Below are 288358 nucleotides of genomic sequence, written 5' to 3'. Positions count from 1 at the left end.
TTCCATTTATTAAGGCACCAAAAAAAAAAAGAAAAAAAAAATCCAAACCTTTCTAAACCCTCTGTGAAAAACGTAATTGGCCCCTAAACCTAATAACAGATTGTGACTCCTTTGGCAGCAATAACTGCAAGTGTTTGCAATAATCAGTGAGTCTTTCAAATTACTCTGGAGGAATTTTGTCCGTCTTCTTTGCAGAATTATTTCAACCAAACCTGCTATATTGGAGGATTTTCTAGCATGAACTGCCCATTTAAGGTCGAGCCACAGTATCTCAATTGGATTTAAATGTGGACTTTGACTTGGGTGCTACAAAACCTTAATTTATTTCCATCCATCCATTTTCTTCGCCGCTTATCCTCACAAGGGTCGCGGGGAGTGCTGGAGCCTATCCCAGCTGTCAACAGGCAGGAGGTCGGGTACACCCATAACTGGTTGCCAGCCAATCGCAGGGCACATTGAGACAAACAGCCACACTCACTATCACACTTAAGGGCAATTTAGAGTGTCCAATTAATGTTGCATGTTTTTGGAACGTGGGAGGAAACCGGAGTGCCCGGAGGAAACCCTTGCAAGTACGGGGAGAACATGCAAACTCCACACAGGCGGGTCCGGGATTGAACCCGGGACCTCAGAACTGTGAGGTCAACGCTTTACCAGCTGATCCACCGTGCTGCCCCTCAATATATTTATTTATTTTTAGTCATTGGACTTGCTGGTGTGTTTCAAATTGTTGTCCTGCCGCATGATCCAAGAGCCCTTGAGTTTGAGTGCAAGAACTGATGGCCGGACATTCTCGTCCAGGATTTTCTGATACGCAGCAGAATTCATTGTTCCAATCAATCACAGAAAGTTGTCCTGGTTCTCAGGCAGAAAAGCAGCCCCAGACCATCACAATGCCGCCACCATTTTAAACCAAATCTAACTCGTCCACAGAATGGTTCTCCAAAAGTCTCGAGGATGTTGTGTGTGAATTTAGACTAAAATCCCCTTTTCTCAAACCAGCAAAATGTGACAAAGCAGTTGTATTGCGTTTAAGAAAATTTAATCTCACACACACAACAATACAACACAAACACGATAAAATGAATAACACAAATTAGAAGTTCAAAGACCTAGTAGTCAGGCAAAACGGTGAATAGTCACTAACATTGAACGAATGTTCCCAAACAGGCAAATGTTCTTTCCAGCAAATATTCCAAGTGAGTGAATGTTCCAGAAATGTCCAAAGACGAAAGGTAGAAGGCGTCCATGTAAATGTCCCAAGCAAAGAAGCCCTGTTGATGGTCTTTCTCGTCCTTATATAGGCATTCCTCGAAACATTCCAGAATTCCGCATCTCAAAAGATCTGCGTCATAAAAACTTAACGGTATGAAAAGAAACAGCATCACAAAAAACTCGAATCACAATAACTTCAAAGCATGAAAGGAAATTAAAGACAAAGAATAAAAACTTTTACACACACAACACGGATCATCAAGATATTTTTGGGCAAATGTGAAATGAGCCTTAGTATTCTTTGCTGACAAGGGGGTTTTTTTTTTTGTTTGTTTGTTTTTTTTTTTACCTGGGAGCTTTCCCAAGAATGCCATTTATAGCCAGTGTCTTTTTGATGGTGGAGTCATGAACACTGACCTTAACTGAGATCAGCAAGGCCTGAGGGTCTTTAGATGTTCTTCGAGGTTCTTTTGTGACCTCCTGAATGAGTTGTCGTCTCACTCTTGGTAGTAATTTTAGTTGGTCGTCCACTGCTAAGAAGCTTTGCCAGTGTTCTCTGTTTTCTCTGTTTGTGGATAATGGCTCTGACAGTGGTGCGCTGGAGCCCCAAAGCCTTGGTACTGGCTTTGTAACGTTTAGTAGACTGATGGATTTAAATCACTTTTTTCTCTTTTTTTTTTTTTTAAATTTCTTTGGTTTGTGGCATCATACATTGATTGTTGAGATCTTGTAGCCTACTGCACATTCAATGACAGATTAAATTTCAGTGATTTCTTGATTCACCAAGTATGTTGGTAATCAGTTTTGCTGTTGCTCGAAATTTAACTAAACTTTCCCAAATGTATGGTTAGTCACAGTGACTTTGTTATTTAACAAGGAGGGCATTTACTTTTTCCAAATAGAGCCAGATAGGTTTGTAATTTTTTTCCCCTCATGGTAAACAAAATGATTTAGAAATTGCATTTTGTATTTCCTTCGGTTGTCTCTGAGTTTGATCATTTGAAACCTTTGTGTGATATGCAAAAATAAAACTCAGGAAGTGGGCAAATACTTTTTCACGGCACAGTAACAATATTGAAAACTCAGACTTACTAAAATACCTTTTTCATCCCGATTAAATTTCCATGGTTGTCTTCCAAGTTTAACTACTTGTACTATTACAATAATGGACATCTATAGTAATGGACAATAATGGACATGTTGGTGAAGGAAAGAGGGGCGATGAAGATGTGATGGGTAAGTACGGCATCCAGGAAAGGAGCTTTGAGTAACAGATGGTGGTGGACTTTGCAAAAAGGATGGAAATGGCAGTAATGAATACGTTTTTTTCCAGAAGAGGCAGGAAAATAGAGTGTCTTACGAGCAGAGGTATAAGTATGCAGGTGGATTATATTTTGTGCAGACGATGTAATCTGAAGGAGGTTACTGACTGTAAAGTAATGATATGAAGAAAGTGTAGCGCGACAGCATAGGATGCTGGTGTGTAGGATGAATCTGGTGGTGGGTAGGAAGATTAAGAAGACAAAGGTAGAGCAGACAACCATGTGGTGGAAGCTGAGAAAGGAAGAATGTTGTGCGGCCTTTTGGAAAGAGGTGAGACAGGATTTCGATGGACAGGAGGAGCTCCCGGAAGACTGGACTACTACAGCCAAGGTGATCAGAGAAATAGGCAGGAGAGCACTGGGTGTGTCTTCTGATAGGAAAGGGGAGAAGGAGACTTGGTGGTGCAACCCCAAAATACAGGAAGTCATACAAGGAAAGATTAGCGAAGAGGTGGGACACTGAAAGGACTGAGGAGAGGCGAAAGGAATACATTAAGATGCGACAGAGCAAAGGTAGAGGTGGCGAAGGCGAAACAAGAGGCATATGACGACATGTATACAAAGTAGGACAGGAAAGAAGGAGAAAATAATCTCTACAGGTTGGGGAGACAGAGGGATAGCCATGGGAAGGATGTGCAGCGGGGGGGGGGGGGGGGGGGGGATTAAGGCTAGCAATGGAAATGTGTTGACTGGTGCCGGTAGTGTGCTAAATAGATGGAAAGAATACTTTGAGAAGTTGATGAATGAAGAAAATTAGAGAGAAGGAAGAGTTGAAGAGGCAAGAGTGAAGGACCAGGAAGTGGAAATGATTACTAACCCTGCTAAATAGATGGAAAGAATACTTTGAGAAGTATATTAATGAAGAAAATGAGGGAGAGGGAAGAGTAGAAGAGCCAAGTGTGAAGGACTAGGAAGTGACAATGTTTAGTAAGGGGGAAGTTAGAATGGCACCACAAAGGATGAAAAATGGAAGGCAGTTGGTCCTGATGAAATACCGGTGGAAGTATGGAAGCAATTTGGAGAGATGGCTGTGGAGTTTTTGACCAACTTATTCAACAGAATACTAGCGGGTGAAAAGATGCCTGAAGAATGGAGGAAAAATGTGGTAGTTCCCATTTTTATGAAGAAAGACAATGTTCAGAGCTGTGGGAACTATAGACGAATAAAGTTGATGAGCCACACAATAAAATCATGGGAAAGGGTAGTGGAGGCTAGACTCAGGACAGAAGTAAGTATCTGCGAGCAACAGTATGGTTTCCTGCCTAGAAAAAGGACCACAGATGCATTATTTGCCTTAAGGATACTTGTGGAAAAGTATAGAGAAGGTCAGACGAAGCTCCATTGTGTCTTCGTGGATCGAGAGAAAACCTGTGACAGAATACCAAGAGAGGAACTGTGGTACTGCATGCGTAAGTCTGTGTGATGGAGAAATGTCAGAATAGTACAGGACATGTATGAGGGCAGCAGAACAGTGGTGAGGTGTGCCGTATGTGTGACAGAAGAATTTAAGGTGGAGGTGAAACTGCATCAGGGATCAGCTCTGAGACCATTCCTGTTTGGTGTGGTAATAGATAGGCTGACAGATGACGTTAGACCGGAATCCCTTTGGACCATGATGTTCGCAGATGATATTGTGATATGCAGTGAAAGCAGGGAGCATGCAGAGGAACAATTAGAAAGATGTAGGCATGCACTAGAAAGGAGAGGAATGAAGATTAGCCAAAGTAAAACAGAATATGTGTGCGTGAATGAAAGGAGTGGAGCGGGAAGAGTGAGGCTCCAAGGAAAAGAGATAGCAAGGGTGGATGACTTCACATACTTGGGTTCAACAATTCAGAGCAATGGCGAGTGTGGTAAGGAAGTGAAGAAACGGGTCCAAGCAGGTTGGAACAGCTGGCGGAAGGTGTCTGGTGTGTTATGTGACAGAAGAGTCTCTGCTAGGACGAAGGGCAAAGTTTACAAAACAGTGGTGAAGCCGGCCATGATGGACGGATTAGAGACGGTGGGACTGAAGAAACAACAGGAAGCAGAAATGAAGATGTTGATAGGATTAGAAATGAGCTCATTATAGGGACAGCCAAAGTTTATAAAACAATGGTGAGGCTGGCTTTGATGTAAGGTTCGAGACGGTGGCACTGAAGAGACAACAGGAAGCAGAACTGGAGGTGGCGGAAAGGAAGATGTTGAGGTTCTCACTCGGAGTGAGCATGTTGGATAGGATAAGAAATGAGCGCATGAGAGGGACAACCAAAGTTGGATGTTTTGGAAACAAGGTTCGAGAGAGCAGACTTCGATGGTTTGGACATGCCCAGAGCCGAGAGACTGAGTATATTGGTAGAAGGCTGTGGAGGATGGAGCTGCCAGGCAAAAGAGCAAGAGGAATACCAATGAGAAGATTGATGGATCTTGTAAGGGAAGACATGAGGGAAGTGGGTGCAAGAGAGGAAGATGCAGGAGATGGGCATAGATGGAAAAAGATGACACGTTGTGGTGACCCCTAATGGGACAAGCTGAAAGGAAAAGAAAACGACTATTGCAATAAGCAGTACTACGTTATTGAGCGAATACAATCAGAGAAACGAGAGCACCATTGTCATCTACTGCAGTGGATGTGTATTCATACTTTATATAGTATGACAAATCATGTTCTTCTACTGCTGCAAAAAAGGCTGTATTCCTAACATCGACACTGCCATCTCAAGAAAATCAAATCTAAGACACTGCCATTATTGACTGTATGATAAGTTAATCAAACTGTTGCCTGTTATCATGTTCTAGTTGTGATTCAGTTATTCCTCTCAAACAGTTTACATCTTACCGATCCAGTCATCATGTCATACATCAGGGCCCCAAGGCTCCACCAGTCTACTGCTCTGTTATGGCCTGACCGTGTCAGAATCTCAGGGGCCCTGAAAAAGATTAAGACACAAAGAGTGAAAAAGCATTCAACTGGTTCTTCCCCAAAACAGAACCTCTTAAGAGACATGCCCGGCCTTGAAACAAAAAAGGTAAAGCAACAGTGTACTATAGGCTGTTCGTACAAATAAGTGGAATGTGTGTCTTGGAATGCATGAACTCTACGGTTTAAGACGACATGAAATGAAATGTACTTGGATAATTTTGAACAAATCCTCATTCTAATGTAAAATCGACAACGTTTAAAAGTCCAATCATTTTATTTTGATATGTATCATGCTGCACAATATAAAAAATATTGTCATCGTGATAAGGGCACGTACCATGTGTATTGCAAAAATTTACAATAAGTTAAGTATACAGTATTGCATACTTTGCTCCATGCGTGTGACGTTAAAGTGTGACCAATCAGATGCAAACTTAAATGCACATCGCCATCCACCCCCCAAGATAATAGGGATGCACGATATTTTGTTTGAGCATTGTCATCATTATGTACGTAAGAGCAAGTCACATCGCAGGGTCTGTATAAGAGAGAGCGCAAGTCACATTGCAGGGTCTGAATATACGCAGTGTGAGTCTGTATATATGCAGTGTGTGTGTGCGTGTGTGTACACACAAACATACACACACACACACGCACACACACACACATAATACATAAACCACATAAACAATCAAACACGCACAGTGTTGAGACCCATTAAATTTTTAATTTGTTATATTACAGCCAGGGCGGCACGGAGAAACGACACACAATTGTGACGAAAGGAGTTTGAATCCCAGCCCCAATTGTGTGGAGTTTCCATGTTCTCCCCGTGTCTGCATGGATTTTCTCCAGGCACTGTGGTTTTCTCCCATATCCCAAAAACATGTATTAGCTGTAGACTCAAAATAAGGCCTTAGGTGTGATTGTGAGTGTAACTGTTGTTTGTCTCAGCGTGCCTTGCAACTGGCTGGCAACCAGCCTAGGGTGTACCTCACCTCCTGGCTGAACATAGCTGGGATAGGCTAAAGCACTCACGCGACCCTTGTGAGGATAAGCAGCTTAGATTGTGGATGATTGGATATTGCAACCATTTGTTAAAATAATTTCACTTCATTTTCTTCCCCTCAATAATGGAAACACAGCACTCCATATTGACAGGAAAAAAATGAATACATTTGCTGATTAATTAAAAAACAAAAAACTGAAATATCACAGACCCATGAATATTTAGACCCTTTGGTGTGACATATAACTCGGGTGCTGTCCATTTCTTGTGATCATCCTTGAGCTGGTTCTACAGCTTCATTGGAGTCCAGCTTTGTTTGCTTATACTGATTGGACTTGATTGGGAAAGCCACACATGACCTTAAAGCTCACAGTGCATGACAGATCACAGTGCATGCCAGAGCAAATGAGAATCATAAGGTAAAAGGAACTGCCTGATGAGTTCAGAGACAGAATTGTGGCAAGGCAAAGAGCTGAGCCAAACCGAGCAATTGGGGGAGAAGAACCTTGATGAGAGGTAAATAAGAACCCAAAGATCAATATGGCAGAGCTTCAGAGATGCAGTTGGGAGATGGTCAAATGAGAGGCTTGATCATCCATGAAAGCCTGCAAGTACAGCCGCTGCTCCTCAGGATTGAGAGGATCCAGTTGAGGTGGCTTAGGCATCTGATAAGGATGCTTCCTAGACTCCTCCTTGCTGTGGTAATATATGGATGTCCCACCAGAAGGAGACCATAGGGAAGACCCAGGACACGCGGGAGAGACTGTCTTCCAACTGAACTGGAAACACCTCAGGATCCCCCAAGAAGAGTGAGATGAAGTGGCTGGGGAGATGTAAGTCTGGGCTTCACTGCTAAAGCTACTGCCCGCGTGACCCAACCTTACTTTTACTGATGTTTAGATTTTTGGCATGGTACAAGAATCATTTCAGTTATAGTATTGAGGTATTTTATGCAGATATTGTATTGAAGTCTGAATTTTAGTATCATGACACCATTACCCTGAAAGACATTTCTCTAACGTTTTTGGCAGACAGGCAGCCATTGGCTGATATTATTATATATATTTTTTCATGTATCTGTGAAAAACTGTTACGATCCTATCTTTTAGGTCAAAATACCATGGTACGGTACTGGTACGATACTTGAAAATGAACAAAAACATACAGAACACAAATTTAAAAAGATTTTACATTGTATTTTGTCACTAGCAAGGCCAATCACCAAATAAATAAAAATGACTTAAATTGAAAGTCTGTTCTATATATCAGTTATGGTGTTGAGAGAAAGAGAGAGAGAGAGAGAGAGAGAGCGAGCAAGAGAGGAGAGAATACTCACATGTACTCTATGGTGCCGCAGAATGTGTGTGTGACGCTTCCATCGTGAATTGATTCCTTACAGAGGCCAAAGTCAGTAAGCTTGATGTGTCCTTTAAATAAAATAAAAAAAAAAATTGTACTGAACTTTTCAAAACTGGAAAGTGCTCATGCTGTTATGAAGCTAGAGATACGTATGACAAAATATTTTCCAACCATTAGGTCAAAACCCCTCCTTGAACCATCATTTATCGAGCTAAACTGGGGCTTCACACCCTTGGTAGTGTCAAATCCTTTTAATCATATAGAACACATTGAGTTACCTTGTGTATGAAATGAGCTATATGAATAAATTTGCTTTGCTTTACTTTTCCCCACACCCCCACCACCGGAGGCTCTCACCGTTGTGGAGGAATTTTTGTGTCCCAGTGATCCATGGTGCCAAGTTGTCAGGGGCATCACGCCCCTGGTCGGGTCACCATCGACAAAAAAGTCCTCGGTGAGGGACCAGACAAAGTACGACTCCATAAACTCCCGTGATGAAAATAAATATTGGATCAAGGTTTCCCTTGGCCAGATGTAGGTCACTAGGGACCCCCTCTGGAGCCTAGCCACGAGGTGGGGTTCAAAGGACAGCACCTGCTGGCCGGGCCTGCATCAATGGGGGTTGGGTGAGCACAGCCCGAAAGAGTAATATAGGTCCCCCTTTTTACGGGCCCACCACCTGTGGGAGGGGCCATAGGGGTCGGGGTGCAGTATGAGCTGGGCGGTGATCGAAGGTAGGGATCATGGCGGTCCAATCCCCAGCAACAGAAACTGGCTCTAGGGATGTAGAATGAATGAGAGGGTAGCCTCCCTTCACGTTGGGGTGGGTGGACGGGTCCTGACTGTTGTTTGTGCCGATGCACCAGATAAGAATTCAGATTTCAGTTCAGTTCTGCTGGGGGACTTCAATGCTCATGTGGGCAATGACAGTGAAACCTCTAAGGGCATGATTGGGAAGAGCGGCCTACCCAATCAGAACCAGAGGAGATTTCTGTTACTGGACTTCTGTGCTCATTACGGGTTGTCCATAACGAACACCATGTTTAAGCATAAGTGTGTCAATGTGTACATTTGGCACCATAACAACTCTAGTTCATAGTTGGATGATCAACTCTGTGGTTGTGTCATCGGACTTGCAACCCCATGTCTTGGACACTTGGGAGAAAAGAGGGGCGGAACTGTCAACTGATAACCCCCTGGTGGTGAGTTGGCCTCGATGGTGATGATGAACGATGCCAGTCCGACGTGGCAGGCCCAAATGTATCGTGAGGATCTGTTGGGAATGTCTGGCTGAATCCTCTGTCATAAACTGTCTCAACTCCAACCTCTGAAAGAACTTTGCTCATGTTCCAGGGATGCGGGGGACACTGAGTTCAAATGGACCATGTCCTCCCTCTTCATTGCTCAGACCACAGCTGTGGTTGGTGCCTGTCATGGCGGCAATCCCCAAATCCATTGGTGGACACCAACGGTGAGGGATGCAGTCAAGGTGAAACAGGAGCCCAATCGGAAATTTTTGGCCTGTGGGACTGCTAAGGCAGCTGACGGGGACTGGCGAGCCAAGTGGAATGCAGCTTTGGTGGTCGCTGAATCAAAAACCCGTGCATGGAAGGAGGGGTCATGGAGAAAGGCCATGGAGAAATATTTCCAGATGGCTTTGAGGACATTCTGGTCCACCATCCAGCGTCTCAGGAGGGGGAAGCAGTCCACCGTCAAAACTGCGTTTAGTGAGGATGAGGCGCTGCTGACTTCGACTTGAGACATTGTGAGTCAGTGGGGAGAAGACTTCAAAGACCTCCTCAATTCCACTGAGACCCCTTTCCATGAGGAAGCAGAGTCTGGGTTCTCTGAGGCGGGGTCTCCGATCTCGAGGTTTGAGGTCGCCTATGTGGTTAAAAAGCTCCTCATTTACAAGGACGCAGGGTGGATGGGATTCGCTCAGAGTTCCTAAAAGCTATGGATGTTGTGAGACTGTCCTGGTTGACAAGCCTCTGCAACACTGCGGTCAACATGACAGTCAGTGTACGACCAGTGCCAGAGTTCGGTCTGCGTTGCTGTCAGTAAGTCGGGCTCGTTTATGGTGAGAGTTGGACTCCGCCAAGGCTGCCCTTTGTCACGGATTCTGTTCCTAGCTTTTATGGACAGAATCTGAGGCACAGTCAAGACATACACAAGCTTGGTTTGATGCCTTCGTATTGCATCTCTGCTTTTTGCCAATGATGTGGCTCTGTTGGCTTCATCAAGCCGTGATCAACTCTCATTGCTCACATTCAGGTGTGACGTGGCTGGGATGACAATCAGCACCTCCAAATCTGAGACCATGGTCCTCATTCGAAAAAGGGTGGTGTGCCCTCTTCAGGTCGGGGATGAGTCCTGGCCCAAGTGGAGGAGTTCAAGTATCCTGGTGTCTTGTTGACGAGTGAGGAAAGAATGGAGTGTGAAATTGGTGGAGCGTGTGCAGTGATGCGGGCTTTTTAATCGGTCCATTGTGGCAAAGAAGGAGCTAATTCAAACAGCGAAGCTTTCAATTTACCAGTCGATCAACGTTCCTACCCTCACCTATCGTCACGAGCTGTGTGTCATGACAGAAAGAACAAGATCCCAGATACAAGTGGCCGAAATTAGTTAGAGATAGGGTGAAAAGCTCAGTCATCTGGGAGGGGCTCAGAATCGTGCCACTGCTCCTCCACATTGAAAGCACCCAGGTGAGGTGGCTGGAGCATTTTATACGGATCCCTTCCGGGCGCCTCCCTAGTGAGGTGGACGACTAGAGGGGACGACCCAGGACAAAGTGGAAAGACTACGTCTCTCAGGTGGTTGGGAATCCCTTGGGATTCCACCAGAAGAGCTGGATGAAGTGGCTGTGGAAATGGAAGTCTGGGTAACCCTGCTAAAGCTACTGCCCCCAGGACCGAACCTGGATAAGCAGTAGAAGATCAGGAAGATCAGATAAGTCAAATAAAGGAAAAAAACACGAAAAAAACTTTCCATGAAAAGAGTCAATTTAATTTCAGCCTCACAAGGGTCACGGGAGTGCTAAAGCCTATCCCAGCTATCAAAATACATGCATGTACTGTCGTCCAAAACAAATTTTGTCTGATTTTTACCTTGGTAATTAAGCATGATGTTCTCAGGTTTGAGGTCTCTGTAAATAATTCCATTACAGTGGAGATGACCAAGAGCCAGGATGATCTCTCCTAGATAGAAACTGCCCACACACAAATTGTTTAAGGTAATGACCTTAGTCAAGGAATATCTAAAAAGCAAGTTTACAACCCCAAGTTCCTAAAGTTGCGGTTACGTAGGGCTGCACAAAAATTAAATATTTAATTGTGGATTTTGGCTGCTACGATTGATTTACCCTGATTGTCCAATTTTTTATTTATTTATTTTTTTAATGCAGGCACTCCCTCATATGAAAAGTGGTTTATTTTCAGCAGTGCACACAATTTATTCAGAACAGCCAACACTGAACAAAAATACGGTTAAGGTTTCATTAGGCGCCAGCACCATGTTCTGGCACAACTTCAAAATAAGGGTCTAAAATGGCACAGATGTCCAAATTAATACGATTTGAAGCTTTTATTTGGAGGTTGGCCCTCTCTGCCTAGTAGTAGATGCCTCAATTTCAACTTTTAGGGTTAATCCGTACATAATGGCCAGCCTCATCACTGTTTTATAAACTTTGCCCTTCATCCTAGCAGAGACTCTTCTGTCACATAACACCCTCGCTATATCTCTTCTATTCTTTTTTACTTCAACTAATCTTTATTCCTCTCCTTTCCAGCACATACCTCCATCTTTCTAATTGTTCCTCCACCTGTTTTGTGTGTCCACTGCAAATCAAAATCATGGACCAAGGGGATTCAGATCTAACCTCATCTGTCAACATATCCATTACCACAGCAAACTGGAAGGGGCTCAGAGCTGATCCTTAATGCAGTCCCACCTCCACCTTAAATTCTTCTGTCACACCTACGGCACGCCTCACCACTGCTCTGCTGCCGTCATACATGTCCTGTACTATTCTAACACATTTCTCCGCCACACCAGACTTACGCATGCAGTACCACAGTTCCTCTCTTGGCACTCTGTCATCGGGTTTTTCTAGATCCACAAAGACACAATGTAGCTCCTTCTGACCTTCTCTGTACTTTTCCACAAGCATCCTCAAGGCAAATAATGCATCTGTGGAACTCTTTCTAGGCATGAAACCATACTGTTGCTCGCAGATACTTACTTATGTCCTGATTCAAGCCTCCATTACTATTTCACATAACTTCGTTGTGTGGCTCATCAACTTTATTCCTCGATCGTTTCCACAGATCTGAACATTCGCATCTTTGTTCTTAAAAATGGGAATTAATACACGTTTCCTCCATTCTTCAGGCATTTTCTCGCCCGCTATTATTCTGTTGAATAAGTTGGTCAAAAAATCCACAGTCACTTCTTACTTCCATACCTCCACAGGTATGTCATCAAGACGAACTGCCTTTCCATTTTTCATACTCTTTCGTGCCTAACTTCCCCCTTAATAATCATTGCCACTTCCTTGTCCTTCACACTTGCCTCTTCAGCTCTTCCTTCTCTCTCATTTTCTTCATTCATCAACTTCTCAAAGTATTCTTTCCATCTATTTAGCACACTACTGCCAGCAGGCAATACATTTCCATTGCTATCCTTAATCACAATTACCTGCTGCACATCCTTCCCATCTCTATCCATCTGTCTGACTAACCTGTAGAGATCCTTTTCTCCTTCTTTCATGTTCAACGTGGTCTACATGTCATTTGCTTCTTGTATATTCTTTGCCACCTCTACCTTTTCCCTACGTCGGATCTCAATGTACTCCTTTCGCCTCGCCCTCTCAGTGTCCCATTTACTCTTCGCTAATCTCTTTCCTTGTATGAGTTCCTGTATTTTGGGGTTCCACCACCAAGTCTCCTTCTTCCCTTTTCTACCAGAAGACACACCAAGTACTCTCCTGCATGTCTCTCTGATCACCTTGGCTGTAGTAGTCCAGTCTTCCGGGAGCTCTTCCTGTCCATCAAGAGCCTGTCTCACCTCTTCCCGAAAGGCCAAACAACATTCTTCCTTTCTCATCTTCCACCAAATGGCTGTCTGCTCTACCTTTTGTCTTCTTAATCTTCCAACCCACCACCAGAGTCATCCTACACACCAGCATCCTATGCTGTCGAGCTACACTCTCCCCACCACAACCTTACAGTCGGTAACCTGCTTCAGATTACACCGTCTCCACAAAGTATAATCCACCTGCGTGCTTCTAACTCCGCTCTTGTAGGTCACTCCATGTTCCACTCTCTTCTGGAAATAAGTGTTCACCACTGCCAATTTCATCCTTTTTGCAAAGTCCACCACCATCTGCCCCTCAAAGTTCCTTTGCTGAATGCTGTACTTACCCATCACTTCTTCATTGCCCCTGTTTTCTTCGCCAACATGTCCATTGAAATCTGCACCTATCGCAACTCTCTCTCTCTCTCTGGGATGCTCAGGACTACTTCGTCTAGTTTATTCCAGAATTTCTCTTTACACTCTAGGTCACATCATACCTGCGGGGCAATCACATTATACAGAACACTCTCAATTTCAAATTTCAGCCTCATCACTCTATCTGATACCCTTTTCACCTCCAAGACATTCTTAGTCAGCTCTTATTTTAAAATAACCCCTACTCCATTTCTTCCCATCTATTCCTTGGGAAAATAATTTAAACCCTGCTCCATAATTTATAACCTTACTACCTTTCCACCTGTTCTCTTGGATACACAATATATCAACCTTTCTCCTCATCATCATGTCAACCAACTCCTGAGCCTTTCCTGTCATATTCCCAACATTCAAAGTCCCTACACTCAGTTGTATGGTCTGTGCATTCCTCCTCCTCCTCTGCCGATGAATCCAGTTTCCTCCTCTTCTTTGTCTTCGACCCAGAGTAGCGGAATTTCCGCTGATGCCCTGTAGGTTAACGGTGCCGGGGGCTGGCGTTGTTTATCCAGGCCATGAACGATCGGGTAAGGTACTCTTCAGATGAATGCTCATATTTGTTTGGCACAGTTTTACACTGGATGCCCTTCCTGACGCAACTCTCTGCATTTATCCAGACTTGGGACCGGCCTACAGATTGCACTGGCTTGTGCCCCCATAGGGCTGCATTACATTTTAGGCTAGCCTAACCACAATAAACAAAAAAAAAATAAAATAAAATAAAATTATGGGACTAAATCAGCTCTGTCACCTTCTTTGTAGTTTGTGACTGTGCATAACTTACCAATCGTCAAGCAGAACAATTGAGACATATCTGTCCTTGACAAATCACGATCGTTCCGACTGGGATTTTCAAAAGAAAATTTCAGTGATTACAGACTAATCTTGTTCTTGCCTTCATTGCATTTACTGTATTTGCTTCCATTAAACTGTAATTCGTAATTACACTCTCATTGGATATTTATTTAGGTATCCCTTGCTGGGCAAAGTATAATTTTTGGGCTACATTTTTAACTATCATTTATTCTTATTAAATGATTCAGTTTGTACAGAAAAATGTTGCATGTTGTTTCTTGAAAAGTAGTTCAATAAAAATTTGTGATGAATAATGATATTGATTCTGATTCCAAAATATAACCAAATAACCATTGCTATTATTTATTCATCTCGCGGCCTTACAGTGTACTCTTTAAACAGAAATGCAACAGTGGAAATTGACCTAAATTTTACCACAGTCAATGTATATCACGCAAAATTACAAAAACAAACAAAATATTAATCTGCTTTGGACCTTTGATCAGTCTATTAAAAAGCTTTTATCCCCCCTTTTGTATTTAATGTTTTGTTCTACTGTACATTAAAAAATATATTACAGACTACAATGACTGAATAATTCATTTTTGTTTAGCAAAATAAAGCAGTATAAAATACTACTTCCACATTCTCTGAAACAGTTGAGAGAATCCTTACCAAGCAGTGTCCTCCATGAAGATGCCTTCCTTCTCCAATTGCATGAACAGCTCTCCTCCTGGTGACAAACAACTACATGTAAGCACAACAGGCTAGCTCTAAAAGAGTACGTAGTTACAGTGTAACCTCAAAGGCTGAACACAATCGGTTTCGGGATGCTTTTTGACAGCCAATTTGTTATAACTGGGTTAGGGTTAGAAAACTGTTTCCCTTAGCAAATAATATCTTAAAATATAACTATAAATAACACACTCTCTCTCATATTCGATAGATGGACGGACGGACGGACAGACGGAGAAACAGACAGACAGACAGACAGATAGATAGATAAATCACTATTATAGAACTTTTTGTGTGGAGAATTTTTTAACATGCTTTCATTCTTGAATATCAGAAAAGACAAACTATGACAACAGTAAATTCATAAATTCTTAATTCTTAGTGAAGTATTTATCTTTGTGATGAGAGATTAACAATATAACAATCTAATCTAACAATTTAACATTTACTGCCCATGCTTGAGAGGAAAGTTGTTAAACAAAAAATTGCATGTCATTTTTTTTTCCAGCCTTTTTTATCCTTTGGTAATATTGTCAACTCCTGAAACTGAGCAGTCAAGACACAAATTTACAAATTTGTATCCATCTTTACTAAATCTCAATGAGTTCCATTTCCTGATCTAATGTCAGCTATATGTTGCCCTTCTGTGTCAGTGTCAGAAAAATAATTAAAAAAAAAAAATCTGGGATCACACAAGATATGCAGATTTTTGCAGTCATGTATGACGGTGGTTTTAACTCATTTTAATTATGTAACGAATGGTGTGTATTTCCGGAAATACTAAAATGGATTGTTCCTGCCTTGGTATCCAACCTTAGGAGGTTCCACAATATTATATGTTCACAATCAATTTGCCTTTATTTCAAGATGTGACATACATTGCTTAAATAAGGCCTTCAGGATCTTACCACTTAAATACTCCAGTATCAAGTAGAGTTTACCACCCGTCTGGAAAGCGTAGAGGAGATCCACAATGAAAGGATGCCTCACTGTCTCGAGGATCTCTCTCTCTGCTCGTGTATGGGCAGTGTCTTTAGCATTGCACACAATTTTGGCCTTAATAGCAACATAAGAAAGGCAAATGGCAAGTTGTTAACTCGGAATGCTTCTCTTTGAGAGGATGTTAAATGATGTGTTCGAAAGTACCTTTCTGAGAACCTTCATGGCAAATATTTTTCCGGGCATTGCACCCTGAACCTTCCTCACCTGAAAAACCTAAAAAAAAAATCTCAGCTTCAGGTTACTAACACATAAAAAACTGTGCATGTTCTAATCTAAAATGTACCCAAAAAAAAAAAACATTTTAGAGATTTTCAGATTTTTCACAAATCTTTCCCAAGGTAATGTGTAAAAATGAATTTCTCAAATTAGTGCTTGGTGGTACCAAGTTGGCCACCGTACCACCCATATATATATATATATATATATATATATATATATATATATATATATATATATATACTAAAGAAATATATGTAAACTTTTGACACTGAAGAAAATACAAAATTCTTTAGGAAATTCTCTCACAATATTGAAGCATTTAACAAGATTAAACAATTTTGGTGGTCAAGACTAACCTGAAACAGGAGAGGTTTAGTCTGAGTTGACTTCATATATATATATGTATATATATATATATATGTATATGTATATATATATATATATATATATATATATATATATATATATATATATATATATATATACACACACACACACACGAAGACAGAAATGCATAAACATCTCATGAAATGCATAAGCACCTCACTATCTGAAGTCAACTCAGACTAAACCTCTCCTGTTTCATGTTAGTCAGGATCACCAAAATTGTTTAATCTTGTTAAATGCTTCAATATTGTGAGAGAATTTCTTCAGTGTCAAAAGTTTACATATATTTCTTTAGTATCGAGGAAAATTTCCAATGAACTGGAAGACTTGGTCAAATGTTTTTGGCAACCATCCACAAGTTCCCCCAGTTCTACCAGGGGTGTTGGTTGCCTCCATTCAAATGAATGGGAAAATCTACCAAGGGTTTAACTGGGGTGCAGTACCACTTTTGGCCCTGTGAGGGCACTGCAGACAACTAAAAGCAGAGACTCATTCATCTTCTCACTTTTACCCACACGCTGCAAAATACCTCCGTCACATTTTTGGGTTCAGCTAGTGCTATAACAAATGCAACTCCAGGGCTAACGGCGGGTCGTCGCCCGTATTGTGTCCGATTTATGATGCCCTCCAGTCGGATCCGAAGCCCCGAAAGCCAGCCCTGGAGCCCGTCGGACTTAGGTTTTTTTTACGGTGACTGCTTTCTCTGGAGGATGAGGGCGAGTGATGGTGACTGGTGTGTCCAAGGATGAGCACCCGATGTCGGACACAAGGTGGGGGGTGAGACCCCTCCGCATGGAGGTGGTCGGACTCCCTCCCTCCCAAGTCTTTATCGGCCGGTCCTGGGTCCCTGCCAAGGGGTTAGAACGGAAATGGGGCACAGCTGTGACCTTCGCACTGGTTGTGCTTACTGGATGAAAGACAACCATGACTTCCACCCGATTTTGTCCACAAGACGGCGACTTGCTGGTGAAATGACATTCACGATGCGGGGGAATGTTGGAATCTGGCCCATTACAACCTGAGAGAAGTGGTGTAACTAGGTCAGGTTTGTCAGTTGCCTTGATCACACACGACTTGAGAGAGTGAGAGAGATGACGTACACACACAGTATACAGTGCCCTCTGTAATTATTGGCACCCCTGGTTAAGATGTGTTTTTTAGCTTCTAATATATATGTATTCTAAATAATATGGGACCTTAATGGAAAAAAGAGAAAAATCCAACCTTCAATACATGTGCATTTATTCAGTGGGGAAAAAATCCCACATAAAGAAATATTTGACATCAAATAGTATGTGTCACAATTATTAGCAACCCTTGGAGACTTTGTGATCCCAGGATTCTACCATTTGTTGTAATTCTGTAACAGTGAGCTTTGGAGATCTTTTGATTTCTCTTACTATCCTCCTCACTGTGTGTAGTGGCAAAATAAACATGGGTCCTCGTCCAGGCTTTTTTACCACTGTTCCAGTTGTTTTGAACTTCTTCATTATTCCTCTCACAGTGGCTATGGGCAGCTGCAGTTGAGTGGCAATCTTCTTTTAGCCTCTGCCTGACCTGTGAAGGTCGACGCACATCTGCCTCACTTATATGTTGTGTTCCTTTGTCTTTCCCATGTTCAAGAGTGGATAAGAGAAATGGCCTCTGTGTCATTTCATATTTATACCCCAGGGAAACAGGAAGTGATGAATTAGCAATTAAATGTTCCTGCATACTCTGGTAAACGTAAACTACTGTAGAAATGACAGAAATGCCTCAATTATATTTATTTCCTGGGAATTGTTAAGGGTGCCAATAATTGTGGAACAGGTGATTTCATGAAAAATATTTTTTTAGTCAGGGATTTTTTTCATTTTCTTACAATCCATTTGAGTTGAAAGTTACATTTTCCAAAAATTTTCAGTGTGACAGTATTCGTCTGCAATAAACATTGACTTTATTTTAAGGCTTTTAACACATCTTAACCGGGGGTGCCAATAATTATGGAGGGCACTGTATGTAGACACACGCTTGCGATAAAGGAGTGGGCATCGTAGACAGCCAGTTTAAACTGCAGTTCTGTAGCTCCTCATTGAGAGTAGACTTTTAACTCCGTAAAAGTATTTCTACTTTGTCGAGCAGAAATCTCCAACTGTATCCTGTATCAGAGCGGACTTGGTGTGTGAGAGTTAACTGTTGCAATAAACTCAATTTTTTTAATTTTGACTGACTTATTGCACCATTTGATAGCAGAAAATAACATTTCAACAAGTAATAACTTCAAATTCAGTTCAGCAACATCAACTTGGGAACAAAATATATAAAACACTTTAACTTACAAAACAAAAATGAATAAAACACTGCACTGAGAAATTTGATATGCTACATTATATGATGCTTACAGTGCTCGCTAGTTAACAAAAATAGCTTTCACAAAGCGGGATGATTGTTGCATATTCAGCATGTTTTGTATTCAGCATGTGAGTGTGACTGTGACGCGTTGATTTATTTGGCTTCATGTTGTCCACTGCCAACATTTTTCTTCTTTCCTCGTCTCCCTCTGTAATCACAGTGAAGCCAAGCGTACATACGCTTCGTCATATTTCCTCGTCTTAGCTTTCGGTGACTTTCTTTTATCGCATTGTCATTGTCTCTCTCTCCGCCTTTCTTTTCATCCCTGTTAAAAAAATTTCGATGTTGTCCTTTATGCGTTCATTTACCGTACTTCACATTGCCTGCTCAGTGCAATTAAAAAAAAAAAAAAAAAACCTACACCAGGGATCTTCAATGTGTCGATCATGATCGATCGCGAAGCAGTTTTGGTCGATTGCGAGACGGCGTGCCCAAAAAAAAAAAAAAAAAAAAAAAAAAAGACGTCAACCTGATGTCTTTTTTTTTTAACATTTTGGCAGCTCATATATCTTTCTGTAACAATGACTTCCTGCACGGCCACACACTCACCTGCCTACTTTACCTTGTACCACCCCCCTCTGCTCTGAAAGGGGTACACTCATAATTACAAATTTATAGTTCAGAGTTGGCCTGGTTTGTTTGACGATGTATTTTTTTGTTTGTTTACATTTTCATTGTAAGTTTGCGTAAACACAAAATTGTTCCGAAAAATGTTCTGATGGGAATCTAAATGCTTATCTTTTGAATCTGAATTTTAAATGAACCATACAAGTTCAACGGATGACACTGATCTGACCACAGAGCATTCATCAGATGTTGTTAATAGGGGTCAAAATGGAGCGCTCACAGGTTTAGTGTGTTTGCTCAGACGTAAAAAATTAGAGGGAACGTTGTCGTCAGCCTATCATCCATCTCGTCGCTTGATTCAGGTGTGGCAGATACGTCAATCGCGTGCACATAAAGGCGCGTTCGAGAAAGGGGGCACACTATTTACAGTTTCTCTTTTGCTTTCTCTTACCACCACCCCATACCTCCACCATCCGGTAGCTCGCAATTGACTGGCTGCTTGAAAAGTAGATCTTGGGGTAAAAAAGTCTGGGGCACACCTGCCCTACACCATAGCGCTAATACTGCCCACAGTCGGACAATGAGAGCGCCACTGCCAACTACTGTAGTGAATGCGCAATTACACTTTATTCTGGTACGGCAGGAAAAAAAAAAAGAAAAAAAAAAGCATGTTCCCCAGGGTCACACACGTCCCTGGCATAACACCACGGCCCCCTTTTCTGTACAAGCTTCCTCCTTTTTCCCCCAGATGGAACATTGGCTATTATGGCCAAACAGCTCCGATTCAGTTGCGTCAGACCACACGAAATGTTTCCAGGAGTTAAGATCTTTGTCTTGTCTTTTTGAAAATGTAATATGGCATTTGTCATGTTTCTTTAGGAGTAATGGGTTCACTCTCAGTGAGTGGCCTTTCAGCGCATGTCAGAGCAGGACTCACTTCACTGTGGATAATGACACTTTCTTCTCAGCTTCATCCAGCATCTTCACAAAGTCTTTAGGTTTTGTTCTGGGGTTGATTCACACATTCACAGAATCCATGAACGGTGTGAGGGCTGGACATTCCCATGATGTTTATACTTGTGTATGATTGTTTGAACAGTTGAATGTGGCAACTTCAAGCATCTGGAAATTCCACCCAAGTATGAGTCAGATTTGTGGAGCTCCACGATTTTTTTCCCCTATTTCCTGGACGATTTCTTTTGATTTTCCTATGATTAAAACAGTGAAGCTGAGTGTTTAAGATGTGCCCATAAATAAATACATTCCCAGGTGTGCTATCAATTAACTAACATGTTGTCAGCTAACCTATCAGGAGCTTCCAAAGACATTATCTAATCATCTGGGCTTCGCCGTGTTCTTTAAAGACATAATACATTTATGTCTGTAAACTTTTGACCTCAAAGAAAAGAATATAACATTCTCAAAATAAAGTCTAATTATTGTGGCATTTAACAAAATGAAATTGGTGATTCTGACTTACCTGAAACAGTACAGGTTTAGTCCGATTTGGCTTCAGACAGTGAGACAAAAAAAGTGAAATGTGTGTTTTTGCACGGTGTTTGAAACTTCTGGTTTCAACTGTATATTGAATATATTTGGGAAAACATATAGACACCAAAAACAACTTGAAGTGTTTCACACGTTTACATTTCTTTACTCTCATATAGCTACAAAATATTTCAAAATTGATCATAGTAACTGTAACACTACTGGTAACTAAATGCCCATGCAAGTGTTATAAAAAGACACATTGTCTTTGTATAGCATATCTAAATTTCATTTTAGACTGTTGGATTTTCCTTTTATTAGTGTAAAAGTCTGATAATCTATGAAAAAACATTTTATCATCACTGCAATATATTTTGTAACTGAGCAATTTGGTGAATTACTTATCTTAAATCAATTAATGATTACATGCTTTACATTTAATCAGGATTATTTTGCTTAACTTTTGCCACGCTTGAAACCTGATGCTTGCAACTCGCACATTGTGGCTTGCTCGTTCTTTTACAAAGAAGCTCCCCCATCCCTGTTATTTAACACTGTGTAATTGCTTGTTCATTTTCTTCTGAACGACACAATATGCTAATCACTAAATAACCAAATTTCTGAAGCTTTCCAGCATGGTGTCTTTACCATTATAGGTCATTCATGGGGATTAAGCCTAAAAAGTGGATGTCTCCATCTATGCGATGATCACATTATTACTAAGTTTATTATTACTATTATAATTATTTATTTTTTACTATAATTTTACTTTTTGTGCTTTATTTTCTAAATTAAAGACAATGTTATAAGAATTGCTATCTAGATTATTTTTTGAACATATGCAAATTGCAAATGAAGGGTAGGCGCCAAATAAAATCTCACCCTGAGTCCCACATCGGCTAGGGCCAGCCCTGCCCAATTGTACTATAAACATTGTTTTGTTTAATAATAGCGTTATAAAGGCTACATTCTCAAGATATCTTAAATGATCTTTTTTTTCTTTTTTTTTTTTTTTTTAAATGGTCATAATGTGTCTAGTCTGTGTGTACTGTTCGGAAAATGCTTCAAGTCCATTACAACATGTTAAAAATTAACTGGAAACCCTAACCCTATGTTTAAATTGAAGTTCAGCTAATGTTACCATCATCAAATTTGTTGGATGGAACAAAGCAGCAACCAAAACGATGACTCTCTTGTCCCCACTCACACACATACAAACAAACATACACCACCTTGCCATAGGCTCCTTTTCCAAGCACAGTGAGAAGCTCAAAGAAATCAGGTCCAACTTTCTCACTGTCTCGATTGACACATTCACTGGTCAGCTCCACCTCTTCTTTCTGTACACTGGATTAAAGAAACAGACCAAAATTATCAACAAATAATTTATATGCAGGCGGCATGGTAAAGTGTTGGCCTCACAGTTCTGAGGTCCCGGGTTCAATTCCGGACATGCCTGTGTGGAGTTTGCATGTTCTCCCCGTGCCTGCATGGGTTTCCTCCGGGTACTCCGTTTTCCTCCCACATCCCAAAAACATGCAACATTAATTGGACACTCTAAATTGCCTGTAGTTGTGATTGTGAATGCGGCTGTTTTGTCTCCATGTGCCCTGCGATTGGCTGGCAACCAGTTCAGGGTGTATCCCCCCTCCTGCCCGTAGACAGCTGAGATAGGCTCCAGCACTCCCCGCAACCCTCGTGAGGATAAGCAGCAAAAGAAAATGGATGGATGGATGGGTGGATAATTTATATGCATTATGTGCTATTTATTATTTTATTAACCTGCTTGGAGCACTGCAGTTAAACCTGAAATACATTGTCACAATATGTATTTTGAGGTATTTCATGCATGCATGTATATTATATTGTCGCTTAACTCATCCATTCATTTCCAACTATATATGATGTTAAGAGTAACCAGTGACATGGACCTGAGGTAATATTAGGTCACCAATCAGTGACAAGATGACAACTATTTACTTCCACACCTGTCTTCAACTAACCGAGCATGCATATTATAGGAAGACAGGAAGAAACTATAAAGTGCCACAAAAAATCTGGAATGATGGGAACCATAAAACTCTTCACAGAAATGTCAAGGCTGAAATTCAAAAGCTGAACCTCTTTAATACAAAAACAGTGTCTTTGAAAAAAAGCTTTAAACTCATGTTCAAAAATAGGTATTTTGTTCAATAAACATCCTTCTATCCATCCATCCATCTTCTGAGCCGCTTATCCTCACAAGGGTCACGGGAGTGCTGGAGCTAATGTCAGCTGTCGTCAGGAAGGAGGCAGGCTAGATCCTGAACTGGTTTCCAGCCAATCGCAGGGCACATTGAGACAAACAACAGTCACACACAAAATCATTCTCAATTAATGCATATTTTTGGGATGTGGGAGGAAACCGGAGTGCCCGGAGAAAACATGAGAGAACATGCAAACTCCACAAAGTGGGGCCGTGAACCCTGGTCCTCAGAACTATGAGGCCAACACTCTACAGCTGCTCCACCGTGCCGCCGTCGTATAAACAATGAGACCAAAATAAATCATTAAGAGCAAACTTACTTGTATAGCGCATTTCATACATAAGGTAACTCAATGAACTTTACATGATTAAAAGCTTTGAAATTCAAAAACATTTGAAAGAGTACAATTAAAACAGCTTTTAGTGCAAGAAATATCACTGAAAAGTGGAAGTACTCTAAAATGCACGAGAAATTTAATCTGGATTTGAAAACACTCACACTTGGGCTGATATCACCTCTTTTGGCAACTTATTTCATTTTTGGGGTGCAAAACAGCTAAATGCATCTTAACCATGTTTGCACTGGTCTCTGCACTTCATTATTAGACCAGAGTCAGTTGATCTCAGAGCCGTACTGGGTTTGTATTCCACAAGCATATCAGGACCTAAACCAGTTAGTGATTTGTAGACGAGGGTGAATCTGGTCCCCCTTGATTTTGAAGACTTGAGTCTTTTGAACTGAACTTTTTTTGATAGCATGAGGCTTGATATTAAAAGTAAAATGGTGAAATTCGGATGAAATATTTCAATGTTTAGGGGTTCCTCATCGCGATGGAAATCTCAACATTGCATCAGTCAAATTGACACATTAAAGCCTACATTTCTACTCGCATCAGTGGACTGCAAGCAATAAAATATCCGTGATTTCATAAAAAAAAGTCAAAAGGAAAGATTAAAATGTATTTGTAAAATATTCATTCAAATGAACATCCATCATTCAAAACATACATCCTGAAATGTACCTACAGAACGCTGCAATAGTAAAATGTTACATTTTTCTCAGTTTGTCTACAGTCTACAAATGCAAATACTAATTTTCAATTTCGGTTTTCATTTTCTTCCGTTGGTTTGGTACAGCTTTCCTGTCATTTTCCACAACTTGCAAAATATTTTGGTAGTTTTTTTCTATTTGAGCAGATTTTAGAAATTTGGCAGCTAGTTTTAAACCTCTCCCGGCGCTGTCGTTAGTCACCCTCAGGTTCCGGACGACAGATTGATGTTTTCGGTAGTTTTCCATTGACTGCCATTGTTCAGGATCTTCATGAAAATCAGTGTCTATATCAAGTAATTCAAAGAATTGCCACGAATCGCATGAACACAAATCTTTCAACTTTGTATGTTCAGGGTCAAAACGGGGGGAAATTGGTTTCCCGTAACCAGTCCCGTGCCGACTCTCGATATGTGGTTTCTTTGGTAATGAGATAACTGTTTCCGCTATTTCACGTTCCTCTGTCTTGTCGAGACTGTCACTGAAGAGACTGAGCGGAATCATTTCTGGCACCAAGTACCAGTAGTGATTCATGAACCTCTTCAAAACGGCTTTAGCTATCACTGGATCAATATTCACAAATTTTGTCAAATATTTAGTCAATTGTATATCATCGATCAGTGCTTCCGAGCTAATTGGACACATGAACCACCACGGCACATAAATGTGCGTCACAAAAGTCACAAATTTTCTTCTTTTCCTTTCGGCTTGTCCCGTTAGGGGTCGCCACAGCGTGTCATCTTTTGCCATCTTAGCCTATCTCCTGCATCTTCCTCTCTAACCCCAACTGCCCTCATGTCTTCCCTCACCACATCCATAAACCTTCTCTTTGGTCTTTCTCTCGCCCTTTTGCCTGGCAGCTCCATCCTCAGCACCCTACCACCAATATACTCACTCTCTCGCCTCTGAACATGTCCAAACCATCGAAGTCTGCCTTCTCGAACCTTGTCAGCAAAACATCCAACTTTGGCTGTCCCTCTAATGAGCTCATTTCTAATGATATCCAACCTGCTCACTCCGAGCGAGAACCTCAACATCTTCATTTCTGCCACCTCCAGTTCTTCTTCCTGTTGTTTCTTCAGTGCCACCGTCTCTAATCCATACATCATGGCCGGCCTCACCACTGTTTTGGAAACTTTGCCCTTCATCCTAGCAGAGACTCTTCTGTCACATAACACACCAGACACCTTTCGCCAGCTGTTCCAACCTGCTTGGACCCGTTTCTTCACTTCCTTACCACACTCTCCATTGCTCTGTATTGTTGACCCCAAGTATTTGAAGTCGTCCACCCTCGCTATCTCTTCTCCCTGTAGCCTCACTCTTCCCCCTCTACTTTTCTCATTCACGCACATATATTCTGTTTTACTTCGGCTAATCTTCATTCCTCTCCTTTCCAGTGCATGTCTCCATTTTTCTAATTGTTCCTCTGCATGCTCCCTGCTTCCACTGCATATCACAATATCATCTGCGAACATCATGGTCCAAGGGGATTCCAGTCTAACCTCATCTGTCAACCTATCCATTACCACTGCAAACAGGAAGGGGCTCAGAGCTGATCCCTGATGCAGTCCCACCTCCACCTTAAATTCCTCTGTCACACCTAAGGCACACCTCACCATTGTTCTGCTGCCATCATACATGTCCTGTACTATTTTAACATACTTCTCTGCCACACCAGACTTACGCATGCAGTACCACAGTTCCTCTCTTGGTACTCTGTCATAGGCTTTCTCTAGATCCACAAAGACACAATGTAGCTCCTTCTGACCTTCTCTGTACTTTTCCACAAGCCTCCTCAAGGCAAATAATGCATCTGTGGTACTCTTTCTAGGCATGAAACCATACTGTTGCTCGCAGATACTTACTTTTGTCCTGAGTCTAGCCTCCACTACTCTTTCACATAACTTCATTGTGTGTCTCATCAACTTTATTCCTCTATAGTTCCCACAGCTATGAACATCCCCTTTGTTCTTAAAAATGGAAACTAGAACACTTTTCCTCCATTCTTCAGGCATCTTTTCGGCCGCGAGTATTCTGTTGAATAAGTTGGTCAAAAACTCCACAGCCATCTCTCCAAATTGCTTCCATACCTCTACGGTATGTCATCAGGACCAACTACCTTTCCATTTTTCATCCTTTGTAGTGCCTTTCTGACTTCCCCCTTAGTAATCATTGCCACTTCCTGGTTCTTCACACTTGCCTCCAACTCTTCCATCTTTCTCATTTTCTTCATTCATCATCCTTCCCATCTCTATCCCTCTGTCTGGCCAACCTGTAGAGATCCTTTTCTCCTTTCGTGTCCAACCTGGTGTACATGTCTTCATACGCCTCTTGCTTAGTCTTTGCCACCTCTACCTTGGGCCTACGTCGCATCTCGATGTACTCCTTTCGCCTCTCCTCAGTCCTCTCAGTATCCCACTTCTTCGCTAATCTCTTTCGTTGTATGACTCCCTGTATTTTGGGGTTCCCCCACCAAGTTTTCTTCTCCCCTTTCCTCCCAAAAGACACACCAAGTACTCTCCTGCCTGTCTCTCTGATTACCTTGGCTGTCGTAGTCCAGTCTTCCGAGAGCTTCTGCTGTCCATCGAGAGTCTGTCTCACCTCTTTCCGAAAGGCCGCACAACATTCTTCCTTTCTCAGCTTCCACCACATGGTTCTCTGCTCTACCTTTGTCTTCTTAATCTTCCTACCCACCACCAGAGTCATCCTACACACCACCATCCTATGCTGTCGAGCTACACTCTCCCCTACCACTACTTTACAGTCAGTCATCTCCTTCATAATACATTGTCTGCACAAAATATAATCCACCTGCGTGGTTCTACCTCCGCTCTTGTAGGTCACTATATGTTCCTCCCTATTCTGGAAATAAGTGTTCACTACAGCCATCTCCATCCTTTTTGCAAAGTCCACCACCATCTGTCCCTCAAAGTTCCTTTCCTGGATGCCGTACTTACCCATCACTTTTTAATCGCCCCTGTTTCCTTTACCAATATGCACCAATCACAACTCTCTCGCTGTCTGGGATGCTCAGAACTACTTCATCTAGTTCCTTCCAGAATTTCACTTTCAACTCTATGTCACATCCTACCTGTGGGGCATAGCCGCTAACCACATTATACATAACACCCTCAATTTCAAATTTTAGTCTCATCACTCGATCTGATACTCTTTTCACCTCCAAGACATTCTTAGCCAGCTCTTCCTTTAAAATAACCCCTACTCCATTTCTCTTCCCATCTACTCCGTGGTAGAATAATTTAAACCCTGCTCCTAAACTTCTAGCCTCACTGCTGTAGGCTCTGTGCATCCCTCTTTTTCTTCTGACGATGGATCCGGTTTCCTCCTCTTCTTTGTCTTCGACCCACAGTAGCTGAAGTTCCACCAACGCCCTACAGGTTAGCAGTGCCGGGAGCGGGCGTTGTTAACCCGGGCCACGACCGATCCAGTATGGGATTATTTAGATGAACGCTCATATTTTTTGGGCACAGTTTTTAGGCCGGATGCCCTTCCTGACGCAACCCTCTGCATTTATCCGGGCTTGGGACCGGCCTACAGATTGCACTGGTTTGTGCCCCCATAGGGCTGCATTTCACAAAAGTCACGAATCTTGCTACTTTATCCATGACAGACTTTGATAAGAGTCTATCCTTCAAATCGGCGACAGAATTTCTTAAAAGAATCATTTTGATTGCATTCAAAATTTCGTCATCCAGCGAGCTTTGTGTGTCGCACCGGGTTTCTGAAAGTTGGATGTATTTTCCTATCCTAGGTAAACTAAAACCAAGTCTAGCAGTTCTCGGTAGTTGCCTCGCAGTAACAAGTTCACAGCAGCTGGGTTGGGGTCACCAGTGCCTGTCTTGATGGTTGTGAGAAGTTCAATTACATAATGTCGCTGCTCCAGCATAAAAGGATCCGAACTGCTATCTCTCGTCAGCTCAGCAGTCAAATCCAGTTCGGAGTACCTGTCCATGAATTTCGTAAACACTGACACGTCTTTGCTTTTCGATACTTCCACACCCAGACCATCCCGAGCCTTTGTGAGTAAGATTTCATCCACATGTCTTCGACAGGCGCACCACAACAGAGCTTTCCCGAGGTTTTCCTGGATGTAAATGCAGCCAGCTGTGAGATGTCCCGTATTAGCACTGATGGTATCAAATACCATAGCTGAAATATTGCCACTACAGTTCCATGTCTCCGCTAGATCAAGCATAGCTTTAAAAAGAACTCCAGCTCTTTCCGAAGACTTTACAGGAAGGGCAGGAACACCGAGCAATTTGATCCCACGCACGCCCGAAATCAACACGGGAAGACGATCATCCTTTGCGTATTTATCAGGTAACGTCTCCATTAGTATGCCATTCCAGACAATTGCTGCTGGTCGGGGAGGAACCCAGTCCGTCTGGATTCTCTCAGCAATGTTGGCGGCCGCGTCCTTCCGGTACCGGTAGGACTGCACCGGATTCAAGTTTACTGCAGATGTAGTGCCAACACATGAGCTGATGAGAGATTGTACGGTTGCCGCTAGCCCAGTAGGAGAAATATTGTTCCTCGTTGCCATTGAAACTAATTTCGGTGATTTCAGTACATGAAATGGGACGTGTATATCTGAGCCAGTCTTCTTCAGTCTTCTATGGGGAAGTCTAGTCAATGTTGATGGAGCGAATTCGTCTGAATCATCTGTTTGGGATGACTCGTCCGGGTCGTCGACCAGTTCCTTATTCACTTCTGTCTCAAGCTGTCGTTGTCGTTCTCTCTCAATGCGCATGGTGTTTTGTTTGATACGCTCCGCGACTTTCTTCTCGATTGTGGCCATATTAGAATCAATGCCTCCCATCACGTTCATCCTGGTCTCCCTCATGTTTTTCAGGAACATGTGGTCTTCTTCATTCGAAATACTATCGAAGACATCACGTGGCCAGAATGGAAACGTCTCCTCCAACCATCTTGTCTTTGGAATTCCTCTTTTGCAGCAATGAATGACAGAAGAATCTGTTTTCTGGAAGGAAGTTTGGCTCCTTTGATGACTTTATCATCCGCGGTTGGGACAGTCCCAAGCAAAAAATACCGCGGGTCTTTCTGTTTCGCAGCAGCCATGTTGACAGTTCAATGACTTCGCGTTAACTGAGAGGTAAACACCAACTAGGGCTGAGAGGTCAACCTACTCAAGGATTTCATGAGTGCTTCTGAAAGTTCCGGGGAATGTCCTGACGCTCTTGACGCCGCTTGATGATAGCTTAGAAAATTTTTTCCAGAAAATGGCCACATTGCTGATCGCCTATTCTTTACTAAAATCGGACTAATTTCGAAAAATTCGATCTCCATGAGGAACCCCTAAACACGTTTCGATTTCGTTCAAATTTGAAACACAGCTCTTACATGATGAACCTCACCTCCAGAAAAAAAGTTTGTTGATTTTGAAAGATGCCGGGGCACCAGATTCACCCTATTGTAGACCAGTAGCAGAACTTTAAAATCTAATGTAAAACTGAATGGAAGCCAGTGTAAAGACTTTAGAATTGGAGTTAAATGCTATGCCTGCTTTGTTCTGGTTCACAACACGAACTGCAGCATTCTGAACGAGCCGGAGCTGTTTAATACTCTATTAGGGGAGCCCAGTCAGAAGACCATTACAATAGTCAAGTCTACTTGACATAAAAGCATGGATTAGTGTCTCCTAGTCTTATTGACACATGCAAGCCTTCACTCTAGATATGTTTTCTCCAGATGGTAAAGGGAAATTTTGTAATCTAGTGATTTTATATGACTGTTGAAGGTCAGGTCGAAAGTTATTAGTAAACCAAGGATTTGGACTTGGTTTTTGAAGATAGTGAGTCCAGGTATTTACGAAGAACAATTTTTTTTTCTTTATTGCCAAAAACAATTATCTTAGTTTTATTGTAGTTTAGTTGAAGAAATTTTAGCTCATCCAGTTATTTATCTGCTTTAGACAGTGGCATAAACACTTCAAATGAACTCTAGTCATCTGGAGACACTGCTAAATGTAATTGCACGTCATCTGCATTGCGATGATGGTCAAAACTAAAGTTCTGGAAACTTTGACCCACAGTAGCATATACAGGCTGAACAGGAGGTGTCCAAGAACTGAGCCTTGAGGGACCCCATAGATAATTGCCATTTGTTGAGATTGAGCACGTCCAGTGGTTACAACGTAGCTCCGTTCCTCCAGGTAGGACTTAAACCATTTAAGGACCATTTAGTTCTGCACGTTTCAAACGTGTTTTGCAATATATTGTGATCTATGGAATCAATAGCTGCATTAATATCTAACAACACCAAAATTTGCATTTTCTGAGTCAGTATTCAATCTATATCATTTAGCGCTTTGATAAGAGCAGATTCTGTACTGGGATAGGTATGGAAACGTGATTGAAATTTGTCCCAAAAAAATATTTACAAGAAGTTGATTAAAACCAACTTTCTTAACTATCTTAGCAATGAAAGGGAGATTAGAGATAGGTCCATAGCTCGCTAACACGGAAGCGTCCAGTGCTCTGTTTTTTGAAGAGGCTAAACAGTAGCTACTTTTAGAGCTTGAGGAAACCGGCCAGACTGAAGCAATTGATTATTTGTAGCAAATCAGCTGGCACTTATTTCAAAATTGTTTTGAAAAAGTCAGATGGTATCACCACACATGTAATCACCAATCTTCCTCACAAATACACACACACACACACCACACACACACACACACACACACACACCACACACACACACACACACACACACTAATGAACAAACAAGTACACTTTGTTTCCAACAATGTTTTGGTCCCCCGTCTCCTTTTTGTAATGTCCATGTAAATAAGGGGCGTTTTGATACCAAATCAATAGAGGTGCTGAGGAGAGGATAATCAGACAGTTCTCTCCTCTCTCCTTGTGAGCTGTCAAACTTGAACTGGTGTCTTTGCTTCCTTTTTGTCCTGTTTAATGAATGTCTACTTGGTAAACCTGACAATTTATCAGCTGTATCGTGTTCTGGAGTAATCTGATTCGGGAGGGCTTGTCAACCACAGCAAACAGAATGGGAGTATTGTTGAGGTTCTTATTGAAGAAAAGTTTTTCAGTCTAGCCCTGACCAACGATGGCTGTTTTTAAAAAATATTCACTGTCATCTGCAATGGTTAATTTAGGAGGGAGCAGGCGGAGAAACAATTAGAAACAGGAAGGTACGCACTGGAAAGGAGAGGAATGAAGATGAGCCAAAGGAAAACAGAATATATGTGCATGAATGAGAGGGGGGGATGTGAAGCTCCAGGGAGAAGAAATAGCGAGGGTGGATGACTTCAAATACCTGGGGTCAACAATATAGAGGAGTGGTGAGTGTGGAAAAGAAGTGAAGAAAGGGGTCCAAACGGGATTGAACAGTTGGTGGAAGGTGTTTGGTGTTCTATGTTACAGAAGAGTATCTGAGGATGAAGGGCAAAGTTCATAAAACAGTGGTGAGGCCGGCCATGATCTACAGATTAGAGGCAGTGGCTCTGAAGAAACAAGAGGAAGCTGAACTGGAGGTAGCAGAAATGAAGATGCTGAGGATCTCGCTTGGTGTGAACTGGTTGGATAGAATTAGAAATAAGATCATTACAAAAACAGCCAAAGTTGGATGTTTTGGAGACAAGGTTAGAGACAGGAGACTTCGATGGTTTGGACATGTTCAGAGAGTGAGTATATTGGTAGAAGGGTGCTGAGGGTGGAGCTGCCAGACAAAAGAGCGAGAGGAAGACCAAAGAAAAGGTTGCTGGATAATGTGAGGGAGGACATGAGGACAGTGGGTGTTAGAGGAAGATGGACAAAATAGGCTTAGATGGAAAAAGATGACACACTGCGGTGACCCTTAACGGGACAAGCCGAAAGAAAAAGAAGATCTGCAATGGTGAATATGAGGTAGCTGGAAATGTTATTGTGAAGTTGAGTTCCTTCAATTCAACCTTTGTGGATTACTATAACCGGGATGATTGAGAATCCATAGACATAGAACCAATGATATTCAAACTCATGATAAATGGGACTCAGAACAATGCTGTCATCATTTAAAGAGGAATAACTTCAAAATAATGATCAGACGAAGCTGGCTTTTCCTAAGATTTTTGTAGTGCCATTTTATACCAAAAAACATTTATAGTTCCATTTTATAGCAGCCCTCCTCGAGTTGTCACCTTATCGCGGTGAAAGGTTTTGTGTGGCCGGATGACCCTTGGAGCTAAATTGTCTGGGGCTTCAGGCCCCTGATAAAGTCACCCATGACAAAAAGGTCCTAGGTGAGGGACCAGAGAAAGTACAACTCCATAACCCCCATGACGAATACAAATATTGGATCTCAGATTCCCTTGCCCGAACGCGGGTCACCGGGGCCTCCCTCTAGAACCAGGCCTGGAGGTGGGGCTCGAAGGCAAGCGGTTGGTGGCCGGGCCTGCACCCATGGGGCTTGGCCGGGCACAACCTGAAAGGATTACATGGGTCCCCCTTCCCATGCTCTCACCACCTGTGAGAGGGGCCATACGGGTCAGGTCCCATGTGAGCTGGGCAGGAGCCCAAGGCAGGGACCTTGGCAATCTGATCCCCGGATACAGAAACTTGCTCTTGGGACATGGAATGTCACCTCTTTGGCAGGAAAGGGGGCCGACCTGATGCGTGAGGTAGAGAAATTCCAACTAGATATAGTCTGTCTCGCCACTACACGACTTGGGCTCTGGTACCAGTCCTCTTGAGAGTGGCTGGATTTTGTTACACTCTGGAGTTTCCCCACAGTGAAAAGTGCCGAGCAGGAGTGGGTATACTTACAGTGAAGAATATAAGTATATGAACACCCTGTTATATTGCAAGTTCTCCCACTTAGAAATCATGGAGGGGTCTGAAATTTTAATCATAGGTGCATGTCCACTGTGAGAGAGAATCTAAAAAGAAAAATCCATAAATAGCAATGTATGATTTTTTTTTTTAATTTGTGTGATACGGCTGCAAATAAGTATTTGAACACCTGAGAAAAACAATGTTAATATTTGGTACAGTAGCCTTTGTTTGCAATTACAGAAGTCAAACGTTTCCTGTATCTGTTCACCAGGTTTGCACAACCTGCAGGAGGGATTTTGGCACACTCCTCCACACTGACCTTCTCTAGATCAGACAGGTTTCTGGGCTGTCGCTGAGAAATACAGAGTTGGGGCTGTCGTTGAGAAACACAGAGTTTCAGCAAACTCCAAAGATTTTGTATTGGGTTTAGGTCTGGAGACTGGCGAGGCCACGCCTGAACCTTGATATGCTTCGTACGGAGCCACTCCTTGGTTTTCCTAGCTGTTTGCTTCAGGTCATTGTTGTGTTGAAAGACCCAGCCACGACCCATTTTCAATGCTCTGACTGAGGGAAAGAGGTTGTTCCTCAAAATCTCACAATACATGGCCGCGGTCATCCTCTCCTTAATACAGTGCAGTCGTCCTTGTCCCATGTGCAGAAAAACACCCTCAACGCATGATGCTACCACCCCCATGCTTCACAGTTGGGATGGTGTTCTTGGGATGGAACTCATCATTTGTCTTCCTCCAAACACGGTAAGTGGAATTATGAACAAAAGGTTCCATATTGGTCTCATTTGACCACAAAACTTTCTCCCATGACTCTGTATCATCCAAATGGTCATTGGCAAACTTAAGACAAGCCTTGACGTGCTGGTTTCAGCAGAGGAACCTTCCGTGCCATGCATGATTTCAAACAAACGTCTTAGTGTATTACCAAAGGTCACCTTGGAAACGGTGGTCCCAGCTCTTTTCAGATCGTTGACCAAGTCCTGTCGTGTAGTCCTGGGCTAAATCCTCACCTTTGTAAGGATCATTGAGAGCCCATGAGGTGATATCTTGCATGGGGCTCCACTCTGAGTGAGATTGACCGTCATGTTTAGCTTCTGCCATTTTCTAATGAATGCTCCAACAGTGGACCTTTTTTCACCAAGGTGCATGGCAATTTCTCGGTCGCCCTTTCCGGCCGTGTGGAGTTGTACATTTTGTCTCTGGTGTCTTTGGACAGCTCTTTGGTTTCGGCCATGTTACAAGTTTGAGTCTTACTGATTGTATGGGGTGGACAGGTGTCTTTATGCAGCTAATGACCTCACACAGGTGCATTTGATTCAGGATAATATATGGAGTGGAGGTGGACTTTTAAAGGTGGAGTAACAGGTCTTTCAGGGTTAGAATTCTAGCTGACTAGATTTGCATCTATACCACACAAATTGTTAAAAAAAAAAAAATCATACATTGTGATTTCTGGATTTTGACCGTATCTGAGGCGATTGAGGCCTGCAGGTCTTTGGATGTTGTTCAAGGTTCTTTTGTGAGCTCCTGGATGAGTCGTCGTCACACTATTTTAGTTGGTCGTCCTCTCCTGGAAAGGTTTCCCACCGTTTCCAGTTTTTGCCATTTGTGGATAATGGCTCTGACAGTGCAGTTGGTATGTGGGAGAAAGTCGTAAAACAGGTTCGGGAACGTTTTCGACTGAGAGAGCCATAAATGCCAAATATTTAAAAATTTAATTTCAAAAGAGCCATGCAATATTTTAAAAACCAAATGCGGGTGTATTTGCGCATTTATGTAAGAGCGACACTTTTAGAGTACAATAAGTCTCTGAATTCTTTTAAATGACATTGTTACGCTGCTGCTAACCAATGATGACAAAGGTACTTTTTATCATTAATGCGACTTCTGGTGCTGTATGTTGTTTCTGATAACTTTATAGTCCGTTTCATATGTCATTACATTAAGCTTCATGCAGGCATTGAGACTTCCATCCGTCAATAGTGAACGTACTGTAATTTCTTCAAAATAATGTGCAAATTTTTCCCAAAATATTTTCAAAAAGTTAATAGAGCACTTTATATTTAGGTATGGATGAAGAATAAAAAAAAATACAGCCATATTGGTACATAGAGTGGTTAAAAAAGGTATACTTATAGATTTTGATATGATATTCAATGTCTTATGTTACACATTTATTATATATTTATTACAGTAATGTGCACACCCAACCTTAAACTCTTGGGATTCAAAAATTGTTTCTTCACAAATGCCATGGATGGCACAGAGGATGACATGCTGTGGGAGCAAAATAGGATCACTGTTCATGAATTCAGGAGGCCCCAGAACTGTCACCAAAGGCAGCTACGATGGATATTTGTCAGACTGTAGATGACCCAGATGTTGCTTTTGAAGTCTTGGCTAAGTATGTGTAATGTCGAGTATAAACTGCACTATGCACAAACGTTTTATGCACAAATATTTAATGCAAAAAATGTTTAAGTCAAACAGTGATAAATATTTATTAAGACTGTAATATGTGTTATCAACAGTATTAATAAAATGTTACACCATCATTGAGCATTTATTTTAGTTGGTTGGGGGATTCTTTTCTGACAATTACAGGGACCAGGACAAGCGTGTCCTGTGGCCTGTCCCGAGATTATATTACGCCTACATGAGCACATGCCCACCTATTATTATTAATGATTGTTGTACATTGTTTTTTGAAAAAGAATACAAATACAAACCTAACAAAATATAAATAAAGATGATTCTCAATATTTTGAGCATATGGGTCGCAGGAAATTAGTGGTGCGCATTGTACATTGGTAGAAGGGTTTTCCAGATTTTTTTTTTTTTTTTTTTTTTAGGTCAACTTTGGGGGGTGCGCATTATACTTCAGGACACATTATACTCAAGAAATTACGGTAATTCAATATGATTTGCCATCATGATGGTACAATGGTAAGCAGTTCTTGCTGACAAAAGCATGTATTTTATACGTTTGTTTAGCTTATCTTTATGCGAAGTTGTCAAAATCTTTATTGATAACATCAAGCACAGATGCTTTGGAATACTCCCCATATGTGAATGACTTTCCATTTCTCACAATTGCTAAAGCACCAGCAAAGCTACCTGAATTATATTCAACTTGTTGGATCCAAACACTGATTTGATGCTGACTAACTTGGACTTTGGAAAGTTGCTCATGCGATCTGTGTTAAAACCTTCTGCGCCTGCCCACATCAACTGCGGCAACCCCACTAGGAAAAACTATCTGCATGATTTGCATTGCCTGCACGACAGAATTGACATATGTACAGTATGACGTTATGTGGGCTCTACGAGCCATATGCAACCAATCAAAAGAGCAGCATATAGCTCACAAGCCATAGGTTTCCAACCCCTGTTCTAGAAAGTCAACCATTAATGCAGCCCTCCACCAGTCGGGGGCTTTATGGCATAGTGGCCCAACAAAAGCCACTCCTCAGTGCAAGACACAAGAAAGCCTGCATGGAGTTTGCTGAAAAAAAAAAAAGGTAAGAACTCCATGATGGAGTAAAATGATCCATCTGGTTCTTTTCTCATTCTAAGCAGTATGTGTTGAGAAAACCATGCACTGCTTCTCACCGGTCCAATCCAGTCATAGCAGTGAAGCATAGTGGCGACAGCATCATGCTGTGGGTTGTTTTTCAGGTGCAGAGATAAAACAACTGGTTGCAATTGAAAGAAAGATGAATGTGGCCAAGTACGGCGAGATAATGACCCTAATCACACAACTAAAATAATGAAAAGGTGGCTTCAGAACAACTCAGTGACTGTTCTTCAATGGCCCAGCCATAGCCTTGACCTAAATTCAATAGGACATCTCTGGAGAGACCTGAAAATGGCTGTCAACCAATGTTCACCATCCAGCCTGATAGAACTGTAGAGTAAAGGAGAAAGGCAGAAGTTCCCCAGGTGTGTAAAACGTGTTGCAGGGTGTACCCTGCTGTGCCTCCTGTCCATTGACAGCTGGGCTAGGCTGCAGCACTCCCGCGAACTTTGTGAGGATAAGGGGCTAAAAATAAATGGATGGATGGATGTTTAAGCATAATGATGAATTGAACTTACTTGTCCAGCTCTGTTGCGGAGTCATCATAAAATTCGTCCTATGGATGGGAAACAACAAGCCCAAGCAGTTAAAGTAATGCCTATACATTCATTCAAGTGTCCTTGGCCACATTATAATTGTTGTTTTATCATATTGATTAAACTAGATAAAATGGTAGAAAACCAACTTCTATCAAGGCTAAACTATATATAAATGTAAAACAATTCATAAAAATGTCTTTTTGGGTTAGTTAATCCAGCTGTTTGTTTTTAAACTCATGGGCTACTTTCTGTCATTGGAGTAGAGAGAACAGACAGGGTGTCAATAGGATTTTGAAGGGTGGACAGTTTCAGTTGCATTGTATTGACTTCCACAAGGACCATTATATAGACAAAGTTTAAAGTATAATGGGTTGTTTCTTTGTGGACCATTTCACAACACACTTTTCTGTACATTAGTTTTGGTTGAATTTATGTAAACCTTATGTGTCTCCTATAAGGAGATGTTACAAAAATCCAGATAGCTTGCCTTTTTTTTTTTTTTTTTGCATTTTGTTGTGCCTGTTTTTCCAAAATTGTATTTATCAGAGGTCCAACAAAATCACATTCCTCATTGTTTCATTCAATTTGAACTGCTTTGAATCATAAAAAATGGCATAAAGTCCTTTACCCTTAACTGATTCTCACGCAGTTGGGCTCATTTTATGTGCTTAAAATCTCTGTCCAGTCTTCTTCTTTTCCTTTCGGCTTGTCCCGTTAGGGGTCGCCACACCGTGTCATCTTTTGCCATCTTAGCCTATCTCCTGCATCTTCTCTCTCACCCCAACTGCCCTCATGTCTTCCTTCACCACATCCATAAACCTTCTCTTTGGTCTTCCTCTCGCCCTTTTGCCTGGCAGCTCCATCCTCAGCACCCTACCTCCAATATACTCACTCTCTCGCCTCTGAACATGTCCAAACCATCGAAGTCTGCTCTCTCGAACCTTGTCAGCAAAACATCCAACTTTGGCTGTCCCTCTAATGAGCTCATTTCTAATCCTATCCAACCTGGTCACTCCCAGTGAGAACCTCAACATCTTAATTTCTGCCACCTCCAGTTCTGCTTCCTGTATTTTCTTCAGTGCCACCGTCTCTAATCTGTACATCATGGCCGGCCTCACCACTCTTTTGTAAACTTTGCCCTTCATTCTAGCAGAGACTCTTCTGTCACATAACACACCAGACACCTTTCGCCAGCTGTTCCAACCTGCTTGGACCCGTTTCTTCACTTCCTTACCACACTCACCATTGCTCTGTATTGTTGACCCTAAATATTTGAAGTCGTCCACCCTCGCTATCTCTTCTCCCTGTACCCTCACTCTTCCCCCTCCACTTTTCTCATTCACGCACATATATTCTGTTTTACTTCGGCTAATCTTCATTCCTCTCCTTTCCAGTGCATGTCTCCATCTTTCTAATTGTTCTTCTGCATGCTCCCTGCTTTCATTGCATATCACAATATCATCTGCGAACATCATGGTCCAAGGGGATTCCAGTCTAACCTCATCTGTCAGCCTATCCATTACCACTGCAAACAGGAAGGGGCTCAGACTGATCCCTGATGCAGTCCCACCTCCACCTTAAATTCCTCTGTCACACCTAACCATTTTTTGGCTGCCATCACACATGTCCTGTACTATTTTAACATACTTCTCTGCCACACCAGACTTACGCATGCAGTACCACAGTTCCTCTCTTCGTACTCTGTCATAGGCCTTCTCTAGATCCACAAAGACACAATGTAGCTCCTTTTGACCTTCTCTGTACTTTTCCACAAGCTTCCTCAAGGCAAATAATGCATCTGTGGTACTCTTTCTAGGCATGAAACCATACTGTTGCTCGCAGATACTTACTTCTGTCCTGAGTCTAGCCTCCACTACTCTTTCCCATAACTTCATTGTGTGGCTCATCAACTTTATTCCTCTATAGTTCCCACAGGTCTGAACATCCCCTTTGTTCTTAAAAATGGGAACTAGAACACTTTTCCTCCATTCTTCAGGCATCTTTTCGCCCATCTTTTCGCATCTTTTTGCCCGCTTAAAATCTCTATCCAGTGATGAAATCTATCTATCTATCTATCTATCTATCTATCTATCTATCTATCTATCTATCTATCTATCTATCTATCTATCTATCTATCTATCATCTCTGCTAATATTCCGCCAGCATGAGTTTAGATCTCGTTATGCACGAGAGGGTGTGAATTAATGAGAACTGACCAGAAAATGGCAGCACCATGTGCTGGAGATGGAGTAAAAATATTTTGGGGGAAAAAAAAAAAAAATTCGAAAACCACAACGTTTTTGGGGGCCTAATTAAAAAAACAAAAATGACTCAGCACGTTTACACAAAACTGCATCTTTGCTAAATATTACATATTTTTGAGCAGAAAAGTGCTGAAGACAGACCTCTGTTTCACTGACGTCCTCAGTCTCCAAGTCTATGTCGAACACTCCGGCCATCCTGTAACTGACACTAGTTAGACAAGGCTCTTTATTAACTGGATTTAAAACATACTAATACACGGAAAACCCTTATTTGCAGGGGTTACGTTCCTGCCATCCCCCGCAAATCCCAAAAATGCGTGAATTATTGATGCAGTTTTAAAATGCCTATGTATGGTATAATGTATAAATGCAGGGAATAAGAAGGATACTTTACTTTTAGCAGGCATAAAAAAAGAAGAATCTCAATTGGCCATAGAAGAAGAATAATCTACGTCAACTGGCCAAGGAAGAAGAAAAGTCTACCTCAATTTGCTGTCGAACAGGAGTCTCAAACACAAGACGAGACGATATTTTGTGGCCCCTACCTGAATATGAAAGCATAATGGTAGTGAGCCCTCGAGTTTTATATGGATGGCACTTTTACAGTGTTGTGTGCGGAGCTGACGAGCTGACCAATCACGGTGGGGTAGATGGCTATAAGACGTGTGACATCGACTGGGCTTGATCCAAGCAGAGAATCATTTTTCAATGAGAAAGTTACAGCAGCATTGCCAAGGAGAGTTTTTTTTGGGGGGGATGTTTTGTACACAAGTTGTAAACACCAGTGTCCTTCTTCATCTTATTTTGTATTTAAAAAAAAAAAAAAAAGACAATTGAGAAGATACGATTGTTTTTCATCTCTAATTTAAAATCCACATAAATCCATCTATGCCGAGGCTGCAGCCCAGCCTCAGCCAGACTCCGCGTTCAGTGGCCCCAAGGTAAATTGAGTCTGAGACCCCTGCTGTAGAAGAAGACGGCGCGAGGTTTTGGTGCCCTAAAGGGAGAATGACTGAATAACACTCACAAAGGTAAAATATATATTCTAAATTTAATTAATTTAAAAAGCTTTCACAAAAAGCCGCATGTGAAGCTGTTCCAGTGGATTTTAAACACTTGGAGTGTAAAAAAAAAAAAAAAATCAACTATCACGAACACATTAAAAGGTTGGACTGCTCTGTGAGGAGAACAGTCCAACTTCAGTGGTAACTCGAGATGAAAATGACATTGAGAGCGTCTGAGAGATTGAAATGATAGGGATATTCTGAGGCTGTTCCACCCAGATACTTTAGTGGTTTTCGTGAATAGGAAGATGGATAAAAACAATGACTTTTCTGTTCTGTTTGAGCTGTTTTACTGCTGTGTTATAGTCACTGTTTGGAAACAAGGTATGTAAATAAACATATGCAAAGTCTTTGTGTGAATATGTACTTTTTACAATGGACCAGTTCATTCAGTGTTTATGGGGGGGGGGGGATGCTACACAGAGTGGGCGCGTCCAAATAAACGGTGCGCGTTGTCATCCAGAAAATATGATCACTAATTTAATTACGACAAATTCAAACACGCGGGGAAAAAACTGAGAGCAACATGCGAGACGGCGAACGGTGAATGAGCAAGCATATACTGTACTCATTTAGGAGAGAGAACAGGCTAGCACCGTTTGTTAAGCCCTTCAAAAAACAATGACAACACAGTATAGTCAACGTTTGAATAAATAGACCTGTATCAAGTATTTATACTATACTAATGGCTGGAAGAAAGACAATCACGAGCAACACTAGCAAGCGGAACCCAATACACGTGAGGCAAATAGAAGGACTGTTTCTTAGATAACCATAGCTTTCAAATGACCTAAAAACGTGTTGAGCTGCTACTTCCTCATGGCTAACATGTTTGCGATCGTCCCTGAAGATGACAGCTGTGTTGTGTTAACAGCTACTTTAGCACACGTAAAAGCCGCTATCCTAAAAGGAACAACCCGCTTTACCTAGCAACAGTCTTTCATCCGGAGGTTTCTGAGGTAACGTGGGGGAACGATTGTATAGTCAAAATATTTAATAGATTACTTGGTTCTTCTGTAATGTTCTCTAAATTGTGCTTCTCTCAATCCAGGATCCCCTCGTGTCGGCGTCTTCCTGGTGTCGTATTGCAGCGTCATTGCCATACGTCATTATTTTTTGTTTTCTTTTGTGTTGATTGGCTGATAGCAAGCCGCGTCAGTGGAGAAGTACGCTTGGTGTATAGTGCCTTCTTTGAATTTACTATAGTTTATACCTTTTGCACTTTTGTCTGGTGTTGAATGTGAGAGTTTGTCGAAGTCCATGAAACCGAAGAGAAGACTGACAGCCTCATGTTGCATTTTTAGTGAAATCTCAAATCAGCCTAGTCTTGTATCTTGTGGAAGGTGTTTGGTCTCGCTTTCGGACCTTTGACAAAGAGAGTAGTTGATTCACGAAACGTGAAAAATATTAAGATGTTCAGTATTGATGAGAATGTAAATCATAATAGCCGCGCGAACAAGGGCTTGAACCTTAGACTCTCAAATTAAAGGTCTGATGCTCTACCGACTGAGCTATCTAGGCTTGTCTACGTAAAATTTCACATGGTTGGCAATGATGTTGTAAATTGTATTATGTAATCTACGGGAAATAACGCGTTTTGGGTTCATGTTGGCTTGTTTTGTAAAAATGGAAAATCAAAAGAACAGGCCCCAGCGAGATTTGAACTCGCGACCCCTGGTTTACAAGACCAGTGCTCTAACCCCTGAGCTATGGAGCCCTCTTCAACGATAACGTGTACATTAATTACTTCATTGCGGTAATCTGATGTATTGCGCCACAAAATATTCATTAATATATTTTTATTTCAGTCACTGATGGTGTAGTGGTACACACAACTGCCTTTGGTGTGGGCGGTGTGAGATCAATTCCCGCTCAGTGATGGTGTCAGTGTCTGCACCACAACTGACATGCAACCAGTTCCAGGTGTAGGCTGCCCTTCACCTGAAGCTTGCTGGGACAGTCTCTATCCTTCTAAAATAAGCAGCTTGGAAAATGACATTTTTGTGTTTTTGCAAATTTATAATGAAAATTAGATCTCTGGACGAATGTGTGGGAGACACCATCAAAGAAATATGCAGGTGGCTTGTGGGATGGTGGGGTCAGGTAGGTCAGCCATCACGTACCATTTTAATTGTTCATCACTCAATGAAGTGTTGAATGCCACTCCAGGTTTTCCCAATGAAGACTATTTTACTTTTATTGCACTTCCATTATTTGCTTAAATATGACCTTATACATTTAATCAACAGATAAAGTTCTGTCCATTTGCTAATCAGACAAGGATGTGTTGTGGAGCACGGTGGCTGTCCTGGATCTTTGTAGCAGAAAACCGGCTGTTGGCAGCCTCCTCTCCCAGGCGTTGCCGTGGAGACGAAGGACAGCAGATTAAGGAGTGGAAAGTTACCATAACCCAGGACCAGACTGCGGTGGGGGGCAGCCACTTTTACCATGGACCGATACATATAAAAACCTTGTGTTACCGGCAGCTCTTGTCTTCTTCTTGGGCTATCCTGCCAGAAGACACATGTCTCGTGTGCGGCAGATATATAGATAAAACCCGGATGTCTGTATTGCACATTCCTTTGTAATGAATCCATTTACTCATCTAATCATTGGTCATCTCTTCCTCGATCCGTGAACACGCGTAGGGTCCAAACTCGCAAATCCCTACACCACAAATAAATCGCCGTTCAATTGCCAAACATCGCTGTCGATGTTTTGAAATGAATCTGTATAAACCTCGTCGCCATACTTGTCATAGCATAGAGTGTAGTGCATAAAATCACAAACCATGTCATTAGCGTGAAGGTGTCGAATCCATGGCGGCCACAATGTCTAAAATTGTTCTGTCTTTCCATCCTTCGGATTCAATGTCAAAGCCAAAGGCTGTGGTCCGACACCAAATGTGTGTGTGTAAAGCAGGTCAAAGCTTATATATGCAATGTTGGAACACTGCCATTGGCGGAAAAGTACAAGTCTCAAAACGGGATCTAACTGATTTGACTAGACAATGTTGGAGGACGCTTTTTCATCCACGTGTTCGTTTAATTCTGGGTAGTGAGAATGTTGGTTATAGGCTGGAGATGATGAACAGTTTCTTCTAAGCTTTTACTTACAGAATAACCTGGGCACAAATGAGTGACAGACAATGTCTGTAGCAGATCACAAGTGCCAAGATACAGAGGACTTACAGCATTCCCCTACGATCAGCAGGGTCCGCATCGCAAACGTATGAAAGGAAAATAAAGTGCATCACAAGAGAACCACATCATAAAATAAGAGGATCACAAACTCTTTTTCCTTTTAGGGGTCGCCACAGCGTGTCATCTTTTGCCATGTTAGCCTATCTCCTGCATCTTCCTCTCTAACCCCAACTGCCCTCATGTCTTCCCTCACCACATCCATAAACCTTCTCCTTGATCTTCCTCTCGCCCTTTTGCCTGGGAGCTCCATCCTCAGCACCCTTCCACCAATATACTCACTCTCTCGGCTCTGAACATATCCAAACCATCGAAGTCTGCTCTCTCGAACCTTGTCAGCAAAACATCCAACTTTGGCTGTCCCTCTAATGAGCTCATTTCCAGTGCATGTCTCCATCTTTCAAATTGTTCCTCTGCATGCTCCCTGCTTTCACTGCATATCACAATATCATCTGCGAACATCATGGTCCAAGGGGATTCCAGTCTAACCTCATCTGTCAGCCTATCCATTCTTTAGATGAACGCTCATATTTGTTTGGCACAGTTTTTACGCTTGATGCCCTTCCTGACGCAACCCTCTGCATTTATCTGGGCTTGGGACCGGCCTACAGATTGCACTGGTTTGTGCCCCCATAGGGCTGCATTAAGAGCATCACAAACTATCGCATCATAAAATAAGACCATCACAAACTATCTTCATCATAATGACGAAGGTGATGATAACTGGCACATTCCTATGCCCTAGTCTCTCCAGCAAGGTTAACTGATGTTTGGCATGTGTGAGCAAAAGATACGCATTAATAAAGAGATACACATCAATAATACACTTTAACACCCAATGCCGTTGTGTCTGCTGAAAAACATCTATTTTGGCTAGTCACACAAGGCCGGAGCCTGCTGGAAAAACAACTCCATTTAAGGCAGTTCCTGGAACCGGGTATTAACGTAGGTTGCTGTCCTAACATAACCTTTTCACCGGGCATAGCCTGAAAGGGTAACATGAGTCCCCCTTCCCATGGGCTCACCACCTGTGAGAGGGCTACAATGTGCAATGTGAGTTGGGCGGTAGCCGTAGTCGGGGACCTTGTCGATCTGATCCCCGGCTACAGAAGCTATCTCTGGTGGCATGGAATATCACCTCTTTGGCAGGGAAGAAGTCTGAACTGGTGTGTGAGGTCAAAATGTTCTGACTAGATATAGTTGGACTCGCCTTTCCGCAACGCCTGGGCTCTGGTACCAGTCCACTTGAGAGGGGTTGGACTCTGTTCCACTCTGGAGTTGCCCACAGTGAGAGGCGCCGAGCAGGTGTGGGTATACTGTGGTGTGTCCTGTGGGGGAGAGGGGAGGAGGGGGGGTTCCTTCGTGAGTATGGGGTACCAAACCCTCTCATATAGGCTGTTTGTTTCTTGTCCGACCGGTGTCAGAGTTTGGTCCACATTGCTGGCAATAAGTCGGACTCGATTCCAGTGAGAGTTGGATTCCGCCAAGATCCAGGAGGGCTCCTCCGCTCCATATCCCTCCCAGTCCACCAGGTACTGGACCCCCCTTCCCCTGCGGCGGGAAGACAGCAGCCGGCGCACAGTATACACCGGCCCACCGTCCAGCATACGGGGGGGCTTGGCCAGAGGAGCCAGCGGCGAAGGGCGATTCGGGTGAAGTCTGCTGACGTGGAACGTAGGGTGCACCCTCATCGACCTGGGCAGTTTCAGTGAGACGGCAACCGGGTTAATGATCTTGGTAATTGGGAATGGGCCAACGAACCTGGGAGCAAGTTTGCAGGATTCCGTCCGCAGCGGGAGGTCTTTGGTGGAGAGCCACACTCTCTGTCCCACCCCGAGTACTGGTGCGGCCCTTCTCTTGCGGTCCGCTGCGGACTTGTAGGCGCTGCTCATGCGCAGCAGTGTCCTCCGAGCTGCTTTTCAGGTTCGTTTGCAGCGTCGTACACCGGCCAGGGCCGACGGGACCGAAGAGTCTGTGGCCAGTGGAGGAAACAGAGACGGAGGATAGCCATGCACGACGTGGAGTGGAGCCATACCTGTGGAGGTGGAGGGCAGAGAATTGTGGGCATACTCTACCCACTTGATGTGCTGGCTCCACGTGCTCTGGTCCCTGGATGCCAAGTCCGGTCTCCAACTCCTGATTTATCATCTCCGTCTGGCCATTAGACTCCGGGTGATGACCCGACGTCAGACTAGCTGAAGCGCCGATGAGGTTGCAGAATTCCTTCCAGAAGCGGGCGCTGAATTGCGGGCCCCTGTCCGAAACGATGTCCTGGGGTAGCCCGTGGTAACGGACGACCTCGTCTAACACCAGCTGGGCTGTCTGCTTGGCCGACGGGATCTTCGGAAGGGGCACGAAGTGGACCATCTTGGAGAAACGGTCCACAACAGACAGCACCACTGTGTTCCCTTGGGAAGGCGGCAGGCCGGTGACAAAGTTCAGCGCGATGTGTGACCACGGACGAAAGGGGGTGGACAGGGGTCCCAACTCACCAACAGGCCGTAGGCGGGAAGTCTTATTGGCCGCACACACCGGGCAGGCGTTGACGAACTCCCTTACGTCCTTGCTAAGGTTGGGCCACCAGAACCTTTGTTCGACCACTGAACGCGTTTTTGCCATACCCGGGTGGCAGACCGTCTTGTGGGTATGGGCCCAGTTGACGACGTCTCCCCGCAGAGATTGAATGACGAAAAGGCGGCCCGACGGACAATCCGCGGGCGGCAGTGTCTTTCCCAGGGCCTCCTTCACCCGCGACTCGACCGCCCAGGTGAAGCCGGACACGAAGCACGTCTCTGGCAGGATAGGCACGGCCTCTGATTCCATGCGCTCCCCCTCGTGGATCCGCGAGAGTGCATCCGGCTTTCCGTTCTTGGAGCCTGGGCGGAAGGACAGAGTAAAGTGGAAGCGGGTGAAGAACAGGGCCCACCTGGCCTGGCGGGCATTCAGCCGCTTCGTGGTCTTCAGGTACTCTAGGTTCTTGTGGTCAGTGAAGACCATGAACGGCACTTGCAAGCCCTCTAGCCAGTGCCGCCACTCCTCCAACGCCGTCTTGACCGCCAGCAGTTCTCGATCTCCTACGTCATAGTTCCTCTCTGCCAGGGTCAGCTTCCTAGACAGGAACACGCAAGGGTGGATCCTTCCGTCCTTGGGACTCCTCTGAGACAAGATGGCTCCGATTCCCGAATTAGATGCGTCAACCTCCACCATAAACTGGCGATCTGGGTCCGGAACAATGAGGATGGGCGCGGCGGTGAAACTTGCCTTAAGCCTGTTAAAGGCCACCTGGCAGGTCCTGGACCACACGAAGACATTGCGTGGCGAGGTGAGCGCGTGCAGAGGAGCGGCCACGGAGCTGAAGTTCCTTATGAACTTCCTGTGGAAATTCGCAAATCCTAAGAACCTCTGTACATGCTTCCTGCTGGCGGGGGTAGGCAGCACCGCGTCGACCTTCCCAGGATCCATACGTATCTCCCCCTCTGCCAGGACGAAACCCAGGAAGGACACGGACGCTCGGTGGAACTCACATTTGTCCAGATTTACGAACAGCTTGTGCTGCAACAGACGCCAGAGCACCTCCCTGACCTGTTGGATGTGAGAGTTCAGATCTGATGAAAAGATTAGAATATCGGCGAGATACACAAATACGTTCTTGTTCAGAAATTCCATAAGAGTGTCATTAATGAAGTTTTGAAAGACGGCCGGGGCATTTGTCAGTCCAAAAAGCATCACAAGATACTCATAGTACCCTGTGGGGGTATTGAACGCCGTCTTCCACTCATCTCCTTCCCGAATCCGCACCAGATGGTAAGCGCTGCGCAAGTCCAGCTTGGTGAAGATCCGGGCTCCCTGAAGGAGTTTGAATGCTGTAGCGATCAGCGGCAAGGGGTACCGGTTCTTGACTGTGATGTCGTTCAGTCCTCGGTAGTCGACGCAGGGTCGCAGCGTGGAGTCCTTCTTTTTGACAAAAAAAAAAAAAAAAAACCACACCGGCTAGTGAGGATGAGGGGCGAATGAGTCCGGCTGCCAGAGAGTTCTCGATGTAGTCCCTCATGGCTTGATGCTCTGGTCCTGTTAACGAGAACAGTTTCTCTCTGGGAGGAGAGGTGCCTGGCAGGAGTTCAATCGCGCAGTCGTATGACCGATGTGGGGGCAGAGACTTTGCCTTAGATTCAGAGAAGACCTCCCGGAGGTCATGGTAGCAGGAGGGCACCGCAGTCTGCTCCGCGGCGGTAATAGGTTCTGTTAGCCTAACCGGCGTGACTTGAATTCCCTTGTTTTCCTGGACAGCGAAACAGCAAATGCGACAGTCCTCTCCCCAAGTCTTGATCTGAGCCGTGGCCCAATCTATGTGCAGGTTATGTTCTTTGAGCCACAGGCTGCCCAGGATGATGTCGCTACTACGTGCGTTGAGGACATGAAAGCTAATACGCTCCGAGTGAGCGTCCGGAAAGCTCATACGTAGCATCTGAGTGCGATGTGTAACCCGAGAAAGGAACTTGCCGTTGGCGGCATAGGTGTTACGAAGCCGTTGCGTGTGGAAAGTTGCTGCCCCCAGCTCCTCGACCACGCGGGGATTTATCAGGTTTGCGTCCAACCCGGAATCTATGAAAGCAGTTACAGTGCATGAACGGGAGTCCGTTCCCAAGGTGAGGTGAAGAAGGGACCTCCCTGACTCCGCCGCGGTATACCGCACAGTCACCGGAGTAGAGATCCTGATGTCGAGGTGCTTTGGTCGAATCGGGCAGCGGGCGATCAAGTGTCCCAGACGCCCGCAGTAAAAACAGCGACCCTCCCGTCGCCGGCGCAGACGCTCCTCCTCTGGCCCGTCGAGACCCTCCACCTGAATGGGTTCAGCCGTTGACGACCGGGCGGCAGCCGGACTGGACCCCTCCCTCTCTCCCTGATGAGGGAGCGGTCCACGATGAAACGGGAAACATTTATTATACACAATGAGCAATATGTTGTATCTTGCACAGAGAGAACAAACATAATCAAGATAAGAGAATTTCTATCAAATAGTTAGAGTATAAAATTTGAACACATTTTATGGTTGTTTTATGGACTAAAATGCAAAAATATTATCATCATCACATCCAATCATTATAATTCTCTTCTACAGGTTAAAGTGCTCATTTTAAAATATTACTCCAAATTTCAATGAAAATTTAAATCTCAATTTCATTGATAGTGATCAAGGGTGTTGGGAATTTTTTCAAGGTTGCCATCTTGGATTGCCCCATGTTCTATCTGAACTGTTGTATAAGTGGGACAGGTATCCACCAGGGAGAGCAAGACAACAGTCAGACTGGATACAAGACGGCTTTGACTCAAGTTTTTTTCATAAAGCGATGGGATAGGTTTCAGAAATTTGTTATCTGAGCCGCTTATCCCGACAAGGATCGCGGAGTCCTGGAGCCTATTCCAGCGATTCAGGCGGGAGTTGGGGTACACCCAGAACTGGTTACCAGCCAATTGCAAAATTTGAGGAATGTAGTAATATTTAAAGGGGAAATCCAGTGTTTTGCATGAACAGTGTATCAATAGGTCATGTAAAACTCTCTCTCCAACTGTGGTCTTTCGTCGGTACACTGGTGTGTACGTCGTGGACATCTACCCCGAGGGACAGCAACTATAGTAGTAATGATATACTTTTATCAGGGGCTAATGGCCTCAGCCCGCTTTGTGAGCCCCGGATGCCCAAGGTAGGTGAAAGGCCTCTGGCACCACCAAAGGCAGGCCACAACCTCCGGCAGCTGGCATGAGCGAGCTTCCAGGCGGTGGAGGTGGTTAGCCCTGGACACTGAAGCTAGGCTAAAGGCATCCGCCACCATCGAAAGTCGGCTAAAAGCCACACCACCACCGAAGCTCAGCTAAAGGCCTCCGCCACCTGAAAGCTCAGCTAAAGGATTTAACATCACATTGTCAAAATAGGGTACATATTACATGACCTGTTTATGCAAAGCACTGGATTTCTCCTTTAACAGAGAAATGATGTTTGATGGTATTGTCATATAGACATTAACAAACTACAAACCTAAAGTAAACTGGACTCACCGGGATAACAAACGAAAGACCTCGAATATGACTTTTGGCTAGACAAATATGTGTGAGGTGCAGATGGGCAGTAAGTGGGGACAGCGTGCCATAGCTTTCAGTTTTTCCGTCATGCTCACATGAAGTCGTCCCCCTGCAAAGTAAAATTAGACGGCTGAAAACATGAATGATTCGATTCCTTTCCAAAACAATGACTTATTTTCTTATTTTTTCGATTGGCTGTTCCTCTTACATCGACTCTAAGTTTGTTTACACTAAAATGGACGCTGTTGGGATAGTTCAAGTCCTTGTAATAGCGAGGGGTGCAATGTTGGAAGCAGTGGTACACAAGAGCAGAGTTGCTTCATGAAAATACTTGCGTCAATGCAGGATTGTAACCGCGAGTCTTGGATGGTGGATTTAGGAGATCCCATTAACAGGTGAGTAGGGCTAGGTGGCTCAATTGAAAAGGCAGAAATTACGATTCAAATTTATCAAACACGGTAACTTGTTGAAACCTCTTTATATTGGACGTTGTATTTAAAACGTGGGTTTCCAGTAAATGCAACGGTCCACCGTGTCCAGTTACAACTTAGTTTTAGTTTCGCTGGGCACCGGCTACTTTTTTGGCAGACTCGTGGAACTTGTTCTTGGATCAAGGTTGCACCCGAGGAGAAGAGTCGTTACTACCGAGTCTCCGCTTTGGAAGGAAGGGATTACTTTTTCGCCAGCTACGCCCGGACAGGAAGAAAAAACACACTTTAGCAGCCACCACATGCATCCTATCGTATTGGCATGAGGAACTATGTCGTGCGTACTTTCTTCTACGGTGAAAAACAGCCGAAACGTTGCCCTTTTGTGCATTTCCCCACATCAACAGAGTTCTTTTTTTACCTAGGCACGAGTAACTCCTTCCACAATATGTTAAAATGCCTTTGCGCTCTTTCGGTGTCTCTATAGGGGTTGATCGCAAAGAGTCTGTTAATATAGTCTTTTTTTTCGTGACCATATCACCGATACATTCATTGTTGCAAAAGACAGTCGACAGAGTACAGTACTGTGATTTTTTTTTTTTGTTTCCCTCGCTGAGTGGCCATGCTAGGGATGGTGCCATTTGTAAAGGAATGCTTCGCTTTCTCTTGGCGTTAGCGCTGCAGTGGATTCATGTAAGCTAACCCCCCACGTATTATTTTTATTGTGATAATAAATGGGAATTATCTCCCCTGGTTAATTTGAAATAGAGAAGACTGCTGTTGTTATTTCGCTGTTCCATCTTTTCATTTCTTGCCAGGGCCAACAGCAACAACATGTTCGTGGCCTCTGCTGTTGTGGTGTGGGAATGGCTGAACGAACACTGTCGATGGCGGCCCTACAGCCCAGCCGTCTCCCATCAAATCGAGGCGGCCATTCGGAGTGGAGATACCCGCGGGGGGAGCGTGGTCCTCGGCCAGGTGGAGAGTCGACTCTCTCCGTACATAATTGATCTTCAATCATTGCACCAGTTCAGACAAGACACGGGTAAGACGGGAAGGTTTTTATAGTTTAATGGCACAAAGCTTTCACATCGTTTGGACGTTACGCTCAGGAGCCTTCTTAAAAGAAATACACACAGACTAAGTAAGACAGCTGTAGCGTGAATTTCGGTTTATTCTCTTAAGTTGGAGCAATCCCCCAACAGCGAATGGTATTAGTGTTTTGGGATGCAAAACGACAGTTGTTAATATACACTGCCCGCCAATGACAGTTGTTTGGGTGGAAACACCCTCATGAATATTCCGTTCAAGTGTAGCAGTGGTTTTGGAAGCACTTCAACCCCAAAAGTAGTAAGTTGTTTGTTTGAGAGTAAATTTTACTGAATCTCTTCGGAAGCGCTGAAAGGACCGCGTTGTGTGTTCTGATAGTTGCTGTCGTAAGCCCCCTACTCTGTTTAAACGAAAGCAGATGTCCATTGTTGCTGTTGTTAGTTGCTCTGCGCAAGTGTGGTTGGCACAGTAATACTCCGGTAACGCCTAAGTCGGGCGCATTGCAAAGTAATCAGAATAGTTACTTTTTCAAACCAGCCATAGTTAATTTTGAGTCATCAATGTCTCTCACCAGGCACTGGTTTGTGGCTGGTAAATTGGGAAAAATTACAGTCCAGCCATTCAGCAGTTTATGCAGACCGCTGATTCCTCAATCAGAAGAAGAAAGTGATTTGTAGGTTATTGTTGATTCTACAATGCATAATGACGATACACTACCATAATAGTGTAAAGAAATGCACAATTTTACTATCACCACACTATTTTAACTTTCCTTTGTAAAAATTTAATTTGATTGTTGTTACTTTTTTTATCTCGGTTTGACAGGTGTGTTAAGTGCACAATCCGATGTAGGTTAATTATTCACACTGAAGTGCACTGTCATAAACTGCTCATGGAGTTTTAAGGACTGATTCACTGAGGCACTTACCCTACTCTCTATTTACAATGAAAATTGAGAAATTTCAAATTCTTCTGTCATCGTCTGTAGTCCGCCCTGTGAGCTGCATTATCGGGTTACATAGCTGACATCACATATTTAAGTTCTTCTCCCCCTTCAATCATCTACAGCTTTGCAAGTTAAACAGTTGCAGGTCTTTGTCACCTTTTCTTGCTCTTCACATTAAAATTATAATGGTGGGAGTAATGTTTTGTCTCTGTGTGTGTGTTTGTATGCCCCAATATCAATCTGGCACTCACTTTAAAGGAGAAAACCAGTGCTTTGCATGAACAGTGTATGCAATAGGTTATGTAATATTTACCCTATTTTGACAATGTGATGCTGAATCCTCTCTCATTTAACAGTGTTTTGAGAAGATTTTTGTGGGCAATTATGAATTTTCAGGGGGCGCTGCCATTTTCGTGAGTCACATGATGTACGTGGGCGTATATGCTCGATTACATGGGACACCATTTATGCCCAGCGCTGATTTCTCGGATTTATCCTCATCTGATGAAGAAATAGCAGTATCGGTTGATCGGGAAGACGGAGGAATACTTTCATGCAGATTTGAACCTGTGGCTATAATTAATGTTGAATATTCGGTTGGTTCTTTGGGCGAAATGACGCTGAGTTTGACTACTTGGAAGCCTACGTGTGGGACATAAGTGCGTAAACAAAGGCCCCCGGAACTCTGGGCTGGCAGCCACGGATGATTCTTCGGACAGGAATGACGCGGAGTCTGACGAGCGTGCCGAGGTCCCAGGTGGCGGAGGCTGTTAGCCCCGGACGCCGAAGCTAGGTTAAAGGCCTCGCCAACACCGAACGGGGGCCACGAGCTCCGGCGGCTTTAGCCTAGCTTCGGCCAATTAGGCTCTTTCTTCATCAGATGAGGATAAATCCGAAAACTCAGCGCTGGGCATAAATGATGTTCCATGTAATCCAGCATTTGGAACGGCACGGTACACGTCACATACGCCCACGATCATGTGACTCGCGAAAATGGCAGCGCCCCTGAAAATTCAGAATTGTCGATTAAAAATCTTCTCAAAAGACTATTCAATGAGAGAGGATTTAACATCATATTGTCAAAATAGGGTACATATTACATGACCTTTTGGATACACTGATAATGCAAGCACTGGATTTCCCTTTTAACATTTACGCCCCCTATGATCACACACTACGCAGCTTTGGAGCGGATATCCTCTATTGCTACTTTTACCTGTAAGGAACATTTATGTTCACCAAATCAGCCGGTGTTGTATTCGTTATACTTGTCTTTTGTAATTTCGTTTTGAGATGCTCCTGGTTGTAGTCCCAGAGGAACCACGAAGCACAACTATGGGCCACAAGAGTTGATCGCAAATACATCTTGGATTACAGCTACACTTATCTAAATAGTTTGTGGATATTAGTGTTAAATTCAGTGACAGAGCCATGTTAAGTACAATGGTGCCTTGGTTCTCGAACACAATCCGTTCAAGAAGGCTGGTTGAAAACCAAAACATTCGAAAACCAAAGCACGTTTTCCCATCACAATGAATGGAAAATTAAATAATGTGTTCCAAGCCTAAAAATTAGTTTTTTGAAAGTGTTTTTTTTTTTTAGCTTTTCCTGATAATAAACTGCATAGTAGAAATACATGTATAGTTTAAATACTTCATATAATGAAATCATTTAAGCAGGGATAAAAGTTCGGCGGATATCCGACTTTTTCAGACCAAAATGACCATTCTCAAGATAAGCGCAAATCCATTGAGAAAATTTCATGGAGGGTGGGGGGGGGGGGGTATCGTGCGCCTGCCTCTCGGTGGTAGGCTCCGAGCTGCAAGTTCAGCTTCGTTCTAGCACAAGCACGACTATCATATGTTCCGTTCTAACTTGCTCGGTAGTGTAAATATTTGCATTTTGCGACATAAACATTAAAACTTGTTTGCGGCAGATTACTCGATTGCACAACAGAGTTATACAGTATAACGATCCAATCGTGTTAGTGGTTAATCGAGTTTCACCATTGCCATGTACATGTGTTCTCGGTTCTCATAAATCGCAGTGTAACTTGTTAGTTAGCCAAGTAATGGCGTGTGGGACTTAGCGCGAACTAAGCGACGGTGTGTTCAAAGTTTTACAATGGCGAAAGTGTTATAAAAAAAGGATGAAGATCGAGCGAGGGCAATTCACAAGGATGCTGGAATCAAAAACTGTTTGAGACGGGCATGGCTTGAAAAAAGTGTAAACGTGCAGATAGGACCGAAAACGGTATCAACATGTCTAACCAAACAGATACAAAAAGTGGACATTCCCGGCAAAATGCTGTGCACTCTGTGTTCCGATAGGAGCAAAAAAAATATCCAGGAGTAAACTCAACCCCCCCCCCCATCGACAGATATTTTCAGTCTTTTTCCAAATTGGTCATTCTCATCCCTGTTTAAGAAATATATATATTTTTTGCTTAAAATGTATGCTTTAGCCGAGTAGAGTATGCTAGGCTGTGAGTGCATCGCCGTATCTGTAGCGACTCGGCCCCCAGCCTTGTCAACCTTTTTTTTTTTTTTTTTATTATTAACAAAAGTGCAGAATAACTTTAAACAAGCAATAATGATGGGGAAGAAAAACTATTTTTTTTTATTTGCACAGAAAATATGTAACCTAAAAAAATAATTACTTGCAACTAGAGGTAGGATTAATGGAACAAAAGAAAAAAAAGCAATGCAAAACAACAGTTTCAAATGTCTTCGGTGGGGGTGACTCATCCCTTTTGCACAAAGAATGAAATTAATGTTTGTTTTTGCCATCTTTTAAGCACTTTTCTGAAGTGGCTCATAAAAACACCATTAAAATTTTGGAATACTCTGCAATATTCAGCTTTATTCGTGTGATGAAGTTCTACAAAATATGGATGTCGTTCCATTTAGCGCAGATAGCTTTAATATCGGCTCTTGAGACATCCTTCCTGCCTTCACCCTCATCAGACGACATCTCTCTTCCTCGCCAACACTATCCCCAGCTAACTGGTGCTCATTCCAAAAAATTAGAAGCAAGTTTTCGACTTCCTCCAAGATCTGTGTCCTCTGCTTGGTCAATACGGTTGCTCCTTTCGAAACATCACTTGCTTTGAGGGCATCCTTGTGTTTCAGAAGGGTGCTGATCTTCATTTTTGCCATGCCATACTTCTTCGATAGCTCAGAAACACGAACTTCAGATTCATCCTCGGCTATCAAATCCTTCTTGAAGTCGACAGTTTTACGCACCACTTTTCTTTTTTCAGCACCAGCAGTTCCACTTGCCTTCTTTGGAGCCATGATCGGGGGTTAATGTTGCTCAATTTGGAGAAAAAAAGTCACTACAGTACTGGGAAAGGTCCGCAAGCAGAGGAATGTGTGAGTCAACTGGTTGCGCTGCGCGCGGTCGCGCACATTACGTCTTTTTCATTTTGTTCGGGAGTTCGTTCGAAGGCACAATAACAAATCATAGTGGGCCAGCTGGTCGGGGTGTTCGAATACCGATTTTCGTTCAAAAACCAAAGCAGAAAAATCTTGAAATTTTCATTCAAAAACCTAGACGTTTAAAAACCGAGGCACCACTGTACTGAACTAAATTCAATTTCAGAAATAAAAAAAAGAAAAGTTTTGTACATTGGTACCTCTACTTACGAACGTCTCTATTAGCGAAAAATTAAGGTTACAAAACACTCCGGAAAAATATTGTCTCTAGTTACGAAGAAAAATCTGGATACGTTAGGCAAAAATAGGCGCCGGATTTGCAGCCCCCAAATTCGATTAAACATAAACATCCTGTATCTTGGTTTGAAAGTGGTGTGATAGAGCTGCTCTCCCTATCGCCGTAGCATCTTCCTGGTATCCCATTGGCTACGAGGGATTTCAGTCTTTACCCATGATCCTTTTCATTTTCCTTCAGCGCTCATCACTGAATCACATGCTAGCGCTTTTACACTTTGTCACACTTTGTCACACAGTATCGCACATTGGTAGAGTCCAACTTTTTTGTGAGTTTTTTTTGTTTGTGTTTTTTTTGGAATTTTATTCATCTTTCTTCACCATGGGCTCCAACAAAATTTAGTGGAGATAAGTGTGCATGCGTACGTTCATACGTATATTTTCTCTCAGCTGTCAAGTTTGCCTCCTCCATCCCCCACGATACCTTTTGCTTTCATTCACCCTCACTCTTCCCAACGCCAAAATAGATGAACTGAATTTTTATTCTTTTTTACATTATATACTTTGAAAAGTTATTTTTTGAAGGGGGGGGGCTTGGAACAGATTAGGTTGTTTACATGTAAAAAGTATATGGAAGTAAATATGTGACACCAGGATTTGAATTAAAAATGCCACTGAAAATTTTATGTTGTGAAATTCACATTGTTATTTCAAAGTCATCACATTTTCAATAGCTGTATTTCAGTTTAACTTTTCAATGTTAACAAATTTGCCATATAAAAAAATTCAACCTTCAAAATTGAAGCGCAATATTTTCAGTCTCCTGAGAGTCAACTGGCTATAATGTGCTGTCTGCAATTCAACTGGCTACAATTCGCCGTTTGAAATTCACCGTCTAAATTCAGTGTTCAATGTTAAGAAGACCTGAAGTAACCCTGCCTTCTTAACACTGAATTTAGATGTTGAATTTCAGACAGCGAATTGTAACCTTCAAAATGCAATTCAACTGGCTACAATTCACAATACATAACTTTTCAAGAAAAATAATGAACCTTTGTTGATTATCTGTTTCTGTATTATTCAGTCATAAAATGTGATCTGATCTTCATCCAAGTCGGAACACAAATTTTGTTAACACATCCCACACTAATAATTTTATGGTTCCGTGTAAATGTCACAGTGTAAGGTGGAATAAGTACATTTGCCTTTGGATTTGTTAACTGATTGAACCTCCCAGCAATAGCATCAGCTAAGCTTTTCTTGTTGTTGGAGATCAGACTTGCACAATAGAATCAATTTTCAAGAGTTCTTCTTTATAAAACTGGTTTGGTTCCACAATGTTCTTGGAAGGTCTGGTGTCATTCGCTGTCTCGAGGTCATGCTACAGCGTCTCAGTTGGATTGAGGCCTCTGACTTGACCACTCCAGAAATTTTATTGTGGCAAAAAAAACCCTCAACAATTACAGTTAACATTGGAACCCTCTTCTCTACCACCATAAGACCTCTCATACATTAAATTTGTTTTTGTTTCAGAAACATCGCCACTCGGCGTCGGTGCTGTCAAACACCCTACTTAAAGGAGGACTTTGTTGAAAATTTATATGTACAATAAACCCTCCAATCTGATGTAATATTATTATTACATATATTCTGGACATTCATTGAAAAAAAAACATTTAAAATAAAATAAAAATAAAATCCACGCAATATCTGGATATGTGCCAGCTTTTACAGCCAGACCTGGAAGAAAAGTCCTTGACCCTGACCCGTGACGTCACTGGGGCTCAGCATTCTCGGCCATTCTTTCTAGCTAGGCCAAGATGCCGATGTGTTGTGCCCCAAACTGTAACAACAATGCGAAAACGCACTCTAATTTGTCATTTTGTAACCTGCTACGGGGTAATTTAAAATATTATTAGTATTAATATAATTCTTAATTAATTAATATAATAATTTGTTTTGTTGGTTTGTAATTATCACAAAAATCGTCCACAAAATGCCAGATAGTGGACGTTCTCTGTTCAGTGAAACCGTATCCACAAGCAGTGGGGTCAGAACAGGAAGCACTGTAGACGTGGCAAACGCTGATTGGCTGTCCAGATTTCCAGCCTGGGTCATTGGAATGTCTAAGCGAGAGAAGAATTTTTATAATAGTTTTCAATTTAGAGGTGTTTCGCGGTGAAATCTATGGATAATTTTGGCATTAAAAGAAACACTGAACCCTCATATACTAACTTTTAATGTGTGGTCCCATTCCTATTTTTTTCAACAAAATCCTTCTTTTAGTATATAAGTGGGAGTTTTCTTTCTCCTTTGCATTTTGTGAATTTGACTTCAGATTTGCTTTCAGACACCATCAAACTTGGTGTTCTTTTCTCTTAAAGTTCCAGGTATTGATTTGTTGATCAGCAACCATCTTATGGGAGCTTGAGTTGGTGCTTATCCTATTCTCACAGTTTCTCCGGAGTGTTCACTCAGTGCAGAGAAGTTCGAGTGTATCTTTCCGGGTGTTTTTCTGTCTTGTCCAGTGACTCGTTCAATGTCGAGAGACATCTCTTCCAAGACTTCTTTGCCGTATGATTCCATTGTGAATTGTCAGATTTATGTTTCATTCTTTTGCCTCTGAGGCTACTGACTTATTTTCAAAAGGGAGTAACTCTTCAGGTCTCACTGATAAGTCTGAAAATTTGTTGAGGGATGATCATATTTTGTCTAGAAAGCAGCTTATTAGTCCACAGAGTGATGATGTTGAGCTGCAGAAGTTGGCAACCAATGGTGTTTCTTTTGAAGAGACGAGTAAGGATCCATTTTGTTTTTACTTCCAGGATGGTGTTTTGATGAGGAAGTATAGGTCGCCGGACATTTCTGCGGAGGATGAATAAACATTACATCATCAAATTGTGGTTCCAATAGTTTTTCGTGATCATGTACTTTGATTGGCACATGAAAGTTCCTTAGGAGGTCATCTGGGGCTAAACAAAACTTGAGAAAATGTTAGCACATTTCTTTGGGCCCAGTTTGAGGCAAGATGTTGCTAAATTTTGTAAGACCTGTCATGCATGCCATGTTGTTGGTAAACCGAATAAAAAAAAAAAATCCTCCTGCTCCTTTGAAACCTATACCAGCTTTCGAGGAACCTTTCAGCCGTGTTATCATTGATTGTGTCTGTCCACTGCCAAAAGCCAGATCCGGTAATCAGTATCTTCTCACTATCGTGTAACATTGGGATGAGTGTGTGCATTTGTTGTTGTTTGCTGTCAGAGAATCAGTTTAGGGTTCAGTCCTTTTGAGCTTGTTTTTGGTCACAGTGTACGCGGGCCACTAAAGCATCTGAAAGAGCAAAGGCTCAGTCGCAATCCTGAGATAAACCTTTTGGACTATGTTTGTACTTTTCGGAACAGGCTTTCGAAGGCTTGCGAGTTGGCCCAACAAAACCTAAAAACTTCCCAAGCCAAGGTGAAACAAAATTATGACAAAAAGTCAAAAGAACAAAGTTTCATTCCTGGTGGAAAAAGTGTTAGTTTTACTTACCATTCATGGCCAACCACTCTGAGCTAGATATCAGGGTCCAGATCTGATTAACAAAAAGGTTAGCAACACAAACTATATAGTACTGACTCCTGGCTGTCTTATACGCAAAATGTTATATCATGTGAACATGATTAAGAAATATTATGACAGAGTAGAAGCATAACAAGTCAGTTGTATTGCTACAACACTCTCCCTAGTTACTGTTTGTCTCGTTGATGATGATGCAAACGTCAATGATGTTGTTAGCAAAGTAAAGTTTAATTTGAGTGACCATGCTTTACCAAAGTTGTGCAATTCTGATGTTTTAGCTCACCTTGATCAGAAATTGACACATTTGTCAGATGAACAGAAAGCTGAAATGTCACTTTTTGATTTTTTTTTTTTTTTTAGTTTTCTCACCCATTTGCTAATGTGCCAGGCCATATGTGCCTGGTTAGTCATGATAGAGATGTGGGTGATACTGTGCCTGTGAAATAACACCCATATTGAATGAATCCTGCAAAGAGTGAGATTCTGTGGAAGGAGGTGCAGTACATGCTGGACAATGACATTATTGAACCCAGGGACAATTCGCGGAGCTCACCTTGTGTACTTGTGCCAAAGAGTGGTGGTGGTGGTTGGGGCTGCTCTGCTAACATGAAAACTGTCAATGCACTGTCATGAACTGACTCCTATCCTCTCCCGAGAATCAATGATTGCATTGATCACATCGGTTAAGCTACGTATGTGAGTATGTTTGACCTTCTGAAGGGCTTTTGGCAGGTGCCTCTCATGGTCCGTGCTAAAAAGATTGCGGCATTTGCTACAGCTGACAGACTGTATCGACACAAAGTGATGCCGTTCGGCCTGAAGAATGCCCCAGCGTTCCAAAGGCTCGTCAGCAACGTAACTTCGGGTCTGGAAGATGTCAAAGCCTACGTGAATGATGTCATCATTTATCCCATGGAATGGGACGTTCACCTGAAGAGGATTTGGGAATATTATTCAAGAGGCTGTCGTGAGGGAAACTGTCAATCTTGCAAAGTATGAGTTTGGAAAGGCCCACGTTGAATTTTTAGGGCATGTTGTAGGGCACGACCTGGTACAACTGGTTAGTGCTAAGGTTCAGGCTATTGGATGTTTCCCAGTTCTGCAGTGTCAGAGAGAAGTCATGAGATTCCTGGGCATGGCAGGGTATTACACAGGGTTTGCACGCGGCCCTAAAAGTCCCTAAAAAAAAAACCCAATTTTCTAAGGTGCATTTAGGGGCTACTAAAAGTTCTTAAAATCCGCGAAAACCGGTCAAGCCCCTGAAAAGGCCTTAAATTTAAAAAATATCAAAGGGAGGACCTCTACCGGCAAAATTCTCCCTAAAAAATAAATTAATCTTTTATGTAAAAAAAACAGCGATCCGTCTGGCATCCAAATCAGCCGGAAATTGTCAATGGAAGTCACCTTGTTGACAACGAGTCGCCATCTTGTCGATATTCCATTGTTTGTTTCCATGAGTAGGCATTTCACTTCGTCTTCGTTACGACGTAGCGTAGTTCTTTCATCGATCCAACGTGTATCACGGGGAAGTGCATTTTTCAAGAAGCTTGGGTTGTAAGTAAGGAGTTTGTGAGCTGGGTTCATCGAGATCGAAAAGATCAGCATATGTTTTACTGCCATCTGTGCAAGCAGAGTTACCAGCTTGAAAAGATGGGCGTCAAAGCGCTGGAGTCGCACCGGAAAAACAGGAGACACTCTGATTTGGCGAAGACTCTCTCATCTTCTGTTGGTATGAATCTTGTTTCTAAAATATGAAGATAGTGAAGCATCAACTTTAGGCAGTGGTACTAGCAGTGCATGAGCACTAGGGATCGCAAAAAAACGATTAACCGGTTTTAAAACCGGTACCATAGTGGTGTTTACATAATTCACCCGCGGGACCTCAAGTTGGGGTGCGGGGTTCCGCACGGACTGTTTTTGTTTTTGCTCTTTCGGTGTGAAGAGTTCACAGAGTTCCCCCCGTTATGCGAGTAGTGTTTTGATGTCTGCCAATAAAACAAGTTTTGTTCCTGTGTCCGACACTCCGCCTCCGACTCCTTTTGTCCGGCGCTACACCATCGATCGTTAATTTACTCCGCGGTAATGGGGTAGTTTGTATACAATATTGAAAATCAAGCTTGTTGAATGTGGCTTTCAACAACGCACTCGTGTAAGTTAAATTTTCATTTTTTTTGTAAAAATGTTTAAATGTTGACATTCTTCTTTCAGACTTTCAGAAAGGGCATGAAAGTATACCGAGCATTTCCTCGATGCCATGTTTGATGTTTCTTTGATTTAACTGAATGTTCTTTTGAGTCCAACTTTACTCTAACAGCGAAACTTGAAAAAAGTGGAAATTAAAAAAATAGCGCAATGTGGAGTACTGGAACCAGAAGAAATGATTGGAAATTTTAACCGATTTCTAAAGTCCGGTTATTTGTAACCGGTTGTGATCCCTAATGCGCACCTACGGTTGTCCAGCCAGAAGTCAGGCTTTATGAACGTAGTTCAATACACGAAGACGGACTCGTTAAAGGCAGAGATCATGTGGACTTTAAAAGTGATCTGCAGCCATTACAGTTACAAATCTTGTGAAAATAATTCGAAAGTGTTTGCAGTCATGTTCCCAGACAGTGACATTGCTAAAAACTACCACTGTGAGGAAGGGAAGACTTCGTACCTGGCTACATTTGGCATCGCTGCCCACTTTTTATCTCTACTGCCTCAAAGCCAAAAAAGCCAGAATAGAGACTGACATATCAACGCTTATTGAGAAGGCTGACAGGCTGTGTGAGGAGGCAGAAGAAAAGAGGAATCTGAGGTTTATCACCGAGGCCAATGCACTCAGAGGCAGAGCAAAGGACAAGACAGCCACTTTGGCACCTCTGCAGCAACAAATAGAGGAGGCACTGGGTAGGCTCAAGGAGCTAGAGTAGGGTTGCTGAAACCGACATCAGTAGAAGACATTTGTGTATATAGTTGCAATTGTAGTTAGAATCTGTTTTTCTGTATACTGTTATGTGAAGACGTTGACAATGGTCATATCAATGAGAACTACCACAAGGGGTGACAGGTGATCACTGTCACAGGTACTGAGATACTGGAACATTTGATGAACCAAGAACGGTTGATGGCACCATTGGGTGAGTCTTTTTTCCTGACTCTTGATTTCCCACGATGGCCCAACATTTTTTTCGTGTCGGCCCGAAATTTTTTCCGTGTCAGCCCTGACTTTTTCGTCTCCGCCCCTAAGAATCCCCCTAAAAAGCCCTTAAAATTTTTTGGTCAGACTGAGTATGAACCCAGTTACAGGAAATTTTTCCAACATTTCTCTGACGTTGTATCTCCACTTATTAATCTTTTGGGGAAAAGGGTTAGATTTCGGTTGGATGGCAGTTGTCAAGCTGTATTTGAAAGGGTTAAAGCCATACTCATGAATTCTCTAGTGTTACAGGCACCAAACTATGAAAGTATTTAAAAGCAAATTGATGCAAGTGATGTAGGTGCAGGTGGTGTCATGATGCAAGAGGATGATTGCAGTCTTGATCATCCAGTATGTTACTTTTCTAAAATGTTTGCTAAACACCAAAGAAATTCTTTTAAGTCTTTTATTGGCTTCGCAGCATTTTGAAGTGTACTTAGGGACTACAACATTTCCTATTGAGGCCTTTCCTGATCACAATCCCATGACTTTTCATCACAAAATGAAGACAAATATTAAGAGACTCATGAGGTGGAGTTTGAGTTTGCAAGGATTCAATCTTGTGATCAAGCACATTAAAGGTCAAGACAATGTTTTATGCTGATGCACTTTCCAGAGTGTTAAGTTGTTTGATGCTTCAGCTCTACAATGTATTTTTCTGTGTTTTTATTTCTGTATTTTCTGTTTCAACATGTTTTGAAGTATTGCTTAGTTATATTACAACAGAAAGTTTCTTTCTATCTTTCTTTTCCTGAGTGTGATATGTCTATATATTTTGAATTTGGTTATTCTTTCTTTATTCTTTATTCTCATTATTTTTCTTTCTTATGTACTTTGTTACTTACAATGAAGAAAATAGGTATTTGAACACCCTACTATATTGCAAGTTCTCCCACATAGAAATCATGGAGGGGTCTGGAGTTTTCATTGTAGGCGCATGTCCACTGTGAGAGAGATAATCTGAAAAGAAAAATCCAGAAATCGCATTGTATGATTTTTTTTTTTTTTTTTTTAACAATTTTCTTGTGTGATACAGCTGCAAATAAGTATTTGAACACCTGAGAAAACCAATGTTAATATTTAGTACAGTAGCCTTTGTTTGCAATGACATAAGTCAAATGGTTTCTGTAGTTGTTCACCAGGTTTGCACACACTGCAGGAGAGATTTTGGCCCACTCCTCCACAAAGATCTTTAGATCAGACAGGTCTCTGGGTTGTCGCTCTGAAACACGGAGTTTCAGCTCCCTCCAAAGACTTTCACTGGCAAACTTAAGACGGGCCTTGACATGTGCTGGTTTAAGCAGGGGGACCTTCCATGACATGAATGATTTCAAACCGTGATGTCTTAGTGTATTCCCAACAGTCACCTTAGAAACGGTGGTCTCAGCTCTTTTCAGATCATTGACCAAGTCCTGTCGTGTAGTCTTGGGTTGATTCCTCACCTTTCTAAGGATCATTGAGACCACACAAGGTGATATCTTGCATGGTTACATGGTTCCACTCTGAAGGAGATTGACCGTAATGTTTTGCAGAAAAACACCCCAAAGCATGATGCTATCACCCCCATGCTTCACAGTAGGGATGGTATTCTTGAGATGGAACTCATCATTCGTCTTCCTCCAAACACGGTTAGTGGAATTATGACCAAAATGTTTCATTTTGGTCGCATTTGACCACAAAACCTTCTCCCATGTCTCCTCTGTATCATTCAAATGGTCATTGGCGAACTTAAGACAGGCCTTGACATGTGCTGGTTTAAACAGGGAACCTTCTGGGCAATGCATGATTTCAAACCATGAAGTCTTAGTGTATTACCAACAGTCACCTTGGAAACGGTGGTCCCAGCTCTTTTCAGGTCATTGACAAAGTCCTGTCGTGCAGTACTGGGCTGATTCCTCACCTTTGTAACGATCATTGAGACCCCACGAGGTGATATCTTGCATGGGGCTCCATTCCAATTTAGATTGACCATCATGTTTAGCTTCTTCCATTTTCTATTGATTGCTCCAACAGTCGACCTTTTTTCACCAAGCTGCTTGGCAATTTCTCCGTAGCCCTTTCCAGCCGTGTGGAGGTGTACAATTTTTTTTCTCTGGTGTCTTTGGACAGCTCTTTGGTCTTGGCAATGTTACAAGTTCGAGTCTTGCTGATTGTATGGGGTGGACAGGTGTCTTGATGCAGCTAACGACCTCACACAGGTGCATCTGATTCAGGATAATACATTGAGTGGAGGTGGACTTTTAAAGGTGGACTAAGGTCTTTGAGGGTCAGAATTCTAGCTGATAGACAGGTGTTCAAATACCTTTTTGCAGCTGTATCACACAAATGAATCGTTCATACATGGTGATTTCTGGATTTTCCTTTTTAGATTGTCTCTCTCACAGCGGACATGCACTTCAGTGAAAATTTCAGACCCCTCCATGATTTCTAAGTGGGAGTACGAGCAATAATAGCAGAGTGTTTAAAAGTGGTTATTTCACAACGAGGATAGCTGTTGACGGGTGCTTCTTACGACCACTGCTGCCGTCGGACAAATATACAAGTACACAGACGCCACACTGGCTTGTGCTTTTCATCTTTTGGATATTTCCGGAAAATTTGCCCACTTGGACATACGCTGGAAATAACAGTTGCCTGTTTGGAACAGCCCTGTCGTTCCCTACCTCTCCATTTTTTTCCCACATCTGCCACTTTTCCTAGTTATTCTCTCTGCCCTACCATTTTAAGTCTTAAGTCTTTCAGATCTCTGGGTAGGTATTCCGGGCCAACTGTTCCTTGCATAATTGTTTTAATTCAATAAAAATAGAAGGCTTTCAAGAATGAATGGCCTTTTTAAGGTCATGCCAATAAATTTCAATCAAATTCAAGTTTGGACTTTGACCAGGGCACGTCAAAACCATATATAGTTTTATTAGAAGCCATTCATTCTGAAGTTCACTTGCTAGTGTGTTTTGGATTGTTTCCATTGTGCAGAAGTGAAGCTTGAGATCACAAACTGATCATTAAACTTTCTGTGGAAGAATAGAATTCATGGTTCAATCAACTAGAGCAAGATTTCTAGGGCATGAAGCACCCCAAGGCCATCACACTCGCGGTACTATGTTTAACTCTTGGTTTTTCTAAAATGCTGTGCAAAATTTACACCAGATCTAACCTTCTAAAAAGCTCAACTTTCATTTTGTCAGTCCATATAATATTCTCCCATAAGTTTTGGGAACCATTTAGAATTTTTTTATTTTTTTTACAAAAGTCAAGCCAAGGCGTTATTTTTGGTGTGTTTTTGCCCTGGAGCTCTGTCATCAATGCCATTTTTGCCCCGTTTCTTCCACCTTTTGTTTTTTGTTTTTTCTTTAAGTTGTCCTGAGTTCCTTTGTGGCATCCTTGCTGTTCTTCTGCTGTAAATATTTGTTAGGTTGATCACTCCTGGGAAGGTTCACCACTCTTCCAGGTTTTCTCTACGCGAGGATAAATGGGACTCCCAATGGTTCACTGGAATAATAGCTTTTGGAATCTCCTTGTCACCCTTTCCAGATTTATAGTTAATTGCTTTATTTCTTGACTATTCTTGAATTTTTTTCATTTTGTTGCAGATTTGTTTAGATATTTTGTCCGACTAGATTTTAGTCAGACAGGCTGTGTTTAAGTGATTTCTTTATTCAATATGCCAGTGAAAATTAACCAAAAGTTGCAATTTAATAGCCACAACTAGTACATGATTCGACAAAGAGGGTACTTACTTTTTCCACACAGGGCCAGGTCACGTTGAATTTTTTTCTTTCATTAATGAAATCAACATTTAAAAACAGCATTTAAAATTCTGTTGGGTTTAATTTTGTCTTACATTTGTTTGATCCTAAGCATTCAAGTAGGAAAACTGCACAAATATAAGAAATTTGAGTATGTGTTTTAGAAGACCATTTTAAAATTGTGATATGAAACTTTTGCATTCTGTTAAGGTTTATGTAAAGAAAGAAAAAAGATTTGTGTACCCCCATATTATATTTAAATAATTAGGTTAGGGTACACCCTAGTGTTTAATAGTCAAACTGCAGGTTTGCAGAGGTACAGGTATTTCTCACCTCCCACTTGACCATTTGCCCCTGATCCGTCTTGCACGATGTGCTGTAAACTAGACAGGTCATTTCCGTGGTTCACAAAGAAGACAAGTGCAAGAAAATTAAAAATTGGTAATACTCAACAAGAAGCTTCAGAAGGGGAGATAAATGCACATTGTCTCTATTAATATTCACATTATAGTTTGTGTACGCAACTATGGGATTAGGGGACTTAATTTACATAAAACAGCATTATAACAAATGGACAACGGCATTAAACATGCAGAGAACTCCTCTAATCGCAAAGAGCCATGACAATGACAATCTCCTTAGTACATGCCCTGTTGAGACCTTTTTTTCACTGTGGTCAAAAAAAAAAAATCTGGCCACACTTGCATGAGAACCTGTTTTAATGCTCAATTTAACACCATCTGAATATAAAACTGGTTGAAAGTTGGCTTTACACAATCAGGATTGTTGTTGGCATTCAGTGAGTTTAAAAAACTGAGTGATCACCAATCCAATCATAACATTGAGTAGTCTATTTCAATGACTTCTTCATTTACTGTACATACTTTTGTACTTTGTTTTTGCAAAATCTCTTTCTGAAACCATAAGTAAGGAAGCAAACTTTTCTTTATGGGTTTTTATTTTAAAAAAATAAAGAAAAGAGAGTTTTTGCAAAGAGGGAAAAAGGTACAAGTCTTACAAGTTGTCACCCCTGACTGAAGGTCAGACTAAATGTCCCTTTGTTTTATTAGTGAGAGAGAGAGAGAGACAAAACAAAACAATTATCTATGTTTAGCTGGACCAAGTTTTATACACACGAAGCCAGTAATACATAACGTATCTATCTTGGGACAAGTGAACAGCATGACCTGGAGAAATATAATAACAAAGCTTGTGAAATTTAGAGGTAGAACTAAGAGAACTAATATTTGATATACAACAACTTAATTGCTCAACGTATTATTTGCAGTCAATAATGTAACAATCTAGTTATGCAAGTAAAGCATAGTGACAGAACAAATGAATGCTCTTCTTTCACATGGCAAGAAGTACATACAGGAATTATTGTAACCACTTTTTGTGACATTTTTGTTTGTTGGTGTGCCGTGATGTTTTTTCTGTTGTAAAATAACTGATTTGTCTCCATAAAGGTTGGAAAGCAATGCTTTAGTCAGGTCATTTATTCGAATCTCTAAGGTAAACCACAGAAATTATGGGTGCTAACTTACTGTAAATAAATGACTTTATTGTAATTAAATTACTTCACCAATGCCGAAACTTTCGAGGGGGGGTGGCCAACCAGCGGCTCTTTGCCTCTTTTCATGTGGCTCTTGTGAATATAGAAAAGCAGATGTTTTGTTTTTTTTTTTAAATAATGAAGCATCCACTAACACTTGCATTGTGTCAACTGGCTTGGAACATAGCAAGGTCCACTAACCCATATAATTAAGAGGAACTTGTTGAAAATGCACAGGTTGTAGCGCTACAGTCACATATAACATCCATATTAAAGGTCAACTGACATCCCTATATACATTGTAAAATAGATATTGATGTGAAAAATACATATACTATTCACTTCAATGTCTATATGAAAATATAAATATGCTCATATTTAAAGGTCAACTGACATCCCTATATACATTGTAAAATAGATATTGATATGAAAAATACATGTACTATTCACTTCAATGTCTATACGAAAATATAAAATATATGAGCGGAGAGTGTGTCATTCATGTGCAAAGTTGCGGAAGTCTCACTCGACATCGAAGTGGTAGCCATATTGCCTGCTACGCAGGGTTCGCACGCGGCCCTAAAAGTCCCTAAAAAACCCTAAATTTTCGAAGGTGCATTTAGGGGCTCCTAAACGTCTTTAAAAATCTGCGAAAACCGGTCAAGCCCCTAAAAAGGCCTTAAATAAAACAAAATCAAAGGGAGGACCTCTAAAAATTCTCCCCCATAAATAAATAAATAATAAAAAATTAATAATAATTTTTTATTAAAAAAAAAATTGCGATCCGTCTGGCGTCCAAAACAGCCGGAAATTGTCAACGGAAGTCACAGTGTTGACAACGAGTCGCCATCTTGTTGATATTCCATTGTTTGTTTCCGTGAGTAGGCATTTCACTTCGTCTTCGTTAAGAAGGAGCGTAGTTCTTTCATCGATCCAACTTGTATCATGGGGAAGTGCATTTGTTTGGGAGTTTGGGAGCTGGGTTCACCGAGATCCAAAAGATCGGCACATGTTTTACTGCCATCTGTGCAAGCAGCTTGAAAAGATGGGCGTAAAAGTGCTGCAGTCGCACCGGAAAAACAGGAGACACGCTGATTTGGCGAAGACTCTCATCTTCCGTTGGTATGAATCTGTTTCTAAAATATCAAGATAGTGAAGCATCAACTTCAGGCAGTGGTACTGGCAGTGCATGCGTACCTACAGTTGTCCAGTCATCGACTTCAACCAGCCAGAATTCAGGCTTTATGAACGTAGTTCAATACACGAAGACGGACTCGTTAAAGGCAGCGATCGTGTGGACTTTAAAAGTGATCTGCAGCCATTACAGTTACAAATCTTGCAAAAAAATTCGAAAATGTTTGCAGTCATGTTCCCAGCCAGTGACATTGCTAAAAACTACCACTGTGGGGAAAGGAAGACTTCGTACCTGGCTACATTTGGCATCGCTGCCCACTTTTCATCTCTACTGCCTCAAAGCCAAAAAAGACAGAATAGAGACTGACATATCAACGCTTATTGAGAAGGCTGACAGGCTGTGTGAGGAGGCAGAAGAAAAGAGGAATCTGAGGTTTATCACCGAGGCCAATGCACTCAGAGGCAGAGCAAAGGACAAGACAGCCACTTTGGCACCTCTGCAGCAACAAATGGAGGAGGCACTGGGTAGGCTCAAGGAGCTAGAGTAGGGGTGCTGAAACAGACATTAGTAGAAGACATTTGTGTATATAGTTGCAATTGTAGTTAGAATCTGTTTTTCTGTATACTGTTATGAAGACATTGACAAGGGTCATATCAATGAGAACTACCACAGGGGTTGGCCGGTGATTACTGTCACAGGTACTGAGGTACTGGAACATTTGATGAACCAAGAACGGTTGATGGCACCATTGGGTGAGTCTTTTTTCCATACTCTTGATTTCCCACGATGGCCCTACATTTTTTTCCGTGTCGGCCCTAAATTTTTCGTGTCAGTCCCTAAGAATGACCCTAAAAAGCCCTTAAATTTTTTTGGTCAGACTGAGTATGAACCCAGGCTACGTCATTTGCAGCTTTCACACTGGTACGTTCGCCGTTGAGAAGACGCTGTGCCACCTGATATTGAAGATGAACAACAGAGATTTTCGGATTTTTCCCACGCCCCTTCTGACACGGAAGCTCTTTTCGAAGAAGAGAACATCTCACAATCGAGTGAAGTGACCAGGGCAATATTACCCTATTGTTTCGAGCCATATTTAGATATGTGGCTCACTTCTAACTAACAACAGACTCCCTGACTGTATGTATAACAGTATGTAGCGTACTCTGCCACAAGCGACGACAACGCTGTAAAGTCGTCCAGCTGCAATGAGCCACCACGGCCCGGGGCCACAATGAGCCACCCTGGCCAGGCACCGCGATAAGCCACCCCGGCCCGGCCGCGGGCGTTGTCGTCGCTCACTGAAAGAAGGATCACGACGTCCCACAAACAATTTATTTTTTTAGTAGCTCTATAAACACCTACTGGATCTGTCATTTGGAACCCGCGAAGCTCCTGTCATTTGCACCTATGCAATCCATTTTTCACGATGAACCGGGTATTTTGGAAAAGTGTGAAGAGTGATTCCATCCTCCCGAGTTTTCGAGCAATATCCAGCAATGCAAAGAGCCGGCATTTTGGCTAACACGAAGGAACAAAGAGTTACCTTCCCGCAGGTAAAACTGGTATAAAAACACAAACCTGCCTGAGTGTGATGAAAAAACAGACTTTTTTTTAAATTAAAAACAAACTAAAAATCATGCTTTTGGTGTCTATTGGACTTTAAACTAAAATTGAAAACAAATTATCAGACCTTCAAGTATTGAACAAGGAATATCAGACATTAGCATGGCTACTGATTCACAGTTTCACTCAGACTGAAAAAACAAAATTTCTAGAGGTGGGAGAAAGAGACAAAGCGGTAATTCTAAATAGAATGAGAAAAGTAAATCATCACTGATGCACAACAGGAAACATTAGATTGTACCGCTACACCCTTTCAAGGAAGGATGAGACAAGACTGGACAGGACAAGAACCACGCAAGACGAGGATCGTGAACCCAGCTTTACTGTACAACTGAAATATGGCAGGACTGACAAAGTGAATAATGGAAGTCTATCATGCGAGAATATAAGAAGGGGGATACATAAGCAATTTGCGTAAACTTGAATTATTTGTTGTAAAAAGTGAGAGGTCCCACACCCAATGAAAGAATACCACGGGTGTGTGCCTACGGACACACAATTGAATTCAGACCGTTGTACATGCAAAAAGACTGACAGAAAAGTCCTATTATTTGTTGTTGCTGCAATGCTGAGGCTAAGGACCCCCACCCAATACATCAAGGACAGGACTGGGACCAGGGGTCCACCCGAGAGCAACCTGGTGGACAGGACATGTACCATGCCGAAGAACCCAGGGTGGTCAACCGGCACTTTCCGAGGTGCCCTCCCCACCACCGCTACCCCATAAGCCCCGCAACACCCCCCACCTCACCCTCAGGACAACAGATACCCCTACCCCCACCCCCACACCTTGCTAGAGCCACGATCTGGCCGGTCTCCGCCCAGCCTGAGGATGGGGAAATGTCCCATATTTGTTGGAAAAGGACAGTGGACAGGGGCACCTGACAAGAGGGGGACCCAGGGCGCAGGCATGGGCCATGAGAGGGGAGCCCCAAAACCAAGGAGCCATCCAGCCTGGCGGTTTTGGGCTCAGGAGCACTGCCTTGTAACTAACTAACTGTTACTATGACTGCCAGTTCCCCGACTGGCAGTCAATGGACCTATTCCGTGAACCAGTGCTACCTCCAGCGTAGAAGATGACGGTAGTTACAGTCTGCATCCAGTAGGAATTTTTTCACCGGCAAAAAACATTAAGTTTTAAACGTGCAACAAAAATGGTTAAAAGATGTTCCCTATAATGCAGTAGGTTTGGACATGCGCAGATACCTCCCGCGTGTAGAAGTTGAAGACACTACCTCAAAAGCATAGAAGAAGATGAAGACGGAGCGACCTTGTGTAGAAGTAGATAGTGCTAGTTATAGGAGCGTCCGTGAGAATTTTTTACCGGGAAAAAAAGGATTGCTTGTTTTGTCACTGTAAGAGGGCCCATATAAATTGAAACTGAACATCTCTGCGAATCATTGCCTTAAAAGCAGCAGACAAAACATGACCATGAAGAAGATAGGACACAAGACTTGTGCTTGTGATCTGCTTATCTATGTTGTGTGTGTCAGATTCCGCTTATCCGCAGGACTAATCAGGAGAAATGTCCTGGCCAACTCTCCAGTTAAAGGGTTTAGCTACCCCTTTACCCCAGCCGACTCTTAACGCCGTGCGTGCAGGAGGACGGGAGCTTCTTAAGTCGGTGTCGGGATGAATTTGCATAGGTGAAATAACTGCCTTTAGTTTTGCAGAGCCAATCTGATCTGCCCTCACTTATCAGCCCTTAACGAGTAACCTTACAGAGTAAAAGGGTGACAAAGTGATCGCTCCACTTTTACAGCAGCTTCATCTCTTATGAATCGATTGCACTTGTCATTGACCGAGTAAATTTAACAATCCTTGTTAGGATCATACAGTATCAATGAGTGACTGATTAAAATAGAATTTCACGACCAGATGATGTTTATGTCGTTGACGATCGATCTTTAATAAGGTTGAATGGTAATAATGGGACAACTCAATATAAGAAAGACGAACATAGATGAAAATGGAAATTTTAGGTATTTAATAAAATGATAAAAATCGTTCATATAACATTCATTACTCGATAGTTACTCCCGCCAGTCGCGGGGTAGGGTTGCAATGTTAAGGCAAAGTTCGATGTTAATTGAACATATATCAATAAAAGGAACAATTATTAAAATGATAATACTGATGGTAAGTTGGGGGAGATAAATGGTAAAAGTAGTAAAAAGTAATAAAAATGAAGTAAGATCAAAAGCATTAGAAATTCTGGAAAATAGACATTTTTGAGTGACCCTGTTAGGGGTGATCAAGTCCTACGAAGCTCAAAGACTAATTTAGTAATAAGTAATTTTAGGATTAAAGATAAATTGTCAAGCCAACTTGCCCTTCTTAGGAAACCACGTAATATCGCTGGTATTATTCTGCCATTACCTTATTATAGTAGTTGTTTTACTCTCTTCCAATCTTAGATGGAGTAGTCAAAAAGACTTTTACCCGCCAGCTTGCCATACAACTATTACCCCCTGCAGAAAGGCCCATTTCTTTGTCAGTGTAAAACGAACAAAGAGTCTCGGACTTCCATATCCAAGGCTTTTATAGCTTTTGGGTGGAACATTCTGGAAGGTTTTGGCTTTACATACGCCCAGTGGGAAGTACCCCCTTTGTTATTCTGTCAGGCACCTTTCGCCATCCCTGGGTTGACTTGTCTCGCCCCTCTTAGCTCACTCAAATTAGGGCCAGGCGCCCACAAACTCAATTGTCATTTCCGCTTTAATCAACAGGTGGATTCCTGTAAATGTAACCACAAACGTGCGTTCAGTTTCACTCTCGTTTTTAAGCAATAGCATAAATGTATCAACATTCTTGTGAATACAATTCTTTCATGCATTCTCAGGCTTGTTCTCGTTGGTTGCACATCATGTGTTGCCTTGTCTGAGAGAGAGTCATACACAGGTTATATTCGTTTCACAAAGCAGTTTCAAAGCATCATATTATTTACGAAAGGTTCAATGGAAAAACAGTTAAGATTAGTTGCTTGCAAACATCCTGTGTGGTAACTCAAGGGTGTCACAGGCTTCCTGTTCAGCAACCCAGTGATGTGGCAAATATCCTGTTTGTTACTTGCAGGCAGGTGTGCTTTGCCGTTGAAAAACTGATGGAAACCGCAGGGTGTGAACAGCTGCTGAAACACATCCTGTTGATGTCTTTATGTCAAAAACAAGATGTGAATACAAAGATATGACAATAATTGGGTTTTTAAGGTTGCTTACTTTGGCATACGTATGTAATACAATGATATAAAAATAATTAGGTTTTTAAGGTTACTGACTTTGGTATATGTATGCAATGCGGTGAGATGGTAAGTGGGAAGGCTACATCTATCAGAGAGATCTTTGCCGTGCTGGTGACCCGATCAAGTATAATTTGGTTGGGCGACATCTGGTGTTCAATTTGAGATTTGGTTCTAGGACTCAGCTCAACACATGAACCTGAGCCACACAAGCCAATTACTATCAATTCGCTCCATTGCTATTCGTGGCCTGGCAACCTACTTGACATGTGCAACAAAAACATATGCAGCAGTTTACGCAAATGTGAGAAAAATTCACTTATACTCAACATATGTGGAGATTAACAAATACTCAAATTAACTTTTCCTTCTCTATTGATCTCAGGAACTATCCGTCCAGTGAGGAGAAGTTTTTATGACCCAGCTTCAGCTCTAAGACAAGGCTGGCAGTGGGAGTGGGAAAATGATGCAGGTTCATGGACACCTTATGACATTGAGGTGGCTATCGCCATTGAGAATGCTCATAGCCGCCAGCAGCCATCCCTTGACTTGACACCCCTCGGTTTCTGCTACCTCATTGATTTTCAGAACATGACACAGGTGTGATTGTATTTTTTTGTGTTGTTCAGATTTTAGTCATTGTGGGAAGATTTGAAAAAACAAAATTGACAATGTTTTGAGCTTTTTTTTATCTGGCCTATAGGTGAATAGACAGAGCCAGAGGTGTCGAAGAATTCAGCGACGTTCTGATATGGCCTATCCTCTGGTGTCTGGACCTCTTCCGTTGCTAAAAGTAGGAACTGGAGGTGTAGAAGGAGGATTGACAGGTGCCCTGCTAGGTGTCGGAATATCAGGGGCTAGCATGGGAACTGGGGGCTCTGTCTACTCGAACGGGGGGATAATGACTATGGGACTGGGCCACCCTTGCTCCTGCCAGCAATGCATGCTTGTCTTTAGTGGGAAAACAAACACAGGAGGCTCAGGAACAGGGATACAAACTCTAGGTAGACACTCACTAACCATACAGCATCTTAAGACCTCAACGCCCACCGGCTCAAAACCTTTGGATCCACCTCAATCAACCACACTGGGGAGAGGGCAGGCCATGAAGTCCAACTGCAGCACCTATCAGATGCTGCCACATGGCCTCGCTATCTCTAAAAACACTGCATCTCCAAGAAGGAATGCCCAGCTCTTTGCTCAATCACTAGCTGCCCTCACCACCGGGACCTCTACTCTTGGTATCTCCTCATCCTCCAGACCACCTCCTCCATCACTCCCGCCCCCTCAGCTGCCATCATCCAATATGATTGATAATCCTCCGTCCATTCCAGCCAAACATTCTTCATCTTCAGCCAAAGAATCAGTGCCAACTGCCACATTAATTACCCCAGCTAGTACCGTGAACACACACCCATCCCCTGTATCATCTTCGTCGCCAGCAGTAATGAAGCCACAACATGCACCATTGTCTGCATCCAAAGTGTGCCATGCCCCAGTACCGCAGAGATCAAGTTTAGCTGGACTGAGTAGACCAGCATTGCAAAGGATTGCAATGGCCCAGTCAAGAGCACTTATTGCGTCAGGGTGAGTGAAGAAAGCATGCACATTTCAAATCGATAACCTTTATATAATGTTTATTTACCTGAAATGTTTGTAGCATCCAAATATGAGTCCTATGCATACCCATCTTTGCACTTGTAGTGTCCACTTGCTTTCATAAACCCCAGTTGCCACCATCAAATAGAATCAAGGCATTAAAAAAAAAAAAGCTTGTGGTTCTGATTTCTCGACCAACCCTAAAAATTGACACTTACCGAAACATTTTTACACTTAAGTAATAGATATGTGAGGTGCACGCTTTAGCAGCGTGCCCCACGCTCGCATATGCAGAAGCACAGTTATGTCGGGTGTTTGACAGCAGCCACGGTGGGCGGCGGCATGGCCGTGTGCCAGTTCCTTTCTTGCGCTGATTACGTTGTGCATTCAAGCGTTGTTTTTCATGCCACTTGTTGCCAGATCGTTTTGTGTGTATGTGTGTGTTCACTAGCGTAACTGCCTCGTCCGATGTCATAGCGTGACTGAGCCATATCAAGTCAAGTTACGTCTTTTAGTTTTGCCGTTTTCCTTGAATTGATGAACACATTTTTTGCACATTGGCAGAGATACAGCAGGCACGAAAAATAATCAGACCCACATAAATTTTTCCTCTTTTGTTGTACTCCAGCTATTTGCCAAAATCATTAAAATTTATTTTTTTCCCTTATTAACTCATTTAATGCCAGGCATGTTCCACAAATAGGGAGACCAGGTAACAGACATTTTTTACCATTTTGACTGATTTTGAAGGCCTACAGAAAACTTGGTTCAATAGCTATATAAACATGGAATCTACCAAAAGAAACATTTAACCCTCTTCTTTCATCGAAAAAAGTACATTTCTACCTTTTGCCATTCTTTAGTAAGTAGCAGTTGAACATTGGTAAGTTTCTTGAAAATACTCCTTTAGAAGAAAAACTGTTAGGAAAGTTTTTTTTTTTTGTGAAAGAATGCATTTCAAGCAGAACTTTTACTTTGATGCTATTTTTATTTTTTTTACTTTGGTGATGCGCAAATATCTAATGTTAGTGGTTCCTAAAATTCTCCTGTTAGGGCCACGTAACTTTTCGCTTCTCCGATGGGGTCCAGTTTGGAACACAAAGTATGACTGCAGGATTACAGAAACGTCAAAATTGATTGTTTTCCAGAAACCCACACAAAATCAAATAAACTTTCTGGATTCTTCACAAAACAAAAGTCAAGAAATAAATAATAACACTATTAATGAAATAAATAATAACTAAATAAACATCTTTGGGTTCTTCACAGAAAAAAGCCAGGAAATAAATTTCACTATTTATGAAATAAATAATAATCAAATAACCTTTTGTGTTTTCACAGGAAAAAGAAACAGCTGTGCACAATCTTAACAGGTTCAATTTTAGCTTATTTGTTAGAGCAAAATATTTTATTCAAATGACTCATATGAGCACTCTTTCGAAGTTACTGTGTTCCTTCCTCATAATTCTTTTAGGTTCCAGTAGGCTTGCAGAAATCGCTGTTTGCAGCTCTCTGTCATCAACGTCCCTGTGAAAACCACCAAACTGACCCCGGTGATACAGCACCTACTTAGCACAACCAGTACCACTCCCAGATGGTTTTGGTGATGGATTTTATCCCATGAGATCTTAATTTGATTAGATCTATATCCAGTGCCTTGTGAAAGTATTCAGCCCCCTTGAACTTTTCAACCTTTCGCCACATTTCAGGCTTCAAACCCAAAGATATAAAATAAATTTTTTTGTCAAGAATCAACAAGTGGGACACAATTGTGAAGTGGAACAAAATTCTGCTATTCTAAACTTTTTTTAACAAAAAAAAACTTGAAAAGTGGTGTGAGCAATATTATTCGGCCCCATTGCATTAATACTTTGTAGCGCCACCTTTTGATGCAATTACAGCTGCAAGTCCCTTGGTGTATGTCTATCAGTTTTGCACACCGAGAGACTGAAATTCTTGCCCATTCTTCCTTGCAAAACATCTCATGCTCAGTGAGGTTGAATGGAGAGCGTTTGTGAACAGCAGTCTTCAGCTCTGCCCACAGATTCTTGATTGGATCCAGGTCTGGACTTTGGCTTGGCCATTCTAACACCTGGATACGTTTATTTGTGAACCATTCCGTTGTAGATTTGGCTTTATGTTTTGGATCATTGTCCTATTGGAAGATAAATCTCCGTCCCAGTATCAGGTCTTTTGTAGACTAGACAGAATGGTCCTGTATTTAGCTCCATTCGTCTTCCCATCAATTTTAACCATCTTCGCTGTCCCTGCTGAAGAAAAGCAGGCCCAAACCACGAGGCTGCCACCACCTTGTTTGACAGTGCACTTAAAACAAAAGGGCCGAATAATATTGCACGCCCCACTTTTTATTTGTTAAAAAATATGAGTCCTATGCATACCCAAAATATCCAATAAATTTCATTCCACTTCACGATTGTGTCCCACTTGTTAATTCTTGTCAAAAAAAAAATATCTTTGTTTGAAGCCTGAAATGTGGCAAAAGGTTGAAAAGTTCAAGGGGGGCGAATACTTTCACAAGGCACTGTATGCTCAGAATGACTCATTAAAGTCAGAAAATTTAGTTCACCTTTATATGTTCATCATTATGAACTGTGGGCATGCATCTGGCTGACGAGAAGTTGAATGTCAAGTTCCATTTTAGTCATTGCCAGTCTCAAACACTGATGTCAGTCTTGAGCCCATTGGGCTTTTCAGCAGTTCCATGCATAAAAAGATTTGCTCGCAGATATACGTGGTGGCAAAAAGCGTGGATATCTTCATTGCATGTTTTCTGATGTTAGGGTTCGTGTTGTTTTGGAGAGTGGCATAGAAGTTAATGAAAGTACTGGGCTTGAATGCGTTTTTCAAAACATCACAGTTCTTTAACTCAGCCAGCTCAAACTGATAATAAAGGCTCCACCTTCAGCATTTGCAGTGCTTCCACGTACTTTTCAGGTGGAAATGGGGCTGCTTGGTTTTCTGCAGAGAGGTTTTGTGATGAAGCTGTGCTTTTTTCAGTTGTGCCAAAAGCAACTCAAGTTTCACATCAAATGCAAGGGTTCGCACCCGGCCCTAAAAGTCCCTAAAAACCCCTAAATTTTCGAAGGTGCATTTAGGGGCTTCTAAAAGTCCTTAAAATCCGCGAAAACCGGTCAAGCCCCTAAAAAGGCCTTAAATTAAAAAAAAATCAAAGGGAGGACCTCTACCGCCAAAATTCTCCCTAAAAATAAATTTGTCTTTTATTTAAAAAAAAAATAGCGATCCGTCTGGTCTCCAAAACAGCCGGAAATTGTCAACGGAAGTCACCGTGTTGACAACTAGTCGCCATCTTGTCATCTTCCCAGACAGTGACATTGCTAAAAACTACCACTGTGGGGAAGGGAAGACTTCGTACCTGGCTACATTTGGCATCGTTGCCCACTTTTCATCTCTACTGCCTCAAAGCCAAAAAAGCCAGAATAGAGACTGACAAGAGAGCCACTTTGGCACCTCTGCAGCAACAAATAGAGGAGGCACTGGGAAGGCTCAAGGAGCTAGAGTAGGGGTGCTGAAACCGACATCAGTAGAAGACATTTGTGTGTATAGTTGCAATTGTAGTTAGAATCTGTTTTTCTGTATACTGTTATGTGAAGACGTTGAAAATGGTCATATCAATGAGAACTACCACAAGGGGCGACAGGTGATCACTGTCATAGGTACTGAGATACTGGAACATTTGATGAACCAAGAACGGTTGATGGCACCATTGAGTGAGTGTTTTTTCCTTACTCTTGATTTCCCACGATGGCCCTAAATTTTTCGTGTCGGCCCTAAATTTTTTCCGTGTCAGCCCTAAATTTTTCGTGTCAGCCCCTAAGAATGCCCCTAAAAAAAGCCCTTAAATTTTTTTGGTCAGACTTGAGTATGAACCCTGAATGCTTTTATGTGGAAATACATGTCGCAAATGAGTTTACCTTAGCCTCATAGCTGCATGGTAAAGCAGTTCAGCATTTCCGTCATGTCTGTTCAAAATGGGGCCATTTCCAATCTGGGTCGATCAGCTCTGGCACTGTTTTGTGAATGAAGAAATGCGTTAATTTCAGGTAGCAGCTCGTAAACGCCCTCAAAACTCTACCCCTGCTCAACCATCAGACCTCTGCGTAGTACAGCACATTGCCGTGCACAGATTCCAGTTAAGATAGGAACTCTTAGAACTACCTGTGTTTAAGTCCCTTTGCTCTGATAAAGTTTATCCACGACACTTCAACCTTCATGACAGAATCCCACCTCAATACTTTGCAGCACAGTGCTTGACGGTGAATTAGGCAGTGGATTTTTAATGGGGCGTTGAAACCCCGTTCTTCTATCTCCCAGTTCACGCGTCCTTTTAGACCCCGAGACACACCCACCTTAGTCAGAGCTACGTCAGTTGTGGTGCTGGCCAGCTTTGACCAATTCAGGTCTAACTCTTCCATAGTTTGGTGCATTTTACTGAAAATCTCCTCCCCTATCGCAGTCCCTTTCAGACTTTGGAGGGCTGCCAGCTCCTCGCACATCTCAAAGTTTGCACTAATTCCACGAATAAAAATGAGGAGTTATGATGTGTCCTGCACGTCTGTGCTCTCATCCAGTGACAATGAGAAAAATTCAAATTATTTAATCTTCTGCTGCAGCTGGGCATATATGTTACCCGCATTTTCTTCAATACGTCTGGTGGTTGTACTCGCTGATAGACTCGCGGTATTAAAGATATCTTTCTTCTCGGGACACACCTCATTCATGCATTTCTTGACAAACTCCATCTGTGAAAGGTTTACCGCTGCTTGTGATCAGTTGAGCAACCCGAACGCTAGCCTGAACAGATGACTGGTTCAGCTGAGCTTGGTGTACAAATGTATGTTGCTGAGCTAACATTCTACTTTTTAGCTTTGACAGTTTGTCTGCTCGCATTTGGCCGTGTAAACTATCGTACTTGTTTTTGTAATGGGATTCATATTGTCTCCACAGATTGTATCCTTTGAATACCACCACCGCCTCTTGACAGATGACATAGACTTTTCTTTGCACTGAATAAAAAAAAAATGTCAACATTGGTTAAATACTTGCATCCTGAATCAATTTTTCTTTTACCTTAACATTCCGCCATGATTCCGTTCTCTTTGACAGGGTCGGGTTTAGGTTTTTTTCCAGGGGATTGCCAGATAAAGACACAAACCGCAGAAGGGTGGAACAAATGTCACATTATATGTTTCTGAAATAGTTACTAATAGTTAATAATGAAAATAGTTAATAACTAAGGAACATTTTATTCCATAAGACCAACTTTATCATCAAATACAAATACCCGTAGATGAAAAATAAATCAAAATACTCTGTGGTATTGTTCAGGGGGGCCGGACCAAATGTGAGGGTGGGCTTGCTCTGGCCCTCGGGCTGGGATTTGGGGACTACTGATCTAAACAATGCTTTCATACTGCAGAGGTACCTTGAGATCCGAGTTTAATTCTTCCTGTGACTGAGCTACTACCTCGTGTTGCTCTTATTTCAAAGCGAATTTCCCCATTCAAATGAATGTTAATGCAATTAATCCGTTCCAGCCCCCCAAATTCCACCCCTTTTTTATTTTTGAGATGTCTTTGAAAAAGAAAACTGTATTTGTGGGGGGGGGGGGGGGGGGGGGACTGCTTTTATAAGTGTACTTACCTTGGAAATTAGACGTCTTATGGTACCAGAAGGTACTGGCAGAGTTCGAGGGTGGAGGCAGATGGAGAATGTTTGTAGAGGAGGTTTCTCAGTCACTTCGCTCACCTACTCTCTTCTTTACACTCTATCTCTGAATTTAATTGCAAGACGTTTGTTTCCTTCATTTCACTTAGCTACTTAGGCCTTATCTTAATTTTGCTATACACTTAAAGGTGTAATTCAGAGGAAATGTATTTGATTTGTCTATCATACAAATTTAGCTAAAATTTCATTAAAAAATATATAAAAAATTCCCAACACAACAGAAATTAAATAAATTTGGGTCAAAGTCAGTCTCAAGACTTTGTTCAAAATGTCGCTTGGATTCAGCAAGTTCTGGTTCTTTCCAGAATATGGCGTCAAATCATGACAACATTTAGCCAGAGAGTAAAAAAAGCTACCAAAGATAATGAGGAAGTGTGTTGCATACGGCTGTTCTGCATCAAACGCCAACGTCTTCAGCTTACATGAATAGCCGAAAGATGAACAATTAGGCAGGTTATGGACCAGGTTTGTGAAGACAAAGCGGGTGCATTGGACTTACAAATCAAAGTGGACAGTAATATGTTCCAAGCATTTCACGGAGGACTGCTTTGAAAATCCGGGGCAGCATTCACTTGGCTTCGGTAGCAAGTAAGTACATACGTGTTCAATTGTTTACTATAGACAAATATCTACCTCGTTTTGAATGTAAGTACAATACTGATATATATATATGTCTGTGTGTGTCAGCTAATCCGTATCCATGTGATGTTTAGGAGGTGGCGGATTTGTACACTGTATAAAGTTAGTGTACTGTTGACGCTGACATCTTCCTCAAAGTCGACTACGGTGGTTTGTGCTCAAGTGTTAGATGCATTATTTAAAATACGGGCTAAATCCATGTAAATAACGCGAAGAATGCACTAGAAACAATGGACAGTACTCTGATCTGACAGAATATTTCAAATTGAAAATATGAATGAAATGCTTTTTGTTTTATCTTGCAAAAGGCCAAGGTTACTACTTCGTCCCTCTCCAACTATACACCTTGTCTTTCACCAAAGAGAATTGTAACTCCAAACGTAAAAGACGATCTCCTGAAAAACAAGAAAGGTTAAGAGTAAATTTAATAATCCATGCTGTTACAGTTTTCTTGTACATGTAGTCCTCAGATCTGTGAATAGGGAGGTCAGATAAATTTTACAAATCTGAATTTGAATTAATTTCAATGCCTCATATGATTGTTGGTGTGGTATGGTTTCCAAATCCATGTTAAAAAATACTATGCCTATAGGATGAAGGAGTAAACCAGGACAGCAGTATCTGCATATGTATGAAGTAATGTAATTTCCATGTTTCAGGGTATGTGGAACGCCTGTTAGAAGACCTCCGGACCCTCTATGTGGATGCGGAGCTAACGACTTCCTCTGCTGACGCCCAAGCACCACCACCTCTCAGCAGTCAGTACACAAAACCAAGGAAAGACTTGGCTATTTAGGATCATTTATCAAGATTTTCAAATCAAAGCTGTTGAAATGATATGTTGTGAAAATAAAAAAAAAAAATACAAATTTGAAGAAGCTGCATTATTCTGGTCTGATCTATAATCATTTTCTCAACTTGTGTGAACCTCTGTAAATATGACATCCATGGTGAGGTGGCATACTCTGGGTTTGACCTCTCAAGCTCCCAATGACATTTTATGGAATGAAACAATATCATATTAACATGTGCATATACAAATGTTTATTGAAGTATCTTTTCATTTTCAGTGGTTTGTAAAAAAAAAAAATAATAATAACTTGGTTTAGAAATTTTTCAGCCCCATGGTACTTACAGATGATATTACAAATCTTTCAAACATTTTGCTTACTCTAATTAGTCAATTTGAAAAGCAAATTTTGCACCACAACAACAAAATATATTTTAGAGTTGAAACTCACATAATGACAGCAATGTCCATCAATTATTAGTCAACGATCAACACCCACACTTTAGTTTTCATGCAAAAAAAAAGAGTAATATTCATCAGCTGGGCATAAATCCTGTGAACACGGCATCATCTTCAAGTCCTGGGGGTGGAAATTCTGCTCGGCTTCTCTGCACAGCACATGATGGTATAACAACCCTGTTGCTCTTGGCGAGAGACCCCCAACACCACCTCAACAACTGTCTGTACGCCACGTGGCGATTTCTTTGATGTCCTTCTCCTGTGAAGGCGTTTCTGTCATAATGGTATTGAAAGACATGCCAGGCTGTCTCCAATACAAATGGGTTTAGGCAGACTGGGTGAAAGCCTTCGTGGTTAACAATGCAAGCCAAGGCGGTTCCATCCAACTACCGGGCGATTTCTGGAATTTCCTGACAACAGCGGCATTCTCTCTGGGATGGCATTGGGTGGCAATTTCCATATTTACACCTGGGTAAAAAATGTAATCAATAAAAATAATTTTATTTGTTTTGTTTTAAGCACATAGTTGTATTTCATTACTATCATTTGCTCGCCAAGATAAGGATGAAATAATGCCACGTATAGCCCTATCATTTATTCATTCATTATCTTCTGACTAAAGAGTGAAAATATGACATACTTGAATGTATGGAAAGCTACCTTGACAACAATTAAGAAATGGACAATGTCAACTTTATAACTTGCCCCTTATATCCTTCTAATACAAATACAAATTACATATTTCTACGTTTGGCTATTTCCTACAACTACTGATGATTTAGTTTTAATAATAATCACTGGCTAAATGTAAGTGTACTGTACTGTCCAACTCAGAGCGTACTATAGATGTGATCTTTAATCACAGAACGATACCCAAGGTTTCGATTTTTGTTTTAAGCTGACTCAGTCGCTAGTGCAACAACACCAACAACAAACAATTCACTGTTATGTGCAAGCAGCATCAGACGTTTAAATGTGTTTGAATTAAATCATTTCGTCAACAAAGTGTACATAGATTTCTTGAGGCAACAACGGTCTGTGTTTTGGGGGCGAAGTTCCACTTGGTCAGGTTGCACCAATTCCTGTTCTTGTGTGGCATTCATCAAATCAATCAAATCCAGTTCGAACATACGCATGGGGTTGAATTAGAATCGCAAATACATGGGATGTTTTTCGAACATGGGAAGAATAATAAAATTCCTCCTCTTCAGTTCCTATCTCTTCCACAGAGCATTCCATAAAAACTTCATCACTGCTGTCTATCTCCCTGAGATCCCACTTGCAGCGTGTATGATTGTCCGTATAGGAAGGCATTGTCTTTACTGGGGGTTGTCTACATTTGATGTCACACGGGAACGGCTTCAACAGACCCTCGGTTTAAAACAGACATCATTCGGATTCCAAAGAAAATGTGCACTTTGGCACTAATTAGTTTAATTTCTGTTGTGTTGAAAATGTTTCAATATTTTTTTAATGAAAAATTAGCTACGCTTGTGTGATATACAAATAAAATATAGGTCCTCTGGATTAGATATTTAATGGACTTGAATGAACTTGATTGCTACTGTTCAATTTTTTTTTCAGTTATGCTTAATTATCTTCGGATCTTTTCTCTTGCACAATTTTGGCCTTTTATCCAACGTATTCTTCTGTGTCAACAGATGGCCATTTTAAAGAATACCTACCCAAGGAGGTTTGTTTCTGCCTCTTTCCGACTATGTTTCTGAAAACTCTTAAGGCACGTGTCATTACATAACGCCAATGCACGACCAGTTGTAACTTTTTATAGATGTTTCTTCACCACAAAGTTCGAAACTTTCTCCTACATTGCCAACACTTCCTTTATCTTGGTGGTAGAGATAACCTCCTCTGTCTCATCAGTGTATTATGTAGGACTAGGTGTTATTTATGCATATTTTGGCTCCGATCAGGCTCTGTGGGATGTTCAAATAAGTAATGGCACCCTACGGGTTATCAAGTGGGCTTCCTTCGGTCATCAAGTGTTTCACTGATAGGCCCACGATACTCTCGCGAGGGTTCAGCAGTAAATCCCAGCGTTCCAGGTTCACCCACTAGGTGCCATCAATTATCCTGAAGGCCCGATTGGGTATTTCCTCTTTATTGGGGTCTTTCTTTTACCACTGGCTGGCCTTTTCCACCACCTTGGCGAGATCTCTGACTGCCTTTCGATGGGCCTTCCCTCGGACTCCCATCTCTCTGAGTAGCCTGGATGTTGAGGAGGCTATAAACCCTCTGAAGTCAACTTCCACCAGATGTACCTCTGCTCTTCGGCCGGAAGTCCTGCATATCTCAGCAGCTTCCGCTCATACGCCTCCTTGACTGCCCACTCCCTGAGCACTGTGAGCGCGAGATGTAGATGAGTTTGAGAGAGGCAGACCAGAGCACTAGATCTGGTCGTAGGGTGGTAGTTGCAATGTCAACTGGAAAGCATATCTTTTTGTCCAGGTCTGCCAGCAGTTTCCAGTCTTGTACACTGCCCAACTGTCCGCTGTCTGTCGGCTTGTTGGTGTGGCCAGTTTGTCAATCCCAAACAAACAGCCTTGGTTGCCAGTTGGCTAACAAGCGTGGGAGGCCGTTCACCCTCATCCGCTGTTCCTCCAGGCAGCCCGTGTGTAGAGCGTTCGTTGTGTGCTGCCGAAGCGTTGAACACAAAGCGACTAAAACCCAGTGGTGATTCTTTTTCCTTTCTGCCCTTTACCAAGGTCAGCACCACCCCATCCTCACTATACACAGTGTTGATGGTGCACTGCTTTCCCGGTATGAGACGCCAGATCGTCAACCAGAATTTCCTTGAAGCCAGTCTTTATCCATGACCTCACTGAACTCCTCCCAAACCTGAGTTTTTGCTTCGCAACCACCAAAGCTGGAATCCACTTGGCCAGCTGGTACCCATCAGCTGGCTCAGGCATCCCATGGGCTAAAAAGACCCAATATGAGTCATTCAGCTTGACTGCATCCCTGGACACCAACGGGTTCCGGGGTAGTTGCTACGACAGGTATCGACCACCTTACGGCCACAGCTCCGGTCGGCCACCTCCATCCATTGAATGGAGGTGGGGAACATGGTACACTTGGATCCAGTGTCCCCTGCATCCTCTGAAACATGGGCAAAGTTCTGTCAGAGCTAGGAGTTGAAACTCCTCCTGACAGGGAATTCTGAAAGACCTTCCCAGCAGACCCTCACAATACATTTGGGCCTGCAATGTTGGACCGGCATCTTCCCAACCATCGAAACCAACTCATCACCAGGTGTTGATCAGTTGACAGCTCCCCCCTCTCCTTACCCGAGTGTCCAAGACATGTTGCTGTAGATCCGATGACAACCACAGTCAATTGAAATGCAACTTAGGGTGTCCTGGTGCCAAACTTATGTGTGGACACCCTTAATTACTCCTTTCCAGGTTTTACTGTCATTGCCCACGTAACCATTGCAGTTCCCCAGGAGAACGGGGGAGTTCCCAGCAGGAGCACTCTCCAGCATTCACTCAAAGGACAACAAAAATGGTGGTTACTCTGGGCTGCTGTTTGGTGCACAGGCGCAAACAACAGTCATGACCCGTCTCCTCACCCGAAGGCAGATGGAGGTTACCCTCTCGTCCGCCGGGATGAACCCCAATGTACAGCCAGTGACCCGGGGGACAAATAGTATACCCACACCTGCTAGGCACCTCTCACCATGGGAAACTCCAGAGTGGAAGAGACGCCAACTCTTCTCAAGAGGACTGGTACCAGAACCCGAGCCATGTATGGAGGCGAGGCCAACGATATCTATTCGGAACTTCTCAACCTCACACACCATCTCGGGCTCCTTTCCTGCCAGAGAGGTGACTTTTGATGTCCCTAAAGCCAACTTCTTTCGCCGGGGATCGGATCATAAAGGTCCCTGCTTTCGGCGTCCGTCCAGCTCACACTGCACCTTATCTCTATGACCCCTCCCACAGATGATGAGATCATGGGAAAGGGACCTGGATGAGGATTGTTCAAAAAATAACGTGGGTACATTGTTAAACGCTTCAATAAAGTACAACCAACTTACTGTTTACATTGTTATATACAGTACTTAAAGAACCAAACCAAATCAAAACCAAACTCAGTTTTGCTTCCGCTGCCTTTTTAAATCGCATGAATGCATGCGCCCTCATGTTTTAAGGTAGTCTACTGTAGCGTTGCTTGAAGGCTGGATGCACTCCTCGCATGTTTTGGAGCACTAAATTTAGATAAAGAGCGTTGGATGGGCATATTTTCTGTCAATTTTTTTTTTTTTTATCATATTGGTTGTTTCGTCGTCAGGTGGTTGTACTGTTCTGTTTGCTGTGGTTTGATTTCAGTTTGGTGTGACACCGTGATTGTGCCTGGCATGTTGACTCGTGACTTGCCTGCTCCTGTCGTTGTGTGAGAGAAAGTGTTCTTCTTACAAAAATAAAAGTGCAATTGTTACTCACTGCCTCATGAGCGCCACAGTATGTTTTATAAAAAGCGTTTTTTCCCATGCCTGCACCCAATAGTATGGTGCGCCTGCAACTGAGACTGCAGCTTTTAATACGGTGCGCATTATGGTTGCAAAAATACGGTAAATACTGTTTTTGCCACAATGTATGTTTGTATGTATACAAATGTACACGCTTTGGAAAATCTGCCCCAGTAGTCAAAAGTTAGAGCACAACTGTGTGATGTTCTCTCATTGACTAAATAAAAGTTGGCCTGTATTTCTAATTAAGAAAAAGAAAATAAAAAGTTATACGGGTTCAAATAAACTCTGATTACCCATGCCAAATATATGCACCACGCACAAAGGTCAACCAAGCAATTATGTTCATTGAATAGACAACTAAAAAGAACTGAAGTAAACTTTTTTGTTTGTAAATGACAAGGTTTTAGTGTTGATAATCACTTTTAACCTGAAAACAAATCAGATGGTTTTGATTTTTTTTTTTTGTTTTGTTTTTTTTTTTTGTCGTCCTCCTGGCCTTGAGACTTTGCTCTTGCTTGCTCTACCCTGTGGTTCCTCTCCCTCCTCCTGTCCCTTCACAGCAGTCTGGGGCCCTCAGAGCCTCATTGTTCATCTCCACAGTAACCTTTGTTGGATTAAACAAGCCTCAGGTACATTTGCAGCACAATGTCTCTGCTACTTTTTGCCTCTTCCTTCTCCCTTCCTCTGCTTTGTCCCATGAATTATGTTTTTCATTGTTTTCTTATCTTTTGCCATCCTCTGCTATAGTTTTTGCATGTTTTGTTTTTGTCTGTCTGTCGTTTAAAGTTTGTGGTGGATACTACAGCTATAATCATTACTTTCACACTAGATGACATGAAGTTGGGGTCGTAATGGAATGGCTGTTGTGTTCTTTTTTTGCATAATCATGATGAGGATATCTTTCGTGTGCATATGGTGTGGAGAGCATTGTCGACACACCCCCTCACAATTCTGTAAAAGGATATGGATGAATATATCAGGGTTGGGCGATATGGATCATTTTTTTTTAAACTTTTTTTTCCACAATGACAATTTGATAATACCCTGAAGAAAACGATGTAAATCTTGACTTGCTTCCCCAAACATCTATTTATAGACAGCATTCCAGAACCACATCTTATTTTTTAAAGGGCTTCATATGTTTGCAAAACATTGCACAAGAACATTGTCTGGCAATATTTAACATTAATTAACTTCGTCCAGGATGTCTACATGAGAATAGGCCAAGTCAGTCAATACAACTAACTGTGTTGCATTTATTTTGAAAAGCCTTATGTGCGAGTGTGAGCCCTGAGTGTAGGTAAACAGCAACAAGTGATGCTCGCGATCTCACCCTGAAGATGTCAGCTCATGGCAAGAAAAGAAAAGTTGATAATGAATGCGGTGTTTTCAATCAGAGATGGAGTGCAAAGTAGTTCTTTACAGAAGTCAAAGGTAAAACTGTGTGCTGAATGTGTTGTACACAGGTCGCTATGTTAAAAGACTACAATTTGAACTACATGAGCAAATATGAGAATAAATACAGAAATCAGTCTGATGAATGCCATGCAAAGAAGTCTGATGCATTGCTAACAAAACGGCAAAGCAAACAAGGATATTTTACAAAACGTTATGAACCCAAAGATGTAGCTGGGTTATATTATGTCATTTCTCACAATGTCTTTTCTCATGGAGCAGTTAAATAATGAGTGCTTATTGGACTCTGTTGTGCAAATATACCTGGAGAAAAGGGGAGCATTTGAGCACTGTCCAGCTGCTCATCTTCTTGCGTGGGGTAACCGCAGACTTTCAAATCACAGACAAGCTAGCAGCCATGCAATCAGTGAAAGGCACCACCACTGGAAGTGACTGGGAGTTCATATGGGTCACTGCATGTCACGACTGTAATGGGAGAATCTGGCAGGTGTGACAACGGGGGGGTCGTCCAAGTCTGACTAGGAAATATGTCTGAGCTTTGAAGAGAATGCAGGGGTAAGATGACAGAAATTCTTAGGTAATCTGTTCATACATACAAAGTACAACATATAAGATCCAAAATTACATTGTGTGTAATAATGTGAAATGACACAGGAAAAACATATTGAACACATTGACTAAAGGAATGTGCAAAAAGGCATGGAAGCCCAAGACAACCCCTAAAATCTCCAATAAACAGCAATCCAGCTTTTTGTCAGTACAGTAATATCCGCTGTTCAGCCCTAATTGATGGCCAACGAAAAGGTCTCATTGCCAAGCTCTGAGTCAAGACACATGTCATGATGGGAAAGAGCCAAGAGGTGTCTAATTGTTACAAAACGTAATGATGCCATTGGTTAAACGAGCATGTCTCAGCTTCTGAACCTTTCAGTGAGCACGATCAGGGCCATAATACATAATTGGAAACACAATCATACCACCATAAATTTGCCTCGATAAGTACAGTAAGTGACAGACAAAGCAAACGCCATTTTGACGCCACAAGGTCTTGGAGTGGCCTAGCCAGTCTCCAGATCTCAACAACATTGAAAATGTTTGTAGGGAGTTAAAAGTTTGTGCAGCAACAGCCACAAATCATCAATGCTCTAGATTTAAGCTGCATGGAGTAACGGACAAAAATATCAACAACTGTGTGTGAAGATGTTTCCCATGTCATTCTTTTTACAGCACGCCGCTGATTCATTCACTCCATAATGGCGCCACAAAAGCGTACCTTATGCCGTCTGATCATATCCAAGTTTTACTTTTAACCAATCGTCATTATCTTCCTCTTCATCATCATCACCAGGAAACATCTTGCTTTGGTGTTTTTTTTTTCTGCAAAGGGACCAGGATGATTGATCCATGCAAAGGAAAGAAGGAATAGGTCTGTGTTTTGTGAGATTTTGAGTGAAAACCTCCTTCCATCAGCAAATGAAGATGAAACGTGGCTTGGTCTTTCAGGACTTCAGTGACCCCAAAACACCACCCATGAAAAGGAGTAGCTTTGTCCAGGAAAAGGAGTGGCTTCATAAGAAGCATTTCAAGGTCTTGGAGTGCCCTAGCCAGTATCCAGATCTCAACCACATTGAAAATGTTTGTAAGGAGTTAAAAGTTTGTGTTGTGCAGCAACACCCACAAATCATCAATGCTCTAGATTTAAGCTGCATTGAGTAAAGGACAAAAATATCAACAACTGTGTGAAGATGTTTCCCACATCATTCTTTTTAGAGCACGCTGCTGATTTATTCACATCATAATGGCGCCACAAAAGCGTAACTTAATCCGTTTTTGATTATTTCCGAGTTTTACTTTTAACCAATCGTCATGATCTTCCTCTTCATCACCATCACCAGGCTGTTTTTTTTTTTTTAAGAATTATTTATTGGTCCATGCGTGCCAGGGATGTTGCCTTGTATCAATACACCTTCCCATAATATAGTATGTACTGTATGCCGATTTGGCTTTTTTTTTTTTTTTTTTTTTTTTGGGGGGGGGGGAAGCGATGCACTGAAGCCGCTATAGAGCTCATGCACATGGTGTCGCCATTTTCATGGCACCATATTGGCAGGTAAACAGAGCTGCTCGGCATTGTGGGAGACATTGAAACGTAGGAGAATATTTACAATAGACCTGTTGTGGTGTTGGTTGTCACAACAGATGAGATAGATATACAAAGAGATCATTCTATAGCTGCTGAAAAGACCAGAAAAGATTGATGGATTTTGGAAATTAAACGTGATGGGTGGTGCCCAACCAAATACACGCGCCTGTGTAGCGATCACTCCATTTCCAGGCATGAGTATTTCGGCAAATATGGTAACCGATTTTTCGGTTCCGTTGATTTTTGTCCTGGGAAACGATTTTTCGGTTCCCATTGATAATGCTCATGGGAACTGGTTTTTACATGTACTTCAAAGTAAAGCCTTAGTAGGCATGAGCATTTTGTCTTTTACGCTTAGCAACCGACATGTTTGACTAGCGTTTGAGTGACCCTGATATGAATAACTCGATCTTGCGCATGCATAGCGCAGAAGCGGAAACCGGTGCTGTTTGTAAACCACACTGACAAAGCTGGGCGTTTTAATCATTAAAAATAAATGGGTTCATGTAGGTTCGTTTTATTCACATTGTTGTATTTCGTTGAGAACCTGTTTTACATTCCACACATGGGCGAATTTCATTAAAAGTAAGCCCAAAGATCTGGGAAACGGACTTTCGGTTCTGTGTTTTCTCAGGCTGGGTAACGACACGGTAACGGAACGATCGTTTCCGTGAATTGCTCATGCCTGCATTTCGGTATTATAGTATTTATAATACCAAGTTAACTGATTTGAGAACAATGCATATTTGTAAAAAAAAAAAAAAACCTGTCGCAGAGATGTTTAGAGGTGTGTGTGCATGTGGCCACAATACACTTCCGTGTACAGAGGACCCCCATCCTCTTTTTTTCCAATCATAGTTAATGAATGCGGTTTGTGTATAACCAGGGGTCATTTAATTAAATATTGGTATTTGTATTGAATACTAGCTGAAAAGATCATTGGATTTCGGCAAAGGTTAACATTTAGCCGAATGTGCTTCCGCGTTCACGACCCGTCAACCCGTGGTCTTTTTTTTTTTTTTTTTTTCATAGTTAATGAACGCAAGTTTGTGTAAAAGCAGGGGTCATTTATTTAAATATTGGTATTTGTATTGAATCCCAGCGGAAAAGATCGATGGATTTCAGCAAAGGTTAACATGTAGCCGAGTACGCTTATGCGTTCATGAGCTGTCTCCCCGTGGAGAACAGATCCAACAAGTATTTGTATGCGTCCAGACTTTTATACGCTTTCAAACTCTTCTGTGTAAACCTCGACGATTTACTCACGAGATACATGTGTAGATACAGTTGTCCAAGACGAGCGGAAGCAGGTTAACAGTCCACTTATCAGCGAAAACATTAATTTCGGCATTACATATTGGTCCTCTATGCCAAGTGTCTCTAATTTTTCCAAGTACCTTTGTTTATTAACACCTTCTAAATGTTTAACGGTATCGGACAAAACTTTAGCCGTCGTGCTATAAGACATATTTTCATTTCATCTCAACTGACTTAGTATTGAACAATGCTTTGTTTGAACGGCAATATGGACAGTCACGTGATTTCAGTGATGTAGGTGCACGAGCTCTATATGTGAAGTGCGATGTAGAGATTATTAGTGTGCTGGTAAACCTCACAGTAATGAAGGAAAGATGACTGGCCAAATGTACAGACACTTTGTTGACAAAACTCTGCTGTCATGCAGAAGGATGATGATAAAACAAGGAGGATTCAGCAGGATAATGATCCAGAGAATGATTTCAAAGAGAGAGAAAAGCTGCCTGAATGACCCAGCCAATCATCTGACCTGAATCCAGTTGAAAATCTATGGAAAGAAGTGAAACTTAAATGAACCCAAGGAACCTTCAAAATTTGAAGACTGCTTAAATTGAGGAATTGAGGGCCAAAATCGTACCAGAGCAATGCATGCAACTAGTTTCTCCATACAGGAGGTACAGCATGTTGAAGCTTTAATACCAAACAAAGGCTTGTCGACAGAGTATAAAAAAAAAAAATACCAACTGACGTGTTCAATGATGCCTAGCAGTGAGGAAATCCTAATAATGCAATGCAGACAGCACTATTGGATGGCATGATGGGAGTGCATATGGTTGCGTTGGTGCTCTATGAGGTACATTTGGAAGTATCTAGTATATCTTAACTACTCGGAGAGTATGCATGACAACAGCTAAGTTTCTGAATGGTGCAGAGTATCGCAGAGTACCCTTGGAGGATAGTTTCAAATCCACCTGTAGATGTGCCTAAGCCATTGTTGAAATCTGGTTAACGTAGTCACGACGCCTGTCTGTAGCCCTGACAATAGGTTCTGATCTTACATAGAAAACGACATTCCCCAACACCTTTAAGTTGGGCGCATAGACATTTTTATCATTGTTTGTTTTAGCAATGCAGCCTTATAGGCACACAAGCCAGTGGAATCTGTAGGCCAATCCCAAGCCCGGATATAAGCAGAAGGTTGCGTCAGGAAGTGCATTCAGCGTAAAACTTTGCCAAACAAATATGAGGATTCATCTAAAGAATCGGTTGTGGCCCGGATTAACAACACCCGGCACCGTTAACCTGCAGGGTGTGGGTGGAAATTCAGCTACCATGGGTCGAAGACGAAGGAGGAAAACGGATTCTTCTTTAGAAAGAGGAATGCACAAAGCCTACAACTGATTGTAAAGACTTTGAATGTTGGGACTTTAACTGGAAAAGCTCAGCAGTTGGTTGACATGATGATTAGGAGAAAGGCTGATATATTGTGCATCAAAAGGAGGAGATGGAAAGGCAGTTAGGCTAGAGGTCTAGGGACAGGGGATAAATTATTTTGCCATGGAGTAGATAGGAAGAGAAATGGAGTAGGGGTTATTTTGGAATGGAAGAGTCGCCTCAAGAGTAGAAAGAGAGTATCAGATCGAGTGATGAGGCTGAAACTTGAAATTGAATGTGTTATGTATAATGTGATTAGTGGCTATGTCCCACAAGTAGGATATGACCTTGAAATGAAAGGGAAATTCAGGAAGGAACGAGATGAAGTAGTTCTGAGCATCCCTGACAAAGATAGAGTTGTAATTGTTACAGATTGTAATGGACATGTTGGTGAAGGAAACAGGGTTGATGAAGTTAAGGATGAGTAAGGCAAAGAACTTTGAGGGACAGATGGTGATAGACTTTGCAAAAAGGATGGAAATGGCAGTAGTAGACACTTTTTTTCCCCCAGAAGAGGCAGGAAGATAGGGTGACCTACAAGAGTAGGGATAGAAACACGTAGGTGGATTGCCGTAATTTATTGAGTATAATGCATCCTGGAGTATAATGCGCACCCCTAAAGTTGACCTAAAAAAATCAGGAAAACCCTTCTACCAATGTACAATGTCCACCACCAATTTGCTTATATCCTTATGCTCAAAATATTAGGTATGATCTGTATTTCTATTTTGCTAGGTTTGTACTTTTGTTTGTACTGTAAGCAGTGATGAAAGTCCTACGGATTTTTCCGGAATTCTGGATTTTTAAATTTTCATGAAAATTGCTCCGGAAAATTGAGGAAAAATTGCCTAAAATTAATCCAGATATTAGTTGACAACAGTGAACAAACATAGCCATGTTGAGGCACTCACACTCGAAACAGTAACGCCCCTCCCCTCGCATTCTCTCGAGAGTCGCGTATTTTGTGTGGTCTTGACATTAATTTACGTGTTAATTTCATAAATGTTAACTAAACGAGCCTGCTCCAGAGCAACCGGTATTCACCTGGAAACAGGAAATGCAAGTTAACCGTACTGCGCATGTACGGAGCAAGTACGAAAGTGCATGTTCAGAACTGCTTCACGTAATGCCTAGCGCATTTACGTCGACAGTTATCAACATCATGAGGCATGTCAAAGGAAATTCAGTTACACCAGGGGAGCTCATTGCGTCCATCGTGAGGCAGTGTGACCGCGTAAAAAAAAAAACAGACTATCATCCACCTCGTCGCTTGATTCAGGTGTGGCCAATACGTCGAGCGCATGCACATAAACGCGCGTTCTAGCAAGCCGGCCTCCTATTTACGGCAGTCACGTGGTGCGTGCCCCCTCCCAACAATACGTCACAATTCCTGACAGGAGTGTTTGTTCCAATGTATCGCGAGCTTGTTGCCACGAACGCCGATTATGTTGAAATAAACTTTCAGCATTTTCAAAACATTGCGGGTATAGACCGTTCGTGTTTATTCCTTGACAGGCCAGTGCATTTCACTTTTCTTCAGACAGTTTGTCAGATCAAGAATTTTTATTGATGAAAATTTCAAATGCCATTTTATATTATGTTCTACTAATATCAGTCGAAATTGGAAATTATAATTTCTGACTTTTATACTATACTTATCGATTTTAGTTCTGTATTTGTTTATTTTGTTTTTAATTTATTGTTAGGTTATATAATCTATATTAAATAAGGTATTTTAAGGCCATCCCTCATCACACCCCCAACTTTATCTGTGAGCATGACTGACCACACCCGTACATTTTTTCAAATGTGAGTGACTGTGTGTGTGTGTGTGTGTGTGTGTGTGTGTGTGTGTGTGTGTATATTTAAATATTAAAGGCAGCTGATTATACTATTAGCAAATGTAAATGTACGGGTCTGTTCAGTCGTGCCGGCAGATATACAGTTACGGCTGTGGTCCACCAGTTATGCCCATGGATATAAAGTTGCGGGTGTGATTTGGGATGGAATCTCAAGACCTTAAAATAATTTACTGAATTGTTAAACCTGAGTATGTAGTTGTTACCTAATACGAATATCATAATTTATTGACACTGGACAGACTGAGACAGACATTTTTTTAAGAGGTCAACAGATGTTAAATTTCAAAACTAAATATTCATTTTGTTATAATCTAGTGTAATTTACGGCGGTATCTATTGTCAATCCATTGATGAAAGCTAGCAGTAGATGATCTATATGTATATAGCATGGAGAGGGGAAAAGTTTTCAACTTCAAGATAACGTGATAGCATGGGAGAAAATGACCGCATTTATATATGGACTCTACACAGCTGAAGCGGGATTTGAAGCTGTGGTACTCAGAACTGTGTCGCAGATGTGCTCACCAGTCGGCCGCCATCACAGGAGCACACATTTTAAAATCTCCCACAAGTAGATTATGTTTCATTGTTAATTTTACACAAAAACTACTGAAGCAACTGTCCTGAAACTTTCTGGATGTTTGTGGTACCAAGAAACAAGCTGTTAGATTTTGGTGCTGATCTTGAAATGTTCTCTTCTGACTCCCACATGACGTGTCCGTGATGCCCACATCAACATCCAGTAGTGAGGAGTCTAATAACATCCTAAATCTAATTGAAGTTGTAGTTAATAATGTTCAGTTTTACAAGCATTATTCAGTCACTCACATTTAAAAAATGCACGGGTGGGGTCAGTCATGTCCGCAGATATAAAGTTACAGGTGTAATCCACCAGTCATGCCCGCAGATATAAAGTTGTGACTGTCATTAGGGATGGATTTTCAAGACTTTAAAATAACTTATTGAGTTGTTATACCCGCGTATGTCGTTGTTACCTAATACCATAATCATAATTTGACACTGCACAGACTGAAACATTTTTAAAGAGTCAATAGACATTCAATTTCAAAACTAAGAATGAATATAATCAAATCACTTTATTTCATCGTGATGTATTGTTAGAAATGTAGTGTAATTTACGGCGCTATCTATTGTCTATCCATTGATGAAAGCTAGCAGTAGATGATCTACTGTATATCTTCCTAAAGCCACGTAGATGTGAAACGTTTTCAACTTCAAGATAATGCGGTACCACGGGAAAAAATGACGGCATTTATATATATGGACAGACTACTCTAATGTTAGAACTTAGATCAAGTCAAAGTAAATCACAATTTTCAGAACAAACAAAAAAATACATTGCTAACTAAACTAAGCCAACTATGAACTATTAATTTGAAAGGTCACTTGGAACTTTCTTTCATTTTTTTTTAAACCACAATGATATCCCTGTCTGTTTTTCTTGGTGTAAAACTGAATTATTGTTTGCAGAATGTCTTTAGCAATGCATGTTGAAAGCTGCATGATGCTCTCAAACAGTTTTAAGGTTAATGTTATGTTGCCTCCTATATTTAAAATACAGAATTAGATATTTATGCACTGTATTGTCTGTGCTTTCATCCTCAATCAGGCTGTGCCAAGGTGGAATTTTACCATTAGACACCATCGCATCCTGTACTTTCTACTTTGGCTTCAGACCAGACCTTTTACTCAAAAAAGAGAAAATCTCGTCCAGTTTCACCACTTTTTCTTCAATTATTCACATACTCTGACACACATTAAAGCAACAGCACTTCTAAGACTGTGTTGCTAATTGAAGCACTGGTGATGTTTGTAATTATGAGTGTAACCGGGAGGGGGAGGTGGAGTCAGGTAAACTAGCAGGAGACCCTGTTGGGGGGGGGGGGAGTCAGGCTGTGGTTCACTGCGCTGAATCAGTTTTCATGTGAGCAATTGCATTGGTCAAGACTACACAAAATAAGCGACATCTTCAATGTCTATGTATTTCTACTCCTAACAAATTTCACGCGCATGATTTTTTGGTGCTCGACTGTGCAGATTTGCGAGTGCATGCCATCGCGCTCATCATATCACAGTGATTGATTATTAGTTAATTGTTGGTGTTTGCAGTGTAGAATGCCACCACATAATAATAAAAGTTGAAATATTTGCTAATGATTTGAATTTAAATTGTCTTTTCAGCTACACAGAACAAAAATTCATCAAAATGTGTATGTCACTGTCAGTGAGAGAAGATTGGTTTTGTGACAAAGCAGCTAATCCTCAGAGACGGCTGTATGACGTCTATTTCTGAGCAGATGTAAAATCTGTGGATTAGCTCTGATAAACACATACACACAGCCCTCCTTGACCAGTCCTAGGCTCACTTTCCATCAGAACATGTCAGTGTTGTCAGATACTGATTGACTAAGAGAACTAAAGGAGAGACACTGATATGGAAGGAAGAAGGCATGGGAGTACAATATGTCTTTTTTTTTATTTATTTATTTTTTCCCCATAATGATATTTAGATTTTTATGTTTTTGGGTACCAAAATTTATCCCTGTAAGGTCAGCGTAAAAATTACAGTCATCTGTTTTTCAAAGTGAGGATGTAGCTGGTCTTAATTAATTATTTATTGAAAAGGTAGCTTTTTGGAGACAGGGTAAGACAAACCAACTCGTAAAAATTTCTGTCTTTAATTGCAGTGTCCCTACTGTGCCTGTGAAAAATCTCAACGGATCAAGTCCTGTTCACCCTGCACTGGCAGGTGAAAGCTTACTACACACCTATTGACTGATATGCTGGAGCATTTTGGTCATTTCCATCAAAATTTGCAGGATTTAACATGAAATGATCAAGAACCTTAATTTTTGACTCCATTGAGTTTCCTTTCTTTATATTTCAGGGATCACAGGAATTTTGATGAGTGCTGCTGCTCTGCCAGTGTGTCTTACAAGGCCTCCTAAACTTGTACTCCATCCTCCATCTGTTACCAAGAGTGAAATTAAACCAGTGCCAGGCTTTGGCAACTGCTGCAAAAAGACCACCAAAAAACAGGCTCGCAAGGGTACAAGTAGTACACCCAAAAAAACATTGAACTCTGCTCTCGTTGAGCACATTTTAATACATACCGTACAGTACTTAACATCAATCTAAGTCTTCTGTAATTTTGTCTGCAGGTAAGACTCCAGAGGATGTAGTAAAGAAGTACCTACAAAAAGTAAAGAGTCCTCCACATGAGGTCAGACTGGTTGCTCTGGTTTCAGACCTTATTCATTAAAAGATGGGGAAAGACTGAGATTTTAAGTCCTTCATTCTTTATCGTTGGTCTTCCAGGATTGTACCATATGTATGGAACCTTTAGCGGGTCCTTCTGGATACAAAGGTCCAGGGGTGGGACCTGTTTCCAGAGCAGAATCTGTTGGGCGACTCGCACACTGTGGACACCAGTACCACTTCCAGTGTCTGGTGGCCATGTATAATAATGGCAACAAGGACGGCAGGTAGGTGAAGAATATTCTTTTCATGGAGAAGTAGATAGACTTAGTATGGATTTACATAGCTCGTCCAATTGCGAAATTGTGATCTAATGCCCGTTTCATATTTTGGGGTAGCTTATTGAAATATAAATTTCAAATCACCCGGATATGACATGTATTTATATTCATGGAGCAAATAAAACAATCCGCATATAAAGATGCCAAATGTGGACCTAAAGAACTAATAACATGTCAACTCTGAGCAGAGACAACTCGGAAGCCAACAACAACAGATGAATAACACATTGTTGCATACCGTTTTGTTGGCCCAATCCCCAAATTATATCAAATAATTGGCACACCTCGAATGTACTCTAATTACACCATATTTCATGGTCTGTTTTAGCTGTCGTTTACATGTCTAGCATGTTTTTTTAATGCAATTTTTTGTTGAGTTGATGTAGGTGCATGCATTTGTGTACGTATACATATACGTATGTGTGTGTATATCAGAATCATCTTTATTGGACAAGTATTTAACAACACACAAGGAATTTGTCTCCTGTAGTTCGTGCTGCCATAGTACTTATATAATTTATATGTTGAGTATGAAGAACAATAGACAATGAATTTACAGGGAACTTTTTTTCTGAACTCACAGTTGTGCAAGGATGCAGAGTTTTCTAGCAGTTAGAGTAGCCCTTTGTAACGTTAGTCCACTGCAATGACAAGTATGCAAAGGGTGTCAAGGTTCAAGGGGTGTATGGCGTTTAAAGTAAATAAGGTTCAACGTGCGTATGGAGTTTAAAGTGAAGAGTCCTGCAATAGTCTGTCGTATATAATACTTATACCGATTGTCCCAGCAGGTTGTGACAACAACTAAAGGCAGAAAACTGGCAGCAAGTTGCAGTGGTATTGTAGGTTAGCGGTTCAAAAATATTTTATCACAAAATGGCAAATCTACAAAACATATCAGATTTTTATCCACATTTGAAAGAAATCTTGTTCTGGTCTATTATTTTTTTTATGCTCCTTATAATTTCTCAAGGAGAAATTCAAGTTTATTTATTTTTGGTTTCACACCAAACACAAAAACCAAATCACACACATGCTGGTATGCAAAAGTGCTGCACATCTTAAGATGGGGTGTAAGGACCTTGCCTTTAGGAGTATCTCAATAGTAAACAAGAAGCAGATCTTCTGATCATCTGTCCAGCAACTGGTTGCCATTTTTACATTTGTACGCAGCTGGACCATTACACACAGACTCTAAAGTTCAAGGCCTAATTGAAGAGCTTCTGCTGACCCAATATCAGATTGCACGTTTTTTTTTTTCTTCTTTGTGCCACCATGATGCATATCTGTACTGACAAGTGCAAATTTAGCTTGTCTTTAGTCTTTAATGTTAAATAAAATCCCTTTTGTATCAGTCTTCAGTGTCCCACCTGTAAAACCATCTATGGTGTAAAGACTGGGAACCAACCAGCAGGGAAGATGGAGTATCACATTATTCCTCACTCGTTACCGGGCCATCCCGACTGCAAAACAATTCGCATAATCTATAACATCCCACCAGGCATTCAGGTATTTGAAAAGAAAACAACCCCAACGAGTTACTTTGCATTGCATCTGTAGCCTGATAAATTGTGTTGATGAGCATGGGCTTTGCGGTTCTATTGTGGGATCAGGGACCAGACCATCCGAATCCAGGGAAGCCATTCACAGCCAGAGGCTTCCCAAGACACTGCTACCTCCCAGACAGTGACAAGGGACGGAAGGTAAACATACTTCACCTTACTACAGCTGACGTTTGAACACGTGACTTGGTCGAGACAGTTTGTGAAGGTCTTTTATTGTTTTGGTCATGATTTTGCCACACTGCATGTAGCAAGGTCCATAAAAGCATTGTTGGATGTATTTGGTATGGTGAACCTGGCTTGAAGTGTCTTCTCTTTTACTGATGACGTATTCCTGGACTTAGTTTGATGTTCCTGTATTAATCATGCCCATTTATCTAAATACAGTGTGAGTACCCCTACTTAGGACTTTTTCGAAATATGAGCTAGCCATGTTTGTGCTTTGACTTGAGAGCACAAACTGAACCGAGAACCGATTGGAGTGAAGTCTAACGTTCCAGCTCATAATCCTGCAAAAAAAAAAAAAAAAAAAAATTGATTCCCAGTTTCAATGCCTAGTTCACCAATTCCAAAGACGTGGCGAAAACCAACAAAGAAAAACTCTGTGATTTTCTTGTGCCCAATGGTGGCGTACAAAAGTGTGTGTTAACTTTGCTAAAATTAATGACCAGTTACTTCAGTATAACACTTGGAATAAGATTATATTGTGGAAAGGAGGCTCTCACGATGTGTTGCTTCTGGTGTGCGCCAAGCCCTAGCCGGCACTATACAGAAGTCAACTGTCAATAGGCTGAGTGAAACAATGAAATACATCTTTGCCAACATTGAGGCAGCTAACAAGATAATTTGCACTGATGTTTTTATTTTTTGATTTATAGTAGTCTTCAAACATGTGACATGTGAAAACCAAAATTTAACATTGAACTAAATCTTGACCATTTTACCCTTGCACTTTACATCGCAATGAATTCGGACAACATTTGCATAAACGTTGCCTCACAGTATTACAAACATTAACGTGCCTCATCTGTGGTTAAGGAAAAGAGTCAAAATTTTATAGTATTAGGTTCAATCCAGTAAGGAAAAAAAATAAATCACTGGTGTCATGTGAAGTTGATTTTTGTACCAAAATGCTGAATTTTGTTGCGTACCTTTCAAAGTTAAGGGCTGCAATCTTAAAACAAGAAGTTGAGTTAAACGCTGCGAATAGCAACCATTTGACTTGATAAAACTGTCCCAAATAGTGCAATGCAATATTTAATATTTAATGTCCATCCACCCATCCATTCTCTACCACTTCTCTGGGTAGGGTCCGCGGGGAAAGTAGCTTCAGCAGAGATACCCAGACTTCCCTTTCCCCAGCCACTTCTTGCAGCTCTTCCGGAGGGATCCCAAGGCGTTCCCAAGCCAGCCGAGAGACTTAGTCTCTCCAGCGTGTCCTGGGTCATCCTCGGAGTCTCTTTCAGGTGGGACATGCCTGGAAAACCTCACCAGGGAGGTGTCGAGGAGGCATCCAAATCAGATTTCCCAGCCATCTCATCTGGCTCCTCTCAATGCGGAGAAGTAACGGCTCAACACTGAGCCCCTCCCGGATAACCGAGCTTCTCACCCTATCTTTAAGGGAGAGAGCAATAAGTATACCCACACCTGCTCGGCGTCTCTCCCCGTGGGCAACTCCAGAGTGGAACAGAGTCCAATCCCTTTCAAGAAGAGTGGTGCCAGAGCCCAAGCGGTACGTAGAGGCGAGTCCGACTATACCTAGTCGGAATTTCTCGACCTCACGCACCAACTCGGGTTCCTTCCCTGCCAAAGAGGTGACATTCCATGTCCCTAGAGCTAGTTTCTGTTGCCGGGAATCGGATCGCCAAGGTCCCCGCCTTTGGCCACCGCTCAGTTCACATTGCACCCAACCCCTAGGGCCCCTCTCACAAGTGGTGAGCCCATGGGAAGGGGAACCCATGTTACCCTTTCGGGTTGTGCACAGCCGAGCCCCATGGGTGCAGGCCCAGCCACCAGGCTCTTGCCTTCGAGCCACCTCCCTGGTGAGGTGTACAGGGCATGTCCCACTGGAACGCGACCTCGAGAACGACCCAGGACACGCTTGAGAGACTATGTCACTCGGTTGGCTTGGGAATGGCTCGGGATCCCACTGGAAGAGCTGGAAGAAGTGGCGAGGGAAAGGGAAGTCTGGGTATCCCTGGTGAAGCTACTTCCCCCGCGACCCAACCCAGAAAAGCCATTGATGGATGGATGAAGGGAGGGATGGGGGGATGGATGGATGGATGGATGGATGGATGGATGGATGGATGGATCACCCCCCTTGTAACTGAGCAGGATATCTTTCATCAGAATTGCACGTTCCCCAAGTGCATCTGAGGACCATTTTCTTCGTAACATTAACTTTTCCAACCGCACGCAACTGACAATCAGCATTGCTCGTGGGACAATACGGCGAGAGGGGCGTGTCAAGCAAGGGGTTAAGACAATGCAGCTATCTGATTAGCTATTATTGTACGAGTGATTGACAGGTCGGAAAGGTTCATTACACTGGAGACGTTGCAGAGATATGGTGGTGATGTGTGCTGCAGAACATGCAAGCAATTTACGCTAATGTAATATGGAGGTTGACAGGAACATCTCAATCAATTTGAATAGTTTCAAAAGCTTAATTTCGTTAGCTAGTTAAATTTTCAAAAATTACCATTTTTAAATATATATGTATAATTTTGATGATTATAGCTTAGAGCAGCGAGAGACAACGGGTTATCACATCTGCCTCACAGTTCTGAGGACCGGGGTCTGTTAGGGGGTTCTGACTCGGGCCCCACCAGCCACCACCTGTGTTGCGTTTGAATATTCTCCCTGCATGGGTTTTCACCAGGCAGTCCAGTTTCCTCCCATATCCCATAAACATGCGTGGTAGGTTGATTGAAAGACTCTAAATTACCTGAAGGTGTGAATGATTTTTTTTTCTTTTTTACCTTTGCCCTGCGATTGGCAGGTGACCAGTTTTGGGTGTACCCTGCCTCTTGCCCAAGGATAACTGGAATTATGTTCCAGCATGCCCGCAACCTTGGTGAGGATAAGCTGTACAGAAAATGAATGGTTGGATATCTTAGAGCCAGTGCTGTCACTGTTGATTGTTTTTAGAATCAATTATCCTTTTTGTCAAGTACATGAGTAATTGCGCACACCCCCCCCCCCTTAAAAAAAAAGCTAATTTATTTTGCTACTCACTTTAGCATGGATTGTATTCTCATTAATGAGGGCTGGACCTCTATCCTTAAACTGCATATGTTGATCCCAAGTATAAGGTTATAAACTGTACAGAATTGGAGACGACAAAATTAGTTTTTGCAAAAAGGTTGCCATTTGCGATTATCATCAGCCTGCTAGCAATTACCATCCGTCCATTTTCTGAGCTACTTTTCCTCATGAGGCTCGCGGGAGTGCTGGAGCCTATCCCAGCTCTCATCGGGCAGGAGACAGGTTACACCCTGAACGGGTTGCCAACCACTCAGACGGTACATAGAGACAGACAACAGGTGCACTCACAATCACACCAAGGGGCAATTTAGAGTGTCTAATTAGTCCATGTTTTAGGGATGTAAGAGGAAACCAGAGTGCCCCAAGAAAACCCACCCAGGCACGGGGAGAACATGCAAATTTGGAATTTGAACCCCAGTACTCAGAACTGTGAGGCCAACCCTCTAACCAGTTGCTCCACCATGCCGTGCTAGCAATTACCATCTATCCATTTTTCATAGCGCCTGTCCTCACTATGGTCACAGGCACCCTGGAGTATATCCCAGCTGACTCTGGGCTTGAAGCAGATTACACCCGTCGACAGCCAATCGCTAGCCACACAGAAAAATAACCATTCACATTCATTCTTATGGGCAATTTAGAGTTGTCAGTTAACTTACCATGCATGTTGTTTTATTGTGGGAGGAAACCGCAGTAAAACACAAACAGGCAACACAGGGTTTGAAAGGACTTCAGAACTGTGAGGCAACTAACTTCAGCTCACCCAACCAACATGTTATCTGTACATAACACTTCTAATAATTCTTAATAGCTTCTCTGTCATTTGAAATTAATCTGTTCCGGAAGTGTTGTTTTGTAACTTGAATTTTTCATAAGTAGAAACGCATTTTATATGTAAATAGCCTAATCCGTTCCAAGACACCCGACCCTCCCAACCATCACTACCAAAAATAAGCATTCCAAGTGTACATAATGTAAAGAATAATGAAAAATTGTGTTCATTTACCTTTGGCCTTGAGCAACGATGCAAAGTCAATGTGGGGGACGGAGGAAGAGGCACAAACATAACTTGACTACAGTTGAATTAATAAATTCCACAAATATCATTAACATTAATAACATGAACTTTTTTTCAACTTTCAATGCTTCGTGAAGTACAAATCCAAGGAGGTTTGCCTTTGACAGTTTTTAATAATCTTGCGGAAATGTGTAAGACAAACATCCCCGAAGTGAGCAATAGCCTGACAAGTTAACACATTTTCCAGATTATTATTTTGAATACATTTGGAAATGTCATGGAATTTCGTCAACACATCTTTTATTCTGGCTGTCGGAATAGTGGCTGCATCCTCCTCTAAGCTGCAAACTGCTCCTGCATTGTCATGCATTGAATCACCTCCAGTTTCTTTAACTCCTCTGTCGAAAGATGCTCGTCGAGGTCCTGAATGGAGAAAGATCCTCATGGTGCCACTGAACCAACTCATCAATGTCCTCCTCAGCCTTTGCAAGCGAAACAATTTCCTGAAAAGATACAGGATGTGTATCACGGGTAAAGATTGAAATGTATGCCAGGAAGATGCTACGTGATAGCCAATGGTAAGCAGCTCTATCGTGTCACACAAACCAAGATCTAAGAAGTTCATCATGGGTAAACATTGACATCCTTCCTAGCCAATGTGATTCCAGGAAGATGCTCCGGCGATAACCAATGGGAGAGCAGCTCAATCGCACCACTTTCAAACTTAGATACAGTACGAGATGTTTACGTTCCATGGAAATCAACACCATTTTTTTTCCTTTCATATCCTGAATTTCCTTTGTAATGTTGGGATTTGCGAGTTTGGACCCTACGTGTGTTCGCTGATCGAGGAAGAGATGACCAATGATTAGACAAAGTAAACAGCAAATGGATTTATTACAAAGGAATGTGCCATACAGACGTCCGGGTCTTATCTAGGCATCTGCTGCACACAAGATGTGTGTGTTCTGACAAGATGAGCCAAGAAGAAGACAAAAGCTGCCCAGTAACTCAAGGTCTTTATATTTTTGGGTCCATGGTAAAAGTGGCTGCCGCCCCCGCAACCTGAAATTTTCCTGAGTGGAGACTTTCCTAACCCTTTCCTAAGCAGACACAAAAAGACAGATATCCTGGAAAAAGCGCGTAGGGAGGGAGGGATTCCTGAGAGACAGAGAGAGCATTTTCAAGGCACATCATGTGAATGTTCTACTTTGTGTGTGTGTGTGTGTGTGTGGTGTGTGTGTGTGTGTGTGTGTGTGTGTGTGTGTGTGTGTGGTGTGTGTGTGTGTTGTGTGTGTGTGTGTGTGTGGTGTGTGTGTGTGTGTGTGTGGGAGGGAGGGAGGGAGGGAGGGAGGGAGTGAGTGAGTGAGTGGAAGGGGGGCGTCCATGTGTGGTTTACATGTCATAAAACCAGTTAATATCGTTATATTTGCTTGTTGTTTTTATGGCTATTTTACAATATATTGCCACTTTTCTTGATTATAAACAAAAAAAAATTGGTTCTTAGGAGGACAATAACTGATTAAATGTATTTTTATGCATTTTAATGGGGAAATGGGCTTTGAAATGCACATTTTTTTTAGATGAAAGCATGATCACAGACCACTGTCATCTTCTGCTTTAAGTCCATCGTCCAGACTTCCTCTCTGGCTACTACAAACTGTGCCCGGTCTGTGGCCATCTTATATACTTTGGGACTTTTCATGTACATAATTTATAATCATACTGTCCTTCACTTATTTCTCACCAGGTATTGAGACTGCTCCTGGTTGCGTGGGACCGTAGGTTGATCTTTTCAGTTGGGACTTCAAGCACCACAGGAGAATCTGACACGGTCATATGGAATGAGGTACATTCTTGAGCTCATCTATACATTGCTGAAATCTATTGGAGCAATTATATCAGATTGCAGTAAATAAATGGTTCTCTTCTTCAATAGGTACACCACAAAACAGAGTTTGGCTCCAACCTAACAGGTCACGGATTCCCTGACCCTGGACACCTAGACAATGTTCTAGAGGAGCTCCGAGCTCAGGGGATCACAGATGATGATGGACTGACAGAAAAGTGAAAAGACTTGACAAGGGGAAGAAAAATCATCCTCACCAGATAACAGAACCCAGAAGAGAACAAGAGGGAGTCAGTTTGGCAGTATTTTGAAGAGGCACAACAGACAGCGTCTTTTTTTTTTTTTTTATATAAATATTGATTTTGTTACTTAATAGTTTTCTTATAATTCCAGTACTGTATAGTTAAATACTTATTAAATGAATGAGAAGAAGGAAAAATAGCTGCAAGAAAGGTGTTTTTTGTTACTCAGGATCTAGGTGCTAAAAGTCCACAAGTAAGAGTGAAATGGTACTGATTGTGGAAAAACAGAAGTTTACTCTGAGTGAAATAGAAGATGGTCTGTGAGTGTGGGTGGAGGGGGTAATGGAGAGAAGGGACCAACAGAGAAAGATATCTGATGTGGGGGAGGGGTCTGGAGGAAACACATGGCACCAAGAAAACACTATGTAGTGTAGGTAGGATAAGAGTAACGCTAACGTTTTAAGGTACTTTACAGTTACTAGTCCTTTAATCACAAACACGACAAAAGCAGTCAAGAATGATGGCGATAATATTTTGCTACATTGCTCCCTCTTATTTTTTTGAGGGGGTTGGGGGGGGCTACAAGCTACTGAAGCACACATTAAATCACATAGGTTAACATCACCTATCATTGTCACTGTATTGCTTTACTTTTGAGAGGTCCAACTCAGTACAGTACAGTTATCAGTATGTATGAGAAGACAATGAAACCAATGCCCTTCTCTCTCTTTGCTATCTTTAGTGTCTTAAAAATGTTTCTGAGGTACACACAAACCTTACACAGGTACTGGAATTTACTTGCCTACCTAATACACTAATATGTATAAAATGAATGAACTAGGGGTTGTTGTTTTTTTTAAAATCTCCCCTGGTACCTCGCTCACTCATCCAATGAGATAACTTTGCAGCAGTGTTTTTCTCTGTTAAAAGGAAATGAGCATGTTGAATACTGTGAGATTTTCCATTCAGCTTACTTCTTTTTACCTTCTCTCTTCCAGCAGCAAGTAATAATGCATTAGCCAGTTTCTGTTTTTTTTAGTCTGTAAATTTCTGATTTTAATGGTTTGAATGAGTGCATGTGTGTTGCGAGAGAAAAGTTGTGTACTATGTATACTGCCAACATGCTCTGAGTAGAGTATTAACTATTTCTTTTCTATTTTCTTTTGTATTAGCTCATTTGGGAACTTGGAGGATGATGATGGTACTCACCATGTGGTTATTCCTGTTTTTCCTCATGGTATTATGTTAGAATGTGAACTGTAGCTACAACTTTTCTGTACAATAGTGTATTCCTGACATGATCATAGTGAAGAGGTTTTGTTGTATATTTAATGTGTATTCATTATGTACTTTTTAATAGTATTGGTTTAGAATTTTTTAATACAATAGGGTTTCCATTTTTTGGCATACCGAAGTGAGGCTGAATTGAAACATCTTTTCTTTTGAAAAGGAATGTGATAATATACTTGTATATGAGTTTCTAATGAATTTGTAATGCAACTGCAAACACCCCTTTTACATTTTTTTAGATGGTTTGAGAAAGTGAAACGTTATCCTGGATTGATGTTATCATAAATGTCATTGCGTTTTGTCCTCTTGCTCTGATGACCTAAACGTTTTCATAATATTGTTGTGATCTAATGTCATGATGAAAAGTTATATTCTGAGTTACTACATCCATTGTTTGAACTATTTGAGCAAATGCCTGTTGAATCAAGAAATAAATTAAAATAGTATTTGGGCCTGATTTGTCTTTTACATATACGTGAAGAAAATAAGTACTTAAACACCCTGCTATATTGCAAGTTCTCCCACTTAGAAATCATTGAGGGGTCTGAAATTTCATTGTAGGTACATCTCTATTGTGAGAGATAATCTAAAAAGAAAAATCCAGAAATCACAATGTATGATTTTTTTAACAATTTATTTGTGTGATACAGCTGCAAATAAGCATTTGAACACCTGAGAAAAACAATATTAATATTTGGTACAGTAGCCTTTGTTTGCAATTACAGAGGTCATACATTTCCTGTAGTTGTTCACCAGGTTTGCACACACTGGAGGAGGGATTTTGACCAACTCCTTCACACAGATCTCTAGATCAGACTGGTTTCTTGGCTGTCACCAAGAAACACAGAGTTTCAGCTCCTTCCAAGATTTTCTATTGGGTTCAGGTCTGGAGACTTGCTAGGCCACGCCAGAACCTTGATATGCTTCTTACGGAGCCACTCCTTGGTTTTCCTGGCTGTGTGCTTCAGGTCAGTGTCATGTTGAAAGACTCAGCCACGACCTATCTTCAATGCTCTGACTGAGGGAAAGAGGTTGTTCCCCAGAATCTCACAATACATTTTCCTCATGGTATTATGTTAGAATGTGAACTGTAGCTACAGCCTCTCCTTAATCTAGCGCAGTCGTCCTGTCTCATCTGCAGAAAAATACCCCCAAAACATGATGCTCCATGCTTCATAGTAGGGTTGGTGTTCTAGGGATGGAAATCATCATTCGTCTTCTTCCAAACACGGTTAGAGGAATTATGACCAAAAAGTTCCATTTTGGTCTCATCTGACCACAAAACTCTCTCCCATGACTCCTCTGTATTATCCAAATTGTCATTGGCAAACTTAAGACAGGCCTTGACATGTGCTGGTTTAAGCAGGGGAACCTTCCGTGCCATGCATGATTTCAAACCATGATGTCTTAGTGTATTACCAACGGTCACCTTGGAAAAGATGGTTCCAGCTTTTTTCAGGTCATTGACCAAGTCCTGTCATGTACTCCTGTGCTGATTCCTCACCTTTCTAAAGATCATTGAGACCCCACAAGGTGATATGTTGCATGGGGCTCCATTCCGATTGAAAATGACCATCATGTTTAGTTTCTTCCATTTTCTAATGATTGCAGTGGACCTTTTTTCACCAAGCTGCTTGGCAATTTCTCCGGAGCCTTTCCAGCCATGTGGAGTTGGACAATTTTGTCTCTGGTGTCTTTGGACAGCTCTTTGGTCTTGGCCATGTTACAAGTTTGAGTCTTACTGATTGTATGGGGTGGACAGGTATCTTTATCCAACTAACGACCTCACACAGGTACATCTGATTCAGGATAATATATGGAGTGGAGATGGACTTTTAAAGGCGGACCAACAGGTCTTTGAGGTTCATAATTCTAGCTGATAGACACGTGTTAAGACTTGTAAGGTTTCCTCTGTTTCCAAAGACTTTCCTATCTTTTTGTCACAAAAATCCACAAAGACAAGATTGTCTCCTTGCTTATGGTGTCAGAAATCAAAAACATTTTGGTGTCAGAAGTGTGATTCCCGGATTGATCGCCGATCCAGAGGCTCTCCGGACCAGTGACTGATCATCCACTGGAGTGCATTAGTCCTGCCCTTACCCAAGAATTAGGACGGAGGACTGCCCGGCTACCTTCCGGCATCGGCCATCACTTCAGGATTCCAAATGAACCACAACAAAGAAGTATGGGAAATAATTTTAGAATTTATTTCTTGATTTTTGTTGGTAACAATCTTGTCTTTGTATTAAGGGGTATTGGTAGTTGCTCTCCCAACATTCTATTGGTAGGGTTTGAGTCTACCATACAGTTCAATGTGGGGTTTGAGGCCCCAGTTTAAAATTCAGTGAGGTGTTCGCTGCCACAAGACCTGATAGTGAGGGATACAGTTCACAGACTTAAACTCAATTAAGGAGTCAACGCCTCAAGATCTGACGGCAAGGGTTTCGTGTCCCAAAGACCTAACAATTTTGGGTAAGAGTCCCAGACAATTTCTAAAAAGTTGGAGTATTGTGATAAAAAGAACTGCTTCTGAAAAATCAGGAGTGGGAAGAGAAAAAAACAGTGCTAAGAGCAAAAACGGGGATTTAGCAGTTTACACAACACAATCATGACCCATACGAGGATGAAATTCTGGAGAAATCTATAGCGTGGGTGATTTTCGAGTCGTGGGAAGTTTAAGTATCTGGCAATTACAACATTTAAAAGAAAGGTTGGAGGAGGAGAAAAATAGTTCAAAGAAGAAGGCACTCCAAGCACTTTGTACATACATTAATTGGAGACTCTACATTGCCCCAAGGTGTTATTGTGAATGTGACTGTTTTCTATCTCCGTGTGCCCTGTGATTGGCTGGCAACTAGTTCAGGGTGTACCTTGCGACCTGACTTTTGACAGCTGGGATAGGCTCCAGCACCCCCGCGGACCTTGTGAGGATAAGTGGCTAAGAAGGATGGATGGATGAAAAAGGGTGGGATGATAACACAGCTGTAGAGTGTTTGTCTCACAGTTCTGATGACGGGGCTTCAAATCGTGCCTTTGTGGAGTTTGCATGTTCTCCCCTTGCCTGCATGGGCTTTCTCCAGGCACTCTCCACATACATTAATTGGAGACCTTAATTAACCCTAGGTGTGATTGTGGTTACTGGTTAGGGTTAGGGTTAACTGTTGTCCGTCTCCATGTGTCCTGTGATTGGCTGGAAACCACTTCAGGGTGTACCCTGCCCTGCTGCCTGATGACAGCTGAAATTTGCTCTGTACTCCCACAACCCTCATGAGGATTAGTGGCTCAGAAAATGGATGGATGAAAAAGTGTACAAAGAAACTGATGACTGTAACTGTATCTCCTCATGTGACACTTTATCCACTGTTGCCTGATGGAAGATGACAGGAAGACACCAGTGACTGGGTACCGCCATATCCCCCGCAAGTCAAACAGCAACCTGGGCAACCAAGCGGTGATGACAATCCGTGCCCCCCTCGTCTTCATGCAGCACCGGCGCTTCCAACCGTCCCGCTCCCTCCCCTCTGCACAGAAGCTGCTGCTGGTGCTCCCCCTTACCCTCCACATGATCAGCTGGCTCCTGCTGGCAGCTTGTCACCTCCTGCCATGGGACAGGAAAGATGGGTCCTGGGTTCACCATCACTAGCAGTTACCAGACAGAAGGACATGGATCTGAACTTTCACATGCCAATGATAGAGTTACCCAGCCCAGACTGTCAACCTCTCCTGGCGTACCATTACATGGACCCAGAAATGAATGAGGCAATAAAAGAGAGGATACATCCCAATGAAGGTGGCTGAAAGATGAGTGGAGTTTTCTGTTAGAGTAAATGTATGTCAGTTATCCCATATTTGTTCTTATAGTATTGTAAAACATTTATTCAGCAGTATAAACTTGTTTGGGTCATGTGAGGGAGCGGAACCCAAAATCCCTCCTGATGAAAGCTGATGAAATCAGGAACTGTGCCCCTATCTTGTCACAATGGAGAGGTTTGCATTGACTGTTTTTGTGATGGTAATTTTGTTACTGCTGTGTGATTCCCTGACCTTTGGAATGAGCAATGACTGTGGAATCAGCTGATGTAATCACATTGATGAAATAAAAAGAGTATTAGAAGTGTGCTTTCAGAACAGGAGAATATTCCTAAAAGAACACATCTCCTGTCCGTGTGCTAAATAGATGGAAAGAATACTTTGAGAAGTTGATGAATGAAGAAAATGAGAGAGACGGAAGAGTTGAAGAGGTAAGTGTGAAGGACCAGGAAGTGGCAATGATTGGTAAGGGGGAAGTTTGAAAGGCACTAAAGAAGATGAAAAATAGAAAGGCAGGTGGTCCTTATGACATCCCTGTGGAGGTATGGAAGCAATTTGGAGAGGTGGCTGTGGAGTTTTTGACAAACTTATACTAAACTTATTCAATAGAATGCTAGCGGGTGAGAAGATGCCTAAAGAATGGAGGAAAAGTGTGCTAATTCACATTTTTAAGAACAAAAGCAATGTGCAGAGTTGTGGGAACTATCGAGGAATAAAGTTGATGAGCCACGCAATGAAGTTAAGGGAAAGAGTAGTGGAGGCGAGACTCAGGACAGAAGTAAGTATCTGGAAGGAACAGTATGGTTTCATGCCGAGAAAGAGTATCACAGATGCATTATTTGCATTGAGGATGCTCGTGGAAAAGTACAGAGAAGATCAGAAGGAGCTACATTGTGTCTTTGTGGATCTCGACTTTGCACAAACTTTTTGGCTCTGGGGCCACATCAACTTTTAAAATTTGACAGGCAGGCCAGGTCAGTACAAGATATGATATATACAAAAATAATCTGCATTTTTTTAACAGTACATATCAAACATACCCAGAAAAAAATCATTGAAGTATTAACATACCGTTTAATGAAAACACTGTTTTTAGCCGCTGTGTCTGGTGATAATTCTGCTGTGGCAATTCTCAGAACAGATCTGAGGTCTTCATCCCTCATCTGGGCTCGATGGGGTGCTTTGTTAATGTTCATCATGTTCGCAAACATATGTAGAGCCAAACAACACCAGCATCCTCTGTGCCTTCTTCCGGATGTTTGGAAATTTGCCTGCACTTAAAGCATAAAACTCATCCAGTTTCATAGAGTTGAAGTTGTCCCTTTAACACCATGTCACATCGGAGAGCAATCAATTCCATTTGCAACTCCTATGACACCGTTTCGTTGTTGTGTGTAAAGGGACGTGACACTGGCTGAATTGCTCTGTCAATTTTTCCAAAATCACAAAACCAACGGCAGCATTCCTCATGCGGGTCATCCAGTGATTCTCTCTATTTTTATGACACGTTGCTGGGCCTCTTTTAAGATAGCGAGTGTGAGGAAACGAGTAAATGAAGTCATTTACATGACTGACATGTCTGACATTTGCTTCGAAAATGAAACCAGCTTGGTTTGGAGGTTCCGCCACCTAGTTCGCTGCCTACCTTTGCCTTCTTAATTTTCCTACCCACCAACAGAGTCATTCATATGTTCTCATTTTGTACTTACTGTAGTTGGTTACACATCACCACCTAGCTTCTACCTTTGAACTCACTGTCTTGAAAACAGATGTCATCAATCAGTCACACACACACAGACACTCATCATGTTATTTATGTGAATAAAAATAAGCTGCAAGGGTACACGAGTTGGAGTTGGTTGGAAGCAGGAATGGCCCTGCCGCTCCCCTTGCAGCAAGTAAAACTTGAAGCCTTGTTTGTTCGCCTTCTTTTAATAGAGACTCGAGCTTTTTAAACCTCACATTTTGGTCCTTAGAGCCGGATCCCAACACACCATGCCCATCGAGGAGGAGAAGACACACCGAAGTCTGTCGACAGCCAGGCGCATTTAGGTGTTCCTGAAGAAAAGCCCTGGCGGGACGTGATTTCGTGGCCAGGCCGATGCCAGAGTCCAATCTCCCCTCGGTGGATGAAGGTTGACGGGATCATGAACAACTGGTTCAAAGTATGCTTGAACTGGTAAGTAAGGCTACTCCGCCAGAAGGAGGTTTCAAGGCTACTCCGTCAGAAGGAGGTTTCAAGGCTCCTCTGCCAGAAGGAGGTTTTAAGGTTACGCCACCTTTAAACAGGGTATTTATAAGGATCCATAAACGTGTGAGTGAGTGAATGAGAGTGTGAATGCCATTACTTGTGGAATCATAGGTCATGGATGGAAACCTAATGATGCTAACAGAAGTCTGTTCCGGTGAAGTACAGAAAGTAGTGGATTAGGACTTAGTTCCCAAAAAGGACTAGTAGTCTGTACGGGACAAACGTAGAAAAGCATAATGGTGAGCGGGAACAGTAAGTCTGCCCTAGAGAGTATGTAAACTTTATGGAACAATATTTACTTGGCAGCATGATTTTTCTTAAAAAATGAGAAAAAGAATGGCTTAAATGGCAAGTTAACAGTTAAAGGACCCAGCAGGTTGGTAGAAAGATTGATGGCAAGTGTGACAGGAAAGTAAGGAAAAGCCAAGATTAAGACTTACATTTTAGGATGGAGAGAGATTGGTTAGCATAGGCAGGAAAGAGAAAGGCAGGGGAGTCAGCTGAAGTAATGCAAGCAGTGGCTATATTAAAACCAGCTACAACAGTTTAAAACAGGCTAATGAAAGTGAGGCAGAAAGAGAGCTGTAAGAAAAAACTTGAATAAAAAAAGAAAAAAAATGGTGTCTCCCTGGGAAACACATTCTCTGATGAAAGCGCCAAGGAGGCAGCAACAGGAAAATATGTCACACACATTGACACAATCACAAGCCCCCAACCCTCCTATTGAGTTAACAGTTCTAAAAGATGTGCAAAACATGCTCCTCAAAGTGAAATCCAGTAATGGCTTACAGAAAAAACTGAATTAGAAGATGAAATACATTGCATTACATGGCGGTCCGCGGGCCATTTGTGGCCCCAAGATGATGTTTTGCGGCTCCCACCTTACTTAGGATGAAAGTTAAATGATGGTGTGGCCCCGAAGTTTTATATAAATGGCACTTTATGTTGTGTGCGGAGCTGGTGAACCTACCAATCACGGCGGGGTTGTGCTCTCGGGGGTGTGAGAGTGACGAGGCTTGATGCAAGCAGAGAAACATTTTTCACTGAGTGAAAGTTAGTGGTTTTGCCATGGCGAGTTGTATTAGTTTTGCACACAACCTGTTTACACCAGCTTCCTTGCTTCTCTTATTTTGTGCTAAAAAAAAAGGAAATTTTTTAAATTTTCTCTTTTTAAATTGTGTGCGTTTATAATCACTGAGGGTGTAGTGATGCACACACTTGCCTTTGGTGTTGGCAGTGTGGGATCAATTCCCGCTCAGTGGTGGTGTCGATATCTGCCCTGTGACTGACTGGCGACCAGTTCAGGGTGCAGTCCGCCTTTCGCCTCAAGTTAGCCGGGATAGGCTCCAGCTTTCCTGCAACTCTTGTGAGGATAAGCAGGTTGGATAGTGACATGATATGACAAATTGTGTGCATGTACGCTGAGGCTGCGTCCCAGCCGAGGTGAATTGACTTCTGAGACCACTGATATACATAATCAGTTGAAAACCTGTATTACCAAAACAAAAATCTGTTTAAAACAATTTTGAGTCAAGTGCCTTGGCATGGAGGGATGGTAATGGAAGATATTATACAGACATTTTCGCACCTTTGGATTCAATTCTTACTCAAAAAAATTTTGTAGATCATGTCTTAATTGCTGAAAACACAATACTCAAGGGAACTGCAGACCTAAGAGAGGGCAGTTTCTCCAAGCTAGTCATCCTTTCCAGTTTTTACACTTTAATCTTATTGAGTTAAAGTCCAGCATTACAAATGTTGTTAAGTATTCATCTGCCCCTTCTCTAAATGGGTGATTTTTCCATGTACAAGTGCTGATGGAGTTACTGTGGCAAAGTTCTTGTATAAATATATTATTCCTTCTCATGGCATCCCCAAATAATTGTACGGCAACAATGGGCCACATTTTGTTAATAAAAAAATATCAGTAATGTAGCTACAAATCTAAAAATAACTTTAAAAAAATCATTGTGCCGGATTAGTGGAACAAAGCAAGAGGACAGTGAAGTCTCGATGAAAGAAAACTATGGAACGTTCAGGGAGAACTTGAAGAGAATGTTTACATTTAGTAAAACTGTATATGAAAATAACCCCAACAGATGAAGGATTGTTCCCGTTTGGAATTGTGTCTGGTAGAACATTTAGACTGCCCATGATAGAGCAGCCAGTGCAGCAGTCAGAAGAAGAAAATACTTTAGCTGATTGGATGAAAGAGATGCTGCAAAATAAAACTGTTAAAAAAGCAAATGATCTACCACCTACTGTGCCATCTTTACAGGTGCCATTGGTGTCCACTTGTGATTGGGTCCCGAGAAAAGTCATGAAGAGGAAGTGTTGGTCCTCACCTTGCTGGGAAGGTCCCTACCATATCTGCTGACCTCTCCCACGGTGATAAAGATAGCAGAACATCCCACGTAGATACAACTGTCTCACTGCAAGCCTGTGGCTCCCTTTTCATTCAACGACGATGAGTGGTGGAAGTCCGGCTACAAAGGGTGGGATAGCAATCGGCTGCCCTGGTGAAGAATTCAGCTGATCTGTGTTTGAGCATTTTAGGTAAAGGAGAGCAGCTGTTGGGACTGCTGGCCTTGGTACTGATCGTAATCCGTCAGAGCAGGATCTGCAGAGTCTCTTCTCTTTTGACTGACTGAGCTCTCAGTGGACTCAAACTTGGACCCCCATGGAACCACTCGGAACACAAGACCAAACGACGATCAATGCAGGACAAGGGGAAATCACCTGAAAGGAAAAGAAGCTCAGACTCACTGCCGTTATCTAAAGACGACACCAGAACCCTTGAGGCCATACCCTTGGAGGTCAATGAGTTGGATCACGACTCCAGATGCCCAAACCACCCTAACGACAACCTTATGCTTCGCCACATGAAGTCCCCGAAGCAGGAGGTGACAGCTCAGGAAGTCAAGAGTGTGAGACTGCACTGGAAAACCATTTGGATTGAGGCCCTGATGCCTGAACAGCGGCGAGAAAAACAGCCGGAGCATGAGGACTGGATGTGGAAGTGTTGGACTGAAGTTTTAGAGGTCTCCTCCGGGTCCCTGAAGTGCTGCTTTTGCTCTAAGGCTCTGGACAAAACCATTTCCAACCGACTGGTAGATATTAGATCATCAGGACGCTGGAGAAACCAGGAGAAGCAGGAAATCGGTTGTAATGAAGTAAGAGATCATGCTGGATGGGACCATGTTCAGCGCTGCCTTTGACAAACAATGGACATGGGCGTTGTGAGCACCACCATGGGAACCTTGTGGTACTTACACTGGTTGGACAACAGCAACATCCGGCTGGTCAGCGGCCACAAAGAAAAAGGTGAATGATTTGGCCTTTCAGATGGATGAGACCCACTTTCCCACCTGCAGTGAAAACAGCAGTCTGAGGGTGTTGTCCATCCCCAGTAATGAATTGGTGGTGCACCTGCAGGTGCTCAACCAGTCGTGCATCTGCGTGTGCTAGAGCCCTTTTCTGGGTCTGCAGCGTGTGGGCATGACAGCTGGATACAGCAACGGCACCTTGCGCATCTTTCAGCTCGCCACCTCTGAAATGGAGAGGAAGCTACATCCCCATCGCCTTGCTGTGACTGCTGTCCAGTATTCTGCCAATGGTGAAGTGATCCTCTCTGGTGGGAAAAAATCGTCTCATAGCTGTCAGCCGTGCCCTGGATCGATCAACCACCAGAAATTTCAGGGACCACAAAGCAGCAGCCATCACCACCACCCAGTGTGTTCGTGAACAATGTAAGGACTTTGGTTGGGAATGAGCTGTGGTTGGCAACCAGCGTTGACAGGTTTGCAGTGTGTGGGCAGCTGATTAGTTCAAGTGCAAGTGTAGTTTACTGGACTGGCTCACACTTCCTGTGCAACAGTATTTCCTGCCATGTTGGGGAAGACTTCGCTCATTATGTCCTTGGTTGGAAAGGAGTTCCCTGAGGAGGTTCCATCTTGAGCTGAAGAAATCACCATCCCTGCTGATGTCACTCCGGAGAAAGTGCCGACACACATTGTGGACTGCTCAGAAAAACAGAAGAATGATGAGATACTGAAAAGAGAGATACTCAAGAGTTCCAATCATCCTTCTGGGGAACACATCAGATTTGCAATCGGGTAGCTCCATGGAAACCATTCTCCCCACCATGAACCAGTTTTTTGACATTGAGACATGTGTCGAGTGTTCTACAAGGAATCTGAAAAACATATCAGAGCTGTTCTACTATGCACAGAAGGGGGTCCTCCACAACACTCTGTATGATCCCGAAAACAAACAAACATCAGTGTGTCAAAGCACTCAGTCGAATCTTTTACATCTCCGACCAGGACAACGACCACGTCCACAGCCACGTTGAGCTCAACTGTTTTCAAAAATCTTGTTTTGGAAATCCACTCGCACCACAGGCCTTACAAAATGTAAAGACTATTGTTTGGAAAAATACGAGCGATGGAGTGCACGACAATGGCCTGACTTTAAATGGACAAGGACTGTGCACTGTCACCAGCAGAGCTGAAGAATCTCTTCTGTGTTTGCCCTTACATGCGTGAGGTGGCAAAGTCTACATGACTGTCCCAATCACCAGCGAGGGTTACATCTCTAATCACGGCTTCCGCTGTCAGTGGAGGCTGTGTGCTTATCTTGACATTAACTGTTGGCTTTCTCCGACATTTTTCTCGACTCTAGTACCAAGAACATCTACACCAGACTTGCCTGGGCGGCTGTGTACCCAAACTTGATTGGTTAAGATGGGTTCAGAAATGAGCAAGGATGTTCACCCACTGTTAATTTATCATTATTATTCTTATTATTATTGTTGGTCCTGGTTCACCTCTGGACCTTAGTATTTTTTTATGATGACGTTCCTTGTACTTGTAATCACTGTTCTGAGTTTGTTCTGCCTTTTCACGATGTGTATAATCCCATGTTTGAAATCTATGATGGTTAGAGCAAAGTCAAATGTTTTTTTGAACTATGCCCTTCTACAACAAGTAGATGATTATATGCAGCTACAGCCAAAAAGCCTGATGCCTTTTATACGCTCAAGTGTAAATGAACCTTCTGAATATGCAACAGCATTTTGATGTCCCCACTTTTATTTCCAAAATGATAAACAGGAGGGAAATGTTACAGAAATCATTCATATGTTCTCATTTTGTACATACTGTAGTTGGTTACACATCACCACCTAGCTTCTACCTTTGAACTTATTGTCTTTAAAACAGATGTCATCAATCAGACAGATGTAATCAATCAAAAAGTCACACACACACACATACACTCATCATGTGATTTATGTGAATAAAAAGAAGCTGCAAGGGGACACGAGTTGGAGTTGGTTGGAAGCAGGGAGAGGTCCTGTCGCTCCCCTTGCAGCAAGTAAAACTTGCCTTCTTTTAATAGTCAAGCTTTTTAAACCTGACAACCACCATCCTGTGTTGTTGAGCTACACTCTCCCTTACCACTACTTTGCAGTCAATAACCTCCTTGAGATTACATCGCCTGCACAGAATGTAATCCACTTGCGTGCTCCTACCTCTACTCTTGTAGGTCACTATATGTTCCTGCCTCTTCTGGAAAAATGTGTTCATTACTGCCATTTCCATCCTTTTTGCAAAGTCCACCACCATCCGTCCCTCAAAGTTCCTTTCCTGGATGCTGTGCTTACCCATCACTTCTTCATCGCCCCTGTTTCCTTTACCAACATGTCCATTACAATCTATACCAATCACAACTATCTCTCTGTCTGGGATGTTGAGAAGTACTTCATCTTGGTCCTACCAGAATTTCTCATTCAACTCTCGGTCACATCCTACCTGTGGGACATAGCCGCTAATCACATTATAACATAACACCCTCAGTTTCACTCTGATACTCTTTTCACTTCCAAGACATTCTTCGCCAACTCTTCCTTTAAAATGACCCCTACTCCATTTCTCTTCCCAAAGCATGGTAAACATACATACATTGTTTTGGAAAATGATGCCATGCATCTAAATAATTGGGATCCCAAGAGACATTAATATAATCTAAACATTTACAGCATTCCCAGGAAGGTTTAGAAGATACATTGACACATACATATGTAATATGAGCTAAAGGCCTTAAAAATATTCCCCATGCCAAACGTTAACTGCCACGCCCACCTCTCATTTTAGTGTAGCAGGCATCATTTCAATTGATAGATTATACAAATTACAAGGAATTTTTCACTTGAGATCACATTTTACACTTTTTGTACAAGAGGATGAACAATCTCGGAAAAGTCATCAATAAATTCAACACACATATAAACACACTGTTAACTGTTCCTGTTCTGGTCGCCTGACCGTGGTTCCGAGACGCCCTATCCTGGCCCGAGGTTGTCCTCCTCGGAGTTAACTCCCTTCTCGCGTCGCACCTCCGAAGCTCAATGGCAGGAGTAGTAATAACACAGAGCATCGATTCGCTGTTATCGTCGTTTTATTGGCTCTTAGCACACAACACGCATGCGCAGTCAGTCTCACCTACACGTCAATACACACGCCTACCTGCACTGAGCCCGCTGTCACAACACCCGCAACAACACATTTTCAGTTGACAACCTTTAGTGTACACTTCCCCTCATTTATACATGTATTGATATATGTTTGTAACATCATTTATATTCAACAGTATACAACGCGATAGATAATAATAGTGATAAACAGTGATTCTGAAATATATATCAGTGACTGTGATATACAAGAACTGTGATCAGGCTGTGATATATGCCTGTGATACTGAAATATCAGTGATTGTGATACAAAATAATTGTGATAAACCTGTGATATTGAAATATATTATCATTGATAGAAGCCTCTTATACACCTAGATCTAATTCTCCAAAAACATTAATCTGCACAGTCATGATATATTTTCACCATTCATAATTATAATTAATTATGAAGGTTAAACTGAAACACACCGGTGAAAAGTTACTTCGTCGCGACCTCCTGCACGTTTTTTGACAGCCAACAGCGCAACAAATATTAACCATATTGACTCAAAAAAGCTAAACCTAACGTAATTCCAATTAAATTCGATGTGGCTATGTTTCACAATGTACAATTGTAAGGATGTCAAAGGATGTCAACTTTCACGTGAAATAGTACCCAAAGCCGAATTACCACTTGAAAGGGGTTTGTGTGGAGTCTAGTTTTTATTCTACGTCATTGGTACAGCCCAATCAACGAATGCGTGCTCGTTACGTCATTTTCTAACCCAAGTTCACGAGAACGTAACAGATGCGTCACATGCGCGCTGTTCCACTGTTGTTGCGTCTCTCTACTGAAATCCGAGGATAGATGTTTCGATTTCAGGTGAGTATTTTACCTTGCATACTCAATGGCCTGATTGCAGGAATATATTCTCGTGTAAAACTGAACACAAGCTCCAACTGCAGGACGAGTGTGAGGTATTTGTGGAATCTTGCTACTTCCACATTCGCGGCCTGTGAAGCAGCCTGCTTGCCTGCTGGCATGTTTTGCTGGAGGAAATATAGTGCGGCGGTGGCTTTGCTTGCACTCCGTTGGGCTTCTCTTCAGCTCTGTATGTTACCCACCTCTGGATGTCATTGTTGTCCCTACTGAATGCCCAAGATGATCATTGTTGGTTACTTTTAGGATTGAAATTGTTGGTCGTGCGTTATGCAGGGTAACGTTCGGATTAGCATTGTTGCTAATGTCTTGTCCTGTTTCCATACACACTGTCCAAGGGAATGCAGACCTTCTCACGTTATTTTTTATTTTTTTTCACATCGTGCTTATTTAACTCTGAAGTCGTTAACTTCTAAGTGAAACACTGGAAAGATCTTTTTAGTCTGTGTTTCACAAAACATTGGAAAAGATCGGCCCTGTTGGTCGAGCGCGTAGTCTCCTGGCTAGACTATCCTGGCATTTTTGAATGGTCATTAATGCACATGACGAATAAATAAGTAACTATCCCTCACATTTTAAACCTTAACTTAGGGTTGCTTGATTATACACACAGCGAAATGTAGCTAAGATGCTTTAAGTAAACGACAAATTGGCTAAACTACATAGCAGCTACTTCAGGTGAATGCAACCTGTAAAATATTTTTTTCTGTTTTATAACTGCATCCTTGGGTGAAGAAACACTGAATTCTGCCATCTTTCGATAATTATGCTTTACTGCAATTTCAGTAGAATGCAATGACAACACTGATTTTATTATTAACAGAACTGTATAATTTGTGATAAAACAAATGTACATTGTCGTGGTTGGGATCAGGGTCTATAGCCCCACTCGCTATTCGTAACAACACACGAGCGAAAAGCAAATCAGATAACTTTATCATGCGCGATTGAGCTAGAATAACTTGAAATGGAAGGTGCTGTTTGAAATCATTCTTCTTCTTCTGTTCACCATGGTTGCTGGTAACGTAACGCGTGCAGTCATAATTGAGAAAAGGACCATGGCTAGCCTTTTTTCATCACTAGCCATTTTTTTATTATCCAAAATAAATTAGCCACTTTTCCATAATCATAGCCAAAAAATTGCCAATCACATGCCGGTCAAACTGCGGTCTACTAACATGACTAATACTCTTTCTTGTTCTACAGGTTACATGCATACAAATTAACTTTCAGACATAAATGTGATTCAAGGAATTATATTTTTATTGGTAACTGAATATAATAAACATTAAGAATGACAGAGATGTCATAAAAATAAAGGTTTCTCAATCCTTTTCTATACTCCTGACTATAGAAAATAACATTACTTATCAACACTAAGTTTTTGCATGATTCCTGGCATAAAGATTCTCCTGTTTTTACCGCTCACTATGTTACAGAAACTTTTATCAAAATCAAACAACTTTTCTTCATAGCCTTCAATTTTAGATTAACAGTTCATTTACACTTTCTGTTTTGAGACATTTCCTTGAGGGCGTCTTTACAATGTTACCCCTGCTGAAGCCACGTTCTACATCAACTATGTCTTTGCAGTTGCAGCAAACTTGTGATCAGCTGTCTGCTGATGCTTCACGAAGTCATCCAACTTCGGCCCCACCAATGATTTTCTGCATGTCAGAACATTTTTTCTTCCATTGTCAATACACCATTGACAGAAAATACTTGAGTCCCTCAATTCTAGCCACTTGAATTTAGAAAACCATTCCTGGCAAATCTTTCACCTCTGCCCTGCACGGGGAGTAGATTTTCCGACAGCAGACAAAGTTGGTTTGGACGTCTTTCCCACGTAATGGCCATCCATCAAAGTTCGCAGCTGACAAGCTGCACTGATACCACTGCCATCCATTTTTTTTCGTAAAATAATCCCAAAGGTTTATACATTTTCCGTAGCATCCACAGGTAGCATAAACTGATGGTGAGAAAGCATGGGTTTGACATGGAAACCGGATGCAGTTGTCTCTGATGTAAAGAATTATTCGCTCAACTTTTGGTATAGCTTCCGACGAAACTTTTTTGTCACGCTCAAGCCAGAAATCAAATATGAATTATTGTAATATACATAAGTCTATAACAGTACAGAATCGTATGCTAGGATAAACGGGCAATTTACACGTTCGCCAATTTTTTTCGCAATTTTAAAACTTTACTCGCCAGACCCACTATGTGTTCATATGGCACATTGGCGAGTGGGTAGCGAGGGCCCTGGAGATGCACAAAAAGGGCTTGGGGCAAAAAAGTCTGGCCACCCCTACCTTAGTAGGTCTCATACATTGGAACATTGAATTACAAATGGAATTAGTTCTTGTGAGGGAATTGTAAATCAAAGATTTTAAAGTGAGCACAATTTTTCCAGAAGAAATGTGAGCATGAAAACTTTGTTCCATCTGTTACAAAAGTTCCCATTTTAGTGTGTAAATCTTTGTCGACTTTGAACTCACTGTATAGCTTCACGGTACTGTCCAGCAAACATGAGGATGAGTGATTGATCCAAAATCTTAATTAACCAAATTTACAACAACTAAAAGTGGAACTGTCCTCTTCATTCAAATGCAGCTGCCCTGCCGACACACCACTGCCACAAAGTCCCTCCTCAGGCGTGTTGGCAGCCAGTTGGAAATCACATTAAAAAGCCAGGTTGATAGTTATACCGTATAAAAAACAAACAAACAAATAATCCCCTTCTTCTTGACTTTTTGGCATTATAGCTTCTTCTTTGTACGACACAGGGAAAAAAAATCATCTTAGTCGACGCCAAAAATTAGTTGACACAAACGTATCTGCCTCAAAGCAAGTACATTTATGATCAAAGTGTATTTCTGCCCTCTGGAACCTGGTTATTGTCCATTTTTCCACAGGGACATAATGTTGTAGACACGCTCAATCTCATAACTTCCTAAACATGGTTGCCACATATGGAAGATTATCAAGCTATTACTGGGTGAGGAGGTTTTTAGTCTTCATAACAATGGTTGTGAATTTTGGATGAGCTGGAATATTTTTAATTTTGTTTTTCAATGTAATATAACCTACAATCATGAGTTACAACTTTGAATGAACTGTAACTGTACGTTTAGCTGTTAGAACGTACTGTTGTCTTGTGTTTGTCTGCCACAAATTCAGGAGTCCACTGTGAATTTTCCTCCAAAGGCACAGGAACGGCAAGGTGATTTCCTTTGTTTTTGTTAGGTACTGAAGACATTTGGGTTTCACATCATAAGATATTATTTTTATTATTTGTACTCGAGTTACTACGTAGGTGAGTTATGACCACCCGTACTTACGACCATCATATGTCCATTAAGTATGATTTTTAATGGCAGTGCAGTGCGTAAGATAGTTCTGGCAGGCCCACATCGTGTACAACAGGCAGCGCAGCATTCCAGCATCTCACACTCACAGCATCATTCTACCACTAAGATCAGTGACTAGATACCATTGCAGGAACATCTCTCTTTATGCACAGTGATGAAAGTCCTCCGGATTTTCCTGGAATTCCGGATTTTTAAATTTTCATGAAAATTGAGAAAAAAATTGCCTAAAATTAATCCGGATATTAGTTGACAACATTGAACGAACATGCGTTAGAGTTCGTTGTTTTGCTTTCACGAGCGTAGACAAAATGAGGCACTAAACTAGAAAATCAGGAAAACCCTTCTACCAATGTACAATGTCCACCACCAATTTGCTTATATCCTTATGCTCAAAATATTAGGTATGATCTGTATTTCTATTTTGCTAGGTTTGTACTTTTGTTTGTACTGTAAGCAGTGATGAAAGTCCTCCGGATTTTTCCGGAATTCTGGATTTTTAAATTTTCATGAAAATTGCTCCGGAAAATTGAGGAAAAATTGCCTAAAATTAATCCAGATATTAGTTGACAACAGTGAACAAACATAGCCATGTTGAGGCACTCACACTCGAAACAGTAACGCCCTTCCCCTCGCATTCTCTCAAGACGTTGCTTATTTTGTGTGGTCTTGACATTAATTTACATGTTTATTTCATAAACGTTAACTAAACGAGCCTGCTCCTAAACAACCGGTATTCACCCGGAAACAGGAAATGCAAGTTAACTGTGCTGAGCATGGATGGAGCATGTACGAAAGCGCATGTTCAGACCTGCTTCATGTAATGCGAGCGCATTTATGCCAAAAGTCATCAACATCATGAGGCATGTCAAACGAAATTCAGTCAAAAAAAAAAAAACAACAACAACAACATTAGACTATCATCCACCTCGTCACTTGATTGAGGTGTGGCCAATACGTCGAGCGCATGCACATAAAGGCGCGTTCTAGCAAGCCGGCCTCCTACTGTATTTACGACAGTCCCGTGGTGCGTGCCCCCCCCACAACAATACGTCACGATTGCCGACAGTAATGTTTGTTCCAATGTATTGCTCGCTTGTTGCCACGAACGCCGATTATGTTGAACTAAACTTTCAGCATCTTTAAAACAAGAGTATAGACCGTTCGTGTTTATTCCTTGACAGGCCAGTGCATTTAACTTTTATTCAGATAGTTTGTCAGATCAAGAATTTTTATTGATGAAAAATTTTAATGACAGTTTTTTTTTTCATGTTCTACTAATATCAGTTGAAATTGGAAATGATCATTTCTGCATTTGAAGTTTTAGTTTTCTATTTTAGTTATTTATTTATTTTATTTTTAATTTACAGTTACACTGCATGTTATATTAATCCAGTAAGCTATTTTAAGGCCATCCCAAATCACACCCGCAAATTTATCTGCGAGCATGACTGACCACACCCGTACATTTTTCAAGTGTGTGTGTGTGTGTGTGTGTGTACATACATTAAAGGCAACTGATTATACTATTAGTATTACTAGCTCTATATCTAAGATAGTGAGCAATGTGGTCGAGTGTATCAGTACAACGCGACGTAACAAGTTGGAGACTTATACGATAATAGTAATTACTACAGATCAACTTCTTTAATATGTTTTGCTGTACGGTGTAGAAATTCTAGGATATATTTTCGTGTATATTCTATATCTATACTATAATATGTATAATGTGGGGAAAAAGACAATTTCTGATGTCTTTTTAATGAATAGTTCACTTAATTCATTTGTCTTGAGATAAGATGGCATATTTTAAGCATATTTTAATGACAAATGTGATTTGTGCTATCCAGTGATACTGGGATGGGGGCAAAAAAATCTGGGCTTGGCCCTTGGGGAACTTATGCCCAATTTTTTTTTTTGGGTCAGGACTTAGAAATTTTATTTTAAATTTTTGTCTGAATTTTGTTCACAGATATCGCCAGAATGCACCACAACCATGCATTTTTTTCAAAAATTTCCCAGGTTAGGGAAATGCCCCCGGACCCCCCTAGTGCTCACATTTGTATTTTCAGGAATTTTCACAAAAGTCCCCTTTCATCTCTAATTGTGTGGCTCATCATCTTTTTTTCCTCTGGAGTTTCCCCAGTTCTGAATAATGCCTTTGGTCTTAAAAATGGAGACTTGCAATCTTTTCCTCCATTCTTCTGGCATCTTCTCTCCTGCTAGTATTCTTTTGAATAAATTGCCCAAAAACTCCACAGCCACCTCTCCAAATTCCTTCCATACCTCCACTGGTGTTATCAAGTCCAACTACCTTTCCATTTTTCATCCTTTGTAGTGCCTTTCGAGCTTCCCCCTTGCTAATCATTGCCACTTCCTGGTCCTTCACACTTGCCTCTTATACTCTACCTTCTCTCTCATTTTCTTCATTCATCAACTTCTCGAAGTATTAATTTTAATTACCCTTACCTGCTTCACAGCCTTCCCATCTCTATCTCTCTATCTGGCCAACCTGTAGAGATCCTCTTCTTCTTCTTTCGTGTCCAACTTGGTGTAAATGTCATCATATGCCTCTTGTTTAGCCTTCGCCACCTCTTCCTTTGCCCTACGTCGCATCTCTATGATTTGAATTCGGGAGTGTGAGGCCAACGGTCAAACCAGATGCACCAAGGTTCTGCCTCTTAGTTTATCTTAATGTTTAACTTTTTTTTTTTTGTAAATGTTTGAGAAGATTTTCAAATTGAAATTTCCCATGAGTGCATGTACGCCAAGGCTGCAGCCCAGCGTCAGCCGGACTCTGCCTCCAGTTGCCCCGAAAGTTTGAAACGTCTAAACTATATGAAGTAGTTCTGAGCATCCCAGACACAGAGAGTTGTTATTGGTACAGATTATAATGGACATGTTCGTGAAGGAAAACGGGGGGGGGGAATGAAGAAATGATGGGAAAGTACGGCATCCAGCAAAAGAACTTTTGAGGGAGAAATGGTGGTGAACACCTTTTTCCAGAAGAGGGAGGAACATAGGGTGACCTGCAAGAATGGAAGTAGAAGCAGGCAGGTGGATTACATTTTGTGTGGATGATTTCATCTGAAGGAGATTACTGACTGTTAGGTGGTGGTAGGAGAAAGTGGAGTGCAGCGGCATAGTTTGGTGGTATTTAGGATGACTCTGGTGGGAAGAAAGATTAAGAAGACAAAGGCAGAGCAGAGAACCATGTGGTGGAAGCTGAAGAAGGAAAAATGTTGTGCGGCAATTTGGAGAAGTCGCTGTGGAGTTTTTAACAAACTTATTTAGCAGAATACAGTCACTGTGATTTGACGGACGCGTACGTGCCCTTGCACCATCGCACTCTTAAATCTGCACTGTGGAGCACGAAAAATCAGGCGCATAAAATTTATGTGTAGAAATACATAATTGAAAGATGTTGCTTATTTTCTGTCGTCATGACCAATGTTCCCCTATCTTTTTTTTTTATAAACGAAGCACACAGTCTCTAACATTGGGCTGGTGCTCAGCCTACTTCTACTTCCTAGTTTACCTGACACCACCACTCTCTGCTCTTAACACTGATAATTACAAACAGAACACACACCCACAGCTTTATATCAGTGGGCATGACTGATTGACCACACCCCTAACTTTATCTGTGGGCATGACTGAGCACACCCGTACTAACCTTCTGTGAGTGACTGAGAATACCAGCGGGCGTGAACATGCCTGAAGAATGGAGGAAAAGTGTGCTAGTTCCTTTTTTTTTTTTTTTTTTTTTCTTTTTGGCGATCTAAAGAGCTGTGAAAACTAGAGGAACAAAATTGATGAGCCACACAATGAAGTGATGGAAAAGAGTAGTGAAGGTTAGACTCAGGACAGAAGTAAGTACCTGTGAGCAACAGTATGGTTTCATGCCTCGAAAGAGTACCACAGATGCATTATTTGCCTTGAGGATGCTAGTGTAAAAGTACAGAGAAGGTCAGAAGGAGCTACATTGTGTCTTTGTGGATCTAGAGAAAGACTAACTTGGAACTTTGGTACTGCATGCGTAAGTCTGGTGTGGCGGAGAAGTATGTCAGAATAGTACAGGACATGTATGAGGGCAGCAGAACAGTGGTGAGGTGTGCCGTATATGTGACTGAAGAATTTAAGGTGGTGGTGGGACTGCATCAGGGATCAGTTCTGAGCCCCTTCCTGTTTGCTGTGGTCATGGATAGGTTGACAGATGAGGTTAGACTGGAATCCCCTTGGACCATGATGTTCGCAGATGATATTTTGATGTGCAATGAAAGCAGGGAATAGGTGGAGGAACATTTAGAAAGATGAAGGCATGCACTGGAAAGGAGAGGAATGAAGATTAGCCAAAGTAAAACAGAATTTATACAGTGCCCTCTGTAATTATTGGCACCCCCGGTTAAGATGTGTTAAAAGCCTTAAAATAGATTTAGTGTTTATTGCAGAAGAATACTGTCACACTGAAAATTTTAGGAAAATGTAACCTTCAACTAAAATGAATTGTAAGAAAATAAAAAAAAATCCCTGATTAAAAAAAAAAATAATTATTTTTCATTAAATCACCTGTTCCACAATTATTGGCACCCTTAACAATTCCCAGGAAATAAATATAGTTGAAGCATTTCTGTCATTTCTACAGTAGTTTCAAAGTTTACCAGAGTATGTCGGAACATTTAATTAGTAATTCATCACTTCCTGTTTCCCTGGGGTATAAATATGATGTGACACAGAGGCCATTTCTCTTATCCACTCTTAAACATGTGAAAGACAAAGGAACACAGCATACAAGTGAGGCAGATGAGCGTCGACCTTCACAGGTCAGGCAGAGGCTACAAGAAGATTGCCACTCAACTGCAGCTTTACATATCCACAGTGAGAGGAATTATTAAAAAGTTCAAAACAACTGGAACAGTGGTAAACAAGCCTGGATGAGGACCCAAGTTTATTTTGCCACCACGCACAGTGAGGAGGATGGTAAGCGAAATCAAAAGATCTCCAAAGCTCACTGTTACAGAATTACAACAAATGGTAGCATCCTGGGGTCACAAAGTCTCCAAATCAACCATCAGGTACTGTCTACACGCCAACAAGCTGTTTGGGAGGCATGCATGGAGAAAACCTTTCCTCACTCGCAATCATAAACGCAAACGTCTGGAGTTCGCCAAGCGGTATTGGGGCTTCAACTGGGACTGTGTGCTTTGGTCAGATGAGACCAAAATTGAGATTTGGTCAACAAACACTTTAAGTGGGTCTGGCGTGCCAAGAAAGATGCGCATGCTGAAAAGCACCTCATACCCACTGTGAAGTATGTGGGTGGCTCAGTGATGCTGTGGGGCTGTTTCGCTTCGAAAGGCCCTGGGAACCTTGTTAGGGTGCATGGCATCATGAATGCTTTGAAATACAAGGACATTTTAAATCAAAATCTGTTGCCCTTTCCCCGAAAGCTGAAGAAGGGTCGTCACTGGGTCTTTTAGCAAGACAATGAGCCTGAGCAGATGGCTAAACCTACACAGAAATGGTTCACCAGACACAAAATCAAGCTCCTCCCATGGCCATCTCAGTCCCCAGACTTCAACCCCAGTGAAAACCTGTGGGGTGAGCTGAAGAGGAGAGTACAGAGGAGAGGACCCAGGTCTCTGGATGATTTCGAGAGATTCTGCAAAGAGGATTGGCTGAAGAATCCTCTTTGTCTTTTCCCACCTTGTGAAACATTATAGGAGAAGATTAGGTGCTGTTTTGTTGGCAAAAGAGGGTTGTACAAAGTATTAACACCAGGGGTGCAGGGGGGCGCTGTCAGGCAGCGAAACAAGATGGCAGCATAATATCGAGGCTCCGCTCAACTCCGCATAAAAACATTTAACTACCCGAATACAAGTGTAAGAGTGACTTTGAAAAATGTCTGAGACCACATCAACGACCAGCGGTAAAAGCAATGGCCGGACTCGTGGCATGCAAAAGCCAAAATCTAATCAGCAACACGAAGAAGAGCACGAGGAGGCCTGTGAAAGCATGGCAGACATGGCAGCTGTGGAAACGGCGCTAAAAGCCCTCCGCTCGACACCATAAACTGCCATTTGAAAGACATGAACAACTCTCAACGCTTTGGAGCAAAGCATGGTTAAGGTCAGGAACAACGCAGCCTCCAACACAACGCGTATAACTGAAGCCGAGAAGCGTATATCATCTCTGGAAGATGATTTGGAGGTGGCTAAAGCGGAGCTAGCTACTGCTGCCAAACGCATCGCTCTTTTGGAAACCAATGCAGATGATTTAGAGAACCGGGGGCGCCGCAAAAGTCTTAGTCTGTTTGGCCTACGTGAAAATTCTGAAATGAATCTGTCCTTATTAAAGTTTGTGGAGCACAAGTTACCAATATGGTTGAAACTAGACGGTGACAGGAGCTTCATTATTGAGCATGTACACCAGACTCTGGCGCGGCCAAAACCAGGGCAAAGTAGAGCTGTGATCATTCGATTTCTGAAGTTTCAAGACAAGAGAATTTGTTCTACGCATCGCTATGCAGCTCAACATTACCCAGAAAGAAAAGAAGCTCACATTTGCACCAGATTTGTCGGTCGAAATCATGTGCCAGCGCAACGAGTTCATCGTGGTGAGAAAGAAGTTTGTGGAGAAAGGGCTTTACCGTGGATTCCAGATTTACCCCTGCAAGTTGAGAATCCCACTTGAAGGAAGAATACAGCTGTTTGCCACGCCTCAAGAACCTGTGGACTTTTATCAATCACTTGAACGTTATGGTGAGCTTCATGATACACTCTTATGTCAGACCTTTATAAGTTGTGCCCCTCTACCGGTTTTTTGTTTAGTTTATATAGTTACTGCTCAGTGTGTGTTTGGTCAGTATTGGTCATTTTTAGTTAGTTTGACCGATTACTTTTTCTTTTGCTTTTATTCATTTATTTATTCTTGTGGCGGGGGAAAAAAAAGAGTAGTAAGTTTCGGGTATGCTAGATTTGCTGTTTTATTTATTTATTTTTTGGGCGGGTTGGCTGGATGCCACCATTTATGTTTCTTTCTGTTTTTCGTTTGCTTGAATAGTTTTACCACTCCTCCCTCAGCTGGATTGGTGTTAGTCCCCATATCAGTTTTATTTAGAGTAAGGGTTGGGGATGCTTTATAGATTTTTGTTTATAAACAGGGTTAAAAGTCCCTAAAAACCCCTAAATTTTCGAAGGTGGATTTAGGGGCTCCTAAAAGTCCTTAAAATCCGCAAAAACCGGTCAAGCCTCTAAAAAGGCCTTAAATTAAAAAAATCAAAGGAAGGACCTCTACCGCCAAAAATCTCCCTAAAAAAAATAAATCTTTTATTTAAAAAAAAAAAAAAAAAAATAGCGATCCATCTGGCGTCCAAATCAGCCGGAAATTGTCAACGGAAGTCACCGTGTTGACAACTAGTCGCCATCTTGTCGATATTCCATTGTTTGTTTCCGTGAGTAGGCATTTCACTTCGTCTTCGTTAAGAAGTAGCATAGTTCTTTCATCGATCCAACTTGTATCACGGGGAAGTGCATTTTTCAAGAAGCCTGTGTTGAAAGTAAGGAGTTTGGGAGCTGGGTTCGTCGAGATCTAAAAGATCTGCACATGTTTTACTGCCATCTGTGCAAGCAGAGTTACCAGCTTGAAAAGATGGGCGTCAAAGCGCTGGAGTCGCACCGGAAAAACAGGAGACACGCTGATTTGGCAAAGACTCTCTCATCTTCCGTCGGTATGAATCTGTTTCTAAAATATCAAGATAGTGAAGCATCAACTTCAGGCAGTGGTACTAGCAGTGCATGCGCACTTACAGTTGTCCAGTCATCGACTTCAACCAGCCGGAAGTCAGGCTTTATGAACGTAGTTCAATACATGAAGACGGACTCGTTAAAGGCAGAGATCGTGTGGACTTTAAAAGTGATCTGCAGCCATTACAGTTACAAATCTTGTGAAAATAATTCCAAAGTGTTTGCAGTCATGTTCCCAGACAGTGACATTGCTAAAAACTACCACTGTGGGGAAAGGAAGACTTCTTACCTGGCTACATTTGGCATCGCTGCCCACTTTTTATCTCTACTGCCTCAAAGCCAAAAAAGCCAGAATAGAGACTGACATATCAATGCTTATTGAGAAGGCTGACAGACTGTGTGAGGAGGCAGAAAAAATAGGAATCTGAGGTTTATCACCAAGGCCAATGCACTCAGAGGCAGAGCAAAGGACAAGAGAGCCACTTTGGCACCTCTGCAGCAACAAAGAGGAGGCACTGGGTAGGCTCAAGGAGCTAGAGTAGAGGTGCTGAAACAGACATCAATAGAAGACATTTGTGTATATAGTTGCAATTGTAGTTAGAATCTGTTTTTCTGTATACTGTTATGTGAAGACGTTGACAATGGTCATATCAATGAGAACTACCACAAGGGGCGACAGGTGATCACTATCACAGGTACTGAGGTACTGGAACATTTGATGAACCAAGAATGGTTGATGGCACCATTGGGTGAGTCTTTTTTCCTTACTCTTGATTTCCCACGATGGCCCTAAATTTTTCGTGTCGGCCCTAAATTTTTCGTGTCAGCCCCTAAGAATGCCCCTAAAAAGCCCTTAAATTTTTTTGGTCAGACTGAGTATGAACCCTGAAGGTTCATGTTGTGTTGTTTAGTTTAAGTTGCACAGACATTATGTTAATCCAAGTCACTGATTTGATAATATTGTATTTTATATGCTTATGGAAAGTACAAGTCATAAAATTGTTGATTTAAAGATTACAAGTTGGAATGTCAGGGGTTTTAAAAACCTTAATACATTGAAACAGGTTATTAAGAGAATTAAATTATTGAATGCTAAAGTGCTACTCTTTCTGGAGAGTCATTTGACTGATTCAGAAATCAAAAAGGTTAGAAATAGGTGGCCTGGGAATCTACTATATGCATCATACAATAATTATGCACGGCGTTTTAATTATTGTTCACAAAACTATACCATTACAAATCACTAATATAATTTAGGATCCAGCAGGGTGATATGTGATAATCCAGGATACTATTTTCTCTATCGCATTAAATTTGGTATGTGTATATGGTCCAAATGAGGACAATCCTACATTTTTTGAAGACCTTTTTCTCACAATTTCTGCTTTACATGGGTCAGTTATAATTGGCGGTGACTGTAATTGCACATTAAATCCTGTATTGGATCGTACTACAGGTTTAGAACCAACTAAAGCGAAAACAAGGAAAATTTTAAAACAGTGTTGATTTAAATTTAGTTGAAATTTGGAGATATTTTAATCCTTTTAAAATGGGATTTTCATGTTATTCAGGCTCCCAGAAATCTCGATCGCGCATTGATTACTTTTTCGTCTCTCAAAACCTTCTGTCAAAGGTTAAAAACTGCTGGTATGGCAGTATAGTGATAAGCGGCCATGCACCAATATCTATGAATATTCAAATAGACAAACTTTGTCACTGCCCCTGCAATCGGTGATTTAAATATATATGGCTGCAGAATGAGAACTTTGTTTCCTTCATAAAAAGTAAAATGTATTTATTTTTTTAAATTAATACAGATCAAACTGGAGCCTGTACAAGATGGAAAGCATTCAAAGCTTACATTCGAGGAGAAATTATTAGTTATACAAGTTCTAAATCCAAACAACAAAAAGCAGAGATGTGTGATTTAGAGAAGCAAATAAAGGAGTTAGAAAATGATTTCGATCAGGTAGATGATCCACTTAAACATAAAGAATTGCTATTTTTAAGAAATAAATATAATAAATTATCTAAAGATAAAGCGGCAAAAAGTTTATTATTTATTAAGTAGCGTTATTACGATCAAGGAGAAAAAGCGGGAAAACATTTGGCTTGGAGGATTAGGAAATTACAAACAGAACGGGCAATTAATAGCATTAGGACATCCAAGGGAGATTTGACTGTTGACCCTCAAGAAATTAATAGTACTTTCAGGGATTTCTATGAACAATTGTATAAATCCGAGATACAACAGACTTCGTTTGAGAGGGATGCATTTCTTGATTCACTTGTATCTCCAGTGCTATCAGAGGAGGCAAAGCAAAACTTAGATAACCATCTCACAGAAAAAGAATTTTATGCTTCCATTCAAAGTATTAACACTAATCGTGCTCCTGGGCCCGATGGACTGACTATAGAATTTTATAAAGCATTTAAAAAACATTTATTGACTCCATTGATGGACATGTGTATATAGAATCATATAATGAGACTCTTCCTCCTACATTGAGACTTACGTTGAATACCCTGATCCTCAAACCTAATAAGCCTTCCACAGAATGTTCCTTGTATAGACCGATAAGCTTGATGGGATGCAATACAAAAATACTTTGTAGTCCTGTCAATACGATTGGATCAGTATATACCTAGTTTAATACATAATGATCAAAATGGTTTTGTTAAAAAACGTCAAGGATTTCACAATATTCGAAGAGTTTTGAATATATTACATGAAAAGGCAGAGTGTAAAGACACAGCACTGCTGTCGTTGAATGCACGTCAGGCCTTTGACAGAATTGAATGATCATTTTTATTTAATGTTCTACCGCGGTTTTGACTTGGCATTAATTTTCTTAAATGGTTGAAAATTTTATATACAAACGCTACTGCTAGTATTATTACTAACAGTATTTCTTGTAAACCAATTGTTTTGGAAAGATCCACACGCCAGGCTGTCCTCTTTCCCCAATGTTGTTCATTTTAGCCTTAGAACCCCTGGCCATGTTGATTCGTATGGATAGAGGCTTGACGGGCATCCAAATTGGCGATGATCACAGGATCTCTCTTTATGCTGATGACGTCATTCTCTTTTGACTAAGTTATCCATGAGCCTTCCAAATTTATTGGAGCAAATTAAAAGGTTTGGTAGTTTCTCAGGTTATGTGTTTAATGATACAAAGTCATCCATTTTATTTTTAAGTACTGAAGAGAGACTTAATCCTGTGGTTAACACTCATTTTTTGAACGCAAGAGATAGATTTACTTAATTGGGGGGGTCAAAATTTCCCCTGACGTTAACAATATCGATCAGGTTAATTATGACCCTTTAATCTACAATCCATTTTAATCTAAGGTACAACAATTACTAGACGGGTGGACGATTATGCCAATTTCAATGTTGGGACATAGGTAAAATGAGCGTTTTGCCCAAATTTTTATTTTTTTTCCAAACCATACCTCTTCCATTACCTGACATCTTTTTCACTAGATTTAAGAGAATGCTCCTGAATTTTATTTGGAATAATAAGAAAGCCAGATTTTTTGTCCGACTACGTTAGAAAGGTTGACAAACCCGGTAAGTCTGTTAAAATCACATGTATAAATATTAAAGGCAACTCATTATACTATTAGTATTACTAGATCTATATCTAAGATAGTGAGCAATCTGGTGGAGTGTATCAGTACAACACGACGTAACAAGTTTGTGACTTAAATGTTAATAGTAATTACTACAGATCAACTTCTTTAACATGTTTTGCTGTACGGTGTAGAAATTCTCGGATATATTTTTGTGTATATTCTATATCTATACTATTTTCTATATAAGTATATATATATATGTATATATAATGTGGGGAAAAAGGACAATTTTAGATGTATTTTTACTGAATAGTTCACTTAATTCATTTGTCTTAAGATGATCAGATCAACTTTTTTAACGTGATGCTGTACGGTGTAGAAATTCTAGGATATATTTTTGTGTATGATCTAAATCTATACTATAATATGTATAATGTGGGGAAAGACTATTTTAGATCTCTTTTTCCTGAATAGTTCACTTAATTCATTTGTCTTGAGATAAGATGGCATATTTTAAGCATATTTTAATGACAAATGTGATTTTGTGCTATCCAGTGATAGGAGGATGGGGGCAAATAAAATCTGGGCTTGGCCCTTGGGGAACTTATGCCCAATTTTTTTTTTGGGTCAGGACTTAGAAATTTTATTTTAAATTTTTGTCTGAATTTTGTTCAGAGATATCGCCAGAATGCACCACAACTATCCATTTTTTCAAAACTTTTCCGGGGGGCATGCCCCTGGAACCCCCTAGCAGGACTTCGCACCTTTGTTGCTCGCATTTGTCCACTTTCATCTCTAATATTGGTAGGAGGGTGCTGAGGATGGAACTACCAGGCAAAAGAGCGAGAAGACCATAGAGAAGGTCGATGATTGTTGTGAGGACATAAGGGCGGTTGGTGTTAGAGACGAAGATGCAAGAGATGGGCTTAAATGGAAAAAGATGACACGCTGATGTGACCCCTATAACGGGACAAGCCGAAAGGAAAAGAAGAAGAAGCAGTTGGACATTTAACATTCTGGTGGCTAAAAGAGTGGCCTAATGGCCACTAAACAAGTAGTGGCCAAAAAACCAGACAAAATATGAAAAGTAACACTGATAGGGAGACATAAACTGCTGCGTTTGTGCTCAGCGCCATCATCATTTTATGTTAAGTTATATTAAAAGAGGAAGGGGTCAGCTACAAACCATTCCCAAAAATTTGGGAGCATGGAATTATCCAAAATCTCTACGTATGCTGAAGCATTCAGAGCTCCTTTCACTGGGACGAAGGGGCGAAGCCCAGTTTCCATTTTGTGAAGCTCTCTGTGGACTCTACTCATGATAATCTGAAGGCCACATGATGTTTGGATGTCTGTAGTTTGCAACCTCGCAAACTTTGCAACCTCTTTGCTTCCAGATATCATGTCTGTCATTATGGCTCAACGGCTCCACTTAAGTTTCATCAGACCACAGGATGTCTCTCCAGTAGTTAAGATCTTTGTCTTTGTGTCATTTTGCAAACTGTAATCTCAGTTTTTTACGTTTCTTTAGGATTAATGGCTCCATTCATGGTTAGTGGCCTTTGAACCCATATCCGTGCAGGACTTGTTTTACTCTGGATAATGTCACTCTTACCAGCTTCATCCAGCATCTTCACAAGGTCTTTAGCATTTGTTCTGGGGTTGATTCGTACACTTCAGACCAAAAATCGTTCATCTCTGGGACAGAGAGCCCCTTTCTTTCCCGAGTGGTACGATGGCTGGACATTCCCGTGATGTTTATACTTGTGTATAATTGAAAACCTTCAAGCATCTAGAATTTGCACCCAAGGTTGAAGCAGACTTGTAGAGCTCCACAGTTTTCTCTTATTTCCTGGGTGATTTTTTTGTTTTTGTTTTTTTGTTTTCCCATCATTTCAAACAAGGAAGCAAAGTGTTTGAGGTGTGGCATTAAATACATCCTCATGTGTGCCGTGAATTAACTCACGTCAGTTAACATGAGGTTCCAAAGAGATGATCATCATCTGGGCTTCCCCATGTTCTTTGAACGCATTACTTTTTGTGGATGTAAACTTTTCAGCTCGGGGAAAATAATTGAAAATTCTTGTAGAAATTGTCTCTCATTATTGTGGCATTTAACAAAATGTTTTTTTTGTGATTCTGATTGACCTGAAACAGAAGGTTTATTCTGATTTTACTTAAGACAGTGACAAAAAATTAAATTGCAACCGTTGGGTTGCCTAGTAAGCTAGTGTTAACGATCGTGGTTGTGTGTAAATATTTTGCCGTTCTGTTCAATACATATGACCAGATCGGCGAATTCCAACCTTTTTGGAGCCAATGCACATACTTTACAATTGAAACAATTGTCTCCTAACAAATTAAAATGTCACAAAAGGTAGATACATTAGATGCTGTATGTGCTTCTTCCTATCGAATAGACCATTAATTTAGATGTGAAGAACATATCTAGAGTGAAGGTATGTATCAAGCAGACCAGTCGAAGCTCATCCATGCTTTTATCTCAAGTAGACTTGACTATTGTAATGGTCTTCTGACAGTGCTCGCCAAAAAGAGCATTAAACACCTGCATGTCGTTCAGAATGCTGCAGCTCAAGTTGTGACCAGAACAAAGCGGCCAGAGCATATAACTCCAATTCTAAATTCCTTACATTGGTTTCCAATCAATTTTAGAATAGATTTTAAAGTACTGATCCTGGTCTATAAATCACTCAATGGTTTAGGTCCTGAGTACATGAAAGAAATGCTTATGAATTACAAACCTAGTAGGGCTCTTGAGATTGAATGACTGACGTAATAATGGTGTTCAGAGTCCAAAGCAAACATGGCATTTTGCTCTTGTGCTGCATAAAATGGAATAAGTTGCCAACAGAGGTGACATCAGCGCTAAGTGTGAGTGTTTTCAAATCCAGATTAAAACCTATTCTTTTTTTCTCATGCGTTTTGGAGTGCTTGCACTTTTCAGCGGCCCCCACAGGGCTGCATTAGATAAAGTGATGAGATTAAAATTTTAGAGAAGGAAGAGTTGAAGAGGCAAGTGTGAAGGATCAGGAAGTGGCAATGATTACCAAGGGGGAAGTCAGAAAGGCACTACAGAGGATGAAAAATGGAAAGGCAGTTGGTCCTGATGACATACCTGTAAAGGTATGGAAGCAATTTGGAGAGATGGCTGTGGAGTTTTTGACCAATTTATTCAACAGAATACTAGCGGGCGAAAAGATGCCTGAAGAATGGAGGAAAAGTGTTCTAGTTCCCATTTTTAAGAACAAAGGGGATGTTCAGAGCTGTGGGAACTACAGAGGAATAAAGTTGATGAGCCACACAATGAAGTTATGGAAAAGAGTAGTGGAGGCTAGACTCAGGACAGAAGTAAGTATCTGCGGTCAACAGTATGGTTTCATGCCTAGAAAGAGTACCACAGATGCATTATTTGCCTTGAGGATGCTAGTGGAAAAGTACAGAGAAGGTCAGAAGGAGCTACATTGTGTCTTTGTGGATCTAGAGAAGGCCTATGACAGAGTACCAAGAGAGGAACTGTGGTACTGCATGCGTAAGTCTGGTTTGGCAGAGAAGTATGTTAAAATAGTACAGGACATGTGTGATGGCAGCCAAAAAATGGTTAGGTGTGACAGAGGAATTTAAGGTGGAGGTGGGACTGCATCAGGGATCAGTCTGAGCCCCTTCCTGTTTGCAGTGGTAATGGATAGGCTGACAGATGAGGTTAGACTGGAATCCCCTTGGACCATGATGTTCGCAGATGATATTGTGATATGCAATGAAAGCAGGGAGCATGCAGAAGAACAATTAGAAAGATGGAGACATGCACTGGAAAGGAGAGGAATGAAGATTAGCCGAAGTAAAACAGAATATATGTGCATTAATGAGAAAAGTGGAGGGGGAAGAGTGAGGCTACAGGGAGAAGAGATAGCGAGGGTGGACGACTTCAAATATTTAGGGTCAACAATCCAGAGCAATGGTGAGCGTGGTAAGGAAGTGAAGAAACGGGTCCAAGCAGGTTGGAACAGCTGGCGAAAGGTGTCTGGTGTGTTATGTGACAGAAGAGTCTGCTAGGATGAAGGGCAAAGTTTACAAAACAGTGGTGAGGTCGGCCATGATGTACGGATTAGAGACGGTGGCACTGAAGAAACAACAGGAAGCAGAACTGGAGGTGGCAGAAATGAAGATGTTGAGGTTCTCGCTCGGAGTGACCAGGTTGGATAGGATTAGAAATGAGCTCATTAGAGTGACAGCCAAAGTTGGATGTTTTGGAGACAAGATTCAAGAGAGCAGACTTCGATGGTTTGGACATGTTCAGAGGCGAGAGAATGAGTATATTGGTAGAAGGATGCTGAGGATGGAGCTCCCAGGCAAAAGAGCGAGCGGAAGACCAAAGAGAAGGTTTATGGATGTGGTGAGGGAAGACATGAGGGCAGTTGGGGTTAGAGAGGAAGATGCGAAGGAGATAGGCTAAGATGGCAAAAGATGACACGCTGTGGCGACCCCGAACGGGACAAGCCGAAAGGAAAAGAAGAAGTCTCATCACTTTATCTGATACTCTTTTCACCTCCAAGACATTCTTACCCATCGCTTCCTTTAAAATAACCCCTACTCCATTTCTCTTCCCATCTACTCCGTGGTAGAATAATTTAAACCCTGCTCCTAAACTTCTAGCCTTACAACCTTTCCACCTGCTCTCTTGGATGCACAGAATATCAACCTTTCGCCTAATCATCATGTCAACCAACTCCTGACCTTTTCCTGTCATAGTCCCAACATTCAAAGTCCCTACACTCAGTTGTAGGCTCTGTGCATTCCTCTTTTTCTTCTGACGATGGATCCGGTTTCCTCCTCTTCTTTGTCTTCGACCCACAGTAGCTGAATTTCCACCGACGCCCTGCATGTTAGCAGTGCCGGGGGCGGGCGTTGTTAACCCGGGCCACGACTGATCCGGTATGGGATTCTTTAGATGAACGCTCATATTTGTTTGGCACAGTTTTTACGCCTTCCTGACGCAACCCTCTGCATTTATCCGGACTTGGGACCGGCCTACAGATTGCACTGGTTTGTGCCCCCATAGGGGTGCATTACGGTACATATCAAATATAAACAGAAAAAAAGCATTGAAGTATTCACGTACTTTTTAATGAGACTTTGACGTTTGCTTGCATTTAACATACAGTTTTTTCCTTTGTAGCTTCACAGTCAGCTCGTTCATGTGTGTCAGTATGTCTACAGTACTTGTTTTCGTGCTTGCTTCATGGCTGGAATTGCTTGAATAATGGTCTTTTGCTGAGCCAGCAAGCTAGCTCCCAACCTCTCAGCGGTAGCCATACGTTCTTGTGTTGAAAAGTGGCTGGTGTAATTAGCATGTTTGGGGGAAAAGTGATGGCTAATGTTGTATTCTTTTAAAAACAAAATGCTTTCTTGGCAAATAAGATATATAGCCTTGGACCAGACTACAGTTAAAAAAAGAATTTAGGCGTCCATTCCTTCTTAACCACCCGGCACTCATTGTCGACTTTCTTTTGACATTGCTGCAGATGGGTCCTGATCTGACCAGTAGCGGAACGATACTTGGAAATGGCTCTCTCTCATTCATCCGTAAACAGCTCTCCAAAATCAAGTCCCTGCGCCTACTGTGCCACCTGGTGTTGATAACTGTCATTAATCAAATCAAAAGCCTTTATTGTCATTATATGCTCTGCATTCCATGAAATGATGAGTGCTACTCCACAAGTTGCAATCAAATTGAATAAAAATCGAAGAACATCTTAGGAAAAAAAACAATAGATAAAACATCAAGGGGCAGTTGTCGCTAAAGTAAGTAAATAAATAAATAATGCGCAAAAGTGCAGTTGTAAAATATTACATTACATTGTTGTTATGTTCATTGGTTTGAGTTCAAGGCGTTCATGACTGGGGGAAAAAGCTGTCCTTGAATCTGGTTGTCCATGTTTTGTGGGACCTGTACCACCTGCCAGAGAGCAACAAGTTAAACAGGTGATGACCAGGATGTGAAGAGTCCTTTACAATATTAGTTGCTCTGCAGTGATAGTGGGAGTTGACGATGTCCTCTAGGGAGGGCAGAGAGTAGCCAGTGATCTTCTGGGGGCTGTTGACCTCTCTTTGCAGAGCTTTCCTATCCGCTGCTGTGCCTCCAGCATACCACACTGTGATGGAGTAAGTGAGGATGCTCTCCATGGTGGTTTTGTAGAAGGCCTACAGAAACTTAGCTTCCAAGTTGTTCTTCCTGAGCACTCTCAGGAAGTGGAGTCACTGCTGGGCTTTTTCCACCATGGCAGTGGTATTTACAGTCCAAATGAGTTTGTCTGTGATGTGACTCCCCATTGATGAACATTGGGACCGGATCGATGCCGGACTTCTGGAAGTCCAGCATCATTTCCTTCGTCTTTGTGGTGTTTAGTGTAAGGTTGTTTGCAGAACACCACTTTGACAATTTACCAATCTCGTCTCTGTAGGCAGACTCATCTCCTTCTGAGATGAGCCCGATCACGGTGGTATCATCAACAAACTTGATAAAGGAGTTGCTGGGATGGGCTGATATGCAGTCATATGTGTACAGAGAGTATAGCAGAGGGCTCAGTAAATAACCTGGGGGTGGGCAGTACTTAGGGTGATTGTGGAAGAGAGGTGTGGGCTAAGTCTGACAGGCTGTGGACGGTTTTTAAGGAAGTTTTAATCCAGCAGCAGATGGACAGAGATAGTCCAAGGAGTGAGAGTTTGTCAACCAAAATACCTAGGATGATTGAATTAAAGGCTGAGCCATAGTCCATGAAAAGCATCCTGACGTAATTTCCTTGGCGTTCCAGGTGGCTCAGTGCAGCATGGAGAGCTATTGTGATGGCATCCTCAGTGGACCGGTTTCCTCTGTAGGCAAACTGGTTAGGGTCAAGTGAGGGAGGAAGTAAGCCCCTTATGTGGTGTGCAACCAGCCTCTCTCCAAGCAATTCATAATCATAGGTGTGAGTGCAATAGGCCTGTAATCATTTAGACTGTCAATGGCTGCTTTCTTTGGGACATGGATGATGATTGCAGATTTCAGGCACGAGGGAATGGTTGATTGTTGCAGGGATCTGTTGAAGATTTTTCTGAAAACACACATCAGGTGATCAGCTCAGGCTTTCAATCCCTTCCCTGGCCCTCCGTCTGGGCCAGCAGCCTTTCTGGTATTTACAGTCCTGAGCACACCTCTCACTTAATGTTTTTGAAGCGTCAATTTGCTGTTGGAGGGAGGTGGTTGTGATGAGCCTGGGTTTAATCTGTCCGTCTCAAAACGGGCAAAGAAACGGGTTAGTTTTTCTGCCTGCGAGAAGTCTGTGTTTCCGGCACACATCTTGTTCTTACTGTTGTAGTTTGTGATGTGTTGTAATCCCTCCTACATTTTTTTGAGTTGTTTTCTGTGAAGCACTCCTCAATATTTCTTTTGTAGGCCGCCTTGGCCTCTCTCCTAATGGGACAAGTGGAAAGGAACAGAAGAATTATATCATTTTCTTTCTTTCAACATACTCTGTCTTTTTGTGCACTCTTTCTTTCTCATTTTCTTTTCTTATCTTATATATCCCTCTTTTCTTATGGCTATTTTCACTCAATATTCTGTTGTTTTTTTTCCTTTTCTTTCGTCTTTTTTGTTTTAGACTTTCAATGCAATTTTAAAATTTACTATCTAACAGGACTACTGATTGTCGTCTTCCCCAGAATGTGCTCATTTGGCAAGCTTATCTCTATGTTTCCAAGGAACACTGCAGTGTGAAGATGTCTCGTCAAACCCAAGGTTTGGGTGTGGCTTATAAAATTTGAACTCACTTTTCCCAAATTAGTGGGTCACAGTGACTTTATGAAACTTACTTTTTTAGAGTGTTTCATCATGTAAAGCCTACTCTTTGCTTTATGTGCCTCAACATCCGCTGACTCCGTTGTCAGTTTACGTGACCTACCACTGACTTTGCTGTGGTTCCCAAACGCATCCAAGTTGTTATAATATATAATAGTTGAGTGTGGGATATTTAGGAGTGATGAAAATGAATGGACTTGTTTCACAGTTGCCACCCTATCACAATTCTATGCTGAAATACATGGACCACCCAAGAGCAACTCATTCTTTCACACGTTTGTGAAAGTCTCCAAAACTAGGTGCTTAATTTTATACACCTGTTGCCATGGGCACTTAATTCTGGTTATGTGAATTGCTATTCACCGTTGTGGGGGACTGGACCTTTTCCAAGCTGACTTCAGGCAAAAGGTGGACTATACCATGAACTCACCAGTCAGTCATAGCACATTTAGACACAGATCAACCATTCACACTCAAATTTACAGCGTCACTGAGTGGAAACTAAATCCACATTGCATGCTCAAAGTCAGGCGAGTGTACCACTACACCGTCAGTGACCCATGACAAATTTACAGGACTCACAGTATGAAGTGACATAAATGAGTGAAACTATGCTGAAGTATTTCTGTTTCTAAGCTCATCAGACAGATGCGTTGACGTCAGGATTTTTCCTTTCCTCATGATTTGCTTTTAAACGCACTCTGAGCTGTAAGGTCTTATATAGCCAGGTTTGTGGCTTTCCTAATTAAGTCCAATCAGTATAATCAAACAAAGCTGAGCTCCAATGAAGGTGTAGAACCATCTCAAGGATGATCAGAAGAAATAGATAGCATATGAGTTAAATGTGTGTCACACTAAAGGGTCTGAATACTTACTTATTTATGGCTGTGATACTTGTTTTTCAATAAATCTACAAAGATTTCAACAATTAATTTTTTGTCAATATGGGGTGCTGTGTATTTTTCCAGCCTTTTAGGAAACTGCTCCAATACGAGTGAAAAATTTAAGGAGGTCAAAGTACTTTCTGTACCCACTGTGTATTGACTTGGCGACATTGGGGTTAGTTATGGGATAACTATGACTGTTACGATTTGATTTTGTTGCTAATCAGGCCAATGTTAAATACTTTGTAGTTGTTTTGGAATGTGCTATTTGATCATTCACACTTTGGAGTGGCGGATTGTACACTGACTCGACAGACAGACAGCAGCAGGCAGGAGAAGTATGGAAAGCTGTATTAGCAAGAAGTAAGCGTTTTGGGATGACGTGTGTTTTAAACAACCTCGTTTGAAAATTCCGAGAAAGGGACCAAGCTCTGTCTCTTGGAATACTCTTACATGTTGAGTAGCGTTAGGGCATCAGATTGAATTACCAAACATACCCATAATTACTTTCTCTGTCTTATTTTCCAGTCACTGGATGACGACTGTACATTGGAGGAGGAAGTTGACGGATTAGTAGAAGAAGAAGATGAAATTGATCAGTTTAACGATGACACCTTTGGAGCTGGAGCTGTTGGTTAGTTATGCTGTTTTTAGTAAATCAGTAACTCAACTACCACTAGATATACAGTCTAATATTTACAAATAGGAATGTTTATTTGCTACACAAATACATCACAACAACAAACTAATTATTTGTCTTATCTCTTCTTCCAGATGATGACTGGCAAGAGGAACATAAGCGCCTTGCTGAGCTTGATGAGCGAGATGAGCTTGGTGAGGGACTTGGGTTGGCAGTGGGGGTGAAAGATGAATCAGAATTGGGTGATGATGAGAATTCATCGTCCACCTATGTCACATCTGGCTGGGGTCATCTCCCCTTTCATCCACCTCGTCATTCAGCCCACCACTCCTCATCTGGTGTGGAACAAACAGGTTAGTGCTATCGATCAAAAGAAATGTCTTCAAAAAGTTTCAAAATGGAAGAAAATCTCAGGAGACATAAGCATACAGGCAAATGTAACTTGCAAACCCAGCTACATATGGCCAATTATATTATTATTTTTTTGGCTCAATGTTTCGTTTTTTTATTGGGGCGGGGGTGCTTCTGTAATTCAAACTCTATCCTTGCTGACCAGTGCTTCTTGCACCGACACGGCTACGATCAAAAAGGAGCTAGTTTACAAAAGCAAGAAGGACATCATTGGAGTTACTTAGACTGAACTTTATAAAGACATAGTGGCCATTTATACCTTCCAAACTAGTTTTTATTAACGTTTAGAAACTTTTAGTTTGAGGTATGTATGTGTCACTCAACAGCAATGGATATAAGATTTACATTAGGGCCAACCTGAACGTCGACGTAAGAGTGTGACAAATGAATTCATGAAGAACTGTAAGACGGACCATGAATTTGTTTTTATTTTATGTAAAATTAATATGAATTTTAATGAATGAATATGTGATAGTAACCATGTATTTGATTGTTTAATGATTATCCATTTAATTTTGGCACTTTGTCCTCTTTGGAGGGGGTCCAGTGTTAGTCTTTGACAACAGACATGGAACAGCCAAGCCATGCAGTTTAACTGGTCAGCTCATTCTTATTGTTCAACATTTTCAATGCAAATCCTTTAAGATATCTCTTTGTATCAATTGTTTTTTTTTTTTTTTTTTTTTTTAAAGCATCTTGAGATCGATTTAAAAAAAAAAAAAAAAAAAAAATCTATTTCTCTGGTAAATGTCGGCGTCTGTTTCAAAGCTCGTTGTGTATCAGGAGTCATAAGGAAAATCCCAGAAGTGATGTAAGGGGGGGGTGGGGAGACAAGCTTGTTTGAAATATCGTTTTTTAATAAGCCGAAGGGTGGGGGGGTTAAACAAATTGGGTTTTGTAAAAAATAAAAAAATAAAAAAAAGTTTATACAGCTATATCTGCCGAGGGCTTACTTTTAGTAGTCCCAGAAGTTTAAAGAACTAACCTACAGTCTTTACGTAAGATGATGTCTGGCCCAAACCCTGTGTTGTCCTATCGCCATTCACTATTAGATTTGGAAGATGGAAGAAGGGAAAGTGACTTGGCTGAGTCATTGGCAAGAATGGTTCTGGATGCTGACCCAGCTATTGCTGGAGTTGGAACAGCAGAGAGGCCCATTTCTTCTCAAAACCAAAGGTCGGGGCATGACTCAAGGTCTAGAGCCCTACACCAACCTTCCACCATTTCACATTCACCTTATCCCCACCAGCACCCCCAGCAGCACCAACGACCTGCTGCTCCTTCCACTTCAGGTCAGTTCCAAAAACAATTACACCTTTGTGTTCTCCTTTCCAGGGTTTTGTCCCTCTGGCAAATTAATTTATGTAAAGTGGAAATATGCCATTGTGGTAAAATCTAGGTTCATTGTAAAACCTGCTTGACTGAGGTATTTCTTTCCACAATTCCAGGCCATTCTCCATCATCAATGCTTACCTACCAACAGCAGCAGCATTTACTTCGCTCTCTACCTGGTACCATTGGCCAGGTTAGTCGAAAACTCTACGCGTGAAAATCTACAAACCAAATTCCAATGAATTTCGGATGTTGTCCATCCATTTTCTCAGTCGCATATCCTCACGTGTTTCGTGGGAGTGGTAGAGTCAGTCTCACCTGTCATCAAACATGAAACAACAGTCACACTCACTATCAGACTGCAGAATACCAAAACCACAAGCCAGTAATTAAAAAAATAAAATAAAATTGCGTGCTCTCTCACACAAACAAACTACCACTTCAACCAAGTCTTGTCTTGTATGGCACAATTCCCATCAAATGCAGTACTGAAATACTCACTTGATTGGCGGTCCAACTGTAAAAAAAAATCCCAGTGTGGCAGGACAGGAGTAATTTTACTTGGGTCCCCACTCCTGGAAATGTTTGCCACTGTTCCCAATTTTCTCCATTGATGTATAATGGCTCTAACAGTGGCTGACACTACAGCCCCAAAGCCTTGGAAATGGCCTTTTTAAAAGAAATTAACCTTTTTAAAAGAAGCCGCAGAGTATGGTTGTGAATGGTCTTAAATAGCACCTAACACATGCCCTACCTCTCAGACACAGCTGCACCTGTCTCTCACGGTGGACATGCACCTATGATGAAAATTTCAGACCCCTCCATGATTTCTAAGTGGGAGAACTTGCAATATACCAGGGTGTTGAAATACTTATTTTCTTCACTGTATTTGAAATCGTTTACCCTCGCTATCTCTTCTCCCTGGAGCTTCACTCTTCCTCCGCCCCTCACATTCATGCACACATATTGTTTTACTTAAACTAATCATTCCTCTTGTTTCCAGTGTGTGCCTCCATCTAATTGTTCCTCCGCCTGCTCCCTGCTTTCACTGCAGATCACAATATCTGCGAACATCATGGTCCAAGGTGACTCCAGTCTAACCTCGTCTGTCAGCCTATCTGTTAATACCGCAAACAGGAAGGGGCTCAGCGTGGATCCCTGATGCACTCCCACCTCCACCTTAAATTCTTCTGACACACCTATGACAGATCTCACCGCTGTTCTGCTGCCCTCATATATGTCCTGTACGATTGTAACATTTCTCCACTACACCAGACTTGTGCCTGCAGTTCCACAGTTCCTCTCTTGGTACTCTGTCATAGGCTTTTTCTAGGTCTACAAAAACACAATGTCCTTCTCTGTGCTTTTCCACAAGCATCCTTAAGGCTAATAATAACTCTGTGGTACTCTTTCTAGACATGAAACCATACTGTTGGTCACAGATACTTATGTCCTGAGTCTAGCCTTGACTACTCTTTCCCATAACTTCATTGTGCAGTGATGAAAGTCCTCCGGATTTTCCTGGAATTCCGGATTTTTAGATTTTCATGAAATAGTTCCGGAAAATTGAGGGAAAATTGCTTAAAATTAATCCGGATATTAGTTGACAACATTGAACGAACATGCGTTTGATTTCGTTGCCATAACTTCATTGTGCAGTGATGAAAGTCCTCCGGATTTTCCTGGAATTCCGGATTTTTAGATTTTCATGAAATAGTTCCGGAAAATTGAGGGAAAATTGCTTAAAATTAATCCGGATATTAGTTGACAACATTGAACGAACATGCGTTTGATTTCGTTGGTTTGCTTTCACGAGCGTAGCCATGTTGAGGCACTAACACGAGTAACAGTAACGCCCCTCCCCTCGCATTCTCTCAAGACGTCGCTTATTTTGTGTGGTCTTGACATTAATTTATGTGTTTATTTAATAAACGTTAACGAAACAAGCCTGCTCCAAAACAACTGGTGTTCACCCGGAAACAGGAAATGCAAGTTCACCGGACTGAGCACGTACGGAGCATGTCCGAAAGCGCATGTTCAGACCCGCTTCACGTAATGCGAGCGCATTTACGTTGAAAGTCATCAACATGATGAGGCATGTCAAAAGAAATTCAGTTACACCGGGGGTGCTCATTGCATCGATCGCGAGGCAGTGTGACGGCGTTAAAAAAAACCCCCCCAAAACAACAACATAAGACTATCATCTACCTCATCCCAAGATTCAGGTGTGGCCAATACGTTGAGTGCATGCACATAAAGGTACGTTCTAGCAAGCCAGCCTCCTATTTACGGGAGTCCCGTGGTGCAATCCCCCCCTTCCACAACAATACGTCACGATTGCCGACAGGAATATTTGTTCCAATGTATCGCTAGCATGTTGCCAGTAACGCCGATTATGTTAAACTAAACTTTCAGCATCTTGAAAACATTGCGAGTATAGACCGTTTGTGTTTATTCCTTGACAGGCCAGTGCATTTAACTTTTATTCAGATAAAGTTTGTCAGATCAAGAATTTATGAAAAATTTTAAATACCGTTTTATATCATGTTCTACTAATATCAGTTGAAATTGGAAGTTGTCATTTCTGAATTTTAAATTTTAGTTTTCTATTTGAGTTATATATGTATTTTATTTTTAATTTACAGTTATATTGATCCAGTAAGTTATTTTAAGGCTATATATATATATATATATATATATATATATATATATGTGTGTGTGTGTATAGGATTTGACAACACAGCCCTATGGGGGCACGAACCAGTGCAATCGGTAGGCCAGTCCCAAGCCCGGATAAATGCAGAGGGTTGCGTCAGGAAGGGCATCCGGCGTAAAAACTGTGCCAAACAAATATGAGCGTTCATCTAAAGACTCCCATACCGGATCAGTCGTGGCCCGGTTTAACAACGCCCGCCCCCGGCACTGCTAACATGCAGGGCGTCGGTGGAAATTCAGCTACTGTGGGTCGAAGACAAAGAAGAGGAGGAAACAGGATCCGTCGTTGAGAGAAAAAGAGGAATGCACAGAGCCTACAACTGAGTGGAAGGACTTAGAATGTTGGCATTATGACAGGAAAAGCTCAGGAGTTGGTTGACATGATGATTAGGAGAAGGGTTGATATACTGTGCATCCAAGAGAGCTGGTGGATAGGTAGTCAGGCTAGAAGTTTAGGAGCAGGGTTTATATTATTCTAGCACGGAGTAGATGGGAAGGGAAATGGAGGAGAGGTTATTTTAAAGGAAGCGATGGCTAAGAATGTCTTGGAGGTGAAAAGAGTATCAGAGAAAGTGATGAGACTAAAATTTGAAATTGAGGGTGTTATGTATAATGTGGTTAGCGGCTATGCCCCACAGGTAGGATGTCACCTAGAGTTGAAAGAGAAATTCTGGAAGGAACTAGATGAAGTAGTTCTGAGCATCCCAGACAACGAGAGAGTTGTGATTGGTGCAGATTGTAATGGACATATTGGTAAAGGAAACAGGGGCGATGAAGAAGTGATGGGTAAGTACGGCATCCAGGAAAGGAACTTTGAGGGACAGATGGGGGTTGACTTTGCAAAAAAAATGGAGATGGCTGTAGTGAACACTTATTTCCAGAATAGGGAGGAACATATAGTGACCTACAAGAGCGGTGGTAGAACCACGCAGGTGGATTATATTTTGTGCAGACAATGTAATCTGAAGGAGATTACTGACTGTAAAGTAGTGGTAGGGGAGAGTGTAGCTCGACAGCATAGGATGGTGGTGTGTAGGATGACTCTGGTGGTGGGTAGGAAGATTAAGAAGACAAAGGTAGAGCAGAGAACCATGTGGTGGAAGCTGAGAAAGGAAGAATGTTGTGCGGCCTTTCGGAAAGAGGTGAGACAGGCTCTCGATGGACAGCAGAAGCTCTCGGAAGACTGGACTACGACAGCCAAGGTAATCAGAGAGACAGGCAGGAAAGTACTTGGTGTTTCTTCTAGTAGGAAAGGGGAGAAGGAGACTTGGTGGTGGAACCCCAAAATACAGGGAGTTATACAAGGAAAGAGATTAGCGAAGAAGAAGTGGGACACTGAGAGGACTGAGGAGAGGCGAAAGGAGTACATCGAGATGCGACGTAGGACAAAGGTAGAGGTGGCAAAGACAAAGCAAGAGACGTATGAAGACATGTACACCAGGTTGGACACGAAAGAAGGAGAAAAGGATCTCTACAGGTTGGCCAGACAGAGGGATAGAGATGGGAAGGATGTGCAGCAGGTAAGGGTGATTAAGGATATGATGGAAATATGTTGATTGGTGCCAGTTGTATGCTAAATAGATGGAAAGAATACTTGGAGAAGTTGATGAATGAAGAAAATGAGAGAGAAGGAAGAGTTGAAGAGGCAAGTGTGAAGGACCAGGAAGTGGCAATGATTACCAAGGGGGAAGTCAGAAAGGCACTACAAAGGATGAAAAATGGAAAGGCAGTTGGTCCTGATGACATAGCTGTAAAGGTATGGAAGCAATTTGGAGAGATGGCTGTGGAATTTTTGACCAACTTATTCAACAGAATGCTCGGGGGCAAAAAGATGCCTGAAGAATGGAGGAAAAGTGTTCTAGTTCCCATTTTTAAGAACAAAGGCAATGTTCAGAGCTGTGGGAATTATAGAGGAATATAGTTGATGAGCCACACAATTGAATTATGGGTAAGAGTAGTTGAGGCTAGACTCAGAACAGAAGTACCTGTGAGCAACAGTATGGTTTCATGCCTCGAAAGAGTACCACAGATGCATTATTTGCCTTGAGGATGCTAGTGTAAAAGTACAGAGAAGGTCAGAAGGAGCTACATTGTGTCTTTGTGGATCTAGAGAAAGACTAACTTGGAACTTTGGTACTGCATGCGTAAGTCTGGTGTGGCAGAGAAGTATGTTGAAATAGTACAGGACATGTATGATGGCAGCAGAACAATGGTGAGGTGTGCCTTCGGTGTGACAGAAGAATTTAAGGTGGAGGTGGGACTGCATCACGGATACAGCTCTGAGCCCCTTCCTGTTTGCAGTGGTAATGGATAGGCTGACAGATGAGGTTAGACTGGAATCCCCTTGGACCATGATGTTCCAAATGATATTGTGATATGCAGTGGAACAATTAGAAAGATGGAGACATGCACTGGAAAGGACAGGAATGAAGAAGAACCTGGTGTACATCTCATCATATGCCTCTTGTTTAGCCTTCGCCACCTCTTCCTTTGTCCTACGTCGCATCTCTATGTATTCTTTTCGCCTGTCCTCAGTCCTCTCACTGTCCCACTTGTTCGCTCATATGACTTCCTGTATTTGGGGTTCCACCACCAAGTCTCCTTTTTCCCTTTTCTACCAGAAGACACACCAAGTACTCACCTGCCTGTCCCTCTGATCACCTTGGCTGTAGTAGTCTAGTCTTCCGGGAGCTCCTCCTGTCCATTGAGAGCCTGCCTCACCTCTTTACGGAAGGCCGCACAGCATTCTATCTTTATCAGCTTCCACCACCTCGTTCTCTGCTCTACCTTCGTCTTTTTAATTTTCCTACCCACCAACAGAGTTGTCCTACACAGCATCATGAGCTACACTCTCCCCTACCACGACTTTGCAGTCAGTAACCTCCTTCAGAATACATCGCCTTTACATAATATAATTAACCTACGTGCTTCTACCTCCGCTCTTGTAGGTCACTCTAGGTTCCTGCCTCTTTTGGAAATAAGTGTTCACTACAGCCATCTCCATCCTTTTTGCAAAGTCCATCACCATCTGTCCCTCAAAGTTCCTTTCCTGGATGCCGTACTTACCCATCACTTCTTCATCTCCCCTGTGTCCTTCACCACCATTTCCATTACAATCTGCACCAATCACAACTCTCTCTGTCTGGGGTGCTAAGAACTACTTTATCTAGTTCCTTCCAGAATTTCTCTTTCAACTCTTGGTCACATCCTTCCTGTGGGGCATAGTTGCTAATCACATGATACAAAACACCCTCAATTTCAAATTTCAGCCTCGTCACTCTGTCTGATTCTCTTTTCCACTTCCAAGACATTCTTGACCAGCTTTTCCTTTAAAATGATCCCTACTCCATTTCTCTTCCCATCTACTGCATGGTAAAATTCAAACCCTGCTCCTAAACCTCTAGACTTACTACCTTTCCACCTGGTGTCTTTGATTGAAGCACAATATATAAACCTTTATCCGAATCATCATGTCAACAAACTCCTGAGCTTTTCCTGTCATAGTTCCAACATTGAAAGTCCCTACACTCAGTTGTAGGCTCTGTGTATTCCTCTTCCTCTTCTGACGAATCTGGTTTCCTCTTCCTTCTTTGTCTTCGACCCACAGTCGCTGAATTTCCATCGACACAGTTAACCGCCCCAGCGGCGGAAGTTGTTAACCCGGGCCACAACCAATCTGGTATGGGATTCATTTGATGAAAACTCATTGTGTTTGGCACAGTTTACGCCCAATATCCTCCCTGACTCAACCCTCTGCATTTATCCGGGCTTGGGACCGGCCTACAGATTGCACTTGCTTGTCCCACCATCGGGCTGCAGATCGTCAAATAAAACCAATCAAATAAAGAAAGTTCACACACATGGTACACAATTCACATAATACCTAGGTAAAGTTAAAGTAAAGGTCCAAACCCACGTGAAGATAGAAGAAAAAGTCATAAAAGAGATTCAAACCATAATGTCCCTGCAGTGTTTCAGCCGGCAGGAGTGGAGCAAGTTGAAGTTGAGGGTTGTGTCCCAATTGTCCAGCATTTACAGTCTACAAAATATATTACTATTACTAATAAGGACCAGCAGGATGTGTGTGTGTTTCTCAACAATGGGACAAGGCAGAAATAGTTGGTTCGCTGATCAAAAATTTTATGACTTAATTGCCAGAGGGGAAAATACTGTTCGAATGCTTGCTAGTTTCGACTTGGATTGATCGGTAGCACTTTCCCGATGGAAGGAGCTGGAAGAGCTGGTGGCTAGGATGTGGAGAGTCAAAATGATCCTGCCCACTTTGGACTTCGTTCGAGTTGCGTGCAAGTCTTCAGTAGTGGGGAGAGTGGTGCTAACAAACCATTCACTGGTTTTGATTGTCCGTTCCAGTCGGAGTTTGTCCTTTTTTGTGGCGGCCCCAAACCAGACTGTGATGGAGATAAAAAGTACTGATTGGATGACCGCTGTGTAGAACTGTCTCAGCAGCTCTTGTGACAGGCCGTGCTTACTCAGAAGCCGCTAGAAGTACATCTTTTGCTGGGCTTTTTTGAGGATGGACTTGATCATGGCTGGCCTCATCTCTCATCGGGGCAATATCAGAGCAAAAATTGTGTCAGCACATCCACGGCCCGAATGAGAAGAAGTGATGGTTAAGGATGGACAAATTTACAGTATGTATGTACGGTAATGGTCCTGTTCTTTTTCCTCATCACTTTAGATGAACTCGCGGAATATCTGGGAGAACAGAATGGGTTTTGGACCAGTCAGTGTAACCCCAGGACTAGTTACACACATGGAGGTAAGTAATTTTTGATGATACTTCATAAATTCCAATTCTTTGACTTTTAATCAGCAAAGATTTTGTGTATCATATAGAATTCAATCTGTCTTGAGTTCGTACCACTGAGGGCATGTTGTTGGCACCTCTTTCATTATTTTAGAGTTCACTTATGTAGGAACAGAATATAGCAGTGATTATAGGCCCTTTACTCTTTGTGAATAGTCAAGAAACGATAAACTTGTCCAAAAGGGAAGCTCGCAAATGTTAAGATTGGGCAACTTGTGTGTGGAAAAAAGTTTATTTAAGTTATGCATTTTTTTTTGTTTCAACAAAAAAAAAAGATTTCAGTGAGGTCATGGTAACAAACTTGAATGTGTGTAACTCTAAATAAGGAGTTGATGTTGATGGTGTAAGACATTTACTGTCTCAAGAGCAAGGGTGTCAGAAGTGTGGCCAATGACCAGGACTGGCTTGTCAGGAAGGCTAATCTAGCCGGTTGGGTGATTTTTGCAAAGGGTGAAACTTACTATAACACATTAGCTGCAGTTTTTCATTGAGAATACCTGTTGTTGATAATTTTGTCCACTGGAGGTTGGACTTGCGCTACATTTTGGTAGCTCATTGAATGAAACACATCCATTTTTTTCTGACTCTCCTTTTGTGCTTATTCACTGTGGTGTAAATGCAGGGACATCACATTGCCAAACTCACCATTGAAAAGTACCCCTCCACTCAAAATTGCGTGATTAAAAATGAGAAAAGTAGACAGCGAATGTAGATCTTTACACGAAGTATGAGCTGCTTCCTATATTTTTCCATATGAATTTCCAATGAAGCGGACACTGGTGTTTTCACAGGAACCTTTAGTGCTTAAAGAGTATAACATTCGGTGCCACTATGGGTCGACGTGGCAAAAAAATACAACAGCTTACAAGCACAATTGAAAGAGAAGATAAATTGCTTGATGGATATGAGTAAACAGCTGTCTTCTTTTATCGGTACGGAAATGATTATTGGTGATGCAGCAATGAAAGCTTGCTACAGTACCATGAAAAACTATTTGCCATGTTCCTGATTTTCTTTTTTTTTTTTTTTTTGCATGTCACACACGGCTTTCAAATCATCAAAATGTGAAAACCCAAGGATATACGAAATGCAGTTTTAAAACAACACCAATTTATTATGGCACAAAAAAATCTGAACCTTTCTTGCCCTCTTCTTGTTTTCCTTTTGCTTCGTCCTGTTCGGGGTCACCAAAGTGTGTCATCTTTTTCCATCTAAGCCTATTTCGTGCATCTTCCTCTCGACACCCAGTGTTCTCATGTCTTTCCTCACAACATCCATCAACCTTCATTGTGTGGCCCATCATCGTTATTCTTCTGTAGTTTCCACAGCTCTGAACGTTGCCTTCATTCTTAAAAATGGGGATTAGCACACTTTTCCTCCATTCTTCTGGCATCTTCTCTCCTGCTAATATTCTATTGAATAAGTTGGTCAAAAACTCCACAGCCACCTCTCCAAGGTGCTTCCATACCTCCACTGGTATGTCATCAAGACCATCTGTCCATTTTTCTTTCTGTTCAGTGCCTTTCTAACTTCCCCCTTAGTAATCATTGCCACTTCTTGGTCATTCACACTTGCCTCTTCTCCTCTACCTTTTCTCCCATTTTCTTCAATCAATCACTTCTCAAAGTACTCTATCTACTTGGCACGGTACTGACACCAGTCAACATATTCCCATCGCTATCCTTAATCACCTTTAATTGCTGCACATCCTTCCCATCTTTATCCCTCTGTCTGGCCGTTACATTCATTGGCACAATTCACATACGTACTGTAAAAAATGAAAAAGAAGCCACTGGTTTCTTTTGGGCAGCACACAAAACTTTCTCTAACAACGACCGGTACTCCAGCACCCTTTTATTTTTCCTACTTTAGCTTACACCCCCATGCCCGCTCTTAAAGATGTACACTCATAATTACAAATTTTACAGTACCTATGCAGCCCATCAATATGTTTTAGAATAATAACGTCCACAATCTGGGCAACGTAGAGCAAAGACAAGCTAAACATCCTGCTTGTTTACTTTTGATATTAATGGAGAAAGTTAAAGAAGAAATGCTGTTGTTTTAAGATGCAATGACTGTTGGACTATGTAAAAAAGTGGTTAAACCGGACAAGATTTTCTCTTTGAGTGGGAAAGGTCTGGTCTGAAGCCGAAGGATAAAATGCAGGATGAGATGGTGTGTAATTTTAAAATTCCACCTTGGCATTGCCTGATCCAGGATAAAAGCACAGGCAATACAGTGCACAAAAAGCAAATTCTTTATTTTAAATATATGTATTTATATATAGTATATTAAATCACATAACATCAATATATCATTGCGTGAATCATCATCATCCCCCACACTCCCGTCGTCGATAGCTCGCGAGAGGCTGGCTGCTTGAAAAGTAGATCTTGGGGTAAAAAATTCTGGGCACCCCGATTTAGAGCCTGTCTCACCTCTTTCCAAAAGGCCACACAACATTCTTCCTTTCTCAACTTCCACCACCTGATTCTCTGCTCTACCTTTGTCTTATTAATCTTCCTACCCACTACCAGAGTCATCCTACACACCATCATCCCATGCTGTCGAGCTACTCTCTCCTCCACTACTACCTTACAATCAGTAACCTCCTTCAGATTACATTGTCTGCACAAAATAAAATCCACCTGCGTGCTTCTACATCCGCTCTTGTAGGTAACTCGATGTTCCTGTCTCTTCTGGAAATAAGTGTTCACTGCCAATTCCATCCTTTTTGCAAAGTCCACCACCATCTGCCCCTCAAAGTTCTTTTGCTAGATGCTGTACTTACCCAACACTTCTTCACCCCTGTTTCCTTCGCCTTCTTCTGCTGATCAAGCCACTTTCCTCCTCCTTTCTTTTTCTTTTCATTGTATATAAAAATGTGGGAAAAAAAGAATAGTACAGGTATGAGGGCAACAGAATAGTGGTGAGGTGTGCCGTAGGTGTGACAGAAGAATTTAAGGTGGAGGTGGGACTGCATCAGGGATCAGCTCTGAGCCCGTTCTTATTTGCAGTGGTAATGGAGTGGCTGACAGATGTTAGAGTGGCATCCTCTTGGACCATAAAGTTTGCAGAGTGTGATCTGTAGTGAAATTAGGGAGCAGGTGTAGGAACAGTTAGAAAGATGGAGGCATGCACTGGAAAGGAGACAAATGAAGATTTGCCGAAGGCATATGGCATATTTTGTCCAGTTTTACCAATGTCCTTCAAACCTGCCTCAAAATGAAAGTTAACTTCTCCATTTTAAAGATATCTTGAAACACTTAAATCCAGTCCTCAATTGTGGGAGTATTCTTTATCAACTATTTCCTTGAAATAGCTTTTTTGCTTGCTAGTCACAAAATTCTGTAGTATTAATCCAGTATTAATCCCAAGAATAAGGTTCCAAATTTTAAAGGAATCCTGACTTTCATAATTATCTCCATATTTTGTCTTTCCAGTATTTTAAAATGATTGGACAGTTCCAGAACACATGAAAATGTGTCGCCTTAGTCTCTCCGCAATCTCTCCAGCAGGAGGTACTTGCATCCGGCAAGATCCTCTGAGCTGGATCTTTAAAAGATTTAACTCAATTTTTCAACCCAAATTTTCTCCAGTATAGAGCAGAAGTACTTTTCCACTGGTTGAAGTTTATCTTTTTCAAAGTTTCCAATTGCAGTTAACTTTACTTTCCTTTTCCCATTTCTCTTTTACAGTGAAGAAAATAAATATTTGAACACCCTGCTATATTGCAAGTTCTTCCACTTAGAAATCATGGAGGGGTCTGAAATTTTCATCGTGGGTGCATGTCCACTGTGAGAGATAATCTAAAAAGAAAAATCCGGAAATCACAATGTATGTTTTTTTTTAAGGATTTGTGATACAGCTGCAAATAAGTATTTGAACACCTGTCTATTAGCTAGAATACTGACCCTCAAAGACCTGTTAGTCCGCCTTTTAAAAGTCCACCTCCATTACATGTATTATCCTGAATCAGCTACACCTGTGTGAGGTCGTTAGCTGGATAAAGACACCTGTCCACCCCATACAATCAGTAAGACTCAAACTTGTAACATGGACAAGACCAAAGAGCTGTCCAAAGACACCAGAGACAAAATTGTACTCCACACGGCTGCAAAGGGCTACGGAGATATTGCCAAGCAGCTTGATGAAAAAAGGTCCACTGTTGGAGCAATCATTAGAAAATGGAAGAAGCTAAACATGACGGTCAATCTCAATCAGGCTTCTGCATCAAATATTAACATTGGGTTTCTCAGGTGTTCAAATACTTACAGTATTTGTAGCTGTATCACACAAATAAATCATTAAAAAAATCATACAATGTGATTTTTGGATTTTTCTTTCTCTCGCTCTCTAACTCACTCGCACGCAGAGACACACACACACACACAGACCCCTGCATGATTTGTAAGTAGGAGAACTTGCAATATAGCAGGGTGTTCAAATACTTTTCTTCACTGTATCTATATGTAATCACGTCTAACTCCTGTAATATTCTATAAACTGGGTCTGACTTATAAGCAAGAAGGAATATCTTAACCATACACGCATTAGTATGTTTGTAGTTTTTCTTCTTTTTTCATTATTTTCTCAAGGTAATGTCTCAATTGCAAAAATCAACAAAAGTCTTGATTGGTAAATTTAAACTGATTCTTTAGTTCCTCGAATTGACCCCTCCGTACAGGGCACTTAACCACACCTCCTAAAGTGACGTCACGCTACGTGCGCTAACGTCAGACAAACAATTAGCAAAAAGAGTGGCGCAGCAAGAAAAGAATAGAGTGAAACCGTACGATTTACCGGCTGATTTCTCACTCGCATTCTTAACTAACAGTGAAATATCGTTGAAAAGCGGACAGCAGGGCTTCAAGTATTTCAGCGAGAGGTATTTCAATAGTATTTACATGCATATCGACGGAGAAACCATTGATATTAGGGCGAGATCTTTCCGGAGTCAGAGGAAGACCGAGAAGCCACATAATATATTATAACCCAAAGACGAATTCGTCATTGACAGTTTCCTATTTTCGTGTTACCTATCACACTTGTGTGCAGAATCTGTATGTGTATCTGTATAGCTGTTTGTGAACCGCCGTATTAAGGAAAAGAAGGCGAGGCTTGATTTACGAGTTGTTTCTCTCGTTTTCTTTGTGTAGCGTCACGTGCACCCCTCAATAATTATTCTTGATTTAGTGCCGAACCTACGTAAGTCCCGACCGAGTACGACAATCACTACTTTAGTTTCCTCAAACATCCTTCCTTCAGTCTTGGTGTCTCTGTGCACGTCGAAGGCTTTTAGGACTGCTAGTCCGGTTTAGCTTAGCTCACCTCCAACAAAGCGACACGTTTGTGCAGTCAGATCATCACAAAATATTGCTCAAAACAGATCAAGTGTGTCAATCATTCACACGTAGCTATGTTATGCAAGCGAAGAACTGCTAATTCATTTATGTGAGACATGTATTGAAAATCAAATATAGGGCTTACCTTCGTGCAAACATATCTGTTCCGGTTGATGGATTCAGTTGATGATGCGGTCTTCCACAAAGTTTGATCCATCGAAGACATTTTTCGTACTGGGTCTTCGGTTTTGGAAAGGGTACGAATTGAACTCCACCAACTAGCCTTTCAGGATACGTGTCGTCACTATTATAAAGTCCGTGACTACACCTCTTAACCATATCTATTGTTAAAGAACCCAAATACGCGATAAAACGCTAACAAAAGCTAAACTGGACCATGCAACGTTGTCTGAGGGAACTGCGGGTCCCAAAAAGGGGGCGTGGTTTATGCAGATCTCTGGCCTCTGATTGGTCAGCGACGCGGATGACGCAATTTCTACGGAGGGGTCAATTGTCAAAGTGCACCCTCTTCATAAAGATCACTGTGTATGATGAGACCTTTTTTGCCCATTGTTTGAATCTTATATCAAACCCGTTGGGTGGCAAATCTGAATCTTGTACTATTGTAACATATTTCTATGCCGCACAGGACTTACACATGCAGTACCACAATTCCTCTCTTGGTACTCTGACATAGGCTTTCTCTAGATCCACAAAGACACAATGTGGCTCCTTCTGACCTTCTCTGTACTTTCCACGAGCATCCTCAAGGCAAATAATCCATCTGTGGTACACTTTTTAGGCATGAACTGATGCTGTTGCTCGTAGATAAATACTTCTGTTATGAGTCTAGCCTCTACTACTCTTTCCCTTCATTCCACTTCATTGTCCGCGCCATATAATTTATTCCTGTATAGTTCCCACAGCTCTGCAAATCACCTTTGTTCTTAAAAACGGGAACCAGCACACTTCCATTGTTCAGGCATCTTCTCGCCCACTAGTAGTAGTTGGTCGAAAACTCCGGAGCCACTTCTTGAAATTGCTTCCATACCTCCACAGGTATGTAATCACTGCCTTTTTATTTTTCATCCTCTTTCGTGCCTTTCTAACTTCTCTCTTACTACTCATCATTGCCACTTCGTGGTCCATCACACTTTCCTCTTGTACTCTTCCTTTTCTCTCATTTTCTTCATTCATTCAACTTCTCAAAGTATTCTTTGTGAAAAGGTAATTGGCCCTCCGAACCCAATAACGGGTTGCGCCACCCTTGGCAGAAATAATAATAAGAGCCTTTTGTTTGAGGGCTTGAACTGATGGCGGGACGTTCTCCTTCAATATTTTCTGGTACACAAGAGAATTCATTCTTCGGAGACTTGATTACACACACAGTTGGATTCTATTTATCATCTGTAAACATTAGATCATTCGTACATACTCGGTGAACTTCTAGAGTGAGTTTGCTTCACTGAAAGTCAGGGGGCTGAATAATATTCCACGCCCCACTTTTCAGTTTATTTGTTTGAAAAAAGTATAAAATATTGAATAGATTTCGTTCCAATTCACGATTGTGTCCCACTTGTTGATTCTTGACAATTTTTTTTTTAATTTTATATTTTTGTTTGAAGCCTCGAATCTGGCGAAAGATTGAAAAGTTCAAGGGCGCCGAATACATTCACAAGGCACTGTAAATTTCACCTTGTCTGTGGTAGTCTCAGGGTTCTGTTTAATGTGAAGAGAGCATCATGAAGACCAAGGAACACACCAGTAAGGTCAGAGATGCTCTTGTGGAGTAGTTTAAAGCCAGATTTGGATACAAAAAGTTTTCCCAAACTTTAGACATCTCAAGGAGCACAGTACAAGCAATCATATTGAAATGGAAGGAGTGTCAGACCACTGCAAATCCACCAAGACCTGGCTCTCCCTTCAAGACCATAAGTGTCAAACTCTGGCCCGCGGTGTAATTATATTGGCCCGCAAGGCAATTTCAAATTAATATTAGAGCTAACCCTAACCCTTTTACAAGTATTACACACTTGTTTTGGTTCCATATTAAAAGGTTCATTTGTTCAACCTTGGCTTGCGGCTTTGTTCAATTTAAAATTTTGTCCCACTGTGAATTTGAGTTTGACACCCATGCTCCAGACTTTCCCCTCGAACAAGGAGAAGACTGATCAGAGATGCAGCCAAGAGGCCCATGATCACTCTGGATGAACTGCATGCATGCATCGTATGTTGCACAAATCTGGCCTTTTTGGAAGAGTAGCAAGAAGATAGCCATTTCTCAAAGATATCCATAAAAAGTCTTGTTTAAAGTTTGCCACAACCAACCTGGTAGACATGCCAAACGTGGTAGAAGGTGCTCTGGTCAGATGAAACCAAAATCGAACTTTTTGGTCACAACGCAAAACAATATGTTTTGTGTAAAAGCAACACAGCTCATCACCCTGAACACACCATCCCGACTGTCAAACATGGTGGTGGTAAACTCATGGTTTGGGCCTACTTTTCTTCAGCAGGAACAGCGAAGATGGTTCAAACTGAAGGGAAGATGAATGGAGCCAAATACAGGACCATTCTGGAAGACAACCTGTTGAAGTCTCCGAAAGACCTGAGACCGGGACGGAGATTTATCTTCCAACAGGACAATGATCCACAACATAAAGCCAAATCTACAATGGAATGGTTCACAAACGTATTCAGGCAAAGTCCAGACCTGAAACCAATCGAGAATCTGTAGGCAGAGCTGAAGACTGCTGTTCACTAATTCTCTCCATTCAACCTCACTGAGCTCGAGCTGTTTTGCAAGGAAGAATGGGCAAGAATTTCAGTCTCTCGATGTGCAAAACTGATAGAGACATACCCCAAGCGACTTTCAGCTGTAATTGCAGCAAAAGGTTGCGCTACGAATTATTCATGCAAAAGGGCCAAATAATATTGCACGCCCCACTTTTCAGGTTTTTATTTCTTAAAAACGTTTAAAACATCCAAAAAATTTCATTGCACTTCACTATTGTGTCCCACTTGTTGATTCTTGACAAAAAAATATATATATATATATATATCTGTTTGAAGCCTAAAATGTGGTGAAAGGTTGAAAAGTTCAAGGTGGGGGGTGAATACTTGCACAAGGCACTGTAGGTACATTTATAGGTCCACTGATTGTGATATGTGAGTTGCACAATTTGCAAATGGGAAGACTAATTTCTGTTGAAATTATACTAATTTTTGTTCCGAAATTTCCGAGTATGATTCGCCACGAGGTAAGAAATCTACGGAATGTATTGGCACCAAAACAATTGGAAACGTTTTGATTTGTCATTGATAGCTTATTGCGCTACAGATGTATTGGTCTGGCCCACTTGAAACTATATTGGGATGGATGTGGTTTCCTCACTAAAATGAGTTTGACACCCTTGCTCAAGAGTGATCTGGCACAGGATGTGTTGTTCAAGTCTGGTTATTGTGATTTTAATGCCCCAGGGCTTGTTTTTAGCTGCCTCTTCAGGATAGTCCTTTAATGTCAATAATAAAGGAGGTGGGGCTTCCAAAACGTCCATCAAAGGGGCAGAATGATGGCCGGGATTTGTCAGAAAGGGTTCCACCACCACGGTCTTCTTCACCTGTGATTGGGTCCCCTCCAGTAAGGGCAATGCCTATTGGGACTCCGCCCAAACAACCAATGGGTCACTCCTTAAATCATCAGGTATTAAACAGATCAAAGGTCACAGTGAAATATTGTAATCACTTCTTTTTCTTCTTCTTAACATACAGTGAAGAAAATAAGTATTTGAACATCCTGCTATATTGCAAATTCTCACACTGAGAAATCATGGAGGGGTCTAAAATTTTCATCGTACAGTGAAGAAAATAAATATTTGAACACCCTGCTATATTGCAAGTGCCACCTCTTAGAAGTCATGGAGGGATCGGAAATCTTCATTGTAGGTGCATGTCCACTGTGAGAGAGAGAGTCTAAAAAGAAAAATTCAGATATCACTGTATGTTTTTTTTTTTAAGGATTTGTGATACAACTGCAAATAAGTATTTGAACACCTGTCTATCAGCTAGAATTCTGACACTCAAAGACCTGTTAGTCCGCCTTTAAAATTCCACCTCCACTCCATCTGTTATCCTGAATCAGATGCACCTACGTGAGGTTGTTTGCTGGATAAAGACACCTGTCCACCCCATACATTCAATAAGCCTTAAAGTTATAACATGGCCGAGACCAAAGAGCTGTCGAAAGACACCAGAGACGAAATTGTACAACTCCACATGGCTGGAAAGGGCTACGGAGAAATTGCCAAGCAGTTTGGTGAAAAAACGTCTACTGTTGGAGCAATCATTAGAAAATGGAAGACTCTAAACATGACTCTCAACCTCAATCGGAGTGGAGCCCATGTAAGATATCACCTCGTGGGGTCTCAATGATCCTTAGAAAGGTGAGGAATCAGCCCAGGACTACACGACAGGACTTGGTCAATGACCTGAAAAGAGATGGGATCACCGTTACCAAGGTGACTGTTGGTATTACAGTCAGACATCATGGTTTTTAATCATGCATGGCACGGAAGGTTCCCCTGCTTAAACCAGCACATGTCAAGGCCCGTCTTAAGTTTGTCAATGACCATTTGGATGATACAGAGCAATCATGAGAGAAAGTTTTGTGGTCAGACGAGATCAAAATGGAACTTTTTGGTCATAATTCCACTAATGGTCAGACCATCCCAAGAATACCATCCTGTGAAGCATGGGGGTGGTAGGATATTGCTTTGGGGGTGTTTTGTTTTTTTTTTTTTTTTTTTTTTTGCACATGGGACAGGACGACTTCACTGTATTAAGGAGAGGGTGACCGCGGCCATGTATTGTGAGATTTTGGGGAACAACCTCTTTCCGTCAGTCAGAGCATTGAAAATGGGTCATGGCTGAGTCTTTCAACGTGACAATGACCCAACGCACACACCCAGGAAAACCAAGGGGTGGCTCTGTAAGAAGAATCTCAAGGTTCTGGAGTGGCCTTGCAAGTCTCTAGACCTAAACCCAATAGAAAAATCTTTGGAGGGAGCTGAAACTCCGTGTTTCTCAGTCTCTCTCACAGTGGACATGCATTTTCAGACCCCTCCATGATTTCTAAGTGGGAGAACTTGCAATATTGCAGGGTGTTCAAATACTTTTCTTCAATGTACACAAGTCTCCATGTTCAGTAGGGGAAAAAAACACTGGCAGTCACCAATTATGGAAGTTCTTCAATTTTATAAAATGAGGCCTGTAATTTTAATCACAGGTATACCTTACTGATGACAGAGAGAAAATAAGTGTGTCCGTGTGTCTGTGAATGTCATGTATGATTTTTCAAGACTTTGTCAAATTATAGCGTAAAATAGGTATTTGGTCCAGAACAAAAGTTCTTCTTTCAGAGGCTCGTCTGTCCTCCACTCATTACCTGTATTAATGACACCTGATTGAAATTATCAGAATAAAAGACACCTGTTCAGAACCTCAAGTTACACTCCAAACTCCAATATGGCCAAAACCAAAGAGCTGTGTGGGGAAATTTTGATTGAAAACCTTCCATCAGCAAGGGCATTGAAGATGAAACGTAGCTGAGTATTTCAGCGTGATAATGATCGCATAACCACCACCCAGGCAATGAAGGGGTGGTTTCATAAGAAGCATTTGCCAGCAAGTCTCCAGATCTCAACGTGAATCCTTGCAGGGAGTTGAAAGTATGTGTTGCCCAGTGTCAGCAACAAAACTTCACTGCTATAGAGGAGATCCTCATGTCGGAATGGGCCAAAATACCACCAACTAAGTGTCTAAAGTTTGTGAAGACTTACAGAAAACCTTTGACCTGTCATTGCCATTTAAGGGTATATACAACAAAGGATTGAGATGAACTTTTTTGGTTGACCAAATACTCATTTTCCACCATAATTTGCTGATAAATTCTTTAAAAATCAGACGTGATTTTCTGAATATTTTTTCTCTCTCGTTTTGTTCTCATAATTCAGGTATATCTATGATGAAAATTACAGGCCTCTCTCATCTTGCACAATTGGTGACTGAGTACTTTTTTTGCCCGTCTCTGTACGCTAACCCAAAGGCTTATTTACAGAAAGAATGTGTATGTCATGAAATAATTTGAATGCTCCTGAGTTCAGTTAACCAACCTCTGCGTCCCATTCATATTTCTGGGTCTTGAATTCAGATTCTCTATCAAGATTACAAGTTTTTTACATTCCTCTGGTATTAGTTAATGTCATTGTTTTGTCCACATTAGAACTGCTATCTTTTTTGTTTGTGTGAAAAGATTCATCATCCCACTGCAGTTCATGTGCGAGCCAACATCCAGCAAAGATACCCACCTCCTTTCCCTGAACGTCTTTCACCCAACACTCTTCTCAATTTCTCTGTGAGTTTTTCACTTTTTTTATGCGTTTCAATACCACGGTACTTTTATGAGACATCAGTAATTGGTAAGTTTTAAGTGTTTTTCATCAGTGCCACTCTACATTTCTGTGAAAAGCTATGAACTAAACTAATTAAGATTAATCAATTACTATATTAAATAGGGATGTCACACTCTATTTTGAGTTTCCGCCAATGGAGTCCTGATCTGTTACTTCTGTAATGCGTTCAGAGGGAAAAATTATTCCATTCAAATTGTCCCAATTGTCTGAACAAAAGTATCCAAACATGTTCCATTAAAAAAAAAAAAAAAAAATCTCTTGTACAGCAGTGATTTAAACCAACAAAACCCAAAACTTTTTTTTTCAGCATCAGTTGTGCAGCACAAAATAAGGATGCCAACAAATTACTTGAAAATATCCTCTTGACAAACTGGCTCAAAAATAAATTAATTCAAAATTACCCTCCTATGTACAGTTCACTCAAAGTGTAAAAACCCATCCCCTTCCTGTTACTATGACTGCCAGGTCTTTGACTGGCAGTCATTGGCCCCACCCTTTGAATCAGTGCCCCTCCTCAAGTGGTGTGGGACATTTAAATTCCGGAGGGCCAGTGGGGGGGGGGGGGGGGGGGTGTTGGTAAGGAAGGGCCCCTCAGACATCAGAGATGGGTGTATGTTGGTGCATTGAAAGGAAAGTGGGATGAATGTCTTATGAATTTAAAATCCAGGGGGACAGGCAGAACAGAGGGGCAGGGCACTCGGCCCAGGAAATGGCACCGACATGCTGGAACCCGGTCTAACACCTGCAGCCCCCTAACCGTACGTCAGCCCCCCAGGATCTCTTTGAGATGAAAAAATATGTACAGTGAATAGCTTCACTGTGTGCTGGGTGAGTGATTAAGAGGCACAGATCCTGCAAATCTTACAGACCTGCAGCACTAACTCCTGGAGATGGTTCTTGTGCTGGCCAACTCTTGTGAAGGGGTTTTCTTCACCTAGGAAAGAATTTTTCATTGAATGACACATCACAGTGCAAATGAACAGTGACCCGACGGATACTGTCAAAGCAAAGTTTGAAACCAGTACTTTCATACTATGAAAGCAAATTCAGTAGCCAAGTCAGTCAGCAGACCTGAATCCGACTGATTGCATTTCACTTTCTGAAGACAAAACTGAAGGGAAAATATCCCAGAAGTAGAAATGGAAGACAGTAGCAGTAGAGACCTGCCTCAGCATCACCAGGGATGAAATGCAGCATTTAATGATGTCATTGCATTCCAGACTTTAGCCTGGAATTGAATACAAAAGATTTGCCACCAAGTATTAAAAATTGAAAGGTTGTTTTATGATTATTAATTTTGTCATATATACAAACGTGTGTGCCATGAAATCCTTGGTCATTTTTAAAAATCTTTTATTCTTTATTTTGATTTAGCACTGAAAACTGCTTCCATGTTTTTTCTTTATTTATTTTTAAAACAGTACAGTGTGATAATATATCACTTCACTTGTCCTGCCACGGATTTATTTTAGCACTGAAATGCCCTATTGCATGCTACAAATAGTGAAATGTATGGAAAGACTGTTTAAAAAAAATAAAATGTCAACAATGACTTTTTACTTTGAGTGAAATTCATGCCCTGTTCAATAAATCTTTAATTTCCTTACATTGTTGTGACAATTGCAAGAGGTAATGGCGTTGTGAGTACTTTTACAAAGTACTCAAATGTTAGTCAATTGTACTTGTCCACAGTCGATTTCATTTCTCAAAATATATATGGAAAAAAACAATTTTTTTGCATCAATATTCCATTTTGTCACTGAAAGCTTTCCATCGTAAATACGTTGACATTTTCATGGTCTCGCTTTTATTTTTTTTAACCTCATCTCCCCCCCCCCCCCCCCCCCCCGCCACAACCACAAGAACGCGCCACTTTGTCGTGGACCATTTCCTCCAGGAATCAGTCCAGTGCTGTCACAGATTCAACGGGCCCAGCTTCTCAACTCTCAGGTCAGTAATACATTTTCTGATGACACACAGCTGTATATGCAGAAGTTGTGTTTTAATATTTTGGAAATGCCTGGATTTACCTATAAATTGGTCATAAAATGTGATTTTATCTGTGTATGAGTTATAGGGGCAACACAATGGAGCACCTGTAAAGCATTGGCCTCACAGTTCTGAGGACCCGGGTTCAATCCCGGCCCCACCTGTGTGGATTTTGCATGTTCTCCCCATGCCTGTGTGCGTTTTCTCCGGGCACTCCAATTTCCCCCCACATCACAAAAACATGCAACATTAATTGAACACTCTAAATTTCCCCTAGGTGTGATTGTGAGTGCAACTGTTGTCTGTCTCCATGTGCTGTGCAATTGGTTTGCAGCCAGTTCAGAGTGTACCCTGCCTCCTGCCCGTTGACAGCTGGGAAAGGCTCCACCACTCCCATGACCCTTGTGAGGATAAGTGGCTAAGAAAATTGATGAGTTCGAGCAAACAGTCTGCTTAAACTAATAACACACAAATGAGTTACCTAAAGGTTTTTAGGGCATCTTTGCATTTACTCTGTTGGGGTGGAAATAGTGAACCACGAGGGGACAACCTAGAATTTCCTCAGTTATATTGGAGGTTTTGGTTAAAGCTGCCCTTCCCTTTAAAATGCACGCAAAATTTTGTTAGCTATTTTAAATAGGCATTGCCTGATGTATACCATCCCACACGAAAGTGCTCTAAGAAGACCCACATTTACAAATTATTTTTGGATATGCATGAAGCTCGAAAGGTTTGCGCATGTATCTATTTAAATGTCCTCAGTTAAGAGACTGAATGGATGTATGTTCTTCTTTACGTCATACACTTCTCTGTTTCTAGGTAGCTGGAGTACCCTGTGGTGGTCCTGTGCCTCCTTTGGTACCAGCTGGGGGTGGTTTCAGACCGTTTTTCAGTGGCCCCCACCCTACACACAGTCATCGAATGGCTCCGCTGCATTCTCATGGCCACCCCAGCCACATGCCACCCTTGAGGCACAACGCCACTCACCTCCATCCTCAACACCGGCGCATACTTACCCAGCGCATGCAAAACAGGGGCGGGTAGGTGATATCTGGAGTGTATGTGTACATGAAACCAATCTACCGTATTTTCCACACTATAAGGCGCACCTAAAAACCTTTAATTTTTTCAAAAGCCGAGGGTGTGCCTTATAATCCGGTGCACCTTACATATGGATCAATATTGAGCCTTTAGCGCTGCTCCATCTAATGGATGCATAATGTAACCCCAGCCTCTACTGTAGCGTCTATTCTATGCGCCTTATAATGCGGTGCGCCTTATAGATGAAAAAAGTATGGTACTTTAAACCATTTGAATCTCTGAAGGGACCGAAGCAGAACTGGAGGAGATTGGCGGAGCAGGGACCCGTATAGTAACCTGATGACTCAGAAAGAGAAAGAATGGGTCACTAAAATCCAAATGATGCAACTTCAAAGTACTGACCCTTTCCTGGATGACTACTACTATCAGGTTTGTCAGGATGGAATTGGTATTACATGTGAGCTTTTGAAACTTTGAAATGTGACTTTGTCTATACAGTGCAGCCCATGAAGTTTTATTGTTTATAATTCAACTACATTTTCTGGGAATATATGAAGAGTTCAGACTCAAAAGGAGATATAGCTATTTTTGTTGTTTCTGTAGCTTCTATATAAATCAAAGAATCTACAGAAACAACAAAAACGGAAATATCTCCTTTTGTGTGTGAACTCGCGATATACCTCTGAAGTCACACAAAGCGTAAGCGATTGGATCACCATTGTGTGACATTACAGGAGACCAGAAGTGGGTGGAACGTGCTACAGTTACTCTATTTTCTGAAGTAACATTTTGGATTAATTGTACTTCTGAGAATAATTAAAGTGAACTATACTTTTGACTTTTACTTGAGTATTTATGTGAACAACGATCGATATGCTGATCACTACTTTTATTTATCCATTAATGCGCAATCTATTTTTGGACTTCAAATCATCGACTTGCGCATAGGGGGCCATTTCCAATCCAAGTGATCACTCGTGTTATTTGAATCTAGATGCACAAGGAAGTTATATGACCACATGCAGACCCTTTGGGGCCCAATCAAAGTGATTCATTTTAGGGGAAGAAACAGCCCGCGAGTCTTTATTTTACAAACTCTAAAATCAACAGCTAACCCCTCTAGTTTCTCTGGAAAGCCCACCACGCCAAACTGCATGAATAGTTTACGTGCAATAATATTGTACACATCAAACAGATCAAGCTTTTATTGCAATGCTTCAGGATTGAGATTTCTTAGTCATCTTATTCTCTGCCAGTTATACACATTATATCCGCCAACGCTTGATTGAGCAACACACTTAAAACTAACTTTGAGAAAATCATGGAGAAAACAAATCCAATCCAGTAACTTTCAGAGACTGATCTGGTGATTTGTTGATACTCATTGCAAAGTATGAAGCCTTCTGAATTGAACTGGTAAATTGTTATAAAATGCTATCTGGGGTAGAATCGCTGTTTCACCTTGAGAAGGACCTGTTATTATAATAGCTTCAAGCACAATAGGCAAAATCATTCTCCTTTCTCGGGCAAAAATGTTTTCATGCACGTTTTTAAACATTTGTGCACATTTTTCAATAAGCCTCCGATTATGGTATGTTTCTCCATGCTTTTACATGTCCTTGGTCACATAATAATATTACCTGCCATTCGTCCATTCATTTTGCAAGCCACTTACAAGCGTCACGCGAGTATTGGAACCTATCCCATCTAACTTGGGGCAAAAGCCACACTACAACCTAAACTGGTCACCAGTCTGTTGTGATATGTATTATTAGTTTGGTATTTAAAGAGGGGGTTGAAACCTTGGAGTCGTGCAGGAATGTGAAAAACTTACTTTGATGCACCAGAGTGTCCAGTGGCGTGCCAGGACGTGCAGGAGCATTGGGGGGCATCCAGGATCGCAGTTCTTTGAAAACGGACACACAAACTTTGAGCTTTAAGTATATAGATGAATAGATTAAAATCTTTTGTTTTACATTTTGTTTTTGCTATCTCACAAAATCTAATTCAATGAGCATCAAATCAAATAAAATGTTTCCTTCCATTTCTCCAGCAAGAATCTATTTTATTTATTTTTATTTTTTTACCAAAAAATAAATAAAAACAGGTAAACCAGGATTGGATAGTGCATAACCTCAGGGGGTTCCACTGGGAAAAGTAATGGCACAGATTTACGTGTTTAATTTTTAAATCCAGGCAAATCACAGTATGATGTAATTTACTGCGTTATTCTATTTCGATAGTTAATCCTAATATTGTTACACTTTTAGCACTACTATGAAAAGATGGAGAAACGTCAGGAGAAAGAAAGAGACAGCAGTAAAAAAGAACACACGACCAAGCTCATCACTCCACAAGTTGCCAAGATTGAACACACCTATAGACCAGGTAAATTGCATAGCCAACAGAATCTGAACTGAGGCCTGTCCTGCAGGTGCACTTATACTCTGCCACACTTAACCCCCTAAGTGCCTGGATATATTTTTATCTGCCAATATGGACCAGAGATAATGATTATCCAGTTATTGTTTTATTTCATTACTCTTGCTGCTACAGTTCATATAAAAGGTGCAATGGCATTTAAAGTGCTCGTGACAGAAATCAAGCTTAAAATAGGTATTATTATCAAAACTACAAATAATATTAATCACTTTGATGACAATACCAGTCGGGAAAAGTAAACTGGGAGCGGTTCATAAAAGAGCGAAGTTGCGTCAGTCTGACCAGATACAATTGGCATCAGAGCGGTGGCCATATTTGTCTGAGACGTCATGACCAGACATCATCCTGGAGCTCTTGGCATTGAAAACGCGCTGTGCCAAATGCAACGGCAGATGAACGAAACCGATTTTATGATTTTTTTTCTGACACCCCTTCTGAGAATGAAGCTCTTTTTAAGAAAGAAAAAACATCTCACAAGCGAGTGAAGCAACTGGGGCCATTTTACCTTATTTCAAACCATATTTAGACGTTAAGCGCATCACTTCACCACTGACACCAGACTCCACTAGAGACACAAATGAGTGGGCAGACGAGGAGGGCGAGGGACCCGATGAAATATTGGAAACGGTGGTCCCAGCTCTTTTCAGGTCATTGACCAAGTCCTGTCATACCGTATTCAACGAGGGTAGTGAGTTTGGTACGAAGTTGGGCGAGTGGAAACGTCAACTTAAACTTGCTTATCGGGCCTAGTATTTCTTAGCTTAGCTTGCTAACAACGTGACGCGTTTGTGATCAATTCATGGATGTTGAAGAAACATTGAACGTGAGTAGCTTCATAACTTATACGACGAGGGCCGTGAGGACTTGGGAAATTTAACAATTATTATCTTAGTACCTAAATTGTTCCCATGTCATTCACGTTGAAGCTGCTTGGCTCAAGTTGGCCTAATGTTCTAACGTTTTGCCTACGTAGAATATACAATTGAGGACCAAACCTCAATCGTCGATTCAACCTTGAACTACTAGTGAGGGCCATCGTGGTTTGAATCCCCTCCATCCACGTATCCTTGACATCGCCATATCCTTTGTATTTTTAACACAGGTAGTATGCGATTTTATGTACCTTATGTGCTGACTGTTTATGTTGATTGCTTTAATTTTGACCTTAACTTTAAAGGTCAAGTGTCATCCCTATAAACATAAAATACATATTGTAATGAAAAATACATAGAACATTATTCAATTCAATGTCTAAATGAAAGAATAAATATGAGCGGAGAACGCATCATCCATGCACAAAGTTGCAGAAGTGTCATTCTACAACATCCAAGTGGTCGCCATATTGGCTGCATCCCCTGTCCGTGACGTCACCCCGGACATTCGCCAATGAAAACACGTGGTGGAACCTACTATGGGAGACGAACACGCCCCTTCTGACATGGAAGCTCTTTTCAAAGAAGAGAACATCACACAACCGAGTGAAGTTATTGAAGTGAAGGGCAATATTATCCTATTATTTTGAGCCATGCTGAGATGATATGCGATCATGGCCAAATCGCCTCCCCGTCTGATCCACTTCCGCGGCGGAGATAAGCCATAACGGCTCATCGCAGCTCACCGGTGTGGCTCATTTTCGCCGCCGGGGTGGCTTATCACGGAGCCAAGCCGGGCTGCTTTAGGGCTTTGTACATAGCCGTCGCAGTACGCGATGAACAACACCGTTGAGCCGGGCCGCTTTACGGCATTGTTGTCGCACGCGGCTGAGCGCGGCATTATCCGCAGCGTTCTTCAGAGCCGCCGCTCTCTGTGTGCCCGATGCGCAGCCTTCGCCGAACCCGTGACCGGCAGACCCGGCGCCTCAGCTGGTGTGGCTCATTTTCGCCGCCGAGGTGGCTTATCATGGAGCCAAGCTGGGCTGCTTTAGGGAGTTGTTCATAGCTGCCGACAGAAGAGTATCTGCCAGTATGAAGGGCAAAATTTATAAAACAGTGGTGAGGCCGGCCATGAAGTACGGATTGGAGACGGTGGCACTGAAGAAACTACAGGAAGCAGAACTTGAGGTAGCAGAAATGAAGATACTGAGGTTCTCGCTTGGTGTGAACAGGTTGGATAGGATTAGAGATGAGCTCATTAGAGGGACAGCCAAAGTTGGATGTTTTGGAGAGCAGACTTTGATGGTTTGGACATGTCCAGAGGCGACAGAATGAGTATATTGGTAGAGGGTGCTGAGGATGGAGCTGCCAGGCAAAAGAGTGAGAGGAAGACCAAAGAAAAGGTTGATGGATGTTGTGAGCAAGGACATAAGGACAGTGAGTGTTAGAGAGGAGGATGCACGAAGATAGGCTTAAATGGAAAGAGATGACACGCTGTGGTGACCCCTAATGGGAAAAGCCAAAAGAAGAAGATGATTGTTATTCTTTCTTTTCTTTTCTCACGTACTTCATTACTTGCGTACTTTAAGTAATTATGACGCAGATGTTTTGGTGTTTTATTGTATTGTGATTAAATTGTCTTAAATGCAATATAAGTGCTTTTTATATTTTAGTGGTTTGACCAAGGGGATTTATTCTCAATTCACACGTAACATATACTATAAACTGTGAGACAAACCTTATATTTTTTTTACTAGCTCTATACATACCTACCTGTCATTTGGAACCCACAAAGCTCTTGTCCTTTGCACCTGTGCAATCCATTTTTCACAACAAATTGTGTCTTTTGGAACCGTCTGAAGAGTGAATCAAGGTGAATCAGGTATTCGGGCAAAATCCAGCAACACAACGATCCGGCATCATTTTGTCAAAAACTCAGAAAAAACAGGTAATTTCTCACCTGTAGGAGAGATAAATACACTCGATTCCTCAGATGAAGTTATCTGCCTCATATGTCACTTCCGGCTTCTTCTTCAACCCCCCCACAGTCCACAGATATTTTTATGGCGCGAGATTAATATATATATATATATGGCAACTTTCTGACGTTCTGTGAACAAATGGATGATTCCATTCCAGCTGATTTTTTTTGGGTAAAAAACAAATTTACTTTTTTTTTTGTGTCACGAGCAGTTTAATGATCAGTGCTGTTGAAGAGTTTGTTAGCATATGCTCAAACTGTAGTTCCGAATCATAAACTATTGTTTCACACACTCTCAGGTTGTTTTTTTCTAACTCAGGATAATTGTGTATTCTGTTTTCTCACAGTTCAATTTGCAGGGTCTCTGGGTAAGTTGACAGTTTCAAGTGTCAACAATCCACGTAAAATGATTGACGCAGTAGTGACCACACGCTCTGATGATGAGGTGCGTCATGCAATTTTCCTTTAGCAGTCATTATATAATCAACAAAACTCGAAGAAACCTGCTTGTCCTCCAAGAGGGAGAGTTTAGTTTTGCAAGTGTCTAAGTTAGATCAGGGGTGCCCAGACTTTTTTTTTTTCAACCACAAGATCTACTTTTCAACCAGCCAGCCTCTTGCGATTGATCGGGGGTAGGTGGAAGGGGTGTGGGGGATCTGGCATCTTTTTTTTTTTTTTTTTTTTTTTTTTAAGAACGACCAATAATGAAATACAATGAACAAGCCACATAGATCTACCCACTACAAAAATGCAAAACATATTCATTTAAAGTATATTGAGGATTCTTAATGTGTTAATGTATGTTTGTGTCCCTTGCATAACCGCATGAGCCAATATTGCACAACACAATGTAGTGAACCATAAATTTTTTTTTTTGTAACTATCTGAGTTCACGATGATCACTAAACACCATATTAATGAAAATGCACACCTCGGCTGTGTCACTCACGTCAGTGGATTCATCTAACTGGAGTGAGAAACAATTTCTGATGTCCGTTCACACATCAGCCATGGCTTCACAGCGCCGTTTTAACTGTACTCCTTTACAACAACAGAGATTTTATTGAATATAATATTTCCACCTTATTTTTAAAAGATCGGAACAACGAGTTTTAACATCTCTCTCTCTTGGAAGGTTCTTCTTGTTATTAACGATGATGTGACAAACCCGGAAAGATGCTTTGGTGGTGTCTTTCGCCGTTGAGCTATATTGTTGAAAAGTGACTGCTGTGCGGGCAATTGGGAATTTAGGTCGTTCAGTTTTCTCATTCTCAGCTTGCTTTTCGGTGGAATGTTGGTGTCATTTTTTCCATAAGCAATTTGAAAATGCCGCTCCACATTTCACTACTCTGGTAGATGAGGCAAACTCGCTTGGAAAATGACATTGTGGGAAAAAAAAGTCCCACCTGACATTCCGAATGAAAGTGATACGTTTTTGTCTTCTTTACTGCCCCTCGGTGTAATTGTGAGTGTGACTGTTGTCTGTCTCCATATGCCATGCGATTGGCTGGCAACCAGTTCAGAGTGTACCCTGCCTCCTGCCTGTTGACAGTTTGGTTAGGCTCCAGCACTATTTGCGACCCTTGTGAGGATAATCGGCTAAGAAATTTGATGGAGTAATAGATGGATATTCGAAACCTTTAAAAACACCATATTTCATGTCCTTCTGTATAAATTCTTTGACATTCTGTGTGCTTTTTTTCTAGGAGAAAAGGGAAAAGCAGGTTTGGAATAAGAGACGGCAGATTCTGTACACTGTGGAAAAGGTGATGTGACCATTAGATAAACCTTCCACACACTCACCCAGAGTGCTGAAATTTTAATCCTAGTCACCCTTTTCAGATCTACAGTTTGTTGCTTGAGGTTCAAGACTTTGAGAAACGTTATGTCCATGCACCAGAGGAGGACAGGGAGTCGTTACTGGAGCAGCACAAAACCAATACTGTGCAGCTCTGTAACTCTCTACAAGAGAAGGAGTGGGATGACAGGTAGGAACAATGTGCAGTCAACCCTCGCTATTCATTGGGGTTGGGGACCAAAAAAGAGACACCACCCTAAAAATATTCAGAATTGATACCTTAAATCTTGAGTGACTTCAAATTAAAATTGAGGAGTAGAAATTATGAAACGCCTACAAACCAAATGGGATCTGTCCAATTTGCAGGAACGATTATCTCTAAAATAACTTTTTTGTATCTCGGGAAAAAAAAAACCTTAGTGATCATGATCAAACACTTGTAAAATATATTGCTTAAAAATATTAATTAATATCCCCTCTAAAGGTATTATAATGACAAGATCAATTCCTGTAGTTTTGTTTTATCTGAAAGACATATGGGTTTCAGATCAAATGCTGAATGAGACAAATCCAAGGAATTCTAGCTTTTATTTCATGGTATTTGCATCTCTAAGTTAAACAACTCAGGACAGATCATCTTTTATTTGAAGCCACCCACTTTTCAAAAGTGAGCCGACGTATTTGAACAGACATTAAATTAACATAAAGTAAATAACATTTTTATATTTAGTGGCATCTCGTTTTTTCATAGTCAACGCTCCCGTAGTCAACACTTGCTAAGTCACAAATAACCGTTGGTATTAGAAAATTTGCTGATGCACACCCTATACATGCTCCCCTCCGAATTTCCGAAAATATGGTCAATTACGTGTGGCAAATTGATGAGGCAGTGATAATACTTACTTTATTTTAGCCATTTTATTAACATACATACAGTCCCCTCCCAAAGTATTGGAACAACCTGATCATATCCTTTGTTTTTGTTCTATACTGAAGACATTTGAGTTTCAGATCAAAAGATGAATGAGACAAAAGTTCAGAATTCCAGCTTTTATTTCATGATATTTAGATCTAGATGTGTTCAACAACTTAGGGTACAGCATCTTTTGTTTTTGAACCCACCCACTTTTCAAGTAAGCAAAAGTATTGCAACATGTGACTCATGGGTGTTTCTAGTTGCTCAGGTGTTTCCTTTTCGAATTACTGATTAAATTCAGAAGGTTTTTGGCTTTGGGTTTCACCTATGAAAACTAATTTTGTTGGTATGAAAACATGAAGACAGGAGAGGTGTTTGTCTATTGGACAAAAGCAAACCATTTTGAAGCTGAGAGAAAATCGAAAACCGATCAGAGTTCTTGCCCAAACATTGGGCCTAGCCAATACAACAATTTGGAATGTCCTGAAAAAGAAAGAAACTACTCATGTGTTGAGCAGCAGACATCAAACAAATTGACCAAGGGTATCAGCAACATTTGATGACAGAAACAACATTGGAGCTGTGAAGAAACATCCAAGGACAACAGCAAGGGACATCACTGCAAACCTACGCAGGGCACACAGAGTTTATAGCAATCCGAACGGGTTGATTGGTATCGCCTGATCAGTCACATTTTACGATGATTATCTTTAATCTCATAATTAGCCGTCCGATTATCAGAAGGCATTTATATATTTGATTTATTTATGTATTTGAATCCGAAAGCTGCCCTTGTCTCGTGTCTTTTGACGTAGTTTTGTAAATATCTGACATCCCAAAAAGTTATTTAAAAAAAAAAAAAAAAAAAACGTCAGGAGCGTGGGACGGACAACACGTCTAATGCAAACACTTTATGCCTGGTTGAGACTACAAGAAAAATTTGGTTTTTCATGATCACTGTCAGACTACAGCAATAAAATCTTGTACAGTAGTCTCTCATTTAAAGCGGGGGTTACTTTCCAAAAAATACCTGCGTTAAGTGAAATTCGTTCAGTAGAAGTATTTTTTTTCATCTTGATTACATGTTTTTTTTTTTTTTTTTAGAGGATATGATTTTTTCCCCATTAACAGCCCGTTTTTTTTTTCTTTCAATTTACAATTATATTTAGTTTGTTTTAAGGCTGTTAAAGCCCTAACTACACACACTTTAGTTTTCTCTGATAGGCATTAACATTTTCTCATTTCTCTCCTTTAAACATTCTTAAAGTTCAAACCTTCGCAGCTTTAAAAAAAAAAAAAAAAAAAACTACAGTGAGCCCTTTCCGATTCACAGTTCAGCGTTTGTGACCCCGCGTAGTCGCAGATTTTGGTCTCCCAAGTTTTTATTTTGTACTTTTTTTTTTTATTTACTGTATTTTCACAATCGTAAAGATCTTACATTCTCTTCTAAATAGACAAGGCACCACATGAGACATGCCACCTTACATTGTAGTGCATCTTCTATGCAAACTGAGTTACAACATTTACAATTGTTGTGTGACTTGTCCAACAAAGTACATTTAAACACACTGGTTCTTTCACTTTTGCTGAACTTATTTTGTATCATTTCACTTAGCTACTTAGTGTTTATTTTTTTACTTTACACTTAATTAACTCAATTGCTCCAATAATTTTTATTCTTCATTTTTGTTTAAGTTCAAGTCTTTTCTCTTGGAAAATTTTGGCATTTTTTTGCAATGGATTCTTCTGTGGCAACAAATGGCCATTAAAAAAAAAAATACCTGTCAAAAAAGTTCGTTTGTGCTTCTTTTTGAATATTGATAAAATGTGTAAGACACGTGTCATTACATGACTCCAAGTGTGATCAGTTGCAATGTTTTCTGGATGTTTCTTCACCACAAAGTCCAAAACTTTCTCCCACATTGCCAACACTTCCTTTATCTCTGTGGTAGAAAGAACCTCCATCTCTGTCTCCTTGTCAGAACTCTCACTCCACACCTCTTGCTGCTGCATCTGTCACTCCTTTAATTATTCTGTCGTCAGCTCGTCCTCAGCTCCGCAGCTTCAAAACAATTTTCACCCCATTGGCTGGCATTATCACTGCTTGAGGGTCATACCTATTGAAATACAGTAGCTATAATTATGAGTGTACCGCTTTAAGACCAGAGAGAGGGGCAGCATAAAGCAGATTAAGCAGGCAGGTAAGTGGCAGAGCAGCAGCTACTTGTTCGAGCATTATGGTTATGGGAAGGAGTAGTGGAGGCTAGACTCAGGACAGAAGTAAAGTATCTGCGAACAACAGTATGGTTTCATGCCTTGAAAGAGTACCACAGATGATTTATTTGCCTTGAGGATGCTTGTGGAAAAGTACAGAGAAGGTCAGAAGGAGCTACATTGTGTCTTTGTAGACCTAGAGTAAGCCTATGACAGAGTACCAAGAGAGGAACTGTGGTACTGCATCCGTAAATCTCGTGTGGCGGAGAAATATGTCAGAATAATACAGTGCATGTATAACGGCAGCGGTGAGATGTGCCGTAGGTATGTCAGAAGAATTTAAGGTGGAGGTGGGACTGTATCAGGGATCCACGGTGAACCCATTCCTGTTTGCGGTAGTAATGGATAGGCTGACAGATGAGGTTAGACAGGAAACCCCTTGGACTTTGATGTTCGCAGATGATATTGTGATCTGCAGTGAAAGCAGGGAGCAGGCGGAGGAACAATTAGAAAGATGGAGGCATGCACTGGAAAGGAGAGGAATGAAGATTAGCCCAAGTAAAACCGAACATATGTGTATGAATGTGAGGGGCGGAGGAGGAAGAGTGAAGCACCAGCGGGAAGAGAGAGTGAGGTTGGATGACTTCAAATACTTGGTCAACAATACAGAGGAATGGAGAGTGTGGTAAGGAAATGAAGAAATGGGTCCAAGTGGGGTGGAACAGTTGGCTGAACGTGTCTGGTGTTCGATGTGACAGAAGAGTCTCTGCTAGGATGAAGGGCAAAGTTTATAAAACATTTGGTGAGGCCGGCCATGATTTACAGATTAGAGATGGTGGCACTGGAGAAACAGAAAGCAAAACTGGAGGTGGCAGAAATGAAGATCCTGAGGTCTCGCTTGGAGTGAACAGGTCGGATAGGATTAGAAATGAGCTCATTAGAAGGACAGCCGAAGTTGGATGTTTTGGAGACAAGGTTAGCGAGAGCAGACTTTGATGGTTTGGACATGTTCAGAGGCGAGAGAGTGAGTATATTAGTAGAAGGGTGCTGAGGATAGAGCTGCCAGGCAAAAGAGCGAGAGGAAGACCAAAGAAAAGGTTGATGATGTTGTGAGGGAGGACATTTGGACAGTGGGTGTTTGAGAGGAAGATGCACGAGATGGGGTTGGATGGAAAAAATATGACATGCTGTGGTGACCCCTATTGGGACTCAAACTCGGACACCAATTAGGTCTCCTTCCCTGCCACCTCCCCAGTGTGTTGTCTTATCTTATATAACAAATAGACGAGACTTATTTCGAGAATTCCAATTTTACTCACAAGTTGTCGACATTTGGGTGACTTCGGTATCCTCTATATACTCTATATCCGGTTACTGAGCATGCCCGGTAATGTAGTTGTTGTTCTCTCTAGGCTATAACACCACATCTTCCCCTCTATAAAGAAAATTAACATAAAACTAACATGTGGTCCCCGTTTTAACGACATCTCATTGTAATTGACTGTAAACAATTAATCTGTGTAAACATTTCATTGAGAAAGCAAAAGTACAGGTACCAGTTCTCAAGGCATCCTGACAACAGCTGATCAACATGTCAACAATCTACTTGTTTTTTTTTTTTTTTTTTTTTAAATATTGCATCTGAACAGCAACTCAGAATACTCAACACAATGTTCAACAGCTCTCTAGAAGCCTCTTCGGTGGCTGAACATGTCTCTTAAGTCTCGACATTCCCTTAATAGCAGGTGATGCAGGCACCTTTATCAGACCATTGTCTCTTAGGTGGCTGAGCATGTCTCTTAAGTCTCGACAGTCCCTTAATGACAGGTGATGCAGGCCTTTATCAGACCATTGTCAGCACAGTCTGGCCCACTCCCAGCTAGCTCGGTAGATCCAGCTGTGTCCTGGTGAACCGCTTCCTGGGCCACACTGTCCTCCTGACTCTGCTGCAGCTGAAGGGCCGTCCGGTTCCTTCTCAGCGTCAGTCCACTGTCCATCTGGGCTTGGTAGGAACGTGGGGCAACTTCCTAGTGCACATATCCAGTTTGCTTCCATGTGGCAGATGTTTTGCTGTTCGATCATGCTACAGTCTCTGTTTCGCCATTTGGTCCTCCTTTGCTCTCCTGATTCTGGATGAGCTTTTGGGTGTTAGCAGGGCTTTATCAACTGGCAGGTTAGAGCGGATGCGCCTACCTGGTGACAGCCCATTTTGAAAAGGTGCGCTCCAGTAAATCAGTAGACTCTTCTGGAAGCTGTCAATGGTCGGTGACTTTTTTAACAGTTCTTTTACCATCTTCACAGAGCTTTCTGCCAAACCGTTAGATTTGGAATATGCTGGGCTCAGGGATGAGAATTTTCCGCGGATTTGGGGAATTGCAATTTTATTTTAGCTGAAAATGTCATTGTTGTTACGGCTTACATATAACTTATAGACATACGTACGCATATGTTATCAAGCGCTCTGCACGTTTTCCCAGTATGGCAAAAGTCTTGGAGCAAAAAGATGAAGATTGTGCCAGAGAAATTGATAAAAAAAAAACATGGGATAAAAAGAAAACTTTCAGATGGGCATGGCTTGAAAAAAGTGTAACCGTGCAGACAGGAACGAAAACAGTATCAACGTCTAACCGAACACATACAAAAAGTGGACGTTCCGGAAAAGTCCTGTGCACTTATCCAGGAGCATATCCAAACCAGGAAACACAAAGGTAAGTTGGACGTAAATTTCTCAAATATTATATAATTGACCACTGTTAATACAATTAGGCCCATCTGTAGCACTGGCCCTGTAGATCACGCATTTTATCGCTCACTTTTATATTTCATAATTTTTCTCTCTCTCTCATATATATATATATATATATATATAAACATTACTTGTATACTTCTGAAGTATAACTTGTAAGTGCAGTAGCCTATTTTATATAAATTTCACTCTACATTTTTATGTCTGAAGTTTGACAATATTATTTGGACTCAAATTTTAAGTTTTCAAAATATTATGTATTCACATTGTTGGAAGTAACCAGAGGTCACCATTTAACAATGTGTTTTATAAAAAATGTTCATGCCCAAAGGAAGGAATGTTTTCAAAAATCATGTGTATAGTTTTGTGGTAGACCTCAGGTGCTGACACAATGCCGTATGGCAGATGAAGAAATCTATACCGTCTATCTGGATTATTGAATGTACACAGTCGGGAACTCTCCTCCTCAGGCCTCATTTGCCAGAAGCCCGATGAAACATCTAATTTACTGAACCATTTAGCTCCAGCAAATTATGCCATTATTTCTTCTCTGGTTGGCAACTTAAAATGTTCTCTTTCAATTGCTTCATTTAGATCCCTTGGATCAAGGCATGTTCTCAGGGCACCTGTTCTCTTCTGCAGAACAAGTGAGCTGACCCATTCCGTTGGCTCATCGGCTTTTTGATGACTTCTAATTTTTCCATGCGCACCAGTTCCTTTTTCAGTTTTTCGCGCAGTGCAAATGGAATTTTTCTACAAGATTGTACAACAGAAGGCACACTTTTATCCACGTATATTTTATGTAGACCAGGTAAACACCCAAGTCCTTTTAAATATTATTTTTATTTCTTCTTAAATGAATCCTGAACAGTTGCGTTGTTTGACATCACTACAAACACTCTAACACCCTAACCCTTTTTGCAAGCACTAAGACCCAGGATTGGTTGTACACTCATATCCACAATCAATAATTGTGTTCTGATCTTTAGATTTTTTGTGCTTGAAAGTTGCAATGCAACCTCCTCTCACAGGAACCCGTTCTCCAGTATCACCACTCACTTTTATCTTTACAGGATGAATTTTGCTCTGAACCTTCAATTCTTTGTCATATCCTACCGATATCAGATTTACGTGAGCACCTGTATCAAGCTTGAATGGTATTATCGTCTTGTTCAATTCAATTGGGACAATCCATTCCTCTTTTTCGGTTGTGCAAGCCTGTACCACGCTCACAATGAACTCATCATCCTCAGATTCCTCAACTGTGTGAACTTTGTCTTGAAGCCGTTCTGCAACTTTTAGGATAGTAATTGCTTTTTCCACAGTTACACAATTTTCCAAATGCAGGAGAGGATCTTGGCTTGTGACTGGCATTTAAACTCTGCTGGTTTCTCTTTTTGTTTGGTACATGTTTTCTTTTTCCTTTGTTCTTTATTAATGACCTCTTTGTAGCTCTTGCTTGGGCTCTGGTAGTTTCTGCAGCTCTACACATACTGACAGACTTATCTTAAGTCCAGTTTCTCTCAATAGTCTTTCTCGTAGTGCATTGTCTATTGAGTCTCAAATTCGCATGTTTTTGCTCAGTGTGTGAAGCTCTGCAAAGTCCTGGTCAAAAGGTACTCCTTCCTTTTGCTCATGTGTGGAAAAACTTGTACCTCTCAAAGGTCACATTTTGTCTTCGTACAAAGTATTTCTCAAACTTGGCTATTAGCTGTGCCAGACTCAATTTAGTTTCATCAAGTTGAAAACTTTTGTATATATCCAAAGCATCTTCTTATGACGTAAAAGCTATGTGAGTTTCAGTTTCTCATCTTCTCCCCCTGCTCCACTTGCTGCCTCGTATATATTAAATCTTTGCTGAAAACGTTTCCAGTTATCAGCAAGATTACCAGTCAGCTACATGGCGCTAGGGAGATTTAGCTTATTCATGCTCTTAGGTGAGGTAAGTTACCTGAACTCCACAGCTTTTTCTTTTGTTGAACACTTCCCAATTCGGAAATTCTTTCTGTTGCCGTCCTCTCGTTCACTTTTCAGCCATTTGTAGCAGTCTCACACCGCAGCAAACTTTTTTTCCCCCCTGTGTTCCTTTGCTAATACGTCTCACTCATGCCACTGAATAATCTTCTTTTTGCTGTCTCTCTCATTCTTGTGGATCCCCCCGTGGCAAACTTTCCGTCTGAAACTGCTCACGGCCACTCTTGACACTATGTGTAGTCTTATCTTATACAAGAAATAGATGAGACGTATTTCAAGGATTCCAATATTTACTTACATGTTGTTGACCATGTACCATTCACCCCTTCGGGCGACTTGTTATTCTCTCTAAGCTATAACACCACACTTAGGGCCATTTTCTGTAGCCAGGGATCGGATTGCCAAAGCCCCCCGCCTTCGGCCCCCGCCCAGCTCACTCTACACCTGACCCCTATGGTCCCTCCTACAGGTGGTATGCCTGTGGTAAGGGGAACCCACATTGCCTTTTTGGGCTGTGCCGGGCCGAACCCCATGGGTGCAGGCCCAAGTGCTCATCACCAGGCCCCACCTCCAGGCCTAGCTCCAGAGGTGGGTGCCTTGGTGACCCGCATCCGGGCAAGGGAAACCTAGATCAATTTTTTGAACTCGTCATAGAGGTTTTTGGAGCCATATTTTGTCTGGCCCCTCACCTAGGACTTTTTTGCCATGGGTAACCCTAAAAGGGGCGTGAAGTCCCAGACAACTTCCAGGATCAATGGGACACACAGCCCTTTACCATGATAAGGTGATGGATCAATGAGGGATAACATTAAATATTGGGTTATTCACTTTAAGTTAATTTAACAGTCTCTTCCAGTACTTTGACTCACTTGAAAAGTGGGTGGGTTCTAAAACAAAAGTTGCTCTGTCCTGAATTATTTAACACATCTAGATGTAAATACCATTAAATAAAAAATTGAATTCTGCACTCTTGTCTCATCTTCATCTTTTGATCTGGAACTCAAATGTCTTCAGTATACAACAGAAACAAAGGATATGTGGTGGCTGTTCCAATACTTTTGAGGGGACTGTATGTATCACCAATAGTTTAATAAAATGGCTAATATAAAATCACTAATCACTGGCTCATCAATTGCCATGCAACAATAAATTCACTATTTTTAGAAATTCGCACGTGAGCGTGTATAGGTGCGTTTCAGCTAATTTTCTGATGCCAATGGTTATTTGTGTCTAAGTCAGTGTTGACTTATCTTGAAAAAAGACCATTTAACCAATGGAAACACACTTACACGTAATTATGTTCCTAATCCTCTCTGAAAAGGGTGAGTGATGAGCGATGTGTAATGATCATGTCTGTGAGGAAAGGCAAGCGGCTCATCTCCAGGCTCCTCCCCTACCTACCGACATCCCAGGCTGCTGCCGTTGTCATGGCAATTGCCCGCAACCTTCCAACCCTGGCCAAGAAGGACAAGCAGGACCAGGTAATTAAAACTTTTTACCAGTGTATTGTACTAGAACATGGATGTCAAACATGTGAGCCCCAAGCCAAAACCTGCCCACTATTGTTGGGATTTGGATTAAGGCTATAGCTGACATCTAAAATGTTTTTTTTTTGTTTTGTTTTGTTTTGTTTTTTCTGTGTGTCCCCCCTTATTCAGCTCTAAACTCAACCAGAATGGATAATCTGCATCCCCTTTATGACGAAACACTGTGTCACAGTGGAGTTTTTGAGCTTTCTCTGTGATTTCGTAAGATTTTAATTGCCCTTTATTGAGGATCAGAATTGAACAGAACAAAATTTCTAGAGGTGAGGGACAGACAAATACAGTACCAACTGTCACCAGAATGAGAAAATAATTTATTACACACATACAACAAAGAAACATTAAATATGGATATTGCACAAGGCTGTAGCACTACCCTTTGAAGGAAGGATAGGACAAGATGGGACAGGACAAGGACAGGAGAAGTATGCAAGACAAGGATCGTGAACCTGGCAACACATAGAAATGTGGTAGGAGTGACAGTGAATTATAGACTTATATAGAACACGAAAATACAGTTGAAGCCAGATGTTTACATAACACTGCAAAAACACACTTCCTTTTTTGTCTCACTCTCTGAAGTCATTTTTTATTAATTTCAAACAAGGAAGCAAAGTGTTTGAGGTGTGGCCCTAGATAAATCCCCAGGTGTGCCATCAGTTAACTCGCCGTTTGTCAGTTAACCTATCAGGAGTTTCCAAAGCCATGCATAACCTCATCTGGGCTTCCCCGTGTTCTTTAAAGACATAGTACTTTTTGTATATATAAACTTTTGACCTCAAAGAAAAATAATATAAAGTTAACTTTGAAATTATCTCATTTGTGTGGCATTTAACTAAATAATAAAAAAAATTGGTTATCCTGATAGATGGAATGGAGATGTTCAGTCCAATTTGTCTTCAGCCAATGAGTCAAAAGGATAAAATGTTTTTGCACAGTGTATGTAAACTTCTGGCTTCAACTGTAACTGTAGGGGGATGCCTAAGCAATTCGTGAATGTATGAATTATTTGTTGAGATAAGTGAGTGGTCACACACCCTGTGAAAGAATCCCAGGGGTATGTGTCTATGTACACATGCAAGTGAATTCCCACAGTTGTGCATGCTAAAAAAAATGACAGAAATGTCTTATTATTGCTGTACCTGCAAAGCTGAGGCTACGTACCTTACCCAATCAATCAAGACCAGGACCAGGGACTACCCGAGAACTACTCTGTGGACAGGACATGTTCCAAGCCGAGGGTCCCAGGGCAGTCTGCGGGCTCCTCCATGGCAGTGACAACTGGCTACCAGGTGGTGGCCGGAGGCACCCAATCAAATTCGTATATTTTTATCTACACTTACTTGAAAATCATCAAACAAATGTAAATGTCAGACAAGTATAACGCAAGTGAGGTTAAAATGCTGTTTTAACATTTTTTTTTTTCAGGTGTGGAAAAAAAAAAAATATTCAAAGCTCCCCTGTTTTTTGAACGACAAGCCGGTACTTTTTCCTTTCGGCATATTTAACGATGAAGCGAGAATTTTTTTTTTTTTTTTTTTTTTTTTTTTTTTGGTCGCTCTACCAACAACTTTAAAAGTACAAAAACTACTTGTTCAAATTTAATGTTTAAAACATGGCCGTTCCCAATAAGGCACTTGGGTTTGGGGGTGCGCAAATTCCTTCAATGTGTAGAAGAAGACTACCTTTAGCACGCATTGAAGGAGATTCCACCTCAATGGCACTTCAAAGGAGATGTTCTTCTTTGCCTTTCGGATTGTCCCGTTAGGGGTCGCCACAGTGTGCCATTTTAGATGAACGCATATTTGTTTGGGACAGTTTTACACCAGATGCCCTTCCTGATTTAACCCCTCTGCATTTAGCCAGAGAGAGAAGCTTAAAGCACCTGGTATTCCCAGGAGGTCTCCCATCCAAGTACTAACCAGGGCCAAACCCACTTAGCTTTAGAGATCTGACGAGATGGGGCATTCGCAGGGTAGCATGGCCGTAAGCTTCCACTTAGAAGAAGATGAATCTACCTAAATTGCATGTAGAAGAAGAATCTACCTTCACCCTGCGCAGAAGACTGCGCTAGTTTTTGGTGGACTCTTAGTAAAAGGCAGCATGACACACACAAACTCAAAATATATAGTTTTAATTTCATTAATTTAAAATCTTGAACAAAACTTGCCGCATGTAAGGGTCAGTGTTTTCTAAGGTCTGCCAGTGGATCTTAAAAGTCTGGAGGAGTGTGAAAGAATCAATCATCACCAATTGATTTAAAAGCCTGCACTGCTCTGTAAGGGGAACACAACTTCACTTGTAACTTGAGATGAAAATGATATTGAGAGCAACAGAGAGACACAAATGATGTGTGACGAAGACTTTGAGGCGCTTCAACGCCAATACTGAAGACAATGACTTTCGTGGTTTGAGTTAACAGGATGGGCAATAAAAGCAATTACTTTTCTGTTTAAGCTGCTTTACTGCCATTTTACAGTGACACAAAACAAGGTATATAAAAAAACATTTGCAAAATATTTCTCTATGAATATCTAATTTCACAACGTACTGATACATATGGTATATATCTGTGGCGTATGCCCCGGCATTGCTCATGTCATTGGGGGATAAAAAAATACAACATGCTACACAGTGTGTGCGCGGCTTATTATCCGGTGAACGCTGTGATCCGGAAAATGCTGTACCTGGCTGTGTGTGGAAAAAGTAATTACCACCCATGTTAAATGATGACTTATTTATTCATTTTCCATACCACTAAGCCCCCCTATGGTCGCGGCCATGCTGGAGCTGTCCCATCTGACTTTGGACAAGAGGCAGGGTACACCCTGAGCTGGTTGCCAGCCAATCACAGGGTGTATATAAACAACCATTCACACTCATTTCCATACCATCCATCCATTTTTTTTGTACCATTTCTCCTCACTAATGTCGTCGCTGTGCTTGAGCCAATCCCTGCTATCTTCGGGCAAGAGGCAGCGTTGAACCTTAACTGGTCGACGGTCAATCGCAGGGCACTTATAAGCAAACAACTGCACTCACATTCACACCTACGGGCAATTTAGAGTGGTCAATCAACCTAGCGCGCACATTTTGGGGATGTGGGAGGAAACCAGAGTATCTGGAGAAAACCCAGGCGTGTGTGGGAAGAACATCCAAATTTCATGCAGGCATGTCCTGGTTGTCAGAACTATGAGGCATATGTGCTAACCGTTTCTCCGCTGTGCTGCCAATGATGAGTTAATTGTGCCTAACATTTGGCTAATTTTTACTCATTACCCCCAAGCCTGATTACCTCCAGACCTGTTCAATGAAGAAATAATTTCAACAGAACCTGTTGTACAAAGATTTTTAAAAATCTGCAACAAAATGACATGATCCAAACAAATTCACGAAAAGTCCAGAAAACAAGTAACTGACATTATCAGGCTGAAAATGGTTACAGAGCCATTTCTTAAAGCTTTAGGATTCCTGCGAACCTTTGGGAGAGCCATTATCATCCCTTGAAGAATCATGGATCAGTGGTGAGCCTTCCCAGGACTGGACAGCCTACACAGATTACCCCAAGAGGACAGCATTGACTCATCTAGGAGACCACCAAGGAACTCAGGACAACTTCTAAAGAACTGCAGGCCTTCCTTGCCTTAGTTAAGGTCAGTATTCATGACACAACAATTTGGAAAAGATCCATGTAACCATGGCAAAGTTCCAAGGCCAAAACCACTACTGACCAAAAAAGCACTTTTACAAAAAACTACTGGACAATTCCCAAGACTTCTGCAAGAATATTTTGGACTGACGAGATGAAAATTGAGCTTTTTGGAAGGTGTATGTCTTTTTACATCGGCCATAGCATTTCAGAAAAAGAACATCCCACCACCATGGTAGTGGTAGGGTGATTGTCTTACAGCTGCTTAGCTTCTTCAGGACATTTGATTGATAGAACCATAAGTTCTGCTATTAAACAGAAAACATCAGTTACTTCAAACTAAAGCACAGTTGGATTCTGCAGCAGGATAATTATCCAAATCACACCATCTAATTAACCTCTCAATGGCTTAAAAAACCAAGTGAAAGCTTTGGAGTGACCTAGTGAAAGTCTTGTCATGAATCTGATTGAAATGCACTGGGATGACTGTGAAAAGGTCATTCGTGCTCAAAAACCCTGGATTCTTGCTGAATTCAAACAATTCTGCAAGGACGAGGAGGCCAAAATATCTCCTCAGAGATTTTGAAAGACTCATCTCCAGTTGCAGAAAATGCTTGAATTGGTTGTTGCTGCTGAGGATGGGCCAACCAGTTGTTAAGATTAACGTACCATTACTTTTTCCATACAGGGCCAGGTAACTTGAAAAAAAACTGAATTTCCCCCTCCACAATAAACCACCTTTTAAAAACTGTTTTAAGTTTACTTGGGTTATAACTTGTCTATTTGCATTTGTTTGATTTTAAACAGAGTGGGGAAACTATCCAGAAAAATAACAATTTGAGAAAGGGGCCAATACTTTCACAGCATTGCACAGTGTCATGAAATAGCATCTGTTGAGGGAGCAGTAGCTCACTTTTTTACTTCTGGGAATACAGATGTGTGGTGGCTGATTAGGGCGTCTGTCCAAGTTATTAGGAACAGGGGTTCAAATCTCAGCCGTGCCTGTGTAGAGTTTACATCTTCCCCCTGTGCCTACATGGTTTTCTCTGAATCCTCATCCCCCCACATCCCCAAAACATTGCATGGTAAGTTAATGTAAGATTCCAAATTGTCCATAGGTATGAATTTGAGTGTGAGTGGTTCTTTATTTATAGGGGCCCTGCGATTAGCTGGTGACCAATTCAGGGTGTACCCCACCTCCTTCGCCAAGATAGCTGGGATAGGCTCCTGCACTCATGCGTCTCTGAAAATTGTTAGATGGATGGAATACAGAAGTGTGAATCAGAAGCCTGATGTTAATGCTAATACAGTGTTACCTCTACTTACAAAATTAATTCGTTCCGGAAGCCGTTTCATAGCTTTGATTTTTCGTAAATAGAAAAGCATTTTCCATGTAAATAGCCTAACCCGTTCCAAGCTCATACAAGATTGTCGTCAATGTCTTGTGCAAAATTCTTCAACATAACAACGAGCAGCATCGTTGTCGGTGGAGAAGGCTCACCAAACAGAGGCATGCTTCTGAGGTCGTAGTGCTTTTGAAATATTTCAAACCAGCCTTTGCTTGCCAAAAAGCCTTGTTTTCGGGAGGGTGAATTGCTCCTTGCAGCTCGAGGTTTGTCAGCACTTTCTCCAGCCTCTTCATCATCGTCACCGGGCCTTTTTGTGCTCTTCTATCCACTAAGCTAATGCAGCTTCCATTCGAACAATCCTTTTATTTCATGGAGTCCCCACACATTTTGTTATTGAAGCATTTTTACGGATGTTTGCCTCATCCTTCTTTATGTAGCCGTGGATTCAGTCATTCATTTATGCCATAATGGCATGGCACAAAAGGAAAATTTCAGCTGTCTTTGATCATAAGCAAAAGTTTTACTTTTTTACCAATTATCTTCATCTTCCTCTTTCCCTTGGGCGCTTCGGATGAAGCTTTCATATCAGCACACCACTTCAGGAGCAGACTTTTGAATGAACATAATTTGGAATTATATTAGCAAAAAATGGTGACATGTTAAATACTTATCAGGTGCTTTACCTGTTCACTGATGCTTCCGATCCAACCTGATTAGATACAGTAAAAAGGAATGGGTACTCTGGGGGGGTTTCCTCCCAAATTCCAAAAACATGCATTAATTAACATTCCTCACTCTAATGCCGACAGCGAGAGTGTTTTCAGCCATGTGAGGAAAATACAGAGTATAGGAAGACAATGGGAACTGATACTCTGACATCTTTGTTGCAATTTAAATTGGGACAGTTTCTGTTACAGAGTAAAACCATCTTTAGAATAGATGAAATCTGCAAAATCCTGCGCTGCTACTTATAATAAGCAACACTAAATTTACTGCAACTGGGGAAAGAACTAAGAAGGAAACTCAATACGTTTTTTTTGTAAGACTGATCTCGTCCTACCCATTTCGGCTCTAGTCCGGATCGTCTCGCTCACTGGTAGCAGACGACGTCATCGTCGATTGCTAATATTGTCACGGTACACTAGCAAAAGTTTTCCTTGATTATGCATTTATTTTTTGCGCTTATTACGGCCTTGTCGATAAAGCATGATATATGCACGCGCGTCACACTATTTCTTTTTCCATATATTTTGAAGTCAGGCATTTGTTTTGTAATCGAAGAATCAACCAGCAATCGTGAAAGTAAGCATGGAAGAACCGCCAAGTAGGAAGAGAAGAACTCAAGAATCGGGTCACCACCAAATGGAATGGGAGTCTCTCCAAGGTGAATATGTTGGATGGATTAAATTGTCAACAAAAGGTCCTGAGTTCTCATTCTGCGTTCCGTGTAAAAAGGATGTGAAAGTTTCTGCTTGTGGATTTTACGATCTGAAAAGCCATTTTAAAACTGCCGGACACATGGAAAATGTAGCGAAAAGCAAATAACACGTCTTATTGACCAAGCACTTCGTCTCAACTGCTGATCCAGCGGCATCCCACAAAGTTACAAATGCAGAAATGCTCTTCTGCCATTTTCTTGCGGAGCACAATATCCCATTTATCGCTGCTGACCACTTCTCTGACTGAGTGAAATCTATGTTCCCCGATTCACAGACAGCTAAGTTAAAGATTTTCACATGTATCCTAAATTCTTATTGACATTCATGGCATAAAGTCAATGATGGTCTGAGTTCCATTGCCATAAAATTTATTTGAATCATTCTATTCGATTCAATTTTTTCCCCATTATTTTATTAAAATTATTTTGTTTTCATTTAATGTAAATATTTGTTCCTAGTAATAAATAAATGTTTATTTTGAGTCCTGGACATTGTGGTCTAATTGCAAAAAAAGGGAAAAAAATAGAGTTAACTGTGGTGCTATATATATATATATATATATATATATATATATATATATATATATATATATATATACACACACACACACACACACACACACACACACAGAGAAAGAGATATTAAAGTTTTATAGATGGAATAATATATGACTATGCCGGTATTTATAATGTGGTTAAACTTATTATCATAACAGTATGGTCTGTATTTTTTCAGGAGTTTGCTTTTCGGAGGATGAAAGCAACGATGATCATAAAGCAGAGCCTAGCACATGACTAGACACACCATGTCATTGAACACTGCAGAACTCAGCCCTTTACCCTCTTGATTGACGAAACCAATGACCGTAGCACCAAAAAGAGACTGGTTATATTGGCTCACTTTTTTGATGTGGATTACACGAAAACCCGACTCCTTGATTTACTGGAGTTGGCATCAGATACAGCGTCAGCAATCTTTGCCATTATTGGTGAACTGTTCCAAGAAAAAGACATTCTGTGGACAAATGTCGTGGGATTTGCTCGTGACAATTGTAACACTATGGTTGGAAAGAAAAACTGTTCTCTCAAGAATCATTGAAAATAATGAGGCTGTGTTTAGCATTGGATGCATTTGCCACATTGGCAATCTCTGTAAAAAGTAGACTGAAGACATTGCCAGTGAATGTGGATGACTTGCTGGTGTTTTTTTTTTTTCTTCTAAGAACATCTCAAAACGAATGGAGGATTTTAAGTTTCAGGACTTTACAAACACTGAGCATGAACAAATCCTCAAGCATTGCCACACGCAATAGCTATTTCTGAAAAAAGTGGTAGAAAGAACTCTGACACAATTTGAGATTCTCAAAAGCTAGTTTGCCAATTACGCAGATGTTGAAAGGCCTGGGAAAGTGAAATCAATCAATGATAGTCAAGAGGACCCTCTAACTCTCATCACACTCCGCTTCCTCAGCTTCATCTTACCTCACATCAATTTATACAACATACTCTTCCAAACAGAAGAATGTATGATTGGTGATGTAATGTCAGAAATGGAACGGCTTCCAAAAAAATTTTTAGTAAAATTTGTATCAGCAAAAAGATAGCAGACTTGCAGTTGGCTCGAGTTTTAGGGCTCTCTTCAAAGACGATGATGATGAAAGCAACCTAAGCATCACGCAAGCAAAGGAAACGATCTTTTTTCTTCCGTGCGTTCTTTCTATGAGGCTGGTGTGACCAAAATGATCAGCAAATTCCCCTTTCAAAATGCTGTTCCCAGTGATTTAGTGGTTCAAGAAAGTGGTGACTCAAGAAAGGATGGAGATTACAGCCACATTGTGAGGTTGGCTGACAGGTTTGCACCACACCTGGATCAGGAGGAATTAAAGGACGAGTGGGAAGATTACCAGCTGCTACTTGATGTTCTCACCCCTCAGAAAAGCTAAGATAGAAGCTTAATTAACCGTCTTTTTAGCCTCACATATTTAAATTAAAAAGTGCAGAAGAGGCAAGATCGCTTTCCATTGATGAAAGATATTTACAAAGTTCTGCTCTGCCTCCCTCACTTTAATGCCGACAGCGAGAGTTCAGCCATGTGAGGAAAATACAGAGTATAGGAAGACAATGGGAACTTATACTCTGACATCTTTGTTGCAATTTAAATTGAGACAGTTTCTGTTACAGAGTAAAACCATCTTTAGAATAGATGAAATCTGCAAAATCCTGCGCTGCTACTTATAATAAGCAACACTAAATTTACTGCAACTGGGGAAAGAACTAAGAGAGAAACTGAATGAATTGTGTTGTTTGGTAAATAAAATAACTTTACACAAATTATCTTTGTTTTTATTCTACATATTCTGTCTTGCTGTGAGTAAATATGTGCCGCATTGTGTGTGGAAGGCTTATTATTGCTAAGGTGAATTGCAATCATTAATAAGGGGAGCAATTGGCCGAGGTTGACAGGTATGGGTGAGATGTGCCCTAGGTGTGTCAGAAGAATTTTAGGTGGCGGTGAGACTACATCAGGGATCTGCTCTGAGCCCCGTCCTGTTTGCGGGGTTAATGGATAGGCTGGCAGATGAGGTTAGACTGGATTCCTCTTGGACCATGATGTTTGCAGATGATATTGTGATCTGCAGGGAGCAGGTGGAGGAACAATTAGAAAGATGGAGTCACACACTGGAAAGGAGAGGAATAAAGATTAGCCGATGTAGAACAGTGTATATGTGCATGAATGAGAGGAGTGGTGGGGGAAGAGTGAAGCTCCAGGGAGAAGAGATAGCAAAGGTGGATGACTTCAAATACTTGGTCAACAATCCACAGCAATGGTGAGTGTGGTGAAGAAGTGAAGAAACGGGTCCAAGCAGTGTGGAACAGTTAGTGGAAGGTGTCTGGTGTTCTATGTGACAGAAGAGTCTCTGCTAGGATGAAGGGCAAAGTCTATAAAATAGTGGTGAGGCCGGCCATGATGTACGGATTAGAGACTGTGGCACTGAAGAAACAACAGGAAGCAGAACTCGAGGTAGCAGAAATGAAGATACTGAGGTTCTCGCTTGGTGTGAACAGGTTGGATAGGATTAGAAATGAGCTCATTAGAGGGACAGCCAAAGTTGGATATTTTGGAGACAAAGTTAGAGAGAGCAGACTTTGATGGTTTGGACATGTCCAGAGGTGAGTGAGTATAATGGTAGAAGGGTGCTGAGGATAGAGCTGCCAGGCAAAAGAGCGAGAGGAAGACCAAAGAAAAGTTTGATGGATGTTGTGAGGGAGGACACGAAGACTGTAGGTGTTAGAGAGGAAGATGCACGAGATAGGCTTCGATGGAAAAAGATGACACGCTATGGCGACCCCTAATCTGGACAAGGCGAAAGGAAAAGAAGAAGCAAACTAGTCAAACCCAAACTAATTCATTCAATTTAAGACCATTCCAATATAACTGTTACACCAGTAAGATGACGTGTAGAAAGTGAAATGCTGCAAATAGTTACTCAATTTTTTCACATTTTGATCACGATTTCAAGACAAACCTTTATTGGCTATTAATGGGGTTTTTTTGTAGGGGTGGGTGGGATATGTGGGGATTAATAGAGAATGACATCTATGTCAGAATGTTGAAGGGTTGCAAAAAGTAGTGTTGCTCTTCAGGAGTTTGACTGTTTTCAACTAAAATATATAAATTTTTTCATGGCTACTGTATATGCTAATCCAGACGTAATATTTCTCCCCTCGTTAGGTGCTGTGCTGGTTAGTGGAGCCAGTCTCTGCTGTAGTCATCTCCATGTCGAGCACTGCACTCACAGACCTGCTCCAGGAGCTTCAGGGCAGTGAGGGTCAACTTGTCACAGTACTGCATAATAAGGTACACACCACGGCATATAACATGGGAAAAGAGTCAAATGACTACACATAAAAGGTTGCATCATAATGAGACTTCCAGGTGTCCCATTAGATCATATAATTACTTTTTCTTAGATTTCAGTCTTCAGTCTGAACCAAATGGCCAGATGTTCTGTTAGCACCAGAAAGTGTGGCAGTACTATGAACAGCATGTAATCAATACCACAACTCCAAAAATCCAGGCGGATCCTGGTTGGGTACTGAATACTGTACTGACCTCTCTGAGCATCACATTTCTGGATATTTTTGGGGTGGCCACATGCTTAGGTGGCTGATCCCTCATAAAGGTTGCAACTTTGATTCAGAGCGACATTTGCCTCAAATACGAGTGCGCATTTTGTAGGCAAGCAGCATGCCTATGGAATGTTTTATCATAAATAGTCTAAGCTGAATGTACTACTGTACTGAATATTGACATCATGGAGCAGAGGCAAAGGGTATACCTTTGCTGTTATCGTGTGCATTCTTTGAAAAAGAACAACAACAAAAAAACCATTTCTGATTACAGTGTTCCCTTGTTTAACACAGGTTTTTATGTTCTGAAAAATCCCCGTTTTAAGTGAAATCCATGTTTTTTTTTTCCCCCATTACCTATTTCTCCCTCATCCTCACTTGCTGGCTTTGTCAACTCTGCGAGGTCGTCATCCAGTGACATCTTGAGATTGTGATAAAATATTTAAACATGCAGCACTTCAGAGCCACATTTCTAGCATCAATCAATTATGTAAATTAGGCAGGCTGAAAACATTCTGTAAATTACAGGACACATTGCATGGAGGAGATTGATTGACAGTGGTCTTCATACAGTAACTTAGCTCATTGGGATGCTGAACACAGTCCGGTTTGTCCCTGAGCAAATCAGGATGCAGAACACAATGCGCATTCTTAAGATGTAAAAAAAACATGATGCTTTTCGTTTCCCTTGGAGACTCCACTATCACCAAATCACACTAGCGCTGTCACATGCCAGCACACATTGGTAAAGTACATTTTCATTAGTTTTTTGTTTGTTTTTTTGCAAGTTTATTAATCTTTCTTCACCACGGGCCCCAAGAACCTTTGGTGGAATTAAGTTGTGTGCATGCGTAGATTCATACGTGTTTTCTCTCAGCTGTCAAACATTTGCCTCTTCTGTCCCCCACGATGCCTTTTGTTTGTTTGTTTCCACTCATCTTTCGCATAGTTCCCCAAAGGTTAATGAGTATAATTTTTATTATTCTTTAAATTCAACATACGATCAGGCCGATCAGATTGCTGTAAATCTCGTGCTTAGACTTGTTTTGTGCCCCTACCCAAAGGTTTAGGCAACTGAGTTAAAAAAATTAAAATTAAGTTTGTAGATCCTGTGTTTTGGCTATTTATACTGTACTTCTATAGAGTGAACTTTCAACTTGAACTGACTACAAAAAATATGAAAATATCAATTTCATTGAAAAACAATCACATTGGTTTTGTCATCCGAATCCATGGTCCAGAATGGGCAATTTTAATTTGTTGGTCACGTTTATTGCGGCACCGTAGAGATAGATCACAAATACTTTTGGCAAATTATGTCCCCTTTAAATCTATGGCGCAACAATTCATTCCTAAACTGTCTTAGCACATTTCAGCAATTCAAACATTGTGTTTTGAAATATTACCAAAATCACTATGTCCAGGTCTGATATACTAGTTCAGTTTATTGTGCAACTTTGGCAAGTACCTTATTTCAAGGGGACTAACAAGTGGGATGGTATTACAAGGATATTTTTGGACTGTTTAGATTTTGAGGATACATACTTACATATAAAAAAATTATACATATGAAAAATAAACAAAACCAAAAAATGTCAGTCTATTGTTGGATTAGACTTAGTTTTAAGATGAACAGTTTTGTTGATCACTTTGTTTTGCAAGTGCATCAAAGTCTGGCGTTAGTTATGTTGTGACAATTCTCAGAACTGATCAGAGGTGTTCGTCACTCAGATGGGATCTGTAGGAGGATTTGTTAGGGTTCATTACACTAAAGGGTCTGTTCACACACACATTAACCCAAACACCACCAGCATTGTCTGTGCCATCTTGCGGATTTCTGGAAAAATGCCTGCGCTTAATGAAGCATAATACTCATCCACTTTGAAAGTTTAACTTATCTTTTTAGACACTGTCATATTGGAGATTAATTAATTCCATCCGTGTCTCCAATGGTGCTGAATCTTGGATGGCAGTTTGTCAGATGAAGGATTTGCTGAGCCTGCAATCTTGATTTTAACCGGTGAGCTGTAGCCATCAGTTCCTATATTGATTGGCTGATGGCATAATCGGCAAATATCAGTGATTATGTTGTCTTTTGTACTTTCGAGCAAAGGATGAGTGGATTCTTGTGAGCTAAGAATAAAGGTGCTATATTTTACCAAACCAACTTTTTACTAGTATTTGGGATGTTAAATTGGAGCTATGATTCCTCAGAAAATATGAATTTAAATCTATGTCCACGTATTCATGAGTTCTAGACATTTTTGTCTAGAGAGGAGTGAAATCAGGTATTTCAAATTTCTTGAGGTTATCTACGTCACTAGCCAAAATATCTTCTTACCCCTGTATCCCCGAACTAGTGCTTTAAACATATGTCTGTTCTAACAAGTTGTGAGGGTTGGGTCTTCTACACGGAAGCAACCAATTAGAGGAAAAGTGGCCTTCTTCCTCAAATATGGACAAGGTGGATACAGACCGGGTTCAATCTAAGTAGCGTTCAGAGGGCCCTTTTTTGGATACGAGTATGACAAGACCAAGGTGTTTATTTTTAGATGATATTGACTCTTATACTAAGTTTTTGTTAGAGAGTCAATCTATGGAGATCTAAATATCCAAAATATGACACCTTTAATAGCTATGCTAGCTACGCATTAAACAATCAGTACATATTGAACTTAAACCTTGGCGTGGCTGCATATGCTTTAATGATACATCTCAAGTTGTTGGGTTAAATTTTCTGAAGCCTTGAGTTAATTGTAAATAATAGTCATTTGTCAAAGAGCTCAATGGACTGAAAGAGGCGAGGCAGGATCAGTCCTTGAAACTGGAAGTGCATGGCATAACCTCCGCTGACTACAGCGACATCACCATCTACAGTGAGGACAAAAATGATTTTGTCGCCCGACAATTTCCAGGTTCTCCTACTTAAAAAGATGTGATTTCCTTCGTAAATATACATCACCTATGAGAACAAAAAAAATCCAGAAAACCACTTACTGATTTTTCAAGAATATATTACCAAATTGTGGTGGAAAATAAGTATTTGGTTATCTACAAACAAGCGAAATTTCTGGCTCTCACAGATCTGTAACTTCCTCTTAAAGAGGCTTCTCTGTCCTCCACTTGTTACCTGTAATAAGGGTGTCTGTTGGAACTCATAGGTATAAAAGGACACCTCTCCACAACCTCAGTCACAATCAAAACTTCACTATGGGCAAGACCATAGACCTTTCAAAGGACACCAGAAACAAAATTGTAGTCATGTATCAGGCTGAGAAGACAATCTGCACTAGGTAAACAGCTTGGTGTGAAAATAAAAAAAATCAAGACTGGGAGCAGTTATTAGAAAATGCAAGACATATAAGACCACTAATAATCTCCTTTGAGCTAGTGTGCCACACGAGTTCTTAGCCTGTGGGGGTCAAGATGATCACAAGAACAATGAGCAAAAATCCCAGAAAAACACAGGGGAATCTAGGGAAATAATCTGGAGAGAGCTGGGATCAAAGTAACAAGGGTGACCATTAATAATACATCGTCACGGACTCAAATCCTGCAGTCCAGATATGTCACCCTGCTTAAGGCAGTACAGCTCCAGGCCCGTGTGAAAATTGCGAGAGAGCATTTGGATGATCCCGAAGAGGATTTTCATATGGGTAGATGAAACCAAAAAAATATATATTTTTTTGGTAAAACTCAAATTTGTTGTGTTCGGCAGCGACAGAATGCTGAGCTGGATCCAAAGAACACCATACCGACTGTGAAGCATAGTTGTGGAAAAGTCATGTTGAGGTTGTCTTTTTGCAAAGGGACCAAGACGAGTGACCCATTTAAAGGAAAGAATGAATGGGGGCATGTATTGTGAGATTTTGAAGCAGGATCAGTCCTTAAAACTGAAAAAAGATCCATCAGTCAGGCATTGAAGATGAAACATGGCTGGGCTATCAGGATCAGCATTGATCCCAAACACACACCAGGGCAATGAAGGAGTGGCCAAGCCAGTCTCCAGATATCAACCCCATAGAAAATATTTGGCAGTTGAAAATCTTTGTTGCCAAACAGCGCCAAAACATCACTGCTCGAGAGGCGATCTGGATGGAGTAAGGTACCAATATACCGGTAACAATGCATGAAAACCTTGTGCAGAAGAACGTTTGACCTCTTGTCACTGCTAACAAAGGGTATATATGACAATGTAATGAGATGAACTTTTGTTATTGACTAATTACTTATTTTCAATCATAATTTGCTAATATATTGTTTCAAAATCGTCTGTATTTTTTCCCCCTCATTTTCTTTCTCCTTGGTGTAGTATAGTGCCGTGAAAAAGTATTTGCCCTCTCCTGATTTTTTTTTGTGAAATGAGCCTTCGCTGACTGCTTGAGTTTTTGCTTGGGAACTCTCTCATTGATGCCATTTTTGGGCAATGTCTTTCTTATAGTAGAGTCATGAACACTGACCTTAACTGAGGCCAGCAGGTCTTTAGACTTTGTTCAAGGTTCTTTTGTCACATCCTGAATGAGTCGTTGTGACACTCTTTGAGTAATTTTACTTGGTTGCCCACTCTTGGGAAGTTTTGCCATTGTTCCCAGTTTTCTCTATTTGTGGATAATGGCTCTGACAGGGGTTGGCTACAGCCACAAAGCCTTGGAAATGGCTTTGTAACCTTTTCGACGCAAAGGGATTTCAATCACATTTTCTCATTTCTTCGTTAATTTCTTTGCATCGTGGGATGATGCATTGGCTCTTGAGATCTTGTAGCCTACTTCATGTTCTCTGACAGATTCTATTTAAGTGATTTTATTTATTTATTTTTTGATTCAATAAGTATAGTGGTCATCTGGTTTGGGCGTGGCTTATGAAATTGAACTCACCTTTCCCAAATTTATAGTTAGTCACAAGCGAATTTGTGATTTATTAAAAAGGGGTTCAATTACTTTTTCCACAAAGTGTCAGAAAGTTTGGGCTATTTTTTGTGCTTTAGAAAATTAAATTGTCATTCGAAAACTGCGTTTTGTATTTCCCTGGGTTGTCTCTGAGTGATATTAAAATTGTTTTGATGATTCGAAACCTTTGTGTGGAATTGATATGAAATCTGGAAGGGGGCAAAGATTTTTTCACAGCAATTTACCTCTGAAAATTCCAGGCCTCTTATCTTTTAAAGTGGGAGAACTTGCACAATCGGTGGCTGTCTAAATACATTTTTGCCCAACTGAATTTGATTGACAGGTAAACGCCTCCTCTTTAGTGGACCAATCACAGTCTAGGAGCTTGAGGGAAGACCTTATTTTTCACGATTCCAAACGCATATAGTATAACTAGCGTTTATCATAATTTTTCGGAGAGAATATTATACAAAAATTACAGGCTGAGAACTTGGACACTGGGTGTGGGGTGTGCGCTAAAACTAGTAAAAAAAAAAAAAAATATATATATATATATATATATATATATATATATATATATTGGAAACTGGGCTATAGTGTTGTAGCATTTCTTGATACCTCACAGCAGTCCAACTATCAATTTAACAGGCCAAAAATTCCAAACTGTCTGTTTTTCTGTTCAGTTCGGTGTGACACTGCTCTATCTGATCTTGAGTGAAGGAGAGAGAATGCAAAGCTCCAACCCCAACTGTCAGCTTATGGATGACAATCGATGGTGAGATACTTGGTGTGATTTCAGTTTTGCTATTGTAGTTTGTACCCTCGTACGTTCAACAATGTCTTAAGATGTTTTTTAAAATATTATTTACTATTATTTTTGTCTTCCACACTTCTTTCAAACCCTTAATCCTCATCTAGGACAGACCTGGTGTTTTCTGTGACCAGGGAGTTGCTCAACATTCCCTCTTCATCCCTCTCATCTCCTCTCTTCACACCTTCAAACCTGCTCACCCTCTTCTCGCGCTTTATTGACCATCAGCGCTTGGACTTGTTGCAGGAAAAGCTACAGTAAGTCACAATATATGCACCAAACGTAGGATTTATAGGTCCCATGGCATCGAAAAGGTGAGAAAACAGAAAAAGCACAGCTAAAAGACCTCTTGTGATGTCGACAAATTATGGACTCCACCCTGGAGCCAGGTTTTGAGGTGGGGCTCAATGAGTAATGTGGCTCACCCTTCTCATGGGCGCGACATCTGTGGGAGTTCCGTTGGGGTCTGGTGCAGTGCGAGCTGGACGGTGGCTGAAGGTTGGGACCTTGGCAAGCTGATCCTCGTCTACACAAGCTGGCTGTAGGGACAGGAGATCATCTCTCTGGCAGCCCAACCCAGTGTGTGATGTTGAGAAGTTCCAACCAAATATAGTCGTGCTCTCCTCCACACACGGTTTGGGCTCTGTTATGAGTACTCTTGAGAAGGGTGGGACTCTCGTTCAATCTGAAGTTGCCCATGGTGGGAGGCGCCAAAGAGATGTCAATATACTTATTGCCCCCAACTCCCAGCTTGTTGGTTGTACATTGGGTTCACCTCAATAGACGAGAGTTTAGGCTCCCTCTGCCTTTGGGTGGTCGAACGGGTTGTGACTTTTGTTTGTCCTTATGCACCAAAAGAGTAGTCAGCCTTTTTGGACTCTTTGGACGGGTTCTGGAAAGTGCTTGCACTGGGTATTCCATCGTTCTCCTGAGGGCTGTCAGTGCTCACATTGGCAATGACATTGATACCTGGAACGGCGAAATTGGGAGGAATGACCTCCTTCCCGAACAGAACCTGAAAGTTATGTTATTGCACTTCTGTGCTTGCCACGTATTGAGTATGATGAACACCATGTTCAAGCAAAGGGGTGTCCAGTCATGCACCTGACACCCCGGCACCACACGCTGCAATTTAATAGACTTTGTGGTTGTGTCATCTGGCTTGTGGTCTTATGTCTTGGGTACTCAGGTGAAGAGAGGAGCAAAGCAGTCAACTGATCGTCACCTGGTGGTGTGTTGCCTCCGATGATGGGAAAAGATGCCGGACCAGCCTGGCAGGCCGAAAAGTATTGTGAGGCTCTGCTGAGAATGTCTGGCAAATTCCTCCGGCAGAATTTCGCCCCTGTTCAGGGAAAGATACGAGTGGTCCATGTTCCTTTGCTGAGGATGCCGATCTGAGGTGTGGCAGTAAGATGGTCCGTGCCTCTCGTGGTAGTAACCCCCGAACCCGTTCGTGGGCAACAGTGTTGAGGGATGGCGTTAAGCGGAAGAAGTCCTTTCGGGTCTTCTGGGCCTGTGGGACTCCAGTGGCAGGTAATGGGTACTGGCTGGCTTAGCGGAATGCAGCTTTGGTGGTTGCTTAGGCAAAAACATGAGCGGGGAGGAGTTTGGTAAGGCCATGGAAATACTTGCTCACGGTTTCAAGGAAAAGTCTTGTCTATCATCCGGGGTCTTGGAAGAGAAAAGCAATGCACCATGAACATTGTATAGTGGGGATACCGACTTGCTAACCTCGACTCGAGATCTAAGTAGGTGGGGACAATACTTTGAAGACCTCTTCAGTTCGACCACCACGCTTTCCATGAGGAAGCAAAATCTGGGATCTCTGAGGCAGCCTCTCCTGTTTCTAGGGTTGAGGTTACTGAGGTAATTGTATAAATTGTTGGCAAGGCCCCAGGGGTGGATGATATTTACCCGTAGTTCCCTAAAGACTGGATGTTGTGCGGCTTTCCTGGTGATCATCCGTATGCAACATTGCATGGACATCAGAGAGAGTGCCTCTGGATTGTGAGACTTGGGGTGGTGCTCCCCCTTTTTAAGAAGACGGACCACATAGTGTTTTTCACCTACACACTCCTCAGCCTCCCTCGCATGGTCTATTCAGGGTTGCTGGAGAAGATGGTCCATTGGGAAGTCGAATCTCAGATTCAGGAGGAGCAATGAGGTTTTCATCCTGGCTGTGGAACAGTGGATCAGTTCTACACCCTTTGCAGGGTCCTCAAGGGTGCATGGAAGCCAGTCTACATCTGTTTTTTGGAGTTGGAGAAGCCTTTTGACCATGTCCCTCATGGAGTTCTTGTTGGGGGGATGGCGACCAGGGTCAGAATTTGGTTTACGTTCCTGGTGGTATGTCTGATTCGTTTCCGGAGATGTTTGGAGGCGGCAGTGAACACCACATCTGCTCAGCATCCTGAACAAATAAAACGATATTTTTTTGAATGCACCTGCAATTTGTGAATATTGCTTTTTTTTGTGGTTATTCTTCAGTTTTAGTGATTCATTCAGCTTTTAATAAAATGAATTCTCTTTCTCAGGATCACTGACTTGTCCAGGTAGATGGTCATCAATCCAACCCCTGTCCTCAACACTTGATGCAGACCTGTCTGTGTGTACGCTTGACATAGACTCATTTTAAATGAGAGAGAGAGAGAGAGAGAGAGAGAGAGAGAGGAGAGAGAGAGAGAGAGAGAGAGAGAGAGAGAGAGAGAGAGAGAGAGAGAGCCAACTGCTGTTTGAGTGGCGATGGAAATTGCATCTTTTTAAAATCTTGTTTACAATTATGGCTGTGTTGAACCTTCAAATTAAAAATGATTTCTTTTATGTAATAAGTGCACTATTTTCTTGTCCAGTTCCACACCACAAATACGTAGTCATTAGTTGTTCATAGTAAATAAGGTATTAATAACCAATTGATTGCCTAAATCCATCAGTTTTTCATCCATGTTTGTAAATTCCTTTTGGAGTGTTTGTCCTTTTAAAGGTAAATTGTCTATTTAAAAAAAAAAAAAAAAAAAAAACTTTTTTCAAAGTCGACATTTGAGACTAAAATTTATTCTCAGCGTTTGCCTTGTCATGAAGAAAATAGTTGTGCTTCTGATTCAAACTTCAAATGTTTGTGTGGATACTTTGACTTTGCGCATAAACCTCCTAATTAAAAGTAGTTTTTATTTGGTGCTATGTTTTATGAATAAAATTAACATGATTAGAGAAACTTGGGAGCTTTGAGTTTTGTGAATTTCTTTTCCAAATTTAATAGACCATTAATATCACACATTCACCGAAAGATCACCCCATCAATGGTGAAGGTCTTATTGTAAGGATTCAGGGATTTTTTTTCTCCCTTTTGGAGACGAAGTGTTGGCCTAGAATGTTGAGGAAGTCCATGAAGGTTCCCAATTTGGTGCTGAATTAAAAATTGGCAGAGGTCTGTTGAATGTTTATTGTTCAAGTTGAACAATCATGTAAAATGACAAATCTACTATTGAATACAGGCCAAAACGTTTGACAAAAATGAGTCCTGTTTATTTCTCCAGTGTTGTGGGGCTAATATAACACTATTCTAATAATGCCAACAGAATAATGATAAAATTTTGCTCCTTTGTTTCATCACTCATTCAACTTCTTGTTTCCTGAAAAGACATGACAAAGTTGAGTTATATTTACCTCATTGATTTTCACTTGACCTACAAATAAGAGCTGATATTGTATGGTGAGAATGCATACCTCCTGTGCTTCTACAAGGTTTACCTCAAGCATAAAAAATTCATCATATAATTAAGAGTCGATTAGATGATGAGGCCACTAACTCTGATGGGAAGACTGAACACAACCACAAGCACTAAGTAAGAAAACCAAGGACCAACATTGCCACAATTCAATAGAGCAAATTTTGATTCATCACAGTCTGAGTAAAAAAAACACCGCTTGCTTGTTGAGAAGATGAGTGGGTTTGGCAGCGACTGCACTGTCACATCCTAGCTGTCTACACATTACAGAAGGCTGCTTTGCACACTGGATCAGTCTGCGCTCAGCATCCTCAGCTCATTTCCATAACACACTAACAATTTTCCACCATAAGAAATACTGTCATTGTGTCTGGGTACTCTGTCATCCAAAATCAAATCCAAGTCATCTGCAAAGGATAGAAAAGCAAGGTAGGTTTATTTCTGTTCAGGTTTTTCAAAGCATATTCCCTTAGGGTCAAATTTCCCCATGTGCTTTGGAAAGAAAAAATGCACAACAGAATCTTAAGACTGACATTTTTGCAAAGAATGGGGGAAAATGTGGAGAACCCAAAAATATAGGTGCAGGCAATTTAAATTTAGATCAGTGAGGTGAAACATGGGCATGGGTCACATTGCACTTCAAATTGGGTGCAGTTACAAAATACACTGTCATTGTTTCTGTTGACCTGTCAAAATGTCAATGAGAGAAGGACTGAAGACACCCTCCCCCACCATTCTTTTATTAATGATAGACCTGGGGCCGGCCTGCCCGCCTGGGCTCAGCAAGACCTCAAGGTGGTGCCAAATATTGAGAAAAAAACTTTTTTCAGGGGGAGGAGGTATTCACCTTCAATATAGCTATATTAAAATACAAGAATGCAGTTAATTTCGAGAAAGCTCTGTACAGTACTAAGAAATGTGCCTACCTCAAGGTTCTTTCCCGTTTATGAATGATAATAGCTCCCTCTGTTGAGAGCAACTTTTTTGACGTGACCACGGTGAACTTGGGAAACGTAAAAATGGCCTAAACGGTCCATAACAGAAAGATGAAAGAAATAGAGGGAAAATGGAAGAAAGAGTGGTTAATTTATTGCTGCTTTTGGGTTGTTCCATTAGGTGTCACATAGGCCCATGTCTGGCATAGGCCCATTTCTGGCAGTGACGAGAGCATCCCAGAATGTCATTCAGGTTCCAAGGAAGTTTCATCTCCTCATCCATCCAAGGCTGTAGATAGGAGGGTAACACCCTCCACAATATGGTGGCTCTTCTGACGTAAGTACGCACAAGCTTTCAAAGGCCGACTCTTGGACAGAATGCAGCTAAGCGATTTGTCAGTACGTATTAACAAAACGTCTTACAGTAATAGTTAAAGGTTTTGTACCCCGATCACAACCTAGTCAACAGGTGGCTCCGTGGCGCAATGGATAGCGCATTGGACTTCTAGAGTTACTGGGGTTATTCAAAGGTTGTGGGTTCGAGTCCCACCGGAGTCGCTTTTTGTTTGTCTCAAATTTTTATTTCTCGCACTAATACACGATAAATTCTACGTTCTCACTATTGTTTATCCTAGCATATACGCATAATAAATACCTAATTTGTAATAAAGATCACCCTTGTCACTGACTGTAAATCATTGTCTTCAGTTTAACTCACTGACATTGTTGTATTGTTGTTTAGTGGTGTATGAAGAATAAACTGGGTCATTTCAGCACTTTAGGGCATGGTGTTCTATCGAGAGCAGCAACTTTTTGAAGTTCCTGAGCGTAAATGAGCTTCAGGCCTGACAGTGTTTTCTTGCCAGTAGGTGGCGCACATGCAAAGGTGCGACAGAGTTGCACTGAGTTGGGCCGCTCAACACGAGAACGAAAGAGACATTGCAAATCAGCAGGACACGAGAAGACTGAAATGATGACGATGTTGATTACATCTGTGTATTTTCTGTTTCGCATCACGGTCGGAGTGCCGGTAAGAAATCCCAGCTCATTCCTTCACCTCAACTTATTGCTATTTCTCTGACTTTCGCATGATTCGATTGGGTTATTATTATGCATAGCAAAATCCGTCAAGAACAATGTGATGTCTAAAAGTTTAAAGTTGTCAATCATGGGTTGTTAACCTGAGAAACAATACTTTTTCTTCATTGTGGTTAACTTACAGATAGTGTTCCTGCTTAAGCTGTCTGCTTCCTTGTCCAGGTCCCTGTCCCTTGTGAAGAGAAGGTGGTGCGACTGGAAGCCAAGATCGAGGCCCTGACAAATGTCATCAATGAACAGCACCAATACATCCAGGTGCTCCACGACCACCAGGCCCAGCAGCTCATGCACATCCCCAACTCGCATCTTGCCACTCAAAACCTCCACAAAGGTGATTTCTGCCTGGTCACGAAATAAATGTGGTGCGGAGTACAATTAACTGCCAAATTTTCATACAGCACATTCAGTTTACTTCAGAGTTTACCCAGGAAATGAATACTTATTGGGTTTAAGTGTATGTACTCTACTGTATGTGTGTGCAGACTGCTCCGAGGTATTTGCTGATGGAAATGTGGCCAGTGGCTTGTATGTAATTCGGCCCAATGGCTACCCCACAGCGCTTAGTGTCTACTGTGACATGAACAATGGAGGAGGGTGGACAGTTTTTCAGAGGAGGAGGGACGGCAAAGAAAACTTTGATAGGTATGTGTGTGACTGAAAACTGAATATGTAAATGCAACGAATATTTAAGTAACAGTAAGCAAATTGTGTGTGCAGAGCCTGGGTAGAGTACAAGCATGGGTTTGGGGACCTGCATTCTCCAGATGGAGAATTCTGGTTGGGAAATGATGCCCTACATCATCTCTCCTCACAAGGTGTATCTTTGTACACTGTGTTAGAGGAACACATCTGTCACACATCGCGTGGTCGCTAATATAAACTCTTCTAGGAAACTATGACCTGCGGATTAATATGGAAGACTTTGAGGGTAAGGAAAGCTTTGCAGAGTACAAGAACTTTAAAGTGGACAGTGAAAAGGTAAGTTCATCTCCTGCGTTTCTAAGCACCTTATCTTTAACCTCGACCTTCCTTCTTTTCTCACAGTTGTACAGTTCATATTTAGACTAACGGTTGGAATTTCCAACTGCAAGCAATGGTGTCTGGTTCTGGGTTTACTATCTCTGTGAATTCTCCAACAACAATGTACTTAGTTTTTCATTCCTCAATAAGGCGGGTCAGATAGGTTCACAAACGATACAGTTCAGCTACAAACTACATTGTTTTAAACAGTTTGTTTGGCCCACATTTAAGAGGAAACCTCACCCAAACCAAATGTAGTTTGGGTCTGAACATACAGTGACATATATCATATATATATACATATATCTCGTCAGACGTTTACTGACACACACACCTTCTATTCCACCACTTCTGAATTCCTCTGTGCTCTCATCCACCTATTTAAGCAATTTCACAATTGTTGGACATGTGGTTCTGCATCCCATCTCTTCCCCGGTAAAGTTTTGAAACGTTGACCATAATGTTGAACTTGACATTTTTATTATAACTAATCTGTCAAAGGACCTGTACCAGTTGCATTTGGGGGAGTATGACGGGAATGCAGGGGATGCCCTGAATGACCTGCATGCCAGCCAGCACCCAGCTCCAGGGAGCAGTTCGGATGGGGTCAAATTCAGCACCTATGACACGCGACCTGGTGGGGATGGCAAGTGTATCAAGCACAGCCAGTCGGGCTGGTGGTTCAGCAGGTCCCAACACCATTTTCTCATTTTCATTCATCGACTATGCTGAAAAATGTCTTCATGAATGTTTTAATTTCTTTTCTTCCCTTGTATTGTGAAATCTTGTGGTCAGGTGTGACTCAGGGAACCTTAACGGTCATTACTACAAAGGCCCGTACCAAGGAATGACTGATGATGGGATGGTGTGGTACACGTGGCACGGGTGGTGGTACTCCATCAAATCAGTGGTCATGATGGTACGAGCTGTCGACCTTGAGCATCCACAGGCAATGGGGGTGGGAAAACCGGACCCCGAGAAAGTGCTGGGTGGTGTATCTGACCACCCAATAGGCCAATAGGTTAAAAATAAAACATGTTAACCTTACACTTGCAATGATTGACTATATTATACAATCTATACAAAGTGTACTTATGTTATTGCCTTTTTTAGTATTGTCCCATCATTTCTATTCACCAAGGAATGAAACATGAGAATCAGAGGTCATACTCTATCCCATTTTCAAAATAAAAGAGCTGAGTGCGTGAAATTGTGGGTAGACTTAACGTTTTGTTTTTTTTTGTTTGTTTTTTGTTTTTTTGGAGTAACAGTAATAATCAAACTAAAAGAACTGTTCTATGTTTTCGCTGTGAGAAACCTTAGTCAACTGTGACAATCTAACAGATTGGCTACCATCCATAGGTGGTTTTTACAGGTGTCAATCAAATTCATTGGGGACTTTGGGTTACAGAAATGGAAGGTGTATTCTGTCTATTCTGGCCTGCATGGACATAACATCCAAGGAGAATTACATTCCAGAGAGTAGACTAAGATTGGAAGGACCAAACATAGAACAAGAACATCCAAGATCAAGTCTATGGGTTTAGGTCAGTTGAGCAAATTGAGTTCTCATTTTCCCACATCCATCCATCCATCCATCCATTCTTAGAACCGTTGATCCTCACAAGAGTCGCATTTGCTCACATATAGATGTGAAATTCATTTACATCTTTCAGAGGTCTGAAGTGGCTCAGCGATCGAGCTTCGCTCTTTGGTGAAAAAAATGTCCAATTTAAAAAAAGAATGAAGGCAAACAATTCTTGTCAATCCACAAAACTGAAAATAACAGATTATGATTTGCAGCCCAATCCCAACCCAAGTACTGTACAAACTGTAGCTATCCTACACAGTTTTGCTGGGCTTCGCCTTAATGTGTACATAACTGAAAAAAGGTAACTTAGCCACAACACAAGAAAGGTGCTATGTACAGACCCTGAGTTATTACCTACAATTTTCATGACGAAAAAGAGGACGTTTGTTGGCGTGTGGTAGTCAGAAGCTAAACAAGCCGCACACACTCACATTGAAGTGTGTCTGTGATGTCTGTTTCCATTGCAACAGTGTTTTACTACAAGTAGTTTGAAATGTACAAGTTCATTATGAGATTTGCATCCAATAGGGTACAATTTTTGGATCCTCCGTCCATCTTCATGGTGCTTGGAGTAAGGAGAAGACGGCAACGTTATCTAGGCGATAAAGGTGCAGTGGCAGAGTTCTGTGGCGAGCTGTGGGGACAGGTGAGGGAGAGATGCCGCGGACTCCCCAGCAGGTCGCCATTATGTAGCCTCCACAGCAGCTCCTCATTCTCCATTGACAGACGCTTATTGACTTTGGACTCTTTCTGGAGAGTCTGCTGGAGTATGGCCTGCTCACTGGACAGCTGCCTGCAGTCACAGTCGTAGAACGCGGTCTTAGAATGGTCATACTCAGTTAGATGAGAGGTTTCAAACGCACGCACCACAGCACATCAGGGGGGTCAAGTCAACAAATTGAACGAACACATTTTCGATTTTCGAATTAAAACAGCTGTTGCTAATTTTGTCCACCAGAGGGTGCACCTATAATCACTTATCACTTCAATCCTCCCATTCATCCATTTTCTTTGCCGCTTATCCTGACGAGGGTCGTGGGGAGTGCTGGAGCCTATCCCAGCTGTCAACGGGTAGGAGGCGGGGTACACCGTGAACTGGTTGCCAGCCTATCGCAGAGCACAGAGAGACAAACAGCCACACTCACAATCATACCTCGGGGCAATTTAGAGTGTCCAATTAATGATGCCTATTTTTAGGAGGTGGGAGGAAACTGGAGTGCCTGGAGAAAACCCACACAGGCACGGGGAGAGCATGCAAACTCCACACAAGCGGGGCCGGGATCAGACCCGGGTCCTCAGAACTGTGAGGCCAACGCTTTACCAGCTGAGCTACCGTGCCGCCTTTACCACTTAAATGACATTCTGAAATTGGCTGCTACTCACAATTAACAAACTATTTTAAACTAAAAGATGACAAATTTCAGGAGCAAATAATATTTCATGTTTTAAATAAGGTGTCACATTTGCACAACAGTTGTTTGAGGATCAACACAATCCTGTAGAAATATTCTAAGACACTGAAAATTGAAATATGTCAGTCAACAGGTCAGTGAAGAAGTGGTTGGATTAGTGGAACTGGATTATTTATTGTTATTATCTTTTTTTTTGCTTATCCTACATTATTTATTGAAAACTCCTATTCACTGGTAGCATCTAATTACTTCTTTTGACAAAAGTGGTGTCATCTTCTAGAATATGTAGGTAATCGCATCATAACAAACCTTTTTTAATCGGCGGAAATTTGCTGTTCTGTTCAGTAAAGTAAAAAACAGACCTGTTTGCCATGTGCGGAACAACTTTTTTTTTTTTTTAAATTGCCCTTTATCATCTCCTAGGCAGGGACTGTTAATAGTTTGAAGCTTATTGAAAGGCATTCTGTTTTTGGGAGAGGGGGTTGTTGGCCTTTGAAAAAACATTTAGATAAAAATGATAGGCGTTGGATATAGATAAATAGAAGGAAGACGGAGAGACATGAATTCATCTGATCTATTTAAATACAAAACAACAACAACAACAAAAACACTGCTGATGTCTTTTTAGCGATAATTAGATTTCTCATGTGTATGTTTATTCCAGATTTTGCGTTTATGGAAAATTTGAGTTTGTTGACATAAAAGAAACAAAGGAACATGCACATCACAGATTTTTCGTCAAATATTGGATTTGGGCTGCTATGTTGTGCCTATTTTTAATTTTGGCCCACCTTGAATTTGAGTTTGACACCCTTGGTTTAAGATAAAAGGATATAAGCCAATGAGTAAATGAGTAAGTGAAAATCTTGCATACAAACATATTATTTTCGCACTTTGAAAGAGCAGCATGTTTGTCCATCCTGGCTTTGTAGTCCTCGTTCTCCTGTTGAAACCTTCTCAGACATTCCTCCAGTTTAACATTTGTCTCCACCTAGGACACACACACACACACACACACGCACACACACATTTAAGCTTTGAGAGTACCATGAACTACTATTTTTTCATTTGTTCAAAAATTATATGACAAACATTTAAAAGTGAATGTTACTAACCAGTTTGTCCATATCCATGAGCTTCTTTTCTTTTTTGTGCAGCTGGTTATTCTTGATCTCTAGAACCACCTTTAAACTTTGTAGCTCCTGCTGCAGGTATACAGTGTGGAAATCCTTCTGCAAACACACATAATATAAAGACACAGTCCATACTTTGAAATGAAGAACACAAGGTAATAAAGTATTCAAAGGACCCCCAATTGATTTTCATTACATTTTACACGTCTACTTTACAGAGCAATGGAGAGTGTGGTAAGGAAGTGAAGAAATGGGTCCAAGTGGGGTGGAACAGTTGGCGGAAGGTGTCTAGTGTTCTATGTGACAAAAGAGTATCCGGTAGGATGAAGGGCAAAATTTACAAAACAGTGGTGAGGCCGGCCATGATGTACGGATTAGAGACAGTGGCACTGAAAAAACAACAGGAAGCAGAAATGGAGGTGGCAGAAATGAAGATGTTGAGGTTCTCGCTCGGAGTGACCAGGTTGGATAGGATTAGAAATGAGCTCATTAGAGGGACAGCCAAAGTTGGATGTTTTGGAGACAAGGTAAGAGAGAGCAGACTTCGATGGTTTGGACATGTTCAGAGGCGAGAGGGTGAGTATCTTGGTAGAAGGGTGCTGAGGATGGAGCTGCCAGGCAAAAGAGCGAGAGGAAGACTAAAGAAAAGGTTGATGGATGTTGTGAGGGAGGACAAGAGGACAGTGGTGTTAGAGTTGAGGATGCACGATATAGGCTTAAATGGAAAAAGATGACACGCTCTGGCGACCTCTAACGGGACAAACCGAAAGAAAAAAGACTCATATTGAGGCCACTGATATGTGAGGATTCATATTTGGAATGCTTTTCCATTCCGGTAAATGAAACTCGAGCCCTGCATTTTGATCTTCTCATCTGCAAAGTTATTTGCTGTGGTTAAGTACAGAGCTTTTGTGAAGTCGTAACTAAGCACAATTTTGCCCATCGGCAGAGGGTGGCTGCACCTTAATTCTGATCTGGGAGTTGAGTTCCAATTGGTGTTTACAGTAATAAATAGTAAACTGACAAGATGAAGACTGATGTGATGTCACGTAGTACAACCGGGGTAGACATTACCAGACTCTTGTCTGCAAGTGTCCATTTCTCTTCCTCTGCTTTCAACTTTTCATTCAGGATGGTGTTCTCGGTTGACAGCTGAGTTATTTTGGCCTGATGGTAGGAAGGCACTTGGATGAAACACATTTTGGAATCAACAATTTACAATTGAGTCTCAGTGAAATCAGCCCCCCCCAAAACAAGATTTGTTCCTCCTTGGTGCAATAATGACTGGTTATTGAGCCAGTTTATTACAGTGCTGTCCCTACATCATTGGTTTGATAATACAGTATTTACGTTGCAGAATCTGGTTAAAAAAAATTAAAAGGTGAACAACAACATAAAATTGATTTATGTTTCATATCTTCCATAGTTAAGTGTTGAAAGGTGAAATAGTCTTACAGAAAGAGTAGTTTCTGTTTCCTTTAGTGTTTTGTCCAGATTCTCCAGATCAATTTCCTGAATTCTTTTTAGCTCTGAAATGATCAATTTCACAAACAGACATTCATAAAATTTGAAATATCAACCACTGTCAGATGAGTGGGCTTAAGTCATCTGTATTGTGCTACAGGTTGATGGAAACACCTTGTAGAGAGGTCTCATGCTGCCCTCTGAGAGAGTCCATGATTTGGTTGTGACTTGCTTCCTGTTTCTTCCTCTCAGCTTCCTGTCTGGTCCTCATCTCCTCCACCTGCAAGGTGGAGACAGAAATAAGTTAGCTGACGAGCAGTTAATTCTTCTCAGCGGTGTAATACAATGGAAATTTATTAGCATTACTGAGCTACAGTGTCATTGGTAGGTTTCCCTTGTTTTATATATATGATAACAAAAGTGAGGATACAAACAAGTTCGGGGGGGGGGTACTAAAACTGTCTTTCAAACTGCCTTATTGACAAATGTATTTCCATTGGGAAAAAAAATTGCATCACTGCAAATATCCTCCAATGACTATTCATTTATGGTGAGGGGCATCACCAGCGTCGAGTGCCCTGGGCACCAACATGGCTTCACACTCCACTGCCTATGTTACTGATCAAGTCAACAATTACACCTAATTTTCGTTCAAATGTCGCATTGGGAAGCTCTCTGTCACTTGTCATTTCATCTTATTTGCTACAGTTTTCTTTAACTTATCCAAGATGATTGCTCTATTGCTCTATTAGGCACTCAAAACATTTTAAATGCTAGAGGACTCTGTATCCTTTGCATATTTCACAAAAAAAAAAGTTCCATCATTGCCAAATTACTAGCAGCATTTATTGCTCTGTGACTGTTACTGCAATGTCTTTGTCTCAAATGAGTGTCCATTGTTGTCATGTTTATTGTAGTATAGCAGCTCTAACTAGCGGAGACAAATTTCTTGTATGGTTCTGACATACTTAGTGAATATAGATGATTCTGATGAAAGTGCCCAACCCTCCTTGTTATCTTGCACATGACATTATTAAGAATGGTAGTCAACAATCAAATGACAATCTGATGTGTTTATGAGGACAATTTTGAATTTTAACAAACACTTTTTTATTTCAAGACATTGGAACCATTTCATGGCGATGCAAACCCCAATTCATTCGCCCAGACTGCACTGCATTAAAACCCTGCAACATTGTGTAAAGGACATTGCCATATGGCCTCAGAAACATTTCAGAAACCATTGCCAACTAATATAGTTTGTTGCTACAGCCACAAATGTATATATACCATGCAAAGTGAAATACTGCCGGCTTCTCTGGGCCCGAACTCATCTGAGATGAACTGACGCAAAGTGGAAAAGTGTGCTGTCTGTCTAACCAAATCCTCATTTCAAATGATTGTAAATCATAGATGTTGTGCTCTTCGGCCAAATAGGAAAAGGACCATTCTGACTATCACCACGAAGTTCAAAAGCCAGCATCTATGATTGTATGGTGGTGTGTTAGTGCCTCAGGCATGGATAACTTGCACATCTATTAATGCTGAAAGGTACAAACATGTTATGGAGAAACGTGCTGCCGTCCAAGTAAGGTCTTTTTAGAGACCATCCTGCTTACAGTATTCTGGCAAAACAATACCAAGCCACATTATGCATGTTACAACACCATGTCTTTCAAAGAAAAAAGTAGAAGTACTAGACCGGTTGGCCGCCAGTCAGTTGAAAATGTGTGGCACAATATGAAGCGTAAATTACTACAATGGAGTCATTCTACTAGAAAAGATTCAATCATTCGTCACAGTGGTAAACATGTTCTCATGCCAGCTTTTTCAAAATCAAAATGCATTGTTAAAATGAGTGGATATTTCAATTAAAAAAAAAAACTATGAAGTTTATCAGTTTGAACAATGACTATCTTCTATCTATATTCAACAGAATATGGGTTGAAAAGTATTTGCAAACAATTTTACTCTATGCTGTTTTTATTTCCGTTACATAATATCCCAAGTTCATTGCTGTAACATTTCTGTAAGATGTTCTCAGCAGCATATTTTGCTTGTGTATGTTCTCTGGCCAGTCACTGATGTTGTAGTGTTACACTCACCTGACTTTGTTGCGGGCAGTGTGGGTTCAGTTTCCACTCAGTGATTGTGTGAATGTGAGTGCAAAATGTTGTACGTGTCTATGTATGCCCTGTGACTGGCGACTAGTTCAGGATGTAGCCTGCCTTTCGCTCAAAGTCAGCTGGGATCGTCGCCAAGCACCCCATGACCCAAACCAAGTGGTGTTGAAAATGGATGGGTAGTTCTCTGACCTTTCTCTCCATTAACATGTGACATTTGTCAGCCTCCGCCTGGTAAGTTTGATGGACTTTGTCCCACTCCGTTTGGTAAAAACTCCTTAATCTGACACACACAGAAACAAGACTGTTTATACATATTATTGTGAGTAAGTTCTGTGTGTTGTAGTACAGTTTCAGTGTTGTACCTGTCCTCCAATTGAAATAGTTCCACCTTGTGTTGTTCATCAAGCCTTTTCAATGCCTCCTCCAAACTGATGCGTGCCTCTTCCTTCTCCTTGTGCAAGCGGTCGCAGCACTGAGACGATTCCACTGCACAGACACAAGAATGAGTTGCGTTAGAGTTCCAATGATGCATTTCAACAATTTTCTTTTCTTTTAGGCGGCACAGTGGATCAGCTGGAAAGCATTGGCCTCACAGTTCTGAGGACCCAGGTTCAATTCTGACTCTCCCTGTGTGGCATGTTCTCTCCATGCCCGCGTGAGTTTTCTCTGGGCACTCCAGTTACCTCCCACATTGCAAAAACATGCAATATTAACTGACCACTCTAAATTTCTCCTTAGTGTGATTGTGAGTGCGATTGTTGTCTGTCTCTGTGTGCCCTGCGATTGGCTGGCAACCAGTTCAGAGTGTACCCCGCCTCCTGCCGGTTGACAGCTAGGATAGGCTCCAGCACTCCCGCGACCCTTGTGAGGATAAGTGGCAAAGAAAATAGATGGATGGATGGATGGATATATACTTGCAAAAAAAGTCACTTATTTTTGATTACTGTTAATTTTTCTTCTAAAATAGCCAAAACAAATAAAGGTAAAGAACCTAATTATGAAGGCCACTCTCTTGATGATGACACAATATTCATGCTGCATTTTTCTTTTCACTTACACACATCAAGTGCTTGAGGAGTTTAAGAACATTAGTAAAAGCAGGTGTGAAGGAGTGAGGCCAAACGTGGCTCTTTTTTGCAGCTATGTACAACTTTGACTCAGTACAAATGAGAGACAACTGTCAGAGAAGGAAGAGCATGCAACAGTCAGTAACTCCCAACAGGTAACAAAGTGGCGTTCTGTGCATGTCAACCACATTCCACATTAATTACTCTCATGAATGTCGTGTGGTCCAGACCTAAATGTCTGCCAATGTGCTTTGAATTATAGAGCAGAACTCGTATCTTTCATGAGTAATTCAACTCTTACAAGCAGATGCATGCATTCGTCTCTCTCTAATCTGTCAATAAGTCACACACTGAATTATGTGCATTCCAAATCAGAAAGTGAAAGAGTTTTGAAATACCAAATATGATCAGCTAATATCTACTGTACACTGTACAGATTATGCAACAATGGCGTTTCACATAAAAACGTCAAAGTACAACACAGAAGCTTGTTTTGAGAAAACCACAATGTGATCAAAAATTTTAATTGAAATTTAGGTATGTAAAAACAACTGGCTGGGACAGTTGCTGTAACCTTTTGACGGGACGTCAGAGTGTGTGTTGTGCATGTGTGCAGCTGCTGCAATAGAGATGGCAACAAAAAGCCAAGAACAGCTGAGGAAATTTTATACTCCAGCTCATGCTGCAACGCACACATTGGGCAACATACTGTATGTAAATGTGTGTATTGTTGTGGCAGGTGGTTGTGTTAACTGACTGTTTGTATCTCCTAAATATAAACGTCTGTGTTGGGAGTCATTTGGGGCAATTTCATCACAGAATAATCCCAAAGGAAACAAGCCATTATTGTGATCAAGGAATTGGTTTTCAAGAACACTAATCACCTTTAAGCGAGACAGTTTAAACAGGTAGTGGATGTGACCTGAGACTGTAACATGTCACAGAAATACAATTAAACTGCTGAATTGGACATGACAGGTTGTTCCTGTTCAGACTGACTGGAGGAGTAGAAAGGTTTTATTGACAACTTGCTCTGTGTGTGTCAGCAAAGTCTATACACTGCAAACATTCTTCAGCTCTGTGTGTAAGACATGAGCCAGAGGTCAAAGATGCAGTAAAAGAAAGATTAGTCAGTGGCTCAGGAAAATTATGAAAACAAATTGAGAAGACTGGGAAGCGTTCTTCAAATGCCTTAAAAACAGAAACAAGGTTGCCAGTGTTTACTTTGGTAACAAGCTTTTGTGTCTTAGTGAATACTGTAAAGCCTTCATATTTTAGGACTACAGTGATCACGTCAGTACAACGATCGGCAACCAAAGAGCCATTTAGACTGTCTCCCAAAGAGGAAAAACAAACAAAAACACATAAACACTTTTGAGATCTAAAGTGAACACTGAATATGTCATGATTTTTTTAACCTGTATATATATCTATCCATCCATTTTCTTTGCCGCTTATCCTCACAAGGGTCAGGGAGAGTGCTGGAGCCTATCCCAGCTGTCAACGGGCAGGAGGCGGGGTACACCCTGAACTGTTTGCCAGCCAATCACAGGGCACATAGAGACAAACAGCCACACTCACAATCCCACCTAGGGGCAATTTAGAGTGTTCAATTAATGTTGCAAGTTTTTGGAATGTGGGAGGAAACCAGAATGCCCGCAGGAAACCCACGCAGGCACGGGGAGAACATGCAAACTCCACACAGGAGGGTCCGCGATTGAACCCGGGACCTCTTGTGAGGCCAACTCTTTACCAGCTGAGCCACCATGCCGCACTGTATATATTTACACATATATATATATATATATATAAAAGTATTTTCAGGTATAAAGGTGTCCACGTATGCACCTGGCACCAGGACACCCTAAGTCGCAGTTCGATGATCCACTTTGTGGTTGTATCATCGGACTTGAGGCTGCATGTCTTGGACACTCGGGTGAAGAGAGGGGTGAATCTGTCAATTGATTACCACCTGGTGGTGAGTTGGCTCCAATGGTGGGAGAGGATGCCGCTCTGACATGGCAGGCCCAAACATATTGCGAGGCCCTGCTGCGAATGGTTGGCCGATTCCCCTGTCAGGAGGAATTTCAATTTGCATATGTTCCAGGGGAGAACATGAGTCAGAGTGGACGATGTTCCACACCTCCATTGCTGAGGCGGCTGCCCAGAGCTGTGGCTGCAAGGTGCTTAGTGCCTCTCGTGGCGGCAACCCCTAAACACGTTGGTGGACACCAACAGTTAGGGATGCAGTCAAGATGAAGAAGGAGTCCTAATGGACTATTCTGGATGTGGGAATCCCGAGGCAGCTTATACCTACCGGCTGGCCAGGCGGAATGCTGCTTTGGTGGCCGCTGAGGCAAAAACCCGAGCGTGGGAGGAGTTCGGTGAGGCCATAGAGAACGACTTCAAGGCAGCTTTGAGGAAATTCTGGTAAGGCATCTCAGGAAGTGGAAGCAGTGCACCGTCAACACTGTATATGTGAGGATGGGGCACTGCTGACCTCAATTTGGGACCTTGTGAGTCGGTGGGGAGAATACTTCGAAGACCTCCTCAAATCCACCGACACTCCTTCCCATGAGGAAGCAGTTCTATGGGTTTTTCTCACACATCCCAAAAACATGCATTAATTGGAGACTCTAAATTGCCGATAGGTGTGATTGTGAGTGCGACTGTTGTCTGTCTCCATGTGCGCAGCGACTGGCTGGAAACCTGTTCAGGGTGTATCCTACCTTCTGGCCAAGACAGCTGGGATAGGTCCCAGCACTCCCGCAATCCTCGTGAGGATAAGCGGCTGAGAAACATATAAAACATACAACAGTGATGTTACAAGATCACCATAATCGGTATTTTTTTATTCCTTTTGAAAAATTTATGAACTAAAGTAAAATTAAATGGGAAATTAAATAACTTAGTTTTATTATTGCGACGGTGATGCTATGCAGTTCCCAGGATGCATTGCATCATGTTGGGCAAGCATGTGTGTGCCTGTGTCCAAGGAATTGTGCTGTGCTCAGGTTCATCTCTTCCAACTGGGATGTGAGTGCGCAATTAAGGCTCTCACATAAGTAAAATAGATGAGTGCCACTGTGCCTATGAATGGGATCTACTAATTTAGAGTAACAACAACAACAACGTTTTATATCATTACCTTGTCACACAACGTTGACATGCTTTTGCCTTGACTTTCAATCTTTTCATAAAAACAGGATACTTGCATTGATGACAGATGGGTTGCAGCCCGTACTTTTCCAAAGCAGCTCACATTTCATTTTCCTCATTAAGGTGAGGAATTGGATGAAGCCATAAAAACTGAAATCATGGGGACAACGTCTGTATTGTATGCTATTTGTAAACAGAAAACGCTACCACTTACCAAACTCATCTTTGAGTTTTGCCAGTTGCAGTGACAAGTCCTTCTTCTGCTTTAAAGTCTCTTCACGCTATAGATAAAGAAGAATAAGAATCAAACTCAAAAAAATGTCTTCATAATAATTCTAATAATTGATAATAGTAGAGCACCTTTCAAAGTAGAGTTTATGTTTCACAATTAACCTGTGTACAACATGTTCATCTACTGCAAGAGGTACACAATCTGAGGTGATTCAATAGGACCATATTCCGTATAAAAGATAAAAATGCAGTCTTGATGCACACTGTCAAGGAGATTAAATCATTGTCAAAAGTCAAACTTCATTATCCAGTTGTTTTAATTGATCTAATTTGATTGTGAAAATCTACCTATTATGTGTGCTCTATGATGTTTTTGGTCCCTACAGAAATCCCAATTCAAAGCTGCAAAAACAATTTTTGACACGTCATACAAATGACAAAATTTAAATATCTGTATTTTTATAACATGAATTCGCTGGCACACGTTCAGTCCATCTATTGCCGAAAGGATCAGGGAGTGAAAAGGCAGATTGAGGTCAAAGACAGCAAAGATCAAGGAAAAATTTTTTTTTTTTTTAAGTCCAACTACAGTGATTAAAAGCTGGTTGTAAAAGTAGATGTCATAAAACAATATGTTAAGGATAGTTCAAGCTTCACGGTGGTATTGGTTCAAGCATCGCATTACTTCAAACTATTGGTTATTAAAAAGTAAACTGGGTGTTTTTTAATAGTCTGGTTTGAAAAGCAGCAAAAACAGCTGTCATCTGTCACTTTCATCAAATTATCATTTGACACATTTCTTGACAGATTTTTACTGTTAGATTTTGAACAGGGTTCCCCCAAAAATACCAACAGTAATCAAGAAGCGAAAAAAGATGCACACACCTTGGGTTTCTTCTTGCGAACATGAGTAGGAGCCCTGGAATGGGCTTTGCTGGCTTTGGAGCCCATGAAGCTTTCATTGAAGACACAGTCATTCACTCGCACTCACACGCACTCAGATATAGAAACACACACACTTGTCTTTTCAATTCATTTCTCCCTCCCGCATGCTCTCAGATTGAGGCAAAACTTACTATCGCTCTCTCTCTCTCTCTCTCTCTCTCTCTCTCTCCTCTCTCTCTCTCTCTCTCTCTCTCTCTCTCTCTCTCTCTCTCTCTCTCTCTCTCTCTCTCTCTCTCTCTCTCTCTCTCTCTCTCTCTCTCTCGCTGTCTTTCTCTCACCATGGATGTCTGACTCAATGATTTGATCACCTCCCACACGCTACCTGTTCACCACAGAACTCCTTGTCCTCCCTCCTCCCTCGATCTGTCACGGCCCACCCAGTGTGGAATACTTTACGATGCAGGAATTCAAGTTATTTTGACACCCACTTATCTTGCTTCTGAACTTCCTGTCTTTGGGATCAGTCATTTACATGCAAAATGGGAAAATCTGTAATCACTGGAACATCTCAGGACTTTCTCTGGCTGTTTATCATTATTGTTCAGAACAGACAAACTGAAAGAATATTGCTATAAAATTTTTTTATGCACAACAATGTTTCACAATGAACGTCCGTGGCTATATTCTCCCTTAAAACATCTAGACTTTTTATGTCTTCAAATGTGTAATTCTAGTTCACCCATTTACTTGCTTATTAAATGTGCCAGAATATAGATACCCTAAATGTTTAAATCCTGCAAACAGACTCCAGGAAAAAAAAACACAATAAAATATAAACTTAATCGACAAAAATAATAAAATGTCTAAAATGAAAAATATGGTTATAATCCGAGTAAGAATTTTGATTTTTTTTAATGAGCATTTGGATACTATTTATGGCAGCCAGAAGATCATTAAAAAAAAGACAGTCGCTATAATGAAGGTGTTTTAAATGCCAATGTGAATGTTAGAAAACGAGTACCCTGACAACGTCCGCCATCCTAAAAAAGCTCCAGTCCGCTTGACAACAGCAAATAGTAGCCCTACCTCTGCCCCAAAACCCCTCAGGGTAAGGTGTTGGCATCTTGTGCTTGAGCAATATTCACCAGTCACCTTTTGAGTGGAGGAAGCAGATTAGATAATCATGGAATTCATGGACGCTAGCTCACCCTTAAAATGCAAAGAGAGATGTGAAAGCGTCAGATGTGCTCCTCCACTACACAAAGTATTTCTCCACCCCCACACCACCACCCAGCTCCAGAGCAAACACACAAAACAATTTAACAGTAATTTTATGTATTTTTCTACACATATGGAGATATTTTTTTCTTTTGAGATGGAGGGAATTACTGTTACAGCTGTTCTGTCTGTGTATATTGTTTCTGTGTTAAAAACATTCAGCTAAGTCTTTTTCCCTGGTCAGAATAAGAATTTATATGTGGTATGGATTACAATGATAATCCATCCATTTCCTTAGCCGCTTATCCTCACAAGGATCGAGGGGAGTGCTGGAGCCTATCCCAGTTCTCAATGGGCAGGAGGCAGGGTACACACTGAACTGGTTGCCAGCCAATCGCAGGGCACATTGAGACAAACTGCCACACTCACAATCACACGTAGGGGCAATTTAGAGTCTCCAATGAATGCATGTTTTTGGGATGTGGGAGGAAACTGCAGGGCCTGGAGAAAACCTGTGCAGGCACGGGGAGAATATGCAAACTCCACATAGGCGGGCCTTGGATTGAACCCGGGACCTCAGAACTGTGAGGCCAATGCTTTCCAGCTGCTCCACCATGCCACCTATAATAATAATAATTATGATTATTACAATACAGGTCATGTTCATATGATGTGATCAATCATGGTGAGGACACAGATCACTGAATTTCCTTTTAAAAATTTTACTGATATGTATTAACTGAAGACTCTAACTTGTCCAAAAGTGTGAATGCAAGTGAAACTGGTTGTTTGTTTCTATCTGCCCTACGAATGGTTCGAGGTGTACACCGCATCCTTTCCGGCGTTAGCTGGGATAGGCTCCAGCATTTCCATGATCCTTGTGAGGATAAATGGCACAGATCATTGATGGATGAATGAGTATTTTAATTATTTGCAGTTCTTATCATTCAAAAGGTAATAATAGTCTGTGATTGGGGTTAGGGATACCTGGGATAGGCTCCAGCACTCCCATGACCCTTGTAAGGATAAGTGGCTCAGAAAATAGATGGATGGTAATAATAGTTTCTAAGAGAACAAAATACGCTCAGGTACAGTATTTCTTTCCACTTTGAAAGCCAAAATGCCTGCACTTTTATGTGTCCCAAATTAAACTTTTTGATTTGCAACATGTTTTCTGAAGAGGATAATTACATTTTTGGATGTATAGAATTTTTCTCCTATTGCTTAACATTCCTTTTCCAGAAAAACTAACACAAATGTGTCGTCGCGTCTTAAGAGTTCCTTTTTTTCGTTGTTTTACAAGCTGTTCTTCTATGCCACTCAAATGTTCTCGCTCTTAATACCTCATTATGTTGTTGCAATACACCACAGGGGATACATAATTTGAAGGCCCATGATGTGGTGATGATGCACCATGCTCAGAGTAGGAGAAAAGCAAAGTAGATGTTATTTCTGAGGCATGTATGAATTTGGGGAAGTTGCTGAACAACTGCTAGTCTTTAACGTGAATGTAAAAAAAAACAAGGTTTAAAAAGACAGGGTTTAATGAGCAGTTAGGATCATGTATGCATTTGTATATGCAGTGTTTGAAGGGCAACATGGAAATTGTGCAACTCACATGGTTGTTATAAAGCTGTTTATTTCCTTACCGTCATGCACTTATGTCTTTATTGTTATGGAAGAAGTGTATTTCACTCTCCTGTCACCTTTTGCCGTGTAAATGTGTTCTAGTAATGGGTCCAAGTTAACAGTGCGTAACAAAAAAAAAAAAAAATCTAATGATTTGTGGCATCTCTAAGCCAGGGTATGACGAAAAAAAAAAAAGATCTTAGACCAGGTTTTTTTACTTGATCTTGAGAGTTTGAGCTCCTTCCATGTCAACATGAAAGTGCCTGTACTCTTCTAAAGTTTCTAAACTTTCAGGGGCAGATGGTGGTTACCGACTGTAAAGTGGTGGTGGGGGAGAGTGTGGCTCGACAGCATAGGATGGTGGTGTGTTGGATGATTAAGAAGATTAGAGCAGAGAATCAGGTGGTGGAAGTTGAGAAATAAAGAATGTTGTGTGGCCTTTCAAAAAGAGGTGAGACAGGCTTTAGATCAGGGGTGTCAAATATACGGCCCGCGGGCCGGATCCGGCCCGTCTAGTGGTTTGGTACGGCCCGGGGAAGAAAGCTGCATTGTATAAAAAAATATGAATTTTCTTTAAAATTTATAGTTCTTGTATTATCCGCTGGAGGGCGCAGTGTTTTAGTACGTGCAGACAACATGAAAGCAACACTGCGGCGGAACTAGGACCACCTTGACCTGGTAAAATTGAACGTCTGTACAGCGCCTATTGGCGACAATTGCATTATCTACTTTTGCGTTTGCCTCGCACCCTCATCAGCAAAATGTCTTTGTCAAAAAGGAGAAAAGTAGACACAGAGTGTCGGACTTTTCAAGAAAAATGGACATGTTCTTATATGTTCACGGAGGTGAATGGGAAACCCTTGTGCCTAGTGTGCCAGCAGCAAGTTTCGGTGCTTAAAGAATACAATATTCGGCGCCATTACGAAACTCAGCATGGTGAAAAATACAACAGTTTGCATAGAGAATTAAGAAAACAGAAGGTAAATGAAATGATGGCGCGTCTGAAGAAACAGCAATCTGTTTTCACCCGGAGCCGAGAAGCCAGTGATGCTGCGGTGAAAGCCAGCTACCTGATTGCGAGCCAAATAGCAATGGCATCAAAGCAGTGATGGAGAGTTCATCAAAAACTGCTTGCTGACGGCTGCTGAAATTGTGTGTCCTGAGAAGCGACATGCTTTCGCCAATATAAGCTTGACAAGAAATACCGTGGCAGACAGGATTTCGGAACTCTCTGCAGATTTGGACCACCAACTAAAACGCAAAGTGGGGTCATTTGTGGCATTTTCTGTTGCGATTGATGAGAGTACTGATATCACGGACGTCGCTCAACTGGCCATCTTCATTCGTGGAGTTGACAAGACTTTGAATGTCACAGAGGAGTTTCTCGAGCTGGTGCCGATGATCGACACCACAACAGCTGAGGACATTTTCAGCTCCGTCGTTGGAGCGCTGGACAGAGTCGGAGCGGACTGGTCACGCGCCGTAAGCCTGGCTACTGATGGTGCGCCGTCAATGATCGGTAAAAAGGCAGGTGTTGTGACAAAGTTCAGAGATAAAGTACAAGCCGCAAATGGGGGAGGTAATTTTTGGACATTTCATTGCATTTTGCATCAGGAGGCATTATGCAGCAAATCGCTAAGAATGGATCACGTCATGGAGGTGGTTGTCCGAAATGTTAATTTCATCCGAGCCAGAGGTCTCAATCATCGTCAATTTGACAGCTTTCTCAGTGACTGTAACATTATCCATGGTGTGCCTTATCACACGAACGTACGATGGTTAAGCAGAGGTGCTGTGCTAAAGCGCTTCTTTGATTTACGTGATGAAATCGGACAATTCATGGAGAAAAAAGGTAAACCTGTTAAGGAATTACAGTGCCATCTGTGGCTGCAGGACCTTGCGTTTATGGTTGACATCACTGAGCACTTGAATATTCTAAACAAAATGTTGCAGGGACGCAAAAAAATCGTAACACAGTATTATGACAGCATACGTGCATTCAAGTTAAAGCTCGGGTAATGGGAGACGCAGGTGGCAAGCGGTGACCCTGCTCATTTTCCCTGTTTAAAAGATATGTGCGCAGCAAGCGGTAATTCTGACGTGAAACGGTACAAAGAGAAGATTTCAGGGCTGTTGATGGAGTTTGAGAAAAGATTTCAGGTTTTTAGCGAACTCGAAACAGATTTTGCAGTTTTTCGCTCACCATTCACAGTCAAAGCTTCTGATTTGCCTGTTGCCATACAACTTGAAATCATTGATTTGCAGTGTGATGTAGAACTGAAGGACAGATTTGCCTCTGTAAGCTTGGACACATTTTACAAGTACCTCCTACCAGGCTATCCCGCATTGACAGCACTAGCTGCTAAAACATTGTCCATGTTTGGGACAACCTACCTTTGTGAGCAAGTTTTCTCACTAATGAACATTAATAAAAAAAAGCTGCGCTCAAAGCTCACACATAAGCATTTGAATGAGATTCTGAAATTGGCTGCTTCTCAGGACATGATGCCTCATATTGATGCACTTGTGCAGGATAAACGATGTCAAGTTTCAAGGGCAAATTCCAAGCAAGACGAATAATTGCTGTGAAAGTTATTCATTTGTTCAAATTGCTTTCCAGATGTTGAAAAACAGTGTTTTTAAGTTCCACAAGGCTGGTAATAAATGTTTTTGGAACATTGTTACTATTTCTGTGATCAGTTTTATGTACAACACATTTAAATATATGTTTAACTCTGTAAAAGTGTTGTTAAAATTGCACATACTTTATTTATGTTCTTATGTTATTCTCTTGTTCATAATATATTGTTCATAATGTAAAAGGAAAATTCTGTTAATAAACATTTTGATAATTTACTCATTCTTTGCACTAATTATTAGTATTAGTGACTAATACAAAGGAAAAAAGTGGGCTTATTGTTAGTTCTATGTAATTTTGCAATGAGTTTACTGGTCCGGCCCGCTTGATCTCAAATTAAGCTGTATTCGGCCCGCAGACCAAAGGGAGTTTGACACCCCTGCTCTAGATGGTCAGGAAGAGCTCCGAGAAGACTGGATTACTTCTGCCAAGGTATTCAGAGAGGCAGACAGGAGAGTACTTTGGGTGTCTTCTGGTAAGAAACGGAAGAAGGAGACTTGGTGGTGCAACCCCAAAATACAGGAACTCATCCAAGGAAAGAGATTAGCGAAGAAGAAGTGGGACACGGGGAGGACTGAGGAGAGGCGAAAGGAATACATTGAGATGCGACGTAGGGCAAAAGGTAGAGGTGGCGAAGGCTAAACAAGTGGCATTTAATGACATGTACTCCAAGTTGGATACGAAAGAAGGAAAAAAGGATCTCTACAGGTTGGCCAGACAGAGGGATAGAGATGGGAAGGACGTGCAGCAAGTAAAGGTGATTAAGGAGAGCGATGGAAATATGGTGACTGGTGCCAGGAGTGTGCTAGGTAGATTGAAAGAGTACTTTGAGAAGTTAATGAATGAAGAAAATGGGAGAGAAGGTAGAGTAGAAGAGGTAACCATGAATGTCTAGGAAGTAGCAATAATTAGTCAGGGAGAAGTAAAAAAGCACTGAACAGAATGAAAAATAAAAAGACAGTTGGACCCGATGCTATACTAGTGGAGGTATGGAAGCAATTTGGTGAGGTTGCTGCGGAGTTTTTGACCAACTTATTCAATAGAGTACTAGCAGGAGAGAAGATGCCAGAAGAATGGAGAAAAAATGTGCTCATCCCCATTTTTAAGAACAATGGCTATGCTACTACAGAGGAATAAAGACGATGAGCCACAAAATTAAGTTATGGGAAAGAGTAGTGGAAATTCGACTCAGGACGGAAGTAAGTATCTGCGAGCAACAGTATGGTTTCCTGCCTAGAAAAAGTACCACAGATGCATTATTTGCCTTGAGGATGCTCATGGAAAAGTACAGAGAATGTCAGAAGGAGCTACATTGTATCTTTGCAGACCTAGAGAAAGCCTATGACAGAGTACGAAGAGAGGAACTGTGGGAATGCATGCGCAAGTCTGGTGTGACATGTATGAGGACAGCAGAACAGCGGCGAGATGTTCCGTAGGTGTGTCAGAAGAATTTAAGGTGAGAGGTGGGACTGCATCAGAGTTCTGCGTTGAGCCCCTTCCTGTTTGCGGTAGTAATGGATAGGCTGACAGATGATGTTAGACTGGAATCCCCTTGGACCATGATGTTCGCAGATTATATTGTGATCTGCAGTGAAAGCAGGGAACAGGCGGAGGAACAATTAGAAATATGGTGGCACGCAGTGGAAAATAGAGGAATGAAGATTAGCCGAAGTAAAACAGAATATGTATGTGCGTGAATGAGACGGCCGGAGGAGTAAGAGTGAAGCTCCAGGGAGAAGAGATAGCTAGGGTGTGTCATGGTCCTGCCGGTCCAGCCCTGCCTGTGCGGGTTCCCGCGTGGCCACGCTGATTGGATGCGCACACCTGTGCCTCATGCTGGCTGATTGGCCCCTGTGTATGTAGGACTATGGGGACGACTGTTCCAGTGCCAGATCGTTGTAACTCATGCCCCGTTCCTGCACTCCCGCACCGCTGATCGACAACCCGTGTGTGCCGACCTCCGCCTGTTCTCCGACCGACCCCGTAAGCCAGACTCCTTTGACATTCCTACCTTCTCTGATCGATCTCCCGTGTATCGACTCCTGCCTGCCCGCGGACCTGCTCTCTACGCCCGATGTCCTGACGACCGCTGCTGCACCTGACTGCCTGCCCGACCTCGGAACAATAAACGTTTTTCCCGAATTACCTCTGCGTCTCCCGACTCCTGCATTTGGGTCCTACCTCCCTCTCGATGGGTCGTGACAGAACGATCTGGCCAAAATAGGACCCAGCAGGAAAGACCCAGCGTTGCCGGGACCGATGCAAGGCAGACCGACTGCCGGAGGACCAAGCCTGTCCGACTCCATCAGGTCCTCCGCTTCCGTGTCACACGCTCCGCCGGCGAGCTATGAATACGTCCCGAGCATGACCCGTCCAGCACCTCATATTCTTTTGGACTCTGATTTTTCGGACTATGGGGAGGACCTTGATTTATATGACCGGCTGCCTGACTACGACTTGGATTATTTAGACTATGAATCTCTTCACCCGATCTTTAATCCCAGTCAGTTTGTTTCACCTCCCCGCGTGTCCAACTCCCGAGTGTCTTCGCCCGGTAGGTCCGAGTCCTCCAATCCGTCTACGCGCTCCCTTGTGTCTCCCGCTGCGCGCCAACAAAGACACCATCCTCGTCCACCCACTCCTCACCGGCCGCGGTCAAACCAGCAGACCCGTGGCCGGTGAAAAAGCTTCCAGTCCAGAGGGAGGAGGGGTCGCCAAACCACGAGGTGTTCTGCCGTGAATTGCGGGTGGAGATAGAGCAGCACAGTGTCCAACTGGCGGCTCTCACGGCCCAGGTTCGGCAGGGATTGGAGAATCAGCCGAGCTACACCGACGTCGCGATTTCAACGGACTCGTTGATTACTCTCGTTCACGCTGCAGTGGCGACGTACCCGCTACCGAGCCAGGTTCACATCGCTGTGGCAACGGACCCACCACCGCACCATTCTCACGTCGCGTTGGAAACAGCTCCACTGCAGGCTCACACTGCGGTGGCCACTGATCCGCTACCGAGCCAAGCCCATGTTGCAGTGGGAACGGATCCGCCACCTTGCCACACCCACATTGTAGTTTTGGCTGTTTCACTGCAGGCTCACGTTGCAATGGCCACTCGTTGACGACCGGTCCGCGGTCGCCCCACGCTCCTGCTTCGTTGGCGACCGCCCCGAGGCCGCCCCACGCTCGTGCTTTGTCGGCGATCGGTCCGAGGTCGCTCGACGCTCCTGCTTCGTCGGCGACCGGTCCACGGTCGCTCCCCGTTCCAGCTTCGTCGGCGACAGAAGATGGCTATGGCTCATTGGCATCCTCATGTTCCTGCCAAGCAGACGGTGACGGAACCTCCGTCGTCTTCGCTCCAGTCCCGGCGGTGACCGGTCCGCGGCCGTCAGGTTCCCGTCCAGGAGGTGGTGATGCCGCCGCTGCCTCACGTTGCTGTCCAGGAGGTGGCGACGGTTCCCCAGCCACCTCACATTCACGTTTATAATAACTAGTTCTGATACTATTTCTGCTTCTTCTTCTTTATTTATACACTATTTCTGCAATTTGTCCATAAATCACTGAATGGTTTAGGCCCAGTACATTAATGGTAATGCAGTCTAAACCCAGTTGTGCCCTGAGATCGACGGACTCAGGTCAGAAAGTGGACTACGGAGTCCAAAGCAAACAGGGTGAAGTGAAGCATTTTGCCATTATCTTGGACACAAATGGAACAAGTTGCCAATAGAAGTGGTGTCAGCCCTAAGTGTGAATATTTTCAAATTAGGTTAAAAAAAAAAAAAATTCTTCATGCTTTTTATAACATTTCTGCTTTCAAATGCTATTTCTTGCTGTTTTAATTGCACTTTTCTTAATTCATTTATTTTCTCTTTGTTTTAAATGTTTTAAGCTTTTTTACTGTTTTTAAAATATCTTCATCATGTAAAGCACATTTTGTATGAAATGTGCCATACAAGTAAATATGCTTTGAGCACACGTTTCTACACACTTGGGACACAGGATGGTCCTTTGTTGTCTTTGTTAACCTCAGAAATAAGTAGAAAGTATGCGAAACTCAATTTACCTCGTTGAAGAGATGTTGAATGACTGTAGCGAGAGCTTCCGCTTTTCTATTTGCTTGGTCGAGCAGTTCCCAAAGCTGCCCAGTCTGGTTCTTCTTCTCCGTGGGCTCTTCGGTCTGTTTCTGTTTAGCTGTGACTGCATTTTTCAAACGCGTTCTATGTTTGGGGCTCGACCGTGAACCTGGTCTTGATTTGAATGTGGGTGCAGGGGGTCCTTTGATGCCTGACCCAGAATTGGTGGAAACAGTGACAGCCACTGAGGAAACTTGTGCCCCTGGCACATTGGCATTCACCACATCTGGTACCTTGGAGAAAATACCACTTTTTTTCCGACACATACATTTGAAACAGAAAGGTAACCGTAGACTGCTAAATCACCACATTAAATTGAAAGAAGACCAGCAAGGGAATGCATACCAGCGCTCCTGATGGATCCTGTTGCCTGTGTCCTGCTGCAAGTGCTGGAACTGGAAACCTGCTGCAATTGTTTGTGGATCTTGCAAGGACATCCCGGGGCTTGTTTTTCTCAACTGCGAAAGAATGACATCCTCTTATTTTGTGGTTGACTGGCAGAACATTCAACATAATGTGACTCTCCTTCCACACACACCATTAGACTATTAACAAAATATTGCGGGATAAAAAAATGAAATTGATTCTACAAAAAAAAAGGGCATTCCTCAACTTAGGGACAATTTTGCACAAAGATGGGAATTAAATAATAAAAAAACAACAGAAATTAGTCTCATTCATCCCCTTTCATTAGAGAATAAGCCCTTCTAACTGTTCAGCCTTAGGCAGATGCATCATGGGATTGTGTCGTATTGATGGTAGAAATGTGTGTGTGTCCGTGTATGAGAGTGCTTCTGTTAAATAGGTTCTGTGTTTGCATTAAGGAGCACATTACCAGAGAGAAAAGCAATTAGAGAGCTTATGCTCATCTTATCTCCCAGTAGTCCATCTCTGTACTCTCCATCGTTATCCTCTGTTTCTCATGCTGGTTGGCAATAATTTATTGGCTCTACTGGCTCCACAGACCAAGTATTGATTCCTGAGTCGGAAAAAAGCTCGCTTTAGCTAGACAAATAGAGATGACTCCGATTCTGATAATGCAAAGGCTCGGATAGCAGTCTTAACTGTTGCAGCTGAGGCTACACAGTTAATGTCTAACGACAGTGGTGAATTACACTGTAACGATGATCAATCAACCCTGGCCTGCATCTCTAGTGAATTATTTTCCACACTTCAGCAAAAACAGCTACAAGTCATTTATGATGAGAATCTTCACTTAAAAGTTGGGTTGGTAGAATTAGCTGACAAAGCAGCTATTGACCAAGTGCTTGAATTATGTACTGAACATCAGCGAGCAACTCTTCTGCTTCTGGTGACATCCAGCGGTTACCAAATGCACTTAAATGCTGAAAGCAGAATATTCCAAAAAGATGGAATAGTCCTACGCGATCAGGAGAGAGATGGCAGTCCAGGAGCGAGAGCTTTCCCACCTCCAACAAACCCCCACCCCAGTCTGCAGTCTGTCAGGTGGCCTCTTTTGTGGCTGAGGTTTCTCACCCTTGTCCTCAGAACTATAAGGCCAACGCGCTACAGCTGCTCCACCGTTCCACCCCCAGATAAAAATCATTTAATGTTCTTAAGCTAACAACTTGAGGACAATGTGTACAATTCCATTGATGTATCATGAGTGGAACAAACAAAGTGCTCCATGCAGGAAAAGGTGACATAAATACAACTCCGGAGTTCCTAGAATTTGGGATTCTGCATTAAAAATATGACCAAAATTGGTCGAAGGCAAATTCCAACTGATTTTGCTAAACATTCTAAAAGTGAAAGATAAAGTTCATGTGCTTTTATATTGATTGCTAATTTCCTAATTGAAAGGTAAAGTTCTATTTGGAGTGGCTTCTACGAAGATACTGACACCTGCTGGTGGAAACAACAAAGGGATGCAGCACTGCTGTGAAAATAATGTCACAATAAACATCATCAACAGCATGTTATTGAAAAGTAACTTCAATTTGGGAGTCTTTTCCCAAAACATAATACATCTCCACATAGTTAACTATTAAACAGTTAATATTCAGATAAAGTTTATCCCAGCAAGCAATTGTACATTTTGTTGTAAATAGTTGGCCTATCAATTAATAAGGCGTATAAACAGTAGCTATGTCGACTGTTGTTTTCAAACCCTCTAATGATATATCTACCATTTTCATTCCTTAGCCGCTTATCCTCACAAGGGTTGCAGGGAGTGCTGGAACTGTCAAGCTGTCAAGGGGCAGGAGGCAGGGTACACTCTGAACTGGTTCCCAGCCAATCGCAGTGCACATAGAGACAAACAGCCACACTCATAATCAGAATTAAAGTGTCCAAATCATGTTGCATGTTTTTGGGATGAGGGAGGAAACCGGAGTGCCCCGGAGAAAACCCACGCAGGGATGGGGAGAAAATGCAAACTCTAAACAGGGAGGACTGGACTTGAACCCAGGTCTTCAGAACTGTGAGACCAACGCTTTTCAACTGATCCACCGTGCCGCCCCGATAAATCTACCCATTAACCCTTTGTTGACCTATGTTGCATTTTTGCACATGGTACATTAGGGCCCCTTTTACAGTTTACCGACTTGGCATTTGCCATTATTGACCAGTGCTGTACAATTTCAGTTTACCTGGAACCTATGTCAGGATGGCTTTAAAACATGTAACAGTTATAATCCCATGCAAGATTTTGGAAACTGTGGTAAAACAAATTACAGTTGTTGAGTTGGTGTTTGGGTTAACAGTAATTTAACAATAAGTTAATTTTATATATATATATATATATATATATATATATATATATATATATATATATTTTAACTTTCAAAATGATATAAAAAGCGTTGGCCTCACAGTTCTGAGGTCTCAGGTTTAGTCCCGGACCCGCCTGTGTGGAGTTTGCATCTTCTCCCTGTCCATGTGTGGGTTTTCTCCAGGCGCTGCAGTTCCTTCCACATCCAAAAACATGCAACATTAATTGGACACTGTAAATTGCCTCTACGTGTGATTGTGAGTGTGGTAGTTTGTCTAAATCTGCCCTGCGATTGGCTGGCAACCAGTTCAGTGAGTACCCTGCCTCCTGCCCGTTGAGACCTGGGGTAGGCTCCAGCACTCGCCATGACCCTTGTGAGGATAAGCACCTAAGAAAATTGATTTTCATTGTAATCTATACCAATTATAAATTCTTATTATGACCAGGGAAAAAGACTTAACTGAATGTTTTTAACACAGAAACAATATACACAGGACAGAACAGCTGTACAGTAATTCCCTCCATCTCAAAAGAAAAAAATATCTCCATATGTGAATATGTAGAACAATACATAAAATGACTGTTCAATTGTTTTGTGTGTTTTCTCTGGATCTGGGTGGTGGTGGAGGAATGCTTCATGTAGTGCAGGAGCACAGCTTACGCTTTCACATCTCTCTTTGCATTTTGAGGGTGAGCTAGCATCCATGAATTCCAAGATAATCTAATCTGCCTCCTGTACTTAAAAGGTGACTGGTGTGAATATCGCCCAAGTACAAGATGCTAACAGTGACTGAGAAAATGGATGGATGGCTGATATAAAAATTTATTTTCTATCGACCCTTAGTATATAGTGACGCGAGGGAAAGAGGTAGCAGGAAGGGCTAGTTGAGGTAAAATAAAAAGGAGTGGAGGAGCACAATATTTTGTCTTCTTAAGGTATCATTTGTATTTTGAATGGACAATCGTCAATAAACTGGTCTGCTAGCTCTGTTGACTGGCAGCAGCATCTCCATCATCATTCTACATCAGGGCATCAAACTTTCAGTGTAGTTATGGTTTCCCTAAGAGGGCCATTATAACTGAAACCATAAGGAACATTCAATCGCATCATTATATTTACACATCGAATTTATGAACTACTTTTGGAATCAGAAATCAAGGGTAATGGGCTCTTCAACTGTTGTTGATTTTTGGTAACAGAAATGCTTGCAATAGCGCTGATGAGCTAATTTATAATTCTATTCAACCTGCTCACTTCGAAAGAGAACATCAACATCTTCATTTCTGCCACGTCCATCTCTGCCTCCTATTGTCTCTTCGCTGCTAAAGTCTCTAATCCAGCCTCACCTGTGTGAAGTTTCCATGTCTCTTCACGTCTCTGTGGGTTTTGTCCAGGTACTCTGGTTTCCTCCTACAGCATGGTAGGTTAGATGAAAGCTTTAAATTGCCTGTAGGTGTGCATCAGTGTCAATGATTGTTCGTCTATATGTGCCCTGCGATTGTTTGGTGAGGAGTTCCATTTCTACCACGCCTCTCTCCCAGACTGAGCTCAGATAGTTGCCAGCATACCCATGACCCATGTGAGGATAAGCGATGCGGAAAATGAATAGATGGCTGGATGAAAATTAGCAAATAAATATCAGCACGTTGCTTTTAAATTGTTGTTCTCTGGGAAAAAAATCTTGACAAAACAAATAAATTAAATATTAAAAACAAGTCAATTTGTCTAAAATAATTTCTGTGCCAAGGGAATTGTACAGTGTCGTTAAAAAGTATTCGCGCCCTTCCTGATTTCATTTTTTAATGCATAAAAGTTTAAAATCATAAAAGAAATTTTAATATCACAGAGAAACAGCCAAATCATATACAAAATCAAGTTTTCAAATGACAATTCAATTTTTTAAGGCACACAAAAAAAAAAACAAAGGTTTCTGACCCTCTGTGAAAAGGTAATTGCCCCCTGAACCTCATAACGGGTTGCGCGAGCAGTAGAAATAACTAAAATCAAGCGCTTGTTGTAATTGGTGATGAGTCTTTCACAGCGCTCTGGAGGAATTTTGTGAACTGCCCATTTAAGGTCACACCCCAGCATTTCAATTGGATTTAAATCTGGACTTTGACTTCGGCACTCCAATCCTTTTTTTTTTTTTTAAGCCATTCAAAGGTGTATTTGTTGGCATGTTTTGCATCGTTGTCCTGCTGCATGATTCAAGAGCACTTGAGTTTGAGGGCATGAACTGATGGCCAGAGATTCTCCTTAGGATTTTCTGGCACACAGCAGAATTCATTTTTCCATCAATCACAGCAAGTTGTCCTGGTCCTGAGGCAGCTAAGCAGCCTAGACCAGCACACTGCCACAACCATGCTTTACTGTTGGCAAAATGTACTTTTTCTCAAATGCTCTGCTGTTTTTACACCAGATGTGAAAGGACACCACATTTTCCCAAAAGTTATATCTTTGACTCGTCAGTCACAGAATGTTTCTCTAAAAATCTTGAGGACAGAATCTTGCAGAACATGCAACAAATAAAGGGGTTTATGTTAATAATCAGTTCTACATTTTATTTTAAAAGTTTGATAACCATGTGTGTAACAAACAAGAAGTCTTGTAATGACACCTGATGGCAACAATAATAAGAGTTTACATAATCTACGCATTCCCACATACAACTATTCTAAGAAAAACAAATAGTGTCACTGTCTGTCCAGAATATAAACAATACATGACCTGTAAGTTCAACTTAAACATCCATCCATTTTCTTAGCTGCTTATCCTCACAAGGGTCACGGTGTGCTGGACCCTATCCCAGCTGTCAACAGGCAGGAGGCAGGGTACACCCTGAACTGGATGCCATCCAATTGCAGGGCACATAGAGGAAAAACAGCTGCACTCACAATCATACCTAGGGGAGATTTCGAGTGTCCAATTAATGTTGCGTGTTTTTGGGATGTGGGAGGAAACCAGAGTGCCCGGGAAAACTCATGCAGGCACGGGGAGAACATGCGAACGCCACTTCACTCCAAAATCCAGGTGCGGCCAGGATTGAACCCTGGACTTCAGAACACTTTACAGCTGAGCCACTGTGCCGGTTTCAACATAAACATATAATAATAATAATAATTAAAAAAAACACAAATGGGGACAGTCTAGTAATAAATAAAATTATAATACAGCATGACCCACTTTGAATGCTGATACAATCCTGATGTTTTAATCAAGGACTTTGGCTCTGGACAAGCACATTTTGAATTGGATTTTTGATCAAAAGCACACCAATGCACTTTAATTTCACAGAGAACATCTCCAAACAGTGCCAAAAATATTACATTTGTCTCTGACATTGGAAAATTTTCCAGTCAGTTTAGCAGATACATCCTCTAATGCCCTCATCTGCAACTCCATTAGGGACAACTCGACTTCAGATTAACGGTTGTACGACTGGACGGGCCTCAAATGAATCACAGTGTGCGCGTGTGTGACTATGTGCATCCACTAACTAAAGCCTCTATAACCTACATTTTAGGCTGATGGAACGCAGCAGTGGGAAAGTAGGTCTGTGGAGCTCAGACGGAGAAAAACATAGTAGGCAAACGTGGAGCTGGGGTCAGATGGCTCTGGAGGAATGAATTAGATCACAAGTCACACAGTGATGGTGCACCTGTGTTGTCAAAGGTTAAGTAATTACCAAATAGGGCTAATTGCTAAGATTGTTTTTTTTACATTCCTTGGTAAACTGAACATAAGTGTAGGGATGTACATCCCCATTAGACGCTTGTGATACACCACGACAGACTGTTGAATGTGATCCATATGTAGAAACATTGACAGAGTTTGATATATAGTAGCCGGTAACACAATGCAGTAACGTATGCAGTGTTGCATTATGGAAGACTGTACAAGAGGATTTCCTTTTTGTTATATTGTTTATTCTTTTACAACACCTTACATATTTAACCGAGAAAGAAAAAAAAAACAACCAACTTAAAAGACTCAAGCAACTATAAAGATGTCCTTAAAAATGTGGCCAATATAACTGAAACCCTGATCCCCTTTAAATGAATACAGCAAAAGTGTATACAGTATATATACGTAACAACAACAGCCACAGCCTTCCACAATGAGAAACCGTTTTCAGTGGATGAATTCGGAAAAGCCACATGGAGGTCCTTGGTTAGTTAGTAGTACATTTATGTAAGTCACTTGCTGTCCCTTCGAAGCTTCAGTAGCACAGCTAAAAGGAGAGCCCAGTCATAACTATTTATCACGCCACAGCTGAAGCACTCATGTGAAAAGCGGATGAAAATGCGCACAGGCGCGCGCAGTGCAAAGAAAACGCCTGGCTCTATTGGATCTAAGTACATAGCCACAATGGCTGTCAAAGCTGGTACAGTACACTGAATAATAAAAAGCCCCACAGCTTGAAGCAACAATGGACAGGCGATGAGAGACAAGTGGCTGTTTTAAAAGGCAGGTTTTAAGTAAATATGAAGAAAACTGGAAAATAACAGAAACTACCATTACAGATATAACAAAAAATAGAAAAATATTATGTAAGAAAGACACATAGCCTACATGTAGATGTGGCCTGAGCAAAAGACTTACTGTAAATCCCGCAGCCATTGGTTTATACTGCAATATTTCTTATTGGCAACATGAAATAATTCCCAAAGCATGAGTTTCTTTGATAGCTAATCTCTCCTTAAACATGAACATATTTATCTTCTCTTTGTATGTTGGATGAGGGCAAATTAAAGGGATGTCATTGTATGACAACACAAGGCAAAGTGGTCTCACAGGAAAAGGATGAACCAGAAGGATGAGTGACAATCAGTCACACCTTTCTCAAATGTTTTGGAGTTCGATCATATCAACAACAAGGTGGCTTACGGGATGATTAAGGGGAGAGAGATGACAGTGACATCTGCAGACCTGCGTGGAAGACCACTGTGTTCTTTCTGTATCCGGACAGCAGCTGAAGATTTCGGAAAAGACCTTTGGCTGTCAGCTTCACATGGAAGTCTGACAGTGATAGTCTTGGAGACCATAACATCTTCTATGTTCGTCCTCCACAATTGAAAATCCTCTTCAGTTCAATGAAAGTGGCTTGAAGATGCAGTGATTTTTTTTTTTTCCTGCTGCCGTTCAGTTGTCTCAGCAAAACACACCTCTCACCTCTTTGATTTCTTTAGCAGTTGCCCTTGCTGCCTTCTTGTAATCTGCCCATATACAGTTGGACAAATTGAATGACAAGTAAAAAATGTCCCATTTCTGATATGAATTAAATTAATGAAGAAAAGTACATCATCTCAAATTCAAAATTATATTTATATCCTTGATTCTGTACTAAAGAACTATATGGATGAAGAAAAAAAATGAATTAAAGTGAAAATCCGTTCCACTGTCCTTCACTACATCCAAGTAGATGCCACAGAGACCTCACAGAAAACAACAACAAAAAGCAATCTAAAAATTCGGAGGTACACTGCTTGAAGAAAAGAAAATGGTGGCAAATGAGCTGTCGATTTCCCAGCTGTCAAGGTTGGTAGCGAGCCATCTGGTGAGAAAAGATGGTGAGGAAGAGAGAGCAAATGAGGAAGGAACAAATTAGTATTGACGACCTGCTAGAAGGGAGGGAGAAATGGGAGGAGAGACCAGCTGGTTTGTAATCCGTCTCCGTTTATACACGCTGGAAACAAACAACTCTGCCAAACTCCATTTTCATTTAGTCACAAAGAATGAAACAAAACCTATGTGACACAGCGCAGTCCAAAGCTATTTTGCTGCAGTTTTGGAGCTACAGAAAGCCGGTACACAAAAACAGAGCAAGGGGAATGGAGAAGAGGGGGAGGGGACTGGCTGGGATTTGAATAATCTTCCCCAATCATCTACTCTCCCAATCTTTCTCTTTATTCTTTTCAAGACCCCTTTCTCAGTTTTTCTATTCTTCTCCAGCTATACCTTTTGTTTTAATAATAGAACATAATGGGGAACCATTAAAAAATAAACTGGTTAGCACATCTCGACCCGTGTTTGAATGTGGTGTTTGCATGTTCTGCCTGTGCCTGTGTGGGTTTTACTCCAGTTCTCTCCCACATCCCCAAAACATGTGGTAGATTGATTGAGGGGTCAAAATTGCCAATAGGTGCGAATGTGAATGCGTTTGTTTACATGTGCCCTGCGATGGCTGGTGACCAGTCCAGTGTGTACCCACTTACCCAGTCAGCTGGAATAGGATTCAGCACTCTGGCAACCCTAATGAGGATAAGCGGTACCATCGACTGGACCTAAATCCAGATAAAAATCATTCATCCATCCATTTTCTTAGCTGCTTATCCTCACGAGGGTTACTGGAGTGCTGGAGCCTATCCCAGCAGTTTTCCGGCAGAAGGCGGATACACCCTAAACTGCTTGCCAGCCAATCGCAGGGCACTTGGAGACAGGCAACAGTCACACTCACAATCACTCCTCGGGGAAATTTAGAGTCTCCAATTAATGCATGTTTTGGGGGATGTAGGAGGAAACTGGAGTACCCGGAGAAAACCCATGCAGCCACGGGAAGAACATGCAAACTCCACACAGGCAGGGTGGGATTTGAACCCAGGCCTTCAGAACTGTGAGGCTAAGGCTCTACAACTGTTCAACCGTGGCACCCATATACTGTTCATCTGTCATTTATCTTAAACCGGATCTTAATCAAAGATGTTAAAACTGTCAGGTTTAAAATGTCCATATCCTGCTCATTTGCTGATGTTTACTTAAATCTCCACAATATTGATTCAGAACATGTCTACTCTTCGACAATTATCTGTTTTTATGGCAAAAACTGATACTTTGTGTCAACTAAACTTTAACAACAGCAAAAAGTTAACTGCTTTATTTGATCCCAAACTCACTTTACCACTCCTTCCAGAGTGCTTTCAAAACATAAAAAATATGCCAAGATGCATTGCATCTACTGTATCTGTAAAGATAACATGACGATTTGCCTCATATGCAAAGATGTAGGTAGTAATGACAGCACATTCAGTTTTTATTCAGAAAATTAATGATTAGATGTTTTGCTCCCAGTTCATGAGTTGGAATGTTAATGTCAATGACAAAAATAGCTAAAACAAAGCGGTAGGTAATTGAATCTCCACTTAAAAAAAAAAAAAAAAATCAACAAAAGGAAACCTTTATTGGTTAATAATAATTAATAATTAATATTCAGCAATAAGTGTTGAGTTTGGAAAAGTGAACTGTACCCTTTTCTCAGTATTTAATAGAAGCACTCTTTTGACCTAATACAGCCATGTACGTACAGACTATCTTAGAATCCTGCAGGTGTTTTTTTTTTTGTTTGTTTTTTGTGTTTTTTTTTTAAATCAAACTCCATGTGGGCTTTCATGTGTGTTGCACTGAGGAGAGGCTTCTGTCAGGCCACTCTGCCATAAAGCCCTGACTGCTGGAGAGCTTTAGTGATGGAGTGATGGTTGACTTTCTCGAACTCTCTCCCATCTCCCACCTGGATACCTGGAGCTCAGCCAGAGTGGTCTTTGAGTTCGTCTTTACCTCTCTCAACAAGGCTCTTCTCCCCCGATTGTTCAGTTTGGGTGGGTGACCAGCTCTAGAAAGGGTACTGGTCCTCTCAAACGTCTTCCATTAGAGTCTTATGGAGGCCACTGTGCTCTTAGGAACCTTAAGTGCAGCAGAATTCTTTTTGTAAACATATCTGCATCTTGCCAGAATTCTGTCTCTCAGTTATTCAGGGACTCACTTGCTCTCACTTTAAAAATTGACAAGAGACTCATGGATCGGGAGCAGGACAACACCTGGCGGAGGAGTACCCTTTCACGTATCAGGAACACTGGCACTCGTCAAGGTGTGTCTGCTGATGCGGAGGAGCCCATGCAGCTGGGCCGCCTCGGCCGGTCACCCGAGGAACGTCTATGCTGGCAAAGGGAGGGACTCTGCTTGTACTCCGGGCAGTCAGCGCACATAGTGACCCGCTGCCCGGTCAAACTAGCTGGTACCTCACCCCTAACCCTGACTACGGTGAGTCTCAACCTCATCCAGGACAGCACGGACCAAGCACTTCCTCTAGTCACCCTGTGTTTCAGGAGAACAGCTTTCATAGACTCTTATTTGGATGCCAATCTATTAAATTCACATCTGGTGAAAAGCATGGGTCTCAGGACTTTTGAGGTACCGTGCCCCTGTAATGCATACAAGGTGGATGGCAGCTTTCTGGGCAAAATAACCCACTGTACTCAGACTCTCATGATGACATTCCCAGACACTCATTTGGAACGCATCAGCTTCTCTGTTTTTGACACCAAGAACTATAATATAATATCGGGAGGGAGTCCATGGCTGGGATTCCATAACCCCCATATCGACTGGTCAACTGGACAGATCAGGTCTTGGGCAGCCAAGTGCGCACTAATGTGCCTCTTGGGGTGGGCTGGGGGAAGAGGCCATTCAAATCTCGCGAGACGAGCCAGACATGTCTTCAGGCCCCTCCTGTTACCATGCCTTGATGGAAGTATTTTCCAAGTGCAATGCCAAGTCGCTTGCTCCTCACAGGCCATATGAGTGCGCCATTGACTTGGTGCCCGGCTCCTGAGCTCCTCGCGGGCCACTATATTCTCTTTCAGGTCTGGAACAGCAAGCCATGAAAGAATATGTTGAGGAGTCTCTGGCTGCAGGACTTATCCGGCCCTCGTCGTCACCGGCCAGGGCAGGCTTCCCTGCGGCCTTACATTGACTATCAAGGACTGAACGACATTACAATAAAGAACAGGTACCCTCTAACCCTAATTGCAAAGACCTTTGAACTCCTGAAGGGGGCCAATGTGTTTACCAAGCTGGACATGAGGAGTGCGTACCACCTCGTGCAGAATAGATAGGGGGACGAGTAGAAAACGGCATTCAACACGCCCATGGGGCATTAAGAAAATTTTGTGATGCCTTTTGGACTCATAAATCCACCTGTCGTATTTTGGAATTTTGTCAATGATGTTTTACGCAAAATGTTCAACATAAGTGTTTTTGTGTAGAGATATTCATGGATCCCTGCAAGGTCAAGGATGTTTTTCATACGGCCACTCCGGAGTGACCTTGACCTTGCAGCGATCCATGAATATCTCTCCCTCCCCCAAGACAAAGCCTAACAATTATACAGAGGGTTTGTGGAACTCACTTTTCCACCCTGACATACACGTCATGATGCAATAATTGCACCGAACGTGCCTGTCATGGGATTTTTCGCCTGGGGAGAAAATCAGGATGTCATCTAGGTACACAAAAACACTTATGTTAAACATTTTGCGTAAAACATCATTGACAAAATTCCAAAATACGACAGGTGGTTTTATGAGTCCAAAAGGCATCATTAAATTTTCATAATGCCCCATGGGCGTGTTGAATGCCGTTTTCCACTTGTCCCCCATCTATTCTGCACGAGGTGGTACGCACTCCTCATGTCCAGCTTGGTAAACACATTGCCCTGCAGATGGTACTGCGCAAGGGGCACTCAGATAAGGCCGCGGTGGACCGTAAGAGGGTGCCAGAACCAGTTTACAGGGTGGGTCAGCGAGTCTGTCAGCTAAAGGCCTTCAACTCCGAGCGGAATCCCGGTAGCTTGCTCCCAGGTTTATCGGTCTGTTCCCGATTACAAAGGTTATCATTCCGGTCACCACTCGACCAATCTGGGATGGTAACACACTTATCTGTATAGATTTTACATCTTGCATTCTTATAAGGAATAGTTCCTGTATGCAGAAATGCCTCTTGTTCTTTGTTCTTGTTGCTATGTTATTTATTGTTCTTTGTTCTGAATATCATACCAGGGCAGCACCGACTGCCGGAGAAAAATTCCTTGTATGTTGTTACACACTTGGCCATTAAAACGGATTCTGATTCCATGTTAGACTGCTCAAGCCTGGCTGGGTGGCTGTGTTGGTCCTGCCTGCCAGGCCCTCTCCTACTCCACGTATCGTGGATGGGGGTCCGCTCTACACTGTATGTGTCTGGTTGACTGAGAAGGCTATGGTCCCGAGGAGCGGTTGTGGATTCCTTCCCGGTTTATTGTTGACCCCTCGCTCATCAGGGACTTCCATGCCATGCATAAGGTCTGGTCCTCGCCAGATCGTTGTACTCTCATGTCATGTTCCCGCAACTCCATGTCCTTATTCTTACTCTGTGTACCGAACCCTGCCTAGAAGGGTGACTCTGACACTGCTGTTTGTTTGGTCTGCCTGCCTGTGTACTGACCGTGGACTAAATAAATACGCTTCCCAAACTGTACCTGGTCTCGTGAGTCATGTATTTTGGGTTCATCCTTGTGTTCTGGTCATGACATGAACTGACTGTCCTTTGCAGGTTCAGCACTATGCTGATAGGGAAACTCGTAGACCACCAGAGGCAATATCCAACAGGAGAGCAACCCAAACTAAAGGAACCAGATCTTTAGGAATCTTGAAAGCTATGTCTTGTCAATGCTAAACAAGCCTTTAATGATTTCCTCCCTCAGCTCGTCAGTCTGATCTGCGTCTTTTAGGCTTGTATTGTATCCCCATCCTATGTTTTTAACTCTGCTACCAAGGGAATGGGTGGTACATTGATTGTCAAGTAGGTTGCCATGCCACGAATAGCAATGGAGCAAGTTGATAGTAATTGGCTTGTGTGGCTCGGGTTCATGTGTTGAGCTGAGCCCTAGAACCAACTCTCAATTTGAACACCTGATGTCGCCAAACCTGATTATACTTGAGTGGATCGCCTGCACGGCAAAGGTCTCTCTAATAAACATAGCCTTCCCACTTAGCATCTCACCGCATTACATACATATACCAAAGTCAGTAACCTTAAAAACCCAATTGTTTTCATATCTTTGTATTCACATCTTGTTTTTGACAAAGACATCAACAGGATGCATTTCAGACAAGGAGACAGAAGGGCCTTTCTGCAGGGAGTAATAGTGGTAGGACAAGCTGGCAGGGAGAGGTCTTCGAGCAACTTGGGATGCTTATTTTTGAGTTATTCTTTTTCGATTGGGCACGAGCAAAACAACTACTATAATAAGGTAATGGCAGGATAATACCATCGATATTACGTGGTTACCTAAGAAGGGCAAGTTGTCTTGACAATTAATCCTTAATCCTAAAATTCCTTATTATTAAATTAGGCTTTGAGCTTCGTAGGATTTGATCACTCCTAAAAGGCTCACTCAAAAATGTATACCTTCCCGATTTTCTAATGCTTTTGAATGCCTTTAATCTTGCTTCATTTTTATTATTTTTTACTACATTTATCCTTTACTTCATCCTACTTACCATCAGTGTCATCATATTAATCATTTTTCCTTTTATTGATTTATGTTCAATTAACATCGGATTTTGCCTTAACAATGCAATCGTACCCCGCATCTGGCGGGAGTAACTGTCATGTAATGAATGTTATCTGAACAATTTTCATCATTTTATTAAATACTTAAAATTCCACTTTCATCTATCGTTGTCAGTCTTATAATAAATTGTCTCATCTTTTACCATTCATCCTCATTAAAGATCGATCGTCAATGACATTAACAACATCTAGTCGTGAATTCCATTTTAATCAGTCACTCACTGATAAACTCCAGCTTAATATAAAAACAAATCCGTACGATCCTAACAATGATTGTTACATTTACTAGGACAATGACAAGTGCAATCGATTCATAAGAGATGAAGGTGCTGTAAAAGCGGAGCGATCACTTTGTCACCCTTTTAGTCTATAAGGTTACTCGATAAGGATTGATAAGTGAGGGCAGACCGGATTGGCTCTGCAAAACTAAAGGCAGTTAGTTCACCAAGGCGAATTCATCTCGACACCGACTTAAGAAGCTCCCGTCCCCCTGCATGCACGGCGTTAGTGTCGGCTGGGTTAAAGGGGTAGTTTAACCCTTTAAATGGAGAGTCGGTCAGGACATTTCTCCCGATTAATTCTGCGGATAAGCGGAATCTGACATGATGTAAAATCTTTAGGTAAGGAGCTTTCCTTTGATAATTCATATGCTCCTGGACACACCGTGCTACAGCTACATACATGCACGAGTAATGTTTGAATGAAGCTTAGCCAACAGGCATTTTGGTACTGGCAACTTGTTGATGTAAGGGTGGTCATGTCATGCCTATAGGCACAAATTGGAGGTAGTTGCTGTCCGGGCTGCTGACACTCTCCTCCAACACCTCATCTCGATGCTCTGATGATCACTTCCATCGTCATGGTAAAAGCCCAAAGGGAGTTGGAGGGGAGACAGGGAGACAGCCATAATGGCCACTTCCAAAGATTGCCAGGATAATGTATATTAATATAACAATAATAATATTGATATTTTATGCTGCTGTTATATTTGAAGTAGTTTGTAACCATGTTTGAGATAAGAGTCAGGCACATGAAAGATGTTTCAGGATGTCCAGTTAACAGTGTGGGGGATGGATACAAAAGCATTGGCCAGATCCATCCATCCATCCATCCATCCATCCATCCATCCATCCATCCATCCATCCATCCATCCATTCATTTTCTGAGCCGATTATCCTCACAAGGCAAGTTTGGACAATTAAATAAATAAACCATTGAATCTTCTTCTTTTCCTTTCGGCTTGTCCTGTTAGGGTCGCCACCGCGTGTCATCTTTTTCCATACAAGTCTATCTCGTGCATCTTCCTCTCTAATACCCAGTGTCCTCATGTCTTCCCTCACAACATCCATCAACCTTTTCTTTGGTCTTCCTCTCGCTCTTTTGCCTGGGAGCCAAATCCTCAGCACCCTTCTACCAATATACTCACTCTCACGCCTCTGGACATGTCCAAACCATCGGAGTCTGCTCTCTTGAACCTTGTCTCCCAAACATTTTTGGAGACAACATCTCTGCCTCTTTCGAGGCATGAAACCATACTGTTGCTTGTAGATACTGACTTCTGTCCTGGATCTACCCTGCACTACTCTTTCCCATGACTTCATTGTGTGGCTCATCAACTTTATTCCTCTATAGTTGCTACAGCTCTGCAAGTCACCTTTGTTCTTAAAAATGGGAACTAGCACACTTATCCTTCATTCTTCATCTCACCTGCTAGTATTCATTTGTATAAGTTGGTCAAAAACTCCACAGCCACCTCTCCAAATTGCTTCCACACCTTCTCCGGTATGTCATCAGGACCAACTGCCTTTCCATTTTTCATCCTTTGTAGTGCCTTTCGAACTTCCTCCTTGCTAATCATTGCCACTTCCCGGTCCTTCACACTTGCCTCTTCTACTCTTCCTTGTCTGTCATTTTCTTCATTCATCAACTTGTCAAAATATTCTTTCTATCGATTCAGCGCATAACTGGCACCAGTGAACACATTTCCATCTCTATCCTTAATCACACTTACCTACTGAACATCCTTCCCATCTATATCCCTCTGTCTGGCCAACCTGTAGAGATCCTTTTCTCCTTCTTTCGTGTCCAACCTGGTGTACATGTCGTCATAAGCCTCTTGCTTAGCCTTTGCCACCTCTACCTTTACCCTCCGTCACATCTCAATGTATTCCTTTCGCCTCTCCTCAGTCCTCTCACTGTCCCACTTCTTTGCTCATCTCTTTTCCTTGTTGACTTCCTGTATTTTGGCGTTGCACCACCAAGTCTCCTTCTCCCCTTTCCTACCAGAAGACACACCAAGTACTCTCCTGCCTGTCTCTCTGATCACTTTGGCGTTAGTAGTCCAGTCTTCCAGGAGCTCCTCCTGTCCATCGAGAGCCTGTCTCACCCCTTTCCGGAAGGCCGCACAGCATTCTTCCTTTCTCATCTTCCACCACCTGCTTCTCTGCTCTACCTTTGTCTTCTTAATTTTCCTACCCACCACCAGAGTCGTCCTACACACCACCTTCCTGTGTCGTTGAGCTATACTCTTCCCCCCTACCACTACTTTACAGTTAGTGATCTCCTTCAGATTATATAGATTACATCATCTGCACAGAATATAATCCACCTGTGTGCTTCTACCTCTGCTCTTGTAGGTCACTATATGTTGCTGCCTCTTCTGGAAAAAGTGTTCACTACTGCCATTTCCATTCATTTTGCGAAGTCCACCAACATCTGTGCCTCAAAGTTCCGGGGTTGGGCGTTAGGTATGGGATGTGTTTGATGAACGCTCATTTGTGTTTGGTACAGTATTACATTGGATGCCTTTCTTGATGCAACCCTCTGCATTTATCTGGGCTTGGGACCGGCCTACAGATTGCACTCGCTTGTGCCCGCCATAGGGCTGCAAATAGTCAAATCAAGACAATTAAATAAAGAAAATCAACACACAAGGTACACAATTCACATACTACCTAGGCTAAATTTAAGTAAGGGTCCGAACACATATGAACATAGAAGAAAAAGAGAGATAAAAGAGATTCAAACTACAATGTCTCTGCAGTGTTTCACACAGCAGGAGTGGAGAAAGTTGAAGTTGATGAATGTGTCCACTTGTCCAGCATCCTGTAAGTCCTCACAGTCCTCGTTGTAGTCTTCCACCTTGTTGTCCAATGTAGGCCTCGCTAGCCTTAGCTTGTCATTGGTTATTTAATTTCACTCTGTGTGTGGTAAGTGTCCTTATTGTAGTCTTCCTCCTTGTGGTCCAATGTAGGCCTTGTAAGCATTAGTTTGTCGATAGCGTTAGCTTGTCGCAAGCCTCAGCTCATCGTTAGCCTTAGCTTGCCGTTGCAATAAACCATTGAATAAAATATCAGAATTAAAAACATTAAAGTTTATATCTACAATAGTCGCAAGGTACTCATTTTACAGAGCATAAATCGGTGCCTTATTATCATTGCTGAAAACTAAAGTGCTGATAAAGTATATGTGCTGGTGCAATAACTAGCTGACAATTGCTTATTATTTAATCATAGCACTCTCAGCAGACTTTTCAAAAGCACAATCCAAGTGGTCTTTAAAATTAGAGCCTTTCAAAATCAACACAGTCGACATTCAAATTTGTCAAAAAGAGCTAAAGAAAGAAAAATGAAGCCCACACTGAAAACCACTGTCGGAAGAGATCTGTAAAATGCTAGAATCAGACGCATGACTGAAGCCTCTGAAGTTTTGTGTGAGTGAACAGCCAATAGCTTTTTAGTGACTAGTAGCTTCCCACAACCGCAGAGAGACTGCGAAAGGCGGCCACATAAGGGAGACAGTCAGACGCAGACGATCTGGCTAAAATCAGAGCCTCTACATGGAGAGAGGTTGCCAATAAAGGTCCAAGCTTCACTTACACAGTGACTCATGAATGAATGTTCAGGCATATTAACTCTACATCCTTTCAGCCAAGATGTTGCACTTTTTTTCCTCCAAATGATCTAATTGGTTTTCTATTTTTTGTGTGTGTGTGTGACATTGCATCAAACATGCTAAGTTAACACATAAAACCACACTCCAAGAGGAACTAGAAATTAAATATTACTGCAAATGTGGCCCCACTCTAAACTCTGCCTGCACGAGTGTGTCCTGGGAGCAGTGAAATAATTATAGAGGAACTGCAGAAGGATACTAATTATGGTTGTATAAACTTCCATCTACACGGAACACACGGTGATGTGGCTCAGTTTTAATGATGATCTTGTATGAACTGATACAAAAAGTAGAAAGTGTGTCATCTCCATATAGCAAATACCAATGCACAGTGAGGACATTTCTGTAAAGTGGTTACCAGCAAAGCACTGACAGAAACATGTCTCAGCTACGTTGAGAATCTTGGCTCGAACCTCAAAAGCAGTTGGGCTCTTGCTCTGACTAAAGGACAAACCTGATTCCTTAAAAATTGTGACTAGCGATAAGAGTGACACCATTCGATTACTGCAAGATCAAGTTTGTGCGCAGATGTCCAAAAGAAACGACCGTTTGTTGAATAAAACTAAATTCAAAAACAAGTCTAAAACCATAAATAAGGCTTGGGATAAAAACGGCCTTCTGTACTCTTGTATCTCAGCAGTTGAATATTTGTAGGAATAATTGTGAATATAATTACAGCTGCTTCTAATAAAAAAATGCTTTGCTCTGCTCTAGATACCATAGCAGCCACCTAGCAGGAGATAGCATGAACAAAAACATCTAATCATCAGAACTGTTAGAAACGGGAGCACCTGCTGCTTGTTACAGAAATGATGACCACACATGTACTCAGCAATCTTCCACACACATGCAGACACATAAACAAACAAGTACATTTTGTTTCCAACTATTTTCTGCTTGCCGTCTCCTTTTTGTAACATCCATGTAAATAAGGGGCGTCTTAAAACTAAATAAATAGAGGTGCTGAGGAAAGAATAATCAGAGAGTACAGTGGCGAATTGTACGAGACAGTTCCTCTCCTCTATCCTTGCGAGCTCTCAAACTTGAACTGGTGTCTTTGCTTCCTTTTTTGTCCAATTTAATGAATGTCTAATTGATAAACCTGACAATATCTTACATAATTTCTTACCTGTTCCATTAAGCTCGCTGACCCTTGCCGAGCCACTCTTATGCAATAGATAATGGAATGCCTGCTTTGTTGGCAACTGATGAACAGATGAAGATGTTTTGGCTGTTTGATAAGCTGTTGCTGTCTTGGCCGTGTTGTGGTTATGGACTGAGAGGATCTTCAGACCTGTAAGGAGGACACACAATATGTTGAATCCCATTGCAGGTTTTATTCAAATGGTGCAAGTGAGGGAGGAAGATTCCAAAATTAAGTCCACCCTCACTGAGTTCTAATTTCATTCAACACAATGAAAATGTTTTTCTGGATTCATAACCTTTTATCTTTTTCAAGTCATCTACAATGTAAGATTGCACGATATATTGTGGTTTTTCAATCTTGATGAAACTGGTTTGTTTCCGCTACAACCCAATAAAAACAATGAATCATTTACACCATGAACAAATCAATAAAAGATGAATTGCAATAAGAATCCTGTTCATTTTATTTTGGTTTAATTTTTTTTCTATTCACAATGTCTCTTCACAGTTGCTACCTAGACTTAGCAAATCAACAATCCATCTTGTTGACACTGCCTCAATTTCCTGTTTCTTTTAGTTTACAAAATGTTTACTCGAATCATATTGAAACAGGGCATGCATGTTCTCAATGTGTCTATGTGGGTTTTCTCTGGGCACTCCGGTTTCCTCCCACGTCCCAAAAACATGCATCAGTAATCAGACACTCTAAATTGCCCGGAGGTGTGATTGTGACTGCGGCTGTTTGTCTCAATGTGCCCTGCGATTGGCTGGCAACCAATTCAGGGTCTACCCTGCCTCTTGCCCGTTGACAGCTGGGGTAGGCTCTAGCACTTCTGTGACCCTTGTGAGGATGAGCGGTTAAGAGAATGGATGGATGGATATTGAAACAGGACAGCACTCTGATTATCCGTCTATTTTACATATCACTTATCCTCACTAAGTTCGAAGCCTATCCCAGGTGACTATGGGCGACAGGCAGGGTACGCCCTGACCTGGTTGCCAGCCAATTACAGGGCACATGTAAACAAACAACCATTCACACTCACATTCACACATACAGACAATTTAGCCTTTCAATCAACCTAGCATGCGTATTGTTTTTTAAATGTGGGAGGAAACAAGAGTACTCGGGGGAAAGCCACAAAGGCATGGGAAGAACACAGGGGATGCCGCATTTGAACTTAGAAGTGTGAGAAAGTCTAGCTGACTGGGTAGCAAAAGCCAAGTGGAAGGACATAATCCCATTTAGAAAAGTGTTGAAGTTGTAGCATACAACTCTAAAGATCTAAAACTGAGTCATGTCTTTCAAGGTTCCTCAGCAGAATTTTCATTACTATTCATTCTGATGTTTATTGTTTAAGTAAAATGTCTTGCAAATAAGACAACTGGATTTTTCATTAATATCCATCCATTTTCTGAGCCGCTAATCCTCACTGGAGCCTATCCCAGCTGTCATCGGGCAGGAGGCAGGGTACACGCTGAAATGGTTGCCAGCCAATTACAGGGCACATGGAGACAGACAAAAGTGGCATTCACAATCACACCAAGGCGCAATTTAGACTCTAATTAACGCATGTTTTGGGATTTGGGAGGAAACCGGAATGCCTAGAGAAAGCCCACACAGGGTCGAGGAGAAGGGTTAGGGTTGCAAACTCCACACTGGTGGGACCAGGATTTGAACCCTGGTCCTCAAAACTGAGAGGCTACAGTTCTGCCTCCATGTCGCCACTCACAAAACAGTGCAAAAAATTATTTGGATGGTAAGGGACCTTGAGATTACCAAACACTGCCCGATGTGACATACCGTCTATAACGCTTATTGTCGACTATGCTTGTGTGTGTGAGACAGTGCGTGCTTGCATTTATTTTTTTTTTTGATAGTGTGAGAGTATGCTTTGGTTTCAGGGATTAGTGTATTTTTTGTTGACAGAAAACTAATATTATCAAACATTTGTTGAGCATCAGAATGCTTCACCCATGCTGACCTTTGCCTCCAAGATGGATGTGCTCTGATCCCGACTCAAGTGAGCATACCTGTGAATGTTGTCTGAGACTGCGGTGACAGAGCTTTGCGTCTCACTGCAGCAGGAACAGAAGTGCTGTTAAAACAGTTAACGACGTCACAGGATCTAGTGGGACCCAAGTTTTTTCTGCCTACTGGGAGATTGCTTCTGTTGGCCCTCTCATCCGACCTGGTACCAATACATGAAGATTTTGGAGAAGCTGAAAAATACAGATTGTTTAATTGCTCTGTCGGCTTGTTGCTAATGTTGTAAAACATTGCAATTTAGATGGAGAACAAACTTAAGTCAAAGGTTCAGGAATGAGACAGCTAGAGCATAATTAATTGATATAATCGTTACTACAAATCGTGATTGTAGAGCAAATAAAAAAGTTGATTGTGTTTTAATTGGGAAAACATCCATCCATCCATCCATCCATTTTCTTTGCTGCTTAGGATCGCGGGGAGTGCTGGACCCTATCCCAGCTGTCAACAGGCATGAGGCGGGGTACACCCTGAACTGGTTGCCAACCAAGCGCAGGGCACATAGAGACAAACAGCCGCACTCACAATCAAACCTAGGGGCAATTTAGAGTGTCCAATTAAAGTTGCATGTTTTTGGAATGTGGAAGGAAACCGGAGTTCCCAGAGGAAACCCACGGAAGCACGGGGACAACATGCAAACTCCACACAGTGATTGAACCTGGGACCTCAGAACTGTGAGGCCAACACGTTACCATCTGAGCCACTGTGCTGCCCGGGAAAACATGAAAATGATAAATTTCCAAGAACAAAATACTCCCCCCCCAAATTATTCCTATCCATCAAAGTCCAATGTTGCCATGAGGTCCAAAATATGTTAATAGTCACACACAGCAATTTAACTTGTTACCTTGTAAATCTGTCATGGATAGTGTAAGAAATATGTTCTGGATCTTGATATGGTCAGATTTGTTACTAAATTAGAAAGTGGCTTCAACTTGAGTGTTACATATATTGGATCATAAGAACAACAAAATGTACAAATTAACAAATTGTCACGGCATGAGTTGCAACGATCTGGCGCCGGACCAATCGTCCCCATGGTCCTATATACACCGGGGCCAATCAGCCAGCACGAGGCTGTGGTTCTGTCGCCGTCTGGTGGACAGGAATATGAGGATGCCAATGAGCCGTCGCCATCCTCTGTTGCCATCGAGACAGGGGCGTGGAATGACCACGTGCCAGTCGGCGTTGAAGCAGGAACGAGGAATGACCGTGGACCGGTCGCCAACGAAGCAGGAGCGTGGGATGGCGGGGGGCCGGTCGCCGACGAGGCTGGAGTGTGAGGCGGCCGTGGACCGGTCTCTGACGAAACAGGAGCGTTTAACGGCCGCCGTTACTCCTGGACAGGAGGGTGAGGCGGCTGGGGAACCCTCGTCGCCGTCTGCTTGACAGGAACCTGAAGCAGCTGGGGAACCCTCGCCGCCGTCTGCTGGACAGGAACCTGAGGCGGCTGGGATCCGTCGCCATCTCCTGGACAGCAACGTGAGGTGGCGGCGCCACTATCGCCACCTCTTGGACGGGAACGTGAGGCGGCGGCAGCATCACCATCTCCTGGACGGGAATATGAGGCGGCGATGACCCCATCGCCACCTCCTGGATGGGAATGTGAGAAGGGGGCGGCGCCATCACCACCTCCTGGACGGGAACTTGAGGCGGCAATGGTGCCATCGCCACCTCCTGGACAGCAACGTGAGACGGCGGCCGAACCATCGCCACCTCCTGGACGGGAACGTGTGGGCGTGCCAGTCACCGACGAAGCAGGAGCGTGGAGCGGCCGTGGACCGTGACGTCGCAAACTCCTGGACAGCAACGTGAGGCGGCGGCAGATCTGTCTCCACTGCCACGTGAGCTCGGCTCGGCAGCGGATCAGTGGCCACCGCAGCGTGAGCCTGCAGTGAAACAGCCAAAACCTGCCACATGGGCGTGGCTAGGTGGGGGATCCGTTCCCACTGCAATGTGCGCTTGGCTCAGTAGTGGATCAGTGGCAACCGCAACTTGCGCTTGCAGTGGAGCTGTTGCCACCGTGAAGTGGGAATGGTCGCGGCGGTGGGTCCGTTGCCACAGCGAGGTGAACCTTGCTCGATAGCGGGTCCGTCGCCACTGCAGCGTCAATGAGAGGAGGCAATGAGTCTGTTGAAATCGCAATGTCGACGTAGCTCGACTGATTCTCCAATCCCTGCCGAACATGGGCCGTGAGGGCCGCCAGTTCGGCACTCTGCCACTCTATCTCCGCCCGCATTTCGCGGCAGAACACTTGTGATTTGGCGACCCCTCCTCCCTCCGCTGCCGGTGAGGAGTGGATGGACGAGGACGGTGTCTTTGTTGATGTGCAGCGGGAGGCACAACTTGGTCTGGGCGTCTCCTCTGGCCGCCACGCAGAGGTCCCGGATAGATGGTCAAGCGGTTTCCCACAAAGGGATTGGAGGTCTCGGATCTACCGGGCGAAGACACTCGGAAGCTGGAAACGCGGGGAGGTGAAACAAACTGACTGGGATTAACGACCGGGTGAAGAGATTCATAATCGAAATAATCTGGGTTGTGCTCAGGCAGCTTGTCATACAAATCATGGTCCTCTTTGTAGTCCGAAAAATCAGAGTCCAAAAGAATATCAGGTGCTGGAATATCAGGTCATGGTCCGGACGTATTCATAACTTGCAGACGGGGCATGTGACATGGAAGGAGAGGACATCATGGAGTCTACCCGGATCGGGCAGGCTTGATCCTCCGGCAGTCGGTCTACCTTGCGTCGGTCTTGGCGACACCGGGTCTTTCCTGCTAGGTCCTGTTTTGGCCAGATCGTTCTGTCATGACCCATCGAGACGGAGGGAGGACCCAAATGCAGGACTCGGGAGATGCAGAGGTAATTCGGGAAAAACGTTTATTGTTCCAAGGTCGGGGATCACGCAGGCAGTCAGGTGCAGCAGCAGTAGTCAGGACGTCGGGCGTAGAGAGCAGGTCCGTGGGCAGGCAGGAGTCGGTACACGGGAGATCGATCAGAGAAGGCAGGAATGTCAAAGGAGTCAGGCTTACGGGGTCGGTCGGAGAACAGGCGGAGGTCGGTACACATGGGTTGATGATCAGAGGTCCGGTAGTGCAGGAACGGGGCATGAGTTATCCCAGTTATCCCCATGGTCCTTTATACACCGGGGACAATCAGCCAGCATGAGGCGCAAGCGTGCGCCTCCCATTCAGCGTGACCGCGCGGAACCCACACAGCCAGGGCTTGACCAGCCGGACCATGACACAAATGTATTGAACACACATTTTGCTAAATTAACACATATAATGTTTTCCTGAAATAAAAAGATACTTGTTGTTGGGATGTGTAATTCCAGTTGTCATCAAACCACCCATCCATTTTCTGTACCACTTCTCCTCACTAGGGTCGGGGGCGTGCTTGAACCTATCCCAGCTGTCTTGGCACAAGTGGCGGGGTACAACCTGAAATGGTCGGAAACCAATTGTAGTACCATTTTGTCCTTGCACCAGTCAAAACATAACTTGGTGAAAAAGTAATTGGTTGGTGGGTATGACAATAAATTAGAAAGATTTCTCATTTTGCAGTGAATGAAGCAATTGTCTAATTTCCAGATCCAGCTTTGCCACGAATGTGAATTTTCAAAACCTTCAATTTATTGTAGAATTGGGTCGATCTTCTCCGCACGACAAGTTTGATAATCCAGCCCTATGGGGCTAACATTCTGAACATTAAAGACCACTACTATATATCGTTTAGAGAACAAAAAACAATTGAGTAAATTTTCATGATCGCTTATGAAGAATGATTCAATGTCGGGTAGTTAATGACAAATGGTACAGTGTGGACATGATACTTTTGTAATTGCTGCCTTATCATTTTTCTTTTTGTCCAACTTTCATTCCCCTCCCTCCCCCCACTCAGCCTACATTTAAATCCTTGGAGACAAAGTCTTCATACTTAACTTACTACAAAAGCATTTTTGAAACTGAGATGTTTAATTGGTGTTCACATGGTAGCGATGTACAAAATTATATTGGTTGAAGGGTGCTGAGGATGGAGCTGCCAGGCAAAAGAGCGAGAGGAAGACCAAAGAAAAGGTTGATGGATGTTGTGAGGGAGGACATGAGGACAGTGGGTGTTGTAGAGGAAGATGCACGAGATAGACTTAAATGAAAAAAAGATGACATGCTGTGGCGACCACTAACGGGACTAGCCGAAAGAAAAAGAAGTGGTAGTGATGTACAATATATTTACTGAACTGTACTGTGACTTCATTTAAGAAAATGATGAAAAAAAATTGACTAGTTAAAAACTTCATCATCCTTCATTTGAAAGAGACAATGTTCCATTAATTGTCCTGAAAATGGTCACGTGCCTGTGTTCTCTATATCCTGACCAGATGTGCCCCTTGACCTCAAAAAAAGGAAGAGAGTGTTGATGTCAGGACATGCACAGGTACACATCCAGCATGCACAACCACCCGCGCTCACAAGAAAATTTGGTTGGAGGGTGAATGCATCACGAGCTCACCTTTGCTTGTGGGTCCGTTCTTCTCATTGCATTCCAGTGGTGAAACAATAAGGTTGGAAGGTAACCCTTTAACAGGAAGCTTTGAGTCAGGATTTAAAACTGGTCGCCCACACACCCCAAAGGCTAGTTAGGGAGTAGCTCAAGATTTTGAGTTGGAATTTGAAAAGCTAGGGACCACTGGTGAAGACGGCTGCTCTAATGTGATGTGGAGTCTGGGGAAACCTGAAAGTTTGTATTGTTCATTCGAGATTAGGATAATTCACTTCTAATGGCAATGAACAGAAACACTTTTATATTCAGTTGATAACTTGGTAGTACATTCAAACAAAATAATACTTTGATGGCAATCGTATCAGGAGTATTTGGACAAACAAATCATATATGGTAGTAAAGTGTGGTAGTCAACAAAATTTCCTGTTCTTTGATGCAAACGATCGGTTTCAGAAGAGAAGCTGCTTTTATTCCCCTTTTCCCTTTTCCCTGTCACTGTTTTCTCTTCAAGCCGCACGTGGTTGGTCAATATTGCATCGGTTCTGTTCTACACTGAGCAGAGGTGGGAGGGCTGGCACTTCCGCATATTAACAGGAGAACAGAGTCAGGAGGGAGATGAGGAAAAAGTGGCCACAAGGAAAGTCGGCACAAACTCACTGGAAAAGAATGTCAGGAAAATTAGTGACAGCAGGAAAAAATACATTCTGGACCCATTTCAATGTTATTGATAAGATAAAAGTAGAGGTCTGCAAGAGAAATAAATGTATCTCTTATTGAGTTAGCTCCACAAATAACCTACACAGGTACATGAGAACCATCCACCCATAAATAGTCTAATGGGGAGAAAAAAGACCAAGTAATTGAAGTGATTTGAAGGTGCCATTGACGGCGCCGTCAGTCTTCTCTAAGAGAATCTTCTCCAAAATGTTGGAGATAATTTCTTGTTGCGGAAACCACATCAGCTCCTCAAAACTGAGCTAGTGGATGTTTATTGATGCCATGCTTGATGAAAAACAAATTATCTGGGTGATGATTTTATTCTTTTTGTTCTACATATTTTAATTTAAGAATTGGCTGATGACCAGTTCAGGCGGTACCCTGCCTCTTGCCTACATTCACCTGTGATAGGCTCCAACATGCCCATGACCCTAGCGAGGATAAGCAATATGGAAAATGAAGTAAAAGATAACTTTTTTCATGAATGATTCATTTTGAACATGATTCTACACCATAATTGGTAATAATCTAAATTGAAGCAAAAACAGAATCTCAAAAGCCGCTTGGGAGCCAAAAGAGATACCCGAGCCGAGAAAGAAGGTTTTCTAAAGAGCTGAAAAAGTCCCTTCACTCGTATATGAATATCAAAATATTGTACATCAAAAACATGCAACATTAATTGGACACTCTAAATTGCCCCTAGGTGTGATTGTGAGTTCGGCTGTTTGTCTTAATGTGCCCTGCGATTGGTTAGCAACCAGTTCAGGGTGTACCCTGTCTCCTGCTCGTTGACAGCTGGGATAGGCTCCAGCACTACCATTACCCTCATGAGGATAAGTGGCTAAAATAATGGATGGATATTTTAATCATTCTAGTACCCATATACAAATACATGAAAATTCCCAAGTTGTGTTTGTGTGTGGTGAGGGGAGCCCTACTTAACGATTTTCCACATTTCGCGCGGGATTCTGTTCCACAACCATGAAAAATGAGGGATTATTGCAATGGATTGCATTGTCAATCCGTCCCAGATTGGTCTCTCTGGAGAGAGGGTCCCACCTTTTGTCATTTTCAGTTCAAACAAAGAAAATGACTCTTTGATGACTGTAGATTTAGAGGGAACCTGCTAATTAATTTAAGGTCCACTTGACATACACCAGGTGTCCTCCCAGTGGCTGTCACACAGCTGGGCCACATTGAAGAATGCATCTTATCAAGTTGTGGGGGATGTTTTGGCAACTTGGGTCACAATCACTTCCTATTCGAATTCCAATTCCAACAGTCATTTATTCTGCATTTAAATTCAGTTGAATTGTTGCTTTGCCTGCTTGCAACTGATCCAAATACACAATTCAAATCTCTTACAGACATTCTTTCTGAATCTATCCTGTCTGGCAAAGGGAGAAACAAGAATAAATGGAATTTCTGTTTTCACTTCAGTTATATTATGTCACGTGAAAAAGAGACCCTCTGTTGATGTAGGCAGTTAAACGTCTACTAAGTGACTGAGGCCAGCAGGAAACATCTGGCTTCATTTGGTTTCATTTCTAAGGACACATTAGATCAGAGAAAGCAGCTGGCTTGTGTTACCCCAGGCATCAATGTGAAGTAAGAACTGGAGAATACAAGTCAGGAGTTAAAAAACATGTGTAAACAAAACCACATTTTTTTCAGTCCATATTCAATATAAAAAAATACATAAGAAAAAAGGTCTTCATTTTGTATTCAATTATCTCAACATTAACAGCTAAGTTAATACAAAGTCAATTTCACAATTAAAAAAAAAAAAACAAAATATGAGGTCCAATGCTCTTTACCTTGTTTGGACAAATATTTTAACTTTCTGTTTTCATTGATGGACAGAGACTTAGCCTTTCATAGGGCAGGGAACCACATATGATAACTTGAGTTGAAATGGACACCTCATGTGGGTCATACATGCAGTAGAGCCATATGATTTATCCCTGACAATCAGGTAGGAAAGGTACTTATAGTAACGGAATGCTTATAATAAAAGTCATGAAAGACGTGTATTGTGAATTATACATTATACAATATGATCGTTTTGTCTGTCATGATGCCATTGAAAAAGTAGAAACACCACTCATGTAAGTCTAAGTCTTTCATTCATTTTCTGGTGGTAAGATTCTGAATTTCAAAGTATTTCATTGAGTGCCCTCCTAAATTGTCAAGGCCCAAAAGCGCTACGATAAGTTCAGAAAAAGTGATGTGCCATTATATTGTTGTTCCAACACTTCATGAGGTGCCTCAAACGATTGGTTCTGCTTTAAGTTTCATAGCGACAGCCTTATATACAGGGCTCGACTCTGACGCCCACCAAACCACCATTTTAGCAAGCGTTACATCAGCATTTTTTGCTGTGGAATTGAAATCTTTGCAAACTAAACAAAGATTAACTGTATGTAACTGTCAACACCCATGTCCTCCATTGTGTTATTTGTGCAACTTTTTAAAGTTGTTAAATGTGCCCCTTTGTGACAGAACCGTATTTTAAATGCAACATTGCATGTTTAAGAAACACACAAGGAAGTCAGGTGGCGGCATGGTGGGGAAGCTGGAAAGTTTTGGCTTCACAGTTCGAGGTCACGGGTTCAATCCCGAACCCGCCTGTGTGGAGTCTGTGTGTTCTCCCCGTGCCTGTGTGGGTTTTCTCTGGGCAATCCCGTTTCCTCGCACATCCCCAAAACATGCAACATTAATTGGACACTCTAAATTGCCCCTAGGTGTGATTGTGAGTGTGGCTGTTTGTCTCTATCTGCCCTGCGATTGGCTGACAACCAGTTCAGTGTGTTAAATAATCATCCATATGTTCTCATTTTGCTCAAACTGTAGTTGGTTACACATCACTACCAAGCTTGTACCTTTGAACTCATTGTGTTGATGTAATCAATCTAACTTGATGTAATCATTCTAACAGATGAAAACAATCAAACAGTCTGACACGTCTTAGTTTATGTGTCGCAAGCCTTCAATGGTTGTGACACACTCACACACAAACTCATCATGTGATTCACTGAATAAAAAGAAGCTGCAAGGAGACACAAGTTGGAGTTGGTTGGAAGCAGGGAAGTCCTGTCGCTCCCCTTGCAGCAAGTAAAACTTGAAGCCTTGTTCGTTCGCCTTCTTTTAATAGAGAGTCAAGCTTTTAAACCTGACACAGGGTGTACCCTGCCTCTTGCCTGTTGACAGCTGGGATAGGCTCCAGCACTCCCTGTGACCCTTGGGAGGATAAGCGGCTAAGAAAATGGATGCATGGACAAGGAAGTCCATGAATGATGCCTTCACTGACAAGTAGGAAACATAAATATTAGACAACATGATTACAACAGTATGTGAGGCACCTGTGAACAAATAGTAACCATCCATCATCCATGCCGCTTATCCTCAGAAGAGTCACGGGAGAACTGGCGCTTATCCCAGCTAGCTTCAGGCAAAAGGTGAACTACACTCTGAACTGGTCGACAATCAGTCACAGGGCAGATACTGACACCATAACTGAGTGGGAATCAATCCCACGGTGCCCGCACCAGTTAGGCATGTGTACCACTACACTATCAGTGACTCCTCCAAATAGTATACAAACAATTTGCTTTATGAACAGTACAACAACAATTGGTGGCATGGTGAATCAGCTATAAAGTGATGGCCTCACAGTTCTGAGGTCCAGGTTCGATCCAGGTGTGACAGTCTGACCGCTCCCCTGTGCTGAAAAGTCCCATTGGAATAAATGAGCATGCGCACAGAATTTTTTGAATCTTTTGAATTTTTCTACTTTTTCTACATCTGTGCCAGTCTGAAACTTCCCCAGCCATGCTTCTTCCGCGTGTTCATTTTCGCTCCGCTTCCGCGTATTCATTTCGCTGTGGATGTCTCACAAAGCCGAACACAGCGAATGAAAGAATACAGACACAAATAAGAATGCATTGTTTGTGATTTATCAACTGGAAAGCACGTTCTAGCATTCAACAAGAATCAACAGAGGATTGTTCGGTCTCAGTCATTAAGGCATATTTGGGATAGTGAAAGTAAGTGTCAAATCACCTGAACCTATACCTGAACAATCCTCTGTTGATTCTTGTTCAATGCTGGAACGTGCTTTCCAGTTGATAAATAAACAATACGTTCGCTTTGGTTTCTGTATTCTTTCATTAGCTGTGTTCAGCTTTGTGAGACATCCATAGCGAAATGCACACGGAGCGAAAATGAACATGGGGAAGTGGAGCGAAAATGAAGACACGGAAGCATGGATGGGGAAGTTTCAGACTGGCATGGAACTAGATAAAGTAGAAAAATTCAAAAATTTCTACACGCGTGCGCAAAAAAACTGAAGAAGACCTTTCAGCACTGGGAGCACTCAGACCGTCACACCGACCCCGGTTGTGTGGAGTTTGCATGTTTTGCCCATGCCTGTGTGGGTTTTGTCAGGGCACTCCAGTTTCCTCCCACATCCCAAAAACATGCAACATTAATTGGACAGTTTAAATTGGACCTTGGTGTGATTGTGACTTTGGCTTTTTGTCTTGATGTGCCCTGCGATTGGCTGGTTCAGGGTGTACCCTGCTTCGTGGCCGTTCACAGCAGGGATAGGCTCCAGCACGCCCCGCGCCCCTCATGAGGATAAGCGGCTAAGAAAATGGATGGATGGATGGATGGATAGACTTTGATGTCACTGGTACAGGGTGGAAGTAGGCGCTCCCTCTGAGCTGCTTTTACCTAACCAAAATACAAATCCTCTCCACTACTATGCTCTAATCCTGCAACCGGGGAGCGGCATTGAGTGTGAAATTAAACAATCAACGATGAGCTAAGGCTAGCGACGAACGAATGCTAGCGATGAGCTAACGCTAGCGAGGCCTACATTGAACAACAAGGAAGAAGACTACAACAAGAACACTTACCAACCATTGAGAGTGAAATTAAATAACCAACGACGAGCTAAGGCTAGCGATGAGCTCATGCTTGTGACAAGCTACCGCTAGCAACGAGCTAAGACTAGCAAGGCCTACATTGGACAACAAGGTGGAACACTACAACGAGGACCGTGAGGACTTAAGAGAATGCTGGACAAGTGGACACAAACATCAACTTCAACTTTCTCCACTCCTGTTGTGTGAAACACTGCAGGGACATTGTGGTTTGTATCTCTTTTATCTCTTTTCTTCTATCTTCATATGTGTTCCGACCCTTACTTTAACTGAGCCTAGGTAGTATGTGAATTGTGTACCTTGTGTGTTGACTTTCTTTATTTGATTGTCTTGATTTGACTATCTGCAGCCCCATGGCGGGCACAAGCTAGTGCAATCTGTAGGCCGGTCCCAAGCCCAGATAAATGCAGAGGGTTGCATCAGGAAGGGCATCCGGCGTAAAACTGTACCAAACACAAATGAGCATTCGTCAAACAAATCCCACACCGAATCTGTCGTGGCCGAAGAAAATTAAAGAAGACAAAGGTAGAGCAGAGGCATGAAGAATGGAGGAAAAGTGTGCTAGTTCCCATTTTTAAGAACAAAGGGGACTTGCAGAGCTGTGGCAACTATAGAGAAATAAAGTTGATGAGCCAATGAAGTCATGGGAAAGATTAGTGGAGGGTAGACTCGGGGCAGAAGTCAGTATCTGCGAGCAATGGTATGGTTTATGGTTATGCCTAGAAAAGGTACCAGAGATGGATTATTTGCCTTGAGGATGCTAACTGAAAACTACAGAGAAGATCAGAAGGAGCAACATTGTGTCTTTGTGGATCTACAGAAAGCCTATGACTGAGTACCAAGAGAGGAACTGTGGTACTGCATATGCAAGTCTGGTGTGGTGGACAAATATGTTAGAAGAGTACAGGACATGTATGAGGGCAGCAGAACAGCGGTGAGTTGTGCCGTGTGTTAAGGTGAAGGTGGATTTCATCAGGGATCAGTTCCAAGACCCTTCCTGTTTGCTGTGGTAATGGATAGGCTGACAGATGAGGTTAGACTGGAATCCCCTTGGACTATGATGTTTGCAGATGATATTTGTGATATGCAGTGAAAACAGGGAGCAGATGGAGGAACAATTGGAAAGATGGAGGCATGCACTGGAAAGGAGAGGAATAAAGATTAGCCGAAGTAAAACAGAATATATGTGCGTGAATGAAACACACTGATTACACCATTTGTATGCACACTAACATGTTTTAGCACGTACACTATGTAATCCATCATATGATGATGCTCGCAAGTAAGAGAGGAGCAACTGCATTTCACATTTCTAGGAATAAAAAGCTTCCATTGCCCCACCCTGCCTGTGTGGGCATGTCATTACTGATGATGATGTACACTCACGGTGTCACATTGAAACTGAAATAATCACACCATGCCAAACAGAATAGCATAACTAGCAAATAATAAACCAAATAAAAGAATGACTCGAGAAATAATTGACACAAATCATGCAATTTAAAAAACTATTTACATCCTCCCATCATGCTTTGTGGCTCAAAAGAGGTTCTAAGTGCATCTTATGGTTGTAAAAATATGGTATGGCATACTGTACATAGCATATTAATACTGCTCCCATTACTTACGGATTTTTGTTATTTGTTGGGGTGTAAGGAACGTAACACCCACGAATAACAGAGGAACACTGTAACTATGACTTGAATTGTCAATTTAGACTGCATACACACCTTTCAGTCTTGACAGCCTTTGCACAATTGTCTTTGCACTGAACTATCATTCTAATGGGCACTCTCACTGCTCCAAATACCAGAAAACTCTGCATCCTTAAAATATATTATGAGGGGGGGAAAAAAGCTCTCCTGTTAATGACTGAGTATTGTTCGTTGTAAGCGGCAGAGTGAGGCAACTGTAGAAGATTGGCCTCACAGTTCTGAGGAGCAGGGTTCAAATCCCAGCCCCACCTGTGTGGAGTTTGCATGTTCTCGGCGTGCCTGTGTGGGTTTTCTCCGGGCAAAAAAAACTAACTGTAACAAAAATAGCATGCTCCAGATTTGTGTTATACTACATATCCTCTGGTGTAGGGTTCAGTCTTTAATTTTTGAGGTGATCTTTGTTACAGATTTACAAGTTTCAGGAAAAAGGAGTGTATCCATGATTTGAAATCAGTCTCAGCTGTCAGTGAATCACACCTCTTGGGGCCATATTCTCCCGTTTGTGACTAAATTGATTTTGATTTTCTGAACCATTCACTCGAAAAATGATACGAAAGAGGATAACAGGAAACAAGCAGTGGTGAAACAAATGTGTTCTCACATGCCATTTGAGGAAGAGTTGTACACACCTCAAATACATTATTTAGATATAAATGCTGACAGAGACTACAATGACAATGCTACTCTTAGGTAACAATGTAGCTTAAAGGTCTACTGGCATCCCTATACACATTTTAAAATATACATTGTTCTGAAAACTACATATATTATTCACTTCAATGCCTATAGAAAAAAAAAATGAGCGGAGAGCCTGTCTTTCAAAGTTGTGGAAGTCTCACTCGACATCCCAGCGGCAGCCATATTGCCTGCAACGTCATTTACAGATGTCACACTGGGACAGTTGCCATTGAGAAGACGCAGTGCCACATGCTATGGGAAACGAACAACAGAGATTTGAGGATTTTTCCGATGCCCCTTCTGACATGGAAGCTCTTTTCGAAGACCAAAGGGATTTATTCTAAATTCACACGTAACATATGGTATAAACTGTGAGACAAATTATTCCCCCACAATTAATATTTTTTTAATAGCTCTATACACAACACACCTACCTGTCAATTAGAACCCACAAAGCTCTCGTCCTTTGCACCTGTGCGATCCATTTTTTCACAAGAGGATATGAAAGAGCTAGCTACATATTCAAAAATAGTCAAAGTACCCAGTCTATAGTATATGATATGTGTTGTCTTCTCAGCGACAAGTCACGTTCCAACAAAGTGTAGCCATCACACATGGTGAAAGCTGCAGGCAGCCAAACAATGTGTATGGGTGTGTGGTTTATTGGTATATGGAAGGTATTTTAAACTGTCAGCTCCGCAGTGTCAGACTACTTGTAGGAATAATTGTGATCATAATTATCATACATCTGCTTCCAATAAAGAAATGCTTTGCTCTGCTCTAGATAACGAGGCAGCCTCCTAGCAGGAGATAGCAAGAACAAAAACATCTAATCATCAGAACTGTTAGAACTGCTGCCTGTTAAAGAAATGATGACCACACATGTATTCAGCAATCTTCCACACACGCACATGAACAAACATGTACACCTTGTTTCAAACTGTTTTGCTTGTCGTCTTCTTTTTGTAACATCCACGTTAAATAAGGGGCGTCTTAAAACTAAATAAATAGAAGTGCTGAGGAGAGGATAATCAGAGAGTGCAGTGATGAATTGTACGAGACAGTTCCTCTCCACTCTCCTTGCGAGACTTGAACTGGTTTCTTTGCTTCCTTTTTTGTCCTGTTTAATGAATGTCTGATTGGTGAACCTGACACTACTCATTTGCCAAACCTGCTCCAGAGAAGAACTTAAAATTTTTGTTCCATTACACGCATGGACACACACACACACACACACACACACACACACACACAAACAGCTAAGAAGTATTCTATGACTGGCTATTGTGGTTTTGATTTCAAATTTCATACAGTGGATGGTGGGTGCTGAAATAGCAAAACTTTTACTCACCATGGCTTTGAATGTTTTTCGCTCTCATTGACGAACCAGCCTCAGCAGTCTGACCAACTTCTTTCAACATAGCTCCATTAATCTGGTTTTGCGAGGTCCTGGGGCCCTCTGGTCCTGGAGGTCCTGTCCCTGGTGAGGGAACTAGTCCTTTATCCACTCGAATGCTTTTCACCGGTGGCCTTCCAATAGGCCCTAATTTGGAGACTTTCTGCAGGAAGGATTGATGCTTAGTGACAGAGTTCCAGCCAAAGGTCCCCAGCTCAGAACTGTGCACCTAGACCATAGTGTTAGCCATTCCCTGCTCCGCAGTTGGAAATGAGGACTGAGGTGAGGGAAGGCAAGCCGTGAAGGAGCAGAGGGGAGGAGTGAGGGAGTGTGTGAAGTGAATAAAGGAGGAAAAAGCAAGAAAAAGATGATGCAAGGAGCAAACACAAGAGAAGCTACAAAAATTCATTGTGTCAAAACATTCAGACTCGAACAATGCAGATTTTTATTTTAAGAGTAGAAGAATTAATCGATTAAGTGACAACTAATTGATGATCAAATTAAATCACTAGTTATTATTCTCATAATTTTTAGTAATTTATTTAATTACTATTTTGGTCATTGATTAATCATATACACAGTGTAGAGACCTTGTTTAACCAAAAACTCTCCAACTCGTCCGAATTTTTGGCTCTTGAAAGTAAATGTTCTCCGGCTCCATAACAACAGACTTGTCATCGTCATTATATGGTCATTGTGTGTTGAACTGAAATAAGACATTTGGAACTATCTGGTTTGACTTTGGAAAACAATGATAAACATTTTTGCCCATTTTCTGATGTTTCGGACCAAACCAGTCACTGAATCTTTATTTTTGTTTGTGGATTTTCTACACTTTCAAATTTAAATGGTATTTTTTAAAATAAAGAGATTTTTAATCTAATTAATTGACTGATTGATACAATAATTGACAGATTAATCCATAACCCAAACAATCCATGCTCCTCCCCCATGATACTACAAACACCAACACAGATGTCGTCACTTTGTGGGTGATGGGCTAACTTGTGCGTGTGTGTTTGTGAGTGTGCCTGCGTGCGTGGATGTGTGAACTCGAACTTCGACCTTTCTGGAGATTCTTTTTAAGTCTCCAAAAGGTCTTGGAGATATCTCAGAGACATCAACTGTTCGCAACAGTAGCAATGTCTCTGCAAGGTGTCTGGGACACCTCCCAGATCTGCTGGAGACCAAGAAGACGGACAACATCACAGTGACAGTGCTACTTCGCCCCGACGTCTCCAAGATGACGCTTGACCTACTTTTGTAGCAACGTTGCAACCCAATTTTGGCAGAAGCATACATCAAAGTAATTTGAAAAAGCTTTTGAAATTATACAATTTACAGTGCCTTGTGAAAGTATTCGGCCCCCTTGAACTTTTCAACCTTTCAGCACATTTCAGGCTTCAAATATAGAGATATATTTTTTTTTTTGTCAAGAAATAACAAGTGGGACATAATCGTGAAGTGTAACGAAATTTATTGGATATTTTAAACTTTTTTAACAAATAAAAACCTGAAAAGTGGGGTGTGAATTATTATTCGGCCCCCTTGCATTATTACATTGGACCACAGCCTTTTGTTGCAATTACAGCTACAAGTCGCTTGGGGTATGTCTCTATCAGTTTTGCACATCGAGAGACTGAAATTCTTGCCCATTCTTCCTTGAAAAACAGCTCGAGCTCAGTGAGGTTGGATGGAGAGGGTTTGTGAGCAGCAGTCTTCAGCTCTGCACACAGATTCCCGATTGGATTCAGGTCTGGACTTTGACTTGGCCACTCTAACATCTGGATATGTTTATTTGTGAACCATTCCATTGTAGATTTGGCTTTATGTTTTCTTCCTGTTGGAAGATAAATCTCTGTCCCAGTCTCAAGTCTTTTGCAGACCCCAACATGTTTTCTTCCAGAATGGTGTTGTATTTGGCTCCATTCATCTTTCCATCAATTTGAACCATCTTCTCTGTCCCTGCTGAATAAAAACAGACCGAAACCATGAGGCTGTCACCAAAATGTTTGACAGTGGGGATGGTGAGTTCAGGGTGATGAGCTGTGTTGCTTTTACGACAAACATATCGTTTTACTTTGTGGCCAAAAAATTTGATTTTGATTTCATCTGACCAGAGCACCTTCTTCCACGTTTGGTGTGTTTCCCAGGTAGCTTGTGGCAAACTTTAAGAGACTTTTGATGGATATCTTTGAGAAATGGCTTTCTTCCTGCCACTCTTCCATAAAGGCCAGATTTGTGCAGCGTATGACTGATTGTTGTCCTATGGACAGACTCTCCCACCTCAGCTGTAGATCTGTGCAGTTCATCCAGAGTGATCATGGGCCTCTTGGCTACATCTCTGATCAGCCTTCTCCTTGTTCGAGGTGAAAGTTTCAAGGGATGCCCGGGTCTTGGTAAGTTAGCAGTGGTCTGATACCCCTTCCATTTCAATATGATTGCTTGCAAAGTGGTTCATGAGATGTTCAAAGCTTGGGAAATGTTTTTGTATCCAAATCCAGCTTTAAACTTCTCCACAACAGCATCTCGGAGCCGCTAGGTGTGTTCCTTGGTCTTCATGATGTTCCTAGCACTTTTAACAGAACCCTCAGATTATCACAGAGCATTTATACGGCCACTGGATTACACTAGAGATGAAAGTGGACTTTTGTGAAAATTCCAGAAGATATAAATGCAAGCACCAAAGGTGTGAAGTCTTGGGAAATTTTTGAAAAAATGGATGGCTGTGTTGCATTCTGGCAATATCTGTGAAGAAAATTCAGACAAAAATTGAAAGTAAAATTTCTAAATCCAGACCAAAAAAAAAGTTCCCCAAGAGGCAAGCCCAGATTTTTTTACGCCGTCACACTGCCTCACAATCAACGCAATGAGCACCCCTGGTGTAACTGAATTTGCTTTGACATGGCTAATTATGTTGATGACTTTCGACGTAAATGCGCTCGCAATACGTGAAGCAGCTCTGAACATGTGCTTTCGGCCTAACTTTCGTACATGCTCAGTAGAGTTAACTTGCTTTTCCTGTTTCCGGGTGAATACCGGTTGTTTTGGAGCAGGCTTGTTTAGTTAACAACGTTTATTAAATAAACACATAAATTAATGTCAAGACTACACAAAATAAGCGACGTCTTGAGAGAATGCGAGGGGACGGGTGTTACCGTTACCAGTGTTAATGCCTCAACATGGCTTCCCTTGTGAAAGCAAAACGAGGAACTCAAACCCATGTTCGTTCAATCCTGTCAACTAATATCCGGATTAATTTTAGGCAATTTTTACTCAATTTTCCGGAGCAATTCTCATGAACATTTGAAAATCCGGAATTCCAGGAAAATCCGGAGGACTTTCATCACTGTTACAAGAGCTGCTACTCTTACACTCAACTGTTACTTTTCAAGAGCCTGGAGATGAGCGTTCTATAGCTTCTTTATTGACAATTGAAGCAGAGTGAAACTGTAAACAGTAACAAGAAATATACAGCATTTGGTGAGTTGCCCATTCAGCCTGTCTTCATTTTCTTTTCCTTTCGGCTTGTCGTGTTAGGGGTCGCCATAGCATGTCATATTTTTCCATCTAAGCCCATCTCATGCATCTTCTTCTTTAACACCCACTGTCCTCATGTCCTCCCTCACAACATCCATCAATCTTTTCTTTTGTCTTCCTCTTGCTCTTTTGCCTGGAAGCTCCATCCTCAGCACCCTTCTATCAATATACTCTCTCGTCTCTGAACATGTCCAAACCATCTAAGTCTGCTCTCTCTAACCTTGTCTCCAAAACATCCAACTTTGGATCTGCCTCTAATGAGCTCATTTATAATCCTATCCAACCTGTTCACACCAAGTGAGAACCTTCCTGCTATTGTCATGGTCCTGCCGGTCCAGCCCTGGCTGTGCGGGTCCCCACACACCTGTGCTGATTGGGAGGCACACACATAGAACACCAGTCACCTTCCGCTAACTGTTCCACTCCGCTTGGATCCATTTCTTCATGTCTTTACCACACTCTCCATTGCTCTGTATTGTTGACCCCAAGTATTTGAAGTCATCCACCCTTGCTATCTCTTCTCCCTGGAGCTTCACTCCTCATCCTCAACCCCTCACATTCATGCAAATATATTCTGTTTTACTTCGGCTAATCTTCATTCCTCTATTTTCCCTCTCCTTTTGCTCCCTGCTTTCACTGCATCATCTGCGAACAACATAGTCCAATGGGATTCCAGTCTAACCTCATCTGTCAGCCTATCCATTACTACCGCAAACAAGAAGGGGCTGAGCGCGGATCCCTGATGCAGTCCCACCTCCACCTTAAATTCTTCTGACACACCAACGGCACACCTTACCGCTGTTCTGCTGACCTCATAAATGTCCTGTAGTATTTTAACATATTTCTCCGCCACACCAGACTTGTGCATGCAGTACCAAAGTTCCTCTCCTGGTACTCTGTCATAGGCTTTCTGTAGGTCTACAAAGACACAATGCAGCTCCTTATGACCTTCTCTGTACTTTTCCATGAGCATCCTCAAGGCAAATAGTGCATTTGTGGTACTCTTTCTAAGCATGAAACCATACTATTGCTCGCAGATACTTACTTCTGTCCTTAGTCTAGCCTCCACCACTCTTTCCCATAACTTCATTGTGTGGCTTATCATTTTTACATCAATAAAATGCATGAAAACATAAACTAACAGTGTTTACCAATTGAAAATCCAATCCACTTATGTACAGATATTACAATAGGTACGTTAACATGAAAATCCACACTAATAGCTAAACAGCCAGCCTGACATCTGACATACAATGGTCAAAGTGTAGCATTTACAGAGAAGGTCGAGCTTCCTTCGTGTCAGCAAGCAACAACCGAACGCATGTGAAGTTCATCGTCGTGTTGTCCATCATTTTGTGTATGCTAGCCTTCAGAAAGTATTGGCTGTAAGTTTGTTGTGCTGCATTAGCCCAATTTTTAATGTTTATGTTGGTTTGTGTTATATGGGAATGCAAATGTGTTCACTTTGATTTCGTGCATAACCTTGCTAACTAGGCACGAACGAATGACTGGTGCCACCCAGAGGTCAGATGTGGATTTACACTAAACCATTAAATTAACAAAACTGTGTACAAATGTAACCGATTAACATGTGAAAACGATAATAAAATATGCAAATTAGAAGAATACGTCATGACATCTTGCAGGGCAGAACAACCTCACTTTAGTAAAAAAAAAAAAACAAAGTTTCACAGACAAATTTTTGGGACCTGCAGAGCAGAGCGCGTCTGTGGATGGTGGGGAGAGAGATTGGTGTGGGCAACAAGGATGCACTCACTCACCCACGCCATTTAAAGGCAAAAACACACAAATGCATTAGTGTCTGTGCACAGAGGCGTAGTGTTGCTGCACCCAAAAAAAAACAAAAAACAATGTAGCTATCACGTTATAACATATGTTTCACGTTATATTGTGATTAATTACACATTATAATGTGAATCATTTAGTGTTATAACCTGAAAAGTTTCACGTTATAACGCAACTCATTTCATGTTACAGTATGAAGCTTTCATGTTATAACATGACATGCTCTACTTTATAACGTGATTTGTTTCAGATTTGTTTCACATTTTAAGGTAGAAAATAATAAATTCATAAATTTCCCCCCTCTTCACCCCTGCCCCCCAAACGGCAATTACTTCCGGTTCGGGTGGGTGGACAGCTTTTAGAGTTATATATCAAACATACATTCCTGTATCTCTACACAGATCTTCTATAACACACCTTCGTTGTTACAAAAAAAAAAAAATCATTTAAGATTGAAAAAGAACATGCATGTTCATTGGACTTCGCCGAATTGGCTCTGCCAGGGACCTGAACCCTAAGTTGTTGCTTCGAAACAGTGTGTCTTCCTGTATGCTACCTTGGAAGGATGTGGCAGGGTCACAAACAGGTTGACGCGAACTTTTCAGGTTGTAACATAGAACTTATTCGGTTTTACCGTGATGTTTCATGTTATAATGTGGTAAATCACGTTATATTGTGGTTCATTTCATGTTATAACATGAAATGTTTCATGCTATAATGTGAAATTGATTATGTTATAAGGTGAAATGATTCACGTTATAACATGTAATTAACGATATTGTAACGTGAAACGTGTTATAACATGAAACATCCACATTATAACGTGAAGCATATCACGTTATATATAGCGAACTTTTTTTTGGGTGTGGCAGCAATACACTTCTGTAGTCTGTGTACCTTTCCTACAGTACAAAATGTCATGCTCCTGGATTCCAGCCCGGGCTGGGTGTGGCCAGCTAATCAGAAGGCGCACACCTGCGCCTCATGACCACTGATTAGACCCAGTACATATAGGACCCGGGGGACGACAAATACTCCGCTAGATCGTTGTTCTTGATGCCTCGTTCCTGCACTCCTGTTTTCCTGACTGCTGCTCTCCGTGCACCGACCCACGCCTGTCCACTGACCACCCTCGTAAGCCCATCCGTACTAGTACTTCGGATTGTTTGGACTGTCTACCGGATATCAGACCTCGGACCGAATAAAGGTTTCGTCTGTACTGTCTGCTGTCTCTGGAGTCGTGCATTTGGGTCCACCTTTGAGCCCCGTTTCGTGACAGAACGATCTAGCCAAAACATGGACCCAGCCGACTCTGAAGCCATCCGCTGTGCGCTGCAAGCTCAGGGCAAGCGCCTAGTCGAGCAAGAGGCTGCTCTCCAGGTAACCAACAAGAGGCTCCATGAGATCTGCACCCGGCTGGAGCCGTGGCTAGCCTCCCAGGCTAGCATGGTTGCCACGCCAATGGTGGCCACTCCACCGGTACCACTGTGTCCGCCCGCACCTTTCTCCACGGAGCTCCCCCTTAGCGGCGTTAGCCCACTCTCCCGACCGGAACGATTCTCAGGCGACTTGGGGAACGTCAAGCCTTTCCTCGTTCAGTGCGATCTGCATTTTGAACTGCAAGCGGCCGCTTTTCCCACGGACCGCTCCCGTATCGCCTTCGTCATCTCCCACATGACGGGGAGGGCGGAGGCGTGGGCCACTGCCGAGTGGAGTCGTAACTCGGAGATCTGCCGTTCATGGACGAGGTTCGTCTGCCCGCTCACCCAGGTTTTCCAGTACGCGGCTCCGGAACACCAGGCGGCATCCTCACTCATGACGATTCGTCAAGGACGTCGCTGCGTGTCCGACTACGCCATTGAGTTCCGAATCTGCGCCGCCGAGAGTCGATGGAACGAGAACGCCCTGCACGACGCCTTTTTCCAGGGGCTTTCCCCCCCAAATCCGGGGTCTCCTCATCGCTGTTGATCTTCCTCCCTCGCTGGACGCACTCATCGCGTTGGCCCTCAAGGTAGACCAGCGGCTAGTAATGGAGGATCAACTAGCCGTGATGACTGAGGGAGAGAGGGAGGGCTCCAGTCCGTCTGCCGCCCGGTCGTCCACTGCTGAACCCATTCAGGTGGAGGGTCTCGACGGGCCAGTGGAGGAGCGTCTGCGCTGGCGACGGGAGGGGCGTTGTTTTTACTGCGGGCGTTTGGGACACTTGATCGCCCGCTGCCCGACTCGACCAGAGCACTCTGACATCAGGATCTCTACTCCGGTGAGTGTGCGGTACACCGCGGCGGGGTCAGGGAGGTCCCTTCTTCACCTCACCTTGGGAACGGACTCCCGTTCATGCACTGTCTCGGCTTTCATAGATTCCAGGTCCGACACAAACCTGATAAATCCCCGCGTGGTCAAAGAGCTGGGGGCAGCAACCTTCCCCACGCAACGGCTTCGTCACGCCTATGCCGCCAATGGCAAGTTCCTTTGTCGGGTTACACATCGCACTCAGACGCTACGTATGAGCTTTCCGGACGCTCACTCGGAGCGTATTAGCTTCCATGTCTTCAACGCACGTAGTAGCGACATCATCCTGGGCAGCCCGTGGCTCAAGGAACATAACCCGCACATAGATTGGACCACGGGCCAGATCAAGACTTGGGGAGAGGACTGTCTCAGTCGCTGTTTTGCTGTCCAGGAATCCGTGTCCTTCCTGGGCTTCGTCCTGGCTGAGGCAGAGATACGGATGGACCCTGGGAAGGTCGACGCGGTGCTGCGGTGGCCTACCCCCACCAACAGGAGGGACGTACAGAGGTTTTTGGGATTTGCCAATTTCTATAGGAAATTCATACGGAACTTCAGTGCCGTGGCCGCTCCTCTGCATTCGCTCACCTCGCCACACACCACCTTCGCGTGGTCCGGGACCTGCCAGGAGGCCTTCAGCAGGCTAAAGACAAGTTTCACTACTGCGCCCGTTCTCATTGTTCCGGACCCAGATAACCAGTTTGTGGTGGAGGTGTCTAATTCAGGAATCGGAGCAGTCTTGTCGCAGAGGAGTCCCAGGGATGGAAGGATCCACCCGTGCGCGTTCCTGTCTAGGAAGCTGACCCCGGCAGAGAGGAACTACGACGTGGGAGATCGGGAACTGCTGGCGGTCAAGATCGCGTTGGTGGAGTGGCGGCACTGGCTGGAGGGCTTGCAAGTACCGTTCGTTGTCTTCACGGACCATAAGAACCTTGAATACCTGAAGTCTGTGAAGAGGTTGAACGCCCGTCAGGCCAGGTGGGCCCTGTTTTTCACTCGCTTCCGCTTTACGGTGTCCTTCCGCCCAGGCTCCAAGAACGGCAAGCCGGATGCACTTTCGCGGGTCCACGAGGGAGGGCGCACGGAATCGGAGGGCGGTCCTCTTCTGCCTGAGGCGTGCTTCGTGTTCGGTTTCACCTGGGCGGTCGAGTCACGGGTGAAGGAGGCCCTGGGAGAGACACCGCCGCCCACGGCAAGAGGAGGCCAGCGCCAGAGTTCAGAGTGGGACAGCGAATGTGGCTCTCCACCAAAGATCTCCCGCTGCGGACGGAATCCCGCAAACTGGCTCCCAGGTTCGTTGGCCTGTTGCCGATTTCCAAGGTCATTAACCCGGTCGCCGTCTCGCTGAGACTGCCCAGGTCGATGAGGGTGCACCCTACGTTCCACGTCAGCAGACTTCGCCCGAATCGCACGTCGTCGCTGGCTCCTCCGCTCAAGTACCCCCCGCCCATCCGTACTAGTACTTCGGATTGTTTGGACTGTCTACCAGATCTCAGACCTCGGACTGAATAAAGGTTTCCTCTGTACTGTCTGCTGTCTCTGGAGTCGTGCATTTGGGTCCACCCTTGAGCCCCGTTTCGTGACACAAAAAAACCCCGTTTATTTCTTTACATTTGCTTTTATCATGTTTTCAAATGTATACTTTACAATACAATGCTATTTTACCTTCTTAAAAGTGTAAACAAAAAATAGTAGTGTTTTAAAGCAGGTTTGAATGGATGAATTTCAATTTAGTTGATTTGACAGGGGTTTTTGAGTTACAAGTGTGTTTATGGAACAAATTAAACTTGTAAATCAAGGTATCACTGTACAGTATTTAGGGTTTTCAGAGACAGAGCAACTGGACTAGTGTTGCATTCCCATACACACTATCGTGTTTGAACATGAAAAGTCAGACAGGTCAAATGCAAAATCTTTAACTGGGAAAGTCAAAAGACACTTGAAATTGGATTTTCTAGACAATCTATCCATCCATCCATTTTCTCAGCCACTTATCCTCACAAGGGGAGTGCTGGAGCCTATCCCAGCTGTTATCAGGCAGTAGGCAGGCTAAACCCTGAACTGGTTGCCAGCCAATCGCAGGGCACATAGAGACAGACAACAGTCCCATTCACAATCACACCTCTGGGTAATTTAGAGTATCCAATTAATGTTGCATGTTTTTGGGATGTGGGAGGAAACCGGAGTGCCCACAGAAAACCCACGCAGGCATGGGGAGAACATGCAAGCTCCACACGGGGAGGTCCGGGATTGAACCCGGGTCCTCAGAACTGTGAGGCCAACGCTTTCCAGCTGTGACACCGTGCCACCTCTAGATATTCTAATGTTTCTAAATATGATTCTTAAATATATTTTTGTCACGTCCCATCGGAACAAGAGCAGGACCCAAATGCAGGACTCGGAAGATGCACGGTAGTTCAAGTCTTCTTTTCCTTTCGGCTTGACCCGTTAGGGGTCGCCACAGCGTGTCATCTTTTGCCATCTTAGCCTATCTCCTGCATCTTCCTCTCTAACCCCAACTGCCCTCATGTCTTCCCTCACCACATCCATAAACCTTCTCTTTGGTCTTCCTCTCGCTCTTTTGCCTGGGAGCTCCATCCTCAGCATCCTTCTACCAATATACTCACTCTCTCGCCTCTGAACATGTCCAAACCATCGAAGTCTGCTCTCTCGAATCTTGTCTCCAAAACATCCAGCTTTGGCTGTCCCTCTAATGAGCTCATTTCTAATCCTATCCAACCTGGTCACTCCGAGCGAGAACCTCAACATCTTCATTTCTGCCACCTCCAGTTCAGCTTCCTGTTGTTTCTTCAGTGCCACCGTCTCTAATCCGTACATCATGGCCGGCCTCACCACTGTTTTGTAAACTTTGTCCTTCATCCTAGCAGACACTCTTCTGTCACATAACACACCAGACACCTTTCGCCAGCTGTTCCAACCTGCTTGGACCCGTTTCTTCACTTCCTGACCACACTCTCTATTGCTCTGTATTGTTGACCCCAAGTATTTGAAGTCGTCCACCATCGCTATCTCTTCTCCCTGTAGCCTCACTCTTCCCCCTCCACTTTTCTCATTCACGCACATATATTCTGTTTTACTTCGGCTAATCTTCATTCCTCTCCTTTCCAGTGCATGTCTCCATCTTTCTAATTGTTCCTCTGCATGCTCCCTGCTTTCACTGCATATCACAATATCACCTGCGAACATCATGGTCCAAGGGGATTCCAGTCTAACCTCATCTGTCAGCCTATCCATTACCACTGCAAACAGGAAGGGGCTCAGAGCTGATCCCTGATGCAGTCCCACCTCCACCTTAAATTCCTCTGTCACACCTAAGGCACACCTCACCATTGTTCTGCTGCCATCATACATGTCCTGTATTATTTTAACATACTTCTCTGCCACACCAGACTTACGCATGCAGTACCACAGTTCCTCTCTTGGTACTCTGTCATAGGCTTTCTCTAGATCCACAAAGACACAATGTAGCTCCTTCTGACCTTCTCTGTACTTTTCCACGAGCATCCTCAAGGCAAATAATGCATCTGTGGTACTCTTTCTAGGCATGAAACCATACTGTTGCTCGCAGATACTTCTGTCCTGAGTCCAGCCTCCACTACTCTTTCCCATAACTTCATTGTGTGGCTGATCAACTTTATTCCTCTATAGTTCCCACAGCTCTGAACATCCCCTTTGTTCTTAAAAATGGGAACTAGAACACTTTTCCTCCATTCTTCAGGCATCTTTTCGTCTGCTAGTATTCTGTTGAATAAGTTGGTCAAAAACTCCACAGCCATCTCTCCAAATTGCTTCCATACCTCTACCGGTATGTCATCAGGACCAACTGCCTTTCCATTTTTCATCCTTTGTAGTGCCTTTCTGACTTCCCCCTTAGTAATCATTTCCACTTCCTGGTCCTTCACTCTTGCCTCTTCAACTCTTCCTTCTCTCTCATTTTCTTCATTCATCAACTTCTCAAAGTATTCTTTCCATCTATTTAGCACACTACCGGCACCAGTCAACACATTTCCATCTCTATCCTTAATCACCCTAACCTTCTGCACATCCTTCCCATCTCTATCCCTCTGTCTGGCCAACCTGTAGAGATCCTTTTCTCCTTCTTTCGTGTCCAACCTGGTGTACATGTCTTCATATGCCTCTTGTTTAGCCTTTGCCACCTCTACCTTTGCCCTACGTCGCATCTCGATGTACTCCTTTCGCCTCTCCTCAGTCCTCTCAGTATCCCACTTCTTCTTCGCTAATCTCTTTCCTTGTATGACTCCCTGTATTATGGGGTTCCACCACCAAGTCTCCTTCTCCCCTTTCCTACCAGATGACACACCAAGTACTCTCCTGCCTGTCTCTCTGATCACCTTGGCTGTCGTCGTCCAGTCTTCCGGGAGCTTCGGTTGTCCATCGAGAGCCTGTCTCACCTCTTTCCGGAAGGCCGCACAACATTCTTCCTTTCTCAGCTTCCACCACATAGTTCTCTGCTCTACCTTTGTCTTCTTAATCTTCCTACCCACCACCAGAATCATCCTACATACTACCATCCTATGCTGTCGAGCTACACTCTCCCCTACCACTACTTTACAGTCAGTAACCTCCTTCAGATTACATTGTCTGCACAAAATATAATCTACCTGCGTGGTTCTACCTCCGCTCTTGTAGGTCACTATATGTTCCTCCCTCTTCTGGAAATAAGTGTTCACTACAGCCATCTCCATCCTTTTTGCAAAGTCCATCACCATCTGCCCTTCAAAGTTCCTTTCCTGGATGCCGTATTTACCCATCACTTCTTCATCGCCCCTGTTTCCTTTACCAATATGTCCATTACAATCTGCACCAATCACAACTCTCTCGCTGTCTGGGATGCTCAGAACTACTTCATCTAGTTCCTTCCAGAATTTCTCTTTCAACTCTAGGTCACATCCTACCTGTGGTGCATAGCCGCTAACCACATAATACATAACACCCTCAATTTCAAATTTTAGTCTCATCACTCGATCTGATACTCTTTTCACCTCCAAGACATTCTTAGCCAGCTCTTCCTTTAAAATAACCCCTACTCCATTTCTCTTCCCATCTACTCCGTGGTAGAATAATGTAAACCCTGCTCCCAAACCTCTAGACTTACTACCTTTCCACCTGCTCTCTTGGATGCACAGAATATCAACCTTTCTCCTAATCATCATGTCAACCAACTCCTGAGCTTTTCCTGTCATAGTCCCAACATTCAAAGTCCCTACACTCAGTTGTAGGCTCTGTGCATTCCTCTTTTTCTTCTGACGCTGGATCCGGTTTCCTCGTCTTCTTTGTCTTCGACCCACAGTAGCTGAATTTCCACCGACGCCCTGCAGGTTAGCAGTGCCGGGGGCGGGCGTTGTTAACCCGGGCCACGACCGATCCGGTATGGGATTCTTTAGATGAACGCTCATATTTGTTTGGCACAGTTTTTACGCCGGATGCCCTTCCTGACGCAACCCTCTGCATTTATCCGGGCTTGGGACCGGCCTACAGATTGCACTGGTTTGTGCCCCCATAGGGCTGCATTATGCAAGGTAGTTCAAGGAGACACGTTTATTATATGCAGAGGTAGGGGATCGAGCAGGCAGTCCGGTGCAGCAGCGGTAGTTGGGACGTCGGACGAAGAGAGCAGTTGAGCGGGCAGGCAGGAGTCGGTACACAGGAGAACAATCAAAGCAGGCAGAAGTAACGAAGGAGTCAGGCTTACAAGGTTGGTCGGAGAACGGACGAAGGTCGGTACACACAGGTTCAATCAGGGATGCGGGAGTACACGAACGGGACATGAAGATCAACGAACTGGCGCCGGCCAGTTGTCATCGCGGTCATATAAATCCACAGCATAATCAGGCTGAATGAGGCGCAGGTGTGCACCTTCCAATCAGCGCACCTGCGCGGACAACCGCACAGCTCGTGCTGGAGCGGCAGGATCATGACAGTACCCCCCCTCAAAGGCACGGCTCCCAGACGTGCCTAAACGAAAAAGACAATTAACACAGGCAGGGGTGGGCGGAAAGGGTGTCCGGAGGAGGGCACCCCCCCCCCCCGAACCCCAGTCTGGTGGCCATCCAGGCCACCAAACACAAGGCGTCCGGGTGGACAGGTCAGGAGGACGACCCGGACACCAAGCACCAGGTTCCCCAAGGGGCGATTCGGGCGGACGACCTCTGTGAGGAACCAAACGGCAAAGCAGGAACCAGAACGAGGCAGGCCACTGCTCCGGACGAGAACCTCCCACGCCGTGGTTGCAAGAAGACCAGGTATTGGTCGCCACTGAGGCTTGGTCAGTAGGCAGCCGTGGATTGGTCACCAACGAGGCCAGGTCATGAAGCGGCTGGGAGCCATCTGGAGTGAATAGGATGATGGAGAGAAGGACCAGAGCCATGACCGCCATCCAGAAGTCTCTCCAGCTCCAGGGTGGCTCCACAGAACTCCCCAGCTCCTCCTGGACAGCAACGTGAGAAGGCGGCGACACCATCCCCTCCTCCTGGATAGCAACGTGAGAACGCGGCGCCACCATCGCCTCCTCCTGGACAGCAACGTGAGAAGGCGGCGACACCATCGCCTCCTCCTGGACAGCAACGTGAGAAGGCGGCGACACCATCGCCTCCTCCTGGACAGCAACGTGAGAAGGCGGCGACACCATCGCAACCTCCTGGACAGCAACGTGATAAGGCGGCGACACCATCGCCACCTCCTGGACAGCAACGTGAGAAGGCGGAGGCAGCATCACCAACTCCACCTCCTCCTGGACGGGAGCGTGAGGCGGCTGGGGAACCGTCGCCACCTCCTGGACAGGAATGTGAGGCGGCATCGGGTCGGTCCCCACTGCCACGTGAGCTTGCAGTGCATCCGTTGAAACAGCAACGTGGGCGTGGCGCGGTGGCGAATCCGGTTCCAGGGCAACGTGAACAAGAGTCGGCAGAGAGTCAGTCGAAACTGACACGTGGGCATGTCTCGGGAGCGGGTCAGTTCCAACTGCCGCGTGAACTCTGCTCGGAACAGCCAAAACCTCGACGTGGGATTGGCGAGGAGGCGGGTCAGTTTCCACAGCTACGTGCGCTTGGCGAGGTGGCGAGTCCGTTCCCACTGCGACGTGCACTTGGCGAGGTGGCGAGTCTGTTCCCACTGCGGCGTGCACTTGGCAAGGGGGCGGGTCGGTTTCCACGGGAACGTGAACGAGAGTAGGCAGAGTCAGTCGAAACTGACACGTGGGCGTGTCTCGGGAGCGGGTCAGTTCCAACTGCCACGTGAACCTGCGTCAGCAGCGAGTCCGTCGCCGTTGCGACGTCAGCGTAGCTCGGCTGGTTCGCCAATCCTTGCCGACCTGGGCCGTGACAGCCGCCAATTCCACGCTCTGCCGCTCTATCTCCGCCCGCATTTCGCGGAGGAACGCCTCGTGATTTGGAGACTCCTCCTCCCTCTGGGCTGGAAGCTTCGCCACCAGCTGTGGGTCTGCCGGTTTCGCCGTTGCCGGCGAGGAGTGGGAGGACGATGTCTTAGTTGCCGCGCAGCAGGAGGCACCGGGGAGCGCCCGGGCGGGGCGTCTCCTCTGGCCGCCACGCGGAGGTCCTGGGTAGATGGCCAAGCGGGTTCCCTCATACGGATTGGTGTACTTAAACCTACCGGGCGAAGACGTTCGGGTGCTGGAAATGCGGGGAGGTGAAACAAACTGACTCGCTGGCGGAGCGTAAGACACGGAAGCCGAGGACATCAGGGAGCCTACCCGGATCGGACAGGCTTGGTCCTCCGGCAGACGGTCTACCTTGCGTCGGTCCCGGCGACGCCGGGTCTTTCCTGCTGGGTCCTGTATCGGCCAGTTCGTTCTGTCACGTCCCATCGGAACGAGAGTAGGACCCAAATGCAGGACTCGGAAGATGCAAGGTAGTTCAAGGAGACACGTTTATTATATGCAGAGGTAGGGGATCGAACAGGCAGTTCGGTGCAGCAGCGGTAGTTGGGACGTCGGGCGAAGAGAGCAGGTGAGCGGACAGGCAGGAGTCGGTACACAGGGGAACAATCAACGCAGGCAGAAGTAACGAAGGAGTCAGGCTTACAAGGTTGGTCGGAGAACGGACGAAGGTTGGTACACACAGGTTCAATCAGGGATACCGGAGCACACGAACGGGACATGAAGATCAACGAACTGGCGCCGGCCAGTTGTCATTGCGGTCATATAAATCCACAGCATAATCAGGCTGCATGAGGCGCAGGTGTGCACCTTCCAATCAGCGCACCTGCGCGGACAACCGCACAGCTCGTGCTGGAGTGGCAGGATCATGACAGTTTTTAAATATCAAAAACAGGCAATAGGATGACCCAGCCATCAATACATCTTTGCATGCTAAACCCAATTGTGACACACTTGTTACATGAAGTACTTTGAGCATATTTTTTTCTCAAGTATGTACATGTATAGGATTGTGTTCACATAAATTACAGGGGACGTGTTTTCAACACACCCTTGAAGCTCCTATGTTGGGGCAGGTTTTAGACCTGTTCGGGGACCACGGGGTTTTCAAAAACATACAACAAAGGTAGCAGATGCAAATGTGAGTGTGAATTGTACACAGACCTCAATCACATTCATGTGCTCTTTTCAAAGTTCATATGGACTGTATGTACTGTACATGCAGTTTATACAGTCGAGGAAAAGTATGTAAAGCCACACTGCATTAATTGGTCATAAAATGTAGTCTGGTCTTCGCCAAAATAACGACAATAAACAAGCGGAATCTGCTTATAATAATACTCCCCAAACCATACGTTTTCATAATTTTATAGAGCATAAAAACTTTATAACTGGTTGGGCCACCTTTAGCAGTAATATATTACCTCAATTTAACATTTCCTGTAGTTGCTGATCAAATGTGGAAAACGATCAGGATTTATTTTGGCTGATTCTTCTTACAGGAGGCAAAGTTCCTGGGATGTCTGGTATGAATAGCTCTCGATGTCATGCCTTTGCATCTCATTTAGGTGAGACTTCGACTTGGCTACTGTCAACCTCACATTTTCTGGTTCTGAAACCATTCTGTTTTTGATTTGCTTCTGTGCTTTGGATGATTGCTTTGTCACAACACACTCTTTTGAGTTTCAACTGTTTGAATGATCACGTCAAGTTCTTCTGAAAAGTATCTTGATGAATTCGTGTATTCATTTTCCACAATATTGACCTGCCGCAAAACATAACCTGCAGTTTACAACATGCTATTTTTCTTTTTCTCAGACAAAATGAGAGTCATGGGGTCAAAAGGAAGTGCCTGAAGAGCTCAGACACAGACGTGTGGCAGGCACAGACCTGGACAAGGTTTCAAAAACAATTCTGCTCCACTTAAGGTTCCTAACAGCAGAGTGACGTTTATAATCCTGAAATGGGAGACAATTGGCAAATTACAGAAGAACCCAAAGATCACTGTGGCTATGCTAACAGAGTTGCAGTCAGGACAGAAAAAGTTCTAGAAAGTCAACCATCCCTGCATCCCTGCATTTGCACAACAGATGTGCAAATGATGCAGTGTGGTGACACTACTCCAGTGTACTAAATTAACGAAAGAATGGCTTCAGAACAACTCTGTGACTGTTCTTGAAGGGCCCAGCCAGAGCCTTGACGTAAACCCAATTGAGCATCTCTGGAGACACCTTAAAATGGCTGCCCACCAATGTTCAGCAAGCAACCTGACAGAACTGGAGAGGATTTGCAAGGAAGAATAGCAGGATCCCCACATACAGGTGTGAAAAATTTGTTGCATCTTTCCCAAAAAGACTCAAGGCTATATTAGCCCAAAAAGGTGCTTCTACTAAATAATGAGCAAAAGGTCTGAATACTTGAAGCAGTGTGATAGTTCACCTTTTCTTTTCTGCTAAATCTGCAAAAATGTCAACAATTTCAGTCAATATATTTCCTATTTTGACATTAATGAGGAGAAAAATTGACTTAAATAATTTGAGCAAATGGCTGTAAAATAACAAAAAGTGAAAATTTTAAGGGGGTCGGAATTCCTTCTGTAACCACTGTATCATACATGTAAAATATAAAATAAAATCTTTATTGTACATTTATGTTCATTATGAAGTGTTAAGCTTGAAGTATATTGCTATTCCATCCAACCCTCAACTCCAGTTTATACTCATGGAGCAATATAATAAAATAAATTATTTCAAACGTCTATCCTGGAGCCGAGAATTGTGCGGCTATTACCATGAAAACCAAAAAAAGAATATATCCCCACCAAACATGCAATTACCATACATTATCACTAACACTGTGCCTGCTGATGGCAATAAAAACAAGTATTGCCATCTATTTTAACATAACCTACTAAACCAGATCTTTTTACACTATCTCATTTGACGAACAATAACTTTAGCTGAAGCTGATGAACTGTATTGAAAAGACTAAAAAGGGACTTACCCAGGTATGATTTCTTGGCTTGCCCAGATTGGTACGAGTCAGTAGAGGCTCACTGGTCCCCTCCCAATTGTCCTCCACGCATTCTTCACCAGGTATTGTCCTCTGATACTTGGACTCTACATTTAATAGACATTTATCAGATACCTCCCGGACTACATTTCTAGGTGTGACCCGATATTGTTCCTCTGGCACCTCTGTGTGCACAGCACTCGTACAGTGTGACGGTGTTCCACTGAAGGCTGGACTCGGCCATTTAGACTTTTTGTAGTCAAAGACCTCTGCCTTGTGGCTGGTTTTGATGATAGTACTCTTTCCTTGGATGGGTTTAAGCACCAAAGCGTTTTTGACAGTACCAGCAGATGATCTTTGCGATTTAGCCTCATAAAAAGATGTAATTTCTTCCTTCCTAGATGCTGCATTCCTTCCAATTTCTGAAATAGATTTAGCCTGGACCAAAAAAGAGGAGAAGAAATTCAAAACGAGAAATGTTAAATTCAACCAACAATGTATGAATAAATAAACTCTACAGTACCTGGCTAGATGTCTTTGCTGCATAGTAGCTGGGTCGTGATCTAACTTTCGCCTTGATGTTTTTAATGTCCAATTTGAGTAGTCTATTTTCATTACGATTTGTCATTTTGCAAACTCCAGCTAAGGGAACAACTGCAATATCTGATTTGACTTTTAGTCTACTTGAACACCTGGGGACTTTGGGGACCCTCACATACTTTTCTGTGCAATTTAGCATATGTGCAGTATCATTGCTATCTTGGATAAGGCTGACTACACAGGGAGAAACAACTTCTGTGTGAGGGGTGTCACTAATGTCCTCAGGAGTTTTCCCAAATGAATACAGCGGACAGGTAATCTGTATTTCTTCTAACACTACCTCTGATCCTTGATCACTCATTGTTCCAGTCCCCTCCTTCTGGACCTCAGGCATCAGTGCAGAGTGACCTCTGATAAATAGGCTTGGATTAGGTGAGCTTGTGTACGCTGTGCCTGTTCTCTGTACACCAATATCTGAGCTGATTGAAAAATACAAAGCTTCATCTTCAGCATCATCATCATTATCAGCAACATCATCACCTTCAAAAATTTCTGTCGCTTCAGAGTCTGGAGTAAATGAGCCATGTCTCTCTATATATCTGTTGTTACTACCATGCTCAACACTATTGGATATTAAAGATAGGGACAGTGCAACGTTGTCATTGTCATTTCTGTTTTCATGGTGTTCTCCAGCACAGGCATCTAGGTAAACCGATATAGAGTTGTCATTTGATTTTGACCGTTCATTTGCTGTTTGAATCTTTTCAAATGCAGCATTACTATTTTTGCTGGGCATACTTTTGTCCTCTTGCTCCGAGTTGGAAATGGCATCCTTTACAATTTCTTTTCTTCCTGTTAATAAAGTAGTTGCTACGGTGACTTCAAGCAAATCGTAGTCTTGAGGGCTGTCAGTACACCCACTACTGCTCAATAATTCTGGAGAGGATTCCCCCAAACAGAAGGATGGTGAGGATGAATATGAGGAGGTTGCAAAAGCATTTTCATGATGGTCTCCTGCACTGTGAAGAGAGAGTCTCATGCCGGTGCAGCTCTTCTCATCTGTGTGATGTTCACTGGACTGAGAAGCACTCATCTTACTGTAAGGGCTATTAAGTCACCATATAATACTGCAAAATAAATCAAAAACCTTGAGCAATTTTAATATTGTTAGACGCTACATTGATGTTTGATCAAAAGTCCAATCCATTGTTTGGATTTTGGAGGTTTGTAGCGTTATTTCAGTATCCAAAAGAGGTCCGTGTTATTGCTTCATTGGCAGACCAAGCCATCTAAAAAGAAAAAGAAAAACAAAAAAAACGGACAACTGTAAATTTACCTGGTGTGAATTTAAAAGAAATACTGTTGATTATTTCAAAGAACAAACCTATTCTTTGTTCATTATGAAGTGAAATGTCTCATTTTTGAACGAGCAATAAATAAAGCCTTCTGCTCTCTCTCTCTCTCTCTCTCTCTCTTCTCTCTCTCTCTCTCTCTCTCTCTCTCTCTCTCTCTCTCTCTCTCTCTCTCTCTCTCTCGCTCTCTCTCTCTCTCGCTCTCTCTCTCTCTCTCTCTCTCTCTCTCTCTCTCTCTCTCTATATATATATATATATATATATATATAATATATATATATATACACACACACACATATATATATATATATATATAGACGTAAAGAAAAACATGCTCGACGTGACATCACTGATCAGCAAAACTACTGTTGGGACATGCACTCACATCCTGCTGGTCCAATCAGTATTAGTATTGGTAATATATTTTGTAAACTGTTGCATGATTTTATAACGGGAAGCGCGAACGGGTAGAGGCACTCTATACAAGCTTAAAATAATGTGGGGTGTTGACACTTCTCTTACCTGTTGTAAATGAAGAAGACTTGAATTGCCTCTTACACATCTGTGACTAAGAAGGAATCATTCCTATAAACAGAATGTCTCTTGTTCCTTGTTCTAGTTAATTTGTTGTTCTTTTTTCTGAATGTCGTACCAGGACAGCATCAAAATTCCTTGTGTGTTTTTACACACTTAGCCAGTAAAGCTGATTCTGATCCTGATTCTGATTCTGATTGCATGTCTCAATTTGAAACTTGTCTCGAGACTTGTCGATCTCAACTTTGGGGATTTG

At 42.1% G+C, this 288358-nt stretch overlaps 5 protein-coding genes, 1 long non-coding RNA gene, 2 other non-coding genes and 1 pseudogene across 21 annotated transcripts; 5 read left to right on the top strand and 4 right to left on the bottom strand.

Moving 5' to 3' along the window:
• Positions 1-42101: 42101 nt before the first annotated feature.
• trnat-ugu (transfer RNA threonine (anticodon UGU)) lies at positions 42102-42174 on the bottom strand. The gene has a single exon. It is a non-coding gene; the product is annotated as a tRNA-Thr (tRNA).
• Positions 42175-49922: 7748 nt separating this feature from the next.
• LOC133506017 (E3 ubiquitin-protein ligase DTX1-like) lies at positions 49923-108968 on the top strand. 8 transcript variants are annotated; one of them, XR_009796383.1, is made up of 14 exons: positions 49923-50130; positions 50982-51208; positions 74255-74469; positions 74573-75456; positions 98435-98496; positions 98635-98796; positions 98909-98970; positions 99066-99232; positions 100639-100792; positions 100897-100986; positions 105539-105708; positions 106714-106799; positions 106881-106979; positions 107070-107092. XR_009796383.1 is itself a non-coding variant. In XM_061829704.1 (13 exons), coding segments are annotated over exons 2-13 (2256 nt in total). In that variant the 5' UTR covers positions 49990-50130; positions 50793-50854; the 3' UTR covers positions 107202-108968. The 8 variants fall into 8 exon arrangements, 6 of the variants coding, with proteins under 6 accessions (XP_061685684.1, XP_061685688.1, XP_061685686.1 ...); XR_009796384.1 differs by lacking the exon at positions 106714-106799 and having other exon boundaries at positions 107070-107089; XM_061829704.1 differs by lacking the exons at positions 105539-105708; positions 106714-106799 and adding an exon at positions 50793-50856 and having other exon boundaries at positions 49990-50130; positions 107070-108968.
• Positions 108969-121770: 12802 nt separating this feature from the next.
• patl1 (PAT1 homolog 1, processing body mRNA decay factor) lies at positions 121771-205747 on the top strand. 5 transcript variants are annotated; one of them, XM_061830070.1, is made up of 20 exons: positions 121771-121909; positions 145923-146028; positions 146169-146387; positions 147498-147737; positions 147894-147970; positions 155192-155272; positions 164162-164371; positions 166979-167080; positions 169002-169088; positions 169947-170167; positions 170453-170597; positions 172439-172556; positions 175811-175908; positions 177170-177229; positions 177306-177451; positions 186433-186592; positions 196825-196950; positions 202792-202883; positions 203027-203176; positions 205454-205747. In XM_061830070.1, the coding sequence occupies exons 1-20, from the start codon at positions 121895-121897 to the stop codon at positions 205473-205475; spliced, it is 2475 nt and encodes an 824-aa protein (XP_061686054.1). In that variant the 5' UTR covers positions 121771-121894; the 3' UTR covers positions 205476-205747. The 5 variants fall into 5 exon arrangements, 4 of the variants coding, with proteins under 4 accessions (XP_061686054.1, XP_061686056.1, XP_061686057.1 ...); XM_061830072.1 differs by lacking the exon at positions 164162-164371 and having other exon boundaries at positions 121857-121909; XR_009796420.1 differs by lacking the exons at positions 202792-202883; positions 203027-203176; positions 205454-205747 and adding an exon at positions 190116-190308 and having other exon boundaries at positions 121857-121909.
• On the bottom strand, positions 188529-188647 carry LOC133506838 (5S ribosomal RNA; annotated as a pseudogene).
• Positions 205748-207962: 2215 nt separating the features above from the next.
• Positions 207963-210718, top strand: LOC133506192 (fibrinogen-like protein 1). The gene is made up of 8 exons (XM_061830090.1): positions 207963-207978; positions 208446-208609; positions 208840-209008; positions 209160-209319; positions 209395-209492; positions 209567-209655; positions 210199-210386; positions 210493-210718. The coding sequence occupies exons 2-8, from the start codon at positions 208550-208552 to the stop codon at positions 210716-210718; spliced, it is 990 nt and encodes a 329-aa protein (XP_061686074.1). The 5' UTR covers positions 207963-207978; positions 208446-208549.
• On the top strand, positions 208051-208137 carry trnar-ucu (transfer RNA arginine (anticodon UCU)). The gene is given in 2 exon segments: positions 208051-208087; positions 208102-208137. It is a non-coding gene; the product is annotated as a tRNA-Arg (tRNA).
• Positions 210719-211009: 291 nt separating the features above from the next.
• On the bottom strand, positions 211010-267605 carry LOC133506189 (microtubule-associated tumor suppressor 1 homolog A-like). 2 transcript variants are annotated; one of them, XM_061830086.1, is made up of 14 exons: positions 267553-267605; positions 253632-253820; positions 251581-251745; positions 232723-232835; positions 232308-232610; positions 221864-221930; positions 217786-217909; positions 217613-217703; positions 215472-215577; positions 215289-215362; positions 214908-215000; positions 213816-213932; positions 213594-213691; positions 211876-212081 (listed from the first exon to the last, which is right to left on the bottom strand). In XM_061830086.1, exons 1-14 carry the CDS (start codon positions 267578-267580, stop codon positions 211880-211882), a joined length of 1770 nt encoding a protein of 589 aa, XP_061686070.1. In that variant the 5' UTR covers positions 267581-267605; the 3' UTR covers positions 211876-211879. The 2 variants fall into 2 exon arrangements, with proteins under 2 accessions (XP_061686071.1, XP_061686070.1); XM_061830087.1 differs by lacking the exons at positions 232308-232610; positions 232723-232835; positions 251581-251745; positions 253632-253820; positions 267553-267605 and adding an exon at positions 222766-222960 and having other exon boundaries at positions 211010-212081.
• On the top strand, positions 263878-285233 carry LOC133506193 (uncharacterized). Its single transcript, XR_009796422.1, has 3 exons — positions 263878-264017; positions 284167-284232; positions 284483-285233. It is a non-coding gene; the product is annotated as an uncharacterized LOC133506193 (long non-coding RNA).
• Positions 285234-285573: 340 nt separating this feature from the next.
• Positions 285574-287392, bottom strand: LOC133506191 (uncharacterized). 2 transcript variants are annotated; one of them, XM_061830088.1, is made up of 2 exons: positions 286200-287392; positions 285574-286114 (listed from the first exon to the last, which is right to left on the bottom strand). In XM_061830088.1, the coding sequence occupies exons 1-2, from the start codon at positions 287307-287309 to the stop codon at positions 285620-285622; spliced, it is 1605 nt and encodes a 534-aa protein (XP_061686072.1). In that variant the 5' UTR covers positions 287310-287392; the 3' UTR covers positions 285574-285619. The 2 variants fall into 2 exon arrangements, with proteins under 2 accessions (XP_061686072.1, XP_061686073.1); XM_061830089.1 differs by having other exon boundaries at positions 285574-285783; positions 286557-287392.
• Positions 287393-288358: the final 966 nt, after the last annotated feature.

This window comes from Syngnathoides biaculeatus, chromosome 9, assembly GCF_019802595.1.
Source record: "Syngnathoides biaculeatus isolate LvHL_M chromosome 9, ASM1980259v1, whole genome shotgun sequence".
NCBI lineage: Eukaryota > Metazoa > Chordata > Actinopteri > Syngnathiformes > Syngnathidae > Syngnathoides > Syngnathoides biaculeatus.
Note: the sequence above shows the minus strand (reverse complement) of the source record. Positions and strands in the feature narration are given on the sequence as shown.

What these genes read in the sequence shown, in the direction of transcription:
- LOC133506017 (XM_061829700.1), top strand. Translation starts at nt 50,057, where the DNA reads ATGAAAATACTTGCGTCAATGCAGGATTGTAACCGCGAGTCTTGGATG. An exon ending in AGAGCACTTATTGCGTCAGG is followed by an intron (nt 75,457 to 98,434) that starts GTGAGTGAAGAA and finishes CTTTAATTGCAG; the next exon opens with TGTCCCTACTGTGCCTGTGA. An exon ending in ACATCCCACCAGGCATTCAG is followed by an intron (nt 100,793 to 100,896) that starts GTATTTGAAAAG and finishes TTGTGGGATCAG; the next exon opens with GGACCAGACCATCCGAATCC.
- patl1 (XM_061830070.1), top strand. An exon ending in TTCTGTACACTGTGGAAAAG is followed by an intron (nt 177,230 to 177,305) that starts GTGATGTGACCA and finishes CACCCTTTTCAG; the next exon opens with ATCTACAGTTTGTTGCTTGA. An exon ending in TTGTTGCAGGAAAAGCTACA is followed by an intron (nt 203,177 to 205,453) that starts GTAAGTCACAAT and finishes TCTCTTTCTCAG; the next exon opens with GATCACTGACTTGTCCAGGT.
- LOC133506192 (XM_061830090.1), top strand. Translation starts at nt 208,550, where the DNA reads ATGATGACGATGTTGATTACATCTGTGTATTTTCTGTTTCGCATCACG. An exon ending in GCATCACGGTCGGAGTGCCG is followed by an intron (nt 208,610 to 208,839) that starts GTAAGAAATCCC and finishes TTCCTTGTCCAG; the next exon opens with GTCCCTGTCCCTTGTGAAGA. An exon ending in GGCAAAGAAAACTTTGATAG is followed by an intron (nt 209,320 to 209,394) that starts GTATGTGTGTGA and finishes TTGTGTGTGCAG; the next exon opens with AGCCTGGGTAGAGTACAAGC.
- LOC133506189 (XM_061830086.1), bottom strand. Translation starts at nt 267,580, where the DNA reads ATGAGAGCGAAAAACATTCAAAGCCATG. An exon ending in TCATGGATATGGACAAACTG is followed by an intron (nt 213,692 to 213,815) that starts GTTAGTAACATT and finishes TGTGTGTCCTAG; the next exon opens with GTGGAGACAAATGTTAAACT. An exon ending in AAACATGCTGCTCTTTCAAA is followed by an intron (nt 212,082 to 213,593) that starts GTGCGAAAATAA and finishes CTGTGACTGCAG; the next exon opens with GCAGCTGTCCAGTGAGCAGG.
- LOC133506191 (XM_061830088.1), bottom strand. Translation starts at nt 287,309, where the DNA reads ATGAGTGCTTCTCAGTCCAGTGAACATCACACAGATGAGAAGAGCTGC. An exon ending in CAGCAAAGACATCTAGCCAG is followed by an intron (nt 286,115 to 286,199) that starts GTACTGTAGAGT and finishes TTTTTGGTCCAG; the next exon opens with GCTAAATCTATTTCAGAAAT.